This window comes from Ptychodera flava, chromosome 7 (assembly GCF_041260155.1).
Source record: "Ptychodera flava strain L36383 chromosome 7, AS_Pfla_20210202, whole genome shotgun sequence".
NCBI classification, from domain to species: Eukaryota; Metazoa; Hemichordata; class Enteropneusta; family Ptychoderidae; genus Ptychodera; species Ptychodera flava.
In genome coordinates, this window is record NC_091934.1 from 30,914,402 (window position 1) to 31,158,194 (window position 243,793).

General features: G+C 38.5%; 17 protein-coding genes and 3 long non-coding RNA genes across 27 annotated transcripts; 8 read left to right on the forward strand and 12 right to left on the reverse strand.

The window, feature by feature from the left end:
- Nucleotides 1-301: 301 nt before the first annotated feature.
- On the reverse strand, nt 302-16,754 carry LOC139137241 (transmembrane protein 47-like). The gene is made up of 3 exons (XM_070705231.1): nt 16,218-16,754; nt 3,146-3,283; nt 302-2,822 (listed from the first exon to the last, which is right to left on the reverse strand). Exons 1-3 carry the CDS (start codon nt 16,462-16,464, stop codon nt 2,614-2,616), a joined length of 594 nt encoding a protein of 197 aa, XP_070561332.1. The 5' UTR covers nt 16,465-16,754; the 3' UTR covers nt 302-2,613.
- A 2,464-nt stretch (nt 16,755-19,218) lies between these two features.
- Nucleotides 19,219-28,587, forward strand: LOC139137242 (uncharacterized). Its single transcript, XM_070705232.1, has 12 exons — nt 19,219-19,388; nt 20,332-20,370; nt 22,239-22,574; nt 23,031-23,245; nt 23,501-23,571; nt 23,955-24,139; nt 24,775-25,016; nt 25,256-25,323; nt 25,501-25,709; nt 26,397-26,426; nt 27,153-27,478; nt 28,346-28,587. Exons 1-12 carry the CDS (start codon nt 19,277-19,279, stop codon nt 28,538-28,540), a joined length of 2,028 nt encoding a protein of 675 aa, XP_070561333.1. The 5' UTR covers nt 19,219-19,276; the 3' UTR covers nt 28,541-28,587.
- Nucleotides 28,588-35,437: 6,850 nt separating this feature from the next.
- LOC139136438 (uncharacterized) lies at nt 35,438-51,667 on the forward strand. The gene is made up of 7 exons (XM_070704162.1): nt 35,438-35,684; nt 39,499-39,693; nt 40,938-41,123; nt 48,289-48,450; nt 49,110-49,751; nt 50,197-50,412; nt 51,549-51,667. Exons 1-7 carry the CDS (start codon nt 35,591-35,593, stop codon nt 51,665-51,667), a joined length of 1,614 nt encoding a protein of 537 aa, XP_070560263.1. The 5' UTR covers nt 35,438-35,590.
- Nucleotides 51,668-52,240: 573 nt separating this feature from the next.
- Nucleotides 52,241-53,137, reverse strand: LOC139136439 (uncharacterized). The gene has a single exon (XM_070704163.1). It carries the CDS (start codon nt 53,135-53,137, stop codon nt 52,241-52,243), a length of 897 nt encoding a protein of 298 aa, XP_070560264.1.
- Nucleotides 53,138-54,343: 1,206 nt separating this feature from the next.
- LOC139136440 (uncharacterized) lies at nt 54,344-54,829 on the reverse strand. Its single transcript, XM_070704165.1, has one exon. The coding sequence runs from the start codon at nt 54,827-54,829 to the stop codon at nt 54,344-54,346; it is 486 nt and encodes a 161-aa protein (XP_070560266.1).
- An 8,386-nt stretch (nt 54,830-63,215) lies between these two features.
- LOC139136441 (complement factor H-like) lies at nt 63,216-81,557 on the forward strand. Its single transcript, XM_070704166.1, has 9 exons — nt 63,216-63,327; nt 63,985-64,167; nt 68,273-68,455; nt 69,670-69,828; nt 72,951-73,592; nt 73,931-74,119; nt 77,620-77,799; nt 78,832-78,993; nt 79,680-81,557. The coding sequence occupies exons 1-9, from the start codon at nt 63,216-63,218 to the stop codon at nt 81,002-81,004; spliced, it is 3,135 nt and encodes a 1,044-aa protein (XP_070560267.1). The 3' UTR covers nt 81,005-81,557.
- A 16,526-nt stretch (nt 81,558-98,083) lies between these two features.
- On the forward strand, nt 98,084-108,533 carry LOC139137243 (uncharacterized). Its single transcript, XM_070705234.1, has 6 exons — nt 98,084-98,141; nt 102,169-102,366; nt 103,001-103,186; nt 104,029-104,211; nt 105,236-105,397; nt 106,088-108,533. The coding sequence occupies exons 1-6, from the start codon at nt 98,123-98,125 to the stop codon at nt 107,416-107,418; spliced, it is 2,079 nt and encodes a 692-aa protein (XP_070561335.1). The 5' UTR covers nt 98,084-98,122; the 3' UTR covers nt 107,419-108,533.
- Nucleotides 108,534-113,978: 5,445 nt separating this feature from the next.
- On the forward strand, nt 113,979-115,738 carry LOC139136195 (uncharacterized). The gene is made up of 2 exons (XR_011553148.1): nt 113,979-114,266; nt 115,132-115,738. It is a non-coding gene; the product is annotated as an uncharacterized lncRNA (long non-coding RNA).
- Nucleotides 115,739-116,903: 1,165 nt separating this feature from the next.
- Nucleotides 116,904-127,084, forward strand: LOC139137244 (uncharacterized). Of its 2 annotated transcripts, XR_011553356.1 has the most exons (7): nt 116,991-117,295; nt 120,223-120,415; nt 121,004-121,189; nt 122,881-123,063; nt 124,306-124,467; nt 124,968-126,407; nt 126,500-127,084. XR_011553356.1 is itself a non-coding variant. In XM_070705235.1 (6 exons), the coding sequence occupies exons 2-6, from the start codon at nt 120,364-120,366 to the stop codon at nt 126,272-126,274; spliced, it is 1,890 nt and encodes a 629-aa protein (XP_070561336.1). In that variant the 5' UTR covers nt 116,904-117,295; nt 120,223-120,363; the 3' UTR covers nt 126,275-127,084. The 2 variants fall into 2 exon arrangements, 1 of the variants encoding a protein (XP_070561336.1); XM_070705235.1 differs by having other exon boundaries at nt 116,904-117,295; nt 124,968-127,084.
- A 2,507-nt stretch (nt 127,085-129,591) lies between these two features.
- Nucleotides 129,592-137,093, forward strand: LOC139136196 (sulfotransferase 1C4-like). Its single transcript, XM_070703938.1, has 6 exons — nt 129,592-129,715; nt 130,431-130,536; nt 131,197-131,326; nt 133,666-133,760; nt 135,769-135,943; nt 136,920-137,093. Exons 1-6 carry the CDS (start codon nt 129,630-129,632, stop codon nt 137,024-137,026), a joined length of 699 nt encoding a protein of 232 aa, XP_070560039.1. The 5' UTR covers nt 129,592-129,629; the 3' UTR covers nt 137,027-137,093.
- Nucleotides 137,094-139,461: 2,368 nt separating this feature from the next.
- Nucleotides 139,462-141,765, reverse strand: LOC139136197 (uncharacterized). The gene is made up of 4 exons (XR_011553149.1): nt 141,665-141,765; nt 141,382-141,450; nt 140,209-140,297; nt 139,462-139,489 (listed from the first exon to the last, which is right to left on the reverse strand). It is a non-coding gene; the product is annotated as an uncharacterized lncRNA (long non-coding RNA).
- A 3,490-nt stretch (nt 141,766-145,255) lies between these two features.
- LOC139136198 (uncharacterized) lies at nt 145,256-163,290 on the reverse strand. Its single transcript, XM_070703939.1, has 4 exons — nt 163,201-163,290; nt 162,446-162,473; nt 145,985-146,155; nt 145,256-145,669 (listed from the first exon to the last, which is right to left on the reverse strand). Exons 1-4 carry the CDS (start codon nt 163,285-163,287, stop codon nt 145,641-145,643), a joined length of 315 nt encoding a protein of 104 aa, XP_070560040.1. The 5' UTR covers nt 163,288-163,290; the 3' UTR covers nt 145,256-145,640.
- LOC139137246 (uncharacterized) lies at nt 148,487-153,565 on the forward strand. Its single transcript, XM_070705238.1, has 4 exons — nt 148,487-148,802; nt 150,105-150,335; nt 150,741-150,983; nt 151,259-153,565. The coding sequence occupies exons 1-4, from the start codon at nt 148,719-148,721 to the stop codon at nt 151,520-151,522; spliced, it is 822 nt and encodes a 273-aa protein (XP_070561339.1). The 5' UTR covers nt 148,487-148,718; the 3' UTR covers nt 151,523-153,565.
- Nucleotides 152,814-161,179, reverse strand: LOC139137245 (uncharacterized). Of its 2 annotated transcripts, none has more exons than XM_070705236.1 (12): nt 160,687-161,179; nt 159,660-159,794; nt 158,775-158,837; nt 158,446-158,553; nt 157,518-157,863; nt 157,038-157,320; nt 156,457-156,693; nt 156,196-156,272; nt 155,905-156,009; nt 155,116-155,336; nt 153,567-153,731; nt 152,814-153,255 (listed from the first exon to the last, which is right to left on the reverse strand). In XM_070705236.1, exons 1-12 carry the CDS (start codon nt 160,866-160,868, stop codon nt 153,006-153,008), a joined length of 2,172 nt encoding a protein of 723 aa, XP_070561337.1. In that variant the 5' UTR covers nt 160,869-161,179; the 3' UTR covers nt 152,814-153,005. The 2 variants fall into 2 exon arrangements, with proteins under 2 accessions (XP_070561337.1, XP_070561338.1); XM_070705237.1 differs by lacking the exon at nt 160,687-161,179 and adding an exon at nt 159,369-159,457 and having other exon boundaries at nt 159,660-159,784.
- A 4,349-nt stretch (nt 163,291-167,639) lies between the features above and the next one.
- Nucleotides 167,640-181,676, reverse strand: LOC139137252 (mucin-3B-like). 2 transcript variants are annotated; one of them, XM_070705248.1, is made up of 9 exons: nt 181,514-181,676; nt 175,120-175,207; nt 174,071-174,098; nt 172,522-173,342; nt 171,785-171,843; nt 170,468-170,664; nt 169,331-169,363; nt 168,886-169,085; nt 167,640-168,530 (listed from the first exon to the last, which is right to left on the reverse strand). In XM_070705248.1, the coding sequence occupies exons 1-9, from the start codon at nt 181,609-181,611 to the stop codon at nt 168,480-168,482; spliced, it is 1,575 nt and encodes a 524-aa protein (XP_070561349.1). In that variant the 5' UTR covers nt 181,612-181,676; the 3' UTR covers nt 167,640-168,479. The 2 variants fall into 2 exon arrangements, with proteins under 2 accessions (XP_070561349.1, XP_070561350.1); XM_070705249.1 differs by lacking the exon at nt 181,514-181,676 and adding an exon at nt 176,671-176,754.
- Nucleotides 181,677-183,850: 2,174 nt separating this feature from the next.
- On the reverse strand, nt 183,851-210,791 carry LOC139137251 (mucin-5AC-like). Of its 3 annotated transcripts, XM_070705246.1 has the most exons (9): nt 210,641-210,791; nt 209,511-209,598; nt 208,446-208,473; nt 204,323-206,049; nt 204,154-204,212; nt 202,535-202,731; nt 185,096-185,128; nt 184,519-184,733; nt 183,995-184,129 (listed from the first exon to the last, which is right to left on the reverse strand). In XM_070705246.1, the coding sequence occupies exons 2-8, from the start codon at nt 209,589-209,591 to the stop codon at nt 184,546-184,548; spliced, it is 2,313 nt and encodes a 770-aa protein (XP_070561347.1). In that variant the 5' UTR covers nt 209,592-209,598; nt 210,641-210,791; the 3' UTR covers nt 183,995-184,129; nt 184,519-184,545. The 3 variants fall into 3 exon arrangements, with proteins under 3 accessions (XP_070561346.1, XP_070561347.1, XP_070561348.1); XM_070705245.1 differs by having other exon boundaries at nt 183,851-184,733; XM_070705247.1 differs by lacking the exons at nt 183,995-184,129; nt 184,519-184,733; nt 185,096-185,128 and adding exons at nt 198,665-201,067; nt 201,806-201,838.
- Nucleotides 187,786-191,949, reverse strand: LOC139137253 (mucin-2-like). The gene is made up of 5 exons (XM_070705250.1): nt 191,820-191,949; nt 190,938-191,031; nt 189,472-189,499; nt 187,966-188,630; nt 187,786-187,857 (listed from the first exon to the last, which is right to left on the reverse strand). Exons 2-5 carry the CDS (start codon nt 191,016-191,018, stop codon nt 187,795-187,797), a joined length of 837 nt encoding a protein of 278 aa, XP_070561351.1. The 5' UTR covers nt 191,019-191,031; nt 191,820-191,949; the 3' UTR covers nt 187,786-187,794.
- Nucleotides 210,792-212,538: 1,747 nt separating the features above from the next.
- Nucleotides 212,539-216,511, reverse strand: LOC139136199 (uncharacterized). Its single transcript, XR_011553150.1, has 3 exons — nt 216,122-216,511; nt 215,548-215,752; nt 212,539-213,038 (listed from the first exon to the last, which is right to left on the reverse strand). It is a non-coding gene; the product is annotated as an uncharacterized lncRNA (long non-coding RNA).
- A 13,873-nt stretch (nt 216,512-230,384) lies between these two features.
- Nucleotides 230,385-235,258, reverse strand: LOC139137254 (uncharacterized). Its single transcript, XM_070705251.1, has 3 exons — nt 235,071-235,258; nt 234,350-234,382; nt 230,385-234,029 (listed from the first exon to the last, which is right to left on the reverse strand). Exons 1-3 carry the CDS (start codon nt 235,225-235,227, stop codon nt 233,884-233,886), a joined length of 336 nt encoding a protein of 111 aa, XP_070561352.1. The 5' UTR covers nt 235,228-235,258; the 3' UTR covers nt 230,385-233,883.
- Nucleotides 235,259-235,703: 445 nt separating this feature from the next.
- Nucleotides 235,704-243,016, reverse strand: LOC139137255 (uncharacterized). Of its 3 annotated transcripts, none has more exons than XM_070705254.1 (6): nt 242,865-243,016; nt 242,376-242,513; nt 239,844-239,932; nt 238,693-238,720; nt 235,934-236,592; nt 235,704-235,825 (listed from the first exon to the last, which is right to left on the reverse strand). In XM_070705254.1, the coding sequence occupies exons 3-5, from the start codon at nt 239,925-239,927 to the stop codon at nt 236,249-236,251; spliced, it is 456 nt and encodes a 151-aa protein (XP_070561355.1). In that variant the 5' UTR covers nt 239,928-239,932; nt 242,376-242,513; nt 242,865-243,016; the 3' UTR covers nt 235,704-235,825; nt 235,934-236,248. The 3 variants fall into 3 exon arrangements, with proteins under 3 accessions (XP_070561355.1, XP_070561353.1, XP_070561356.1); XM_070705252.1 differs by having other exon boundaries at nt 242,372-242,513; XM_070705255.1 differs by lacking the exons at nt 242,376-242,513; nt 242,865-243,016 and adding an exon at nt 240,280-240,521.
- Between the last annotated feature and the right edge of the window lie 777 nt (nt 243,017-243,793).

Sequence of the window (243,793 nt, forward strand, 5' to 3'; positions counted from 1 at the left end):
TCAAACAAACCACACGCAATTTTAAAATGCGTGCCTTAGAAGTGATTAAGAATTACGAGCATCCCATTGCGATCACGTCTTCTTATTCATTTCTGTAAATCGCATCTTGAATTTTGCGTGCGAATGGATTAGAAAAAGAAAATACAGCGCTACCCACCTGCCTACCTGCACATATGCATACATAACATATATACCAATATACATACATACATACATACATACATACATACATACATACATACATACATACATACATACATACATACCAAACGTTCACGATTGAAAATGTACAGCAAAATACTTACTGCAAATTTGTTTTATTAAAATGAAGCCAAAATCTTGCTATGTTCTGACAGAAATATCAACAGCACAAATTACACTGATCTGTGAGCTGAATATAAAAACTTATAATAAAGACAAAACTGGCAAATGCCTCTTTGTTTCGGAATCATCCATGTCAAAAGCAGACTGTCATGATAACGAAGTTTCTCTGAAGACTCATGAGATTCATAAGATTGTAAAAATGAAAAGTAGCTCGTCCTCATATTCATATCTCTTAAAATATTGACCTCACTTTTTTGAGGTCAAACTATTTGGAATAGTCTAAATGTGAAACTTACAAACTCAGAAACGTACGAGCACAGTCCCTCTATGTGGTACGAGTAAGGTTGTATATGTTATCATTATATTCTATCTTCATAATATTACAATAAAATACCTAGGGAAATGTACATCAGTGAAAATATTAACCTGAAGGGATACAGTCGTCGGAACTGCGCTCAAAGGACGTAAGGGTCATATATGACAAATGTAAACACTGTATCCAAGGTACGATCGCGATTGATGAAAGTTAAAACACGTCTGTCATAATCTACATCGTACAATTTAAATGTTGCAGCTATGATTATGAGGTGCACCTAGATATCGAGCACGAAATATATTGTTTGTAAAACAAGAAACACGTACGGGCGCTGTTCCGACGACGCTTTCCCTTTAACTAGTGGAATAAACTTGTCTGTAAAAGAAAGTGAACCGTTGTTGAAATAATGGTGCGACTTGTATTTTACTGCTCTATCATAATTGAACTTAGATCACTCATAAAATGTCCAAAATCTGCGGCTGCGCAGTCGATCAGAGTTGTGATTCGACGCCGTCAACGTTTTTAAAAATTGTAATCTCAAGTCAAAATTGGAGTCGTTCTCACCGAGCTAAATAAATGGCCGCCAAGTCCATAACGGACAGGTTTTACTCGATTTGATCAGACATTGCTAGACAACAAACGAAAACAATAATGATGACGGTGAAAACAACTCGCAACTTGCCAAAATGCGCCCCCGCGCGGCTCAAAACAATTCTGCGACTATGCCAAGGAAACGAATTTTGGATAAGAGTCGGAAACTGAGTATCACGCAATCAACTCTGCGCGTTGCATTTTTTCAAGCGATGATCCGCCTATTAAGGTAGAACGCGCCTCGGTGACAGATATTTGGACTCTCAAATTTCTACAATTCCTTTCTGATCTACCACTTGTTGGGGCTCATTTTAAAGCTCTTGGAGAAAGAAAAACTTTCACTCTTCTTAGTTTTTAAAAAATCCGACATTTAATGTCCCCCAAATAGAGTTAACACAGGGATGGCGGCCATTTTTAATGTCAAATATCGCAAAATGTTTGGTAATTTGTTTCGATAGTTCCAAACTTTGCACGGTGACCCCTGACTTTTATCGTTGATTCTGGAAGAGAATGGTTCAAAGTTTCATTCAGGGAATTTTGAGCAAAAGTTTAAGTCTTTCACTTTCGAAGCGCATACTACCTTAAATCACAATGAAATAAAAACTTTCGATACACTACTTTATCACGTCCCTAAAACTAAGATGAGCGCTAACTGAATAAATATGCTAATGAAATCTGTCTTAGCGACTGTCCGTTTCTCTTTTGAACCACAAAACTGCACTAAATGAAATCTGTTACATTACAAATGCTAAACACAGCATTAAATAAAACTTACAATATAAACTATACGCGGATGTTTGACCGACATAAAAATTACCGTACATATCGTCCGAAAGGGCTAAAATCTTAACAGTATCTTTGAAATTTGACCATCATGGGTAAAGACAAAATATAGCTTTGAATTTACAGTCTTTTAGAAAAGTTATCAAACCAATTAAATTATCTGGAAAATGGTTAGCTACTAGTACAACAGAGACGACATTTTGCAATTGCTTGTCATTATTTTGAAGAATCTTAGCTTCAATCGTCGCGATGACAAATTGCTAAAAGCTTGAGTTGCAGCGTCGAGACTTTGTTTTTATTTTAGCGCTCGCGTGGTCCTCCAATTTTCTGCAGACGACAGAAACGAAAAACTGATCACAAATCTTCAATGAGTTGTATCGCGTTCTCCGTTGGAATCAGGATGGAAATCATGAATTTTCAATACTATGGTTATCAGTTCTGCGCATGCTCTCATTTTCCTCTTAATTACGCCGGCTACAACGGCCGATGAAGCACTCCAAGGTGTCGCGAAACGCTGATCAGGGAGACGCACCGACAAGGAATTCTATTTCAACACCTCCCCCTCCCCTTAAACATCTCTCCCTCCCACTAGAAAGTCACTACGCCTCCGAGTAATACACCCTCTCGTCGTGATATATCTCTTTGTTTTCATCGCACAGGAGGAGTATGCCCCCGGCTAGGAGGAAGCACCAGGCGCCCCAAGCTACCCCGTAACACCAGCCCAGTTCCCAGTTGCCTCGATAGGCCACCACGTCGCCCTGCATAAACATGCTTGGGAAGACGATTAGGGCGATGATCAGGAACAGACCTGTGAAGTGAAGGAGGCAAGAAAGTTTGTGTCAGAAGAAGCAATAATTTACAATGCCATCAAGCCCGTGGGCCTCGCTAACCAAAACCTTGCCTGACAGGGACAATGGCTGTCACTTTTCATCATCATCATCATCATCATCATCATCATCATAACGATCATCATCATCATCATCGTCGTCGTCGTCGTCATCACCATCATCATCATCATCATCATATGTCTGTCTGTCTGTCTGTCTGTCTCTCTCTCTCTCTCTCTCTCTCTCTCTCCCCCCCCGTCCTTGCCTCCTCCAGCTGGAAATAATAAACCACATGTATACTTACATGAAACGAATAACGTGATGGCTGCTACCTTGTACAGTAAATTCTGTTTAAGGAAATACGCCACAATCGCGAGGACAATTGCGCCTACATTGCAGAGTATTGTCAGAATAACAAACGCTTGGCACGCCACCAGCCACGCTGAAGAAAAAGGAAACAAAAAAATCGTTAGTTACTACCATTGGTGGCGATATGCATAAAAACTGTCGCCTGCTAAGAGCGGCCGCAAGTCAAGGCGTATGCCAACGAAAGGTGTCATTTTGATTGACAATACCTACGGTTGATTTTGTGGAAAATTGTTAAAAGCTTGCCGAACAAGGTACTCCCATAGAGTACTGCCAGCACTTTCCACGCGAGTATGCATACAATATTTTAGAATTATGTTCACATATACAGTATGCAAAACTAGTTCATCACGGACCACAGCGGATCGGAACTATATGAGTAATCGGAACTGTCTCCAATAGACCTCCACTTGATAAATATTAACAATCGGTAAATCATAACCTACGCACGTAGATAACACTACTACGTAAGGACTGAGGACATTCCAATGTTAACCAGTGTTTCTAAGGGCTGAAGTGTTCATTCAAATAGAAACGTATTTGAACAGCTTCGGTGCTCGATACTCAATATATTCTTTCGTTTTGAAATGGAGAGAAACAAGAGTGTGGTGTATTCGGTCAACCACTGCGGTCACTTATGTCGAACTTGACTGAAAGTCGAGTCAGATGTTGTGAATTGAATGTTGTGACCGAAACTTTGTGAGCTCCGGTGTTTGTAACACCTACTCAGTGCCACGCCCGTGTGTGGGTTTGTTTGTGAGGTTGTTGATTTATACACATTTGTAGTCAATGCAAATGACACCTGTCAAGTCTAGTTTAAGGGAAGTTGAACGTCTAGAGAGCTGTAAAATAAAGAGGAAATCCTAGTTCTGCTGAAGGACGCCTTATCAAGGTGAGTAACACAGGGAGTCATCGGGCCTTTTTTGTTTCTTGCTTTGAAAACAGAGATGAGCATTTGTTGATGGAAACAATCTTCATGGTAAAATCAGATGGTTTTCAGTTTTGTTTGTATGCATCGCAACATGTTCTGGATGAACACTGTGAGCTACATTTGAAGTGAAAAAGACACAAGTATCCTATAAAAATATCAATAAAATGAATATGAGTTGATCAGTATGTAAAATCATTACAACCAAGGAAACCACATGTTAATCAATGCCTTCCATTCTTTGCATCAATTGACATGACATTGACCCGAAGTATATTTCTAATTTCTAAAGTTTGAGGTTTCTGTTTGCATTGCTACCGCAGACTGGGTCCATTAAAAACAAACGAACAGTTTGTGCGGGTTATAATAGTCAAGCATCCAAAACTATAACATTGTTGTTGTCGGCGATTCGGAAAAACAACCGTCGGGAACAAACTTTAATATTACGCCCTCAACGGCAAAACCCATCTAAGGTCAGCGCCACATACTTGGTATATTTGGAATATATCGTATTTCTCCATCTTTATACTCTACTGGACGAAATATTACGGTATGTTTAATTCAACGAAAGCTACATTTTATCACGTTTCCATGACAACCAAACCAATCTGATCAAATTCAGAGAAAGTCTCGAAGGCCGTTCAAAGCTATAAGTATGTCAGACTGTTTTGAGGTCCTTTTTTGTAGATAACACGGATTGCATTTCAATTCATATAGCCGCCTGTACTCCCCGGTATATGAAAGTGTGTATGAGAGAGAGAGTCTGTTCAAATGGGAGCATTTAACCAGGTCAATCAAACGAACCCCGGTGAATGGACTTGCGCTAACACGCTTACGCGATTACTTTCCGCGTGTGCGTCATAAACGCTCAAATTTCACAGTATTTCATAAATCAAAAATTGGCCAAAGGCTATTATCCATTGTGAAGACAAAATACAGATTATTTTGCTTCGAATTCTGTAGACATGCTGACAATCACAGCGCTTTCAATATCTGAACAAAAGAAGATACAAAAAATATGGAAAAAATAAGTATAAAGAGCTGCCGCGACAACTGTCAGATTAACTTATCTCTAAACGTATATAATCAATATAGCTAAATCGGTCGTGGTGCGTTGTGAGACTGTCGGAGCAAACGCTTTAAAATGGGCGGAATGTTGTTCAAAGCAAACGTCTGCCGTGCTTGTACAAGCGAAATGGCCCTTAATAAAAATCGTGTGCGTAATCGTCAGTGAAATGGGACGAAGTCGACTTGTTAGCAACGCGACAGCCCTAGTTTCCGACGGGTGGGTTATAATTGAATTCTATCCATCAAATTTTCCTTAGAAAATAAAAAAAAATGCGTTTAAAATTAATCATTCCATACAATAGATCAGGGGGTTTCATTAAGAGCCGGCAGCCGGCGAAATTGACCGGTTACTCTCACGATTTCGCCGGCTACTTTTTTGGAAATTTGAACTCTTTCATCGCTGAAATATTTTTTACCTTCTGAAATGATACGGACAAATTTCACAAGCTGTGTAATCAAACTTTTCAACGGCTTTTATGTGAAACAAAATTTAGAAGACGAGCGACTACTACGATCGCCTTGTACTACGATGCAGCACGGTCTTGCGTATACTGCCTCAATAAGAATCGGAATTGCAATTGACGATTCTATTGGCTACCTGAATTGCTGATTCCTATTTGGTTACCTTTATATACGCTAATGAAAACGTGCATACTACACCTGTCGGCCGTCGTTAGCTCAACTCAAAATGGTCGATGAACAAATGAAGACGGAAGCGATCGTGAGGTCAAGCTTCGCTGTACGATCCTCGGTTTTGAAGTGGACCAAGAAACAAGAGAAGGATAATTCCGTGGATTTAAACTGCTTTCGAAGGCAATGACCTGATTTTTTTCGAACGAAAAACTTTCCGGTTACAGTTGGAATTTTAGTAAGCCGATGTGCGTTGCACTACGGTAGGCGTAATTGTGAAGGAGTATAACCAGCTGGACGTATGATATGTACTGCTCTTCGGTCTATCGACGCCAATAGGAAAGTCGCCAAGAGTGGTTACAATACTGTCAGACCTCTAAATTCACTTCAAAAGCGATCGTCAGGTTAAATCCAATTGTGCGCTTCTAAACGTACAAATTTTCATATCCTATATCAAGGTTCTTACTTTGCATACCCATGTAGTCAAATAACCTTGAGGATCTTTGATTCTATTTTCGAAATATGGTAATGATTGTCATTTTTATCATTACTCGTTATATAAATTATCCTTTTTACCTCCTTAGTGGTATCAAAGTTCTTCATCTACAGATTTCCATACCAAACATCAGGGTTCTTAATTTTAAGCATAACATTATGAGTGTTTCATCCAGGATGGCATCAACAAGGGGAATTTTCCCCCCTTTATCGGAAAATTTCGGGGGCATTTCACCAGTTCATGTGTTCTACTTGTACCTCTAAGGTGTGACTGGCACCATTTCATGGAAGGGGGGAGTGGTCCCCTTGACAAATTAATTGGGGGTGCCAACATTGCAACAGAGGGGGAATCCCCTATCCCCCTGTCTAGATATAACACTGTATAATATCATCTACATATCGAATTTATATCATTAATAATTATTAATAGTGAATTATTAAAGTTTACCTCCTTAAAGCATAGAGGCTCTAAAGACTTGTTTTCTTTGTTCAAATTATCGTCAACATCACCACATTTTATCATTTTTAATTATGAATTATCATATTTAGGCCTAATCTCCTAGGAAAATGGCTTTTATGATATGAACACAAATTGCCATGGAACACTGCTGACTATTCCCCTGAAAATACTAGAAATTCAAGTAACTGTAAGCTGTGTAAAGTAAATGTTAGTAAATTTTAGCTCATTTTTCAGGGTTTCCGGCCTTCGGCCGGGGGGGGGGGAACACCCCCTCCCGGACCCTCCCGACGACGACCGCTTTGTGGTCATGGCAGATGCAAGCCGCCTACTTTTCCATTCTAGCCCCCTACTTCAAATCTTAATGAAACCCCTGGTCAATAGATACGCTTAAGACTACCAAACTATGGGCTGAAAACTTCAGTTGCTTCGACATTTGACGCAAGGAAACAATACGAGAATACGAGACAGTCGTTGCACGCCGTGTGCATGGATTTGATACATCAATAATTATCTTGATGCTTGACCGTAAAAAATCTGGTGAACTACACAATCAGTGGCCCGACCTTTGCATTCTATTATGGCCACTGTCTACCGTGTGTGACTGAGTTATTGTGTGCAATGACTGACATGTGTGTCCTAAGTACAACTTAAGAGGAAGTTTTAAAAATGCCATGGTTGCTATCCTGTCAGCGAATACCATCGACTGTTATGCTATCCACTAGCGCCAAATAAAATACAACCTGTGTTTCCGGTTACACGCCTTCCAGAACCAGAGTATGTTGTCGGAAGATTTTTTTCTCATTTCCTTTGGTTAAGACCCATAAAATACGTAATATTTAGAGAATTTTCTCGAATTCTTTTTGGAAAATGCGAAATAACGTCTAGGATCAGTTGGTGTTTTCTAGGGTAGTTCTTGTCGCAATTGGGGTCGTAGTGGTATCTGTCTCGAATATGTCGCCAGGGTACTTACGTGAGCGATTTCAAGTTGAATTATCGAAGGCACCATGTAAGCATGCCAGACTGAGTTTTGTATTTTATCCAAACTTTCAAAACCTCGCCAATATTTTCTTTACAAAAATGCTGACATGGTTTCAATTGCTGGCAACGTTGTACACACAGTGTTTACAGGAACGTAATTGACAATCAAGTTATGGGAATCGAATCCATCAAAATTTATTTACAAACGTCTTAGTACACACTACGATTACTCATAAAGCAACGACGAAATTCACATAGGAGGCTACTGAAACAACTCTACCTTTCTCAATAAATGTGATTTAAAATTATGATTTTGATTTTCGGAAACTCAGAGTTAACATAAAAGGATATGTATAAAGTATCATAATATTTTAATTGCTATAGGATGAAAAATTGAGATAAGGAACTACTGTAACAGACTCGTACATTTAACGAGAGAGTACGACACTAGCATGGGATTGATCGTGTAAAGTTTTATTACTGCCTGCCGAGTTGAACAGCTCGTCGATGTGGCGCAAAAGTCGTTGTTCGAACATTGGCAAGTTAGATGCCAGCACGATCACAGCAGTCATGGCAATCATTCGAGTTTGCATGTCCACACTGCCGACTTAGTAAACACCCTAGGTAAACACGGGCAATTTTCGCGATCCCACACACGACCTCTGCGGGGTGACTCGGCCATCCGGACGCCGTGACCTCACTGGTAAGGTCAACCACAGAAATTCACCGTGTCGAATATCGATATCGCTATTACAGCACAGCCTTTGTTCTCTCTATCATCGGCGCGTATATAAAAGCAAAACTTAAAAGACAGTCTTATCTTGCAAAGACCAGATGTGCCAAACAACAATATGGGACAATTAATTGTAAACGGAACGTGGTGTTATAAACTTAAAAAGAACCAACACACACAAAGAAACTATATTTAGCACAGATACATGTAACTAACTCCTCCGCCGCCGACACATAATTATCGATGCACGCAATTCTGCATATTTGTAGTGTAAAACAGGCAAAAATTACAAACAAACAAACAAACAATGTCCCATTCTAACCTGTCGATGACGTCACGGTTGTTCTGGAAAGACCCTTCGACATGTTCGCGGAGACTGCTGTATACGTGTGTTAACTTTGTGATCGTGTCGCAAGCGAAATGAGCTTACACTAAAGTCTCTCTGTGCAGCGGCCGTGTTTTGACATTTCCCTAGATCTGGTGTCACTATGTGGAAGTTGGGACGATTCGGAAATTAGGATGAGTAAATATTCTTGTTAAACATGTCGGTGGATTTACTGAAAACCTAACGTTGGGAAATCGTGCGAACGCATACTTCGTCTTTTGGTGGCATCGCGTCGAGCTTACTGAACTCCGCGATCGCTTTCAACATCATGTTTTTATTGTGTCTGAAACCTTTTAAAACACCACTGTGGTCCTACCTCATAAAATATTTTCGCTCGAGCGATTTGAAAACTATACCCCAAGCATGCACAATGACACCGTTGTTCGGCAAATAGGTTGGACTTGGTGATCCTGTTTTCAACGTGTTGTTGTCCGAGATTGGCTCGCAAGAATCAGGCCTTACGTACGACAACAAAGGCGTTTTTTCATCGACAATCGAAAAGCCTGTTTGGTGTTTCAGGGTCGCGGTAAGCCTGTCCATCGCATTCTGAGTAGAAATGTGCGTTGAAAAGTTTACACCAGATTATACTGTGAACGGCAGAGAGTAAACAAGTCCACAAGTCGCTTGGCGTTTGACGATGTTTCAATGAAGAATGTGCGTAACCATGGAATTTGTTGTTCAACCTCTGCTTTCTTGTTGGTGTGCAGGCTCTCGTTTTATATCAATTCTGCCTAGCTCGGGCATAATCCAGGGCACGCTACTTGACATTTTGTGACCACTTCGCTATTCGCTAAAACACCACTAACATTACCTCGAAAAATGGACATTTGCTGTGACCTATAATTAGATTCACAATTTTTCTGTGATTCTCTCCTCGTCTGCCTTACTAAATGTTGAAATCAACGAATGAACGTTTGAAACACCCCGGCTGCTTACAACATGAAAATTTGTTATTGGCGCCCGGTTCTGGCACGGAGCAATGATTCAGCTGCAAACGATAACATTGGACATACATGTAAAACTACACAGTACAGGTTGCGTTGAGAAGTTGAACGCTTAGCATCAAACGATAATTTTGGAAATACTAAAAGAAACGGCATTTAAATGTTGGCGGCTTTAAATGTGCTTGAATTATCATTTTTGGAAGCGTGTCAAACGTGCAGTTTCTTTATAGAGACCCACATTTTATGATATTCAGGTCAAATGAAAATAGAACAGTGAGACGATCAACAAGATGACCCGGGAAACCAGAGATGCAAGATGTCGACCGACGCTCATGATTTGTGCCTTTACAGAGCAATTCAGTGCAAAACCGCAGACGGTGGGGCCAGACAGACTTGAATCTGTCTGCCTTTCGGCAACTCGGAAACAGCGGAGAGTTTAATAATCCCCAAGGGCCTACCGAGTAATTGGAACGATGTTGAAAACATTAATAAAGAACGAGGGCCGCTCATGGACGTCTGCTTATTTTTATCCCCACGGGAGTGCGCATTTAAAAAGTAATTTATGTCGATACGGCGCAGAGTACGATGCATGGCCGTCTTGTGAGCCTCAGAACGTATATAAACCACAGATAATCGAATTCAAAGTGTCTGTCGAAAAATTGACTGCCAATTAAATTCAAGTCGACGTACTGCAATTGCCATCAGGTAGCCGCTATTTCGCAAAAAAAACCCCGACCACCATTTTGTGACTTTTTGCAAGTTACCGGTCATATTTACAAGCTCGAAGACATTCGCTAAAGAGAATCATATCAAGGGGCTTCAAACCTCTGAGTCCGCACTGCCTGCAGTACAAATGTTTAATACTTGATATATTACCGTGACGCATTTTCACCCATGCATGGTTTCCACATTATTTTTTTTTTTATTTCAGTTCAGCACATGTTCGGAACATGAAAGTGGGATATCAGTAACGTCAAGGAAGTGAAGCGCGATGAAAACAACGCGAAAAACTCGAGTCCTCTTTTACACAATTTCATTTCACGGTGTATGCGGTCATTGCCCTTTGTATATCGCCCGTGTCTTCGTCCGCATGTGAAGCGGCCAGTTCGCCAATTAATAGCTTCTCGCTGCCTGAATTGCAAATTTGCTTGCAGAGTCTTTTCCAGGTAATTACTTTCAAAGTCGTTCCTTTTCAAGACAAGTTTTGAGTCAAAGGTGCTAATTCAACTGTATACACAAAACACCATTTATCAAAGGTAATACAATCACATTCAAGCTGTTAAAGAGAGCACACATTGTGCCGTCAGGTGAATTCAAAGGAAAATGTGAGCCTTCTTGAGTTTTTCCCGCAATTTATTTTACAACTTTGTGGATTTAGTTGGCTCCGCTAGAATAAAAACGTTATGGATCGATTTTGGGTTTCCTCTGCCTGCGGTCGATTCAATTCAGTAAACACGACACGAGGCCCTGCGCTGCATTCCTCGAGAATGACCATGTCGTGGTCCGGGTGGCCACAACGAAACGGAGCCAATAGTAAGAATATGCGAATCATCCGAAACAGCGTAAATTATGCTTCCACTTTGAGAGAGCTTCAAAGGGACTTTGACGTATTCTTGACGTAACGATAGTGATGTAACGCGACCACCAGAGCACTTTCCAGAGCACTACTTAACTGCTGAGTGTCTGCTGTGATTCTCCGCAGTAACGCGCATGGACGCATCTCCACAAAACGGTGCGATTTACATGGGGGAGCAGGGGCGGGGCGCAAAGCTGCTAAAAGAAACAGTAAACTGTATCATTGGCTATGAACAATTGCGCTAGGCATTCGCACAGACTACAATTACCACAACCGTATAACACAGTGTGTAAAGGGGGACTGTGACTAAGCACATCATAACAAAATCTCAACAACCTCCCCCGTATCTCTAATGATTTTAATTATCTTTCGACCCCTAAATATTTATTGAATATTTCAGCGAGTGACCACGAACATTCAATGGTGTGTTCGTCTGACCAGAGATATCACTTCTAAGTACGCAAAAGAATGTGGATATGATGTTTATGATCTGTAATTTTCAAACGAGAAACAGGGAGGACCAGTCGACCGCACGAGTCGCACCTGGGCTAAGTGCGTGAGCTGCGCCATCTTACATTTGCCGTAAAGAGGTACCGGTACTTACACGACAAGTGCCGAGCAATGAATAAGGTGAAAACACGGCATTATGGGAGAGAACTAGGCATCTTGGGGGTTCTTCACCACAGTACTTCCTCCTTTTCAAAACCTGATTTCCACAAGCGTGACATGCGGCCTACAAATTCCTGTACTGTACAGCCTTGAACGCATTTTGTAAACTAGGTCAACGCCCAGCGTTTCACTACGGTAACTTCTGAGAACTGTAATGCAGAACGCAAAGTACATTGCAATTTTGTACACTGTCGACATGTCACTCGTACAGCATCTCTAGACTGCCGTGGTAACGCTGTCGCGGCTGTAAAATCTAGTACATATATTTACAATGTATATACTATTAAAACTCAACACCCACGACAGCATGATGGCAAGCGCCTGTGACAGGGCCTACGGTGAGCGAGAATAAAGAACCCACAAATTCAATGAAAAGCAAGCCTCAACACCATGCATCATGCGCGTAGGCCTGAGAACGGTCGATGCATGATGATCGAAATAGTTGTGCCCCAATGACCAAAAAGGCATCAAGGACAGTTGACCCAACGTCGTAAAGCTTGGAAATTCTCTACAATTGAGATTGTATGAGATATTTGGTGACAAATAAGTTACTGTAAATTTACAAGGGTCAAATCCTGATTTTTAAGAGCCGTACCTGACAAGGAAAACCATGAAGTAGTGATTTTCGATGTACTAACCTACTGTGTCGACCGCCATCTCAACCATCAATACTGAACCATGTGCGTAGTGTTTGCATTAAAAAAATTGCAAAGTGCTATAAATATATAGCATACGTGGCAAGTATGCGATGTGTGCATGGAGTAAAATAGGGCCTATTGCCAAATTTTGGTACCTGTAACGTTTGCAGGCCGGTCACATTGGAGGAACAATCATTTGAAGGCATTTGTGATCGTCTGAGGTAGATTATTAGACGTCCGATAGTTTATATATTATCTTTGTTTCTTATATATATCATACGCTGAGAGTGTCCTACCTTGGTATTATTGTTAGGTACCACTACAGCAAGCAAACACGCACAGAACGCTGGGCATCGCGGCCGCGCGGATAGCTTATCTAGGCAAAGTTTCGAGCACCAGTGATTTTATGCAGTTGTAAGGTAACTAGTTTTGGCTGCCTTTCCTAACACAGTACAAAACGACAAAGTCACTTGTTTGCTGGAAAAATATATAAACTACGGAATGTATCTTCATGCTACAGTTGTCATGTAGATGATGTACGCCGAGTATATTACACCATGGATATCCATGAGTACACACAGCACCGACCCGATTGGGACGCGCCTTCGGGGCAATGACCTCACAAAAAGCGAGGTCAAATAGTTTGGACAATACAGCGATCGATATGTTGTGTACACACATCTGTTGTGCGCACATTGAGTAATCCACAAGGTGCCATGTTTGAAAACACTCCCCGTCTGTAAATCAAATAAGACTTTCACAAATATAAGCGAATACACCATTATTGACCGAACGGGATTACGAGGTTTGCAGCACGGCACACAGTTTATATAGATTTTAGATTATTTTTGGATCGGTGGCCGACGGTTTGCCAGAGCTACTCGTAAACACAATAATTGGCGAACGGGCATTGATCAATGTTGTCTCATCGTCACCTCGCGACCCGAGATACTTTCCATAAATCGCCTGGGCGATTACGTCATCGTGACACGGGCTTTGTTTACAAACATGGGAGGTACAAATATGGACACATTCGCTAACACTTGACAAGTTTGACAACACAACAGCGAGAAGTACATACCATAAACATACTTGACGACGGCACCTTGCACCTAGTAGTTTATATTAAGGGACTGTAACTGAACTGGTGTCTGAAGTTCTGGCAGCGAAAATCGCGCTTGCTGTGACGTGCCACGAAATCTTGTCCATGGCTACGTTTCTAAATGTACATCCATGGTTTCTACATGGAGGTAGTAGGTTTCTAAATGTACATGCTCTATTGACATAGCGTGTTGTAATCTTGTGGCCAACGGGCGCTGACATTTAATTGAACTACATATCTTCTGGCTCAGTCAGTGATATAAATTTATTGTGAAAATTAAAACGTATAATAGCTCGTCGTCCTATATTTCGAGTTCGGCAGGGTCACGTGACAACTAAATTATCCGTGACGAGCTCGGGTTCAGCATGGATGTAAAATCCATGGGTTCAGGTACCCGAGTCGATGTCGGTACATTAAATTTGATAAACATGTATAGGTATACTTAGCTGCATATGATTGTATGAAGATGATGGCCCAGGTATTATACCTGTACGCATGCATATATATATATATATATTATATATATATATATATATATATATATATATATATATATATATATATATATATATATGGTTGTGTTCCCATACGTACATTGTACTTTTAAAAACATCTTATTATTGTCTGAACATTACAAATCAGAAAGCTGCGTGACCTTCGTTTTGCCGCGATTGTTCTCATTGTAATTTGCATGTAAATTTGCACAAATGAACTATCTAAAACCTAGTCTTGCATGATGGAATTGGTAATTTGTTATCTAACGTTCAAAGAGACAATCATGGGTATACATAGATAGACAAGATGAGACAAAAGAACTGTTTAATGTACATATCCTCGGCTTGGCCGTTTGCAACGATAGCATACTTTTAAACATGGCACCAACGATAACGAGAAATCACGAAATAATCTTACGAGAAGCATCTTGTCCACACAAGCTCGTACAATCGCTCTTAATATAAATCCGACTTCACATAAAATCGACCGCAAATCAAATGCAGCAGCTATACTAACGTTATCTGAGCGAGCGAGCGAGCACTTTATTTTTGGTATGCCTGCCTCCCGGGTATGGGGACCTAAATTAGAGTTTAATGATTTGGCGGAAAACAATTTACACTGTAGGCTCACACAACTTAGGCCTAATAACACCCGCTTGCCCATATACCTGTGGTGAACGCTAAGCCGCACAGAAGAAGACGACACCGTCACCCCGACACACTGTGTGTACTTCCGCCGAGGTTTTCGCCAGCTAATGAAGTGGCCAGGGATGCGTTGTCATGGTGACGGGAGAGATAGCCTCACGTTTGTATTCGAGAAGATGCATATTGTTCGCTACTTCCGTCCCAGACAATCGCAGACCTTCTCATATAGTCCTTTGACGTGCCCTGTGTTGTGTGAATCAATAACTCCATTTGCGAACTACACGAAAGCACCCTCATGTCAAAGAGATTCTGTTTTGAGGGTACTCTACGCCACGACTATCGATTTTGCTGTCTGGCATTTTCAATGGACGGACTAATGCGTTCTCGGCGGATATATTCGCGAGCAAAAACTGAGATTACTTTGCGTGGGTAGAGTTTCCGACACAATATTTTACACAGGTGAGCTACGCGTACAAGCCCACCTTTAATCACGCAATTCAATTGGAATGTGACTGTCCTTCCGAGATTACGTGTTTGAATGGTGCTCGTAAATAAATTATCGACGTTGGGGTGATAATCGGAGGACAGGTCAAAGTCGCTAATTGACCGGACCATTAATGGGATGACGTTGTCTTCTAAAATGTCAAAACCGAGACAACATGAAGGCAGGGCCCACTTGACGTTCAAGTTAATCAACAAACCCTCTGGGAGGTTATGAATATGTCTGGGAGAATATGGCGCGAACTTCGCTGAAAGACTTGTCTCACTGAGGCTCCGTGTACACACAACGAATGACCTTTTGTACGGGGAATTCATGGCGTATCTTGAATGCCTCAGACTGTTATTGAAATCTCAATGAGATCACGGCCGGGCAAGGCTAACAAGTATTGATCGTAGTGGTATGTTTTGAAAGACTTCGCTCACTTTAAACTTGGTGGAGGTTGATTGCCACCACTGAACTTGAAAGTCATGGATTTATGAAACGTCAATTTGACAACACAGAGCAGATGGCGTGCTTGCATGAATTGTAGCGTCCTGTCGGACTTTGTTTCTATATATAGTAACAAGGCACGGCACAGGTACGGTGAGGGAACAGCTATGTGTGAGGTCACCACAGGCTTCAAACGTGGGAGCTAACTTGTTGTGAAAAGCCAACTTCCCCCTCTCGCAATGCCCTTTACGAAGACAAACTTGTTTTTCACAAATAAAATAATTAAAATGGATATTTGAACATAGATATGGAAGTAACGTTACACATTACATACCCTCGTTGACGGAATCGTAACACTTAATTTCAGTTGTTGGCGTGGGTCGAGGGGTCACGTTCGGCTCCCGGACTCGCGTCCCATTGTAGCACTCTTTCCACAGTCCCATATAGAACCCAGGCGCCTGCATCCATCTGTCCCCGATACATGCGGCAAGTATCAACGGAAAGGCGATAATAGTAGATATAAACCCGATCAGTCGAAGAGGTTTCACGACGGTGGTCGTAACCGTTGTTGTGGTCTCCATTTTGATTAACAGTCAATCCGGACGATATGCTTTCGGAATACGGGCCCTGGGTCACGTTGCCGCACGCTGTGTCGCTCTCAATTTAAAACGGGGGTTTGACTTTCAACCTCAGCTGTTCCTTCTCCTCAATACAACTCAAACTTTTGTCGGCGGATTGGTCGTGTTGAACAGACGTGAGAGAGATGACTGTACGATTGACGAAGGGAGTGGTTTACACTGTAACGAGTCGCGTCGCTCAGTGGAGTGCCCGGTATGTTTAGAGACGGTGATCTTTGACCTCCCTAATATATGCATGAGTAAACAATGCGGAGCCTTGATGTGTGATCATGCTTAGTCTATTCCATTCACGAGAGAGGGGAGGTAACTTTTAACATTGTTGCATCCGTACAAATGTGAATATTTTATCACTGCAGGCATATTTTATATTGAAATTGATTGTTCACGGAGAGACTAGAACAGATAAAGCACGTCAAATAGTTACGTTAATGCATTACAGGAATTTTCATTTATTCGTACATTTCCATGTGGTCGATATCGTCAAAATTTAGGCGCTTTTATGTATCGATACATTAATCATTATAATGGATGCAGGATGGCTGTGTAATAAATGTCGTATGTTGTAGTGAATCTGCCTTTTAGTACAGCACACTAATATATGTATTGGCTTATTTCAGTGCGTTTGTGTGCAGTACCGTTGGTGGCGCTACCCGTACTGGCAAAAAGTGATGTCAAAACCAAGTCACTTTATTGGAAATTAGTTGATAAGAAATGGCATGAAGTCAAATTTCAAATTGGTAAAATATGGACTGAGAATCTTACTCTCACTGACAAGCTACTTTAGTCAGCTACTTTATTCAGTTGAATTGTTAGCAATTCAATAAATGATTTATATTCCAAATAAATGATTTAAATGGGAAGATATAGAGGCCTAGTCACAGGAAGCTTGGTCAAAAGTTTTAATTTAAGTGATGGGAAATGCCATATTTGTGGCCAAGAAGAAACACTGGAACACATCCTATTTGAGTGTAAATATGTAAAAAAAATCTGGCAGAAATGTGTTTCTTTCTTTGTCAGCAAAAACAACTTTGATAACAACATCCGAGATTAGCAATTGCAGGATGTAAAAATGATAATAATGCAACAACAGACATTATATACTGTGTCACGTCCTTTGTAAAACACAGTTTGGAATAATTTAATTAGAAATTATTTTACCCTTGATGAGATAAAAGTTTCCCTTCAATCCTATGATGTTATGCATTTAAAATGTTATCTTTCTTCATGGATAAATACATGATATTTCACTCATAAGATGATGAATAAAGTTGCCTCCCTACCCACCCCGAAATAAATGTCACGTTTATTATGATGCTTTAAGGTAGAATGCGCCTCATGGAGTGAGAAAAGTTTTCAGTCTTGGTTTGTTGAAAATTGAAAATTTCACTTTTCCCCATAGAGTAGTAACACAGAGGTGGCGGCCATTTTGAATTTCAAATATCGGTAAATGTATATGTTAGGTAATTTGTTTTCCTGATGCAAAACTTTGCACAGTGACCCTTAATTTTTTTTCTGAATTTGTCAAGAGAATGTTTAATTAAAGTTTTATTCAGGAAAGTTTGAGCAAAAGTCTTTCACTTTCGATGTTCTTTAAGGGACAAAGTCGCCCATTTTTTCACAAATCTTGTTTGATACGAGATACTATTATATTGTTCGACATGTTGAAAGATACTGAATGGGTGACCATGCATATGTTCGACCCCGGTTTTAGACACGATACATGAAACCATTGCCAAAATGAATTAATGGTCATGACCATTAATTCATTTTCGCCATGGTTTCATCTAATTTGTCTAAAATCGGTATCAAATATATGCATGGTCACCCATTCATTCGGTATATTTCAACATAATAAGTAGTATCTCGTATCAAACAAAATTCATGACAAAATGGGCGACTTTGACCCTTTAAAGGTATTAAGGATATTCTTTCGTTTTGAAAAGATTAATGATCCCAAGAATTTCATTTTGACATTCCGTTAGAGGGTAGATTAAAGTTTCAGTCTCTATATTTGTCAATGTTTCTTTGTCCAATTCTCTTCCCCCACTCCACTAAACCCACTTCTCTCGTGCGGCATTGCTTATGAAATTCACTGACAGGGAGGAGTAACAGCTGAAAGAACCGGGGATAAAACACGGCCTTACACGTACAAGCAGGTACAAGCAGCTCAAATACAATGAACGATTCTAGCATCTTATCTGCCGATGATCGGAACAATCGACCTGACTGAGAAGAGCAATAAACTATGAGGGCCTCGTCCAACCAGACAATCACCTTTAAACTAGCGTTACCTTGATCGTTTAGTTCGGCCAGTCCCCGTTTTCAGATTGTATATTTGTCCATTAAATTCAGTTTTAAACAGATTCTGCGCTGAATACGTGCGTGAATTGCTATACAGACACCACCAAACCTATGAACACTCTCTTTAAAGTCTCAAAGCGACAAGAACAAAGGAGTCGTGACTCTGCACGGCCCCACTGACAGCACTGTCAATAGACAGACAAATACCTTCGATGGCTGACTCTGCACGGCCCCATTAACAGCACTGTCAATGAACAAACAACAAATATCTCCGATGCTAGCGAAGCATCCACACCCTTAAAATATAATATGACCTGGCGTTTGAAATCCCCTTTTTACTCCCCTGTCCTCGATATTGTCTCCTGATGAATAGAAGAGCCTATATGTTTATAGTTTAATCGGTAAAAAACGATTTATATTGGAGCTGCTTGGCATAGGTGCGGGCACTTGGAGAATGTGTTTTAAGCTGGTCAATTTTCACACGACTCACAGAGTTAATAGCATGGGCGACTCCCGCTGTCTAATCCGCAAAATGGTCTTAGTGATAAGCATATCTGTTTTGAAAGGTACGTACTTCTCAGATGGAAAACATTCAACTTTAATTCTTTAAGAGAAACTTTGAAAAATGTTGCGTCGATCAACGACACTGTCTAGTTTAATAACGATTTATTTTAGAGCCCGTACGTTTTCGTTCTATAACTCCCGTCATGTAAGCAAGCAACTTTAGTAAAACAAAACAACACATTGATCGTGGATCAAAATTAACTTCATTTCAATCTGAAGTAGAGAACTTATTCTATCACTCAAACGCACTCATTCCATTGGAACAGTTCTTAGAACGCTTTGTTCGTGAAAAAGCATCTCTCTTTGGTGAGTCAACAACTTTGCACATAGCTTTATCACAATATCCCTATTATAGATCATGTACTTGACTTTGTGTGTTTTTGAAGTTGAACTTTCTTTGTCGGATAACTTTTCTTGATTACTCGTCCCCTTTTTGTAAACCAACTTTGTTTAAACTTAATGTGCAAAGTAAATTTTACTGCACCTACAGAGAGTTACTGTCCACGAATGCTGTGACGTCAGAATCCCTGTCATCTGACATTATTGCCGTTTATTGTCACTAATTACATGTTAATGTAATTCGTACATGTTTGATTGGGTTTTACACATCATTTCTGAACGCCCAAGCCTAAATGTATATCTTTGCCACTCGAAAGTTTTGTGTGTGGTAGGGTGTACTCAGGCGAACTAACAGACAAGCGCAGCCAAATCAACACATCGAATTTCATCGGCATTTTATCTCTACCTATACTCTCGGCAAGCCTGGACGGACACTTGAAAAGTCATATTTCATGTAGAAATTACAGTTTGTATAACTAAAGGATTTGTTATGATCTGTTTGATGGCCGTGTTCGGAGAGTATGTACTAACGATAAGGCTCTCTCTCTCTCTCTCTCTCTCTCTCTCTCTCTCTCTCTCTCTCTCTCTCTCTGTATTGATAAGCAGGACTACTTGTAGAAGCACAGACTACATCTACACCAGCAGGTATGATAGTCCTAGGGTTGTACTTTCTATGGCAGGTGTAGAACCAGAATACGTTTTGTATTCTGAGCCTTATACTTGTTGTACACCTTTATTTGCATTTGCAAATCACTGTTGAAAGGGAGGCAGTCGTCAGAACTGCGCGTGTGCGACTTTCTTGTTTACAACACAATGTATTTCATGCATGATATCTGGATGCATCAAGTCAACATAGCTGCACCATTTAAATTTCCGAGATCCATTGTTAACAAACATGTTTCAACTTTCACCAATCGCCAACGTACCCGGCCTAGATACAGTGTTTACATTGGTCGTATGGGTCTCTGGCAAACTTTGAGTAGAGTTCCGATGACTAACTTGATGCGTGAAAACTAGAGGGCACCTTGTGTACCGTTTAGCGTATAGTGAATCGCCATGACCAGAAAAGCTTCATTATTGTGGTCTTTTTAAGGTTCCAAGACAAGAAATTTGACCTTTTTAATCTAACAATTCTCTAACGGTTAATAAGCTCAGAACCCCTGTAAAGTATACATTTTCTGAAAGCCTAGATATACGGGAACATTTTGGTAACCACAGTGTCACCATTGTTTACATAACTATCACGTGACACGGTAATTTGCATAACCTTTCAAAAAACAGTTTTCCCTATGTTTTGTCTCAATGCTTCAAAATATCTGACTCAAACTTGCTGGAATGCAAGCTGTTGCAATGCTCTTCCAAAGTGTGTCTCAGATTTTTTATATCTTGCTGTTTTTTTGGAGCACAATTTTAAAGAAATCAACTACGCTTAAATTCACTACTCTGGAAGTTCTTCTGGCATAAAAATTATTGTAGAAGGTTTAAAAAAATTCGGAGACACACTTTTAAGACCCTTAGGACAGCTTGCACTCACACAAATTTCAGCCGCATATCTCAAAGCATTGAAACAAAATATAGGAAAATCGATTTTTGAAAGGTTATGCAAATTACCTGTCACGTGATAGTTATGTAAACAATGGTGACACTATAGTAACCAAACTGTTTCCCTATATCTACGCTTTCCGAAAATACACAATTTACGGGGGTTCTGAGCTTCTTAAACACTAGAGAATTGTTGGTTTAAAATGGTCAATTTCTTGTCTTGGACTCTTAATGTAGGGACAATTTTGAACGTTTTGTTGAGCCTATAGATATTAACATATTGCTGATCAGATTGCACCAATAAATTTTCAATCCTCAGAATAGAAAAATCGATCAACCAACCAACAGCTCCCCCTCCACACACACACACACACAGAAACACATAAACATACAAATAAACACACACTGACACAAACAAGAACAAAATAGTCAATGGAGTCTGCCGACAGACCCAAAACCTTTCAGGACGCACGTCGTGCGCGAGTTGAAAGTCCACGCTTGCAACGTACAAATACCAATAAAGTGAAGCTGGATCTGTTAGGTGATGGCATGGTATTTCCAAAATCACAAAAACGCATCAGAAACTTGAACTGTAGAAAGTTCTATACCCACATATATTGCGATAATATGCTAATATTTTAATTATGTTAACGACAGCGATGCATTCTGTACTATGAATGGCCATAACCTGTGTATTTATGTCCATATGTCTGACTCATGCAAACGGTGACAAAGCCATACAGTATTGTACACAAATAATAGCTCTTCTGTGATCGGTAACTGCATTGACGGTTGTGTAGTTTGTCAATGGAACTTATTGTGTTATGTCAAAATTATCCATCTAAATAAACACTGACAACTTTATCAATACCTTGCTGGTATTAATGTTAACCTTGGTATTGAGCAGACGAGGATGAAAGTCTCTCATCGACAATGACAGTTTATCGTACTTTTGTCATTGCTAACTATAGCTCCAGGTTTTACCGTCGAACCCAGTGACGTCACCGTCCTCCTTGGCAACACAGCTGAGCTGAGCTGCTCGGTGGAGGGCGAATTTCAATTGGTGAGGTGGATACACTGGCCCGTGTCGGGGGCTTACGGCATCGTTAGCACCGACACTACTATCGAGAGTGACTACGGCGACGGACGATTTTCCGTTCGCACCCCGAGAAGCGGAGTTGATTTCAACCTCAGAATCGAAAACGTGACAGAGAGCGAAAACGGGGTATATCGTTGCGTCATCGGTCACATGGTTGGCAACACACTGAACAACAAATTTTCGAGTAGAGCGACACTCAAAGTCATATGTAAGTAACTTGTGATTCATCAAATTTTCATGGATCGTCCCTTTAACTCATAAACATTACAATGTTTTAAATTGCAAAGTCACATTATCCTGGTCGGTATAAGGACAATTTTGGACTGGCTAAATTTCCTATAATCTGTCCGGTCGGTCTATCGCGGCCAAGTTTATGATTTCTCCATGCACCAGTTTATCTGACACAACACAAGACAACAATGGAAATACCCTTCAATTTTTTTTTCTAATGGCTTTCGGATTTATTTTCGATTAATTCGAATTCAGAAATTACGCTTCAGAAATTGTCGTCATTTGATGCTTACACATTAATGCCAATCATATCGTATTTTGAATAATGGCATGGACGGCAAACCTCACTGACCAATGTCTGTGATTGAGAATGTGTGAGGACAAACGTGTATCTGATAACATCACAATGTCATGTGTCTTTTGTCTCTTGCAGTGCCAACAACTCGGCCACCAACGACCGAACGTAAATCGACGGCGAGCACGTGTCAATATACCAGCAGCTCACACAAGTGTAACGGCACGGACCCCGCGGAAGGCTACCAGGCGTCAATTTTTGACGTCTCCATCCAAAATATCGACTGGACCGACGAGCTCTTGGATCCAACAAGCTGCGAGTTTGGCAAAGAGGCAGCGAGTGTTATGGACCTTGTGAGTTCAAATTAAGAGATTAAACCCACTCTTTGCTACCAAGGCAACGAGCGTCTATATTATCAGTTGCCACAGACACATGGACATAGCCTCCACACTTTGTTGATAAACTCTGTCACCGTCAGCGGAACCGTGGCGAAATCACGAGCAAATGTGACCCAGGGCAATATTTTGCTAAGTCAAAGTTCAATGTGAGACTAGTAAATAGAAGAGCTTGCACGTTGACGAACCTTTTCACATTTTGTCTCTCAATAGTTACATCAGAGTTTTGAATCCAGTCAGCTGCAAGGTCAAATTCAATGCGTAAATATTCTGCGTTTTTCAAGGTAAGTATATGCTACGTTATCTAACATGATTCAACATACGGATGTTTAGATAAATGGTTAGATGTATAGACGATTTAGACAGGCATTTGTTAGACGGACGGACGGACGGACGGACGGACAGACAGACAGACAGACAGATAGATAGATAGATAGATAGATAGATAGATAGATAGATAGAGAGATAGAGAGATAGATAGATAGAAAGACAGACAGATAGATAGATAGATAGATAGGACAGATACATCGACAGACAGACAGACAGATAAACAGAGTGACAGTTTAGTAGAGGTTAATAGGGTGATGGCAGTTGAAGATAAGATAAATAGATAGATAGATAGATAGATGTGTGATCTTCAGACAGCAACACAGACATTTTTTTTCAGACTAGGTACACTGGACGGTTTGGATGTCGTCAAAGTGTTCACTGACCTACCGGTTCCAATTAATGCTGGCATCAGCGAGGCTGATCTGTTTGCCGCCTTCCAGTGTGGTCTACTACGTACAAACACCACGTCACTACGACCGGATAACTATGAACAACTCATCGATCAGTACTGCAACTATGAAGGTAGGCGTTTATCCAATTTGGGATTTCAAATGAAAGTAATTCACTTGTATATAGGGTTGCAAATGACGAGGATATCACTTCATTGTTGAAGTTTGGAAATGGATGCTTGTACTAAAATTGATGTCATTTGAGTTGATATTAAAAAGCGATGGCATTTTTATAACAAAATAATGTTACAATTAAAACTGGTGTGACTCGTTATGATTACTTATGTTTCGGAATTTTTTTATTGGCTGGCTTGTTTAGTTACATTTATGATATGACCACTAAGAAAGCAAGTAGACGGAGAATGTGTCTGTCTGTCTGTCTGTCTGTCTGTCAGTCTGTCTGAATGTATGTATGTATGTATGTATGTATGTATGTATGTATGTATGTATGTATGTATGTATGTATGTATGTATGTATGTATGTATGTATGTATGTATGTATGTATGTATGTATGTATGTATGTATGTATGTATGTATGTATGTATGTATGTATGTAGGTGTAGGTGTAGGTATAGGTATCGGTCGGTGGGTCGGTAGGTATGCCTGCCTGCCTGCCTGCCTGCCTGTCTACAGGTCTAAAGCATACATGTCTTCTATTACTTAAAGAGTTTCTCACTCGGTCACTCAATCGCTACCTTCTTTCACAGATCCGACAACAACGCCGCCACCCGTGACAAGCACAGTGAGACGAACCCGCAGGCCAACAACGCCGCCACCGCATATCGTGCCCTGTCAGCGATTGGCAGGCGGCAAGATTTGCCACCGTATGTCAGTCAAGCAGACCATCGTAAATATGATCTTGTTGTTGGACGGCATCGAGTGGAGGAACGAACTCTATGACAGACGGGCGTGTTACTTCAACAACGTCGGAGTCAACGTCAGCAATGCCGTACGTATACCACATGTATGATAGTCAGACCTTAGCCCGCCCTCATGAGACAGCTGTGACCTAGTCCTTCAAAATAAATTTTCTTGTTAGTTTAATATAAATTACGCCACCATTTTTCTCCGTTTTTCGCGCGAGTTAAAAATGGTGAAAATGGCTTTTCCTGAATAAGCGACCCCAAAGTTAGCATGCGCAAATATGTCAAAATCAGCCTTTGTGAACTTCGTTTTATTTTCTTCTAGTTGCACAGTACATTTGATGTTGACCCGATAAAAGATGGAATACGGTGTTATTATATCATGAAATATGAGTAAGTACGTGTGTTTTCCTTATATTAGACTTTTAATAAATAATCATTATTCATTCGAACATTTTTGTTATGTGATGTTATTGCACAGATTTGCATCCAATTACAAAGAGAACATAAAATGAAATACGAAACACTATTCCTTGTTCCATTAACCTTTATTTGTATTTCAAAATTTAGCCCCGTCGCAGAAGTATCCGCGGACGCTGCTACTGACGTCGTGAGGGCGCACTTGATGTTCGGCTTATCCAAAGAAGTGGGCGTGAACTTGACGGAGTCGGAGGTGCACGATATTCTGACGTCACAGCTCGAGACGACCGGAGTATTCAGGGGTTATGGAGTCTCTGTCAGACTGCAAAATATCACCGTCGACAAGACGGAAGAGCCAGGTTGGTGGTACCTTTAATTATGGATAAAACAACCTCTCTTGTTCTGTTACAAAAAGGCGTTCAAGAATCTCGGTCGTCGTAAACGATTTTCATCGATGCACTTTTTAGAGATCATAATACATTTTATCGTAAGTCTAATATTGTTCAATTTTCTGTTATCACATTGCAGATTATATACTTTACTTCGAATGAAATGTCCAGACGAATAAACTTTACTTTTCACTCTTATTGCCGATAGAATGTTCTGGCATACCTATGTATTCTAATCTGACTAAATACAAACCTCCCGCTCATCCAATCCGGCCCTTTTGCATTTCAGGTTTGCAGAAGCATGCAAATCTATCGTTAAAGCTTGATTAACAAATAAAAAGATCCTAACTATTAAAGGTACTTGTACAACAATCAGCGGTAAAAGTACCTGCAGAGTAAAATCTTTTTTAAAATTTGCAAATGAGCAAACTAAACAAGATGAGCAGACATTATAGTTTTTTTGGCGTACTCTACGTAATGATACCGAAACCGCCGAGTTCCTGATCGGCCGAACTTTTACATTGTTCTCGTAAGTGCAAACTTAAAGTGTTCTCGTAAGTGCAAACTTAAAGTGGACAAACATAGTTCAGGTGCCTGAATGTGAAATGTTGTGCTGTATTTGACTCTTCTTCTCACTCAAGTTGTGTCTTCTTTCAGTGTACACGACCCCTGCACCGATAAGAGAAAGTAAGTGAAAAATATATTAATCATCATGATTGTACTCATTGTTATCAACAAGTCAGTGTCTGTGTTTTTCATCACGTCGTTCGCTGAATCGTGTGTAGTGAGCTCGTTGTCACGTGCAATTTTTCCCCCTTTGAGAAGTAAATTTTATGTCTATGGTTATTGGTTCTACACTTTGCAATGTTAGTGTGTTCTTTGATTGTCACCCTGTAATATCCCGTGTCTTATATGAGTGAACACTCGTTCGTGCAATCACCTAGAAGAGGAAATGCTACGCTGACGTTAAAAGTCCTTGCGAAGTTCATTTTTCGACACAAAACTGTGCCAGGTTTTCTGTCTGTCTTTCTGTCTGCATGCATGCATACATGCATGTATGTATGTATGTATGTATGTATGTATGTATGTATGTATGTATGTACGTACGTACGTACGTATGTATGTATGTATGTATGTATGTATGTATGTATGTATGTATGTATGTATGTATGTATGTATGTAGGTAGGTAGGTAGGTAGGTAGGTAGGTAGGTAGGTAGGTAGGTAGGTATAGGTCGGTCGGTTGATCGGTAGGTCTGTCTGTCTGTCTGTCTGTCTTTCTGTCCGTGTACGCCCCTTTTCCGTACTTAATTCACTGTGTCTCTCAGTGACGCTTATAATTATTGTACGTCGAAAGATGTTTTCATACCACATGTCAAATAACTGACGCATTGTTGATATTATTCGTTCCAAGAGAAAGACAGAACCACGTTTATCGCAATCTTCGTTGTGACCGGCATCCTCCTGGTAATAATCGGCATCGCCACCGCTCGGCTGATCGTCTACAGAATGACTCGGATCCCGAAAAAATACCGGCAGCAACTGCAAGAGAAACGGAGACAGAGGGCAGAGGCAAGAGAGAGGCGAGAAGAACAGAGAGATCGTGATGAGCATGGAAACAGAAATGGTAAAAATAGGAGCGAGGAATTGCGGATTCAACCCAATCAGGGAGCGGCAAATCCAAGCTTCGAACCAGGTAGCCAGGGAGGATACGGTCCACAGCATTCTAACCAAAATCAGGTACGACCACTTAACATCTTAAATTCTACTTTAATACAAATTATAGCAAATATTAGGCTAGTCTCGCATGCCAGACCTCGAACCTGCATGCGACGCGAGCGGCGAAGCCGCGAGCAGCGAGTAACCGTAACCTGCGGTTACTCGCTGCTCGCTGCTTCGCCGCTCGCGCCGCAAGCAGGTTTCGAGGTCTGGCATGCGAGACTAATAATAGGCGTGCCGACTTGCAATTCTGTAAACCTTTGATTTTCATCTACAGGATGATATTTACGATACGGTGATGGTACGATGGTTGTGGCAAAAGGTTGCATAGCACTGACTTGTACAGACAACCCGGCCGCTCACTACAAAAAAACAACAACAAACAAACAAACAAACAAACGGAGCCCATTAAAGTGTTGTTTAGTTTTGTTTTGTAATTTTTGGACAAGAGCAGGAAACTGAAGAAACAGCTTGAAAATCACATGAACTTCGGATACATCTTACATCGTAGCTAATGGAAAAGAAAACTATCTGAAACAGTTGATTGTTCACTGGAAATATTAGTGTATTGATGTGCTAGTAAATGTTTTAAAGGGAAGATGTCGTCAGTACTGCGATTGACCTAAAGGTCGTATTGAACCGATACGGCCGATGTAAACACTGTATCTCAGGAACGGTGGCGATTGATAAAAGTTAAAACATGTGTGTCATCGTAAAATTTGAATTTTGCAGCTATATGTTGATGCATCTAGATAGCATGCGTGGAATACATCAATGTTTGCAAACAAAAAAGTCGCGCAAGCGCAGTTCCAACGACACTCATCCCTTAATCAGAGCAATTATAACAAGTTCCTAACTTGCTAACATACTATACATTTCACATTTTAGCAAGCACTGCCTGCACATAATGCGGTAACAGGGCCAGTAGCCAACAACCCATCTCAGTATTTGAGGGCGCCACCAGCGGCTCAAATGAACGTCCATCCGGCCATGCAGCCGCGATCCCCGAGAAGACAGCGCGCCCCAACAGGACTCGCCCAGTACCAGAGCAAGGGTGATCAGCTACGTTTCGACAAAATATGATGTATCTGCGTAAAATGGTTCAGAAATGATTTTCGTCCGTTGATTTGTCCGGGTTTCAGAAGGGAGTCATCTACATCATCGTGTCAATTATGTGATGTTAGCTGCTCACACAAATGATTGAGCTGTTGTCTAACAGGTAGATGCGACAACACAATATAGTGACACCTCCAATGCCATCGGTTTTTATTCTTTAAAATAATTTCCCATCTTCACCTACTTTAAATTGAAACATGGAACTTCTTGAATTTTCTATGATATTTACACACGTGCTCTTTTTCCTTTGAAACAAGAAGGAACTGTCAATGTCAGAGACACAGAAATCAACGACAGAAACTTGGTATATTCGAGGCTTTTACTCGGGACTATCGATTCATGGGCACAGATCACTTTGAATTCAATCGGGAAAATGTAATAATTAAGATATATTATAATTAAGACACACTATTGTTAATCAAATCATCAAAATAACGTAGCAGAGGAATGTACATTTGGGATGCTACATCTGTCAATTAAATTCGCACCGTTCATTGCGTCGTCCAATTAAGGTGACGTAACTGCATTAATGTATGTAAATTGGTTCTTGTGTGGCGGTGTAAATGTCAGAATCACAGATTATTACCTTCATTGATTTAGTCTTATACCTTGATTTACACTGCATTGAATGCAGGGGACAATAGTTTTCTACGGTTGCGTTCAATTGGACGACACCAATCGGAGATAAATTTCTACTATACTGTCCATTAGGTTCTATCAATATCTGATGGGCATGGCAATAAAACCAAGTTGCTGATTTCATAATTAAGTACTTTTCTGTTATAGATTTCTGTTACATTAAATTTTTCAATAAAAGTTTACGTAAATTCATTGAATCAACTCCCTTTGTGTATGTGTTATTTCATAAACCCTCTATAAGTGTCTCTCCCTCAATATTTCCAATTTATATACTGTCTAGAACTTTCAGCCTGTCTTTATGTCATTCCCCCCTCTCTCTCAACGAGTAGCGAGTGTATTAAATCTAACTGGTAAGGTCGATTACATCATGCAGTTTGGCCAAGCGTTAAGAATCGCATTGACTCTTTTAAAATAGCCATCTTGTGAATCAAACAGCAGTGGTCGCGAGCTAAGGCAATAGATGGACCATTAGACCTTGGGAGGGGGGGTGGTCACAATGAAATTGTGAAAATTTTTTTTTTACTATTGTAAATTTCTGAATTTTTTTTTTTCCAATTGAGATCAGCTGTGCAAATTTTTTTTTTCAGAGTAAATTTTCAGATTTATAATTTTTTTTTCGTTCGTCGCTGTCTGAAGATAAAGAGGGCAAACATGTGGTGCCAAGCACCACAAGCGGCCACGCAAGCGGTTACTGGGAAGAGGTCAGGAGAGGGGTGTCCCCTTGCTGCTGTTGGAGCTTTTGAAAAATAGAGATTAAAATGGTGTTATTTGGTGGGACTTGGGGAGTATTTTTGCGGGGGGAGGTCAGGAGGGGGGTGTCCCCCCCTCCTGCCGTTGGAGCTTTTGAAAAATAGAGATAAAATGGTGTTATTTGGTGGCACTTTGGGAGCATTTTTTTCGGATTACACATCTTCCTCTGAAACATGGTCTTCTTGCTCCTCAGTAGCTTCGTATAGTTTTGAAAATTGACTATTTTGGTTTCCTGGCTTCCCTTTCTACTGCGTGGTGAAATGCCTACATTCACCCCACCAAACATCATGCATATCTCATGATTTACAATTGATTTTGACAAGCTGAGAAGCTAAAATAAGCTAAATAATATAGTGAAATTTGCATATTTGTGTTTTTAGAGCAATTGTTGCCCTTTTTTGATCAAAACATCTATTTCTCTGTAGCAGCATGTCCAAATTGATTGGATGTGTATAGATGTGTTGAAATTTCAATATTTGTCTTTTTGAGCAATTTATGCCATTCATGGTCAAAAAATCTGTATTCTCTGAAAGGGCTTGTCCAATTTCTTTGAAATTTGCTACACAAAAACGATTAACCATGCAGATTTATTCAGTATTTGCTATCGAGAAACTTTCAAAGTTCAACCCTTTTATGTGTTTTTGTGTTGGGATTTGTTGGATAGATGGCATTCTACGTAGTGTATTGTTGAATGTTAAAAAATGTGTTGCTGTTGTTATTTGAGGCTGTTTTTTGAGAAAAAAGAATTGAAAATGTCTTTTTAAAAGCAAAATAATACATAATGACTTGATATGTTGTTTTATCATTATTGACGTGTTTCTACTTGTTCACCCATTCTTGCATTCATCATTGTAAAAAATGCTGTGAAAAAATGAAACTGATGTGGCCTGCATCTGTTTACCTTGATCTTAAAAGGCAAATACAACTTTCTGTCTGACAACCATACCATAGTATCAATGTTTTACCTAGTGTACCTGCTTGGTTTGTACGCACAGGAAACAAGTAGAAAACAGGCTCTATAATTTCATAATTTTCAAGTGATCAGAATACAAAAGTCCTGAAAAGATAAGATAATAAATATACAGAAAGTTGCTTACTGTCGGTAAAATCTAAAAAAAATTCAAAATTTTAAAGACTTTTGCAGATTTTTTTACGCCTTTGTCTTCTTATTTATTTTTTTTTATTTTGCAAACTAGTTTGAAGATTTTTTTTTTCCTAACTTTCTGCTCTGAAATTTTTTTCTGTTTTTGACCACCCCCTCCCAAGATCTAATGGTCCATCCCTAAGGCAATATAGAGCCAAGCGCTCGTGGGGCGGCAAACTTTAAATAAGTAAAGATCGCCAGCACAAACACTTCCATTGTTTTACTTTTCCTTTCGATAATTATGACCGGTTTTGTTAAATTTCATGTCAAAAAACGTCCATGGTTAACAGATTGTCATTGCGTCTTTCATAATCGCTACGGGTGTGCAGACAGGGGTATTTCAACTTGAAAAGACCAAATCACCACCACCACAAGTGGTAGACCGAAAAAGAATAATTGTAAAAGTTTGAGAGTCTGAATTCTGCCCCAAGGCAGATTCAGCCTGTAAGTAAAATTATGTAGTACGTTGAATTTGCGTTACAATGCCAGTCAAGAAAATCAGGATGTACTGACGTCCTTTTCTGAAAAGCTCACAGAGGACGAGAGGATCTTTTTATCTGCACCCCAACGTATGTCGTGACAGTTGCCTTTGTTTTTATATAGTGATCATTGTAACGAAATACATGCTGACTATTACACACGATCTTGAAATCAGCTTGAGCTGTCAGACAAACCAGAAACTGCATGGGTGTAGCTGTTAGGGAGCCGTCATTATTCACGGTCTGGGAGGTCGGAGGAATGTGAGGGGTCACTCAAAAATTGAAAACTTAAAGGGGGTTGATCAAAATGTGGAGGGGAAGAAGAGGGTACTCAATTTTGTGTGCGAAATAAATTGAAACACCTCTCAGATTACAACTTTACACACATTATGACTGTACGAAAAGTCTAATTTGTCATATACTTTACCTGGGTGGTCACAGTTGACAAATTACCACCTTTAGGCCTATACCACATTTGCCAAGTTGCCTAGGTAAACATGGTACAAAAGTGGTACTTTGTCAACTGTGACCACCCAGGAAAAGCATATGACAAATTTGACTTTTTTAATTTCTCAAAATTTTCGATACGAGAGGGGGACCCCCTCTCGTGCTCTCCCCCCTGGGATGTTCTAACAGTTTTACTTACATTGTAATAAAAAAAGAAATTAAAAACACCCTTCAGATCGCACAAGACTGTACCATTGCACACATCAATTTCTCAAAATTTTCCACGCAAGGTAGGGTATCGCCCCCTCTGACACTTTTCTCCTCAGCCTCTCGCGTGTTCTCCCCTGTACTTTCAAATTCTGCCCAGTCATATCTTAGTGAAAACCCTGTCATTATACCCATATGGTTGGATACTGGTTATAGCGTGAGCTTTTATATCTGTAGTTTGTTGGACACTTTGAATTTCCTTTTGTTGGTTTTGCCTTTTTCAACCGTCATGAGATAACCGATGATAATCTATCTAGCAGGGTACATCAGGATTTGAAAGGTCTTCACTATTGCTGTATTTATGTAAATTTTAGAAATACCTGTATGGGTTTTAACTTTTCTAATTAGGGGCAGTCACAATATCTGAGTTAAAGAGGGGGTTACTCAAATTCATCATGGTTGGCGGGGGGGGGGGCTTCGAAATTTCGGAGTTTTCGATGAAATTCCTCCGACCCCCTCCCTGCCTATATAATGACGGCTCCCTTAACGCCATTCCGGTGTACAAAGGTATGTGCCAAGGTAGTATTACTGTTCGGAGTGGAATTTACCTGGCAAATTAAGTAGTAGTGGGGTCAGTATGGGTTACATAATATGGCGATGTTGAAGAATTGTATTTGTTTTCTTACGTGCGAGGTCAAACATCGTCTAAGCTAAACCATGCACAAACAAAATTGTGCGAATCTAAGCCTGTCGTATATGAGTATTCTACACGACTCGACTTGACAGTGACTGCTGACACAGTGACAGATCACACCTGTTCGTACGAAAGGGAAACCAGAAATGAAGGGAAGCTTGATGAATGTAGCCCCGCCGTCGATTTTGGAGAGGTCACAGGAGGTCAGCCCCGTCAGTACGCATAAAAAGTTGCCAATTTGTTTGATATGAAGACGAGGTACGCAGTGAACACTGAAATTTGGGAGTACGGCTTGAACGGAGCTACCCCTATTTGCATATTTTAATGGCAATTTCGTTCAAAAGGAATAGGTGAGGTCGTTTTTTTTTCGTGACCGTTACTGTGATTTTTCCTGTTTTGTTTGGGGCGATTTTGGCCCCCCCCTTCCCCAACAATTATGTACAAGATCTTTCTATGGTCATACAATGAAGTTAAGTTTGTACCTATGAACTTTCACCGACTTCTGCGGCTTACTATTTTTGGTGCTACGAGTTTAAGATAGCATAACTCTTTAAATAGGCCTACCTTTCGAACTGCAGCAAGTACAAGCCCAGCCGATCTCGGTAAAAAAATACGTAGTTAGACATTGTGTTCACTATTAAGCCCCTAAGCCCCTAACTTAGCTTCATTCTTGTTCATGACCTCGAAATCACTCTATCAGATTCGTAGATCGTCCCGTCATCAGAGGTCAAGATGACCGATCGCTGCGAAGATCGTGTGCCACTTCGCTGACACCTTGCTCCCACACATCGCAAGAGTATTTTAATTCAACCACATGTTTTGCTGTTTTCAATTCAATTGAATTCAATTGTTATATTGGCTGCCTGGGTGGTTACATGTATTAAACACCTATTGCCTGGTCATGAGGGCTATAGCACCCGTCTATTACCCCGAGGGGCCGGGTGTTACCAGAAACACATCACTATTCCCAGAGGCCGTGGGCCGAGGGGTATAGCGCTGTGTTTCCAGTAACACACGGTCACGATGGGTAATAAACGGGCACTATAGCCCGATTCAAGACCAGGTAATAGGTGTTTTATAACACACCACACGCTCATGTTGTATTATGTTATAGTTTTTAATGTGTTTTGATCTTTTGCACCGCAACAATCCATTGTGACAGGTTTACTTGGCGATATTTCCGCAGCGGTTACAGTTGTACGTGGTACTAAGCACACAAGCAACATCCTTGGTTGCACTTGAATCTTTCTTCCTCGGTGAGCTTTTCAAGTTCCTACATACGCTGTTTGAATGATGGGAAATCGATTTTAGAGAGATGGTCGTCGCTTATCCCGGACGCATATCTCGCCATTGTTGCAAAACTGCAGACGACACTACGGTCACGTGACCGGACACTTTTGCAAATTTGGTCGAAACTATTTCAAGGGGAATATAGTTTTCAAAAAGTATCCTCTGCCGTCACTTATGTCGATTGGGACAAGACGTATCTCGTCACGTGACGAGTTCTGCTGGGACAAGACGTATCTCGTCATGTGACGTGTTCTTCCGAATCGCGCAACAAATGAGCATGCGGCGTGTTATAATTTTGGCCAGCCCTCGAATTCTGACTTCTGGGCAAGAGCAAGTTGTGAGCATGGTGGGTGGCAACACATAGCTCTGCCACGCAGGTAGGTCACAGGCACATGTAGTGTTGCTAAGTTAGAGCGCCTCCCATGGATGCGTTGTGGTAGCTCTCAGTGGGCTGAGCGCTGTATCGATCCGAATCACCAGAATTGCAATCGAACGAATCAGCGTACCCACTCTGATGACGCAGATTACGTCATCCTACCTTTAAACCTAACTCGGGTTTCTCCTGCGTCGCGAGCCGGGTTAACGTTGGTCACAGAGTGACAACGCGGCAAAGTTGCCGCCAAACAAATGCAGTAAATAAATATATTTTACGAGTTTACGTCAGTTTCAGCAAATTAAAGTAGTAATAGTATTAGCCACGGTTATCGCATTAGATTGTCAGCAATTTTCCCCTAATTTTCATAGTGAATGGTACCTTTCTATTCTTGCAAAATGCATATCGTTTACAAGTGTTGCTTGCGATATAATAAAGTACGAATGTATAAAATGTTAGTACAATGAAGAAATCGGACATATGCAGACTTGACTTGCTGATGAAATAATCAATTTAGAGAAATGGAAGTTTTATCCGAAGTCGAAAAAAATAAACAAGGATCTAACATTTCGTCAAAATCTTCAAAAATTACGCGAAATGAAAAATTTTTCAGCTCTGTCGCCATTTTTGTTTACAAAGGTTGCTCTAGTTTATCGTTCGTTTGGAATCTCCCGCGTTACAGTTCTGCGCATGCTAAATAGTGTCCTATGACGTCAACATTAGCTGTGCTGGTCGCCACTCGGGCCACGATCCAACTCAGCCCTAGATCCTTACCACTACTTTACATGCATGGCCGTGGGAGGCGCTCTTACTTAGCAACACTGCTGCTGCAGCGCGCCTGTGGTGTAGGTCGGCCATAGGAAAATTCAAGTGCTTTGTCCCGCACAAGTTCACTGCGAATACGTTCGACTGATTTTTGGCGGGTCCTCTTATCGGACGAGAAGAATCAGACACGGTCCCTAGAGGGACCTTGAATCAGAAGACCGAAGTTCAAATGTGTAGCTTTCAGGCAAACAGTATGAAGGTGGCTCGGACTTTTTCGCTGTCTTCGGTTCTGTGCGTGGTCATTGGGATTTCAGGAGTAGCAGGTATGATAGTTTCTAGAACATTCATCTTAACCTAATTTTCCGTATTGCAGCGGTCAACACTGCAGTATCCACACTGGTTTTAATCAACGTTTGTTCATTCAATGTGCACTCATACCCATACCCTCTCCAATCACGTTTTCGATAAGGAAATCTTTCATTTTCCTGAACTTTCTTGAGTGCTGTTTCTCACGACCAAGTACAGTGTGCGTCATTGCTTTGCAAACAAAACTTACTGTGGCACGTTGTATATTCTAGGCCACCGATTACTCAAGCTGGGCCTATGCTCGGTGTAAAAGATTTTGTGCATATATCAAATTTTTAAATTCTTTTTTCGAGTTACCTCCGAACACGCAACCAATAGAATTACAAAAAAAGACTAAAAGCTGACAGCACCATTCAGGTACAGCAGTCCCACGCCCGTCATTGATATTTAAATCATGGATCCGTGACCTTGGTGAGGTGAACAACTATCTATTTTATTTAAGCGCAGGTCAGGTATGTCCAGCGCAGAACCGTTTTGCCTTTCCGTTCGAGCAGTCTGTCGTTGAGAATGAACAACATATCGTGTCCAATGGCTCTCTCCTCGGCACATTGAACATTTCTGATTCTTATGCGGGACTTGCATTAACGTTAACAATGGCAGTAATGGCAGAGAGAACGAGCTAAATGTAGGATAATTGAGTTAGCGTGCCCATGAAGGACTGTGTTTGAGACACTCGAATATCTGCAATTGTCTCCTGGTCTGCCTGATTTTCAGACTAATTTTCATGCCTGCATGGTAAATAGAGTATTTATTTTCTTCAAAAGGGATTTTTGTGAATCAATGTCACGACATTGCTCTATGGCGGTCATTTTGAATTTTCTATATCAGTAAATTTAGGTGTTTTGTTGCTCTAGTAAAATCCCTTTCACAGTTATGCTTACATTCCTGTTAGTATATAGGAACTGGTTTCGAGGTTTTTTTTTGCAATAAAAGTGCAGGCACGTATTAAATTAATTCACACAAATATGAGGAAGAGCAGGATTTTGTAAATGAATTCGTTTCGTCATAAGGCGCTTTAAAAGAAAATTCTTTGTTTGCCGTCCGCGTGCTGGCAGGTTTTCAAAGAAAATTAAGACCACACAATGTTAATACTCTTATAAATAAAAATATTATTTTTCGAAAACAAACCAAATGAAAATTGAGTTTATGATGATATACTTGCTGTTTTTGTCTGTGTTTGATTTTCCCTGGCTGGCTGGTACGTTTTTATAATCCAAGGACGACAAACAAAGAATTTTCTTTAAAAGGCCTAAAGGCTAAAATTACTGGGACCGCTATGAGTCGTCGTCAGGGTTCGTTTCTTCTTTTACTATGGCAGGCCTCGAGGAAAACAAAAGTTGGACTGGATGCTCATCATTATGTTCACATTTTCATTCATAAGAAAATCGTTCGTAAAATATAAGGAATGAAAATCGAATCTTATTCTCTGATCTTAATTTTGTCCTGTAACACATACATCAATACGTTTTCTCTAAGATTAGCCGCAGAATTTTACAGGAACTACATAATGCATTTCCTTGTTTGTTGATAAATTTCAGTACTTTAGCCACTAGCAGATAGTCAGCTGAAGGGGTGAATTAATGTCACACTTTTGGAAATCGCGTATTTTCTAATTGTTGTAGTCTGAGAGAGATATTATATTGTTCCGTATCTTGAGACACTCTAAAACAGTTCTCGACAAATGCTTGTTCACACTTCAAAATGATAGAAAAAGCGATGATATTCTTACATCATCTGTAAATGAGATAACGGTTGCTCTGTAGATCTGTATGAACATCAGTGTACGGTGAAGCAGTTCAAGCTATGATTGAAGAACTCATGCAACGGCCCATTCAAAGTTTAAAGTTGCAGTTGACAAAAGCATTTCTGCACTTTTTCTCGGAATCAAAAGCCCGCCCCCTTGCGACGTTTCTCCTTTGATTACTGTAAGTTTTCACTCAGTGTAAATGTAGAAGACATAGCAACATTTCAAGATCATCTTCATTTCAAACCAAATGCATTAATTGAACATGAGTTTCAAAGGAGAGCAAAGGTTTAAACTCACTTAAAACAGTCACGTAAATTTGCTCGCCAGCCACAGTATCTTTGCCGTTAAGGTTGAAGACGCCTTGGGGGACAGATGATTGTTCTAAATCTGAGTTTTTACCATTATTTTCTGACTTACCATTTTGGGGGCTCCTTTTAAAGCTCTTAAAGTAAGAAAAAAAATCACCATCTTAGTTTTCGAATATGGTAAAATTTCATTTTACTGTAGTACATTAATACAGGGATGTGGCCATTTTGAATTTCAAATATCGGTATATACTTGGTATTTGTTTCTCTTCTTACCAAGATTTGCAAGCTGACCCCTATGTTTTATTCTTTATATGTAACACGATTGGAACTAATTTGGGATAATTGAATGGCAAAGTAATGTCGATTTAATCTACAAATGTGATCTCATCTGCTTTTCTTTTTACATTACACACTTATTTTTATGAATAATGTTTAATATTGCAACATTCAGCTATAGAGCAACGAACACTTTTGAGAAATTTGAAAAATATGAAAATCCAATTATCCCAAATTAGTTCCAATCGTGTTATGTGTTAAGAATGTGATTGAAAGTCTCACTGAAGAAAGCTCGAGCTAAAGTTTCATGCTTTCATTTTCTAGGTGCGTACTACCTTAGGTAAAGTGTTTCCAAAAGTCCACTATTTTACGATAAACACATTTAACATCATATCTTGCCGAAGATATTTCACGGCTGGAATTTGTTTGCACGCCCGATTTAGAATACGATACGCCCACGATTCATATGCAAATCATGCTGCAACCACAGCCGACCGGCGGATGACTTTTTTCTTGTCTACGTTCAGATCGGTGTTGCTGAGGTTGATACAATTGCTATTAATGTTATAAACACCCTATCCAAGATAAATTGATAGGGAAAATGTTGACTGTGACATACATTCATTCCATATCAAGTGTGTTAGTCTCGAGTTTCTGGAGGAAGCGTGGATTGGGAGTAATCTGTTCACTGCCAATCTGTTGGACACATCGTAAATGATACAGGAGAAATTAAAAAATCCAGATCTCATTAAACTGTGAATCTCAATATATTGGACAATATGACCATCTCTTGAAACACACAACATTAATCGGTAAAAAAGTATGTCACTGTTTACTACCACTGTTTCTGTCGCTGTATGTCTCTCTGTCGCTTCCTACTCTCTCAACCTACACATACACACACATGCACAAATAACACGATTGGAACTAATTTGGGATAATTGGATTTTCATATATTTCAAATTTCTCAAAAGTGTTCGGTGCTCTATAGCTAAATGTTGCAATATTGCAAATTGCTCATTAAATAAGTGTGTAATGTAAAAAGAAAAGCAGATGAGATCACATTTTAGATTAAATCAACATTACTTTGCCATTCAATTATCCCAAATTAGTTCCAATCGTGTTAGATATGCATATTCACACATACATATTGCATTGATTAAACGGTACATATAAGAATGAATGATTGTCATCTGGTATCATCGAAATTAAGAGATAAAAAACGATAGATTATGTCAGAAAATTTAGCTCGGTCGGATATACAACAACCATAGAAACAACTTCTTTATATTCGCAAATTCTTAACAGTTATTTCACTTAGCATCTTATCATATCATTCACATTGTTTTTGTTTCCTATTACGAGAGTTATAAAATGTGATAGTCGTACTTTAAATCTTAACATTGCTGTTCTTATTGGGTCTACCTCTATGTCAAACAGGAACCTGCACAGACCCAGGATCTCTTCAAAATGGCGTAGTGGACTATGGAGGATCAGCGGGCAAGACAGGCAACGAATATCACTTCGGGTCAATTCTCGAGTTCTCCTGCAACGAAAACTACACCATTTGGGGGTCAAGGCTCATGGCTTGTTCCAGATTCGGGTGGCTGCCTTCGGTGATGCCAGTTTGTAACGGTCAGTGAGTGTCAATTATGAAATTCACCAATTATACACTTCATGATTGAGATGTTATCTCCTCCTCGAGATAATATATATATATATATATATATATATATATATATATATATATATATATATATATATATATTATCTCTTCCTCGAGATAATATATATATATATATATATATATATATAATATATATATATATTATCTCCTCCTCGAGATAATATATATATATCTATATATATATAATATATATATATATATATATATATATATATATATATATATATATATATATATATATATATATATATATATATATATATAGGCGTGTGTGTGTGTGTGTGTGTGTGTGTGTGGTGTGTGTAAAAACGTTCCTAAATTTGTTTGTAGCATTAATCGCGAGGAACTGTTGATTTAGTGACATCTAGAAAGATACCAATGTATCTGTCTGCTGTCGATTGTCTATACGTATGTATGTATGTATGTATGTATGTATGTATGTATGTATGTATGTATGTATGTATGTATGTATGTATGTATGTATGTATGTATGTATGTATCTATGTATCTATGTATGTATGTATGTATCTATGTATGTATGTATGTATGTATGTATGTATGTATGTATGTATGTATGTATGTATGTATGTATGTATGTATGTATGTATGTATGTATGTATGTATGTATGTATGTATGTATGTATGTATGTATGTATGTATGTATGTATGTATGTATGTATGTATGTATGTATGTATGTATGTATGTATGTATGTATGTATCTATGTATCTATGTATCTATGTATGTATGTATCTATGTATCTATGTATGTATGTATCTATGTATGTATGTATCTTTGTATATATCTATTTATGTATCTATGTATGTATGCATACATGCTTGCATGCACGTAGGTAGCTGGGTAGACAGGTAGGCGCGGTTAGTAATGTTGGTATCTGGACAATAATGGTTGCGAAAAGATATTTGGCAAACTGTTCTTTTCAAACCTGTTAAAACTCTGCTTGAATTTGTACACGTTTTGTAAGCAAGATACCATTGTATAGGCGCGCACAAAATATTAAATCTTTATTCCCTTTCTGTTCAACTAGGACATTTTATACATGAAATACATGTACCTGCAACTGTAATGAGAAGATAAATTTATATCTTACATTTGAACATGCGTTTCGCAGCTGACATTTTTCTTTGTTAACAATCCGAAAGTAACCTCCTCAATCATTTATGTCCCGACAGCGCACTGTTTTGAGCCGGAGCCATTACCAAATGGTCGGTACGAGGCGAATTTTCCAGTTAACGGTTTCGACGGCACGGTCAAACTCATGTGTGACGAGGGGTACAGTCTTTCAGGCGCACACACCATAGCCTGCACGAACGGTAGTTACATCAACTATCAACCTGGAGTGACGTCAAAATGTGAAGGTATGTGGTACCGAATATCCGACGGTTTCGACTTCAGAATACGTTTTCTTCTCCTCTTAACACTTGGTGTTCAAGTTTGGTGTCTTTTCCTATCCCATGATGCATCAAAACGGAAGTTGCGACATTTTTCTTGTAAGCGCACCCTGAAGTCGTGATCGTGCGGAAGCAAGACCAGAAAGGGTAAGTTTCCTCTCCAAAATAGTAAAAGGTATTAGATTTTTGAAGCATCTATGTTATCGTCCTTTGAAATTAATTGTATTGTATCTTGAAATAGCTTAACTACGTGAAGAAACCTTTTTTCTTTCAGTTGGCTGCTATACCAACAACTAGCTGTGACTACGCAGTGGTACTTTTGGCCATGGCCTATCGATCGATCTCACTCGGGTCAAGGGTCATCGCAACACAACGGTAGCGATAAGCCTTGAGCTGAGCGCGATCGATACGCCTTGCATAGTATCGCTGCGTAATCACATCTAACACATGACTTTTAGTAAACACAATCGCATGTAAAACATCAGTTAAACATCGTAGAGTATACAATGTATTGTTTCAGCATATGAGAGTTTGGCTTTTTTATTTTAATCAGTTGATGACAAGAAGCAGCAAATATTTTGTTACAGTATTGAGGAGAGGCACTGTATATGAAAGTCTCCCCTTTTCCTTAACCTAATCAGCCCCTTGTCTTTCATTTAAAGTTTCATCTCGCCATATTACCTATTGTTGCATTTTTTGCAGGATGTAAAAAGTTGGATTTAACTGAAAATCGAAGAGTTGTTAAAGAAGCTGGTGGTACAGATAATGAAGAAGATGAGTGTACAGGTTGCTGTCTGGAAACAAACTTGAGAACCTCAGTTCATCTCTAATGTAGATTTAAACTTCCAAGGGTCAGTAACTGAATTTTGATAAATTTCTGTATTTTTTGTTCTGAATTAATCTAAGCTTTGGTAGCATGCTATGATGAATTAAATGTTGCCGGAGAATAAGCTTTCACAGACGTGTAGTCTCCCTTATTTAAATTAAAGCTGAAAGCGACAGACCATTCAGAGTAAAATTGTCCACTCTGAGTTACTGATTTTTCTGAAATTTTCACTCAGAACTTTCTGTCACTTTCTTCTTCAATTTTTCATTCCCCCTTGCATCTGATGAAGGAGACTTCACGTCTTTGAAAGCTTATGCCCTTGTAACATTTAGTTGATCATAGCCTGCTACCAAACCGTAGATTATTTTGTATTGTAGCTCAACACGTCTCTTGTACTTACCAACCGGTTTTTAGCTTCGCTGTCAGCTAAATAGGTGGATGTGTAGCATTGCCCCCCAAATTTGTACATCCAAAGGTTTTTTCAAAACAGCCTGTACGAATTCTTTCATATTTGGATTACAGGTCCCAAGGGATTACCCTAATCAGATATGTTCAAATTATGATGAAATATGCAAATTTATATTTTTGAGGCTAATTTTGCTATTCTTTGGCAAAAATCTTCTTCTCTTTTACTGATGTCTTCAGTATTTGGTAAGCATGTCCTAAAATGACCTTAGCCAAATTTGTGCTAGTTGTGATGAAATATTCAAATTTTTATATTTCATGGCAATTTTTGTCATTTTTGGTCAAAAAACCTTTGAAAAATCTCTTTCAAAACTGCTAATCGAACAGCTTTGATATTTAGGACATAGATCTCTACTGATAGTCTTTTTCAGATTGTTCAAATTATGCAGAAATTTGCAACTTTGTATTTTTAGGACATTAAAGACATTTCAGACATTTTTAAGACATTAGGGATTACCAGAATGTGATATATTCAAGCTATGATGAAATGTTCATTTTTTTTCATTTTAAGGGTGATTTTTACCATTTTTGGTAAAAAGAATTGTATAAAAATTAGTAGCAGGGTACACCAGAATTTGAAAGGTCTTTACGAATATGTTTATTTTTGAAATTTCACCCATTTATTTCAGGGTTTATTTAAAGATATTACAAACAAACAAACCTTTTTGTTTATGTAGGACTTTGTTGGACAAGGAAATACGTTTTACCCTGCCAAGGACCAACTTTCCCAACTTTCTGCATGTTGTGCCTTACTGTGACACTTTGACAACTTGTCATGTTGTGTTTATTTTAGTGTGGACAACTATATACCATGTGCGCCAGAGAAGCCTTGACTAACTTCTTTTTTCCTCAAAATTTACAATTGTCAATACAAGAGGAAATGTCTTTAAGAAACCATCTTACAAAAATGGAGTATGCATTTCATACATATACGTCTTTTCAAGACAATAAGTATTCCAAATTTTGAGCTTTTTCAGATGATTTTTGTACATTTTAAACAAGTATAAACATAAAACGTAATCCACAATATGGTGGTCTTTATTGCTTATGTTTTTGATGGGAAGGTGTTAACACTGAGGGTTTTTTCCTCTGACAAACTTTACATACAAAGTTGCAATGTTTATTTGCCCATTTTACAGTAAATTATTGTATTTTACTCTAGAAATGTTTCGTGTATTTTTAGAATAAAATAATTTTTCTGGATATCAATGGTCTGTAATGTTATTTCAAGGCTTGAACATCCCGTGAACGTCCAAAATTAAAGGTGTTCAACAAGCGCGCATCATGTGTTCTAGCTTTTAACATACTTATTGTTGAACGGCGTCCATGCGTTCAAAAAGTGTTAGGGGCCTACAGCCCTTTGAACGCGTAAAATCGTTCAATTTTTTGAACACATTTCCTGTGCAACGTGTGTTCAGATATGGAACACCATGGTGTTCAATATGTCTGATGAACACGTAGCGCTCAAAATCTGCACACGTGTGTTCAAAAATTGAACGTTGGTTGAACACGTAGTGTTAAATTTCTGAACGTCTAGACGCGTTCAAAAAGTGTTACAAAAAGGCGTTTAATTGGTGTTCTATCCTTTAACACTTAACCTTACAGTGTAGGTGAGTATTCAAACTCTTTGGCAGATTAACGAAGGAGAACACGCATATTGTATTCGGCCGGTCAGTTTTTCTCCATGAATACTGGCATTGTCACTTTTTAATGATTGACGTTGATTCTACTGTGCATTGTTCAAATTTACATAACTCTCCGGCGTTAAGGCCTTCCTGATTTGGTTTCAATTTTATAGTATGGGGCGTCTTTTGATTGATGTCGCAATAAATTGACGAAAACAACCCAACAAATTTATGTATTATCACATCAGCTTCATATTATCGTGTGGAAAAACGCTTTAACATGTAGTAGACATTCAAATGTACGATGCGTCAAATTCACGGCTTTTCTGTATTATTGAATTTTATAAGTAGTAAAAAAGCAATAATTTGTAATTTTGTAATATCTAAAGCGTGCCACACACGAGAGAAATTAGCTGAGAAAAATTTCATTCGAGGCTGTTTGCTCAGCTTGTTTACTTTCGTGTGCAGTCGAGTTTTCGTGAGCTTTTGTCCTCGCGAACAGGAGAGCAAAATAGCCAGCGTGTTTGATATTTTTTTCCCTAGCGTGGCAAATTCCTCACCGTGTGCGCCGGAGGAAGTAGCCTAGACCCTATTCGTCGCTTACTGCCTCCGTGCCTCCGACCCCAATCCGGAGTGGGGTCGGAGGCACGGAGGCCGTAAGCCACGAATAGGGTCTATAGGCTACGGAGAAAATGAATTTCCTCACGTCTTTAGCTAACAATCCCTCTTATCATGGTGTACATTACACACACACACTGAATGAATCACACTCAACATTTTCTACCGGGGTCCTCACAGGAAATTATAGTATCGTTTCTACGCAACAATTTCTAATACTTCGGTTATTATGTTTTTTTTGGAGTGGAACGACAAATTCGGGGCAGTAAATTAACCTTGACGGAAAATGGCATTTTGTTACGGAAAAATTCGGTCATTCCAAAATATCACTGTTGATATCATGAATAATGCAACATTGCAGCATACAGTTTGTCGTGAAAGTTTGTCGTGAAAGTTTAAGATTGTTGAGTGTTTTTATTGTGTTTTCATAAGGTGCATATTTTGCGTGCTATAGCTTGATGTTTAAATAGGATTCTAAACTTGTTTGACATCACATTGCGATCGTCATCGAAAACCAGGATTTGTTTCTACGCATGACATTGAAAAATTAGCCAATGACGTTCATGTTTATTCTAACTTTGATACAATGTTCTGTGTTGCCTTTCCCGCCGTTTTGGGAAATGAAAGCGAGGTTTTCCACTTTTTGGTTGCTCTCCGAATTTCCATGTAACGTGAGGAGTTCAGGATCCTCTCTCCAGTGTTTTTAATAAATAGTTACGTGTTTATTGTTAACTCTTCCGAGTCCAGCTGTCTTCTCAGCGACATCCGATATTAAAGAACCTCCCGCTACAACAGTTAACGACCTTTGACTCAATGCCAGTAACACTCACACAGTACATGCCGCGCCAAAGTTACTGAAAAATTGAAAAATTGAAATGTAGAAGTTGCTGAAATAATTCTAATAACTGTAAGTTATTGTAATTCTACAAATGACTGAAAATTGAAATGTAATTGTTGAAATAACTTTAATCACAGTAATTTATTTTTAAAAACAGTTTACAAATGAATGAAAAAATTGAAATGTAAAAGTTGCTGAAATAATTGTAATCATAAGAAATTTATTACTAAAATTTTACAAATGACTGAAAAATGGACATGTACAAGTTGCTGAAATACAGTAATAATCAACTATGCTTGGTGTAGCTGAATGTGTTCTGTTTATGTAAAATGCTAGTAGATTTGTGTAATTTTGGGTACACCTGTTATTATTTCGGCATTTTCCCTTTTTTGTGTGTAAGAAAATAGTTTTTCTATCTGTTTTGTCATTGAATAATATCACTCTAAACTTTGGTGATTTTCATTGGTTTACTCCGTCTACGATGTTGCCTGTAGTCTCCATTCATCCATCAACCTGTAAACATTCAATTCTGGCTCATATTAACATCATAAGCTTGTGTGATAAACTTGTAACAATGTTTGCAGAATGCACGAATGTAACAAGATTTGCAGCAACAATTTACCCGAATTGACCAGTTGTCTATGATCTTTCCAAATATAGTTTTACAAGTAAACTATTCAGGTAACCCATAAAGAACACGATTGGAATAATTTGGGATAACTGGATTTTCATATTTTTCAAATTTCTCAAAAGTGTTAGGTGCCCTATAGCTGAATGTTGAGATATTACAAATATCTCATGAAAACAAGTGTGTAACCTGAAAAGAAACGCAGATGAGCTTATATTTGCAGATAAAACAGACAAGACTTCACCATGCAATTATCCTAAATTAGTCCTAATCGTGATATAGGCAAAACAATCGCATTTTTGCCACTTTGAAGTCTTCAAGAGAGTAAACTTCCTTAGTACGTTCACTCAGTGTGTTATTCAACGACTTTTGGAGTAATGTACACCATGATAAGAGCCAATTACAACCATTTTCAGTATTACACAGAGGCAATTAGATAAACACAACATGCACAGATGTGTGTCTGGTGTTTGTTTATAGTGTTCAAGAACATTTTGAAACAAAGTATCTATAATGTGTATCATAAAGTTCTGAAGGTTTAAAGGCACACTGTTATCCTCGTTGACTTGCACATAGCAGTAATCTGAAGTCATGATAATGAGCTTATTGCGGTTTCAACAAATTGTAAACCATATAAAACGGCTGCAAAGTCACTTGTTACTCTCTAATAGCTGAGCTATTCCAGGCACCATTGCATAAAAGAAAACCCATCACGTTTTCGCTCAAGCTACCTTCACCTAAACGAAAGCTTGGAAATCTGGAAATCCAAAGATAATATTTTGATGTAAAGGTCCCCATTCTCAGTAAATTGCTGAAATAGATTCCTGGAATTTAAAATGTGTAGGTGATACAGGGCCTTGCATACCTTATACGGCCTCAACCGCAGTTAAACCGCGAGATGTTGCTGGAAAGAATTCATGCACAATACTTTTTGAAAATGCAAAACTATCTGCCCTACTCAGTGAGTGGCTTTAGTTACGCTCTTATTTTGATTATTGATGGTTCTTCTTGGTCTATTTTGTGAAGGTATTTTACTAAGAAATAGACTTCGTCGAATGCGAAATTCCTCCGTGAAGTGCTCTTTTTAACTGTTGTTAACAATCTGCTCAGCAACTAGAAACATTAGGGAGCCTTCAGTAATTACAGGAGTGGTGGGCCGGGGGAATTGGGGAGGGTCACTTTTTAGAAAACTGTTCAAGGGGGGGTCACGTTTTATAAACTTATCTTAGGGGAGGGTCACTTTTGACAGAAGCTGATTTTATGGCCAAACCTTTGATTGTCTGTGTGATATTTCCTGATTAGGAAATATGCCAATTCCTATAAAAACGTACACATTATCCACAAGTTTTACAAGCAAAGATGCAGTGGTATCCTACATTAAACACCTTGAACAGGTATAACTGATGAAAGAAAGAGACAAAAACGTATGCAATGGGCGGAAAAGTGTATATCAATTATGAAATGTACATAAATGCAAATATATTGTTAGTTTTATTTTGGAAATAGACTACCATGTACAGTGAATCAAAATTTCAGTGAAATTCAAAAATCACATTTCTGCACAACCATGGACTTATAACCACTTTAGTCTAATTCAGAACATTAATATCAATAATTAAGCGCACATAAATGCACAGATTTACCTATTTTCATGTGGTTTTTTTTGGGTAAAATTGTCAATAATTTGCCTGATACAGACTCCATGTATTATGATTTGATATTTTTGGATGAAGCACTATATCAGCCACATCTTGCCTTCTTATAGTCGCACAAATTATGGTGACCCTTCCTCAAATGTATGAAATACAATATCTCTTAGAAAATGCTTGCGTGATAAATTGCGACTATCATTCCAAAAACACCAGCCTTTTCTATAATTTGTCCCTAACTAACAAAACATTTAAGCCAATTGTTATGTAAATTAGCTCATACCGTTATTATTCCTGAGGAGAATACTGCGTTTGCTGGGTGACGGTTAAGTTTTAGAATGTCGGACGATGGGGAGGGTCATATTTTATACAGGGGGATAGGGGAGGGTCACATATTACGGTACAAGTGTGAGTGGAATTCCCCGGCCCACCCCCTGTTATTACTGAAGATTCCCTTAATATAAATACACTTTCTCCTTTCAGCCAACTGTGACATGACAGCTCTGCCGAACGCCAGAATAACGGGTTCAAATGTCAACCGTGGTGTCGCCATCGTCAAGTGCAAGGCAGGGTTTACACCAAGCGACGATTACAAAGTGTTCTGCAGAGACGGCCAGTGGAGCGGGCAGATGCCAGTCTGTGAAGGTAAATACTGAAATCAGCGAGTTAGAAAAGATCCGTCGCTCACGGGCGCCCTCTATGCTCTCCCTCGAGCGATGGATCTTTCAGCATAAACTGCAACAAAAAGAACAAGTATTAAATTGGAAAATGCTCACTCACGTTACGCTCTATCATATATATAGACAGAAACTGACAAACATTTGGACTTCTAGCGAAATGTGTTCGCTGGATAGAAATACGATGTATTCGATCGGTGCCTGTTTTTGGTTACCAGAAAAAAAATAATTTTCTTTTTTAACCGTACATTTCCATATTGGAGAGGAAATGTACACTTTCCGAGAGCGTCGAGAACGTAAATGTTTAAACTTTCTGTGCTTGTTTGCGTTTTGCAGAAAATTATTCGTAACCTGTTTAACCCTACATTTTTCAGATTTGACAGAAAAATTGATATGTTTTTGAGGTCGTAATTGTTTAAATTTAGAATTAATGTTTCACAAAGAACCACTCATCGTTTTCCTTTATCAACACCGGGACTTTCTACTCAGACGAAATGCCTAAAGTTATCCGTTTCAAAGGTAGGCGCAAGAGGGGGAAATAATATTGTTTAATATTTGTTTTCGGAACCACCGTAACAAATCACAGAGGGCTGAACATGATCCTTTTTATATCATGTGTACTTTCAGATTTGTTGTCCGAGTACATAGCAGTGTACTTCCCCTTTGAGAACGACTTTCGAGATGCCAGCAGCAATGGACGTGACGGGGCGCAAGTGCAAACGGTGTCGTTTGCAGAGAACATGGGCGTGTCTGGCAGCGCGGCGTGGTTCACAGGGGATGGGCGAGTGGAAGTGCAGACAGAATTCCTGACCAACAACAACTTTTCAGTCAGTCTATGGTTCAAGCAGACGAACAATGTTTTGCGGAAGCAGGGACTGGTTTCTCTTCAAGGTTATGGCGATGTTAAAGGCAGCGAGCTGGTCTTGTCGGGCACCGAAAACCAGGTCCTGTACGCCGGAGTTGCTACTCCGGGGGAGGACGATCGGGACTACGTTGACATAGCAGCGACGTCGAACCATTGGCACCATGCCCTGTATACGTATGACGGCACGGAGTTCAACCTTTATTTCGACGGGGAAAAGCAAAACAGATTTTCCAACTGTTGTATGGAGAGTATGAGGCCACTTGTAGGTCACTCACCGCTCCGCATTGGCCAAACAGGCGAGGTCACACTTACACAGTACTTCTACGGACTAATCGACGAAGTGTACATCTTCAACATGGCCCTGAACGAAACCACAGCACTCATGATGTGCAAGAGAGATACAGGTAGGTCGGTAGGTAGGTCGGTTGGTAGGTAGGTCGGTAGGTAGGTCGGTTGTTAGGTAGGTAGGTAGGTAGGTAGCTAGGTATGTAGGTAGGTATAGATAGTTATCTAGATGGGTAGCCAGGTGGACAGGTAGGTATAGTTAGGTAGGCAGGTAGGTGGGCGTAGTTAATAATGTTGGTATCTGAACAATACTGATGGCTTTATTGATAATTGGCAAAATGTTCTTTTCAAACCTGTGAAAATTTTGCTTTAATGTGTACACATAATATAAGCAAGATACCGCTGTTTAGGTGCGCACAGAAAATTAAAGGATTTTTTCCGTATCTGTCAAACTATTAAAGAAGTTTTACACATATCATACATGTACCAGTAAAATTAATTAATACTTTGTATATGAACATGTTTTTCGCTGGTAACAGTTTTTCTTTGTTAATGATCCCAAAGTCACTTCCACAATCATTTGTGTCCCGACTGTGAAATGCTTTGAGCCGGAGCCAATACCAAACGGCCGATACGAGGCGGATTTCCCCGTTAGCGGTGTAAATGGCACTGTCAAAGTCCTGTGTAACGAGGGGTTCAGCCTGGCAGGCGCAGACACCATAACCTGCACAAACGGTAGTTACGTCAACTATCAACCTGGAGTGACGTCAAAATGTAAAGGTATGTGGTACCGAATATTCGACGGTATCGGCTTTAGATTTCATTTCATTCCGAGTGAAAAGAACACGAGAGATTTGTTAAATAGGCTGCATTCATTAACACATCTAGAGGGGGTTGCAGCGGGAGATTTCGGGGGGGGGGGTCTTGAGAAAATTACAACATGCCAGGGGGAATCTGAAAAAAAATTGACATTCTTTTCAAATACCTCCTGTCACTTTCATTTCCTGCCACATCCATTTCAGCGCGCCCTTCTGGCGAATGTTTTAGGGTATATTAAACAATTTATTGATGATCCAAGCTGCCACCTTGAGGCAAAAGATGTAGATTGTCATGATTTCTAATTACCCAACCCTTGTTGTTGCGAAGAAGAACAACTGTCCAACCAATTGTCCAATAATACGAATTCATTTTAGTGTAACAGCCATATACTGGCGAAGAGACCGTTTACAATAATATTTGTTGACACATATATCTAGTCTGACAAAACTTTCACTGTGGTTTCATCTCTGTATGCAAATTTAGAGTGACATTGAAATGCATACTTTACTCTATATTTGTCAGATATGCAAATAAAGAGTAAAGTATGCAAATGAGAATAGAAAGGAGAATACAATTGTCCTTTTCTCCATTCTCCCCCTCAATCAGTATGTGTAACATATTGATTCTCTAATAGATACTGTACTTTTTTACTTTAAGGAAATTACATTTTAAGTCAAAATATCCAATAGTAAAGGCAATTGTCACTGAATGGCGTATACTGCAAAGTAGAAATTTCATTCTGAAAGGTCCGAATTCGAAAGTCTTTCAAATGTCTATTTTAGTGTCCTTACACTCAAAATTCGAGAGGGCACACCTTTGTTACAGGGCGCAGAAATTTACTCTTTCCAACTTTCACTGTAACCACACGCACATGTCCGTCACGACCAGGGTGTACTTCGGTGACTATTCCCAAGGGCCAATATCCACGCTGTGTATTTGAAGAAATCACCAGGAAAATGTCATCTATTTGTAGGTCTCTCTGTGGTGTGAACTATTTTTTCCGGATATTTAGACTGGGTAGCCATTCTCGCAGCCAGCGTTTCCAAAAGTGTCGCATTAATTCTTGAACTCTCCTCCACCTTTTTCTGGGACTGTAGTCAGTAGTGTCGACAGACGCTGCGGCAAATTCTCCACCAATTTGTCCATGAAGAAAATGGTTTGGTGTCAGAGGAGTTACATCATCGGGATTTGCAGACTGGTAGGTGATAGGCCGTGAATTGATAAGTGTTTCTGCTCCTGTCACAGCCGTTAGAAGTTCCTCGTCAGTTATGTAAGCATTTGTTAGTATGGCGTAGATCGCTCTTTTAGCTGCTTTGATCATAGATTCATGAACTCAACCAAAGTGAGCAGCTAAGGGAGGATTAAAATGCCACTTTATTCCTTGATTTGCAGTGGACCCCTTGAGTTGATCCTTGTCCAGTTGTTTGACCAATTCTCTGAGTTCCTTATCAGCTGCTAGGAAATTGCTACCATTGTCGGAAAGAACTTACTTTGGAAGACCTCGACGGTTGACCATTCTGTAAAAAGCATTCAAGAATGAGTCTGTGTCAAGCCCATATGCAACTTCCAAATAAACAGCTCTGGTGGCCAAGCAAGTGAACAAACAGAAGTAGCGCTTTGTTCTTTGTTTACCTCTGCCTTGGATGGTGATGAATGGGCCTGCATAATCAACTGCTACATCAGAAAATGCACGCAGGGGCATCTTCAGTCGAATGTTAGGCAGTGGAGCCATCACCTGACTTGCAGATTTCGCTTTTTGTCGTCTGCATTCGGCACACTCTTTCTCCCACTAGCGGATTTTCCCTCGTCCTGCTATGATCCAAAATCTTGTTGACAAAGCAGATAGAGTGTGATTTGTCCAGGCTACATGTTTTCCCTGCTCATGATAGTGTTTGACTATTTGTTTGGTGACCCAGTTCCTCTGTGGTAGAATGACTAGATAGCGGACATCATATGGTAGGTAATCTGCATATCTTAGCCGCCCATCACATCTCATTAAACCATCTTCATCAAGTCTTGGTCGTAATCCAAGCAACTTGCTCTTCTTTGGCAATTCCTTTTTACCAACAAGTGCTGAATACTCCTCGGGAAATGATTCAGCCTGCATGGTCTTGATTATCATAATCTCTGCTTCTTCTATTTCTTCTGGAAGTAATTCGCCCTTTGTTCTCTCTTCTTTTGGCAATTTACAAAAATTGTCCAAAAATCGACAGACCCAAGCTTGAATTCTCTTCAGTGTTGTCCAACTTGAAAAACGCACAGGATTCAAGCAATGTGACGTAGACTCTGTTTGGGTCGTAACCATTGCTGTTTGTACTTGCTGCTCACATTCTCTTAGTATGGAACAATGGCTGATTCTTGGGTCTTTCTTTGAAATGAAAGTCACTTGTCGATTACTACTCTCTCTCTTCATTTCAATGTCTGTAACCTCGTTGCCTTTTGTTATAGGGTTTTTCGGCCAATCAGATGTTGATTTTGCAAGAAATCCTGGACCTTTCCACCAGAGATCTTTATCAGCCAAATCGACAGCAGTCACCCCTCTAGTAACTAAATCTGCAGCGTTTTCTTTTGTGGGTACATATCTCCACTGTTCTGGATTAGTAGAGGTTTGGACTTCACCAACTCTGTTTGCTACAAAGGGCTTGAACTTCCGGCATCGGTTCCTTATCCACCACAGAACAGTCATACTGTCTGACCAGAATACTACTTGATTCATCATTATTTCAAGCACTTCAGAAATGGTCTAAGTCAATCGTAGTCCCAAAATGGCACTCATTAATTCCAGGCGAGGAATACTTGTACATGTAATATAAATATAATTTTTTACTATAATCCAAACGGGATTCGAACCCCCACACACTGACAGCAACATCGCCTAGCTGCTAAGCCTCACACAAAACCAGTCGGCCACTGCTTCCAACCCGAAAGAGTTGGTCACAGTAACCGACTTAAATGTTACAATTCTGTGCGCGACCGGGCAACACAATGTGCATGGAACAGACGAACACAGACACAGTACACACACACACACACACATATAGTAATCGGAAAAGCACGAAGCTTTTTACTGAGCTATCAGACAGACTCGGGGACAAGTAAATATCCACCAGCAGAACTGTCCACTCAGGTTAAAGAAATATAAATTTTTACTATAATCCAAACGGGATTAGAACCCCCACACACTGGTTAGGGTTAGGGTTAGTGTGCCACCATACGACAGGAAACCAGATAATTTGCATATGTAGATCTTGCATAAGTTACTGCACCATATGCATCTTGGGAGGCATCAACAAATGTGTGTAGATTCACTGACATAACTTCTTGTGGCAATTGTAGGCATCTTGGAACTCTGATCTTCTCTAAGTCAGTTAATTCAGCAAACCATCTCTGGGCTTTGATCATTAAGTCAACGTCAAGGTAATCATACGATTCTAGTCTTGCAGCCCAGATCTCTTGTAGGAGTACTTTAGCTTGGATAGTGAATGGCGATAAGAATCCCATTGGGTCGAAGAGGGTGGAAATTCTGCTTAGGAAACTACGTTTTGTGATTGTGTAGTTTTCCGCTGGAGGGTTCACTTTAAATGAGAAGACATCTTCCTCAGCTAGCCACCACACTCCTAGTGTCTTCATAGAAGGTAAACCATCTTTGTCCAGGTCAACGTCGCATGCTCTGTCCTTGGTCGGTATCTTCGCCAAAACATCAACCATTTTCGGGCATGCATCCCTGCCGTAGACCACAGTTCAGATAGTTCTCCATATAGTCTGATACCATCACTGTCAGTTTTAACAGAGTCCATACTATCATCCATGTAAGTTGATTTTAATACTGTCTCTGCTGCCATAGGTAGTTCACTTATGTGGGCTTTAGCATGTGTCTGCGTTACAAATTGCATCAAAATGGAGAACAATTGACCCTAAGTACAACTCTTGTGAATTCATATTCATCTGGAGCTTTATGTTCCTCTAGATCCCTCCACAGAAATCGATAACAGGGTCGATCGTCTGGTGGGATTTCTATCCTTAAATACATTTCTCCAATGTCCGAAATCAAGGCTACTGGATTTCTTTGGAAACGAAGTAATACTTCAAACAGATCATGCTGTACTTTGGGTCCTTGATATATAACATCATTTAAGGAGATACCATGATGTCTTGCAGATGCATCAAATACGATTCTGGTCTTCGTTGTGGCCTTGTCAGGTCGTACAACAGGAAAATGTGGCAAATACCATATTTTCTTGGGTTTCTCTTCAGTCAGATCGATTTTGCAAATGTATCCCTTGTCAAAATATTGACGTAGATTGTCCGAATAGGCTGCTGCAATCTGTTGATTCTTTTTCAGTCTCTGTTGTGTGTCCCGCAACCGATGCAGTGCCATGTCATAATTGTCGAGCAGTTCAGGTGCATTTTCTTTCCATGGAATACCAACTTAGTAGCGACCATTCTCCTACTTTAATGACCTCTCAGCCATTCTGAGTGCAGCTTGATCATCGATGGACATAGTCCGTGTTTCTGTCAGACTTGGGAGATTCTCAACTTCCCAGAACTTTCGAAGTGTCACATTTATGTCCTTCAAAGTTGACTCACCATGGGTGAAATATGTGCGTACAAAGTTTATCAGAATAGTACGTCCTTGATTACCATTTGGATTGCCGATGCAGGTCCAGCCCAATGGAGTTAATCTGGCAATAGGTTCTCCAGCTTGTCCTCTCACGTCTCTATACAAATAATGCAAATCTGCATAATCAAGGCCAATAAGAACATCGACTATAGGTCTGCGTCCAAGGCGAGGAAAGCTTAAGTCTATACCTTTATAGATGTGTCCATTTCCCCGCTGTCTTGTTCCAATCTATGACCTGCATGTCACCTGTTACTCTATTTGTCGTCAGTGCACTTATCTTGGTATTCACTCGTCTATCAATACTCTCAAGTCCCACTTCTACAGTAGTTGACTGGAATGCTTTCATTTGTCCATTGAGAACATTGACAGATATATTGCGAGGATCTCCTTGTAATCCCAACTCGTCAGCAACATCAGCATTAATGTATGTTCCTGTGCTAGCATCATCACGCTAAGCGTTCACCTTGAGTTTACGATTTCCATGTTTCAATACTACTGGTACAGTCCGCAAGGTGATGTGTTCTACATCAGACGAATCTGATATCATTGTCGTAGCTGTGTGCGATTTCACTGCATCACCTCGTTGCTCCCCCTCAGTGGAACATGCAGATAGATCTCTGACACTATCAGCAATGTCACTGTTATTGTCATGCACATTGAGCTGTGATTGTGAAGCAATGCCCTTGTTTATTGACTTTTGATTACCTGGATTCCACCTTCTGTGTAGCAACCTGTTATGAGTGTCTTGGCAACCATAAGTTCCACATATCCTAGTTCTGGTGCAATGTTGACCTCGGTGACCATCTCCAAGACAGCGATAACATAACTTGAATTGTTTTGCAGCATCCCATCTTTGGGTACGCCCATTTTCTTGAACTGATCACAACTCCATACTCCATGCTTACCACCACATACTTTGCAGGAACGATAGCTCCACTCGGAACAGGTTTCTGGTTTCCAGAACTTCCAAAATATGTTCGTGGATTGGTTGACCTGGCCCTTCTGTCTATTTTCGTATTTGTCCTTGTAAGTCCTTGAACAGTTTCACTTGCAATAGTTTGGAAATCAGCTTCCTGTATGATCTAAACTCTGAGTGTTTCAACTGATTCCACCTTGTTTTTCTCAAAGATCCAGCGATGATAATGTGTCAGCATCAATTCAGTCATTTTCTTTTGTAGCTTTGTATACAGGGAGCCATTTCCCAGTTCGTCATTTCGTCCAGATTCCTTGAGGTTGACTACAGCAATATCCAGCAAGTCCGCAAAACATTTAATATCTCTGCTATATCCAGTTCTGATAGGTTTAAAATTGTCAAGTTCCTCAAGTACAGTGCTATTTGACGACGCTTTCCACCGTATTTCCGTTCAAATCTCTCTTTAGCTGCTTCATAGGCAATTGCGGAATGACCCAAATTTTCAATTACTTTGAGAGCTTCCCCGGACAAGTATTGACGCAGCTGAAGAAGTTTATATTCTGGAGTTGCAGGGGACTGGTCTATACATGCATTAGAGGCTGCTTTCCAACTTTCGTAAAAGTCTCTTGTCACCCGAGAATGTTGGAATTGAGACTCTTTTCAACTGTTTCCACAAATCTTGACCAATGGCAACAGAGTTTGATACTTGATTTGTATCGGCATTCGAAGAGGTTAACATACCTTGTCCTGACCTTGTGTCCTCAACTGTACCCTGTTGTGGTATAGTGTCTGGCGTGGTAGTTGCATGGACATCAGGTGCACTGCAAGGATCAATCTGTAATTGTGGCGGTGCTTGTTGTCTCAGTCTAAGTTCCAAATCAACTTCATTCTCAAGTTCTTGGAATCGTTTCTGTAAATTCCGTTCAGCTGCTTGAAGACGCTCATGTTCATGTTGCATCTGTTTATCCCATTCATATTGTCGACGTTCATTTTCCTCTTCCAATTCCTTTTTCATAGTTATTCTCTCTTTTTCCTTTTTATTCACTTCTTCGAGGATCTTTTCAACTTCGTGGCGTGCTTTTCTTTCTTTTTGTTGACGGAGTCTAATATTAGTAGGCACTCCTGACCCTGTACTTGACGTTGCATCTTTTCTCGCATGTATATAATCTTGTGCCTGATTCTGTGCTTCTGTATACTCATTTTCTAGTTTGTCCATTTCTTGACTGACCTTTTGTATATTCTGTATATTCTGCTTGGCTTTTCGTCGCGAATACAAGTCTGATAATTTTGCCATAATGCAAATATCTCTGACCTGTCTTTGGCTTGGTAATTCTTCCTCCTCATCTTCTTCCAGGAGACGTAGTAGCTGGTGTCTGAGCTTGGTAAACGCTGCCTTGCTCTTCGCCTTGGCTTGCTTCAGCTCCTCCAACTGTTCTTCCAGACCTTCAGCATCTTCAGACTGCTCCACTTCTTCCGCTTCAGACTGATGGCCAACTTCTTGTTCTTCGTCCATAACTGCCTTTCTTCAAACCATGCTCTGCTACCAAAATATGTTGCGAAGAAGAATAACTGTCCAACCAATTCTCCAATAATGCGAATTTATTTCAATGTAACAGCCATATACTGGCGAAGAGACCGTTTACAATAATATTTGTTGACACATATATCTAGTCTGACAAAAATGTCACTGTGGTTTCATCTCTGTATGCAAATTTACTGTGACATTGAAATGTAAAGTCAGATATGCAAATATAGAGTAAAGTATGCGAATGAGAATAGAAAGGAGAATACATTTGTCTTTTTCTCTACTTGTTGTGCAAAACTGTCCTCTATGAAGACTAAAAATTTCAACTCTAGCTTTTCTATAACAATTTCTGAGATAACTTATTTGATAACGTTCTCCCTTTGACAGTACACTGGGTCTCTGTCAGTGTCAAACGTCTGTGCCGCCGTATGTACATTTTTAGTTTTGATGACTTTGACAGAATACAAACTATTTAGAATAGTGTATAATGTCATCAATAACAACTGGAAGCTTCATTTCAAACAACTTTTGAATAACAATTTTGGAGATGATAATCTATGTGTTATTCGTAGTTCTCTCATAGCCTACAATGTATAGAGAATCAACATTTTCAATGAAATTACAAAATCAATTTTTTTGCGCACATATGCACTTGAAACCACCTTAGTCTAATCAAGTACATAAATATGAATTATGAAACGTCTTTAAATACACAGATTAACCTAGTTTTTAATTGAACAAAATTATTGATGCTTTCCTCACAGGCTACAATGTATAGTGGATCAACATTTCGGTGAAATTCCAAAATCAAATATCGTGCTGACACATAGACTTGTAATCACCCTCTTCTAATCAAGTGCATTAATATCAATAATCAAGCATACAATAATACACAGATTTGACTAGTTTTGTGGAGTAAAAATTATCTATAGTTTCTATAGACTACAATGTATAGTGGATCAACATTTTCAGGGAAATCCTGAAATCAATTTCTTGTACACATATGCACATGTAACCACCCTCTTCTAACAAGTACAATTATGCCTATTATTCAGGGTCCGTATATGCACAAATATTGGAAGTTTTAGATTGGGAAAAATTATTCGCAGTTTTGTCATAGACTCCCATGTATAGTGGATCAATATTTTTGGCAAAATTCGAAAATCAAATTTCTTGTATATACGTGCAATTGTAAACACTCTATACTAATCAGGTACATTTATATCAGTTATCAAACGTCTTTGAATGGACAGATATTGCCAGCTACAGTTTTATATTGGAAAATACTTGTTCATAGTTTTCTCATAGACTAACATGTATAGGTAATCAACATTATAGGTGAAATCCAAAACTCAACATTTTTGTACACAGTCACTTTTTTCCTTTCACTTCAAGCAAAGTACATTTATATTTATTGTTTATTTCAATGTTTGTGGCCTCCGGCAATAATACATACAAAATAATTACAAAATACAAAAACAGATCGTTAGCATACAGTACAAAATAAACAATCCAAACAAGTAAATATATACAGTAAACAAATAAATTTATACTGGCACGTTTCTGACAGATTCTTCCGTGAGCTTTTCTGCATAGAATATATATCGACTAAATTTCCGCAAAGTTTCAACATTTTTCCTACGCTTCGGTTTAACGGATACACGAAAGTGCTGTGACCACAGATTGAAAATGTTACCCATTAATGACTTATTACCGATCTTTGCGCACCAGATTCTGGTAAGTCATGACCATGCTTACGTCGTGTACGACAAGTTTGCAATGAGCTGTGAGGACAAAACATTTGGGACACACAAACCGTGAGTGTATATGCGTTGGATACAAGCTATGTGATTAGTCAGATTCAAATGCTCACTGACGTTGGTACCCAGACGAGTTGCAACAGGAATATACCACGTACAAAGGCAGAATGCCTCTCGAAAATCACCAATTTTCTTGTTTTGCGAAAGTTACGAGGTAAAGTATGGCCCAGAATACTGTAATATGAAAATGACAGCTTGCCTCAGGTTGAAATCTCGCCGTTCAAATGTTGATTTTGTAATATTTTTGGCAAGTAAAGTTGACGTATACGGATTTGAGGATGGAGCAACTTGCAACCCTTGAGTGTATGTAGATAGAATACTTTTCACTTGGCTGGCGAACTTTGGTAAGAATTCAACATTGCCAATATGTTGCTTCATAATGATGATGATGATGTTTATGATGAAAATAATAACAACGAAAATAATTTTCATATTTTTCATAATATTTTTTCATATTTCGTTATTATCATTAATGACTACTGACTACCCTATGGTCATGATCTACACAAAAAATTGTACAATTTGGAATCTCGTCAGAATTACAATTGTAGCAGGAAACCCAGATAATATTGTCCGAAGTACGAACTATTCGGTTGAATCGTAAAGAAAGTGAATATTTATAGAAAACATTAATCCCACCTGGATTTCTACCATATTTAGATTTCTTAAATTTAGCTTTTCTAATGATTTGAAACCATCAATGACGTGAAGTGAACTGTTAGTTATCCATGTTATTGTTAGAAATATTATGTCAAAATCCTATATGTAAGAAATGAAATCCAAATCACGATTTTTGATGACAAGCGATGAATGTACCAAAATACACAATGTAGTTGAGAAAAGTCTGTTCCGATATTAAAATCTGGAAGACTTTGCGTAGATGTAGCGTTATTCATGTCGCGAGTGCTTGTATCTGAAGCACGACCTTGGCCTTCATCCTGTCTTCTGTTGTAGCCTTGGGACAGGGCGCGTATATCGTCTTGAACACTGTCGTAGACAAAAGTTTCGTCATCAATTTTCAACTTATCATAAGAGAAGAATGCTCTCTTCCCCTGAGCTCTTGCCGCTTGTAGATGAATTCCGAGCTTCAGTCTAGTATCTCTAACTCTGCGCGTGAAGTCTTCAATCAAGTTATATTCAGTATCTCTCAGAAACTTGACGGCCTCATAAACTTTCCGTCGCTGTTGATACCGGGAAAATTTAGCTATAATCAGTTATGGGTGGGAAGGTGCGTTAGTAAGGCGATGTACTCGGTCAAACTCAATACTTTCGCCATCAATACCGAGTTTCTCAGTGATAAATTACTTGACCTTTCTCTCGGATTGGTCCCAAGTTTCGTTACCTCCTTGTTGTATCCCTTTAAACAATAAATTGTCTGTTTCATTTGACCTTTCATCGAGTCCAATTCACTCGGAGCTGGTAAGTTTTTCAAAAATCAAAGGACGACAAACAAAGAATTTTCTTTAAATGGCCTAAAGGCTAATATTACAGGGACCGCTCTGAGCCGTCGTCAGGGTTCATTTCTTTTACTATGGCAGGCCTCGAGGAAAACAAAAGTTGGACTGGATGCTAACCATTATGTTCACATTTTCATTCATACGAAAATCGCCCTTAAAAACAAAGAATGAAAATCGACTCTTATTCTCTGATGTTAATTTTTTTCCTGTGACACACTAAGATTAGCCGCAGAATATACAGGAACTACATAATGCATGTTCCCGCTTGTTGATAAATTTTAGTACTTTAGCCAATAGCAGATAGGTAGCTGGAAATCGCGTACTTTCTGATTGTTGTAATCTGAGAGAGATATATAATATTGTTCCGTATCCAAGAAACTCTAAAACAGTTCTCGGCGAATGCTTGTTCACATTTCAAAATGACAGAAAAAACGATGATATTCTAACATCATCTGTAATGAGATAATGGCTGCTCTGTAGATCTGTATGAACATCAGTATACGGTGAAGCAATTTAAGCTATGATTGAAGAACGCATGCAACGGCCAAATCAAAATTCAAAGTTGCTTTTCTACATTTTTCTAGGAATCAAAAGCCCGCCCCCTAGAGATATTTCTCATTTGATTACTGTAAGTTTTCACTAAGTAAACATGTACAAAACATAGCAACATTTAAAGATCATCTTCATTTCAAACCAAATGCATTAATTGAACACAAGTTTCAAAGGAGTGCAAAGCATTAAAGTCACTTTAACAGTCACGTGAATTTGCTCCCCAACCAAAGTATCTCTGCTTTAAGGTAGAAGACACCCCTGGGACAGATGATTTTTGTGAATCTCAGTTTTTATCATTCTTTTCTGACTTACCACTGTGGGGCTCCCCCGTTCAACAAGGCAGTGAAAACCAACACCGGCAGAACATTCCTGAACTTGATTAAGACCCACTTTCCAGAGGGCCACCGTCTACACAAGCTCTTCAACAAAAACAACGTAAAAGTAAGCTACAGTTGCTCCAGGAATACGGGCAGCATAATCAAAGCCCACAACAACCAAATACTACATAAAGACAGGGAACAAGAGAAGTTGTGTAACTGCCGCAAAAAAGACGATTGTCCACTTTCAGGAAGCTGCCTCACCTCTTCAGTAATATACAAAGCCACTGTCACCACAAACAACGATCAGAAACACTAAATTGGACTCACGGACTCAACCTTCAAACAAAGATACACGTATCACAAGTATACATTCAAAACACCCAAGCACAGAAATAGCACAGAATTCTCAAAATTCATATGGAAACCCAAAGACAACAACAGAAACTACGATATCAAATGGTCAATTATCGACAGAGCTCCCTCCTCGATTCAAATAAAACCAAACGCTGCAACCTTTGCATAGCAGAAAAACTCCATATAATTTATTCAGACAGCAAATCAACCCTCAACAAACGATCAGAATTCCTCTCAAAATGCAGACACCGCAGCAAATTCCTCCTCATTAATAACTGACTTGCCATTGGCCACAACTGCTTATTTGAATATCCATACTCACCTGCAACACAATATAAACAGTCCCATTCCCGCCAATCCTCACTCCTGATGATTGCTTAGCGCACGAAACAGCCTGTAGAGTGACAACTACAAGTTCCTAGATTCTCAGTATTACCGCCCTGCAGAAATGCATCGAGCACGATACTTTGCCTGCATTGACAAGCAATCCATTTTCGTATATATATATATATATATATATATATATATATATATATATATATATAATATATATATATATATATATTATATATATATATATATATTCTATATGTGTGTGTGTCTCTCTCTGTCTCTCTGTCAAAGAGTTTCTAAATTGGTTGTAGGATTTATCACGAGCATCGGTTGATTTAGTGTCATCTCGAAAGATCTGTCTGTCTGCTGTCTACTATCAATATGTATGTATGTCTGCATGTATGTCTGCATGTATATATATATGTGTGTAGGTTGGTAAGTATGTATTTATGTAGGTAAGTAGGTAGATAGGTAGACAGGTAGGTATAGGCCTAGGTAGGTAGGCGCGGCTAGTAATGTTGGTATCTTGACAATAATGGTTGAGTCAAAGATTACCTGTGAATATTCTGCTTCAATGTATACGCGTTGTGTAAGCAAGATGTATACTATGGCGCGCACATAAAATTAAAGCTTTATTCCGTTTCTGTCGAACTAAGAAATTTTATACGAAATACATGTAACTGCAACTGTATTGAGAAGATTAATCTACACCTTACATTGAAACATGCCTTTCGCAGCCAACATTTTTCTTTAATCATCCCAAAGTCACTTACTAAATCATTTATGTCCCGACAGCGAAATGCTTTGAGCCGGACCCAATACCAAATGGTAGGTTCGAAGCGGATTTTCCCGTTAATGGCGTCGGCGGCATGGTCCAAGTCCTGTGTAACAAGGGGTACAGCTTAGAAGGCATAGGAACCATAGTCTGCCTGGACGGTAATTATGTAAACTATCAACCTGGAGTGACGTCAAGATGTAAAGGTATGTGATACCGAATAGCCGATGGTATCGGCTTCAGAATTCATTTTTTTCTAAGGCAGTTCTCGCCAGGAAATGGAAAGAATTAAGCTTTTCCAGAATTTTCCTCTAGAAAAATTTATCCCTCTATAATAAAGAATTGGGCACCATTCAAAATTTCATACCTGGGAAACATATTACCCAACAGTTTACAACACTTGAAATTCAAAATGGCCGCCAATCCTTGTTATATATCCGTGTTGTATTTTCTATTTCGGAAGAGTAAGCAGGCGAAACTTTATTTCTTCAATAAGTTTTGAGATGGGCCCCCTCATGTGATAGACAAAAAGTATTGTAAAGTTTGTGAGGACGAATATCTGTGCTTGCGGAGCTTGGCTCACCCACCTTAAGGCGATGCTTACTTATTTGTTGACAGCAACCGTGCACGTTACGTTGAAACAACTAAGATGTCGTTTATGAGCAAAATTCAGTGTTTGTACCAGTACCAGTTTTACTCACTTTCTCATGAACTACTTCCGTGCCTAAGACTCGTCGCCAAAACAATTTCAGGGATGGTAGACCGATTTGAAACCGACAAAGAATCTGATACGATTAAACAGACATGTCTATATATACCGTACCTCGCAATGTTTAGTGACCCTCCGTTACACTTCACTACAGAAAGTTGTACCCGTCCGGCATTCATCGACATTATCGACATTGTGAATGGTTTTCCGGATGATAGAGAATACATCACGTCTGGGAATGTGATCACGTTCAGATGTAAGTCTGGTTACTCGATTGTGGGGCGAACACAAGCGACTTGTGATAACGGGGAATTTGACCACATACCACGATGCGTAGGTGAGTGCTTTATCTCTTTGGCAAATGAACGAAGGAGAACACGCAAATTGTAATCGGCTTGTCAGTTTTTCTCAATGAATACTGGAATTGTTACTATTTAATGATTGACACTGACTCCACTTTTTAATTAAGTTTACATATATCATAATTAATAATATCAATAATTGTAATAATATCAATAATTGTAATTTTGTAATATCATACGAAATCTGATTATATTTTCAAGACGTTCGCAGCAACTGATATAAAACAAGGTTATAATCAATGATGCAATAGCAATATCTACTGAATCTGAAGTCATTGTAATGAGCTAAGGCCAAAAAAAAAAATATGTGCTGTTCCGATTACATGGTTTTCAAAAATAGGGTAGGTAGGTAGGGAAATTTTTTTTTTCATTTTTTTTTATTTCTCAATGTGCATTTTGTACGCGTTCAAGAAACTACCAGTGAACAATATCCTCATGAAACGCACTCAAATTGAATACCAATATATTAAAATAAAATATTCATCAGTAGAATTGAAAAGTGTGGTTTATTAGACTGCCACAGAAATTGATATGGCTGAATAACAATTCTTTGACAGGAAAGTGAACTGTTTATCCAAAGGTAAATCCTCAGCTTTTTGCAGTCACTCGCAAGAAAACGCACATACTTTACGTTGAAGTTGTTTGTAGCCTCGCCAACCTGTATATTTGTCTGCTGTACTTCCAACCACGGCCCGGCAGCATCACTGGCACATTCAACTTGAATAGAGTACATTTTACATTCAGAAAAAACCTGGATGGTGTTCCTCCAAAATTTCTTTGAATGTTCGGTTCTGTTTAACAGAAGATAAAATCGACCTTTCTTCACCATGATCACATTTGCGAAACAAAATTGAGTGCGCGTTATGTCCATCGCGAGTCACCATTTTGTTTGAGACGAGGCCTGCTATAAGTAGGGATACCAGGCCCTTTTTTGTTCTTGGTTAAACTTACTTGAATTGTATGTTTTCTTGAAGATCTTGTCTCAGGATTCAAAAAACAGTTTTATCTTGTCTACTTCCAGGGTTATGATTTTTTTAGAATTAAAATATGCTCGATTTTTTGACAAATGGTCAAAAAATTTCAACATATGGCTAAGAGTCAGTTTGTGGGTATCCCTATGAAAAAATATAGTTGTATAATAACATTAATTCTCTAACTAATCGGCTTTAAAATACTTTTTGTGCAATATATTGTAAGAGTAAGGTATAAGGAGCTTTTGTTTTCTTTACACAGAGACTTGTAAAATGCCAAAACTTTTGTGAGACAGAGTTGAAAATTGGACGGCACCGTGTATACTACCAGTCAAAAAGCTATTTTTCGCCATTTTCAAACTACTGTAACTTTCAGAGTTTTTAAGCTAGCTCTGTCAAATTTTGGACAGTTAAACTTGAGTAATAACAAAAAAGAATAAATATATTTTAGATCTGTAAAATTTCTTAAATGTTACATTTGAGAAATTCTGATATTCAAAAAACCAAAATCATAGGAATATGTAAGTCATTGTTCAACTGATCAACTCACAGTACAGAATAATCCCCCTGGAGCTGTCCTTTTTACACAAGAATATTACTCCCCCTAAAAAGCTGTCTTGTTGTACTCAATTTTCCTTTAGCATTGAAATCTAGAGTCAGGGTTATGATTTTTTCCTTTCCTTTCCTTAGATTTTTCATTCTCTCTTCATTTGCCCGTCTTTCAACTTGTCTTGTTTATCAATTCCCGATTCCTGCACTACTCCTGTCTGTCATTTTCCCCAGTTTACGTTAATGCTGTTTAAAAATAAAGGTTGTTTACATACATTTATTATAATAATAACCATGGCATGCTGACTTTATTCCCATACATCATTGAAAGAGTATTCATTTCTGTTGTCAAATATCATTTTGTAAATTTTGTGTAACATCAACAGATGAAAAATGAACACAGTTTAATGTTCGCAAAACTACCAGGGTTAACGTTTGAAAACAGCTGATTGTAGCGTTGGCAGTTAAGTTAGGGGCTGTTCAACGAAGTACGTACGCACGTGCGGCAAAATTCACGGTAAATTCCGAACGCACAGATTTTGAAACTACTCAGAACTGACCTTAACACACAGTTTTTGGTGTACGGGTTTATATTTTAATGATAGAATGACTATAAAAGTAAAATTGACCAAAATTTTGCTCGATTCACTATCACAAAACACTTCCGGTTTTTCACTTGGCCTGATAATATGGCCGCGCTGTGCATGGCCCGTTTCTGAAATGACAACAAGAATGTAAATGAAAGATTACATCAAAAAACGGCCATGAAAATGCTTCAAACTTTCCACAAATTTAATATAACAGTTGCTGTTTGGTATACTAACTCCGATCACTGAAAATTGTCCCTGCATTTTAGCGAAAACCTACCTACAAAACGCCGTTTAGGCACTGAACAACATACTGTAACGAGCCATTCCATTCTAACATAGGAAGTAGTGGCCTGAGAAATGTGCGTGCCATGCCGCAGTACGGCACGCTGTATGGCGAAAAATAATGCTTGATTTTGAGCGCTAAAATGACACGATATTTTTTTCTTTATTTTCAAAAAAATCCCATGGTAGAATTGAATTGAATCTGTGCGTTCGGAACAGTTGAATTGAATTTATTTTTATTGAAAATTTTATTAGACTTTTTGAGATACAGCAGTTTGAAAACCGGAAACCGTTCAGTGTGCAACAACTGTCAGTGTCATGTCGCAAGTTTTCATGAGCGCTGCGCTGAGCGTCTGGCATCACTTCTATAAGAATGACGTATTAGTTCTCGCGTGATTCGCGCGATTTGTCATAGTTCTCGCGTGATTTCATGCGTTTCACGTTTTTTCATATCGTTATTTTTACTTCCGGGTTTACGAGGCTCTAAAAAGTCTAGAGTAGGGGGGTTAAAATTGGGGTAGGTCGGGTAATCGGAACAGCACATATTTTTTTGGCCTAATTGCATTTTCAACAAATTGCAAAACATATCACACAGCAGTGAAGTCATTTGTTGTTCAAACGTCCTACGATAAACAAATGTTGCTCGAATTACATTGGAAAGTACGCCTTTCATAGTTTTCTCACAGACTACCATGTACAGTGAGTGCAATCAACATAATCGATAAGTCCGGAAATCAATGTTCTTTTTATACATATATTCACTTTTTACCTGCCACTTCAAGCAAAGTCTATTTAAATGAATTATCACATATATAAATATAGAGATATAGTTTGTTTTTATGGGGAAATGTTAATAGTTTGCCAAACAGACTCCAATATATTATGATTTCCTGAAGAAGCATTAAATCAGCTACATTTCGCCTTCCTTTAAGGAAAGAGACTTAAAATTGTAGCAAGTCATAAAGGAGAGACTTGAACACATCCCGAGTTTGTAAGGGTGGGTATTTGAAAAATCCGTGAATATTTTTTCGGAATCCCCCCCCCCCCCCCCCTCCAGAAGTGTTTGTGAATGCAGCCTTAGTAGCCTCTTAAAAGTAGTTTACGCATGGAAATGGAAAGAATTAAACTTTTGCCAAATCTTCCCTCCAGGAAACTTTATCTTTCTCGAAATAATTAATAGAGAAGAGGGCACCTTGCAAAACTTGATTCCTGGGATCACGAAACATTTTACAACACTTTAAATTCAAAATGGCCGCCAATTCTTGTTGTCTAAACGCGAAAGAAAAAAAAATATTTTCACAACAGTAAGTAGACGAAAATTTTATTTCTTCCATGAGTTTTGAGGTGGGCCCCCACACGTGATAGACAAAAAGTATTGTAAAGTTTGTGAGTCCGAATATCTGTCCTCGAGGCGCCTGTGCATTTTAACTTCAGACGATGCTTACTTCAAAGTTTCTTGTTGACAACAACCGTGCAAATATGAATGAGCAAAAGTCAGTGTTTCTAACTGTACCAGTTTTACTCACTCTGCCGTGAACTAAATCATGCCTTAGACTCGCCGTCAAAAACAATCACAGAGAAGGTAGACCGATTTAAGACCGACAAAGTATCTGATACGATTAAACATACATGTCTATATATACCGTACATCACAATATTCAGTGACCCTCCGTCACACTTCACTACAGAAAGTTGTACCCGTCCAGCATTGATCGACATCATCAACATTGTGGATGGTTTTCCTGATGATAGAGAATACATCGCGTCTGGGAATGTAATCGCGTTCGAATGTGAGTCTGGTTACTCGATTGACGGTCCAAAACAAGCGACTTGTGATAACGGGGAATTTGACCAGATACCACGATGCGTAGGTGAGTGCTCAAACTCTTTGGCAGATGAACGAAGCTGGTCAGTTTTCCTTGATGAATACTGGAATTGTTACTTTTCAATGATTTACGTTGATTCCACTTTGTATTTAAACTTACGTAATTCTCTGGCGTTGAGGCCTTCCTTATTTGGTTTCAATTTTACTGTATGGGACGTATGTTGATTGTTGTGGCAAAAAAATGATTAAAATAACCCAACATATTTGAGTATTATCATCAGCTTCATATTCGCGTGTCAGAAAAACGCTTAAACTTTTTATAGTAGATGTTTAGGCGTTTGATGCGTCAAATTCGCCGTCTTACTATATAATTAATTTTTGTAAGTTGTAGAAATCAATAATTGTAATTTTGTTATATGTTACGAAATCTGAAAATATTTTCAAGACGTTTGCAGCAACAGATACAAAAAGGTTAGCAATGATGCAATAGCAAGTATCTCTTGAATCTGAAGTCCTTTTAATGAGCCGATTGCAGTTTCAATAAATTGCAAAACATATCACACAGCTGCAAAGTCACTTGTTACTTTGCAATAGCTGAGCCATGCCAGGCACCATTGCATAAATAAACACCGCTTTTCTGCTTTAGCTACCTTAAGCTTCACCCAAACGAAAGCTTGGAAATCTGGAAATCCGAAGATGATATTATGATGTGAAGGTCCCCGTTCTCCGTAAATTGCCCAAATAGGTTCCTTGAATTTAAAATGTGTAGTTGATACAGGGCCGTGCATATCTTATAAGACTTCAATCGCAGTTAAACCGTGAGATGTTGCTGGAGAGAATGCAAGCACAATAATTTTAGAAAATGCAAAAACATCTGCCCCCACAATGAGTGTCTTTAGTTATGCTCTTTATTTTCATTATTAATGGTTTTCCTTGGTCTAGTTTGTGAAGCTATTTTACAAAGAAATAGACTTCGTCGAATGCGAATTTCCTCCTTGAACTGCTCTTTTTCTAAGCTGAAAAATTACTCATCGCTGTGTATGAACGGTACATTTGCTGTGCAATTATCTACATATGCGAATAGAATCAATCAGAAATACTTCCAATAAGATAATGGATAAGTGGGCTTAGCCCTGTGCCTGTCCATGTATATGTTCCGGTACTGCAAAAAAGCCACTGACCTATATAACCAAATAAACTTTTGTTGATAGTCTGCTCGGCAACTGGAAACATTAATATTGATACACTTTCTCCATTCAGCCAACTGTGACATGACAGCTCTACCGAATGCTAGAATAACGGGTTCAAACGTCCATGGCGGTGTCGGCATTGTCAAGTGCAAGGCAGGGTTTATACCGAGCGATGATTACCAAGTGGTCTGCACCAACGGCCAGTGGCGCGGACCGATAATCTGTGAAGGTAAATACTGAAATAAGGGAGTCAGAACAGAACTTTGTGAACCAAATTTCAACTGGACTGAAAGGTCAGTCGCTCGAGGCGCCCTCTATTCTACCTTGAGCGACGGATCTTTCAGTTTAAACTGCAACAAAAAAGCAAATAACTAGAGAATGTCCACTCACGTTACGTTCTATCATATATGTAGACAGAAACTGACAGACATTTGTAATTCTCGCGAGACCAATTCGCTGGAAAGATATCCGATGTATTGTTTGGGTTATCAGGAAATTTAATAGTTTTAATTTGTTGTTTTTGAACCGTACATTTTCAGATTCGAGAGGATATGCACACTTTCCGGGAGCGTCTCTGTGCTTGTTTGCGTATACCAGCAAATAGTTCTTAACCTGTTTAACCGTACATTTCCGGATTTGAAAGAAATTAGTTTTTCAGGTAGCTCGTAAATGTTTAAACTTTACAAGTAATGTTTCACAAAGCACCACTCATCGCCTTCTTTTATCGACGCTGGGACATTTCTTCTCGGACGAAATGACAAAGTTATTCGTTTCAAAGTTACGCAAACGCGAGGGAGGGATATTGTTTAATATTTGTTTTCCGAACCACCGTAACAAATCATAAAATCATATTCACATGGATGACCAATCGTCCTCAGAGGGTAAGCGTTTCCTGGATCTACTTAATTCATTCGACCTTGTCCAGCTGGTCAATGGCGCAACACATCGCAAAGGTCATATCCTGAACGTGATCGTTGCTCGCTCTATCGATGCTGACCTATTGACAAATGTACGACCAATAGATATGTGCATTCCCGATCACTATCCAGTATTCTTTGTCATCAATTTATCAAGACCAACCAGAGTAAGTGGCAAAGAAATACCGTGTCATCAGATTCGGAAAATAAAACTTGATAACCTGTCAGCCGACATCGACTGCTTTGTCTCAAAACTTTCAATTTTTCGTTGTCGACAGGGAAATTTCCTGGTCGTCTGAAACTGGCACTGGTCACTCCAATTCTGAAGAAAGCATCATTGGATCAGGATGTTTTAAACAATTATCAACCGGTGTCAAATTTATCATTTATATCAAAGATTACAGAGAAAGTCGTAGCGGCCCGATTACAGAGCCATCTTAATGTCAATAATTTACATGTACCTCGTCAATCTGCGCATAGAAAATATCATAGTACTGAGACCGCTCTACTCCATTCACATATTGATATCGCTTGTGCCATTGGTCAACAGAAAGTTGGTTTGCTTCTCATGCTTGATTTGTCGGCAGCCTTTGATACTGTTAGCCATGATCTTTTGTTACACAAACTTCGTTCAATTGGCATCACTGGAAATGTGCTATCATGGTTTTCTTCCTATCTCTCGAACCGTGATCAATGTGTAATTCTCAATGGTGCTGTGTCCGCCACCTAAAATTGGAATGTGGGGTCCCCCACGGGAGTGTACTCGGTCCCATTTATTTACATGATACACATCATCATTAGCTGAATTGCTCGTTGATCGCGGTGTCTCATATCAATCGTATGCGGATGATACGGGGATTTACATCTCGTTTGAGGTTGATGACTCTGCACTCGAGCCATTGCTCAGATTTCTGATTGTATCAGGGGTGTGCAGTTTTGGATGTTGAGTCACCGTTTGAAGATGAATGCCAGTAAGACAGAGGCATCTGCTTTGGAACGAGGCATTCCCTTTCCCGTCTCGGACCTGTGGATGTTGCAATAGGCGGCTCCCTCGTGCATTCGGCTCCAGTTGTCAAAAATCTTGGTGTTCTTCTCGATAGCCAATTGACGATGGAGTGGCATGTGACATCCACATGCAGGAGTGCATACTTCCATTTACGGAATATAGCTCGCATCTGTAAATTTCTCCCACGTTTGTCACTTGAAAGGCTCATTCATGCTGTCATTTTTGCCAAGTTGGAATATTAGGAATGTATTGTTTCTTGGGCTTCCTTTATGTTTTAATACTACGGAAACTACAGCTAGTTCAAAATAGCGCGGCTCGCCTATTGTCTGGCTGCCGCAAGTATGATCACATATCTCCTGTTTTAAGATCACTTCACTGGCTCCCAATCGAGCGTAGAATTGAATTCAAAGTCTAATTACTGGTTTTTAAGGCACTTCATGGTCTTGCGCCTATCTATATTATCGACCTCTTAAAAGCCAGGAGTAATACGCGCCGTCTACGTTCTTCAGATTCGGGCTTGCTTGAGGTTCCGTTCACGAGGTCTTCTTTCATATACAAACGGGCCTTCAGCCATGTCGCTCCGCGTTTATGTAACGATTTACCGGCTGATTGTAGAATGTGCAATAACGTCGATTGTTTTAAGAAACGTCTAAAAACGCATCTCTTCCTCAAACATTTAATACATTGTCTTTTTAAGATTTTTAAAATTTTCCTGTGCCTGTTTTTAGTGTCAAGGGTTTGTTTATTTTTTTACATTTGTGAATCGTTTAGAGCATTTTATGGATTTAAGGTATAGAAAAATAAATTATTATTATTATTATTATTATTATTATTATTATTATTATTACAAGTTAAGGGGCTATAAGTATTATATAGAAATCTAAAAAACAGTTCATTGAAGCTGTGGGACTTCTGAAAAAAAAATGTTGTTACTCCTGAATGGTTGCCATGGAAACATCTCACATTAAAATGAGTGTGATTTTTTTCGGTGTGCTAACCAGAAACCCATTATTATCAATTTTTTACATCAGTTAATAGTTCTTTAACAGAATTAGGGAAAAAATAACATTTTCAATGCCAAAATAGTTACTATGGTAACTCGAAACATTTAAATAAGTCTGACATTTGTGTTTTTCTGACCCGAACTTCCCCACTAGATAATTTTTATATCAATCAAAGTAACTTTTCAAGGGATATTAGAAAAACTGAAATTTTCAACACCTAAAATGGTTACCATGGAAACATGGGGCAGTGAAATCGATATCATATTTGGTCTTTTCGACCCAAAATACCTTATGGTGAAATTTTCACGGAAATTGAACCTATTATTATTCGTGTTATTATTTCTATATAATACTTTATTATTATTATTATTATTATTATTAAAGTGATGAATATGATTCTTGTTTATATCGTGTCTTTCATCAGATTTGTTGTCCGAGTACATAGCAGTGTACTTCCCCTTTGAGAACGACTTTCGAGATGTCAGCGGCAATGGACGCGACGGGGTGCCAGTGCAAACGGTGTCGTTTGCGGAGAACATGGGCGTGTCTGGCACCGCGGCGTGGTTCACAGGGGATGGACGAGTGGAAGTGCAGACAGAATTCCTTGCCAACAACAACTTTTCAGTCAGTCTGTGGTTCAAGCAGACGAACAACGTTTTGCGGAAGCAGGGACTGGTTTCTCTTCAAGGGTATGGCGATGTAAAAGGCAGCGAGCTGGTCTTACCGGGCACCGAAAACCAGGTCCTGTACGCCGGAGTTGCTACTCCGGGGGAGGACGATTGGGACTACGTTGACATAACAGCGATGTCGAACCGTTGGCACCATGCCCTGTATACGTATGACGGCACGGAGTTCAACCTTTATTTCGACGGGGAAAAGCAAAACAGATCTACATTTTCCGAATGTTGTCTGGAGATCCTGAAGCAAGGCTACGCAACCCTTCGCATAGGCCAAACTGGCTTGGGCCAAGCTAGACAGTACTTCTACGGGCTAATCGACGAAGTGTATATCTTAAACATGACCGTGAACGAAACCACAGCACTCATGATGTACAAGCGAGATACAGGTAGGTAGTTAGGTAGCTAGGTAGACAAGTAGGTACAGGTAGGTAGGCAGGTATATGGACAATAATGTGGTGTCGAAGGTATTTGGCAAAATTTTCTTTTCAAACCTGTGAAAATGTTGCTTGAATGTGTACAAGTTGTAAAGGAAAATACCATTGTACAGGCACGCGCATAAAACTTCAGTTTTATTCCGTATTTTTGCAAGTAAGAAATGTTACCACGTCACACATGTACCAGAGGAATAATTAATACCTGATATAGGAACATGATTTTCGCAGCTTATAGTTTTTCTTTGTTTATAATCCCAAAGTCACTTCCTCAATCATTTGTGTCGCCACAGCGAAATGCTTTGAGCCGCCGGACCCAATACCAAATGGCCGGTACGAGGCGGATTTTCCCGTTAATGGTGTCAACGGCACGGTCAAAGTCCTGTGTAACGAGGGGTACAGTCTTGCAGGCGCAGACACCGTAACCTGCACGAACCGTAATTACGTCAACTATCAACCTGGAGTGACGTCAAAATGTAAAGGTATGTGTTACTGAATATCCGACAGCATCGGCTTCAGAATTCATTTTTTTTCTGAGTCAAGAGAGCACGAGAGATTTGTTAAATAAGGCTGCATTCATAAGCACCTCTGGAGGGGGCGGAGGATTTCGGGGGAGGGAGATTTGAACAAAATACAACACGTCCTGGGGATCTGAAAAAATGACATTACAAAGGGGGCGGGGGACTTGAAATATATGAAATAAACATTCAACTTCAAATACCTTCTGGCGCTTTCATTTCCTTCCATTTCCATTTTTCGGCGCGCCATTCAGTTGTAAGGTATATTAAACAATTTATTGATGATACAAGCAGACACCTTGAGGCAAAAGATTTAGGTTTTCATGATTTCTACTTACCCAATTCCTCTGTTGTGCAAAACCATCCTCTATAATGATTGCAAATTTTCAACTTAGCCTTTCAATAACAATTTGGAAGATAAGTTATTTGATTACATTGTGCCCTTGACAATACATTTGGTCAAGGTCAATGTCAAATAAATATAAAAATTTAGCTAGTTTTGTATTTAAAAAATTATTCATAATTTTCTCATTGACTACTATGTATAGTGGATCAACATTTTGAGCGAAATAACAAACGTTTATAGTTTTCTCATAGACTACCATGTATAGTGAGTGAATCAACATATAAAGTCGATGAAATCCGAAAATCAGTTTTTGTACACACATTCACTTTTACCTGCCACTTCAAGCAAAGTACATTTACATGAATTATCACACACATATAAATGTAGATATATAGCTTGTTTTTATGGGATTCCAAAAATATTAACAGTTTGCCAAATAGACTCCCATGTATTATGATTTGATATTTTCATGAAATACTGCTCATAAAAATCACCCTCTGAGAGAAAATAGGAAGTTCCCGTGCACGTCAGTCACCAAATTAGGGGCGGGGTTTTAGTCACATGAGCATTGTAACGATAGGCAACAATCCCGCGGCTTGGACGCACTCTTTAGGTAGCCGTCCTTCAGTGAGCAGTGCATATCTTTACTCTCCGGATCTAACCTCTTGGCTACCGCTATTTCCTTAAATCTTGCGTTAAATCATGTTTCTCGCTACTATTACGTAGGTCTCCGTAAGGCTGAGGTGCCAGATTTACAGGTATACAAAGCTAGTTTTCCTAGTTCTCTTTGTTGGTTTTGTCTGAGTCAAGGCGTGTGTTCAGTCGCCTCTCTAGATCCAGTTTCATACGTGCTTGTTCTGTCCTCGCACAAGTCGAACACCTCCCGGTGACGGACGTCATTTAGAGACAAGTTCACGTTACCACACTACAGATTTAAATTTCTGAGAAAATAGTCCTAACGTATTTTATTAGGTGTTGGCTTTCATGGTATTTGTGGTAATTCTGTGGATTTCGTTACAATATTTCCGACGAAGCACTATCGGCCACATTGTGCCTTCCTTTGAGGGGAGGGACTTAAAATACGGCTAGTTTACAATCGGATTCGAACCCACAACATACGGCATCAGTCGCCTAGCTGAGAGGCCACAGACAGAACCGGTCGGCTGTTTCTCCACTCCCAAAAAAGAGTGGTTCAATAGCCGGCTAAGTTGTTACATTTTTCTGACTGAGACAGCTCAGCACGTTGTAGAGTTCGTGAAGCACTCACGCACGCATGCTCACTATCATACATCGCACATACACACTTTATCGAAGCGAAGAAACGAAAAATTATAATAAGTCAGAAGGGAGGCCCCACTCCCTCCAGAGGTGTTTGTGAATGCATCCTAAGTTGCCCTTTTTCAGGTAGTTTACGCCTGAAAATGGAAAGAATTAAACTTTTGCTAAAACTTTCCTCCAGGAAACTTTACCCCTCTCGAAATCAATAAAAGAGAAGAGGGCACCATGCAAGGTGTGACACCTAGGAAACATATTACCAAACATTTCACAACACTTGAAAGTTATAATGGCCGCCAATCTTTGTTATCTAAACATCTAAACGGGAAAGAAAAAAACATTCTGTTTTCAAAAGAGTAAGGACAATGAAAACTTTATTCCATCCATGAGTTTTGATGTGCCCCCCCCAAAAAATATTGCAAAGTTTTGGAGTCCGAATATCAATCCTTGAGGCGCTTGGCGCCTTCTTCCTTTAGACGATGCTCACTTCAAGGTTTCTTCTGACAACAAACACAGATATATATATATATATATATATATATATATATATATATATATATATATATAATATATATATATATATATATATATATATATAAAACAGATTACTTCAAGTACAAAGTAATGAAATCTATTACTTAAGTTTCATGCATCTTGCAATCCTCAGATAGAGTGAAAGGATTTCTAGCTCGACACTCTTACATATATGATTGGGACGAACCATTCTATTTGTAGGTAGTGTTAAAATTCGACAAATAATATTTGTTTTGGTGGCGACATTTTGAAACCAACTCAGAGCGTTTGTTTAACAGTGCAGATTTGTCAGCATTGATAATGTGTATCTTTTCTGATATACAAAGATTACATCGCTTGTTCATGTTAGAGTAGGTCAATGCTTTATCAATAATTGACCATGAAATGTCAAAGTCTTGTCCCTTATTTCTTAAGTTCCATACATATTTTGATAACTCGGTGTCGTTTTTGTATCTCTCGTTGCGGAACGACTTCATGTGATTAGTGTAGCGCGTCTTGAAGGTGTTGTCAGTGAGGCCGATATAAACCCTCTCTCCGTTGCCCTCCGTTGATACGTTGGCCTTGTAAACCACGCCTTTGACTTGACAGTTACCCTTCAAGGGGCAAGCCAACTTAACCCTGCAATTGCAATCAGCTGGTTGGTCCTTACGCTGTTCTCCGGAGATTACCCTCTTATTGTGCGATTTGATTATACTTTGATTATATATATATATATATATATATATATATATATATATATATATATATATATATATATATATATATATATATATATATATATATATATATATATATTAATCATCAGTGCTTGAAAAAGGTGTGCTAGTCATACCGAAACGTCGCCGTCAATTAAACGTTGGCATTGGAACTAAGGTACACTTTGAACATCTCAACAGTTCGTAAGTCACTACAAGTATAATATATATATATATATATATATATATATATATATATATATATATATATATATATATATATATATATATATATATAATATATGTATATATACATACATACATACATACATACATACATATATATGTATATATATATATATATATATATATATATATATATATATATATATATATATATATATATATATAAGCAACTCAGATATCATGTACCAGTTCCAGTTTTACTCACTCTGACGTGAACTGCTCTCATCCCTCATACTCTCCGCCAAAACAATTTCAGGGACGGTAGACCAAGGTTAAGAGCGACAAAGTATCTGATACGATTAAACATACATGTCTATATACACCGTAGATCGCAATATTCAGTGACCCTCCGTTACACTTCACTACAGAAAGTTGTACCCGTCCAGCATTGCACGACATCGAGATTGTGGATGGTTTTCCGGATGATAGAGAAAAGATCGCGTCTGGGAATGTGATCACGGTCAGATGTAAGTCTGGGTACTCGATTTTGGGGTCCACACAAGCGACTTGTAATAACGGGGAATTCGACCACATACCACAATGCGTAGGTGAGTACTTAAACTCTTTGGCAGATGAACAAAGGAGAACACGCAAAGTGTATTCAGCTTGTCAGTTTTTCTCCATGAATATATGTACTGGAATTGTTACGTTGATTCCACTTTGTAATTAAATTTATATATTTCTCCGGCGTTGAGGCCTTGGTGATTTTGTTTCAGTTTTACAGTTACATGGGACGTCTGTTGATTGTTGTCGCAAAAAATTGACTAAAATAACCCAACATATTTGAGTATTATCATCAGCTTCATATAAGAATGTTGAAAAAAATTACTAACTTCTTGTAGTGGACATTAAAACGTTTGATGCGTCAAGTTCGCAGTCTTTCGATATTATTAATTTTTGCCAGTTTTTCAAATCAATAATTGTAATTTTGTAATATCTTACGAAATCTGAAAATATTGTAAATACGTTCGGAGCAAAAAAAGGTTAGCAATGATGCAATTAGCAAGTATCCATCGAATCTGAAGTCATTGTAATGAGCTAATTGCAAAAAAGTGCAAAACATATCACACAGCTGTGAAGTAATTTGTTACTCTGCAATAGTTGAGCCATGCCAGGCACAATTCATAAAAAAGAAACACCACTTTTTCACTTAAGCTACCTTAACCTGAACGAAAGCTTGGAAAATCTGGAAATCTGAAGATGATATTATGGTGTGAAGGTCGCCATACTCGGTAAATTGTTGAAATAGGTTCCTGGAATTCAAAATGTGTCGGTGATACAGGGCCTTGCACATCTTAAACGGCTTCCATTGCAGTTTAACCGCAAGATGTTGCTGGAAATAATTCAAGCACAATAATTTTAGAAAATGCAAAACCATCTGCTCCCACATAGTGAGTGTCTTTAGTTATGCTCTTATTTTATTATTCATGGTTCTCTTAGTCCATTTTGTTGAAGGTATTTTACTAATAAAATAGACTTCGTCGAATGCGAAATTCCTTCGTGAAGTGCTCCTTTTAAGTATTGTTAATAGTCTGCTCAGCAACTGGAAACATTAATGTAGTTACACCTTCTCCATACAGCCAACTGTGACATGACAGCTCCGCCGAATGCTAGGATAAGGGGTTCAAACGCCCACCATGGTGTTGCAATCGTCAAGTGCAAGGCAGGCTTTACACCAAGCGATGATTACAAAGTGAATTGCAGGTTCAGCCAGTGGCACGGGCCGATGCCAGTCTGTAAAGGTAAATACTGAAATCAGAGAAGTCAGAAAAGAACTTCGTGAAAATAACTTTAACTGGACTGAAAGATCAGTCGCTCGAGGCGCCCTCTCTGCTCTCCCACTAGCGACGGATCTTTCAGTTAAAACTGCAACAAAAGGGGCACATAAGTGGAGAATGTCCACTCACGTTGCGTTCTATCATATTTATAGAATGACAAACATTTGGACTTATCTCGCGAAACGTGTTCGCTGGAAAGATATCCAATATATCACGTTGGGTCCGTGCCTGTTTCGGTTACCAGAAAAATTGACAGTTTTGCTTTTTAATCATGCATTTCCATATTTGAGAGGAAATGTACACTTTCCGAGGGCGTCGAGAACGTAAATGTTTAAAATTTCTGCTCTGGTTTGTGTCATCAGAAAAATATATTCTTAACCTGTTTAACCTAGATTTGAGTAAAAAATGCAGATGTCTGAAGTCGTAAATGTCTAAACTTTAGAATATAATTGTTTCACGAAGCACAACTCATCGTCTTCCTTTATCAACTACTGGACTTTTCTTCTCATCCGAAATCCATAAAGGTAATGCTTTTTAAAGGTAGACGAACATGATGGGGAGTACTGTTTAATACATGTATTTGTTTTCGGAACCATAGCAACAAACTATAAAGAGCTGAACATGATCTTTTATGTCATGTTTACCTTCAGATTTGTTGTCCGAGTACATAGCAGTGTACTTCCCCTTTGAGAACGACTTTCGAGATGCCAGCGGCAATGGACGTGGCGGGACGCCAGAGGGTAGAGTGTCACGTGCGGAGAATGGCGTCACTGGCAACGCGGCGTGGTTCACAGGGTATGGGCAAGTGGAAGTGCAGACAGAATTCCTCACCAACAACAACTTTTCAGTCAGTCTGTGGTTCAAGCAGACGCGCATTTATGATCGGACCCAGGGACTGATTTCTCTTGAAGGCTATGGCGATGTACTAGGCAGCGAGCTGGTCTTGCCGCAGTTCGAAAACCAGGTCCTGTACGCCGGAATAGCTAGTCCTGGGGGGAACGATTGGGACTATGCTGACATAGCAGCGACGTCGAACCACTGGCACCATGCCCTGTATACGTATGACGGCGTGGAGTTCAACCTTTATTTCGACGGGGAAAAGCCAGATAGATTTCCCGAGTGTTGTATGGAGATCGAGAAGAAAAACCACGCACCGCTCCGCATTGGCCAAACAGGCTTTCACAATTACAGACAGTACTTCTACGGACTGATCGACGAAGTGTACATATTCAACATGGCCCTGAACGAAACCACAGCCCATATCATGTACGAGAGAGACAAGAGCCACTGCGGGGACCCACAACTACTGGTCCAATACACATTTAACGACGGGGTACAAGATTCCTCCTGCTACGGGTGGAACGGCGTCCCCCACGGCAGAGTGTCGAAGGGTCGAGAAGGTGCAGCCTGGTTCGAACAGGGACGGATCGAAATCGAAGAGTTCAGAAATTTCATTTGGGGTTCTTCAGTTTCCATCAGCTTCTGGTTCCAATGCTTTAACTGCTCGGAGGGACGGAGCTATCCCGCGCCGGAAAAATTCCCTCGAAACCGAAAGGGGCTCATCACAAACGGAAAGGGGTATGACTCGCCAGGAACTTTTGAGCTTGCTCTGGATGACACGGAAGAGGGCACCTTCATTGAGGTAGAATTCGTACGCTTTGAACGCGACTTTTTGTACAGTAAGTCGGTCTTCAGTCCCCGAGAGCTTAGAGCACAGGTAACCGGTGTACAACACGTCGTTCTCGTTCACGATAACAGCGGTTCGCGCCTCTACTTGGACGGCCACCAAGTCGCCAACTCTTCAAATACAGGTGAACTGCATGTGGCTCACAACTCGATCACCATCGGTGTAACTTACAGTGATGACTCCAATCACACACACTACTTCCAGGGTGAAATGGACGACCTTAGAATCTATAGCAAAACCCTGAGCGAGGAAGATATCAAAGAATTACATTTAGCGGGTCCGCAATAAAAACTCAACGTTTACCTTACACTATGTGACAGACAACATACATTTTCTCATCTTTCTTGATATCAGCTAGTTAGGTCTTCGAAAAGGGCATGAGATGTGCCACACATATATGGCTTACGTCTCATAGTGTTTACAGACTGTGGTTCTGTTCTGTTGTTTAGCAATCAAAATATTTTACATAAACCAAACATTTAATGTCTCAAATATTTTTTAAAACCAGCTTTGCAAACATTGTTATCATGATACCGGACAAACTAACAAAAATCATAACACAAGTAGACATGCCTATTTCAAACATCTACTTTTTTCTAAGTTTGGGAAACAATCATCGGCACCAAGCGACCTTTCCCCAACTCTTTGCACTATATTTAGTCAGTTATGATAGTTATGAAGACAACAATACCAAACCAAACATTGTTTGCTGCGTAAGATGTTCTAAGATAGGCTTTTCTTGATTAAAATGCATGCATGGAAAGTTTATCTAAACTAGCTTTTTGACGTCGATTATCGAGTTAAATTTTTGGCAGAAAATACTTTAAGTGTGGTATATGTATGCATTATAGTATCACTAATAAAATTAACAATTGTAACCGATAAACAAATTTGTTATTTTTTTTCAGAAGCCTCACAATGAGGAATTTGCATGTTCAATAGGCTCCTTGAAATCCTACACTGTAAAGTTAAGTGTTCAAGGATAGAACTACACCAATTAAACGCCTTTCTGTAACACTTTTTGAACGCGTCTAGACGTTCAGAAATTTAACACTACGTGTTCAACCAACGTTCAATTTTTGAACACACGTGTGCAGATCTTGAACACTATGTGTTCATCAGACATTATATTGAACACCATGGTGTTCCATATCTGAACACTCGTTGCACATGAAATGTGTTCAAAACTTTGAACGCATTTACGCGTTCAAAGGGCTGTAACACTTTTTGAACGCATGGACGCCGTTCAACGATAAGTGCGTTAGAGGATTGAACACATGATATGCACTTGTTGAACACATTAACTTTTGGCGTTCAGGGGGTGTTCAAGCCTTGAAATAACTTAACGGACCACTGATATTCAGTAAAGTTATTTTATTCTAAAAATACAGAGACGGATAATTTTAAGATACAAATTTTTTGACCAAAAATGGCAAAAGTTGACCCCAAAATAAAAACTTGCAGATTTCATCATAACTTGAGTCCCTTTGTCTTAAAAATGTCTGAAATGTCTTTTATGTCTCAAAAATACAAATTTGCATATTTCTGCATAATTTGAACTATCTGAAAAAGCTATCCGCAGAGACTTATGCAAAATATCAAGAGACTTATGTCAAAAATATCAAAGCTGTTCATTAAGTAGTTTTGAAGAAGATTTTTAAAGATTTTTTGACCAAAAACGAAAAAAATTGCCATGAAAAATAAAGATTTGTATATTTCATTACAACTAGCACAGATTTTACGAAGGTCATTGTTAAGGACATGTCTACCAAATATTGAAGACGTCGAACCAACAGTAAGAGAGAAGAAGATTTTTGCCAAAAAATAGCAAAATTCGCCTCAAAAATACAAATTTGCGTATTTCACCATAACTTGAACATGATTAGGGTAATCTCTGGGAACCTGTACTCCAAATATTAAAGGAATCGTACTGGCCGTTTTGAAGAAAAACCTTGGGATGTATAAATTTGAGGACGATGCCTCACATTCACCTATTAGATAAGCTCTGCGTCGCTAAAAGCAAAGCTAAAAGACAGTAACAAATCGAGAACAAAAGACGTGTTGATCTACAATACAAAATAATCTAAGATTGGGTAGCAGGCTATGATCAACTAAATGTGACTGGAGCATAAGCCTTCAAAGGCGTGGTGCCTCCTTCATTAGATGCAAGGGTGCAATGAAGAATTGAAGCAGAAAGCGACAGAAAATTCAGAGTGAAAATTTCAGAAAATTCAGAAATTCAGAGAGTACATTTTTCACTTTCAATTTTCAGTCGCTTTCTGCTTTAATTCTTCATTCCACCATTGCATCTGATAAGAAAGACTACACGTTTTGAAAACTTATTCTCCAGTAACATTTAGTTGATCATAGCGTTCTACCAAAGCTTAGATAAATTGAGAACAAAAATACAGAAACTTATCAAATCTTAGTTACTGACCCTCGGAAGTTTAAATCTACATTAGAGATAAACTGAGGTTTTTCAAGCTTGTTTCCAGACAGCTACCTCTACACTCATCTTCTTCAATTTCTGCACCATCAGCTTCTGTAATAACTCTTCGATTACCAGGTATATCCAACTTTTCGCATCCTGAAAATAATGCAACAATAGGTAATTGGCGACATGAGACTGTAAATGAAAGACAAGGTGGCCTTATTAGGTTAAGGCAAAGGGGTGACTTTGGTATACAGTGCCTCTTTTCGATACAGTTACAAAATATTGGCTTCTTCTTGTCATCAACTGATGAAAAGAAAAAGAAAGGCCACCTCATATGCTGAAACAATAGAGTGTACAGTCTGCGATGTTTAACTGAATGTTTTATATGCGATTGTGATTACTAAAAGACATGTGTTAGCTGCGATTACGCAGCGGTGTGTGGCATATCGATCGCACTCGGGTCAAGGGTCATCGCCACAGTTTTGCGGTGATGACCGTTGACCCGAGTGCGATCGATACGCCATGGCCCAAAACACCGCTGCGTATATACAGCTAGTGTATGGTATACAAGCCATTGAAAGAAAAAAGGTTTCTTCACGTATTTTAGCTATTCCAAAGTACTACACAAATAATTTCAAAGGATAATAATACAGATGCTTCAAATTCAACACCTTTTACTATTTTGGAGAGAAAACTTACCGTTTTTGGTCTTGCGTCGGCACGATCACGACTTCAGCGTGCGTTTACAAGAAAAACGTCGCAACTTTCGTTTTGATGCATGACGGGATAAGAAGAGGCACCAAACTTGAACACCAAGTGTTAAGGAGTAGAACGCCTCTTGCACGCCGATGTTAAAATTAAAACGTTCATGGTGGTTTTCTGATTTTCTTTTCCAAATTTCCAAATTTCAACCCGTAATAAAAGTGTAAAATTATTTTGTATACTTTCTTTTTTAGAAAAAACATGCTTTCAGTAATTTTAGACCGGATATATTTTTCACTTAGTGGGAAATTCTTAACAGTTATCAAAATCCGTGTACGTTTGCCTAACAGCGATGCGGTAGTAAATTTAATATAGCCATAGTAAAGTAAAAAACACTAAAGATTGTTAATTGTTTTACTGTATTGCAAAATTTCTGTCATGCAGAGTTTTTGAACTTTTGAAGGAGATGGCTGTTAACACTACGTGTTCAGGTTTAGAACATCATTGTTAATAATATGAACACTAGTGTTAACAATATGAACACTAGCCGTTCAAATTTGAACACCGACATCTACATTTTGAACGCGTAAAGACGCGTCTGGCGTCCGCTATTTTTACAGTGTACTCAATAGCTCATATTTTTATGATTTGTTTGGACAAAAGTTGACAAGGTAATTCGTCGTCACAATGACAGATGCTTACAAATACTTCTGCATCTACGAAGGTACCCTTGAAAATTAAAATAAAAAATAATATTTGTCTACCTGGCCTAGACATATCACAGCAATGGACGAGACAGCACTGGCAATTTTGCTTTATATATTGAGACTATCAAGATCTGAAGTAAAATACCATCGACACAACATGAAGAACTGAAAACCTGTCGACTGGTGCGAATGAACTTAAAATACAAAAGGTGTGGTAACATTCTTAGGAGAGACATTTTAAACAAACAAACAAATATACTAAACCAACAATTAGGCAAACAAACACAAACCCGATCACAGTAAAGCAAATCAACAAGAGTCCCAGGCAAACGTTATCGGATGGCTGGACTGATGAATGGATGGATGAATGAATGGATGGGCGGGTGGGCACACAGAGATACAGGAAATGGATGGATGGATTCTGCAGATCGGTTGATACGTAAGTAAGTTCAATAAAAACAAGGCAGTATTGCTGAAGGCAATGAGTACTTGGGCCGTGATAGAGTAATTTTAAGGACAATATATACTACTATTCAAATATGGTCTTGAATTTCCTCCTGTCAATTAGGCATTTGATTAACTGGTTATTAAACGAAGCAATGGCAGGACAACGGCAAAATATGTCTAGCAACTTTTGTGGAGTTTGAGGCAGGGGTTCTTTATTTATAGTGGAAATTGCTTAAATTCCTTAAATATTCAAATTACAGCAAATTTCTTTTGTTCTCGATGATAGATGTCTAATATTTAGATGGGCATATTTAGATTTCTACCCTATAGTTATCCCTATATACCAAAAATCGGACATCCAGCTCTATTGGCTTGCTCAGAATTAGATATGTGCATAATTAATGAGGTACAATATGTGGTGTCATAAGGTGTCCCATCATACCAAATATGAAGGGTGTAGCACTTCTGGTTACTGAGTTGTGGACAAATATATATATATTTGAGGTCAAAGGTCATTGAGGTCACGTGACATTTTGTCATAATAATTGTATTGCTAAGTTATTCCTATATACCAAAAATCAGACCTCTAGCTCTATTGGCTCGCTAAAAATTAGATATGCGCATAATTGATGAGGTACAATATATGGTGTCATAAGGTGTCTTATCATACCAAATATGAAGGATGTAGCACTTGTGGTTACTGAGTTGTGGACAAATATATATATTTGAGGTCAAAGGTCATTGAGGTCACGTCACATTTTGTCATAATAATTGTATTGCTAAGTTATTCCTATATACCAAAAATCAGACCTCTAGCTCTATTGGCTCGCTCAAAATAAGATATGCGCATAATTAATGGGGTACAATATATGGTGTCATAAGATGTCCTATCATACCAAATATGAAGGGTGTAGCACTTGTGGTTACTGAGTTGTGGACAAATATGTATATTTGAGGTCAAAGGTCATTGAGGTCACGTGACGTTTTGTCAAACAAATTATATTGCTAAGTTATCCCTATATACCAAAAATCAGACCTCCAGCTCTATTGGCTCGCTCAAAATTAGATATGCACATAATTAATGGGGTACAATATGTGGCGTCATAAGGTGTCTCATAATACCAAATATGAAAGGTTTAGCACTTGTGGTTACTGAGTTGTGGACAAATATGTATATTTGAGGTCAAAGGTCACCAAGGTCACATAATATTTTGTCAAAATGTCTGAGATATCTGCGTGAACCGATGGACTCACGGACGGATATGACCCAATCTATAAGCCCCCTGGACTTTATCCGTGGGGACAAAAAACTGTGTCACTGCATCCTTTAGGCAATATGAATACGATGAGAAACTAAATTTTTATTTTTCTTGGCCTTATACATGGGAGTCTATGGAGGTGTAAACTAAAAAGTCCTCTAACACGGCCAAATTCGATCGCATTGTGAAACAAATCGACGTGCATCTGTATGGGGTTGGGTACTATTCTTGTGCAAAGTTTGAAAGACATTGACCAGGGCATGTCTGAGATATCTGCGTGAACGGACGGACGGACGGCCGACAGACTGACATGACCAAACCTATAACTCCCCCAGGACTTCGTCCGTGGGCACTAAAACAACGCAACAGTTATTACAGCTACACTGGCGGTACGTTCATATCCAGAGCCCCGTACGGTCTGCCGCCGTCGCTTGAAAACAATCTCATAAACCTGGCCATACGAGCAACTGTGTATGTGCAGCTAGCTGGATGCTTGACTTCCCGGAGAAGGCGAGCTGTCACGTTCAAGCTCAGGATTATTTGTCGATCAAATTCAGTAAATTTACCTTACCTGGATGAAATTTTGTCTATAGGCTGAAATTTTGCCGAAGTTTGACAAAATTGCATCGATTTTTCAGGTTCATATCCGACATTTTTGAGTTTTGAGTGCAGACAAAAATAAGTTTTGAGGCAGCATGGCTGCGACCCCATGTTGACCCCTAGCCCTGCGTACGATGCTATGTGCTATGCTACAGCTAACACACAGCATCGTACGCAGGGCTAGCGAGAGAGTTGCCGACATCGACGGTTATTTACGAGAAGTGAATAAAAGACTGTCACTTTTGGAAGCGATCGAGTAGCTGAGGTAGGCTGGGATACGACTTGGGCCCAAGAACGCTGAATTTCGGCAGTAATTTGGCTTTTTACGTCAAGTCCCAAAATGGATTTGAAGTCACCGAACCTACGTACGGGTCTTTGCAGGGCTGTGGTGAGCGGGGCGATTAGCTGTAGCGGAACACACAGCATCGTACACATTGCTAGTTGACCCCAACGTGAAAATGTGTTCGCGATCAAATCTTCATATATTTTTTCAGAATTTTCGACAAAATCATTGCTTCTTAAATCTTTTGTAAAATATAAAATACTAAAATAAAAATGCGATGTGCCATGTCTCCAGATTTCTAAAATATCGTTCGTTGACCGTGCGACGGAATACTCATTTCGCAAACTTGTGACGCAGTTGAAATTCAATACTGACCGCCAAATAATCTTAATGAGACGAGATCATTCTAGACATCCTCCAAATTATCCAACCATTTGCGTTAGAGTTCAGCTCGCTTAGAGTATCATAACATTCTTCGGCCTTCGTTTAGATCGACCCTAATCTCTCCCATTTAGGAAATAAATACACAAGCCACCTTGACAAAACTTCGTGCACCATCCGCATCCAGGACCAAACGCACTGCAAATCTGTCTTGACGTCATCATCTCCTTACATGGTAATCGGCATACCGTATTTTTTAGCAAAGGAGACATAGAATACGTCGGAGTATTCAGTTTCAAAACGTATTACATTGTGTGATGTTGTCAAAAAAAGGTAATGTTACTGCAGTGGTATAAATTACAAAACACAAAAGTTCAAATCAGTTTATTTTGGACTGGCTTTACCAAACATTTCATATTGTTTCTTATGCCAGATTTGACCATGTGCTTACTGGCGACCCCTTTACATGCAAATTTTGTGTCAAATGGTGTGTTCTCCTGGAAAAACAAACGTACAATTTCTATATGAAGGAGGCGAAATTTGCCCTCAAAACTCGAAACCACCCCTTCATGGGGTGTACCTAGCTATTTTGAACGAGCTTCTCGAATCTGCAGCTCTATTTCGAAATGATGGTCTGGTTTTCTCAGCTCAAGGATAAGTGTTCTCCATCGCTGTGGGCATTACTATTCTCAACTGGGGTACAGTTTCCAGTCGTAATGTTTTTCATTGTGTCCGGGATATAAAACCTTTCTTTTTCACACTTAATACTTTGATTAACACTAGCCCACATCTTGTCAGCGATTAAACATGTTTCAAGTTTAAATGTTAAATTCTGGTCTCGAGCCCTCCTGTTCAACCAAACTGAAATTACCCCTCCCACTTTGGCTCGTCCAGTGGGTGTAGCAAGGGTCGTGCCATCGCCTAGGAAACGGAGGGTGCATTAATTGTTGCATTTCGATGCACATTTTGATTATATTCAGAAGATTTTGTGGCAAAAACTCAGATAGAGAAGCATTAATATTCACATCTCACTTATTCAAGACTGGCTGAGAGCAGCACTTCCATTCAGTTAACATCATTACGCCATTTATTATGCCAAGAAAGATGAAGCCAAGACATTTTGCCCTCCCTGGTCTCACCCAGAAATGTTATACCTTAAAGAGTTTTTTCCCCACGGAATGAAAACAAATGTACTTGGGCTGAGGCCCAAGTACAATAACTCGATCCAAGTACCGCTTAAGTGGTCATCGGGGAGAAGCAGGACTGAATTCCACCAAAGGCTCCCAGTCCATGTGTTTATGAAATACTGAAGTTCCCCAGAAGTTCATTTACATTCCAGGGAGGTATCGATCGTACCATTCTTAAACAATGGCTTCATTGCGAAAACCTGAACTCGTAACGCTTTTCAAGTATTCAATATCTGATGGCAAACTTCGATGTTTGCAAAATGTTCTGATTTCATGTATTGTTTACCCACGCCCGGCGACATGCCTTAGACATACCCGCTAACGACGATTTCATTTTATGAATAATATGAACTGTTTAAAAGACAATTTGATGTTTTGTATTTGTTTTTGTACTCTTGAATGAACATATTATCCTACATTTAAATCAAATTAGATGAAACACAAAAATATGTTGCCTTATATATGACCAGTAAGATTTTAGCGTCAATGACAAACATTGAGTTCTGCTTGTAGATAAAGGTTTTTATCTACCAAAGTCACTGTAGAACAGTTCAATTGCATTACTCTTAGAAGTTTGGAACACTTTCATATTTTTCGTTCTTTTTATCTGAAACCCAAATGTCGTTTAAGGCGCCCCTGGAGAGATAAATGTGCATGTCGTGCAATAAGAAGCTTGATAGGCCTGCCTCGAACTTGAGAACTTATTACGTGAGCAAAACTTCATTCGGGGCTGTTTGCTCGGCTAATTTCTATCGTGTGCAGCAGTCGTTAGGGAGTATGGCTGTGTGAATTCTTCAGTTACCCAGTTCAGAGGCCGCTCACAGCCGAAGTAAAGTGGACTATGACAAGGTGTAAAAATGTCGAAAGTGCAAGAGTACAGTGGATTCGGTAGCGGTACGTGCGATTGCTTTCAGTCTAATACCTGGGAAGTACTTTTACGATGGCGTTTTGTTTAACCAGGACATTAGAAAGATGTCGTAATTAGTCGCGAGATTCGATCAAGTGCCGAGAGGATGATTTGTTGGTCGCTAACTCTCCGAAATCAGGTAAATCTGCACGTTTGCAGATAATAAGGTAGTGTTTGCGGGGCTTTGAGCTCAGGGATGGTGAAAGGTAAGACATGGTGCCACCAATGAATACACGTATGCTTTACCGCACTAGCGCCTTTAACAAATACATCTCTCTCAAACGTCATAGCTTGGTCAACACCCAACTACGTCACCATTCATTTCATAGTAATTTGATAGCGTTCAGACAGAATCACGTATTTTGCTTTACTGCTATCTACTACCTCTAACACATTAAAATCATAAATAAAATGAAAGCGAGAAATAATGAATAAATTTTCCTAAATAATAAATGGTGAAATTCAAATAATTATTAATTTTTGTTTGGGCGCGGGGGAGGGACAATTGTTCCTGTATGCGTCCAACATCCTCTTCTTTGTCATGATGACTTGTAGCTTTCAAATTTTGCTTGTCGGATTATCTCACGGTCGTAAAATATTGGAGAATTCTGCACATGAAAAGTTTCGAAGCTGCGATCTCATAGCTTAAATAATCACAAGGTAGAAACCATGAAGAAATAAGTATCCTCAAATTTTGATTAGAGTGAATGAGAAGAATCTTGACAAGACAAGAATCTTGTAATTAATGTCTTTCCTGATGATGAATTTGGCTAAGAAAGAATTCGCTTACGATATTAAAAGAAATATGATTCAATAATCGCATCTTATTTACTAATTGTGATTAGTAATTAGACATTTAAATATAAAGTTCATTATTTTGTTGTAATTGCACTTTGTACCAAGCAGAATCAAAAGTATTTCATATATATCAAATATATGTACTTTATAAAACAAACTTACGTAGCAATATTGTATTTTTGTCGCGGTGGCCTGTTTCAGCGTTTTTATTTGAAATTTCGTTTTAAGATATAACCTCACTATTGAGCTTTCAAATTTTGTTTGCACGTTCTCTATAAAGACACCGGAGACGCCGATTTCCTGAACAGCCAACTTCCTTGAAACCTTTTTTACATTAATATTGTTCTCGCATAGACCCTCGAGAATTTCTCGAGAATCTATGGTTCTCGTGAAGTACAAACGTAAAGTGGGCACAGCATAGTTAAGGTACCCGAATATGAATTTATTACTCCATGTTAATTCTGTTCTTACTGGAGTTTTGACTTGTTTTCACTTCACTCGACCCTCTGCACCGATAAGGGAAAGTAAGCGGAATAAATCATCATATACTCATTATTATCAGACATTGCAATTTCTTTGTTGTTCATCACATCTTTCACTGAATCGAGTGAGTTCATTGTCAGGTGCACGTTTTTCCTTGTCACGCGGATTTTAGGTCCGATGGTCATTGGTTCTACGCCTTGCAATCTTATTTTGTTCTTGGATTGTCACTTTAATACCCGTGCCTGAATGCTCACACCTGCAATCACCACGAAACGGAAATGCTGCGTTTAAACGTTGAAAATCCCTACGAAGTTAATTTTACATCAACTCAAAACTGTGCCAGTCAGTGTATGCATATATGTAGGTATGTAGGTAGATAGATAGGTAATTTGGTTGGTAGGTAGGTAGGTAGGTAGGTAGGTAGGTAGGTAGGTAGGTAGGTAGGTAGGTAGGTAGGTAGGTAGGTAGGTAGGTAGGTAGGTAGGTGGGTAGGTGGGTAGGTAGGTAGGTAGGTAGGTAGGTAGGTAGGTAGGTAGGTATGGAAGTAGGTAGGTAGATAGGTAGGTAGGTGGGTGGGTAGGTAGGTAGGTAGGTAGGTAGGTAGGTAGGTAGGTAGGTGGGTAGGTGGGTAGGTGGGTAGGTGGGCAGGTAGTTAGGTAGGTAGGTAGGTGGGAAGGTAGGTAGGTAGATAGGTAGGTAGGTGGGTGGGTAGGTAGGTAGGTAGGTAGGTAGGTAGGTGGGTGGGTAGATAGGTAGGTAGGTAGGAAGGTAGGTAGGTAGTAGGTGGGTGGGTGGGTAGGTGGGAAGGTAGGTAGGTAGGTAGGTAGGAAGGTAGGTAGGTAGGTAAGTAGGTAGGTGGGTTGGTGGGTGGGTAGGTAGGTAGGTAGGTAGGTAGGTAGGTAGGTAGGTAGGTAGGTAGGTAGGTAGGTAGGTAGGAGGTAGGTAGGTAGGTAGGTAGGTAGGTAGGTAGGTAGGTAGGTAGGTAGGTAGGTAGGTAGGTAGGTGGGTAGGTAGGTGGGTAGGTAGGTAGGTAGGTAGGTAGGTAGGTACAATAATATAAAATGGAAAAAAAACACACAATACGATGAGAATCAAACCTGATGTTCTATGGTGACACTTCAAGTAACAAAGGCTCTAAATTTTGACAGTATTTTCATCTTTTGTTCTTTCAACGTTATCCCATTCTTTATATAAAATATGTAGAAATGCATTGTGGACGTTTTACAATAAAACTGCCGACGAATAAAATCGTTGGTCCGACATTAAATTAATACACTTATATTGGATGCTACACTCTGGCTGTGTTGAAAAGGTACACACTTAGCATCGCGACGTGGTTTTTGGAAAAGAGCAAGATATTGAAGAAACATTGCCGCTGATGGAACTGAAAAGCACTAAAACATTAACTGATTGTTCGCCGCAAATATTAGTGTAATTGTGTACCAGTGAATACCTTATAGGGAGGTGTCGTCGGAATTGCGCCTGGACCCACAACGGCCAATGTAAACACTGTATCCCAATACATTGATGAAAGTGGCGAAAGTTAAGACATATAAGTGTCATTATATAGGCTAGATCGTAAAAATGAATATTGTAACTATGTCGATGCATCTAGATCCATTAAATACAGGGCTCGAAATTAACTGGTTCCCTGTTAGTCCGCTTTGGCTACCATTTCTTGAAGTAGATAGCCCAGTGACAATGGCTGGTAGCCCATGCATATTTTAGTTCAGGGATTTTTTTTCAATAACAAGAGAAGAAAAAGCTATTTTTCAAGACTTTGCTAATTAGGTGATTTTGTTAGTCATTTGATGTGAATACTTGCACATCTTTATTACCCAAAGGAAACTGGTATAATTGACGACAGTGACACTAAAACGTTTGGTGACCTATCATTGTATTGACAACCCGTTTCATTCTCAGAGTTGCATGCCAATTTTGATAGTCGTCATGACAATGACCACCGCTTTCTCGGCAAGACTAAAAACAGGCCATGGGCTTTCTGTAGTACGGAGGAGTTTGTGATTCATACATTTTGATCAAAATGCAATGATAATACGTTTTCATTGGCCACTATTTTCTTTGCCCGTCATCCAAGTACATCAGTTGAGATATTGAAACTTTGTTGCAAAGTTCCATCGCAAGGTCGTCTTTGTAATTTGCAAAACAAAGTCATAGTCTGGCCTTACTGTGTCCAGCTGGGTTTGACTGCATTTAGCTCGTCCAAAAGTGAAAGACCGGACAAGGCACGCTAAGTACTGACAGAATTTCATGTCCCAGGCTTTGGTAGTCCATGTGGGCTACCATTTCATGGACTTTGGTAGCCCCAGGGAAAAGTTGGTCGCCTGTGGAAGCGGGACTACCGCTAATTTCGAGCCCTGGAATACGTTGTTTGCAAACAAAAATGTCGCACAGGCGCCGTTCCAACGACTCATATCAGAGCCATCGTATATATTCTTAACTAACATGCTATACATTTCACATTAGCAGTCACTGCCCGCTCATAATGCAATGAGAGGCCAGTTGCCAATCATCCAGCTCAGTATTTGAGGGCGCCACCAGCGGCTCTCATGAAGGTCCATCCGATCATGCAACCAGATTCCAAAGAAGACAGCACTAACTTCTCAATTTTTCCGATTTACTGTCTGCCGAACTCTCAGCTGTTGTTATATTTGTCCCCTCTCTCTCACTCGCTCCTCCGCCCTCGCCCCCTTCTCTCTTGTGCACTCGCTCCTGCGTCTCTGTCATATGCACAATTGCGACAACGAGAATACTGCGAAATACTAGTATACTGACGACTGATTCGTTTTGAATTAACAGTAAATGGCCACATATGAACTTTCATTTTCATTCGACGTTTAATACTGACCGTTAATGAAATCACAGTCCCTCTATGGTGGATAGAGGGACTGTGATGAAATGAAGGATTTGCGCAATTCAGATCGCAGCGTGTAGTACACAATTTACATGTAAGGTGCGCCCTCATTGTTGTAAATGAGAAATCGAAATAGAAGAAAAACCTGGCCTCGCTTGCGCTTGTTTTATACTGATAAATTCTCACACGTCCGGAGCTGCAGTCTTTCATCTTTGCATTTGAATTTTCCAGGATATTATTGATAAATGACTTGCAATTGAGACTTGGAGTGATTTGGTGAAACCGTTACTGCAATTGTTGGTTTGGTTACGTAATTCATTAATTCACGGTACCATCTGTTGAGAGAATTTACAGTTATTGAAATGCCAGAGGTGTTGACGACTCGCATTGAGGAGAAAACAATACGTAATAGTGATACCTAATCATAACAACGTAGTACATGTACCTGTAGAAGTCCAACCGGCATGGATCAAGTCCGCCCGTGTCGTCCTGTAGTGCTGCAAGACGTTCAATACAAATGCCAGATCCTTCAAACAGCATTCAACAATGATGTCCTTGACCATGGGCCGCACTAATTTTCCGGGCAAGCTATCCGAGTATGCCTTGGTGTGACTCGTGTTCCTGGTTTGTGAACAGTCGCACCGTGTTTGCCATCCTTCTGGGACTGAACGTCGTGTTTATTATGTTTCTCACGTCTGTATTCTGAGTTTAATACAACAACATATTGTTATTTTTACACTCTGAACATATTGTTTATTTTCACACTGTGAAGTCGAGACTTATCTTTTAGTTGCTCATTCACAGAGTGACGAAAAGACTGAACCGATGGACATCAATGCGAGATATTTATTGACTGTTGAGCAAAAAGCTCTCGTGTGAGATGATAATTTCCGTTGATTCGTGCTAAACCATGCTGTGCCCTTGAAGCTCACAAATCGGATCGTCCTTGTTCACTCAGCTCTTCGGTCAAAGTTGTCGTGTTGGTAACGAGTTGAACTCAGTTGCTCGTGGTTGGTATCCTTTCAGATTTTGACCTTTATCCAGGGTGACATTTAGCAACATCACTTTCTGTCCTTGACAAGCAAACGCTTTTTTTCCCTGCCAAGACAAAATGCAGAATTTGAAAGACTCCTGTCTGCACCTCCACGGCGATTATGAACTTGAAGGACGCAATGACAAACTGTTACCAGGGAATTTTTATTGACATGAACTGAACAAAACTGGTCATAATTATCGAAATAAATTTTAAAGTAAAACATTGGAAGTGTTTTTTCTTGGCTATCTTCAATAACTTAAAGTTTGCCACCGCATGTGCGCTTCAAGTTGTCTCTATATTACCCTGACTTCTGACCTCTGTCGTTTGATTCGCAAGACTGTTAATTGAAAAGCGTCAATGCGATTCTCAACGCTGGGCCAAACTGCATGTTTTAATCGACCTCACTAGTTAGATTCAATATTTCCTCGACACGAGAGAGAGAGAGAGAGAAGAGAGAGAGAGAGAGAGAGAGAGAGAGAGAGAGAGAGAGAGAGAGAGAGAGAGAGGGGGGGGGGGGGCTGATATATAAGCATCTTTGCGACTACCCGTGACATTACCATACTACGATGGAGATTTGAATTAGGCGATAAAGACAAGAAATTAGAATTCCCGAAGCCTGGAATCTCGAACCAGAAAAACATCCCCGAGCAAAGGAACAATATACCCTCAGTACGTGCTGTATTTCGGGGAAGGGGTAACTCTTCGACTGTAAGGTCGTGCGCGACTCGAGATTGAAGAGCATAAACTTTTGCTCAAAATTTCCGTAAGAGAACTTCAAGCCATTCCTTTTCGAATTGAAAGGATAAAAATTAGGGTTCACTGGTCACAATTTTGTAATAATTGAAAAACAAATTTCACATTATTTGCCCTACATTTGAAATTCAAAATGGGCGCCATTCCCGCGTTAACTCTCTGTGTGAAAATAAAATTTTACTTTTTCAAAATAATAAAGTTGAAAACTTTATTTGCTCTATGAGCTTCAGTAGAAACCCCCAAAAGTGGTAGACCGAAAAGTATAATTGTAAAAGTTCGAGAGTCCGAAAGTCTGCCCCCAAGGCACATCCTGCCTTATCTTGAATATGAGTTAGAATACCAGTCGATAAAAAAAATATGTACTGACGTCCATTTCAAAAGAGCTCAGAGAGGATGAGAGGACGTTTATATCTGCAAGCCCACCGTATGCACTGACAGTTGCCTTTGCTTTGTTTTATGTAGTAGTCTCTAGAGATCATAGGACTGAAACACATGCTGAATAGTACACACTATCTTGAAATACACTTGATCTGTCGACAAACCAGAAACTGCGTGAGTGTTAGCACCATTCCTGGTGTACAAAGATATGTAGAAAGTAGAATTACTGCCCGGAGTGGAATTCACCTTAGTAGTTGTGGGTCATTATGGGTTACATATGGCGATATCGGTCGAGTAGCTGGGGTGGAAGTCGAAGAATAGTATATAAATTGTTTTGTTTCGTGCGAGGTCAAACATCGTGTAAGCTTTGTGCGAAAAAATCTTGCGAATCTAAGCCTGTCTTTATTAATATTGTACACGACTCGACTCGAAATTGGTAGATGCCATATAACATGTGTCAATATGAAAGGGCAACCCGAAATGAAAGACAGCTTGGTGAATGTAGCCCTTACCGTCAATTGCGGAGAGGTCATAGGAGGTCAGCCCCGTAAGTGTGCATAAAAAGAAGCCAATTTATGCTATAGAAAGACGAGGTATGTAAAACATTTGGGAGTACAGCATGAACAGAGCTACTCCCATGTGCATATTTTAAAAGCAATTTCGTTCAATTGGAAGAGGTGAGGGGGCTTTTTTTCGTGACGATTACAGTGATTTTTCCCGTTTTGTTTTTTGGGCGATTTTAACCCCCCCCCCCCTCCCCCCCAACAATTATGTAGAAGATCTTTCCATGGTCGTACAATGAAGTCAAGTTTGTACCTATGAATTTTTACCGACTTTTACGGCTTACTATTTTTGATGCTACGCTTTTTTCTGATCGCATGACTCTCGAAATAGGCCTACCTTTGGCGAACTGCCGCAAGTACAAGCCAAGCCGATCATGGTAAAAGAATTACGTAGTTAGACTGTCTGATCACTAGTAAGCCCCGAATTTAGTTTCATTCTTGTTCATGACCTATAAATCATTCTATCAGGTACGTAGACCGTCCCGCCATCAGAAGTCAAGAAGATCGTCTGACACTCCGCTGATACCTTGCTCCCGTTTAAGCCCAAGCATTGCAAGAATATTTTAATTCAATCGCATATTTTGCTGTTCTCAATCCAGTTTGTGTTACATTGGCTACTTGGTTGGTTACATGTACTTTTGGCTAGCCCTAGTATTCTTGTTTCTTGTGCCTAGACCAGTCTGCCACTTGTGAGCTCGCCGTGATGCACGGGGTTGCAACACATAGCGCTGCCATGCAGCTAGGTAGAGCGCCTCCCACGGCCATGTATGTGTTGTGGTAGCTTTCTCCTGGGCTGAGTTCGATTGAAACCCTGGTAGCGATCCGAGTCGCCAGAGTAGCAATCAAACGAATCATCGTAGCCACTCTGATGACGCAAATTACGTCATCCGACCTGCTTGGAAAATGTATATCGTTTACAAGTGTTGCTGGCGATATAATAAAGTGCGAATGTGCAAAATGTTAGTACAATATGAAGAAATCGGGTAGATTTCAAAATTTGCTTTGATGAATGCAAAATAATATGGAGAATTGACTTCGTGATAAAATAATCCATTTAGAGAAATGGCAGTTTTATCCGAAGTCGAAAACATGTTCAAGGATCTAACTCTTCGTCAAAATCTTGACAAAATTACGCGCAATGAAAATGTTTCAACTCTGTCGCCATTTTTGTTTACAAAGGTTGCTCGGATTTGTCGTTCATTTCGAATCTCCCGGGTTACAGTTCTGCCCATGCTAAATAGTGTCCTATGACGTCAACATTAGCTACTCTGGTCGGTACTATACTCGGGCCACCATTAAAGCTCAGCCCTCTTTCCTTACCGGTACCACTATCTTACATGCATTGCCGTGGGAGGCGCTCTTACTTAGCAACACTGCACGCGCCTGTGGTGCAGGTCGGCCATAGGAAAATTAAACTGCCTTGTCCTGCGCAAGTCATCGAGAATACGTTTGACTGATTTTTGGCGGGTCCTCTCATTGGACGAGAAGAATCAGACACGGTCCCTAGAGGGACCGTGAATCAGAAGACCGAAGTTCAAATGTGTAACTTTCAGGCAAACGTTATGAAGGTGCCTCGGATTTTGTCGCTGGCTTCGGTTCTGTGTGTGGTGACCATGATTTCTGGAGTTGCAGGTATAATAGTTTCTAGTAGAACACCGATCTTAACTTAATTTTCCGTATTGCGGCGGTCAAAACTGGTTTTAATCAATGTTTGATCATTCAATTTGCACTCATAACCGTAGCCTCTCCGATCACGTTTTCGATAAGGAAATCTTTCATTTTTCTGAACTTTCTTGAGTGCTGTTTCTCACGAACATGTAGAGTGTGCGTCATTGCTTTGTAAACAAAACTTACTGTGTCACGTTTTATATTCCAGGCCACCGATTACTCAAGGAGGGCCTATGCTCGGTGTAAAAGATGTTGTGTATATATCAAAGTCTTAATTTCTTTTTTCTAGTTACTTCAGAACACGCAACCTATAAAATTACAAAAAAGACTAAAAGTTGACAATACCATCCAGGTACAGCAGTCCCACACCCGTCATTGATATTTAAATCATGGGTCTGTGACCATGGTGTGGTGAACAACTATCTATTTTATTTAAGCGCAGGTCAGGTATGTCCTGCGCAGAACCGTTTTGCCTTTCCGTTCGAGCAGTCTGTCGTTGAGAATGAACAACATATCGTGTCCAATGTCTCTCTCCTCGGCACATTGAACATTTCTGTTCTTATGCGGGACATTCATTAACGTTTATAATGGCAGTAATGGCAGAGCACGAGCTATTGTAGGATAATTGAGTTAGCATGCCCAGCGAGGACTGTGTTTGAGACACTCAATTGTCTCCTGGTCTGCCTCATGTTCAGACTCATTTTGATGCCTGCATGGTAAATAGAGTATTTATTGTTTTCAAGGGATTTTTGTGAGTGTCACAACATTGCTCTATGGCGGTCATTTGAATTTTCAATATCAGTAAATTTAGGTGTTTTTGCTGCTCTGGTAAAATCCCTTTCATAGTGATGCTTACATTCCTGTTAGCATAGGAACTGGTTTCGAGGTTTTTTTTTGCAATAAAAGTGCAGGCACGTATTAAATTAATTCACACAAATATGAGGAAGAGCAGGATTTTGTAAATGAATTCGTTTCGTCATAAGGCGCTTTAAAGAAAATTATTTGTTTGCCGTCCGCGTGCGGGCAGGTTTTCAAAGAAAATTAAGACCACACAATGTTAAAACTCTTACAAATTAAAATATCATTTTCCCAAAATAAACCAAATGAAAATTGAGTTAATGATGATATAATTGTGTTTTTTGTCTGGGTTTGTTTATTCCCTGGCTGGCTGGTACGTTTCTATAATGGAAGGACGACAAACAAAGAATTTTCTTTAAATGACCTAAAGGCTAATATTACAGGGACCGCTCTGAGCCGTCGCCGGAGTTTATTTCTTCTTTTACTATGGCAGGCCTCGAGGAAAGACAAAAGTTGGACAGGATGCTCAACATTATGTTCACATTTTCATTCATAAAAAATCGTCCTTAAAAAATAAAGAATGAAAATGGAATCTTATTCTCTGATCCTAATTTTGTCGTGTAACACATAAATTAATACGTGTTCTCTAAGATTAGCCGCAGAATTTTACAGAAACGACATATTGCATGTGCTCGCTTGTTGATAAATTTCAGTACTTTAGCCACTAGCAGATAGACAGCTGAAGGGGTGAATTAATGTCACACTTTTGGAAATCGCGTATTTTCTAATTGTTGTAGTCTGAGAGAGATATTATATTGTTCCGTATCTTGAGACACTTTAAAGCAGTTCTCGACAAATGCTTGTTCACACTTCAAAATGATAGAAAAAGCAATGATATTCTTACATCATCTGTAAATGAGATAACGGTTGCTCTGTAGATCTGTATGAACATCAGTGTACGGTGAAGCAGTGCAAGCTATGATTGAAGAACTCATGCAACGGCAAATCAAACAAATTCAAAGTTGCTGTTGACAAAAGCATTTCTGCACTTTTTCTCGGAATCAAAAGCCCGCCCCCTTGCGACGTTTCTCCTTTGATTACTGTAAGTTTTCACTCAGTGTAAATGTAGAAGACATAGCAACATTTCAAGATCATCTTCATTTCAAAACAAATGCATTAATTGAATACAAGTTTCAAAGGAGAGCAAAGCATTAAAGTCACTTAAACAGTCGTGTAGATTTGCTCCCCGACCATAGTATCTCTGGTATAATACGCCTTGGGGACAGATGTTCGGAATCTCAATTTTTACAATTCTTTTCTGATTTACCACTGTGGGGGCTCCTCTTAAAGCTCTTTAAGTAAGAAAATAATTACCGTCCTTTTTTCGAAAATGGTAAATTTCGTTTAACTCTATAAAATAAATACATGGATGGCCGCCATTTTGAATTTCAAATATCGCTAATTGCTAGGTGATTTGTTTCTCTAGAACCAAGATTTGCACGTTGACCCTAAGGCTTGTTTTATTCTGGAAAGTTTCACAGGAAAAAAAGCTTCAGCAAAAATTTTAGGCTTTCACTTTCGAGGCGCGTACTGCCTTGGGTCAAGTGTTTGCAAAAGTCCACGATTTCACGATAAGAACATCATACTTCTCATGCCGCCCCAAAGACATTTCACGGCTGGACTTTGTTTACGCGCCCGATTTCTGCGATACGCCCACCTTATAGTATTTAAGAGAAGATAAATTATGAGAGAAAATTGTTGATTGATTTCCTTAACCGTGACATACTATATATTATTGCCTGAATAGTATGTGCCCGAGAGCAGGTGACAATTTGCCCGACACCTGGAGGACAAATTGTCTCCTGCTGCGAGGGCACATAAACCCTTGTATCAGCCAATAATATGTTTATCACATGCTCTTTACAGTTAATGCTACATGACATTTAGTTACATCTAAGTGCATTTTCAAACAATTTTACCATTATCGATCAGCATCACAACGAAAGTCAAAATAGGAGTGCGCGCATGGATATTTATATCTAGCGTTAATCGTCGACTTTGACTTCAAAAACGTCGAAGGGCTTCACTGGACCGAGTAACCATGGAAACTGGTCAGTACATCGTTCAACGGCCCGCTAACTCCCCGGATGTTCCTATTCAAATCAATGCACTGATTTGTACATTGAGGCATGTAATAACAAGCATTCCTTATCATACTCAAGGTGATAGTCTCGAGTTTCTTGAGGAAGCATGGATTAGGAGTAATCTGTTTACTGCCAATCTGTTGGACATATCATTATATAGGAGAAATAGAAAAATCTTAATCTCATGAAACACCGAATCTCAATATGTTGGACTAGATAATCGTCATTCGAAACACACGACATTAAAGGGACAAAGTCAGCCATTTTTCATGGATTTTGTTTGATACGAGATACTACTTATTTTGTTTGACTTGTTGAAAGATACTGGATGAATGGATGACCATGCATATATTCGACCCTGGTTTTAGACACGATACATGAAACCATCGCGAAAATGAATTATTGGTCATGACCATTAACACTTTTTACACGATGGTTTCGTTTAATTTGTCTGAAAACCGGGGTAGCATATATGCATGGTCACCCATTTATTCAGTATCTTTCAATATGTCAAGCAATTTAAGAATTATCTTGCATCAAACAAAATTCATGAAAAATGGCCGATTTTGTCCCTTTAATCGGAAAATCTCTGTCACTGTCTCTACCTCTTTTTCTGTCACTGTAACACACACACACACACACACACTCTCTCTCTCTCTCTCTCTCTCTCTCTCTCTCTCTCTCTCTCTCTCTCTCTCTCTCTCTCTCTCCAACTTTCTCAAACTGCACATGTATGCACGATATTTATATGCACACATTCATGTGATTAAACGGCATATGGCAATGAATGATTGATAATGTGGCATAATAGAAATGAAGAAATAAAAATGATAGATAGAAACAGAACATTTTGCTCGAGTATATATGTTTAATGTTATCAGCAGTGGAAACAGCTTCCCTATATTCTGAAATTCTTAACAGCTATTTCACTGAGCAGCTTACAACTTAACACTTTTTATTTCCCATTACAAGGGTATGACAATGCAAAGGTCGTACTTTAAATCTTAACATTGTTGTTCTTATTCTGGGTCTATCTCTTCGTCAAACAGGAACCTGCACAGACCCAGGAGCTCTTGAAAATGGCGTAGTGGACATTGCAGCAGGATCAACGGGCAAGACAGGCAACAGATATCACGACGGGACAATTCTCCAGTTCTCCTGCAACGAAAACTACACCATTTCGGGGTCAACGGTCGTGACTTGTTCCTCATCGGGGTGGGTGCCTTTGTCGATGCCAGTTTGTCAAGGTCAGTGCCAATTATGAAAGTCAGCAATTACACACTTCATGATACGAGATCGTTGGCTCCTCCTAAACTCGCTGGATCTATGGTATAGCTGATGCTATCTCCCCTCGCGCACTCGTTTGTCTGTGTTTGTGTTTGTTTGTTTGTTTGTGTGTGTGTGTGCGTGCGCACGCACGTCTAAATCTGTATGTAGGATTTATTCCGAGCAACCGGTTAAATTAGTGATATCTAGAAAGATACCGATATATTTGTCTGTCTGTCTGTCTGTCTGTATATATGTCTGTCTGTATATTGTATGTACGTATGTCTGTATATATGTAGGTAGGTAAGTAGGTAGGTAGGTAGGCGTGGTTCAAGTAGTAATGTTTGTATCTGGACGTCAAAGATATTTGGCAATATGTTCTTTTCAAACCTGAGAAATTTTTGCTTGAATGTGTACACGTAATATGAGCATGATACCATTGTATAGGCGCGCAAAGAAAATTAAAGCTTTATTCCGCATCTGTCCAGCTTAGAAATTTTACACATGTAGCAGCAACTGTAATGAGAAGATCAATTTGAACATGCGTTTCGCAGCTAACAGTTTTTCTTTGTTAATAACCCAAGGTCACTTACTCAATCGTTTATGTCCTCACAGCGAAGTGCTTTGAGCCGGACCCAATACCAAATGGCTGGTACGAGGCGGATTTTCCCGTTAACGGTGTCAACGGCACGGTCAAAGTCCTGTGTAAGGAGGGCTACAGTCTTGCAGGCGCGGACACCATAGCCTGCACGAACGGTAGTTACGTCAACTATCAACCTGGAGTGACGTCAAAATGTAAAGGTACGTGGAACCGAATATCCGACGGTATCGGCTTCAGAATTCATTTTCTTCTGCGTCAAGAGAACACGAGAGATTCTTTAAATAAGTTGCCTCTGTTAAGGCAGTTCGTGCGTGGAAACAGAAAGGATTAAACTTTTGCCCAAACTTTCCTCCAGAAAACTTTATCCCTCTCAAAATCAATGATTAAGAAGAGGCATCGTGCAAAAATTAATCAACATTTCACAACGCTTATAAATTCAAAATGGCCGCCAATCCTTGTCATCTAAACGGGAAAAAATTGAATTTAAAAATTTATATTTTAACAAGAGCAAGCAGACTAAAACTTTATTTCTTCCATGAATTTTAAGGTGGGCCCCTACATGTGATAGACAAAAAGTATTGTAAAGTAGATAGAATATCTGTCCTCGAGGTAAGACGATGCTTACTTTTTGTAGACAACAACCGTGCACATATATATTGAACCAACTAAGATTTTATGTGTGAGCAAAATTCAGTGTTTGTACCAGACTTTTCCTCACTTTGCTGTGAACTCATCCCATACATCAGACTCGCCGTCTGAACAATTTCACAGACAGTAGACCGATTTAAGACCGACAAAATATCTGATAAGATCAAACATACTTAAGACCGACAAATATATGATACGATCAAACATACATGTTAATATATACCCTTACATCACAATTTTGGTTGAATTGAATTGAATTGAATTGAATTTATTTGGCAATTAAAATAAAAATATATAAAATGTACATTTCACATTACTGCCGAGGATAACACAAGAAAGCAATTGATGCTTATTTCCATTGTGGTCCTCGACCATACATTACACTTCACTACAGAAAGTTGTACCCGTCCATCGTTGATCGACTTCCTCACCATAGTGGATGGTTTTCCGGATGACAGCGAATACATCGCGTCTGGGAAAGTGATCACGTTCGGATGTGAGTCTGGTTACTCGATTTTGGGGCCAACACAAGCGACTTGTGATAACGGGGAATTTGACTACATACCACGATGCGTAGGTGAGTACTCAAACTCTTTGGCAGATGAACGAAGGAGAACACGCAAATTGTATTCGGCTGGTCAGTTTTTCTCCATGAATAATTGAATTGTTGCTTTTTAATGTTGGTGTTGATTCTACTTAGTAATTAAATTTCCATATTCTCCTGCGTGGAGGCCTTCCTTATTGGGTTTAAATTTTACAGTATAGGACATCTTTTGATTGTTGTCGCAAAGTTGGTTGAAATAACTCAACATATTTGAGTGTTATCATCAGCTGCATTTTAGCATGTTGAAAAACTTTTTAACCTATTGTAGTAGACAGTCAAACGTTTGATGCTTCAGATTCGCAGTCTTTCTGTATTATTAATATTTGTACGTTTAGGAAATCAATAATTGTAATTTTGTGATATCTTACGAAATCTGATTATATTTTCAAGACGTTCGCAGCAATGATGCAATAGCCAAGTATTTATTGAATCTGAAGTCATTGTAATGAGCTCATTGCAGTTTCAACAAATTGCAAAACATATCACACAGCTGCGAAGTCACTTTACTGTGCAATAAATAGCTGAGACATGCCAGGCACCATAAAAGAAAACCCACCAGGTTTTCGCTCAAGCTACTTTCACCGATACGAAAGCTCGGAGATCTGGAAATCAGAAGATGATATCATGATGTAAAGGTCCCCATTCTCGGTAAATTGCTGAATAGATTCCTTGCATTTAAAGTGTGTAGGTGATACAGGACCTTGCATATCTTATACGGCTTCCACCGCAGTTAAAAAGCGAGATGTTGCCGGAGAGAATTGAAGCACAGTAATTTTAGAAAATGCAAAACCATCTGCCCTTACACAGTGCGTGTCTTTAGTTATACTCTTCTTTTGATTATTCATTGCTCTTCTTGGTCACTATTTTGTGAAGGTATTTCACTAAGAAATAGACTTCGTCGAATGCGAAATTCCTCCGATAAGTGCTCTTTTTAACTATTGTTAATCGTCTGCTCAGCAACTGGAAACATTAATATTGATACACTTTCTCCATTCAGCCAACTGTGACATGACAGCTCTGCTGAATGTTAGAATAACGGGTTCAAACGCCCACCGTGGTACAGCCATCGCCAAGTGCAAGCCAGGATTTACACCAAGCGACGATAACAAAGTGATCTGCATAGACAGCCAATGGCACGGGCTGATGCCAGTCTGTAAAGGTAAATACTGAAACCATGAGTCAGAACAGAAATGCGTGAATAGAACTTCAACTTGACTTAAAGATCCGTCGCTCGCGGGCGCCCTCATTGCTCTCCCTCGAGCGACGGATCCTTCAGTTTAAACTGCAACAAAAAGAGCAAATAACTGGAGAATGTCAACTCACGTTACGTTCTATCATATTTATAGAATGACAAACATTTGGACTTATCTCGCGAAACATGTTCGCCGGAAAAATATCTTATGTATCACGTTGGATCCGTGCTAGTTTCGGTTACCAGAAAAAAATTGATAGTTTTTGCTTTTTAATCGTATATTTCCATATTTGAGAGGAAATGCACACTTTCCGAGAGCGTCGAGAACGTAAATGTTTAATATTTCTGCGCTTGTTTTTGTCACCAGAAAATGCATTCTTAACCTGTTTAACCCTACATTTCCAGATTTGAGTAAAAAATGCATATATGTCCGAAGTCGTAAATGTCTAAACTTTGGAATTAATGTTACACGAAGCACAACTTATCGTCTTCCTTTATCAACTCCGGGACTTTTCTTCTCAGACGAAATGCATAAAGGTAATGCGTTTCAAAGGTAGACGCACATGAGGGAGGAGTACTGTTTAATATTTGTTTTCGAAACCATAGCAACAAACCATAAAGAGCTGAACATGATTTTTATGTCATGTTTACCTTCAGATTTGTTGTCCGAGTACATAGCAGTGTACTTCCCCTTCGAGAACGACTTTCGAGACGCCAGCGGCACTAGACATGACGGGGTGTCAGAGGGAGCGTCGATTGCGGAGAACATGGGCGTGTCTGGCAACGCGGCGTTTTTTCCAGCCGAAGAGCCAGTGGAAGTAACGACAGAATTCCTCACCAACAACATCTTTTCAGTCAGTCTGTGGTTCAAGCAGATGGCCATTGGTGTGCTTAACCAGGGCCTGGTTTCTCTTCGAGGCTATGGCAATGTAAAAGGTAGCGAGATGGTCTTGCCGGCGTACGAAAACCAGGTCCTGTACGCCGGCATTGCTATTCTTGGGGATAACAAGTGGGATTACCAAGACATAAGAGCGATATCGAACCGATGGCACCATGCCCTGTATACGTATGACGGCACGGAGTTCAACCTTTATTTCGACGGGGAAAAGCAAAACAGATCTAGATTTTTCACTTGTTGTCTCGAGATCTGGAGGCAAGTCCACGCACCGCTCCGCCTTGGCCAATCAGGCTTGCTCACTCACAGACAGAACTTCTACGGACTAATCGACGAAGTGTACATCTTCAACATGACCCTGAACGAAACCACAGCCCATATGATGTACGAGAGAGACAAGAGCCACTGCGGGGACCCACAACTACTGGTCCAATACACATTTAACGACGAGGTAAAAGATTCTTCCTGCTACGGGTGGAATGGCGTCACCTCCGGCAGAGTGTCGGGTCGAGAAGGTGCAGCCTGGTTCGAACGGGGAAAGATCGAAATCAAAGAGTTCAGAAATTTCGTTTGGGGTTCTTCAGTATCTATCAGCTTCTGGTTCCAATGCTTGAACTGTTTAGAGGGACGGAGCTATCCCGCGCCGGAAAAATTCCCGCGAAACCGAAAGGGGCTCATCACAAACGGGTATGACTTGCCAGGAACTTTTGAGCTTGCCCTGGATGACACGGAAGACGGCACCTTCATCGAGGTAGGATTCGTACGCGTTAAACGCGACATATTGTTGCCTCAGTTTCAGGAGTTTGTCTTCAGTCCCCGAGAGCTCAGAGCACAGGTAGCCGGTGTACAACACGTCGTTCTCGTTCACGATAACAGCGGTTCGCGCCTCTACTTGGACGGCCATCAAGTCGCCAAATCTTCAAATACAGGTGAACTGCTTGTGGCTAACAACTCGATCACCATCGGTGTAACTTACAGTGAATACTCTAAACACAGACACTACTTCCAGGGTGAAATGGACGACCTTAGAATCTATAGCAAAACCCTGAGCGAGGAAGATATCAGAGGATTACATTTAGAGGGTCCTCAATGATAACTCTACGTTTACCTTACAATATATGACAGAAAACACATTTTTCTCGTCGTTCCTAATATTGTAACGACTGACGTTAGGCGTTACAATACCGTATAGTTAGATCTTCGAAAGGGAATGAAATGTACCTTATATATGGCTTACATCTCTTAGTGTTTACAAACTGTGATTTTGTTCGGTTGTTTAGTCTGCAATTAAAATATTTCACATAAACCATACATTAAAGCCCCTGTAGCTGTAATTCTTGAAATTTGTCGACCTGAAATAGGCTTTCTTTTTTGGTCTGTTTTTTTTTTAAATTCTACAGATTTAAAGGATATAGTCTTTTCTCTGAAAAATTGGACAAGTTAATTTAAATTTTAACCGTTATTTTGATTTCCCGCCATTTTTAAAAATTGGTAATATTACAAAGAAAACATGGCATGTGATGTCCCGGTTGAAAACATTTAGCACTATGCATTATACTGGACTACTCTGTTGTTTCTGTGAAGATTCCAATGCATACATGCACTGCGTACTGTGTTTTTGCTTTATTTGCATGAGGGCGCCATTTTATGTTTGGGGAAACATTTATTATTTATCTTTCTCAAAATTGCACATTTAGTCCCAGTGGACAGTTTATTTCTACCTGTATAACAACCCTCAACGAGTACATTTCAATGAACTTGGTTTGGTTTGGAAGTAAAAAAAATGCGACAAAGATACAGCTATCGGGCCTTTAAATGTCACAAATAATTTAAAAACCAGCATTGTAAACATTGTTATCATGACAAAACTTACAAAAATTATATCACAAGTAGACATGTCTATTTCAAACATCTACTTATCGTCTAAGTTTGGGAAACAATCATCACCACCAAGCGACCTTCCCCAACTCTTTGCACTATATTTTAGTCAGTTATTATAGTTATGAAGAAAAAAATACTACACAAAACATGGTTTGCTGTGTAAGAAGTTCTAAGATAGGCTTTTCGCGATAAAAATGCATCGAAAGTATGAGTCTCTAAACTTTTTGACGTCGATTATCAAGTTAAACGTTTGGCGGAAAATATCTTAAGATAGTGTGGTATATGTATGCATTATAGTATCACTAATAAAATTAACAATTAACCGATAAAAAAATTGTTTTGTTTTTTTTTCAGAATCCTTACTATAAGGAGTTTGCACGTTCAATAGGCTCCTTAAAATCCTACTCAATAGCTCGTATTTTTATGATTTATTTGGACAAAAGTTGACAAGGGAATCCATTGTCACAATGACAGATGCTTACAAATACTTCTGCATCTAAGAAGGTATCCTTGAAAATTAAAATAAAAAAAATATTTGTCTACCTGGCCTAGACATATCACAGCAAAGGACGAGACAGCCCTGGCAATTTTTGCTTTATATATTGAGACTATCATGATCTGAAGTAAAATACCATCGACACAACATGAAGAACTGAAAACCTGTCGACTGGTGCGAATGAACTTAAAATACAAAAGGTGTGGTAACATTCTTATGAGAGACATTTCAAACAAACAAAAAAATATACTAAACCAACAAACAGGCAAACAAACACAAACCCGATCGCAGTAAAGCAGTGAAAATCAACAAGAGTCCCAGGTAAACGTTATCGGATGGATGGATTGATGAATGGATGGATGGATAAATGGATGGGCGGGTGGGCACACAGAGAGACTGGAAATGGATGAATGGATTCTGCAGATCGGTAGATACGTAAGTAAGTTCCATAAAAATGACTCGAGCCAAGTACCAATCGGGGAGAAGTAGGGCTGGATTCCACCAAAGGCTCCTAGTTCATGTGTTCATAAAATACTGAAGTTCCCCAGAAGCTCATTTACATTCCAGAGAGGTATCGATCGTATCATTCTTAAACAATGGCTTCATTGCGAAAACCTGAACTCGTAACGCTTTTCAAGTATTCAATGTCTGATGGCAAACTTCGATATTTGCAAAATATTCTGATTTCATGTATTGTTTACCTACGCCCGGCGACATGCCTTAGACATACCCGCTAACTACGATTTAATTTTATGAATAATATGAACTGTTTTAAAGACAATTTGATGTTTGGTATTTGTCTTTGTACTCTTGGATGAACATATTATCCTACATTTAAATCAAATTAGATGAAACACAAAAATATGTTGCCTAGTTTTTCTATTGCCCAGTAAGATTTTAGCGTCAATGACGAACATAAGTTCTGCTTGTAGATATAGGTTTTTATCTACCAAAGTCACTGTAGAACAGTTCAGTTGCATTACTTTTAGAAGTTTGGATCACTTTCGTATTTTTCGTTCTTTTTTCTGAAATCCAAATGTCGTTTAAGGCGCCCCCTGGAGAGATAAATGTGCATCTCGTGCAATAAAAAGCTTGTATAGGCCTGTCTCGAACTTGAGAACTTATTACGTGAGCAAAACTTCATTCGGGGCTGTTTGCTCGGCTAATTTCTATCGTGTGCAGCAGTCGTTAGGGAGTATGGCTGTGTGAATTCTTCAGTTACCCAGTTCAGAGGCCGCTCACAGCCGAAGTAAAGTGGACTATGACAAGGTGTAAAAATGTCGAAAGTGCAAGAGTACAGTGGATTCGGTAGCGGTACGTGCGATTGCTTTCAGTCTAATACCTGGGAAGTACTTTTACGATGGCGTTTTGTTTAACCAGGACATTAGAAAGATGTCGTAATTAGTCGCGAGATTCGATCAAGTGCCGAAAGTATGATTTGTTGGTCGCGAACTATCCGAAATCAGGTAAAACTGCACGTTTGCAGAGAATAAGGTAGTGTTCTCGGGGCTTTGAGCTCAGGGATGGTGAAAGGTAAGACGTGGTACCGCCAATGAATACACGTATACGCTTTACCTCACTAGCGCCTTTAACAAATACATCTCTCTCAAACGTCATAGCTTGGTCAACACCCAACTACGTCACCATTCATTTCATAGTAATTTGATAGCGTTCAGACAGAATCACTTATTTTGCTTTTCTGCTATCTACTACCTCTAACACATTAAAATTATAAAGAAAATGAAAGCAAGAAATAATGAATAAATTTTCCTAAATATAAAATGATGGTGAAATTCAAATAATTATTAATTTTTGTTTGGGCGCGGGGGAGGGACAATTGCTCCTGTATGCGTCCAAAATCCTCTTCTTTGTCATGATGACTTGTCGCTTTCAAATTTTGCTTGTTGGATTATTTCACGGTGCCGAAATGTTGGAGAAATCTGCACATGAAAAGTTTCGAGGCTGCGATCTCAAATTTAGCTTAAATAATCACAGGGTAGAAACCATGAAGAAATAAGTATCCTCAAATTTTGATTAGAGTGAATGAGAAGAATCTTGACAAGACAAATATCTTGTAATCAAAGTCTTCCCTGATGAAGAATTTGGCTAAGAAAGAATTCGCTTACGATATTAAAAGAAATATGATTCAATAATCGCATCTTATTTACTAATTGTGATTAGTAATTAGACATTTAAATATAAAGTTCATTATTTTGTTGTAAATGCACTTTGTACCAAGTAAATCAAAAGTAATTCATATTCATCAAATATATGTACTTTATAAAACAAACTTACGTAGCAATATTGTATTTTTGTCGCGGTGGTCTGTTTCAGCGTTTTTATTTGAAATTTCGTTTTAAGATATAACCTCACTATTGAGCTTTCAAATTTTGTTTTCACGTTCTCTATAAAGACACCGGAGCCGCCGATTTCCTGAACGGCCAACTTCCTTGAAACTTTTTTTACATTAATTCTCGCACAGACCCTCGAGAATTTCTCGAGAATCTATGGTTCTCGTGAAGTACAAACGTAAGGTGGGCACAGCATAGTTAAGGTACCCGAATATGAATTTTTTTACTGCATGTAAATCCTGTTCTTACTGAAGTTTTGACTTGTTTTCAGTTCACTCGACCCCCGCACCGATAAGGGAAAGTAAGCGGAAAAAATCATCATATACTCATTATAATCACACATTGCAATTTCTTTGTTGTTTATCACATCTTTCACTGAATCGAGTGAGTTCATTGTCAGGTGCACGTTTTCCCTTGTCACGTGGAGTTTAGGTCCGATGGTCATTGGTTCTACGCCTTGCAATGTTATTTTGTTCTTGGATTGTCACTTTAATATCCGGTGCCTGAATGCTCACACCTACAATCACCACGAAGTGGCAATGCTACGTTTAACGTTGAAAAATCCTCCGAAGTTAATTTCACATCAACTCAAAACTGTGCCAGTCAGTTTATGCATATATGTAGGTATAGGTAGATAGGTAGGTAAGTAGGTTGGTTGGTAGGTAGGAAGGTAGATATGCAGGTAAGTAGGTTGGTTGGTTGGTTGGTAGGTAGGTAGGTATTATAAAAACCGATACGACGAGAGTCAAACCTGATGTTCTATGGTGACACTTAAAGTAACAATAGGCTTTAAATTTAGATAGTATTTTCATCTTTTGTTCTTTCAAACCTAACCTTATTCTTTATAAAAGTATGTCGAAATGCATTGTGGACGTTTTACAATGAAACTGTCGACGAATAAAATCGTTGGTCCGGCATTGAATTAATACACTTAGTATATTGGATGCTATACTCTGGCTGTGTTGAAAAGGTACGCACTTAGCATCGCGACGTGGTTTTTTGAAATGAGCAAGATATTGAAGAAGCATTGCTGCTGATGGAACTGAAAAGCATAAAAACATTAACTGATTGTTCGCCGCAAATATTAGTGTAATTGTGTACCAGTGAATACCTTGTGTCTTCGGAATTGCGCCTGGACCCACATGGCAAAGGTAAACACTGTACCCCAATACATTGATGAAAGTGGCGTAAGTTAAAACATTATGTGAGTCATTATATAGGCTAGATCGTAAAAATGAATATTGTAACTATGTCGATGCATCTAGATGCATTGAATACAGGGCTCGAAATTAACTGTTTCCCTGTTAGTCCGCTTTGGCTACCATTTTCTGAAGTTGATAGCCCAGTGACAATGGCTAGTAGCCCATGCATATTTTAGTTCAGGGATTTTTTTTTCAATAACAAGAGAAGAAAAAGCTATTTTTCAAAATTTCGCTGATTTTTTCGCTGGTTTTGTTAGTCATTTGATGTGAATACTTGCACATCTTTATTACCCATAGGAAACTGGAATAATTGACGACAGTGACACTAAAACGTTTGGTTACTATCATTGTATTGACAACCCGTTTCATTCTCAGATGTGCATGCCAATTTTGATAGTTGTCATGGCAATGACCACCACCTTCTCAGCAATGCTAAAAACAGACCATGGGCTTTCTGTAGTAGGGAGGAGTTTGTGATTGGTACATTTCGATCAAAATGCAATGAGAATACGTTTTTCATTGGCCATATTTTCTGTGCCTGTCATCCAAGTACATCAGTTGAGATATTGAATCTTTGTTTCAAAGTTCCATCGCAAGGTCGTCTTTATAATTTGCAAAACAAAGTCAAAGTCTGGCCTTACTTTGTCCAGCTTGGTTTAAATGCACTTAGCTCGTCCAAAAGTGAAAGACCGGACAAGGCACGCTAATTAGTACTGACAGAATTTCATGTCCCAGGCTTTGGTAGTCCATGTGGGCTACCATTTCATGGACTTTGGTAGCCCCAGGGAAAAGTTGGTCGCCTGTGGAAGCGGGACTACCGCTAATTTCGAGCCCTGGAATACGTTGTTTGCAAACAAAAATGTCGCACAGGCGCCGTTCCAACGACTCATATCAGAGCCATCGTATATATTCTTAACTAACATGCTATACATTTCACATTAGCAGTCACTGCCCGCTCATAATGCGATGAGAGGCCAGTTGCCAATCAGCCTGCTCAGTATTTGAGGGCGCCACCAGCGGCTCTCATGAAGGTCCATCCGACCACGCAACCAGATTCCCGAGAAGACAGCGCTAATTTCTCAATTTTTCCGATTTACCGTCTGCCGAACTCTCAGCTGTTGTTATATTTGTCCCCTCTCTCTCACTCGCTCCTCCGCCCTCGCTCCCTTTCTCTCTTGTGCGCTCGCTCCTGCGTCTCTGTCATATGCACAATTGCGACAACGAGAATACTGCCAAATACTACTAGTATACTGACGACAGATTCGTTTTGAATTAACAGCAAATGGCCACATACGAACTTGCATTTTCATTCGACCTTACTTACCATTAAGGAAATGAAGGATTTGCGCAATTCAAATCTCAGCGTGTAGTACATTGGCATGTAAGGTGCGCCAGTATTGTTGTAAATGTGAAATCGAAATAGAAGAAAAACCTGGCCTCGCTTGCGCTTGTTTTATACTGATAAATTCTCACACGTCCGGAGCTGCAGTCTTTCATCTTTGCATTTGAATTTTCCAGGATATTATTGATAAAATGACTTGCGATTGAGACTTGGAGTGATTTGGTGAAACCGTTACTGCAATTGTTGGTTTGGTTACGTAATTCATTAATTCACGGTACCATCTGCGGAGAGAATTTGCAGGTTATGGAAATGCCAGAGGTGTTAACGACTCGCATTGAGGAGAAAACAATACGTATATAGTGATACCTAATCATAACAACATAGTACATGTAACTGTAGAAGTCCAACCGGCATGGATCAAGTCCGCCGTGTCGTCCTGTAGTGCTGCAAGACGTTCAATACAAATGCCAGATCCTTCAAACAGCATTCAACAATGATGTCCTTGACCATGGGCCGCACTAATTTTCCGGGCAAGCTATCCGAGTATGCCTTGGTGTGACTCGTGTTCCTGGTTGGTGAACAGTCGTACCGTGTTTGCCATCCTGCTGGGACTGAACGTCGTGTTTGTTATGCTTCTGACGTCTGTATTCACATTCAAATTGGCCACAGGTATGTTCGAACTTGGTGTTTCCGTATGAATCCGCACCTGATCACTTAGTTTGGAATTTCCTCACTCAGTTTCAACTGGGTCTTCTTGGTCGAAATTTGATTAAATAACGGAAAAATAATATTCTACAGTATACGTAACATCGGCCGCTGACGTAACTAACCATGTAGTTAAACGTTATTTTGTAACATTTCCAAAACTTGCAATACATTGCAGTTTGTGCGCTATAGACCACTGTGCTTTTATTCGCGTCTGCGGTAGGTATGACGTCATCAGTTTGTGACGATACCACTTCCGTGTAATCTTACTCATTTTTAACTGTTGTGTTCCTCTGTGATCGAACTTAATCGATGGCTAAGTAAAGTTAAATGAAGAAAACCCACACCAGATGAAATTATGTTAGAGAATTTCTTGAAGGGGGCAACTGTGGTCGACACTCCGCTCGAAGTCGTTCAGGTTGCTCAATATAACAGAAATTAAATCGAAGATGGCTTGATAGTTACTACAAAATATTGTCTTTTTTACACTCTATGATGTCAAGAATTATCTTGATGGAGAAATACATTGATTGTAATGCCCATTCACAGAGTGACGAGCAGACCAACTCATCATCATCATCATTATCGTCATCATCATCATCATCATCATCATCATCATCATCATCATCATCATCATCATCGTTATCATCATTAACAACAACATAGGCTACATCACCATCACAATTGCATGAATATCTCCTTATCTTTCATACACTTGATTTTAAATCCCCATTGATGTTTGTACGCAAGATTTTAGCACCGTTATTTTCTGCTCTGTTATTAGTCATCGGTACAATTTTTATTCAAATCGTACTTTCTTTCTGTACAGTTGACAGGATTGGTAGTTTAGAAGATGACCCGACCACACCCGGCTACACAGTCAGTATGAAACCAGAGACATCGACTGAAACATCTCCCGTGATTACCATGACGACGGGTGAGGAAGATTTACCAACGGACTCCATTTCGAGAGATTTATCTGCGACAGTCGAGCAAAACTCTCTTGTGTGAAATGATAATTTCCGCTGATTCGCGTTAAATAACCCGTACTCTCGAAGTTGACCAATCGGATTGTTCTCGCTTACTCAGCTCTTTTGTTAAAGTTAGCGTGTTCGTAACGAGTTGAATTCGTTTTCTGATAGGTCAACTGTTGCTCGTGTTTGGAATCCTTGTCAGGTTTTGACCTCTTAGGTGCCATCTAGCAACGACACTTTCTGTCCTTGGCAAGGGAAAGTTTTTTTTCGTCCGCCCAGACAAAATGCAGAATTGGAAAACTCCTGTCTGCACCTCCATGGCGATTATACGGACACAAAGACAAGCTGTTAACTATGGACTTTTTATTAACTGCGAACTTATTTGACGTTTCACGCACGCTTGCCTCTTTATTGATTCGGCTTGTGACCACTATAGTTTGAAACACAAGACTGTTATTTTAAAAGTGAAAATGCTATTCTGAATGCTGCGCCAAATTAAACACTAGTCTTTAATCGACCTCACTGGTGTGATTTTATATATTGTTACGAGAGAGAGAGAGAGAGAGAGAGAGAGAGAGAGAGAGAGAGAGAGAGAGAGAGAGAGAGAGAGAGAGACTGATAATAAGGCACCTGTACACCCGTAAAATGATCACCTTGCGTGTGACCGAGATTTGAATAAGGCATGAAACTCAAGAAATTAGAAGCCTTGAATCTCGATGCCGGACACGAAATACTCAATAAATACCCAAGAGCCAAGGAACGATGTGCTCTGTTAGCTACGCGTTGCATTTCGGGAAGGGGTAGTTCATCGACTGTAAGGTTGTGAGCGCCTCGAAATCGAAAGATTATACTTTCCGCTAGAGAAATAGAAATTAATCCATTTCTTTTCGAAGTTAGGAATAAAAATCGGGTTCACCGGTCAAAACTGTGTAATAGAGCAACAACACATTATTTGCCCTACATTTGAAATTCAAAATGGTCGCCATCTCCGCGTCAACTATATATATATATATGTGGGAAAATAAAATGTTCGATGTCAAAATGATAAGTACATTGAAACTTTATTTACTACATGAGCTTCAACATGAACCCGCACAAGTGGTAGTAGACCGAAAAAGGTATAATTGTAAAAGTTTGGGAGTCCGAATATCTGTCCCTGAGGCATATTCTATGTTGCTTGCGTGAAAATCAATATGTACTGACGTCCGTTCTTAAAAGCTCAGAGAGGACGAGAGGATGTATATATCTGCTACCCCAACGTATGCAGTGACAGTTGCTTTTGTTTTTATGTAGTAATCTCCGGAGATCGTCGGACTGAAACGCATGCTGAATTATACTAGATCCTGGAATAAACTTGATCGGTCAGACAAACCAGAAATTGCATGAGTGCAGCTGTTCGTCGATAGATATCTATCTTGGAGTGGAATATAATTGGCAAATTTAGTAGTGGGTAATTATGGGCATCACATGGTAATGGCGGTCGAGTAGGTGGGGTAGAGGTCCAAAACAGCATTTGTTTTGTTACATGCAAGGTCAAACATCGTTTACGCTGTGTACGAAAAAATTATGCAAATCTAAGCCTGCCTTTATGAGTATTGTAAACCACTCGACTTGACAGTGACAGCAGACATGTCGCAACTATTAATATGAAAGGGCAACCCGAAATAAAGGCGAGCGTGGTGAATGTAACCTCACCTGCCGATCGCGCAGAGGTCACAGGAGGTCAGCCTCGTGAGGATGCATGAAAAGTAGCAAATTTGTTTGACAAAAAGACGAGGTACGCAGTAAACATAGGAATTTGGGTGTAGGTCGGCCATAGGAAAATTTAAGTGCTCTTGTCCCGCGCAAGTTCACTGCGATTACTTTTGACCAATTTTTGGCGCGTTCTCTCATTGGAACAGAAGAAACAGAAGACCAGAGTTCAAGTTCGCAACTTTCAAGCAAACGTCATGAAGGTGGCTCGGATTTTGTCGCTTTCTTCGGTTCTGTGTGCGGCCATCATGATTTCTGGAGTTGCAGGTATGATCACTTCTAGTACAACTCCCATCTTAACCTAATTTCCCGTATTACAGCGGTCAGCACTGCCGCGTCCGCACTGGTTTTAATTAACGCTTGGTCGTTCAGTATGCATTCAAACCCGTAGCTTCTCCGATCATGTTTTCGATAAGGAAATCTGTAATTTTCCTCAACTTCCCTGAGTGCCGTTTTGTACGATCAAGTACAATGTGCACGTCCTTGCGTTGTCAACAGAACTTACTGTGACACGTTTTATATACCAGGGCCCCGAGTGTTCAAGCTGGACTCACAACTCGGTGTAAAGGTTTTTGAATATCAAATTTTAAACCTATTTTTTCTAGTTTCTTTGACCAACGCAACCGGTAAAATTACAAAAAAAAAGACTTACAATTGACAGTACGTTCAGGTACAGCAGTCCCACACCCATTATTGATATTTAAATCCTAGGTCGAGACCTTGGTGAGGTAAACTACTTTCTCATATTGTAGGCACGCGCAGGTATGTCCATGCGCAGACTCGAACAACACCTTTGTTCCCTTTCCGTCTGAGACGTGCATTGTTGAGAATGCGCTACATAGTGTTTCTAACGTCTCTGTCCTCGACACATTGAAAATTTCCGTTCCTATGCGACCTTCAGTGTAACGTTAATAATGGCAGTAGTGGCAGAGCACGCGCTAAATGTAGGATAACTGAGGTAGCGTGCCAAGCGAGGACTCTGTCTGAGACACTCCGTGTTTACATCGGTCGTGGGGGGTGCCTGGCAACCTTTGAGCAAAGTTCCGACGACTATCCTCCTTTAATATTCTGCGTGTAATACAAAATCCGCAGCGAGAAACACAACAACAACAACATTACCCGCAGCTTAAAAAACAAAAACAGTGCGTTCACAACAAGACCTTAGTAACATTAACGTTTCCTTATTTCAAATACCAAAAAGTTGATAGAGCAGGACTTTGGTGAATACACTGTATTCTTCATAAAGGCTAAGAAAACAGGGACCGTTCGGAGCCGTAATAAAATTACACTTTGCTGTAAGAGTTTGTTCAAACTGCTTTAACTAAGACAGGCCTAGAGAAAAAACAAAAGCTGGACCCAGTGCATAAGTAAAAAATTCAACTCTATCGTATTGTTTTGCTTTAATACACATGAATCAATACGTGTTCTCTTAAGATTCGCTGCAGCGTTTTGCACAATCTACATACTGCAATTGAAAGTCCTCGCTTGTTGAAAACTTCCTGCACTTTAAAGCCACTGAAAGATGACTACCTGAAGGGATACTTCGATGTCATATTTTGCGATATTGCGTACTTTCTTATTATTTTAATCGGAGAAAGTTATTTTTGTTCCATATCTTGGGACACACTTAAAACAGTTCTCGACAAAATGTTTACATAAATCGAAGCTTGTTCACCCTTCGAAATCATAAAGAAAGCGATGGTATCATTCGTCAAATTTGATTATGCAAATGAGATAACAGCTGCTCTGCAGACTTGTATGAACACCAGCGTACGGGGAAGCTAGCTGTGACAGAAGAACTGATATAAGGGCAAAATTCAAGTCCATAGTTACTTTTAACAAAGCATTTCACTTTTTCGCTCTGAGTCAAACGCCCCTCTACACCAAAAAAGTGCGTAGAAGACATAGTAACATTCATCTCCGAACGAATGTATTAACCCAACACAAGTTTCAAAGGAGTCCAAAGGATTAAAATGACTTAAATAGTCAATTTGCTCCGGCCACAGTATCTCTGCCCTTTAAGTAGAATGCGCCTCGGGTACAGATGATTAGACTCTCATATTTTTACAATTCTTTTCTGATCTACCAATGAGGGGTCATTTTAAAGCCCCTGGAGTAGAAAGATTCAACTTCATAGTTTTTTCGAAATGGAAAATTTTATTATACTCTATAGCATGAACATATGGGTGGTGGCCATTTTGAATTTCAAATATCGGTATATGGTAAGTAATTTGTTTTTCTAGAACCAAAATTTGGACGGTAACCCTGTTCTGTATTATGCGGAAAAAAAGTATGTTTGAAAATGTCATGGTGGAAAGTTTGAGTAGAGGTTAAGGCTTTCACTTTTGAGGCGCGTACTGCCTTAAGCCAATTGTTTTCGAATTTAAAAGTCCACGATTTCACGATAAACACAGCATTATATCATGCCAGAGATAGTTACCGGCTGGAAGTTGTTTACGCGCTCGATTTCTTCGATACGCCCAAGATTCATATGCAAAACGTGCTGCAACAATAGCCGGCCTGCCGGGGTCGCCTTTTCTCATCTGCGTTTAGATTGATGTTGCTAAGGTTGATACAATGCGCTTGTTGACAGTGCTATACCCACCTTGAAGATAAATTGAGAGAAAAAATTGTTGGTAATTTCCTTGAAACAACTGTTACATATCAAGGTGATAGTCTCGAAGTTCTCGGGAAGCGTGGATTGGGAGTAATATGTTCATGGCCAATCTGTTTGGACAAATCATGATTTATACCAAGAAAGTACTTAAAACGTCTTAATATCTTGAAACTCTGAATCTCAAGATATTTGACAATATGATTCCCTCAGAATGCACAACATCAATCGGAAAATCTCTGCCACCGCCTCAGCCTCTGTCGCTGTCACTCTCTCTCTTCCCCTCTCTCGACCTTCACATATACACTCATGCACACATATTAAACGGTATATATATGAGAATGAATGATTGATACACTGGTATCAAAGAAATGAACAAATAAAAAGTAATAGATTGCGACAGAAAATTTGGATCCAGTCGATATTCTTAAATGCCACCAGCCAAAGAAACAGGGTTTCTATATTCGACAACTTTTAATATGTCCCTCAGCAGCTTACCTTACATTGCTTTTATTTTCCACCTCGAGAGTATTAAAATACTGTGGTCGTACTGTAAATGCTCGGTCTACTCTTCAAACAGGACCTGCACAGACCAGGACTTCTTGAGAATGGCGTAGTACACGATATAGGAGCAACGGGTAAGACAGGCAACGAATATGACCTGTGGACAATTCTCCAGTTCTCCTGCAACGACAGCTACACCATTTCGGGGTCAACGGTCATGAGTTGTTACCCGTCGGGGTGGGTGCCTTCGTCGATGCCAGTTTGTAAAGGTCAGTGTCATTTATGAAAGTCAGCAATTATTACACACTTCATGATACGAGATCGTTAACTCCTCCTCAACTCGCTTTGGTATAACTGATGCCTGTCTCTTTTTTTACTTGTGCATGCATGCATGCATGCATACATGCATGTATGTATGTATGTATGTATGTATGTATGTATGTATGTATGTATGTATGTATGTATGTATGTATGTATGTATGTATGTATGTACGTCTGTCTGTCTGTCTGTCTGTCTGTCTGTCTGTAAGTTTGTCTGTATGTATGTATGTATGTAGGTGCGGTTAGTAATGATGGTATCGGGTCAATAATGATGGCGTCAAAGATATTTGTCAAAATGTTCTTTTCAATCCCGTTAAAACTCTGCTTGAATGTGTACACGTTATAAGCAAGAGGCCATTGTATATGCGTTCACAAGAAATTAAAGCTTTATCGTATCCGAACTTAGAAATTTTACACAGACAAACAACTGTGATGAGAAGATTTATACTTTACACTTGCACGTGCTCTGCGCAGCTAACATATTTTCTTTGTTAATAAACGCAAAATCACTTTCACAACCATTTGTGTCCCGACAGCGGACTGCTTTAAGCCGGGCCCAATACCAAATGGCAGGTACGAGGCTAACTTCCCCGTTAGCGGTGTCAGCGGCACGGTCAAAGTCATGTGTGACGAGGGTTACAGTCTTGCAGGCGCAGACACCATAGCCTGCTCGGATGGTAATTACATCAACTATCAACCTGGAGTGACGTCAAAATGTAAAGGTATGTGGTACCGAATATCCGACGGTATCGGCTTCAGAATGCATTTCTTTTCTCCAATGAACACGAGACATTCATTAAATAATTTACCTCTTTTAAAGGTACACGGTCACCGTAAATCTGCATATTCCATATATGGTAAAGGGCGGAGCTTAGCGAACTACCCCCGTAACGCTTGTAGCTGTCCGTCCTCCATATTTGATACGTCAAAGTATATGCAGACGACGCTGCTAAGTATGTCATGACTGATCGTGTGGGGCGCCCTTTTAAAAAAGCGGCCATCCGCGTAAAATCCGTGATTGAGTTTTGAAAAACAGGTGACCGAATACCTTTAAGGCAGTTCGCGCCTGGAAATGGAAAGCATTAAACTTTTCCCATAACTCTCGTCCGCGAAACTTGAGAACCATTTCCTCTCGAAATCTATATTAGAGTCTCAATAGCTTCGAATTTTTTGCATTATTTTTATAATTTTATTTTCAAACCAAAGTTGATTCGTGTAAATGTGCTAACTTAATGACTTGTATAGAAGTATCACCGCTCGATGATGTTCACTATGCAAACACGTTTGAACAGGTTAAATAATCGGGTGCCGCACTCAAAAAATGGCGCCCCCTACGTTTTTTTAAAGTACAAAAATGCAGTATTTCCTGCACAAACACATCGTGATCATAAAGCAAACAAGCATGATGCCATTTACGTGAATGCACATACGATTTCAACATTTGTTGTTGTAATCTTTATTTTCTCTGTCACATGATTAGTTTTTGAAAATGGTGGGAAATCTACAATGTGTCAAAATGTTTGAATTTACATGCCACTTTCGACACGTTACGGCAGTGTTATACACCTTTCGATCTTTAACGGCTCTTGTTCAAAGAAAACTCTTGGAAACCTGAGGATATTTTATGGTCGGTTTATTACAAACACGATTGGAACTGATTTGGGATAATTGGATCTCTATATTTTTCACATTTCTCTAAACTATTAGGTGCCCTGTAGGCGAATGTTGCAATATTACAACTTTGTCATAAAAACAAGTGTGTAACTTATAAAGAAAAGCAGATGAGCATACTTTTGCAGATGAAATCGACTTTTCTTCATCATCTCATTATCCTATATCAGTTCCGATCGTCTTTACACAGATTCGCAGCCATTTGGGCTTTTAAAAAGCCGGCACTTTGCAAAACTTGATACCAGAGAAACAAATTACAAACGTTTCACGACATTTGAAATTCAAAATGGCCCGAGGCAATCCCTTTTTATCTGAACGGGGAAAATTAGCTTCCATTTTTACGAAAGGGAGCAGGCAACATATGAGTTTTAAGATGGGCCCCAACACATGGTCGACAAAGAGTATTATATTAAAGGCCTGGGAGTCTGAATATCTGTCCTCGATGCGATATAAGCGCACTCTACCTGAAGACGATGCCTAATTACTTTTCGGCAACAACAACTGTGCACATATTGAAACGACTAAGATATTATGCGAGGGCAAAATTCAGTGTTTGTACCAGTATGTTTTTCTCACTTTGCAGTGAGCTACTGTCACGCCTCATGAGTCGCCGCCTTCACCATGTTTTCAGAGACAGTAGAATGAGAGACAGACAAAATATCTGATACAAACAGACACATGTCTATATACCGTCCATCACAATACGCAATATTTATCGACCGTTCATTACAATTCACCGCAGAAAGCTGTACCCGTCCAACGATGAGCATGTCCGTCAAAATCGTGGATGGTTTTCCGGACGATAGTGAGTACATCGCGTCTGGAAAAGTGATCACATACGGATGCGAGACGGGTTTCTCAATTGTCGGGCCAACACAAGCGACTTGTAATAACGGGGAATTTGACTACATACCACAATGCGTAGGTGAGTACTTTAACTCTTTGGCAAATTAACGAAGGAGAACACGCAAGAGGTATTCAGCTGGCCAGTTTTTCTCATAGTGGAATTTTTGCGTTTATATCGTTGTCGTTGATTCCACTTCGTTATAAGCCGTATAAGGCCTTCTTGATTTAGTTTCAATTTTACGGTATGTGTGTATGCGACGTCTGTCGAATGTTCTCGCAAAAATAAAATTGATTGAAATAACCCAACATATTTGAATATTATCATCAACTTTATACCAGCATGTCGAAAAAAGTTTTAACTAGTATCTTGTAGTAGCAGACATTAAAACATTTGATGCATCAAATTCAATATTACTATTAAACTTTCGATATTATTGTTGTTAATTTTTGTAAGTTTTAGAAGACACTGATTGTAATTTTGTTATACCTTAAGAAATATGAAAACATTTTCAAGTCGTTCACAGCAACTGATACAAGAGAGGTTAGCCAGGCTACAATAGCAAGTATCTATTGAAACTGAAGTCATGCTAATGAGCTAATTGCAGTTTCAACCAATTGTAAAACACATCACACAGCGGCAAGGTCACATGTGACACTAAGTATCACGGACAATCAGCAATAAGTTAGCCATGCCATGGTCCATTGGATAAAACATGACCACTACGTTTGCGCTTAAGCTACTTTAACCTATTGGACAGTTTGGAAGAATGAAAGTACAGCAATGATATTACCATATGAAGGTCACCCCATTGTCGGAAAATTACTGAAATAGGTTCCTGAAATTTAACGATGTCAGAGTGTGATAAAGTACCATGCATATATTATACGGCTCCCACCGCAGTGTAAACATTGAATGTTGGTAGAGAGAATTTGAGAATGATAATTTTAGAAAATACTTAAATACATGACCCCACAAAGAGATTTATGTGCTTATCTTGATTATCCACCATAGTCCTCCTTCATTTATTTTGTGAAGGTATTTTACGGTACAGAAAATGGAGAGAAATACACTTCATCGAACGCTGAATTCTTTCATGAAGCCTTCTAAATTACTCATCGTTGTGGCTGAAAATGATATATGTACATTGGCTGTACAATTCTCTGGTCATTTAAATAGAATGCATCAGATTATGTAGAAACCCCCCACTCTGCATATTACTGTATTGCAAAAAAGCCGATAGCCTATATTCTCGAATAAACTATCATTTATAATCTGCTCAATGACTAGAAACATTAATTTTGATACGCTTTCTCCCTTCAGCTAACTGTGACATGACAGCTCCACCGAATGCTAGAATAACGGGTTCAAACGTCCATGGCGGTGTCGCCATCGTGAAGTGCAAGGCAGGGTTTACACCGACCGACGACTACCAAGTGGTCTGCAGCTACGGCCAGTGGAGCGGGCAGATGCCAGTCTGTGAAGGTAAAAACTGGAATCAGGGCGTCAGAACAGAACTTGAAACAAGTGCAAGTGACAGGAGAATGTCCCCTCACAAAGTTTGTGTTACGTGTTATCATATATATAGACAGAAATTGACAAATATTTGGACTTCTCGGGAGACGTGTTCGCTTGAAAGATGTCCAGTGTATCACGTTAGACCCGTGCCAGTGTAGGTTTCCAGAAAAGAAAATATTCTTTCTTGTTTTGACGGTACATTTCCAGATTTGATAGCAAATGCATATTTTAGGAGCGTAAGCTTTTACCTTTACAAATGTTTCACAAAGCACTACTTTTCACCTTCCGTTATCAACACCGAGTGACTGTGACTTTTCTTCTCAGACGAAATGTTGGAAGTTATTGTATGTTTCATAGGTAGGCACGGGCGAGGGAGGGATATGCTTAATACGTGTTTTAGGAACAACTCTAGTAAGAGAACCCTATAAAGGGCTAAATATGATTCTGTGTATGTCGTTTATCTTCAGAGTTGTTGTCCGAGTACATAGCAGCATACCTCCCCTTCGAGAACGACTTTCGAGATGCCAGCGGCAGTGGACGCGACGGGGCGAAAGCGGGACCAGTGGCGTTTGCGGAGAACATGGGCGTGTCCGGTACCGCGGCGTCGTTCTCAGGGAAGGGACGAGTGGACGTGGAGACGGACTTTTTTGCGTACGACAACTTTTCAGTCAGTCTGTGGTTCAAGCGGACGGGCAACTTTGATTCGTACCAGGGATTGATTTCTCACGGAGGGTATGGCGATGTAAGCGGCAGTGAGCTGATCATGGGCAGCGAAAACTATGGCCAGGTCCTGAACGCCGGAGTGGCTACTCCATGGAAGAAGGACACCTGGGACTACGTTAACATAAGAGCGACGTCGAACCGTTGGCACCATGCCCTGTATACGTACGACGGCACGGAGTTCAATCTTTATTTCGACGGTGAAAAGCAAGACGGAGATTCTGACTGCTGTCCGGGGATTCTGACACCGGGCGACGCCCCGATCCGCATTGGCCAAGCAGGCCCGCCCTTACTGAAACAGTACTTCTACGGACTGATCGACGAAGTGTATATCTTCACCATGGCCCTGGATGAAACCACAGCACTCACGATGTATGAGCGAGACAAGAAGGACTGCGATGACCCAGACCTGCTGGTCCAGTACACATTTAACGACGGGTTCAAAGATTCCTCCTGCTACGGGTGGCACGGCGTCCCCTACGGCAGAGTGTGGGCTAGAGAAGGCGTAGCCTCGTTCGACCAGGGACAGATCAACATCGAAGAGTTCAGAAATTTCATGTGGGGTTCTGCCGTGTCCATTAGCTTCTGGTTCCAATGCTTCAACTGCTCGGAGGGACGGAGCTACCCTGCGCCGGAAAAATTTCCGAGAAACCGAAAGGGGCTCATTACAAACGGCTATTACTCGCCAGGAAGTTTTGAGCTTGCCCTTGATGATACGGACGGCGGCACCTTCATCGAGGGAGGATTCGTTGAGCGCGGATCGCACTTCAGTCCCCGAGAGCTTAGAGCAATGGTAACCGGTGTTCAACACGTCGTCCTCGTTCATGACAACAGCGGTTCGCAACTTTACTTGGAAGGCAACCAAGTCACCAACTCTTCAACTTCCGGTGAACTGCTCACGGTCAACAACCCTGTCACCATCGGCGTAACTGATAGCGGAGACTCCAAATATGCTCACTACCTTCAGGGTGCGATGAAAGACCTTAGAATCTATAACAAAGCCCTGAGCGAGGATGATGTCGATGAATTATATTCAGCGGGTCCACAAGGATAACTCCACCTTGACCTCAGTATACCACAGAAAACAAACATTTTTTCGACTCAGCTGATATCGACTCGGTTACGTCTTCGAAAAGGGAATGAAATGTTATACATATATGACTTACGTCTCATAGTTTTTACAGACAGTGCTTCTGTTCTGTTGTTTAGCAATAACACGATTGGAATTAATTTGGGATAATTAGATCTTTATATTTTTCAAATTTCTCAAAAATGATAGGTGCCCTATAGTTGAATGTTGCGATATTACAAATTACTCATAAAAACGAGTGTGTAACTTAAAAAAGAAAAGCAGACGAGCTTACATTTGCAGATTAAATCGACATCACTTCACCATCCAATTATCCTAAATCAGTTCCAATCGTGTTAAATCAAAATATTTCACGTAAACCAAACATTAACTGTCACAAATAACTTTAATAGTCAGAATATTGTATACATTACTATCATTATATCGGACAATAATACAGTACTAAACTTACAACAATAAGACAAGTAGAAATAAAAATCATCTTATTATCGTTTAAGTTTGGGAAACAGCCACCAGGACTTGGCGAACTTCCCAACTCTTTGCTTCATTTGGTCAGTTATGCCAGTTATGACGACAACAAAAAGCAAACAAAACGTTGTTTGAAGTGTACACGATTCTAAGAGAGGGCTTTCGGTGACAGAAAGTGCATCGAAATTATCACTGAACTTTTTGATGTTGATTATCAAACGTTTCGGCACACTTTGACGTCATGTTGTGTAAGCTTGCATTTTATCGTATCACTAATAAAATTAACAATTTTTAAGCGATAAAAAATATGTTCTTCTTCTTTATGAAAACAGATGCCTCACGATAGCAAGTTTGAATGTTCTACAAGCCCTTTGAAATCCTACACAATAGCTCGTATTTTTATTATTTGTTTGGACAAAAGTTGACAAGGGAATCCGTTGCCATAATGACAGATGTTTACAATTACTTTTGCATCTAAGAAGGTACCCTTGAAAATTAATATAAAAAATTATTTGTCTACCTGCCCTAGACATATGACAGCAAACAACGAAACAGCCCTGGAAATTTTGCTTTATATATTGAGACTATCATGATCTGAACTAAAATGCCATCGAACAACCTGAAAAACTGAAAACATATCGACTGGTGCAAATGAAGTTAAGGATACAAAAGGTGACGTACATTAGAACACCTTTTAGAAGAGACTAAATTATAACAAATAGAGTATGTATGTATGTATGTATGTATGTATGTATGTATGTATGTATGTATGTATGTATGTATGTATGTATGTATGTATGTATGTATGTATGTATGTATGTATGTATGTATGTATGTATGTATGTATGTATGTATGTATGTATGTATGTATGTATGTATGTATGTATGCATGCATGCATGCATGCATGTGTGTATGTATGTATGTATGTATGTATGTATGTATGTATGTATGTATGTATGTATGTATATATGTATGCATGTATGTATGTATGTATGTATGTATGTATGTATGTATGTATGTATGTATGTATGTATGTATGTATGTATGTATGTATGTATGTATGTATGTATGTATGTATGTATGTATGTATGTATGTATGTATGTATGTGTGTGTATGTGTGATGTATGTGTGTGTATGTATGTATGGATTGATGGATGGATAGGTGGATGCATGCATGCATGCATATTCTGATTTCATTTATTGCTATGATTTCATGTATTGTTATAATCTACACTTCCGTTGATAAGTCTTGGACATTGCCGCCAACTACGATTTCATTTTATGAATAATATCAAATGTGTAAAGGATGACTTGATGATTTGATGTTTGTTGTTTGTTTTCGATCTCTTGGATGAACATATTGTCCTATATCTAATAAGATGTAGCCCAATTGATAAATGTGCAGCCAAGTTTAAGCGCAGTAAGATTTTACAGTCAATGACGCACATTGAGTTGTGCTTGTTGAAAAATAACAGGAACTTTTCCACTCTCTGTGTTTTTATCTACAACAGTTATTGTAAAGCAGTCATTTGCATTACTCTTAGACGATCGAATCACTTTCATATTTTTTCGTTCGCTTCTTTGAAAGCCAAAGGTCGTTTACGGCGCCCCCTGGAGAGAGAAATGTGCGTCCCGTCCAGTAAAAACATCATGGAGGCTTGTTATTTAGCTAATTTCTATCGTGTGCGGCAGGCTATAGGGGCAGGTACAGTGATTTCTTCAGTTGTCCAAACTTTATTAGATGCAGCTCACCGCCGGAGCAAAGAAGACGACGACAGGTTGTTAAAAATGTCGGAAGGGCAAGAACACAATGAAGTCGGTAATGGTACCTGTGATGACTTTCCGTACAAAGTACCTGGGCAGTACTTTTACGGAGGCGTTTTGTTCAACCAGGACATTAGAAAGGGTGTCCTTGAGTCGCGAGATTCAATCGAGTGCAGGGAGGATGATGTTTTTGTCGTTACATATCCGAAATCAGGTAGGACTGCACACTTGCAGAGAATAATGTAGTGTTCACGGGGCTTCAAGCTCAGGGATGGTTTAAGGGGAGACGTGCGTTGTGCCGCCAACAAATACGTGTATACTTTACCGCACCCAATGCAGTGTTTCATAGTATATTCACTCTCAAACGCCACAGCTTGGTAAACACTGCACTACATCACCATACATCTCGCAGTAATTTGAAAGGAACGTATCGGAAATCTACGCTAGGAGGGAATGACATTGTCGCAGCCTTAATCAACTCGCTAAAATGATAACACGAGAGTGGCATGAAACCAAGGGTTTTGTTGTATTGGCTTTTCTGTTACCCACTATCTAAACCGAATAAAATTAAATACAGAAAATAACAGTAAAATACTGATTAAATTTTTGTGTGTTAATGGGAGGCGCAATTTCTCGTAATTTGTAAAAATAATTTCTTCAAAGTATTGACCACAAATCATAGTGCATTACAATGTGTATTAAGTCATGAAGGTGAAATTCGAATGATATGTATTTTTTTGGCCGGGGACAATTTTTCCTGTATACTTCAAAAAACCTTTCTTTTACAACAATGTTACTGGTTGCTTTCAATTTTATTTATTGTTTCACTATCGTGAAAAGTTGGTAAAATCTGCAAATGAAAATTTTGGTAGTTATGAGCTCATAGCTTTAAAATATATATTCACTGTTACCTTCGAGATAGTTCATTCACATTTAATTAAAGTTGTCAAGTGATTTATTGTTTAAATGTTCACGGCATAATTTCCACTCCTGGCAAAGACTGCAATCATCAAACGTTTCGTCATTAAGGCATCTTTCAACATCATATAGGCACCACGTGGATCCTTGAACTGGCAAATTTCGTGATGTATCCAGAACTGTTGGATGTCGGAACTGTCGGACAGGAAAAACGCGTGCCATTTCTTGAATATTATCTCAGAGAGCGTGGCAGGTAGGTTGAGCAACATGCACATTTTTTTTCTATTACGTAATATATGTGTTTGTTTGGTAGCTTTGTTCTGATAATCTATAAAGTGGCTTGATCATCATTAATGGTTTGAATTTCGTTCTTGCTGTGATAGAGAATCATCCATCATAAATACATCTCTACATTAATCAAGAGGGACAATTTTTAATTTCTGGAGCTTATCTGATCGGCATAATGTAAATATTCCTAAGTGTGTCTTCACTCTTGGCTGTCTGACTATCGCAAAAAACTCAAATAGTGTTGTGTTTTTATGAGCAAAGAAAAGCTTAGCTTTATTTTAATTATGTAGTGTGTTTCACGAGTTCAATTTGAAATTTCGTTTCGAGTTATTGTCTCACTATAGTTTTCAAATGTAGTTTTCACGTTCTCAAGGATGTTCTCACTTCTGCTTGTTCCAAATAATAACAGGGCTACATTTAAATTATCAATGCTCTTATGTAAAGATTACCTCCAAGTAAAAATCAAAGTACTGGCCGCAATAATGCTAAATGTACACCGGTATAGATACAGTTCATATCTGAAATTATTGATTGCAAAAAGAAATCATTGATTGCAATCACATTGGAGCATGTTTGTGATACTTAAAGTACACGGTGTAGATACAGGTCATACCGTCAATCATTGATTGTGGTAACATTGGAGCATACTTCAGCAACACTGCTTTTCGGTACCTCTCTAGCGTTGACCATATCGATAACATGAAGACAATGGCATCTCCAAGGCTCATGAAATCTCATCTTCCGGTGCAGTTGTTTCCAACTCAAGCCTTCACAAAGAAAAGTAAGGTAAGCATTGTCCATGTGCAACAGTTGTTTGGACACCGGGAACATTCAAATAACATTGTATCTTCAATGATGCATGATAGGTTGCAATCTTCCCAAAAGCCAATGCAGAATATTTTGTAGTTACGAATCACTACATCAAACGTGATTTCAAGCCACATTAAAAAGTAGATCTCTTTCTTCGCAAAGCATGATTCCATAATCAACTATGTTTGGTCCTAAAGGAATTCCCACAAGTAACAACCAATGTTTCCTTAGCTTTGTCCTTACATTTACTCAATATCCTAATGGTTTGATGTCGATCTTGATCGTTATTTATTTAAGAGTAGGGGAAGACAATACATAATCACCAATATTGTTCTCGAAATTTGTCAAGGACTCAAAAGAAAATGCTGGACTGATATCTGTTTTTCAACATTAATGATACAATTTTTGATTTATTTGGCATCAATCCTATTGCACGAGTAAATCAGTTATTCATAAATAAAAAAACTGACCTGGTACGAATATGTGTTTTTGAATAAAAAGATGGAAACCCTTCTTCTACATTTCTTACTTCTCTTGAGGAAATAAGTGTCGCCAGTAAATCGTCTTTCAAATTTTCCCAGTTCAAGAGGATACCGTAAATGTTTTTTTTTAAATTTTTATTCAATCATTCCTCAGATAATCTACGTCGGACGAAATCCGAAAGACAACGCAGTTTCGTACTACTATTTCTACAAAAGTCTTGCCGGTATAGGGTATTACAAGGGATCATGGGGCACATTCCTTCAAATGTATCTTAATGATCACGGTAAGTTTGAACGGCACTAAAGCAACCGTAGCAATCTTCTTGAAGCCGTCTTTTTCCATAAAAAAATCTTGCTTTTGTTTGGAGAACTATATAGGTGCATTTGTTTTTTCCTTATAAAATGCTTCAAACGATCCTAAAAAGGCAAACTGTACATACTAAATGATTGTAAACGACAACTCCATGTTGAACACGATTTTTAAGCCATAAGTACGAGTGTAATTTTTTGACCAAGGCTGTGCTACTTATAATATAGTTAATATGCTTGTTTTTTGGAGCACTTACACATGGACTATTCCTGTGTATGACAAGGATTAAATATAGTGTTTGACAACTATTTTCAATAGAGTTAATATTTTTGGTTTTCCTTGAAGTACGTATCGACTATTCCTGTGTATTACAGGATTAAATATAGAAATAAATAACCGCAGGGCAATAAAGTGCTAATTGAAAGGCGTCTGTATCTGACAAATGAGGTGTACATGAAATGACACAGCAACTTGATTTTAAGTGTAAATAAAATATAAATGACTAATAATAATTTGCTCTATAGTAAATTATGTCATACCTAAATGAGATGTTCCCACTTTTCACCGAATTGCTAAAAGCGTCACTTGTATGATTACCAACTCCAAAATGCCTTGACCTCTGGCAAACTATAAAATATAGAATAGAGCAGATCATACCTTAAACACGATATCGAGTTTCATTAAATGCTCTGTGAAATATTTTAGGGTTAGCTTCGATAAGGTGAGATGTGCTGTTCAACACCAAGATTAAAGCTGAATCAGTTTTCTTCCAAAACAAATCTCACTCCCATTCCCATACAGAAAAATCATTTAATGAAATGAAGACTATTGTTTTCAGGAATTATTAGTTAAACAATTTGCTATTGACCTATGGTCAGACGAGGTTGGAGGAACTTTACCTCGTGGAAGATGTTGTCTGCCTGCATGACAGACCCAAGACCACTTGATATGGGTTTCCCCCTTTCCAACGACAGTAAATATGTTTCCTTTCGTTCGCACAATGTGCAGAAACGTTTCCCAGACATCAACAGAACTAAATATACAGACAAATCACCATCAATCCCTAAGCAATACCAAACAGACAGAGGATGCCGGCAAAGGAACTGTTGGCAAATTTACAGGTGAAAACAGCTTAAATTTCGTAGTAGAATACGTAAGAACAAAATCATAATCTACAATAAGTATACCGTGTCATAGAACAATATCGTATGATTTTACCGGGATGGTAACTTAGTTATTGTCATAATGCATATAAAGAAACAACAGATAAATATTAGTAGTCATTTCAAGAGTAAACCAGCGATGGTTGCAGTAGTGGTGCTTCTTTTAAATTATATGAAAACTCTCTGAAAAGGAATCTCTTCTCACATAAAAATACAAATTCATTTGAAGAACACGTACATATAAAATGGTTATGTAAACAGAAAGATAGGCATATCACATCACACCATATCGTATCATATCATATCATATCAAATCATATCATATCATATCATATCATGTCATATCATATCATATCATATCATATCATATCATATCATATCAAATCATATCATATCATATCATATCATGTCATATCATATCATATCATATCATATCATGTTATACCATATCACATCACTTCATATCAACAACATGCATACTTCACTAAACTCAGTCATCCCATACCACTGCGATGAGAATATCTGAGAGATATGATATGATATGATATGATATGATATGATATGATATGATATGATATGATATGATATGATATGATATGATATGATACGATATGATGAATGATATGATATGATAAGATATGATATAATATGACATGACATGACATGACATGCCATGCCATGCCATGCCATGCCATGACATGACATGCTATGATATGATATGATATGATATGATATGATGTGATATGATATGATATGATATGATATGATATGATATGATATGATATGATACTATATACATCATGACAAAGTGCACTTCACCTAAGACTTTTAGCAAACTAGTGTATTGCCGCTAGTTTCTCGAATGCTGGTTTGTATATCATGCTGTCTGCAATCGTTCATTGAATCAACGAACATAGTGTTAGATCTGCAGAATTTATCGTTGATCTGTTTTATGCAAAATAATGATGCATTTTACCGGATTGAATGTTGCTGGATAGTGAAGTGTGAGTACATGACATAAATGTGTATTATTATACCTTAAGAGGCAAGCTATGAATTGTGTATATTTGAAGACCTTTTATTATATGAGGATGAAAGTTATTACAGTACATAATGTTATGATCTTCGTAATGTTTATTCATTCATATAGTTGTTTGGGGCGGCTGGTCTCACCATTGCCTTGGCTGGTGGAAACACAATCAAGAAGCCAATTTTTTGTACCTCAAGTACGAAGATGTGAAAAAGGTTGTATATTAGATCGTACACAAAATATAACAAATAACACAAATATCGAGAAAATGATTGGTATAGGTAGTTAACTAATATAAAGTGACCTCCCGGCTCTTTAACAGAAATGCAAGAGTATGATACTTTGACAATATGTATGAATATTTGTTCTTTTTTTTAAAGATAGCATTCGATAGAGAAGTTTGTGACAGCCCCATTTCCCATAATCACAAATCATTGTCAAGCTATGTTTCAATTTCACATTAATTATGACTTCAATTTTATCATAACACGTACAGAAAAGAACTGCATAAAATTCCATAGTCTTGGTGTTTATAGAGAAAAAGTGAAGAACGTGAACTGATGTATTTGTCTCATTCTTTTACTTAAACGCATTTGATATTGTCTAGATCTGATCACAGTTATAATTCGTTCATTTCTTGTATCCCTACAACTATACAGTAATAGGTATACACTATCTATTGTTGGCCCATTGTTCTATACAAATCGTATACTTTCGCATGTAAGTGTACTTAAGAAAGACCTAGCAAAACATTTCCAATCATGACTACACGCGTTATAGTTGATTTCTGGACACGAAATTTATTTCTTGACATTAAGTCATATATTATTATTATCTTTGCCGTATGCTTTAATTGTGGTACATATATACTGAAAACGTCAATACGCCCGATGACTAGCATAGAGAAATACTACTGGCTACGCAGGTTTATTTGTTGATGTTTATTTTGGCATGCAAATGCTAGGAACAGCACGCACCTGAACCGTGATTATTCCAACTGCGTTCGACGTACAGTATACAAAACTACAAAATCCATTTGAACTCATAACCAGTAGTACTCAGGACCATGTAGGAGTGTCACCATGACCTAATGTTCCAAAACATCTTTGTGAAGTCCATGTCCCGACTTGAAAAGTGCAAAATTAGAATATTTTGTATAAAACGGCATGCAAATCGTAAATGGTAATCGCTATTTTAAGGTTCAGTTCGCCGAATTCCAAAGCGCCCTACGCTCAGTTTACAAGCAAATAACTCGCTAGACTAATAGTAATATAATTGAGAGGGACTGTCTCATTTGTTGGTATATAGCATCAACTGACTTGACCAGAGGTTTATGTGGACATTTCAGTTCAATGTTCATTTGAAGAGGTCTCATGATCCTTTTGACCCACTCACTGACATGACCACTTAGGTTACTTATTTTATGCTATGAGGCAGTAAATTGATAGCTGGGCGTAATGTTTTCAGTTACGCCAAGTAATTAATGAAGATTAATCATGACTTTCAATTACCCTGGCGACACCCTCTTATTATTTTGCTAAATAATAAGCAAGCAGGTATATGTTTCAATTTATGAGTTATCAAGCATTTGACATTAGTAGAAAGTATGGAATGTTAGGCCTAAAAATGTAATCTTTCCTTCCCCATCATACTGACATCCAATTATCATATCGTTTTCAACAATGTATTCGGCAAAAACATCTGAAAATGCAGTCATTTTAAAACATGAAAGTCACAAAATTGCCCATTATATGTAATGTTAAAATCAACCGTATTTTGAAATTTGCATTTTTTTATGTCTTAGGGAGCCCTATTCAGATCAAATCTGTATCAAAACGCATGTTTAACCACGTTTAATTTTATTTTTAAAATGATATTATACGAAAGAATGAATTCGCCAATTTTCATGAAAATGACATTACTTTTATTTTCAGTATAAATTGTCATACTTTACCTTAAAAAAAACTATTGTGATGTATGCTATAATTGGACATCACTGGATATTTCAGTCCGGGACATTGCAAGCCTGTACCAAGCAAATGTAAACTAAAGAAGTAAATGTGACTTTCCAATAAAAAATATTTCCAAGGTTAAACGAAAAATTATTTCCATGCAAGTTACTGAGACTTTTGATTAGAGAATTTTTTGTTTTTTTGTGGTTGGGTTGCAAAACTTTTGTTTCACTGAACGGAATCCAAAGAAGCAATGTTATATATTTTTCAGGACGAACGGGGCACAGTGAAAAAGATCGCATCATTTCTAGGCAGAGAAGTGACCGAGAAAACAGTTGACAGAATAGTCAAATACTGCTCATTCGATAATATGAAGACAAATCCTGCTGTGAACCGTGAAAATGAACCAGATCTGGATTGTTCAGTTAGTCCATTTATAAGAAAAGGTGAGAAACTGAGAATAATTCAAACTCTGAAGAAGGCGGTAGTAGACTTCCTTCTTCAAACTGGAGGGCTTAGGTTATAGTGGTTGCCCTGGACTATAATCTAGCGAAGTATTTTCGGAGACTGACAAGTATTACCAACAAGATACCTTGACCTATATTGGCGATTGCTTGCCCTAACCCATAGTGCAAGTGCTTCAACTTTTGTCAATTATAACACTATGGATGTTCGTCATGATAGAGCCGCCTTAAACACGGCAACAGAAATGTGATAGTCATCGAAAAAATTACTTTGTTTTTTTTTTGTGCGAGTCTTAGTTAAGCTGATTTTGGCACACTCTGATGCTAAACATTCTTCAATGCGGCTGGCCATTCCAAATGTTAGATTGAATTGTCATTTTTCATAATCATACGTGGACTCAATGTAAAAGAAATTGTTGACATAACCATGTATTACTCATACGTGGATGTGTTATTTCTAAAGACAGGGGTAAAGTGACCCTCTGTCAACATACTACGTAGTCTATAATACTTCTTGTTGTGCCCATCTTAATGTTTGCATTTAAATCGTTTGTACAATACTTTTTAATTTCGTTTGTAACTTTGTAGGAATGACCTCCTTCAGATTTGTTACAATGATTATAGAACTTTAACATATTTGTTTTCATCTTACTTGATCAAAAGAGTTCCTGAAATCATTTTGCCAATAGCTTTTAAGTATGGTTTTTGGAAGTAACTACGAAGGACCTTGGTTGTAATCTTAAAAACCATCAAGGATAAAGAACCTGTCATTAGTTTACTGTGTCGCATACAGATGGTTATCTCAAAAATGGTAGAAAAGGCAAAACGTTTCCTTCTAAAATAAACCCACTGCATACAACAACCATAACGGTCTCAACTGTGCGATCACGCAGCCACATAAGGCCCAGAGAATTGCATCTTGACTAAAAAAGCAAATATGACTTATTTTTCCCAATAGGTGTCATTGGAGACTGGAAAAATCACTTCACCGTTGCTCAAAATGAGCAGATTGAACAGTATTACAAAGAGCGACTAGGCAACACTGATCTACAATTTGAGTGGTAATATTTAAGTGGTCCTTTCTTCATGGAGAGGATAAAACATAACCTAATTCAACGGAAAGCTGTCTAAATAAATAATACCATGGGATGATGTACTATGTAGTTTTAAATGTAGCATTTTTAACGGTGATTTTACTTGTGTGATTGTATTGCACTTGCAGAAGGGTTTACTATTGCAAGGATGCTGATGGCATTATTTTATTCTAATTGTACCTATTAACGCCTCTATGAAAGATCATGTTCATGCCAGACATTAATAAGTTATAAATTGGGCAGTTTTCTGACCAATGTTGGTCACTTAACACACAAGAGATTGAACAAAGTAGTAAATAGTTGCATTTTTCGGTATGACAATTCCTGTTACTTTAAGTTGGCTAAAGTAGTCTACCTTAAGTTTTAGCAAATCTCAATTTTGAATTTCACTAAAAATAAATTGTAATTTCTGTTCAATGTGTCTCATAATGTGCGCGCGTATGCACATCCGTTTTAATATTAATTCATAAATTACACTCAAGGGTCATGATACTGTTATGGTAATACTGTAAATTTAATTAACATTTAACTTCAGGAGGAGGTTTTATCAAGGAGGTATAGGAAATGAATTTGCTGGCGCTACGTATAGTGACACGAGTCTGTTGGTTAAGACGCCGTGCATTCACACATATGTATGACACAAGCGATAGTTAGTTGGCTCGAATAAACGGTAAATGGCAAATATTAAACGTTCCTTGTGCTGCTTTGTGTAATGTTATACTTTATTGTTTTTGCTCCTTTCACAATTACGACTAAGTTCAAGACATATTACGATGTTAAATGTTAACAATCATGTTTCAACTTTCGTTAATCGCCAAAGTCCCATGTAGCTAGATACAGTGTTAACATCGGTCGTATGGGTCTCTGGAAACCATTGGGCAGAGTTGTGGCGACTTCCACCCTTGAAGCGAAAGTGAAGTTATTTAGATGATTATACACCCGGAAGAAAGACTCTTTCTCAAGGGCCTCTTGATTAGTAGAAGTGATATGCCGGAAAGGGTATATCCGTGTGGTCTTTTCCTCTAGTCATTAAGGCCTTGCACAGCACAACGTTAACGTATATGCTTGCTATTTAATCCAGTCTTCGTCATGCTGCATGTAAGTTGTTTCATCAGGTCTTCTAATAACTAATAACTGTCTTCATGAAGAATATACTTTCCTGTGTCAAACAAAGCAGAAGAACTTGTCAGTAAGTAAGTATACTGTCACTTATGAAATCATCACTCCAAATGTTTTCGAGTGACTTCATGGTTTTGATAACAGAACATGTTATACATATTTTATGTTTCCGAAGGAGATAATCTGGGGATAAAGAACATTACCGCTTCAGTGTGCGATGTTGATGTTGTTGTTCAGACAATAGCCATATGGATCCTGTGTTGACTTAAATCGATGAAGACTCTTCGCCCTCTTTTTTTTTCTTTTGATGAAAACAAAAATTTGTTATAATTCATACACGAAAGGTCGACGGTCCTTGGGTTCCGGCGAACGATGGAATTCCGTGTGTACTCCACTCTCCGACAAAAGCGCAGGATGATGCACACAATGCAAAGCGCCACGGCAATCACTATGATCAAACCAGCGACGGTGAAACAAATAACAATGGTAATTATCGTACCATCAGACTCTGCAAAAAATACATAAACAGATAAATAATGATGATAGTAATCATCATCATCATCATCATCATCATCATCATCATCATCATCATCATCATCATCATCATCATCATCATCGACCAACAACGATGATACATGTAATGATGTTATTGATGGTTGTGCTGTAAGAAATTGACTTCCGTTTGATGCTATTACAACTGACCTTTAACATTTTGTGGTATTATCATGTAAGATTTGAATAATATTTCAGCAATTGAAGCATTGCATGTACTTTGTGATGCTGCACTTCTTCGAATAAAGCGTAACAGTTATGAAATCATTGTTTTAGCAAGGCAGATGTAACTACTCATTACTCTCGCTTTGTGATGTTTTTAATCGTCTGCTACAAATGGTCAAATACCAAAATGTACACACGTCATTAGAAGAGAAGAAAGAATGCTTTCAATGATGTCAACAGAGGCAAAGCAGACGTTTTAAACTCCCTGCGCCTTTAAAATGTATACTAAAGACACCTTATGTGAACAATCACTTAAAACTTATCATTTGAAGGGACTCTGTCAGTGATAATGACGTGTTTAGATTACGTCATCATACTTTATCATGTTTGTGGTCGTTAAATGATCTACTGGGATTTACATCAATAGCTTTGAGGAAAATGCATAATATTATTAGTCGCAAAGACTAATCTGCTATCAATAAAAAATTAAACTGATGTATTAAAATGTCTTTACAGAATGGTGTAGGGTGTGTAAAGTCATACTGGCAAATTACTACAAATGCCACTAACCTGCACTTCTAGCGTCAACAGCCACGCCCTGTTGAGAAAGTGTTATGTAATGATTTTAACGGAACTTCTTAATAATCAATTTTGCCACAATACTCTGATGAAAGTACTAGAACTAAACGTTTGCTTTCGAAGTCGACAGTCATGGAAGATTCATATTAAAAACATGTTTTAATGCACGAGAAATTAAATACTCTCTTCAGAATAGCTTGGCAATATCAGTTGTTGATCCGAATATACCCACAATATTTGAATGAAAAAAAAAACCTCTATAAAGACGTGACTGTCTGTTTATGTAAGTTCCAGTCGTGGGCACCTAGGAATACGCCAAACTGCCAGTATATAATTTGAACGAATGGTAAATATTTTTGCACCTAACGCGTATTAACGTTATGGAAATGTAATTTTACTGAGCTAGAGATGAATAGGTACTGAAATGCACTAATGACAGCTTTTGAAGAGGAAACAATATCAAAGGAAATATCTAACTGGCAAGTGTGTTGGAATGCACGTAATGTCGGTTATCAAGACTGTTCTGCTCTCCATGAATCATGCTTCTAATCCCGAGTACGTCTTTGGGAATCACATACTATTTATAAGTATTGTGATTAAAAATATAGCTGGAAAAATAAAGCCTCGTCCCTCGAATTTCCATCAAATTCTGCCAACACTCATCCAACGATGTCTCATGCCAGGCCTTACAGTTCAATAAGAGTTATTGTATATGTGTTTAAATATTAATCAACTTACTAGTAGTAGCATTGTAGACATCAGAACCATTACAATTACAGTTAAAGTGTTCGATAACTTGTCAGTTTGTATGGTACCCATGTTTAAAACTGAAACAAGAAATGTTAATTAAGAGTGAAACAAATGTGAAAAAGAGTTGTTTACAGGTCATTAAATGGGAAACACTGTCAGTAGAATTGACCGGTCCATGATGGAAGAAAATGACATCACCGTACATCACCAGGTATTCATTGTGTTAGGGATACCTAGGTAGGCAAGACAGCTGGTTGGAGAAGACCCGAATCAAGGTTTTAATAGGTATACATGATGACATGCTAATGAATCCCAGATTGCATACATTTTATGTAGTAGGCCAGTCGAAAGACACCACGGGCCTCTTGGCATGGAGTACGTTACAAGGTGACCTTCATACCTTATCTTAGGTGTACGCTTATACATACAGGTACCACACAATCTTACTTATTCACGATTATGTATCACTAGCCTGGGATTCAACATAGTTTTCTTTATGCTAGTCATGTACACTGAAAGTTCGTGACATGGTCATTGAACCGACATGTAAACTCGTTTCAAGCAGAAGTAAAGGGATTTCCATGTTTAGTGTGTTAGAATGTTAAAGATTGACTAAAATTGTCAAGTCTGGGGAGGAGGATAAATGTGCTTTCACAAGCCGCAAACACCCTTAGTCCATAAGACATGGGATTTCAATAGAGAATTACACATCGTGCTTAGGCAAAAAAATAAAATAAATTGTGCTGTTCCGATAACATGGTTTTCAAAAATAGGGTAGGTAGATCGGCAGGAATTTTTTTTCACAAAATATTTTTATTTTTAAATATGCATTCTTTAGGGTTTTAGGGCAGTCAAACACTGGCCATAACATTTCCAGAAAAATATACCACACATATAAAAGGCAAAAGACATCAAATAAATCCTCGTTCGAGCAAAAATCCAATGCCTAGTAACGAATGCGTGATTTTACGATTTTTTTCTTTCTTTCTTTTTACTTCCGTGTTTACGTAACTCTAAGAAGTTTAGGGTCAGCAGGTAAAAATAGGGTAGGGCGGGTTATCGAAACAGCACAGTGTTTTTTTGTTCGGCCTTAGGCCAAAGTTTTGTCGCTATTACTCAAGCTCGATCCATGAGAAAACATAAAAAAACTGAACAACTCACCGTTCGCCGAAAGTAGCTTACATATATGAGAGATTTGTCGACCAAGTGAAGGAAGGTCTTGTTTTCAATCTACATGATAACATAATCATTGAACTTTAACCCCGTTTCTTATTTCGATATTTTAAACGTGCTTTTTTCAAGGTTAATAACGCCACTTCAACTTTTGAATACTTAAAACGTACTCAAGACATGTAAAATGGCTCTAGTCATCAACTGTCGATATTTCAAATGTTTTGTCAAGGTCAGTATCGCCACTTCAAGTACTGAGAAAAGAATCCTTTACCTAACAAGCAAGCCTTCGTGTATTGACGCCACATTACTGTGCAGTGCCCTTCGTTCAGTCTGACTTTGGTCCTTCCCATGTTACAGATCCGTGATCAAAATATGAAGTGGTGAGTCATTTTGTATCGCCTGGCAACTGTATATGTTGCTCTTATGGCATCAAAGAGACAACAAGATGTTGATAGCTACAGCAAATAACGAGCGGCATGAGCAGATCAACATTAGCACTGATAGCAGATGCTTTTTGTCATGAATCAATCATCGACATTATAATATGTTTGAACGACACCTGCTGTCCCTATATGAGACATATGAGAGACCGAATATGAAGAAAGAGTTTTAACTGTTCTTCATTTGGATGATATCTGGTCTAAATTAATAATAGGACGGATATCTACAGTGCCTGAATAGTATCTTTCTGGGAGCTATACAGGGATAACAAAGAACACTCTCAAAGTGTTGAAGTGTACTTTCTGCAAACATTTTATCGATAAAAGATGCGAATTTGGCTATTTTTCCCCAAATGTTTTGAGAATAGCTTTACAAACCTTATGGTCTTCTAAGTCACTGTATTTACTGAGATGACTAATCAGTGACCAGGTCTTGAATAAAAAAAGGCCAAAGCTTGATGATTAAACGTCAGTGATATGAACATGTAAAATGTAAATAACTTCAAAATATAACCACTCGAATCTTTGTCAGATAACTCCAGTAATTTTGCTACACACTCATCGCAGGCAGGGGATATGACATAGAAAGATTGTTTTATCTAATGTTAATAATCACCGATTCTTATGCAAGAGTTTGAAGACTTTAATACTGTCGACATGTATAAATGCAAATCTTGAAAAGCGTTACAGTGCCATTCCTTGCATAATAAACTTACATATAAAGGACACGATTGAAATCGAAACATCGGGATAACAACGGAATTAAAACACTAGAATGGGAGAAATAACAACAGACGTTTCCGGTTCTCCCTTCGATTCGCATTTCAGTAACGTAAAGGGGCAGAAAACAAAGGAAGAGGAAGAGACGGGAACCATTGTAACAAGTGATATGCAAAGCATCCAGGGGCCGAGAGGCAACAGATAAAAAACGTGATGTGAGCCGATGGGTGATTACCAGCCTGTGAGGGATTGTGACGTTGAAGGCTGTCGTTGATTGAACTGGTAACTGTATTGTCATAACATTATCACGCTTCAACGCTTCATATGAAATCAGAACGTCTATTGAAGGATGTATTAGAACACTCTAGCTGTGCTTCAGCAACGAGAATAAACAGGTATTTGATCCAAACCATAATTACACCTCACTTAGTTACCCCACCCTCTCTGTCTGCCCGCGAAATGATTTTCATGTAATTGTACCAAATGTGTTCAGTCCCCGTTCTTCACTTGTTAACTTTACTTTTCAATATTCACCGACAAAGGGTTGTGCCCGGAGTGTCTGTGTTTTCATTGCTCCCATTTTAGTAATTTCAATCCATTTCCTCCCATCTTAATTTTGAAAATCAGGTTGCTATTTCTCAACGTATGCCAACATACTCCCCAATTGTTTTACAGGTTAGCATGGGTCTACCATTCTTCACTCTGGCTTCATGCTTTGTTCAAAAACCATGTTTTTAGAGAATGACATTATTGTTTTCTTTTTAACCAATGCAACATGATAAAAAGAAGACATGACATCAGAAATATCTCAGAAATATCTCAGACTTTTTGAAGGAAGCAATTTTGCCAATTCAACTAAAGAATGAAAGGTAGACTAAGTCGCTTAAATACACTGTTCCCTATAGGTACAAAAACATCAACAGTTGGTTCTGAAGACGATATATGAAAGTAGGTGATGTACATTGCAATAACAGAATAGGTAGCCGTTTTTTACTTTCCAGAAGTGTGCCTCGTAAATAAACCTTGAAAACATTATATATCCTAAAATGTTTACAATTGTCATGAATATCATATGAGAGAACAAACTAAATTTGTTAAACACTTATACTCTTCAATATTTCAATATTTTTTATTGAAAGAACTACACAAAAACAATACAACACAAAAGACAAAACAACAAGCGAGGTCAGTAAATATTATCATAAAATATGAGAAAAAGAAGACTAATTACAACTCACAATGCAAAAGTACGGCCCATTTTGTTTCATATTGATTTTCAGTTTTTCTATATTTTGCAAGTCTACATTCAACAGAGCGGACTTCTCCAATCTTATCCATGAATAAACGAAAATTCAGAGGAGGAGAATTAAATCCAGCTTATAAATGAAGTATTTTCGCAACAATAGTAAATGATTCAAAAGAAAATAATCTTTTGAATTGTCAAAATCTGCGCCAAGAACTACTGTTTGCTTCGATTTGTTTGACCAGAATATCTCAAATTCCTTCCAAAATTTATTAGCTTTCGTACTCTCCAAGAGTAAGTGCCCAATGTTTCGGAATTCTTGCAATGATCACATAGATCATTAGAGCGTAATTTTCGAGTATAGAGGAATTTATTAGTCGAAATTATTCTATGCAAAATTTTGTACTGAAAATTACGCATTTTCTCTTCAAAAATGGTAGAAATAGCAAAACGTTCCCTTCTAAAACAAAGCCCCTGCATACAACAACCATAACAGTCCCAACTCTTCGATCACCCAATCACATAAGGCCCCGAGAATTGCATCTTGACTGAAAAAGCAAATATTACTTATTTTTCCCAATAGGTGTCGTTGGAGACTGGAAAAACCACTTCACCGTTGCTCAAAATGAGCAGATTGAACAGTATTACAAAGAGCGACTTAGGCAACACTGATCTACAATTTGAGTGGTAATAAGTGACCCTTTCTTCATGGAGAGGGTAAAACATAACCCAATTCAATGGAAAGCTGTCTAAATAAATAATACCATGGGATGATGTACAGTGTAATTTCAGAAGTTGCACTTTAAGGGTGATTTTACTTGTCAGATTGTATTGCACTTGCAGAAGGGTTTACTATTTCATGGATGCTGATGGCATTATTTTATTCTAATTGTACCTATTAAAGCCTCTATGAAAGATCATGTTCATGCCAGACATTAATTATTTATAAGTTGGGCAGTTTTCTGACCAATGTTGGTCACTTAACGCACAAGAGATTGAACAAAGTAGTCAATAGTTGCATTTTTTTCGGCATGACAATACCTGTTACTTTAAGTTGGCTAAAGTAGTCTACCTAAAGTTTTAGCAAATCTCAATTTTGAATTTCACTAAAAAATAAATTGTAATTTCTGTTTAATGTGTCTCATCCGTTTTAATATTAATTCATAAATTACACTCAAGGGTCATGATACTGTTATGGTAATACTGTAGATTTAATTAACGTTTAACTTCAGGAGGAGGTTTTATCAAGGAGGTATAGGAAAGGAGTTTACTGGCGTTACTTATAGTGACACGAGTCTGTTGGTTAAGACACAGTGCATTCACATATATGTATGACACAAGCGATAGCTAGTTGGCTCGAATAAACGTTATATGGCAAATATTAAACGTTCCTTGTGCTGCTTTTTTAATATTATACTTTTTTGGGGGGTTCCATTCACATATTATACTTTTTTGGGGGGTTCCATTCACAATTACGACTAAGTTCAAGGCTTATTGCGATATTCATTTTTAACAATCATTATTTCAACTTTCATCAATCGCCAAAGTACTCTGTAGCTAGATACAGTGTTTACGTCGGTTGTAGGGGTCCCTGGCAACCATTGGGCAGAGTTGTGGCGACTTCCACCCTTGAAGCGAAAGTGAAGTTATTTAGATGATTATACACCCGGAAGAAAGACTCTTTCTCAGGGGCCTCTTGATTAGTGGAATTGACATGCCGGAAAGGGTATATCCGTGTGGTCTTTTCCCCTAGTCATTAAGACCTTGCACAACGTTACGTATATGCTTGCTATTTAATCCAGTCTTCGTCATGCTGCATGTAAGTTGTTTCGTCTGATGTTCTACTAACTGTCTTCATGCAGACTACATTTCCCTGTGTCGAAAAAAGCAGAATATCTTGTCAGTAAGTAAGTATATTGTCGCTTATGAAATCAACAGAGTTCACTGCTAAAAATTTATAGAAGCTCAAAATACGTTCAAGTGACTTTGTGGTTTTGATAACAGAACATGTTGTACATATTTTATGTTTCCGAAGGAGATCAAGAACATTACCGCTTCAATGTGCGATGCTGATGTTGTTATACAGGGAATAGCTATATGGCTCCTGTGTTGACCTGAATCAATGAAGACTCTTCCCCCCTCATTTTTTTTGCTTTTGATGAAAACAACAATTTGTGATAATTCATACAGGAAAGGTCGTCGATCCTTGGTCTCCGGCGAATGATGGAATTCCGTGTGTACTCCACTCTCCGACAGAAGCGCAGGATGATGCACACAATGCAAAGCGCCACGGCAATCACAATGATCAAACCAGCGACGGTGGAACAAATAACAATGGCAATTATCGTACCATCAGACTCTGCAAAAAATACATAAACAGATAAATAATGATGATAGTAATCATCATCATCATCATCATCATCATCATCATCATCATCATCATCATCATCATCATCATCATCATCATCATCATCATCGACAACAACGATGATACATGTAATGATGCTATTGATGGTTGTGCTGTAAGAAATTAACTTCCGTTTGATGCTATTACAACTGACCTTTAACATTTTGTGGTATTATCATGTAAGATTTGAATAATATTTCAGCAATTGAAGCATTGCATGTACTTTGTGATGCTGCAATCACAAATACTGGATAAAGGGGGTTGGAGGAAGTCAAGGTGGAATTTGAAAGTTCCGGGTGAAGTGTGTGTGTGTGTGTGTGTTGGGCGGGGGAGGGGGTGTAACGGTTTCAATTTGCGCTTGGTATAGGGGTGGGAGCTAAAAATATTTTGTACCCTATTGTTGTACATATTCAGATTCCAGTTTTGTAGGCAATTCAAGAAAAACATTGAATGAGTTGCTATGCTACGAAATGGCTGTAATGTAATTGATAATCAGACGAATTCTCGAATCATTTTATAGCATTTCAAGACAAAAATCTAAAATAGTATGAACTCCATTAGAGATTCATGAGAAAAACAACAAGTAGACCTTCTACCAGGGGACAGAACCTGCGACTGTTGATATTTTTTTCAATATTCTACACAATGTATCAATTACAATGTCTTGCTATCTCCTTTCATCTTGCTTAAACACACAATATTCAACTTGACAACAAAACTTGTATATACAATTGTTGTTGATTGAATTGGAGTCCACGCTTCAATTAATTTGTCAATGATAAAAATGCACAGTACACATACGCAGGCGGTGTTGATAAGCTTAATTATCATATATTCTATGCCTGTATCAAATTTCTCCTAATTGTTCAGAGAGTACTACTACGGGCCTATATTTAACATGTTAAAATTAAGCAATAGAGCTCACCAGCATCGGTATAAAACGAGATTTTGACCAGTTTACGACATACATGCACGAGCGATAGCGATTGCATATATGAAGTGAACTGGTCAAAACCGAGTGTTATACCGTCGCTGGATGTGATTTATTGCTATTATATCATAACATTATTATTGAAATTAAGGCATGGAATGTCAAAAAAAAGAAAGATGTTTGCTCCTTCTTAGAGCTCGCGAGTGTGTCATTCGTGGTATATCGCGAATATACCACGGTTCTTTTCGCATCTAGACCAATCAGATCACTGTATTTGCGCCATCAATACCAGGTATGATATAATAAGCTTCGGAGACAAATCAGATCTCTCGACCAATTAGATCGCTGTATTTGGTCATCAATATACTGGTATGATATAAGATGAATCATATTTTCACTGTAACCAGAACCACTTATATATAGGCGTATGCGTTGGTATGTTCATATAAGCTTACGCCACAATCATAAATAGCTGTAAGAACAGAATTTCGGACACTCCGTCAACATTTTGTTGTTTTCTTTCATATTTTTGGTATTGCCAACGCAGGCTTACCAATTTACAAACAAACGAAGGCATTTGAAACGTGTATGTACTGCGACCGACACATTTCATCGTTCGCGGCCCTGTCCGTGTACTGTGTTTTCATGTCGTCTACCCTGCTGAAGGGTACAGTCCTAGTCGACATCGCATTGTAAGACAGTTTCCTGTTGCGAGCTTAATATCTAGGAAGTGAATGATATCGAGTATAGCCATACATGAGCCGTAAAATCCGACTACAGCACTGCAAATACACGACAGATAAGGTGCGCGTGTGATATGCTCCCGATTCGTACAGTGACTCAGAGAGGTCATGATCGTGTTTCGCTTAAGTTTCCGACACAAAGTATAATATAATCCCGAGAAAGCAAAACTTTTGTGTGGGTCGTTTAAACAAATTAATTGAGTTCGATTTACTACGCAAGCCAGTAACGGGATATACAAGTCGACGATGTTAATATCATTCGTACTGCAGCAAAATGTACAAAGTAAACGTGAACGAGTTACGATGTTATGTGTCCGCATTTTGACTCGTTGCGACGCAACTCGTCAAAATACGGATACATCACTCGAATACGAAGCGATTTCGATCAAACTTCGTGTAATTACCTGTAATACTGAATATTTAAATATGATAGGGTGTGAAAAAGAGAGATTGGAGGCGGTACAAGGATCAAATATATTGAAAATAAAGATTGCAATATTAATAAGTTGTTGTAAATGTATGAAGTGTTGCTTTCTTTACACTCTCTAAAAGACTTTCGAAATATCTCACACAGTTAGGTTATACATCTAGCGGTTTTTGACACGAAATATTAAAGTTGCAATATGGATCAAAATTGTCAATTATTTTTTGTAAAACTACAGCGAATAGGCCATACTAAGGTGAAGTACTCTTCTTAGATAGACCTCTCGCCACTCCCGGCACACAAACTCGTTCATTTTGATGCGTTTCGGCCGCTTAGAAAAGCTGTTTTGTAAACAAACTTTCAAAACAAAAACATTGGGATTTTCTGCTGTACACGTGATCAAGACCGCCAAGATTGATGACGTCAATGATCTCCTCTCTCTCCCTGAGAAATTGTACACAAGACTCGAACAGCAATATTGATGCAATGGCGGAACTTGAAGTAAGTAATGAATAATTCATAGTAAAGTTTGCATTTGCCAAACTTTCTTCGCTTCATTATGTTTCGAAAAGAATACGAGAAAGTCGGCCTGATGTGAGCTCGGCCAGTCGGCCTGTCGGAGTAGTCGCCGCGGCTTGGAAGAGATCGTGAGCTTGGAGTTGTCGGCAATTTAACCAGCTAGGCCAGTCGCGGCGGCACGTAGATGTAATTCTAACTAAACCGTAAACGATGACAACTTCCACACAGTCTGATGAAAGAAACTTTAACCTACGATGTTCTGTAATTAATGATGTTTAACTTTTCGATCGATCGTACGCGGGCGATCCGCAGAAACACGTAAGTAAATACGTGTTCAGCATGGACCACGCGCTCGCTGTTATTGTTATCATATCCAAGCCATAAACAGAACAAAATAAAGTGTGGAATCAATATTTCAAGATCGCATGTGTGTGTATAAGGCGTACACTTAGGATGTTTGTACTTCATGAGAATGGAAATGCACTAGTCTGTTATACATGTATGACGAAACTTTGAAAGTGGCCAGAAGTAACCGTGCCTTGGCCGACGATCCCACTGGCCGACATAGCCGTGATTGGCATCGACCGAGCTCACAACCAGCCGACATCTCCGGAAGTTTCGGGAATGTAGTGTAATAATATGATAAAAATTAAAGCTGTGCAAATGATTTTTCTCATCAATACATCAGCGACGAATGTGGTACGGCATCTTCCGGATCACCGTACAGATCCAGACGAGATTGAACACAAATTTTCTGCTACCGCATGCATATACTACCGTTTCCGAGAGCGCTTCCCTCTCTGTACATAATCCTCTCCCCGTTGTGTTATAGGTTCCTTTTTCATTATATTTTGACAAGAACGTGAAATTCGCATGCTAAATTTATTTTGTCGAGTTCAGTTACTTTATTTACCCGCCACTGCTGGCGACCGGTAGCTGCCTGACAGACAGGCTCGATTGAGGTAGATGAGACTAGACCGTCGTTTCTTTGCTTATGAACAAAACCATGGCTGTTACACATATTACAGGTTCCATATTATTATGGCATGGGAACATTCTTGACTGATTGTTTGCTACATCAATCACAGACCATAAAGAGGGTCCACGTTCATGCTGATGGTCAACTGGCTGCCATCTCAGACTACAGCTTGTGGAACTGAGAGTAGTGCTATTTTGATTGCATCACGCCACAGATACTTTTCATGGAAAACGTTCTTGATGAAAAATTGAGTAATTTCAGTGTTTAACGCTTTTTCATTGTCCATGAATGTTATTTAATGGCAGGTCAGCATGTCAAGTGCTACCTCAGACTCTGAAGAAGAAAATCCTAACTGCAGAGGGGGGAGAAGACAAAGAGGGAGAGGTAGAGGGAGAGGTAGAGGGAGAGGGAGAGGACACAGGTTGACAGCTGGAAATAGAAGTGGACAAGTCAGACAAAGACAAAGGGTAGTACAACAGGCAACTTTCCAAGAAGGCACAGAAGATCTCTTGGCCCAGAGAAAACAAAGGATTACAGTAAGTACCTGTCTGCAGATATCTTCCTCGGTGAACAAACATAATACACCAGACTGGATGCAGGCCACGAAGTTTTACATTTTAGCTATATCCATGTGTCAATACTGATAGCTGGTATTTTTCAAAGACGAGGAATTCTCATACAGAAGGGCCTGCTTTTTGGAGACAAGTTTTTCTTAGATTAAAATTGTGACAAGACATGTGCAGTTCAGTCAAGTTTCGATGTATTCAAATTCTGTAAATGGGGACTGGAAGGTAACTTGTTTCTGGAGATGTTTTAGATTATACAAGTTAAATATTGAACAACTGCATTTGTTCATTATTGCCATAATTTAATTCCAAATGTCATCAATACTGCAGAGTTTTCATGTTTGAAATGACCATTTATTTCTCTATTCAATCTAGAGACAAGTAAATAACATGAAAAAGGATCAGTTAAAAGATCTTGTTCTGAAAATGGTGGATCAGCAACCAGGCTTGGTTTTTAATCTTTTGGAACCAACTGAACACAAGTCTGGTGGATACCATCCACCACCTCAAGCAGGCAAACCTGACTGGTGTATCTGTGGCAACTGTAGGCAAATGCCAACAGAGAGGGAAAGACTTTGCTGTGAGAGGCTCCCACCTCACTGCGTATCAAGGCTGGAAGTAAGTTTCATATATTCAAAACAAACAGAAATATGATCAAACATTCAGTAAGCCTACAAGTCTAAATGTGCCAATAAAACATTTAGAGCACATTGGTACATTTTTGCTGCAGAATTGAGTAACACCATATGAAAACAAGCAATTTAGAATAATTTTCACAATGTGAGTTACTAAATACAATGAAATTGATTTCTTATTTCATTCTCTCTGTGTGGTGTATACTGTGTATGTATTACATACCAAAATTGTATAGCAAAGCTTTTTTTTTATTCCAGGAGTTTCAAGTTGTTGTATTGAATGAGCTGATTCTTGCAATTGCTAGGGCATATAGGAATGACATATTGGCTATGGATGATGAAGACGACCTGAGTAAATCTAATCGCCATGCAGCTTATAGGCAATTCATTGTGTGGCAACATGGACGTCTTGGTGCTGGCAACAGATGTGTTATACCTAGTTGTTGTGTTTGGGCTATAAGGGATCGCTATCCAGATCCCTATGGCCAGTACACAGGATTTCATCCATCTCGTCTAGAGTAGTGTATGATCTAGCTACATGTACTTGTTGCAACATTCTATTTGTTGATATTTGACAGGACAGTAGCTTTACTTTTGATGCTTTTTTCACTGGTGTATTTTGATTGTCACATCAAGTTTATATTCTTGTTCTATTCAATGTTGTTTACATTTGACTTTTAGTCAGGACTGAAATACACTTGTCAACAATAACAAGTAGTCTATTCATATACTGGCAATGTTGACAAGCTGAATACTGTGTATCTCAGTAACAGGGAATAAAACATGAACCTTTACTTGACATTAAACAAAATATTGAAAAACATTTTGCTTTTGGCCCAATTTTTTGTCTGTACTTTACTATGATTATCAATTGCAGATCCTTACGTTACCATTATTATATCTCAAGTTCAAGCTCGCATTCCTGTTATACCGTAATATGTATTTTGCACACATGTTGCATTCACGAACTGTATTTGGTATATCAGTATTAGGCCAAGAAAAATAAAAAGTTTGTTTCTCATCCCAGACATATTGCAAAAATGATGCAGTGACGCATCTTTTTTCTCTCTCAATGTTTATTCTTCAGCCAACAAGAACGCGCAAAAACATGAAAAAACATAGGAATGCATGCAGAGATAAATGCACAGCAGTGTTGCTGTAGTATTTTTGTATAGCAACAGTTCTGCAGTTTGACTTTTAGTGCAGCAATCCACAGTTTTGACAGCTTAATAGAATAGTGACATATGTCTACAGTTCTGAATGGAATGTTAGTGTCGGATATTTTGTGTAGTTGTTTTATAGAGCACAGCGTTATGCACTATCGTTGCATATTTTTGAGGGTTTTTTCATTTTATTTCCTCATGAGCAGAAACGAAGGTTTATGCGGCGGGTCTAAATTGACGCACGTGAGGATGAGAAACAAACTTTTTATTTTTCTTGGCCTCAGTGAGTATAAGAAACAAGCTACACTGATGGATACAACAAAAACTGAAAGTCTCAACAAAAGTTTCTGACTGTTGTCACTTCTGGTAAAAACTGTAAACAAGGATGAAGTGGGCCAGCTTGTACAAACATATTTCAGGTAACACTGAATTGAGCAAAATTAGGACTAAGTTTGAAAAAATGTCCACAAAAACTACATCTCATGGCAACTTTTTCAAGATATTGTTACAAGGAGGCATATCATATCAGATGGTGTGACATCACCGGAAGACTTGACTTTCAAAAATGTTGTAACTTTATAGACAGCTGGTCTCTGTCATTTGTCTTTGCACAGATCAAGATGTAAACTGTCACACTGAGAATCAAAGGCTCACATATATACCATTTAATGAGTTCAAATGTTACAAAACATGAAACTTTTAAATCCTGTATTTGTTTGCTACACAGTCACTGTATTGTACCAGTTGACTCCAGCATCCATAAGATGATGATGGTGGAATTTCTAGAAGGAATACAATACAAACTGTGCAGAGCTATTTAGTTTCAATGCTTGTTAGTGTTCTCACGATCTGCGAGCAATTTGCTCTTGCACCAAAGTTGATACTGGTGGTGGTATTACAGGAGCTAAGTTTGCAGAGATCCTCCTTGGGTCTGAGTCTTCAAGTACCATTGGTCGATACATTCCAACCTCATCAGCTAGTCTCATTTGAATGACAGCTTTTTTGAGTTCTCTGATGTGGGGATAAGTCTTCTCTACCTTCAGTGGAGAGGCTATCCATCGCCCACTTTTCTTGTTGTAGATTCTTTTATACCTAAAAAAAACCAAAAAAACATTTACCTATTTGATGATTTTTTCAAAACAAAGTTTGTGCCTTGCAATTTCTTAATGTTAACATAGTAATGGATTTAAGATAGAGCTACACATTCATTTGCTGTATCTCCTTGTACTGTAACATCACAATGTGTGAAACTGTTCATTTGGCTGGCAATATACATTGTTGTTCCTGCCATATATATCACAGAGTTCTGACATGACTCTATACAATCATGTACTTGTAGTCTTTTTTTTACATAACTGTAGGTTTTTGCTTGGCTGAAACAAAATATATTGAGTTTAACTTACATGATCTCACCATGCCTATTCTTGTTAATGTTTCTGCTGTAGTGAATGTTATGATCAATTGCTGCGAGACGATTTCTTGCTCTATAAACCGGCGGTGTATAGGCAAACCTCTTACTAGCATACTGAAGTATTTGCTGCTGAAAATTTTCTAATTCACCAGTTTCCCTGCCAAGTGACAGAAGAGTAGACTTCATATACAAAAAAGATTCTGAATGATGATATGTTCATTACAAACAAATGAATACAGAGAAAAATATCAGTACTATTCGTGTGGTATTGCTGTATTCATGTGTAAGCAGACACACATCAATGATGTGGTATTGGTGCAGCAGACACAGTAACACCAATTCTAGAGAATACACATAACAGAAAACATTACAGAGCTCATTAGGAATTGAGATATCACACTTTGGAAACAAGATACATCTCTCTCAGTTCTTTCACATCATGGTACACCTCTTCTCCTCTCATCTTCCCCTTCCCCTCAAATCAACAGCTCAAGTTGCCCATTGTAACATGACACAGCAACTTTCTACAACAGCATGGCTTTCTAATTGTTTAAAATTCTCATGGCATGGATGGAAGCTGAAATCCTTTGTGAAAGTCACTGACTGATGGATATAGAGTTAGTGAATAAAACATCAATTTTTTTCTTTATTTGCAAAAATAAAAAATGTAAAATTTCACTATATTTGGAAGACTGAGGCAACAAATTTAAATTTTGGGGATGACATTCACATAGGTTTGCTGGTAAAGGATTGGACTTCAATGTTTAAGCATGAGTTGGTTTTAAAACTTTATAACTCGCCACGTTCTCATTCCGTGTCGCCATTTGCCAGATATGTCATGTGGCGAGAAAATAGATGTCTAATCCTGCTGAATCTACAAAAGTGACGTCAGAGGATATTTTTTGAAAACCTATTTCCCTGGGGAAATAGTTTTGACTAAATTTGGGCCAGTCACATGATAGTGTTGTCTGCAGCTTTGCAACAATGGCAGGCGACTAGAATGTGATGTGTGTCCGGGATGTGTGACAAACCTCTCTGTGTAATGGATTTTCCACAACATTCCAACAGCGTAGGAACTTTAACAGCTCACTGACAGAAAAGATTTAAGTGCAACCAAGGATGTTGCTAGGTATGCTTACAATATTTTTTGAAAGAAAGTGGCACCATGTACAACTGTAAGCGCTGTGGAAACATCGCCCAGTAAACATGTCACAATGGATTGTTGCAGTGCAAAATATCAAAACACATTATACACTACAACATAGTACAACATGAGCGTGTGGAGTGTTATAAAACGCCTGTTACCCAATCTTCATTCGGGCTATAGTGCCCGTTTATTACCCTCGTGGCTATGTGTTACTAGAAACACATTGCAGTAGCCCTCAGCCTATGGCCTTGGGGAATAGCGATGTGTTTCTGGTAACACACGGCCCCTCGGGGTAATAGTGGGGTGCAATTGCCTTCATGACCAGGTAATACTGGGTTGGTGTTTAATAGGTCATGGTAAACACTAATATTTATCATCTATATAATGTTCCTACCTTGCATTCAAATAAAATGGAATCTTCTTCAGGAAACGTCTATCAAAGATGATGTTTCGCAGAACTGAGTGGGCTTTACTGTTCTTTTTTAACCATTCCTTCTCCTCATCAGCATTCTCTGCCAAAGGGCCATGGTGACAATGGTTAGATCCAGTTGAACCAATTGAAACTATCCACTCGTGTTCGTTGATGACGTGGTGCAGAACACCACCCCACATTCCCTGTGATCCGAAATAGACAAGGTTACATGTACATCTACTGTACTAATACACAAACTTTAAAGTGTTTTGGTGCAAACAATATCTACGTAAACACAAGTATTTGCCATTTCAGAATGCATCAGTAATGCAACGCATTCCCAAACAGCATTTGAGAATTCATTCTAATGGTATTTTCATCAATAATTTTTCAATGAAATCACAAAAAATTCTGGTGCTAAATTTTCACATCATGGATTACTTGTATTTCAGCTCCTGCTGCTTTAAATAACACTCAGAATATCTGAACGCAGAGTCATAACTGAAACAAGCTATCAGCTACATGTAATTCATCATCTCCATGCAGACTTACTCCTTTTTAAGCTAATTTGAAAAACAAGTAAAAGATTTGACGTCAACAGCAACTGAGAAAGACTTTGAAATAATATGTGTACACAAACGAACATGAGTAGTGGCTGGGTTTTTACCAGGCTATGAAAATACATGAAAATGTCTAAATGTATTTATTTGATATGAAACTAATCCAGTTTGAAATCTCTCAGGTAGTAGCCCGTTATAATGCAAAGCTCACCCGAAATTCTATTTCACTGGTGGCCTTCTGACAACAGTACCAAAAGTGGTTGGCAATATGCTTAGCCCACTTTTGCAGCATTCTGCACTCCCTATCTTGACCAGCCTGAAAAAAATGCATGCATTGACATGTTATTTGGTGTTACATGAGTGAGTTTTGTTCTCATGCTTTTTTCATACATTCATGACTACACATCTGCTACAATTGATCCAAGCATTATTTTTTAAGGCATAGAAAACTTCATTTAAAATTGTAAATTGCCTTATCTCAAGGCTCCACTGCCAAACTTACCTTAATAATTTTCTTGGTGAGGTTTTTAGCAGTATGCCAAATGTCATGAGAATGCTTCAGTTCTGGATAGTTAGACTCTGCAAGAAAGAATTACATGTTCCTAATCAGCTGAATGTCTACATTTATAAAGTGTTACTTCATACATGTAGAGGTTCTTCATTTTAGAGGACAGCCTTTCAAATTAACACACATGACAATTTTGCTTTCTTTCATTATTTTTTCTGCAATTTAGTGTATACAATAATTTGTGATCTCACTCACTCATCTCAGCTCCAATTTGTGGATGGGCATCTGTCACTACTTCTGAGATCTGTAATCCTTTGTCCTGAAGTTCTTCAATTCCTTGTTTAAAACATGCTTTCTCTAAGTTGGTTGACTTTTTTTCAGTGAATCTCTTATCTAGTGTTGTAAGTGATAAGATATCCTTTGTGCTGTTTTCCATGAAAGTATAGGAGCAGTACTGAGCAGAATACCCTGGGGAGTCCATTCTGCCGTCACCTGAATTAAAAATAGAAATCAATTATTCTATCGATGTCGTATTGACGTTGAATGGCACATGCATTTATGACCAGTATCTTTGCATAAATTCAATCTCACACATTTTGTTTTAATATGTTTGTTGTTCCACCAAAGGTTCGATTCACAGATATCTTTTCACCATAAATATGCTGAACAAAGAATGAAAAAACTGACAGTTTCTTCATATTGCTAAAATTTCAAGAAATGTGATCACTTATGAGCACACACCTATACCTCGTTTTAGCTGGAAGACAGTAAAGGTACCCTACCACTTGACAATGCATTGACATGCAAAAGAAGTATAACACATCAAATGTACTTACCAAGTAAGATTACATCTTTGCCTTCATATTTACTGAGGAACTCTTGTTGATGTTGTAGCCAATATCCATCTATGCATGGTACTAAGTAGTGGCGCTGTATCCGATAGAAAACATCAGCTGAAAGGACTCGAAGATTCAGCATCTTTGCCAACAGTTTCACTTTTCCAAAGTTATTTCCTGACATGAGAATAGCACTGGCAGTTAAGATGTCACCACTATGCATTCTTCTATTGAGTATGGGCTGTGAACACCAGCAGTAGCTCAAATGACCTTCTTCACATACCTGCAAGGTTAACAATACATATATCAAGATAACAATTCTAAATATAACAAGATTTAATAGAGGATGATGAAACACTGATTGTGCAAGTCAAAGTTAAAAATATGAAAATGTAAACAAAGTTTCCATGTGCCAAAGAAAGCTGGCTGATCCATGAAGAGAACATTTCCAGTACAATTTTCTTTTCACACAATACATACCCATTTCAGATACAGAGCTGATCCTCTGTAAAATGTACGTATTTGTGGAGTGCTCTTACAGCTGCCAACTTTACACTGAGAACTTGGCCTTTCCCTAGCTAATTCCAAAAGCTGATTTACAAATGCCAGGCAAAATTCTCCATCCAACAAATTGACAATGTCTTCATCCGTGCTTATTCTTGGTAAAGAAGTCTGACTGCCTTCTTCATCTGTGTCCTCAACAGTATCTACCTCCTGTCTCTCTAAGCTATCACTATTTTCTTCTACCTCCTGTCTCTCTAAGTTATCACTATTTTCTAAGTCCAGCAGCTCACTATCAAGGGGAATACTATCAACATTCACAGGCCTAATGCAGGGTAGAAATAAAAGGAAAATGCTAACTGCCATATGCTAATAAGATTGGAAACAAAAGACTAAGATTGGAAACAAAAGACTAAGGTGTCTTTGTGTATACTCTTAATAATCTGAGCTATCTATCATCTGGCAAAATTAACATCACTAACCCTTTTCCTGCCAGACAGTAATAACTGTATCACTTCCACATCAGCCAAGTCAGTAAAAAGCAGTATTGAGCCAAAACATGACGTATTTTCACCCACTTGGCTTGGTATGTTAGAGCATCTTTTGTCCAAAAAAAATCAAGTTTCCAGTATTAGTTTTCAACAGCCTTCAAATGTACAGTATTATGTTAAAATACATCATATGGAATACGTTGTGTTTAATTAATTTTAACCATCTTGACCTGGTGGTGAAATATGGACTTGGCAGGAAAAGGGCTAAATATGTCACATTTGATAATGTGATGGAGCATTTGTACTTTTGCAAAGAATATATGAAGTGCTCAACGATACGAATATCCTTCTAAACTCTACATATCTACCTTCCCATCATCTGTACTGATCATAATTTCTTTGAAAATAAACATTACCCAAGCATGATTCGAAAATGTGGCATGTAGTCAGGATCATCTTCCATATCAGTATCATCAGCAGAGTCTAAGGATGTAACTTCATCACAAGTGACATCAATACTTAATCTGTAACAAACATAAGAAACAGTAATAGAAAATTTGTAGTGGTTTTGCAATTAGTTATGATTGAATGAGAAACTCTGTGACAAGCTTTACTGGACAACACAAAAAACTGAAGAACAAAAATTTAGTTTCCCTTTCTCACTATAAGGTATGTATCGAAATCCTGGTTAGATAGGTTATACACATTGCCAAGAAATTCTCAGATGAATTTAACATTGACTTACTCAAATGGATCAAGGAAGGACTGTGACATGGTCTTCTCCACACGGATTCTTTTAGCTTGACTACTGTCAAAGTGTGAGATACAAATATGTTCCAGTGTTGAGTAACATAAAATAATGACATCATTCTTTGTAATTTTTCAAGAAGTTGTTGCTTAATTGTGTACATTGATCAAGGTTTGCCTTCAAAATCACTAAGATTAAGTTGCTTATCAATCTAATTGGACAATCAATTCAACCAACATGGCAAAGTGCACCCCTCCCTGTCAACAAAGGGAAGGGCCCTTTACTACCATATCTACTCATTCTGACTCTTTTAATTCATTATTTACTACAACTGTATAACACCTTGCAACCAAGCAGGAGACCATTCAAAATTTTATCAATACCTCACAAGTACACAATGAATCTTCAAGAGGTTTTATACTAAATGGACTTTTGAACACTATTAAGAATATCTCGTCAATACTTCAATAAATACAGTGCTTTGTCGATTAATCACAACACAAGCAAGACAAAGAAATAAGTACAGTATGTCCTGTGAACGGTATCAGCACAATGTTAGCGCTAACAAACAAACATGAGTGTATGACTTACTCTAGCTTGAATGTATCCTCATTTTCAGAGGCTGTTTCTGTTTCACTATTTATATCTTTATTCCTGACACATAGGAAACTGTACTCTCTCTGAATTTGAAGAGTAAATGATTTCTGTTGAAAATTAATTACTTACAAAACTGTACGTATCATTTTGAAGCACACAGACTGATTCTAGCAAATATTTGAAACTGACAAAAATGTAACACATCTGATATCCATATAGCAACACCAAACATCAGAAATATTATCATGCAAGACATATTATTGATCTTTCTATGCGCTAACTCACCCATGATTTGAAATCTCCGACAGATCAGGTTCATGTTGTCTCTTTGACTCATTCACAATTGTCAGATTTGGTGCTGGAGTGGATGTCACAATGGCACTACAGTGGGCTTCTCCAATATGTTGGTGTGCATAGTACCTGACAAAAAATTGTACTGTCATTAAAATGTTTGCAATACCTTCTTGTTGGCAGTAGCCAAGGTAAAATATTGTTACAGTAATCGTGTGATGTCTGACTGAAACAATACTGCAAGTTCAATAGAATTCATTGCATCAATGTACCCATGCCTGTGTAGGTTGGAGGGGAGAGATATACCTGACAAACAAACAAAGGATGGTAAATAACTTACGTAGTTGTGTTTTTGAAAACGATGGCATTGCCTACACTAGTTTCGATGATAATGGGATAAAAAGTAGTCCAGGGACATAAATTTAATGTTGTATTTTGCGGATTAAACACAAAACACTGATTTCTCATCATCACATTGTTTCAAATACTGTTCATTCTCTGAAGCATGACCGCGTTGCCGTACATTCAACACCTTCTAATGATACTATTGATAGAGGTTGTGTTTTGCCCACATCATCACATGGAAATACCGTTATATTATCATGCCACTATGCACAATTTGTCCATGCTTCGATTAACTACAGACCGAGTTCGAGTCCCCTTCCAACTCTATACTGATACTCGGCCAGCCAAGGTCTGCAGACCAGAAATGTGCAACATTTGATTGAGTGATAGTCAAAATCACATTGTAACGCCCGAACGCCTGCTCTAGCTCCATCATACCATGGATGTAAAAAATAGATGATCATACACACTACGGAGAACAGAAGGTGGCTACCTCTGAGCCTTGCTGTCGTTCCCTCGGCCACAACTTTCCCCGGCGATGACTAAAGAACTGCTGCTATCGCTCGCTTGTAGTAGTACCTCCCATGCATGCTGACATGCTTCAGACACATTCAAACAGGACGTAAAAATCACGGTCCCTCCACAAAATGATTCAAGTTACCCGGATTCAACTTACCAATCGATTAAATACCTCGCAACATCAACGTGGTGTGCTAGTCCCTTGTCACTCTTTATCTTCTTCCATCTATCAATCTGACCAAAAATGTTTATTTTGCCGGCGTTTCTTGCTGCTTTCCTCCGTTTTTTCGTGGAGTCGGTAAGGAGAGATCGCCCAGATCGCTTCACTATCGCTGCCATGTCCACACACGTGTACACCACGCCACACTTTCGCGAACTTTATTATACACCCAATACGCATGCGTGCATAATCAAAGTCTTGAAATGACGTTTCAAATTCTGCGCCGTACCCCCGGAACAGGACGCAGTTCTGTACGTACCAAAACTGCAATTTATTCGATAATTAAATCTGATTACTCTAATTAGAGTCACCTCCGCGTTCCGGTTAGTGGTCGAATCTTCAAGTGGAATGGCTACCGATTTTTCGGGAAGGGTCCACCGCCGAAATGTAAACGTTTAAAACTGTTAATTCTGATCCATATTGCAACTTTAAGTAAAACACCAGGATCTCAGTAAGAAGTAGATTTGTGTAGAACGCAGGCATACATACGCCTTATATAGGCGACGATATCCACAAATACACTAATTGTGTTTTACGAGCATGTTTTTTTTAAAATTCAGTTAATTTAATTGGTTGCAACACTTTACCGCCCTCTTTTGATTTAAATTAATGAACGAATATCAAAATGTCGCGTGATGATCCGGTAACGTGCAAGTTATGAATATTTATTGTGACATGTAAACTGAAGATAAAGAGCTGTATTGATACCTATGATTGGATGCATTGTTTATATTCCCGTTTCCAACAATAAGAGACAGAACAACGACCACGACCCTGCTATATTATCGAACCAAACCTAGATATGGGAGAAGCTGGATCTGATGCGATGGTATCTATAGGCTAGTCGACTTAGAAATACGTCATGCTGCGTGTAGTTGAAACGAACGTAAGGTCTTCATGGAGTCATGGCTTTGAATGAATCAAGACCCCGAGTAACTCTTAGCAAGCCAAAACTAGCATTCCCCTTTCCATCAGAAGAGTGTATGAACAGAAGTACAAAATATTGAGAAAATCATGGGGGGAGTTATCCCCGTAGCATCAGTTTCGCGATAAGATCCAATATGGTCAATCTTCTTGTCATTTTCCCATTAAATCGTTACAACATCGAACACATTACACATGTATTAACAATCTAATTTAACTGAAACGTCTTCAAATAAAGCATAAGTGTTATGAAACTTTAACTGAAATCGTTAAATTAACATCGACCACATTACACTTCTTCGAATAAAGCGTAACTGTCATGAAGTCTTTGTGTTTAAGCACTGCGGATGTCACTTCTCATTACTTCCGCTTGGTGATGTTTTTAATCGTCTGCTACATATGGTAAAATATCAAAATGTACACACGTCATTAGAAGACAAGAAAGCAAAGCAGACGTTTTAAACTCAATGCGCCTTTAAAAGGTATACTAAAGACACCTCATGTGAACTATAACTTAAAACTTATCATTGGAACTGACTGTGTCAGTGATAATGACGTGTTTAGATCAAGTCTTACTTCATCATGTTTGTAGTCGTTAAATGGATCAGACTACTGGGATTTACATCAATAGCTTCGACGAAAATGCATATATTATTACTAGCAAAGACTAATCTGCTATCAAACCAGATTAAACTGATATATTAAAATGTCTTTACAGAATGGTGTAGGGTGTATAAAGCCATACCAGCAAATTACTACAAAGGCCACTCACCTGCACTTCTGGCGTCAACAGCCACGCCCTGTTGAGAAATTGTTATGCAATGATTTTAACGGAACTTCTGAATAATCAATTTTGCCACAATACTCTGATGAAACTACTATGAACTAAAGCTTTGCTATCGAAGTCGACAGTCATATGAAGGTTCATATTAAAGACATGTTTTAATGCTAGAGAAATTGAATACTCTCTTCAGAATAGCTTGGCAATATCAGTTTTTGATCCGAATATACCCACCAATATTTGAATGAAAAAAAGTCTGTCAAGACGTGACTGTCTTTTTATGTAAGTTCCAGTCGTGGGCACCTAGGAATATGCCAAACTGCCAGGTTTATAATTTGAATACATGGTAAATATTTTTGCACCTCAACGAGCCTTAGCGCTTTGCCGTTATGGGGATGTCATTTTACTGATGTAGAGGTGAATAGACACTGAAATGCACTAATGACGGCTTTGGACGAGGAAACAATATCAAACGAAATATCTAACTGGAAACTGTGTTGGAATGCAGGTAGTGTCGGTTATCAAGAATGTTCTGCTCTCCATGAATAATGCTTCTGATCCCGAGTACGTCTTTGGGAATCACATAGAAGCTTAAGTACTATGATTAAAAATATGGCCGCAAAAATAAAGCCTCGTCCCTCAAATTCCCATCAAATTCTGCCAACAATCTTTCAACGATGTCTCATGCCAGGCCTTACAGTTCAATCAGAATTATTGTATATGTGTTGAAATATAAATTAACTTACTAGTAGTAGCATTGTAGACAACAGAACCATTACAATTACAGTTAGGCCTAAAATGTTCAACAACTTGTCAGTTTGTGTGGTACCCATGTTTCAACTGAAACAAGAAATGTTAATTAAGAGTGAAGCAAATGTGCAATAGAGTTCTTTACAGGTCATTAAATGAGAAACACCGTCAGTAGAAATGACCTGTCTGTGATGGAAGAAACTGACATCACCATACATCACCCAGTATTCATTGTGTTATACCTAGGGAGGCAAGACAGCTGATTGGAGAAGACCCGAATCAAGGTTTTAATAGGCATGCATGATGACATGCTAATGAACCCGAGATTGCATACATTTTATGTAGTAGGCCAGTCAAAAGGCACCACGAGGCCTCTTGGCATGGAGTGCGTTACTTGGTGACCTAAACGCCTTATGTTAGGTGTACGCTAACATACAGGTACCACACAATCTTAATTATTCACGATGATGTATCAATAGCCTGAGAATCAACATGGTTTCGTTTATGCTAGTCAAGTTTGTTCAGGCAAATGAGAAGGCAAAATTGTTTATTTGAAATTTCTTGTGATTAGAGTTATAACAAGCTATCGCTTCACAACAGTAAATTAAGTATGGCACGGGCAACATGTTACTGTGTATAACAATCGGTTGTTTTAAGAATATTGGTATTAACAAAGATGTTTATATGCACTACAGAGCTGTTTCTGTACATGGCTTCGCTGCTCATACGACTTTACATAACAACGTGATTCTGCTTATTTGCGTACACTGAGTGCGTGTCCATGCGTCTCGCGCGTGTATGTCGTCTGAACGAGAAGTGCTAGGAACAAAGAAACAATTCATGTTGACCTAAAAAAAATGTGACCTTATGAAAAATACGTGACCTTATTCATGACATGGTAGAGTGCCATTCTGAAAACTGTTCAAATATGACATCTGTATTAGCGGTCTGACATTTCAAAATCGTGTATACACATATCATCCATATTGAATAAGACTTATTCAATATGGAAGTTGATAGTGCGGTTGAAATTTCGACATCACTTTGCAATTCATTAACTGTTGTTTACGTTTCGCAACCACCGTACGGCTTTACTTGCTAAACAACTTGAATATACCACGTTACCTACTTCTACCGATATCTTGTTCGGCCCGGTGTACAGATCATGACGTTGGTCGAATTGTTTTCAACAAGGCTTTGCCCACACGAGAATTTAAAAATTTACTGCACTGCGTACGCATGGCCTCTATAAGCGTGTGTTGTATAGTTGTTGTTTTTCAAATAAATAATCGCGTGAACCATATGAATCTGTCATGTCTTCTTAGATTAACCGGTCGTGTATACTGAAAGATCATGACATGGTCTTTGAACCGATGTGTAAACTCGTTTCAAGCAGAAATAACGGGATTCCCATGTTTATTATCATGTCAGAATGTTAACGACTCACTAAAATTGTCAAGTCGTGGAAGGAGGATAAAGTGCTTTCACAAGCCGCAAACACCGCTAGCCCATAAGACATGAGATTTCAATACAGGATTACGTTACAGATCGTGCTTAGGCAAAAAAATAAATTGTACTGTTCCGATAACACGGTTTTCAAAAATAGGGTAGCTAGGTCGGCAGGAATATTTTTTTTAACATAATTTTTTTATTTTTAAATAGGCATTTTTCAGGGGTTTAGGGCGGTCAAACACTGGCCACAACATTTCTAGAAAAATATACCATACATATAAAAAAGACATAAAAGACATCCCCGTTTAAGCAAAAATCAAATGCCTAGTAACGAACGCGTGATTTTACGGGTTTTTTTCTTTTTTTTTACTTCCGTGTTTACGTAGCTCTAAAAAGTTTAGGGTCAGCATGTAAAAAAATAGGGTAGGGCGGGTTATCAGAACAGCACAGTTTTTTTGTTCGGCCTTAGGCAAACGTTTTGTCTCTATTACTTAAGCTCGATCCGTGAAAAAAACATGGAAAAACTGAACAACTCACCGTTCACCAAAAGTAGCTTACCTATATTAGAGATTTGCCGACCAAGTGAAGGAAGGGATTGTTTTCAATGTGCATGACAACATAATTATTGAACTTTAACCCCGAAGACAATATTGTAATTCTGAGTTGGAGGGTACTTAACTCAGTTATCTGAATGCTTATAACGTATACGAACTCAAGACAAGTAAATCATGACCCTGGTCATCAACTGTCGATAAGATGATCTCGTTTCTTATTTCGATATTTTAAACGCACTTTTTTCAAGGTTAATAACGCCACTTCAACTTCTGAATACTTAAAACGTACTCAAGACATGTAAATCATGGCTCTAGTCATCAACTGTCGATATTTCAAATGTTTTTTCAAGGTCAGTAACGCCACTTCAAGTACTGAGAAAAGGATCCTTTACCTAACAAGCAAGCCATCGTGTATTGACGCCACATTACAGTGCCCTTCGTTCAGTCTGACTTTGGTCCTGTCAATGTTACAGATCCCTGATCAAGATATGAAGTGGTGAGTCATTTTGTATCGCCTGGCAACTGTAGATGTCGCTCTTATGGCACCAAAGAGACGACAAGATGTTGATAGCTACAGGAAATGACGAGCGGCATGATCAGATCAACATTAACACTGATAGCAGATGCTTTTTGTCATAGCTTCCCTTGAATCAATCCTCGGCATTATGATATGTTTGAACGACACATGCCGTCCCTATATGAGACATATGAGAGACCGAATATGAAGGAAGAGTTTTAAAAGTTCTTCATTTGGATGATATCTGGTCGAAAAAGAACGGATATCTACAGTGCCAGAATAGTATCTTCCCGAGAGCTATAAAGGGATATACAAGAACACTCTCAAAGTGTTGAAGTGTACTTTCTGCAAACAATTTATCGATGAAATATTCGAATTTGCCTATCCCCCCTATGTTTTGTGAATAGCTTTACAAACCCTGTGATCGACTTAAAATGCGACAGTATTCTACGTCATTGTATTAACTGAGATGATTAATCAGTGACCAGATCGTGAATAAAAAAGGCCAAAGGTTGATGATTATACGTCAGTGATATGAACAGGTAAAATGTAAATAACTTCAAAATATAAACACACGAATCTCTGTCAGATACCTCCAGTAATTTTGCTACACACTCATTGCAGTCAGGCGATACGACATAGAAAGATTGTTTTATGTAACTTTAATAATCACCGCTTCTTATGCAAGAGGTTGAAGACTTTAATACTGTCGACATGTATAAATTCAAATCTTGAAAAGTGTTACAGTGCTATTCCTTGCATATTTAAACTTACATATTGCTCTCTCGGGCGCCGTTCATGTTCTATATATATATATATATATATATATATATATATATATATATATATATATATATATATATGAAAAGTGAATATATATAATATCAATGTATATAAAAATGTAACAATGTAAAATGGGTAAGAACACTGTAATAATGGGTAAAATACTGCATTAGATAGTTCGAACAAAAAGTCAAAAAACGGCCCAAAGGACACGATTGACATCGAAACGTCGGGATAACATCGGAATTAAAACACTAGAATGGGAGAAATAACAACATACGTTTCGGGTTCTCCCTTCGATTCGCATTTCAGTAAAGTAAAGGGGCAGAAAACAAAGGAAGAGGAAGAGACGGAAATCATTTCAACAAGTGATATGCAAAGCAACCAGGGGGCAGAGAGGCAACATATAAAAAACGTGATGTGCGCCGGGATTGTGACGTTGAAGGCTGTCGTTGATTGAACTGGTAACTGCATTGTCATAACATTATCACGCTTCATTGCTTCATGTTAAATCAGACTCAGGACGTCTATTGAAGGATATATTTGGACGCCCTAGCTGTGCTTCAGCAACGAGAACAAACAGGTATTTGATCCAAACCATAATTACACCTCACTTAGTTACCCCACCCTCTCTGTCTGCCCGCGAAATGATTTTCATGTAATTGTACCAAATGTGTTCAGTCCCCGTTCTTCACTTGTTAACTTTACTTTTCAATATTCACCGACAAAGGGTTGTGCCCGGAGTGTCTGTGTTTTCATTGCTCCCATTTTAGTAATTTCAATCCATTACCTCCCATCTTAAGTTTGAAAATCAGGTTGCTTTTCTCTACGTATGCCAACATACTTTCCAATTGTTTTACAGGTTAGCATGGGTCTACCATTCTTCACTCTGGCTTTATGCTTTGTTCAAAAACCATGTTTTTAGAGAATGACATTATTGTTTTCTTTTTAACCAATGCAACATGATAAAAAGAAGTCATGACATCAGAAATATCTCAGAAATATCTCAGACTTTTTGAAGGAAGCAATTTTGCCAATTCAACTAAAGAATAATAGGTAGACTAAGTCGCTTAAATACACTGTTCCATATAGGTACAAAAACATCAACAATTGGTTCTGAAGACGATATATGAAAGTAGGTGATGTACATGGCCATAACAGAATAGGTAGCCTTTTTTTTTACTTTCCAGAAGTGTGCCTCGTAAACACATCTTGAGTACATTATATATCCCAAAATGTTTACATTTGTTATGAATATCATATGAGAGAACAAACTGAATTTGTTAAACACTTATACTCTTCAAATCACACACCTAAAATTTGAGAATCGGGTCAGGATATAATATCTTATTTCTCAACAGCCAGCCTTTTTCTTGCCACCAAATGTTGAAAGCCCATATATAAAATAAGCACAAGAAGCTGCTTAGCAGGTAAAGTTGTGGACTATACCAGCGGTCCCCTGTTTTGTTTGCCAAATGACTAAATCTCTGTTACATTTACATTCTTTAATCATTTGAAGTCTTATTTCGAAGTGAAAACCATCACTACCTGATTCTAAGTTAAGCAAAACACGCGATGAAGCGGTCCCTTGGTGTGGGTGTTCAAGAAACAGATTATATGACGCCGAAATACGGCATTTAATGAGCTACTAGACTGAAAATCAGTCGCTCGAGGACGCTCCCTACGCTCCCCTCCTCCTACATGGAGCCCAGAGAGCGCCATCGATCGACGGATCTTCAGTCTAATGAGCTGCCAGCTTAAGCGAAAGTGAAATTATTTTGATTATTATACACGCAGGAGGAAGACTCTTTATCATGGGCCTCCTGATTAATAGAAGTGATATTCCAGATAGTGTATATCTGTGAGGTCGTCTTTTCTATTCATTGGAACTTTGCTGGACGCATACTCCACCAGCGCCACAACAACACATTGTGGTTGCCAGCCAATCCAATCTTTGCCATGCTGCATATTAAACTGTTGCGTCCGGGTTCGAATAACTGGCGTCGTGAAGATCATCGCCCTGTGTCGAATAAAGCAGAAGACCGTGTCAGTAAGTCAGTATACACATTCTCACTTATGAAATCAATAGAGTTCACAGCCACAAATTTATGAAAGCTCCGAATATGTTCTAGTGACGTCGTATTGTTTGATAATAGTACATAATATGATAGATAAACAAACGAAGGAGAATATGGAGATCAAGCATATTACTGCTTCAATTTTAATTGATCGTAGTATCAAAATAGCCATATGGCTCCGGTGTGAACTTAAGTCGATGGACACTCTTCTCCCTTTTTTGTTGACAAACTTTTAAACAACAATTTATGATAATTCATACAGGAAAGGCACGTTGTGCAAGACATCTTCTCACTTACACTCTTTTGTTTCGTCTCTTGTAAGTCTATTTCACCACCTGCAGGAATTCTGTCACCCATCTTGCGAATGAGGGAATTCCGTGTGTACCTCCCCCTCCTACCGAAGCTTCGGATCATGCACGCAATGCACAGCGCCACGGCAATCACTACAATCAAACAAGCGATGGTGGAGCAAACAATGATGGCAATTTTCGCAGAATCTGGAAGAAATACATGTTAAAATAAATAATGATGATAAGAACCAAAGTCGACGACAACTATGATATTAATATTGTTCATGGTTGTATTATTCGTTCTTTGTTCATAGTTTCTAGCTAAGGCCTCGAAAGGAATTAATTTTGTTCATAGACGGAACAAGAGTGGTACGACAATAGTGAATGCAGATCAACAGATGGTCTAAAATCAGGGTCCGTCAGGTAAATAGACATGTATCATTTACATTTACCTTTTTCTGGTTTCGACGTTTCTGGCTCTGGACCTGCGGAGGAAAGTTGATACTAAAATTATTGAATATAATTCTACGTTTTCTTCTGTTGCACTGTCAAACACATGATAGCTACGAATAAGGTCGTTCCTTTCTTGAGAATCCTTTACAAAAAGACTATGCGAAGTGTGAAGATTTGTCCCTGCTTCCCGAATAGTTTACTAAGAAATGCAATAGAGGAACAGAAAATATAGCGCACATTTTCACTGAAACGCTTATCGAGGCTGAGCGACCCTATATATTCTCCATACAACATGTACGTAGGGAAAAGATGTGAGCTTAAAACCGGGGTCCTGGAGCGTACCAATCGGGTTATTTGTCTAAGTTCCTTCCGGACCTACCAGAGCAAAACAATAATCGATGTAGACATTTTCTCATTTTCTCACATCTTATTTTTTCAACAAGTTTCCCGTGTGACGGGTAAGGGGGCTTTAGAGGGAAACATTTTTTCAAGCGATTCAGGAGTTGAGAGTTCAAGTGTTCTGTTTGTCGTTACTAAGTTTTGAATGCAATAAAATCTCGAGTGTTTTACATGTTTTACTTCTACTGCTGGCATCCTAGCGTCATAACTGCCATAAAAGAACCTGCTTTATTACATCCCTCGATGTGCGTGCAAATCAGTGCATTGATTTGAATAGGAACATCCAGGGAGTTAGCGGGCCGGTGAACGATGTACTGACCGGTTTCCATGGTTACTCGGTCCAGTGAAGCCGTTCGATGTTTTCGATGCCAAAGTAGACGCTTAACGTTAGATGTACAATATCAATGCAGGCACTACTATTTTGACTTTCGTTAAAGTCTGTTTCATGCTGTTCGATAATGGTAAAATTGTTTGAAAAATGCCCTGTATGTCATTAAATATCAAAGAGCATGAACTGTGAAGAGGTGTGTGATAAACATATTATTGCCTGAATACATGGGTTTATGTGCCCTCGTAGCAGGAGACAATTTGCCCTCCTGGCTTCGGGCAAATTGTCACCTGCTCTCGGGCACATAAACCCATGTATTCGGGCAATGATACATATTCCCATTCCCCACAATGGTAGAACACCGGATCAATGGCTAAAATGAATGTATCATCGTTATGCTCATATTTACCTTGCTCAATCACAGAGGCTGTCCCGGGTTCATATGAGATACCATATGATTTGAAGACGTTTGATTGGTTTATACTGGAAATAAAAGCTTCTAAAACGGTCTGAGCATCAACAGTCGCACTGTTATCGACTAAAAGGTCACTAACCATTATGGCAATACTGCCTGTGGTGTCCCGCCTTCTCCTGGACCTTAGAATCCTAAAACGGCAATGATTAATCATATACGTGACGCATTTTCAATGAAATTACGCGATCCCAAAGTGACCTAAAGCTATTGTATTGTAGTTTCAGTCGCGCAACATTGTTTACTTTATCAGAAAAATTATTACGAGCGATGTATAGGTCAAACTTAGGTACTTTTTCTTGAAGTATCGACAAAATCATCAGATCACAGCATTGCAACAATGCTAATTACAAAATATGTAAAAAGAAATGATAGGGGGTTGTGTACTGTTGTTTTACCTCTCTACTTTGTTAAAGTTTATTTCAAGGACGTCAACAGAGCGCTACATTCTCAATAATGTTGAACACTTTTCGTCCATCACTTATGTCAATAATTCAGGCATTTAATGATGTTGGTCACTTTATTTACATACGATAGATACATATTTTTGAAAGTAAAATGAACGGGAAGTCTTTCCATGGGCTGAAAACCTGTCGTCTTAAAGTCATACACTATGACTTTAGGCGGAAATTTGGATGTTCTGAAGGTCTGTTCGCAGACGATGATGTATCTTTGTTGTGATATAGTCCGTGTAGTTTAATCAATATCTAAGCGCCCATTCCCAAAAATTTCGTATTTCTTCAAGCAATCAGAACTCGTGATGGGGGCTGTCATTTTGTTCAAAATACGGTTGGTCTATGAAGTATAATTTGGCCGAATATTTCTTCTTGAAAGGATTCTAGGCATACGAATGATTATGTCAATAGTAATTTACGTCTACTACGTACCCTCAAAGCAGGAGACATTTTGCCCTCCTCTTCTCTGGCAAATTATTCCTTGTTTTGGCTTACATACATACATACATACATACATACATACATACATACATACATACATACATACATACATACATACATACATACATACATACATACATACATACATAATACATACATACATACATACATACATACATACATACATACATACATACATACATACATACATACATACATACATACATACATACATACATACATACATACATACATACATACATACGTTCGTATAAAACACATAAACAGAATTATTCATTATGCTTCATCGCAAATTAGGTGATACAATTTTTTACAAAAATTATATTTCTATAACTACCATGTGAAGTTGGTACTGAAGCAGCACACAGGTATCGTCTTATTCAATGTCGTCCACAGCTGTTAAAATAATAAAAAAAGAGTGCTTTATCAGTTTTCACCGCCTTTTATCATTGTCTTACGATTAGAAATATATGTGTACATTATGTATAGGATAAAGCCCGAGTACGAGGGCTCTTCTGGTATATAAAGTCCAACCCAACGATAAAATGTCGAGGCCGCAGGCCGAGACATTTTATCGTAGGGTTGGACTTTATATACCAGAAGAGCCCGAGTACAAGGGTTTTATCCGACTTAAAAACTATCGCCCCTAACTGATATATTTGCGTTTTCAATGTGTTTACGTCAACCGTCCCCTTTGTCAATGTAACATGTTTAGGATATGAATTAAAACTTTTATTTGTGAAATAGCCTTCCAATGTAATGGAACATCCTATAAATGCCCTAGGGCACATTATTTTAAATGCCCTAGGGCACATTAGTTTATGTTTGTACCACAGCAGATTTTGTGTTGCAGCTGGTTTCCGCTGTGTTTCCAAATTTGAATATTAAAACGTACCAGATGTCTACAGAATATGACATGTTCACTTTTGATTGGACAGTACTTTACTATGGCGCTGTCATTCGTTTCTGGAATTTGGTGACCAAGGCTTTACGAGTAGATAAAACACCCTGAATTAAGCACTCCGATTGGTCAATCAACAGTAGATAGTTTTTAAATAAAAAAACAACACTGACCTCCTCGATGCTCATTTTAGTTATGTTCTGTTGAAGACACCTTCCGATATTCATTTCAGAACTAATAGTGACGTTGCATTTTAGCCGAAATTCCCTTTGACAGGTCAAGGTCTTAGCTGAGCAATCAGTGTCGTCATTTTCTTCGCATTCCGGTGATTGAGTTGCTGGCACCCTTGTTACTTCAGGGTTGGTAGACTGTTCAGTCAAAACTTGCACTGACGTTGAGCTCCGTGTTGTCATAGTGTTGCCTGGTGTTGTTAGTGATGGGCTCGGGATTGGCGTTGAGGTTGGTGTCGTTAGTGATGGGCCCGGGACTGGCGTTGAGGTTGGTGTCGTTAGAGATGGGCCCGGGACAGGCGTTGAGGCTGGTGTTGTTAGTGGTGGGCCCGGTACAGGCGTTGAGGTTAGGATTGTTAGTGATGTGCACGGTGTCGGACACAGTACACGGATTGCATAGTTGAAACAATCACCACTTTGTTGGCTGTGGAAACACAGAAATCCTTGCTGCAAGTTACATGTCAGACTAACTTGTCCAGTTTCGTTGTACGGAGTATTAGTGTCATTGGCCAAAGCACATTCGATATCAGTTGGCTGATCGCAGAATCCATAGGGACCTCTCAACTGATCGATGAGTTCAAACTCTCCGATTGAAGAGGGCTCAAGTGTTGTGCCATTCTCATCATCCATCCATTCTGTCCACTCAGAACACTCTTCAACATTTTTTGTCAATACTAGGTGAGTGACTGCAGTTGTGCCAAATATAGTTGAAAAACTTGATGTAAGCTGTATCGATGCTAAGCTCAATAGTGTCACGGCATTGCCTGGTTTTGATAGAGAATAAAATAGTGTAAGATAGAGCATATTCCCGGCAGTATAGGTTTACTTCTTTTAAAAATAACTTGTGCATCGATAAAGATAAGATCAGTTATATTGTCATATACCTACATTCGCATGCCTGTGTAAAGCTATGGGGAAAGCGCCCTCACATCCGTGCATTTTTTACGTTTCACGCTCCGGCCCGGTGTCAAAATATGGGCAATCGCGTGCATTTCTGAACTACCTTCGATTCTTGTTACTACGCACGTTGCTATCCGCAAATGTTCCATTTGTCACGAAGCCAGCGCAAGATTAGGAAAACGTCTGCTCGCTCAGATCGTAGTGGCGCGCAGCGTCGGTGATTTTATTTCTAAATTCTAGTGAAATCATGTGTATACTAAGTGCGAGCCTGGTCAGTATAAATTACAATAAATTGACATCATGCTTTTGTCCTTCTTACATCTCGATTCAGCCTTGATCTATGTTGGTCACGTACTAGTTCACATGTTGCTTTGCGCGTTCTAGAATTCTGAAGGTAAACAAATGACGTCATTATATAATAATATGTCAATCTACGAAGCGGCCGTATGACCCCGGTCCGCCATAGCCGTATCAGGGCCGTAAAGCAGATAGAGCGAATACTTACAAGTATACATATAGTTTCAATTTTATTATACATTATCACGTAGAATATGTGTAGCCATAGCACCAACTACCTACAAAGGCCACTCACCTGCAGGCATGCCGACAGCAGTCACACCCTGTTGAGGAAGATCATGCAATGATTTTAACAGAACTACTGAATAATCAACTTTGCCACAGTACTCTTATGAATGAACTAAAGAACTAAAGGCTCGTTATCGAAGTTGACAGCTATTGTAGCTTTTATTCAAAAAATGATGGATTGGTGCTCTATAAATTGAATAATGTTTTCATAATATATGGAAATATTATTATTCAGCTTTTGTTCCGAATGTATATATCATGTCTTCAAAAACCTCTTTTGACATGTAACTGTCCTTAATGCAAGTAAGTTGCCACTAACGTACATTAACGTTGAGGAGATATCAGTTTGCTCATCTAGAGAAGAATAGGCTCTGAAATACACTAATGAAAGCCTTTGGTGAGGAAAAATATCGAACGAAATGTCCACTTGGCAAGTGTGTTGGAATGCAAATAGTTTTGTTTATCAGGACTGCTCTCCACGAGATATGGCTCTGAACATGAATAAGTCTCTTGGAATAGGACAGAAACATCATGATAAAATGTGGCCGAAAAAGATCATTTATCGGGAGGATATTTTAAAAATATCCCCCTCATAATATAAGCTGCTCAAATTTCATTGATGTTTCTTTGGTGTATAGTTCGGAATAATTGATAGACTAGATATTTCACGCTACAATACAGGAATCGCGAATGAAACTTAAAATGACTCCTACATATTCAATTGTGTTTCAGAGACACACAAAGACAATAAAAGTTCATGAAACACAAAGTGAGTCTAGTCGATTGACATAAATATTGACATAGAATTACGGTAACAATCTTTGGATAGTATATGATATTGAAGTAAACGCTACAATATATAAGTTCATTCTTTGTCTCAAATCGTGTTTGTTACAAATAGTATCTTAAGTTTGTTCATTTCCACCTTTAGCACTCTTTATGATGATAAAATCAGCCTTACCAAATCCCACCAACACCCTTCCAACGATGTATCATGCCAAACATTGAAATGCAATAAGGGTTATTGTATATGCGTTTTGATATAAATCAACTTACTCTTATTAGCATTGTAGACAACAAAACCATGACGATTATGGCACAGTTGGTCGAGGACTTGTCAGCTTGTATTAAACCCATGTTTAAACTGTAGAAATGTTGATTAAGAAGTATGAAAAAATGATTATTTACAGGTCACCGAATTATGTAAACATTCAGTAGATTTGATCGCTTTCACTGCATGAAAACGCAATAACACAGATACATTCACACTAATGAGTTACCTCTATAGGAGAATAATACACGTGAATTCACATGAATCCACATTTATACAGGCTTGCTGAATACAAGCAATGGACTATTGACTGTATTCATCTGTATATGCACTTTTCAGCTAAAATACAGGCAATAATCCATGCAAATACTACAAGTATTATTCAGTTTTCATGCAGTGTTTAGGATATTAACATCACATTGTTAAGTACTTCTTATGTTAAAATTACCCAAGGAGGCAGGGCAGCTGGTTGGGAAAGGCCTGTATCAAGGTATTATATAGGCCAGCATTATATATGACATGCTAATGAACTACATAATATTATTGTGGTAGGCCAATCAACAGACAGCAGGCCTCTTTGCATGCGATTCATTACTTAGTGAGCTTAATGTCTTATCATAGGTGTCCTTTAATATACAGCTACCACACAACCATATTTTTCATGATATATCACTAGAATCAACATGATTTCCCTTATGTTAGTCAAGTTGATAATGGCACATAACAGGGTAAAATAGCATATTTGAAACTTCTTATGATTAGAGATATTTCAAGCCATCATTTAACAAAAATAAATATCTTATGTCATTGGCATATTTATTAATGTGTATCCATGACAATCACCTATGTAACGAATATTGATATTTAAAAAGATGTTTATATGCCCTAAAGAGCTGTTTCTTTACATGGCTTAGCTGCTCGTACGACGTTGCATTACAGTGTGATTCTGCCTTTTGCGTACAAAAACTGCGTGTCCATGCGTGAGTACATGCACTCGTGCGAATCAGGAAGCAGCTTCAAATTTGTATATGGCGGTGAAAAGTTCACAGTGCTTTGCGTCAGCGATAGCAATTATCATGTACACCTAAACAAATGTGACATTGTGCAAAATATATGACCTTATTCATGACTGCCTGGGCGTTGTCAGGAAAACTATTAAAATATGACATTCCTACAAGCAACCTGACATTTGAAAAAAGTAGATAACACCCATATTGAATAAATAAGGCTCATTCAATATGGAAGCTGTTTGAGTTGATATTCCTAACCTATAGGCTTAGACCGTCACGAACAAAATTTTACCTTGCATGAAAACAGCAAGGCCGGTGCGGAGGATTCATTCAAGTGGGCGCGTAATACTGCACTTGTTTTTCATAAATCGACGAATGCCTTTATCCCACAAATCGAGAAGTGCGTTCACCTGGTTATGTATAAATCCGATAGCGAAGTCACTTTGCAACCCCTTGAAATGTTGGTGACGCTTCGTTACCATAGTACTGCTTTACCTTCTCTATGATCTTGCTATTTCGCTTGAAGTATAATACGACTTTACCTACTTGTACAGATAACTAGTCCGGCAGGATGTTCAGATCAAGAGGTTGGTTGAATTTTTTTCGACAAAGTTTTGCCCACACGAGGACGAACCACTGCACTGTGTACAAATGACTTTTATTACCATGTGTTGCACAGTTTTCTTTCAGATAAGTAATCTCCTGAACCGTAAATTCTGTCATGCCTCTCATTTAACCTGACCAGTCATGTGACTGAAAGTTCGTGACATCGTAAATTAACTGACCCGTCAACTCGTTTCACGCAGAAGTATTCCATGTTTATTACCGTAACGTAAGTACGATTACGATTGACGATAATTATGAAGTCGTGAGAGTGTAATTGTGCTTTCGTAAGCCTCACACATCCAGAGCCAAAAATGATGAGATTTCAACAATTTGAATTACATTACACGTCATGCTTCGGCCAAAGATGTCTCACTATTAAGCTCAGTAAAAAACAAAATAAACAGGAAAACCTGAACAACTCACCAATCACCTTAAGTATACATGTGAGCGATGTATCGACAAAGTGAAGGAAGATATTTTAAATCTGAGCTGGATGCGATGAGGAAGTAAATAAGTACATTCTTATATACTTCCTCGTCGCCGTATATACTATAGAAGGGGTGGGGTCAGACTACCTTGATTGTATAGTGTGGTCATGTTTCTGAATTGACTAGTCGCAATATTGTGGCCGACCATACAGTGCCAAATCATGAAAACTTCCCCATTGTTATTTTTAGAAGACAATCAACCTGTAAGACACCCATCAACATTTGCTGTCCATTCTTGGTTTTTTTCCGTAGCGTAATTGGCTTGATTGTTACATTTTCATATGTAGTAATGCTTTTCAGTCATGTATTGGTCTTTACATGAAGCGAAAATACGGTCTTAATATTTATTTCAAGCGGAAATATATCACTCATCAAACTACCCGTATCTATAGCCCTAGCCAAATGCGGTCATGGTCACTAATAATATTTTTTGATATCCGCTGCTAACTGTCTTGCGCATTTACATGATATATATTCCGCTAACTTAAAAACGAAGACCTCCATCGGTAATTGTGAAAGTAACCGAGAATTGTGGCGATATAGAGCTACGTCAAATGTTGATTGGTGTTATACGACAATGTTTGAATACTTATAACGCACCCAGGACACGTAACTCATGACCCTAGTCATCAACTGCGAATAAGATGACCTCGTTCCTTGTTACGATGTTTCGAGAGTTTTCACAGGTCAATAATGTCACTGCAGGTACTGGGAATAGACTTCCCTTGTCTCATGACAAGCTACTGTTCGTGTTTTGATGTGTCCAGTGCCCTACGTTCAGACTGACTGTAGTCCCTTCCATGTAACAGAACCGTGATCAAGATATGAAGTGGTGAGTCCTGTTGTACCCACACGTATATGTTGTTCTTATGGCACTACGGGGACGACACGATGTAGCTACAGCGAGAAACGGGCGGCGTGATTAGATATATGTTTACACTAATAGCCGATATTGTTTGTCATAAGCCTTTACTTGAATCCATCCTCGGTAGAACTTGTTTGTAACGACACATGCCGTCCCTGGTACGTATGAGAGGCCGAATATGAAGGAAAGTATTCTTCATTGGTATCATATACTGGTCACAACTGACAAAAGGCCTAATGTACTTAATGAGAGCTATTAAGGCATAGCCATGAAACCTCTACCAAAGATGTGAATTTGCCAATTTTTCTCATGTTTTGTGAATTGCTATACACTAAACTTATGATCGACATAAAAGTGCGACAACTTTCTCAGTGACTGGATTCACTTACATGACTAATCTGAGACCTGGTCATAAATAAAAAAGGACTAAAGTTTGATGATGATTTTTCAATGATATGAACAGAACACGATTGGAATTAATTTGGGATAATTGGATCTTCATGATTTTCAAATTTCTCAAGAGTGTTAGGTGCCCTATAGCTGATTGTTGCAATATTACAAATTACTCATATAGACAAGTAGCTAACATTTGCAGATCAAACAGTGCAGACAATACTTTACCATCCAATTATCCTAAATTGAGTAACAAATGGAATGTAAATAATTTCAAAATATCAGGACAAGAATCTATGTCACATACTTTCATTAGTTTTGCTACAGACTCGTCGCAGGCAGGCGGTATAACGTAGAGAGTTTGTTTTTTTATGAAATGTCAATCATAGCTTCTTATGCAATAGGTTAAAGACTTTCGACCGATATGTAGACTGTCCAGAATGTGTTAATTCAAATCTTGGAAAGTGGCATTCCTTACGTATCTCAGTGTTTCGCCTTTTATCAGGCAATTTCGAGTAGATTCGGGTAGATTTCGAGTGGCATGATGTTCCATGTAGGAATTCAAATGTGTCAATTCATGTGTTATCAGTTGTATGTGGTTCCATCGAGACTTGTGTTTGAATTGTCTTTTTCGTCAATTTGTGTCGCATTATGTATTTGATTCTCATTTCCTAATCAATGTGCTTGCGTCTTGTACGAGATGAGCTCTGTGAGGACGATTTAGTGTTGGGATAAATTTCAGTCCGTTGCCGCCCCAGGTGCATTGATTTCTGCTGCTGTTAACTTGTGTGATGATAGTTTCTTGACTCATCTAAGATTTGTGTTGTTATTTATATTTATGCTATGTTCGGCACTTGTACGGCGTATCATTGTGATTGGTATCTTATTGTGTCTCCTCTTCTGTTCCCCCTTCTGGACGTTTGTGTTTTGGGTCGTGTTTAGCCTTCTGTTTGGCCATAGACAGTGGAGGGGGAGGAAGACCCTCCACTGTCTATGGTTGGGCCAATAAAATATAGCGGCTCTGGAGGCGTTTGGCTGTCTTTCGTGTTGCACCACCATGGTATTTATTACGTACCTCAAATACAAAAACCGCCACCAGCAAAAACAAAATTCGCAGGTCGCCCTATCATAAGGGGTGCTCAAACCCAGCATTCCATGAATCGGAATTTGTCGATCATTTCCTAAAACAAGTCGTGGAAAAATAGCCAACGTATATCAAAGACACCACAGAATTTATCCGGAAATCTGAGACAATAAAAATTCCAGGAAACATAATATTAGTGACACTAGACGTGGTGTCCCATGTACACCGACACACTACACGACCAAGCAATTCAACTTAGACAAGGCATTAGACACGGAACGATCTCCAAACAACCACATAACAACAATAAAAAAGGCACTAACAGAATACGTGTTAGCCATGCCAACACTTATTCTTAAAAAACAACACATTATAATTCGACAACGAATTCTATAAACAAATTTAGGGTTGCAGCATGGGATCCCCCGCCTCACCAGAAATTGCCGACGTTGAAACGGAAATGAAGAAACGGAAATGAAAATAACATGTGAACATAAATCGAAAATATTACTCGGGCTTAGATTGAAAGACTATATTTTTCGTGATCTTCATGGTACAAAACACGAACTGAACGAGTTCATAAGATTGAGGGACGATATTTTCATGATTATATTGGAACAAAACACGAACTGAACGAATTCATGTGAGGAATTAACCAAACGCACTCTACATTCATATTTCCCTTAGAAAGCTCGATACATGAGATAACATACCTCGACCTAGCTATAAAACAAGTATTGTGTTAAAACTGGAAAAATATGAAAAATGACGAAGCCTTACGGAATTTTCCCCCGAACAACCGATCATCGCATACAAAAGAAATCCAAAATCAAGTACAGTATCAGTATCAGTAGACGCTTTGTGCAATATCAATGAAGCATTAGGAGCTCTAAACGAAATTTGTTTGCCACTGAATTCAAGACTGAATGATACCTAACGGGAGTTTTAGCCATGGCTCACGTTTGACAAGCTGGCCGTTCACGCCTTACGTCTGCGTTGCAAGATGCGGGTAGTGCAAATAGTGCTCAGGTTTCCAGGACAGTTTTGTGTGATCTGCTATGAGATGACTGAGAACTCTTCTTAGGAGAAGCTATTAAAACAGCCATGTAAAACCAGCTCTTTGTATATCTATTGTCGAATTAATACATGTGAAATGGCTGTCTTTTAAAATTTGTACAGGTCTGCAGGGAATTTGCTCGATTCACAAAAATGGATTCTGGTTAGTGTTGTTGATGACCTAGAGTGACCTACACAACAGTTTTATTATGAAGAGGCAGAAACATAATTTACTTGAAGAGCACGTGCTAGAGTTTATTTATTAGTGTGTATCGCGTTTATTTTGACAAAGTTAGTGATTGTTTTGAAGTAGGAAATTCCAAAATATCAAAACACATTTCCGCGCCCTTACTGTCAAAGTATTATCTTGAACTGTATCACCACACAACACAGACACGGGCACATATACTCAAGACGACCTCGACCTAGCTATAAAACAAGCATTGCGTTGAAACTGGAAAAAATATGAAAAATGACGAAACATTAAGTAATTTTCCCCCAAACAACCGATCATCGCATACAAAACAAATCCAAAAACCAGCGATACACTAATAAAGGCCAAAGTCAACGTCATTAGAAACAAGGCGACGAACGAGCAACACACAGAACGATCCAAACATTTAGTATTCTAGCTTCCCTGCTAGAAGAACAAGAGATCAACAACATCGACACAATATATAAAATAAGAAAGAGATAATATATCTATAGGCGACTGAGTTAGAAACCGAAGTGGTTTCGAAACGTGGTGGTCAAAGGGTTACGATTGTTTTCGCCATGGCTTATTTTAAATTAGCAATCCATTTGTTAATTTTCACACTAACAGCCAAAACACAATATATACACAAAACACTTTAAAGCACATACAAGACAAGATGGTGATGTGTGAAGCGACCTCACCTTTTGTACAATACAGGCAAAGGAAATACATCTCTTAACTCTAGATCTGTTGAACTTTTCGTACAGTATTTCTGCCTTGACCTCCATACTGTTGCCATACTAAACGTGTTAATATGGCTTTTAGGGTAGTGTTTAGCGTGTTATATGGTCATCAAGAGAGGGCGTAATACATACTGCATAATAATGAACACTGAGCCGTGATGACTCACATGCACAAAGCGACTAAACTTTGGACGAGAGAAGAGAACATTAAAGGAAAAAAGGCTCGTACACAAAACAAGGTTTACTGGCTGTATTCTTTATTCTTTCTCATATTTTAATAGGCAATTCATGTGCCCCTGTGTACTGAGCTGATCAAGGTAGCAATCTATCACGTTTCTTCTACGCTATCGACGAGCATCAGTCATTTCAGGGCGAAAGCTGGTCTTGTTTGTATCAGTTGTTCACATTTGAGCAAACATTGACAGCGTCATCGACCCCACTGTAAGTATAGTATCAGTGGGCGCTTTGTGCAATATCAATGAAGCATTGAGGAGCTCTAAACGAAGTTTGTTTGCCACTGAATTCGAGACTGAATGATACCTAAGGGGAGTTTTAGCCATGGCGCACTTTTGACAAGCTGACCGTTCACGCGACCTATGTTGCACGATGCGGGTAGTGCAAATAGTGCTCAGCTTTCCAGTTCGTTATGCGTGATCTGCCAATGCCTTGATAAAATTAAATGTCATTTCTTAAGATAGACTAGCTATTAAAACCGCCATGTAAAACCAGCTCAGGTCATTGCTGGGGAGAATGACCTACATAACAGTAGTATTATTGGAGTTTCACTATGAAGAGGCAGAAACATCAATTACTTGAAGAGCACGTGCTAGAGTTTATTTATTAGTGTGTATGATTGTTCTATGGCGTTTATTTTGACAAAGTTAATGATTGTTTTTAAATAGGAAATTCCAAAATATCAAAACACATTTCCGCACCGTAACTGTCACAGTTTTTATCTTGAACTGTATCACCACACCACACTACACAGATACAGGTACATACTCAAGACGTTCATTGAAAGACCTGTTAGACTGCTTTGCTGCAGCAATAAACTGGTCTTGTGCATCTTTTATCGACATTCAGTTTTTCAGTGCCACCATTCCGTCTGCTTGCCCCTGATTGATTGTAATTTGTTCTCATGTATTTTAGTCCCTCCTCTGAATTGATAAATTTACTTCCATTTTCGATATTCGCCAACGAAGGGTCGCATCGGAGGCGTCTGTGTTTTATTTGCTCCCGCTCTAGGGTTTTTAATCAATTTTCTCCTGATTTACCGATTTTGATCGTGGATACCAGGAGGCTTACTGCTTTTCTCTATATATACCAACATACTCCCTAAGATAATGTTTAATTATTCAACAGGTCAGCATGGATCTACCATTATACAGTCTGGCCTTATGCTTTGTTATAAGGCCAAGTTCAGGGAGTAAGACGTTATTTTTTTTCTTTGATAACCAATATAACATGTCAAAAAATTACACATAAAAATCAGAAAATCTCTACTTTTTCCGAGAAGCAATTTTGACACTTAAACTCAGGTATAATGGGTAGAATAAAGTCTTTAAATATATTGTTCCATATAGATACAGTTTATGAACAATTGTTGTGAAGATGACATTTGACATTTTACATTTCATAATAGTTCCTCGTAAGCCTACCTTGAATACGTTGTTTGTATTTTCCTACAATTGTTATGAATATCATTTAAAAGAGCAATAACTTGTTAAACACCTATATTCTTTAAATTGCAAAAGCCCAAATATTGAGAACTAGGTAGGGACATCTTATTTCAGTCTCGAAAACTGTAATTTAAGATCGAGTTGAAAGTATTGAGCTATGACTGGGAATCACATACTAACTTTTGTGTTTTTGTCCATGTGAATGATTTTCAATCGCTGACCTCAAACAATGTAAATAACTTAAGGCTCGCTGAATGTTGAAAGTACATGCACGAAAATAGCCACGGAATGATGGTGAGCAAGTAAAGTCCTGTTCTCTTTTATTTAAGTTGCCAGTAGTTGCCTCTTGTGTAAACCAAATGACCGTAAGGTTACTTTCACTTCGGGAATTTCTGTAACCTTATTTCCAGGTTTACTGGAAACCTATTGCTACCTGATTTTAAGTAAAACTAAACAAGCAATGAAGCGGTGACACTTTTCGCGCGCTCGTGGTACTCTGATGGCATAATAATGACGGTCATTTCAGGTCATAGGTTGCCGTGTTCCATTAAATTCACCTGGTGGGGATGTTCAAGAAACAGGTTGTTCAACACAAAACACGACATTCACGAGGCAGTTTCCTGCTAGCCTAAGCGAAAATAAATTTATTTTGGTGACTATACACCAAGGAGAAAGACTCTTCTCAAAAGCGCTCTTGGTTCATAGAAATGTTATGCCAGAAAGTGTATATCCATGTAGTCTGCTGTTCTATACATTAAAGCCCTGCAAAGCGCATGCTCCAAAAGCGTCATTACATCATATTATAAAGTTGCTATTTTATCCAATCTTTGTCATCCTCTGTGTTAAGTTGTTGCATTGGAGGTCAGATAATTATCGTCCTGGAGACCGTATATCCCTGTCGCATAAAGAAGAAGGTCGTGTCAGAAAGTAAGAGCTACAAATGAAAGCTCCGAATATGTTCGATTGATATCGCATTTTTGGATATCAGAAAATAATATTCTAGAGGTAATAAGTAAAGGAAGGACAATCTGGGGATCAGGATGAATACCGCCTCAACGCGGGATGTTGATGTTAATTTATCGTAGCAGAAGCAATAGCCATATGGCTCCAGTGTTGACTTTGATACATGAAGACGTTTTCAAAACAATTTATGGTGCTTCATAGAGAAAACAAAGAAAAGTGCACAATGCCATGTTGTGCAAAACATTTCGCTTTCTTGCAATTAGTCTGATTAGTCTGTTTAGCCAGCTGCAGGAATCTGTCACCCAACCTGCTGTTACTTGCCAAATTGAGCGTTTTGTTAGCAAGATGCTACTCCGTCATCGGAATTGCTCCTCCGCCAGGCGTTTCCGTCGTCTGGTCGTCAGTGACGGGAGTCTGTTTGTACTTCCCCTTCCTGCCAAAGCGTCGGAAGATGCACACAAAGCACAACACCACGGCAGTCACTACTATCAAGACAGCGATGATGGAACAAACAACGATGACGATTTTCACAGAATCTGCAAAAAATGTATATACAGATAAGTAATGATGATAGCAATCATCATCATCATCGTCGCCGTCGTCGTCGTCGTCGTCGTCATCACCATTATCATCATCATCATCATCATCATCATCATCATCTTCTCCTTCTTCTTTTTCGAAGACGACGACAACGATGATAATGATATTGTTGATGGTCGTGTCGTTTGGTGTTCATTCATGGTATATAGCTTAGGTTCGAAAAAGATCGTATATGTATATTATTCATTGACGGAATAAGCGTGCACGTGGTACGACATTAGTGAGTATGGTTCGATACAAATCTAAAATCAGGGTCAATCAGGGTATATCGACATGTATCATTTACAATGGACATTACCTTTTTCTGGTTTCGACGTTTCTGGTTCGCGACCTGAGGAGGAAGTTAATACACAAATTATTGTACATAATCCCAAAGTTTTCTTCCGTTGCACTGTCAAACACATGATATCTATAAGTATGCGGTCGTTCGTTCCTTTCCCAGAAAAGCCAATTACACAAAAAACACAATGATGTGTGTACAATGAAACGCATGCAACAAAGGCAGGGACAATTTAGTGCGCCCTATCACTGAAATGCTTTTCGTTACTAAGTGAGTCTATATATTCTCCATACAGGATGTACATTAGGAAGAGATGTCGAGCTTGATGCGAAACCCGTATCCTGGACGGACTTATCACCATTGAGTTAAAATGGACCAATCAGGTTATTGATCGTAATTACTAACGGACCTATCACAGCAAAGCTACAATCAGTATAGAAGTTTGTCAAGGTATTTTTGGATAATTCTCCTGACGGGTCAGGAGCTTGTTAAGAGAATCAAGTTGTTAAGGGATAGTGAGTTTCCAGTTCTAGTTTTCTGATTATCTTCACTAAGTTTTGAGTGCAATAAAACCTCAAGTGTTTTACCTGCTTTACTTCTACTGCTGGTGTCTGAGACACGTGACTGCCATTAAAGAACCTACATTCTCATTCGCCACAATGCTACAACATAAGATTAAGTTGCTAAATTGCATGCATGCAATCCTTATGCTTATATTTACCTGGCTCAATCACAGAGGCTGTCCCGGGTTCGTATGAGATACCATATGATTTGAAGACGTTTGATTGGTTTACACTGGAAATAAAAACTTCTAAAACGGTCTGAGCATCAACAGTCGCACTGTCATCGACTAAAAGCTCACTGACCATTATGGCCATACTGCCTGTTGTGTCCCGCCTTCTCCTGGACCTTAGGATCCTAAAACGCCAATGAAAGTACACGAGCTCTAAGTGACCTAAAGGTATTGTTTTATATAGTTTCAGTCGCGCAACACTGCTTAAATTTTCAGAACAAATATCGCGAGTGATGTGTAGGTCAAACTCAGGTACTTTTCTTGTAGTGTTCCCAAAATCACCAGATCACAGCATTGCAACAATATTACTTACATATTATGCAACAAATGAAATGATAGGGTGTTGTGTAATGTTGTTTTACCTCTCTCCTTCGTTAAAGTTTATTTCAAGTTGGTCAGAGCGATGCATTTTCTTAATGCTGTATATTTTTTTCATCCATCACTTATGTCCATAATTCAGGCATTCAATGGTGTCGATCACTTTATTTGCATTCGATAGATACACATTTTTGAAAGTCACAATGAACGTGAAGCCTCCCGGTGGACTGAAAACCTGTCGTCTTAAAAGTCATACAATACGACTTTAGGAGGAAATTTGGATGTTCTGAAGCTCTGTTCGATGACGATGATGTATTGTTTCTTTCATATCGTCCGTGTAGTTTAATCAACGTCTAATCGCACATTCCCGAAAGTGTCCAATTTCATAAACAAATCAGAACTCGTAACGTGGCTGTTGTTTTGTTCATAATACTGTAGGTTTATGAAGCATATTCAGCTGAATATTTGTTCTTCAAAGGATTCTAAACAAATGATGATAACAAAATTACTTTACGTCCGCAATGTTTTGTAAGCATAGGATTTAATGGTAACTTTATGATGACGGCGCATAGTCATCAGATAACTGAGAGAGAACTGGAACTATTTTCAACTTGAGAGCTTCACAATTTAAAAAATATCAAACATGTTTTAAATAGGAAACACTGCTTTTACAAAATTATGCATAGAATCGTTAAACCACAAAACAGTTATTTAAATATGTTAGTGATGAAATTTTTTTCGACAGATTTTCCTCTTGCATGGTAATAAAGCAAAAAATTGTCATTTGCAAATAAACCTAAAATTCTGGAGTGAAAACTATGTAAGAGAGACGACCCAATAAGTTATTTACCCTCGAGGCAGCAGATCGTTTGCCCTCCTACCCTATGGCAAATAGTTCCTTGATTGGGCTATAATACATACACACATACATACATACTTACATACATACATACATACATACATACATACATACATACATACATACATACATACATACATACATACATACATACATACATACATACATACATACATACATACATACATACATACATACATAATTACATACATACATAATACATACATACATACATACATACATACATACATACATATACATACATACATACATACATACATACATACATACATACATACATACATACATACATACATACATACATACATAAAACACTAGACTTGGTTCAAGTCGGTGAATTAAAAAAAAATAAAATCATTTATAATAGTTTCTCTTGTGTCTCTCCTATTTCGTACAAACCTATCCGGAATTTGGCAGCTCACGCCAGGTTTTCCCAGCTATTGAATGCGTCGAGTTTGAGTCTGCGCAGTAGTGAGTTAGTTTCTGCCGGATTCAGGGTGAAACTCCGCTGCATAGCGTTCACTCCACTCATCGCGTTCACCCTACTCATCGCGTCCACTCACGCGCGCGTTTCACATGAAAGCAGAATACAAATCATTGCGTTCACTCCACTCAAACATTCACAAATCACAGACTTGAACCAAGTCTAATAAAACACGAGCAGAAGCATACTTCGCAAACAAAGTGATACAAAGTTTGAGATAAAATTATACCATATGTCTATATTTACCATGTGAAATTAGCACTGAAGCAGCACACGGGTATCGTCTTATTTAATGTTGTCCACAGCTGTCGAAATAAGAAATATAAAGAGTCCGTTATAAGTATCCACCTCGTATTATAATTTTTCTTACGATTACAATTGTATGTGCGCAGAATTCTAAAAGCAACACTTACCTCCTCGGTACTTGCTTTAGTTATGTTATGTTGAAGGCACATTCCCAAATCTGTGTCAGAACTAATAGTGACGTTGCATTCGAGTCGAAATTCCCTTGGACAGGTGAAGGTCTCAGCTGAGCAATCAGTATTCTCGTCTTCTGCGCATGCCGTTGATTGAGTTGTTGGCATCATAGTCACTTCCGGGCTACTAGAATACTCAGCTGAAAGTTGCACTGGCGTTGAGCTCACTGTTGTCACAGCGTTGCCTTGTGTTGATGGGCACGGTGCCGGACACAGTACACGGATTGCATAGTTTAAACAATCACCGCTTTGTTGGCTGTGGAAACACAGAAATCCTTGCTCCAAGTTACATGTCAGACTAACTTGTCCAGTTTCGTTGTACGGAGTATTGGTGTCATCGGCCAAAGCACATTCAATATCAGTTGGCTCATCACAGAATCCATAGGGACCTCTCAACTGATTGATGAGTTCAAACTCTCCGATTGAAGCGGGGTCAAGTGTTGCGCCATTCTCATCATCCATCCATTCTGTCCACTCAGAACACTCTTCGACATGTACATTTGTCGATGGTTGAGTGACTGCAGTGGTGCCAGGACTAGTTGCAAAACTTGATGTAAGCTGCATAGACGCTAAGCTCAAAAGTGTCGTAGCAGTGCCTGGTGCTGTTGGAGATGAAAATACTGTCAGATAGAGCGAATACTTAATAGCATATTTGTGCTTCCGATGAACAGAACATTCAGAGTCTTGAAACGCTAGTCAAATGAATAACATTAAAAAATGTATTCCTACCCAACAGGTCTTACGAGTGTCTCTGGATAGTTTATCCCAAAATATTGCTAGACACATAAAACAAAGCAATGGACGCAAAACGAACACTCCAAACCCATTTGTGGAGTCAACACCCCCGATACACATGCATGTGTTCGTGACCTACACGGGAATGAAGAACGAATTACACTTTTCATCACAAACATAAATTAATGACAGGAGATGTTCAATTCTCGTGGGCCCCAAAAGTAAATTTAAATGACGAGCTCCTGACTCAGAGATAGGTTCGCACATGTAACAACAGTTAGGATTTCGCAAAAAGTGCAATTCTTCCCTCAAAAACTACACGAGCAAGATTGCAAATATAAGAAAGAATATGATCACTCAAAGAAGTTGAACACACCGACTTAGAAACTCATTTCAACAGAATAAAAATTTCAAAAAAGCAACAAGATTATGTAGACAGTCTGATACTGAATATTTATCAACACGACAGTAAAGAAGAAACCACGGATATTACACGTGGATCATATCGAGAACATGCGGTAAATTCAAGAAAATACAGATCTACTTTGATTTCAATCAATAGTTTTGAATAAAATGCAGCCATTGACACATACGAAGACTGACATGCTATTAAAACAGATTCAACTGATGTATTAAAGCATCTTTACATAATAATGTAAGGTATATATAGCCATACCACAAAAATAATACAAAAGCCAGTGGACTCACCTGCACTTCTGACGTCAACAGCTGCGCCCTGTTGAGAAAGCATGACGTAATGATTTTAACTAACCCGCTAAAGAATAATCAATTTTGCCACAGTACTCTGACGTGTGAACTAAAGAATAAGAGTTTTTCTATCGACATTGACAGTCATGGCAGTTTTAAATATAAAAGATGGTGTTTCAGTGCTCTAGACATTGGATAATCTTTAAATAGTAACTGGAAATAACGTTGTTTGTTCCCATCAATATTTGAATAATCTCTGTCAACATATCTAAGTCAAGTCATGGAAACCTTAGAATATGCCAAGCTGCCTGTATATAACGAGCTTTTACGTTCTGAAGATGCAATTTTGCTCATAGATGGATAGTCTCTGAAATGCACTGAAGACTAATGTCCAACTAGCAACTGTGTTGCAAATAGTTTGTTTATCAATGCTGCACTCGACGAGATATGCTCCTGATCATGAGTGAATCGCCAGGAATCGCACTCAAGTATCAAGATAAAATATGATCGAAATTAATAAAGCATTCTCCCTCAAGACATAAGCTACTGTCTAGGGAAATTAAGGCCAATTCAAATGTTCAATCATGACTGTTTCTTGATTGCTATACTGTACGTTCGGAATCATTGTTATTTCTATCAGCGAGGCTTTTAATTTCAATGAATGCTATGGTAGAATGCTCCTTGGGGACAGATATTTGGACTTTCAAACTTTTTCAATTATTTTCTGATATACCACTTGAGGGGGTTCATTTTAAAGCTCTTGGTTTAAGAAAACTTTTCAATGGCTCAGTTTTTCGAAATACGAAAAACATATTTTCCTCCATAGAGTTAACACAGGAATGGCTTACATTTTGAATTTTAAATATCGGTAAATCTTGGGTTATTTGTTTCTGTAGTACCAAAATTTGCCTGGTGACCCCTAATTTTTGTTATTAAATTTTGAAGAGAATGTTTGAAATATTTCTTAATTAGGAAAGTTTTAGCAAAAAATTTAATCTTTCACTTTCGAGGCGCATACTACGTTACTGCTGTTGTCTACAATGTTATGAAGAATTCTGAATGAATTGTGAATTAAACGTGCAACGACTTCTACATATTGCCTTTCCGAGACAAACGCAGCTAATGAAAGTTCATAAAACACAAAGAGAATCTCCATAAACTGATGTAAATATCGACTTAGAATGATGGTAAGCTTAACAATGTTCGGATAATTTTGAGGACATTCAGCCAAAATCTGGCAAGTTAGTTCCCTGTCTTAAATCACGTTTGTTATTGATACAGTGATAAGGTTATGTTCATTTCAACTTAAACACATTACGATAATAAAACTAGTCGTATCGAAATATAAACACACTCTTCCACACACTCGTATCATGCCTGGCATTACAATTGTACAATAAGGGTTACTTTTGTATCTGGCATTACAATACAAAAACGGTTTTTAAATTAGACATAAACCAACTTACTCGTAGCAGCATTGTAGAAAACAGAGCCGTGATAATTACAATAAAATTCTTCAAGGACTTGTCAACTTGTATGCCACCCATGTTTGAACTGAAACTAGAAATGTTAATGAAGAGTTTAAAAAGTATGAACAAGGATTATTTACAGGTCATCGAACGATGGACACTTTCAGTAGAATTGATCTGTTTATGTTTGAAGAAATTAACGTCAAAATGCCAGGTATTCGTTGTGTCAGAGGTTACCTAAGTAGACAAGAGAGCTGGTTGGATAAGACCAGAATCACGGCTAACAATAGGTCTACACACCACGAGGCCTCTTTGCATCGAGTATGTATATCATATGACAAATGTCTGTGTAACGAATATAGATAAATGCACAGATGGATATACACACTAGAGAGCTGTTTCTGCACACGCTTTAGCTGCCAATACGGCGTTGCAATACAGTGTGACTCAGCGTATTTGAGTTCAAGAGTGTGTGTCCTTGCGCCAGTGCTTGTCTGAATGAAAAGTGCTACAAACCAAGAAACCTCTCATTTGTAAATGGAGGTGAAAAGTTCACAGTGACTCGAACTCCTCTGACAGTAAGCCCCTTACTCTGGACATTCCGGGTCTCGAACTCACCATCCTCCGATAGTGAGTCCGGTACCCTAACCACTGTCCCACGGTTGTCCACAAACATGACAGACGTTATAGCGACCTGACATTTGAAAATCGTAGATAACTGCACAAACTGAGAAGTGCATTCAGTTGGATATGTATAAATCCAATTGGCGCAATCGTTTTGCAACTCATTAAATGTTGGCGACGCTCGCCGCTCACAGCGTACGGCTTTACCTAGTCTGAGATCTAGCTAAACCACTCGAAGTGTACGACGTTACTTACTTGTACAGACAACTGATGTCAAGTCGGATGTTCAGATTAAGGCGTTGGTTGATTTGTTTTTCAACGAGGCCGGCTGTGCCCACACTGATCAGATTTACTGTATGCACTGCATACAAATGACTTTTATACGCGACCAAGTGAAGGAAGGTATTCTTTTCGATATGAATAAACAGGGAATCCTTGAACTTTAACCCGAAAGACTATTATTGTAAATCTGAGTTGCATGCTTGCCCTCGTCGCAGTATGCATTTAGGGTTGGGTCAGATTATGTTCATTGCAATGTAGATCCATTAATTTGCCAAACTGTCGGAACGCAAGTGGTGTCGTTGAGGGCGTCGATCAGAGAGACGTGTGTACGGCGCTTATCTGACAAAACGTGCTTATCTGACAAAAATAACTAATTACTGCTTGTAGCCTTACTCATTTGTGGAAAGTAATCCCTCACACAATACTTCGTCTGTTAAAACACACAAACGAAATCTTAATTAGAGCAGTCTAAAATCACAAACATCACAAAATAGCCATATAATAGTTAAAAATACAGTAAATTTCATTGATTGCGTAAAATCGCCGAGCACATCAATCAATCACTGTGTATACATCGATCAACACACAGAGGCTAACGGGTAGAGGAGAGGGCACGAGGTCACATGAGGTCGTCCGCTCTCACGGCGGTGGCGGGAGTATCAAAATCACCACAATGGCAAGCAGAGTACTTATGTTTACGTTTTTATCACCTTCCTCGATCGCTCATTTTGCCATCTAAGTACATAGGCCTAAATTATACTCGTCTCAATAAACATGCAAGTGGATGATAAGAAAAGCACCTACATGTTGCAACACGGAGTTCCCCCCCCCCCCCCCATGGTCTCGAGACTCGACTACACTACAATACAGTGAGCGAGCCCGAGCCCGGGCGATGGAAGAAAAACCACAATAAAAAAGAATTAATTACATGTCAACAATTTGAGAGTAGTTTACAGAAACAAAATCCTCCGTATAGAAGACTTCGTATTAAATTGGCACACTCGGTGTCCACAACATCATACGAAGCGACATGTACCGCGCGCATGAAGTGCGCTGGCTAAAGCGACTCCCCAGGGTATTGCTAAAAAGAGTTTTGTCAGATAAGCACATTTTGTCAGATAGGCGCCGTACAGACGTGACGTCACTATTTTTAAAATTGCTGCTGAATAGAGCTGATCGCAAATCACGTCACTGTTCTCTCTCATTAATGTGCATAGATAAATATTTGTCCGCATTTTCCGCATAAATGACGAAAATAAAACCTGCTAATGTTGCAATGGCTATTTAGCGTCACACTTATTCGTATGAATTGATGACTCAGACTACAAGCTGTAACAACAGCCGCGCATACAACGACAAAATTTGTCGAATTTCAGGCATAAGCTTATTTGTCCGAAAGTCAGGCGCGTGCAGTTATATTTAGTAACAAACCTGAAATCGCGATCAACGCTATTGCAAAGGCTGCCGAGTCTGATCGAAAATGCATCAGTTTTCCTTGACATTTATGTTTAAACATCGCTGGTGTTGACAGGGATATACCCTACCCGCCATCTCAGTGGAATGGAATGCCAGTTGTTGGATCAGATTTCATTGTAGACATTTTCCCCCGCATCGACCTTTGCATAAACAACGAAACTCAGCTGAAGCTGGCAGACAAAACCGAGCAGACAATGCGTTGGCGCGGAAGCTAGCAGACAAAACCAGTACTCTTCTCTACGACCTCAATGTTTGACTAAAGACTTATTAAATATTACCTCGTTTATACTGCGGTGAGTTAAAATATCCTATATTTTTTTCGGAAAAAATAATGTCGACAGCTTGAAATCACAGGCGGGAAAACAGCACGAAGATAGTACCGTTGCACTTCCGGTCGGTTACACTGACTGTGTGAGGGCGCTTTGATTCATCGGTGGGCAGACTTTTTTAAACATGCATTTTTTATACAAATAATATATATATACTATTGGGCAAAAATTCGATAAATAACGTATGAAAAACTTGTATATCTTCACTTTAAAGTGCATATGTCGTCTGAGATAAATTTTATTTCTGCATAAAATTACCCTATTTATATCACAACATCAAATAATCCCATTTAATTTTCGTATTGCACTGCATAATCAAAGAACAGAATTGACGTCAACCGTTTCAAATTGAGTGTGCATCCATCTCACCTACCAGGTCTAATTTACACATACCCATACTAGCACAAAATATACATGTCATTGTCTAATTAGTTTCTTTGCATAAATTATCTTCAGTCCAATTAGCACCTGAAACCTAAATTTTTACTTTTGCCTCTAATATAACACTGTCTGCTGGCATTTCAAATTGAGTGTGCATCAATCTCACCTACCATGTCTTAATCCATACTATCATAAATTACACATTTCATTGTCTAATTAGTTTCTTTGCATAAATTATCAGCAGACTGTGTTATTTTATGTGCTAAATCAGTATATGTTGAGACATACATTAATTAAAATTGAGATTATTTATGCAAAGAAACTAATTATGCTAATTGGTATGTATAGTCTTATAGAGCGGATATGTGTGTATTATACCTGCTATGTGAGATGGATGCACACTCAAATAAAACTACCAGCAGACAGCCCTATATTATGTACATAATCAGTATATTTACTAAGAGGCATTAATAAGAATTGAGATAATTTATGCAGAGAAACTATTTATGCTGAGTGGTATGTATAGTCTTATAAAGTGGATATGTGTGTATAATACCAGCTTTGTGAGATGGATGCACACTCAATTAGGACAACCATCAGGACAACCATCAGACAGTCCTATATTATATGCTAAATCAATAAATGTGGAGAGATGCATCAATTAAAATTGAGATAATTCATGCAAATAAACTAATCATGCTAAGTGGTATGTATAGTCTTATAGAGTGGATATGTGTGTATAATACCTGCGATGTGAGATGGATGCACACTTAATCAGAACTACCGGCAGGCAGTCCTGTATTATATCCTAAATCAATAAATGTGGAGACATGCATCAATTAAAATTGAGATAATTTATGCAAAGAAACTAATTATGCTTAGTGGTATGTATAGTCTTATAGAGTGGATATGTGTGTATAATACCTGCTATGTGAGATGGATGCACACTCAATCAGAACTACAGCAGACAGTCTTATATTCTGTACTAAATCAGTGTATGTGGAGAAAGGCATTAATAGCAATTGAGTTAATTTGTGCAAAGAAACTAATCATGCTTAGTGGTATGTATAGTCTTATAGAGTGGATATGTGTGTATAATACCTGTTATGTGAGATGGATGCACACTCAAGGGTATATTTTTAGTAATTTAAAAAAGGGGGTGATGTGTATCAATCATCATACAGAAATTTGTTTTATGTATGGTTATTGATGCTGTACTTTTCGGAATATCATTAAATTTATATAACTAATATTAGCCTAATATTTGTTTTACTTTCATCTAAGTATATGCAGAATCTTTTATCTTCTTAATCTGAGGCAATCTAGTTTTTCCTTGTCTTGGTTTTGCAAGCAAGCTGTATCATTTATAGGATTTACCTATTAAGGAAAGCGCCCTCACACTTCACATAAGGTGAAGTTACATTACGGTGACCGGCAAGCGAGATGCGGAATTCTTTCCGTCATTTCCATCGTAGGCGTAGATATTTCCTGCAAAATATTACATATCTTAATCGTTACCGGTGTAATTGATGTAATTCGTGAGTTTTGTGTCGATAATTGGAGGTGTTAACGCGTTACTTGTTTTTCCTGCTGGCTTCCAAGCCAAAGTATTGTCTGCTGGGTCTTGTCTGCTAGCTTCAGCCGAGGAACAACGGAGGACGATCGCGATTTTCAAGATTAGTGACGTTTTTTTTTGTCACGAAGTACCGACGGTAGCAAGAGAAGTCGATCTTATCTGTGAAGGTAATTTATTTGAGCATATCGTAGCGAAGTATGAACACTGTCGGACAGTTTATATTAAACTGCTGCAGTTTACTGTGACCCACATATACTGATAACTGGTTTTACAATGCATAGGCTATGGCATATCGCTACATGTACAATAGACTGGCCATAGCATGAGGCAAAACTATCTTGAAGTGTTTTGGAATATTGCAATGCTTGATTTTGTTTGAACCTGTCATTTGTTTTTAGGGCTTAGTATTGTTTTTTTAAACATTTTTTGCTTTCTTTGTTTGAGCATAGACAATAGATAAACTGCGTTTCTCTACTGTCTATGGTTTGAGAACCCAATTTTCGTTTGTTGAATTATCTGTTTGTTTTTATGTCTTGGTGTGTGCGGTGCTGGACACATGATATTGTGCAACGGTAGCTGTACTTTTGGACAATGTGGTGATCTTCAAAAAGGCTGTTTTGTTATTTTTTTGAGAGAAGACAAGATTATATTTTCTCGCCTATGGAAGCTAGCCTACCTTGCTTTTTGTAGATTCCATGGAATTTGTTAAAAATTCCTTTCCGCTTTTTTTCGCCTTGTTTTGCCGTTTAGTCAATACTTTCACTTTACCTCATTGACAAACTTAAAATAAGAGTAATGAGGTAACGATTAAACGTATCGTTGCAATAGCCGTAAAAACACGAGAGCAGTTTAAACGAATGGTCTGAGCAACAAACCTCGCAACAGTCAGACCAAAACATAAGGATTGTAGAATGGCTAACGTTAAACTAAACATGTGGGAATACAAAACCATTTGACCATTTGATGTTTAATATGCCCAAGAGACCTACACCAAGAGACCGTAGATGGGAATAACAAGGTGACTGATGAAGGTACACCACTTTGGTCCTGAAACACCGTTAGGAAAAATCATACAAACACACCATTTTCCCCGGGACCAAGATCATGACGAGGGTCAAACAACTATCGATTCACCAGTGCCTTACCATGTTTCCCTTTGTCATGAAACCTCATTGATCTAATCATCATCACTAAAAAGGTAGAAACTATGAGTGAAGTTGCCTTCATTTCCTGTTTCCATACTGTATCTACTTTCAAAGGGAAGGGAAAGAAATCTGCATTGTGCACATGAAATGTCTATGAGAATATCTCTGCCACCTTCAGAACACGCACTCAACAAACGGCATCAGTCATTGATAAGGGTCTTGCAGTTCTAGAAAAGTTTTGTTGAATATATTTATAATAGATCGAGCACAGTTTTACATATTAATGATGCACGAGGGGACCTGTTTTTCAAGAAGCAACGATCATACAATTAAATTCCTTCAAGTAAGTCGACAATTATAAAACATGTCAAACATGATGCATATGCACAAGGAAGGTCAGATTTGGAGACAGGAAATATTTAATTTGCCAAATAGACAGACACCAAGACTGGGGATGGGAATAAAAAGGTGACACTTGGCGCGTCTATAGGACAGCTACATCTCCTGTTGCTGAAATTTGTCAAGAGTCGTCCAAATGTGACAGCTGCAGAGAATATGCCAGTAGGTGTGGTAGTTATCGCTGTGGTCTGATTTGCATAGTACTTTGAAGTTGCTCTTACCTAAACTAATACTATCACGTTGATGTTGACAGAATAAAGTTTTAGTAGTTCGTCTGAAAAAATACACAACAGAGCTTTTTGAAAGTAGGCTATGGTTCTATTAGTGCACGTTAAATAGGTAAATTTTGTACGTTTTCAATTTAGAATTTGACCAAATTACAAAATGTACCCATAAGACCAGTCTCAGGCACATAGAAACATACAATTCGACACAAAATTCAATTAAAATCGGTAATGAATTTGCATTTTATGCCTTAAAATATATGGATTTGCTAAGAAGCCATATTGGAAAATGTCCACCTTACAACTGTGATATCGGATGAATAAAATCACAAAATGTACCTTTTAAACCTGCAAGAAGAGTCTCAGGCACATAAGATTTCACACAAAAGCTACTTGAACAGTAATAAATTGTGCTTTTTATGTGGGTGGAGGGACTGTGTCCGAACAAATGCGTGTGGTTCTTAGTTAACATTATGTCTGTGGACATGTTCTGATCTGTTAACAGCGTTATCGCATCGACTATCGGTTGATATTGAAATAAGGTATCTTGTCGCGGTGGTGAGGGACAGCTTTCATGTAGGTGCTATTAACTTGTGCCAGAGGTGAGCAAACACAGTCGAAAACTAATAACACAACAGAAGGCGGCGCAAAGACAAGCGGACAAATTTATGATCTTGTTTGATTAATCAATATAAAACATCGCACTATGCTACCCATTTGATAGCTGCCTTGTCAATAGTAACGGTTGAAGAGATGGCAGCTGTAACGTTTGATATATTTGCTCTGTCGATCACCTGTATCTTCCGGTGCATTGATCACTACGAAGACAGATCTTCTACTTCACAGCATTTTTGTGAGCGTTTGATTTTACTTCTAGTCGATTTTGTTGTGAAAAGAGTAATTTTTTAGAGATGTTCCGTAGCAAGTTACATACATACAAACAAACAAACAAACAAACAAACAAACAAACAAACAAACAAACAACCAAACAAACATGGAATAGGCACAGGGCACTTTTCCAAGTGAGTCAAAAGAATAATGCCTACATAGCTCATCTTCACCTTCAGCAGTTGATGAAATTAATCACTTTAACCCATACGCTTCATCCCACCATCTGTGCTTTTTAACTGTAGCTTGGATCAAATCATTGCCGATCACTACGAGATATTGCGAGACGTGCATTATTGAATTTTAGTTACAGAATAGTCATCAGGCAGGGAAAATAAAGCAGCAAGCGTAAAGATATATAAACGCAGGCAAACAAGATAACACAAACAGCAAATGTTCATATAATGAGTATCGTTTTGTCGTTTATTGTGACATATACCAAAATTATAAAAATGTAGCATTACATATTGATATTTCAAATCCAGCCTTATCAAAGGTCTCATTTTACTAAACCTACCATTGAATTTGTCAAGCTTAAATATGTGTTCGCCATGATCGACTATGTGAACCTTCCCGGACTGCAACATTGTACATATTCATTGACTCTGAAATATTCCTGAGATATATGAGGAACAGACACGGACTGACTATGAATGTAATTGTAAATAGCCTGGTGACCCAATATTTTTAATTGATGCATATAATGTGCAATATCTGAACAACAATTTATGTGAAAATAAACAAAACTGTTGGATTGGAAATCTAAATAATTCTACAATGTATGGATAAAGCGCGGTAATTACTTTTAAGTTTGCAACAGCTTTAACTGTTCTTTTTGAAGGCCAGAGAAGTGATCATTTAAATTTTATGCACACTTTCAGCGGAAATAGCTAAAACTTTCATTTATTATTCAGTGTGGTTCAAATTTAAATAAAACAAGTGCAGCATTTCAAGAAAGGAACTGAAAGTAAATATATCGAGTCGGGCAACGCTTACGGAAGATTCATAATTTCTGGCATTCGAAAAGGATAAAGTGGGTTTATTTCAAATCCTTCTAGCTGCCAAATTAATCTGGTTACATATTGATTTTTTGTTGTAATCTCATCCTCACATTTAAGTCTTACTGTTAAAATACTGCATCAGTGCGAATATAAGAGAAACCTAACCCGATTTTCACGATTGATATCGGAAAATCGGGATAACAACAGAATTAAAACTTACAATAGAATGGGAGATATAAGAACAGGTTTCGGGTACTACCATCGATTACAATTCATTTCGTTGCAAACTTGTAATCGAATACATCGATTACAAGTTTGCAATGAAAAGGGACAGGAAACGAAGGAAGAAGACTGATAAAATGGAAGCAAATGATATGAATAACAATAAGGAGGCAGACAGAAAACAGATGAAAATATGATGTGTGCTGAATGGTGATTACAAGTGATTTGAGATTGTCAGGAAGGCTGTCGTTGACGAAACTGCTAACATTATTTTAGTACATTGTTTTCCTCCATGTGGACTCAAACTCAAGAAAGTCCATTGAAGGACCTATGAGACTACTGTGATACAAGAATAAACAGGTCTTTTCACAAAACTACGATTACATATCTCTTATCAACATTCAGTTTACAGCCTTTCCGTCTGTTTGCCCCTCATTGAATTGCCCCTGATTGATTTTCATGTAAACTGTTCTAATGTATTTAGTCCCTCCTCTGAATTCGTATCTTTACTTTCATTTTCCAATATCCACCAACGAAAGGTCGTACCTGAGGCATCTTGATTTTCTCTGCTCCCATTCTAATGTTTCTAATCAATTACCTTCTGATTTTCCGATTTTGACTGTGAATACCTGGACGCTTACTGCTTTTCTTTATATGTACCGACATACTTCCTAAGAAAATGTTGATTGTTCTGCAGGTCAGCCATTTAAACTCGGGAAATATAGATAGAATAAAGTTGATAAATATACTGTCCAATATAGAGATACAATCTATTTCTGAAGACGACATTTGAAAGCAGGTCATGTACTTTGCCATAAAAAATATGTAGCTGTTTTACTTTTCATAAGCGTATCTCATAAACCCATCTTGAATATGTTGTGTTTCCAAAATGTCTACAATTGTTATGAACATCATTTGCAAGAGCCATAATTTGTTAAACTCCTATACTCATCAAATCGCAAAGTCTAAAAGTTGAGAATTGGGTCAGGTCATCGTATTTCAGTCTCAAAGACTGTTATTTAATAGTTGAAATAGTACTGAGCGATGATGGCAAATCACATACTAAATTTTGGGGTTTTTTGTTTACGTGAAACATTATCAGAGTTCACTGCAACGAATTTATGAAAGCTCCGAATACGTTCGATTGATATCGCAGTTTTTGATAACAGAACATAAATTTATAGAGATATTATAAACAAAAGAAGGACAATCTGGAGATTAAGAAGATTACCGCTTCAATGCGTGATTTGATGTTAATTGATAATAGCAATTAGTATATTTAGTCTGTTTAAGGAATCTATCACCCACCCAATCTATCACCTCTATGCAGGAATCTATCAACCAACTTGCGGTTGCCCGCCCAATCGAGCGTCTTTTTACCAAAATGCTACTCAATCATCGGAATTGCTCCCCCGTCAGGCGTTTCGGTCGTTTAGTTCCGGTAAATTACTGGATTCCGTTTCCTTCTCCCCCTCCGACCGAAGCCTTGGATGATGTACACAAAGCACACAGCGCCACGGCAATCACTACAATCAAACCAGCGATGGTGGAACAAACAACGATGACAATTTTCACATAATCTGCAAAAAATACATACACAAATTAATAATGATGATAGTAATCATCATCATCATCATCATCATCATCATCATCATCATCATCATCATCATCATCATCTTCTTCTTCTTTTTCTTCTTCTCTGTGCTTTCTCCTATTCAGTAGAGATTTTTCATGCACCTCGCATCTTGCCTTCTGTCAATAACAAAATTGTGCTTTTTTGAGATTTAATTGGTTTCTTTCTCCATGTTGCAAGTGATATAGCTAACTGTTTGCCTTTTCACCAGTTCTCTCCGGCTCGCTCCAGCATCAGTGTCATAGCTATTTTGCAGTTTTTTGCTGATTTTTTATAGTCCAACTTTGCTTTGTATTTTCAGTAATTGACCATCATTTGCTGTAACGCATTTATCAGATTTCATTTTTGCTTTCCGTCTCAAAATTTGAATTGTTTTGATATGTACTTTTCTGTACAGGAGATTAATTTTAGTAATAAACGTTCATTTGAAAAATCAAAAATCAAAATCTTCTTCTTCTTCTTCTTCGACGACGACGACAACGACGATGATGATGATGATGATATTGTTGTTGGTTGTGCTGTTCGGTCTTCAGTCATGGTATATAGCTTATGTTCCAAAAAAAATCCAATGATATTTATCGACGGAATAAGTGTGGTACGACATCACTGAGTATGGTTCAACAGATAATCTAAAATCAGGGTCAATGAGAATCCATCGACAGGTATAATTTACAATGGACATTACCTTTTCCTTGTTTCGACGTTTCTATTTCGCCACCTAAGGAGGAAGTTGATACTCAAATTATTGTACATAATCTCTCAGTTTTCTTCCGTTGCACTGTAAAACACATGATAGCTATAAATATATGGTCGTTCGTTCCTTTTCTTGAGAAGTCATCACACAAAAAGGACATGCGGAGTACAACAATGTGCCCTGTTTCTTTTAACAGTGTATTGAGAAACTCAACATATATAGGCAGAGAAAATATAGCGCATCCTATTACTGAAATGCTTTTGTTACTGAGTGACTCTATATATTATCCATACAACATGTTCATCTAGAAGAGATGTCGAGCTTGATGCGAAACCCGTATCCTGGAAGGACCAAACATCTTTGTGTTAAAATGGACCAATTAGATTGTTGGTTGTATTTACTTAGACCTATCAGAGCAAAGCTATAATAAGTGTGGAAATCGTCTCTTTTTTGCATAATTCTCCTGACGAGTCGGGAGCTGTATTAGACAATTGAATCCAGTCTTTAAGGGAGAATGAGTTCCGAGTCCTGGTTTTCCGTCTACCGTTACTAAGTTTTGTATGCAATAAAACCTCACGTGCTTTACATGCTTTACTTCTGCTGCTGGTGTCTGAGACACGTGACTTTCATTAAAGAACCTGCTTTCTCTTTCGCCACAATGCTAGAACATCAGATCAAGTGGGTAAAACGCATGCATACAATCCTTATGCTTACATTTACCTGGCTCAATCACTGAGGCTGTCCCGGGTTCATATGAGATACCATATGATTTGAATACGCTTGATTGGTTTATGCTTGAAATAAAAGCTTCTAAAACGGTCTGAGCATCAACGGTCACACTGTCATCGACTAAAAGGTCACTGACCAATATGGCCATACTGCCTGTTGTGTCCCGCCTTCTCCTTGACTGTTGGATCCTAAACGCCAATGATAAATCATATATATCTAACGCATTTTTCAAAGAAAGTACACGAGCCCTAAGTGACCTAAAGGTCTTGTATTATAGTTGCAGTCGCGAGACATCGCTCACATTTTCAGAATAGTTATAACAAGCGATGTATAGGTCTAACGTAGTGTACTTTTTCTTGTAGTGTCCACAAAATAATTAGATTGCAGTATTGCAACGATGTTAATTACATATTATGTAATAAGGGAAAGGTAGGGTATTATGTCATGTTGTTTTTCTCCTTTCCTCGCTAAAGTTTTGGATGTATGAGCGATGCATAATGCTGAACATTTTTCGTCCATCACTTATATCCAGTATTCAGGCATTCAATGGTGTCGGTCACTTTACTTGCATTGATAGATATAAAGTTTCAAAACGAACAATGGACGTTAAGTCTCCCAATGACCTGAAAACCCGTCTTACAAGTCATACACTGCGACTTTAGGCAGAAATGTGGATGTTCTCGAGGTCCGTTCGCAGACGACGAAGTATCGTTTCTCAAATATCGTCCGGCAGTTTAAACGATATCTCATCGCCCATTCCCGAAAGTGTCCAATTTCATCAACCAATCAGAAATCGTGACGTGGGCTGTCGTTTTGTTAATTTCAATAATACTGTAGGTTTATGAAGTAAAGTTTAGCTGAATATTTCTTCCTGAAAGGATTGTAGGCAAATGATGGTAACAATATTAATGTACGTCCTCAATGTTTTTCCGCAAAGGATTCAATAGTAACTTTTTGATGACGTGGCAGGATGCATAGTCATCCAATTACTGAAAGACAACCGGAACTATTTTCAACTTGAGATCTTCAGAATTTAAAGAAAAAAACATCAAACATGTTTAACATAGGAAACACTGCTTTTACAAAATTATGCATAAAAATCGTTAAAACCAATAAGTGATTTCAATATATTAGTGATGAAATTTAATCTTTTCAAACACTTTCCTCTTACATGAAAATAAAGTATTTGAAAATAAATAAAAAATTTGGAGTTAAAACGATATAAGAAAGGCATGTAATGAAAACATTGTAGCCAACACAAGAAATTATTTACTCCCGAGGAAGAATACCATTTGCCCTCCTTCCAAATAGTCTCTTGATTAGGCTATAATACATACATACATACATACATACATACATACACACATACACACATACATACATACATACATACATACATACAACATACATACATACATACATACATACATACATACATACATACATACATACATACATACATACATACATACATACATACATACATACATACATACATACATACATACATACATACGTTCGTATAAAACACATAAACAGAAACATTCATTATGCTTCATCGCAAATTAGGTGATACAAATTTTTTACAAAAAATATATTTCTATAATTACCATGTGAAGTTAGTACTGAAGCAGCACACAGGTATCGTCTTATTCAATGTCGTCCACAGCTGTTAAAATAATAAATAGAAAGAGTGCTTCATCAGTTGTCACCACCTTTTATCATTGTCTTACGATTAGAAATATATGTGTACATTATAAAAAAAAAATCAACACTGACCTCCTCGATGCTCGTTTTAGTTATGTTCTGTTGAAGACACCTTCCGATATTCATTTCAGAACTAATAGTGACGTTGCATTTTAGCCGAAATTCCCTTGGACAGGTCAAGGTCTTAGCTGAGCAATCAGTGTCGTCATCTTCTCCGCATTCCGATGATTGAGTTGTTGGCACCCTTGTTACTTCAGGGTTGGTAGACTGTTCAGCCAAAACTTGCACTGACGTTGAGCTCCATGTTGTCATAGTGTTGCCTGGTGTTGTTAGTGATGGGCTCGGGATTGGCGTTGAGGTTGGTGTCGTTAGTGATGGGTCCGGGACTGGCGTTGAGGTTGGTGTCGTTAGTGATGGGCTCGGGACTGGCGTTGAGGCTGGTGTTGTTAGTGATGGGCTCGGGACTGGCGTTGAGGTTGGTGTTGTTAGTGATGGGCCTGGGACAGGCGTTGAGGCTGGTGTTGTTAGTGGTGGGCCCGGGACAATCGTTGAGATTGGGGCTGTTAGTGATGGGCACGGTGCCGGACACAGTACACGGATTGCATAGTTGAAACAATCACCGCTTTGTTGGCTGTGGAAACACATAAATCCTTGCTGCAAGTCACATGTCAGACTAACTTGTCCAGTTTCGTTGTACGGAGTATTGGTGTCATCGGCCAAAGCACATTCAATATCAGTTGGCTCATCACAGAATCCATAGGGACCTCTCAACTTATGTATGAGTTCAAACTCTCCAATGGAAGAGGGGTCAAGTGTTCCTCCATTCTCATCATCCATCCATTCTGTCCACTCTGTACATGTCTTTCCGACAGTTGTTGATGGTTGAGTCACAATATCAGTGCCAAGATAAGTAGAAAGACGAGATGAATATTGCATTGATGTTGAGCTCATTCTTGTGTTGGCTTTTCCTCGTGTCGTTGGTGCTTGGCATGGTGTTTCACAAAGTACACGGATGGCATAGTTGAAACAATCACCGCTTTGTTGGCTGTGAAAACACAGAAATCCTTGCTGCAAGTTACATGTCAGACTAACTTGTCCAGTTTCGTTGTACGGAGTATTGGTGTCATCGGCCAAAGCACATTCAATATCCATTGTCTCGTTACAGAATCCATAGGGACCTCTCAACTTATGTATGAGTTCAAACTCTCCGATGGAAGAGGGCTCAAGTGTTGTGCCATTCTCATCATCCATCCATTCTGTCCACTCTGTACATGTCTTTCCGACAGTTGTTGATGGTTGAGTCACAATATCAGTGCCTAGATAAGTAGAAAGACGAGATGAATATTGCATTGATGTTGAGCTCATTCTTGTGTTGGCTTTTCCTCGTGTCGTTGGTGCTTGGCATGGTGTTTCACAAAGTACACGGATGGCATAGTTGAAACAATCACCGCTTTGTTGGCTGTGAAAACACATAAATCCTTGCTGCAAGTTACATGTCAGACTAACTTGTCCAGTTTCGTTGTACGGAGTATTGGTGTCATCTGCCAAAGCACATTCAATATCAGTTGGCTCATCACAGAATCCATAGGGACCTCTCAAGTTATGGATGAGTTCAAACTCTCCGATGGAAGAGGGCTCAAGTGTTCCACCATCCTCATCATCCATCCACTCTGTCCACTCATAACACTCTTCGACATTTGTCGAAGGTTGAGTGACTGCGCTGGTGCCAGAAATAGTTGAAAAACGTGATGGAAACTGCATAGATGCTAAGCTGAATAGTGTTATAGCAGAGCTATGTGCTGTGAGAGACGAAAATACAGTTAGATAGACTTTCAATTATTATGAATAGAACATTCAGAGTCTTAAAGCGCTATTCAAATGAATCACAAATTCATCTTTTCTACATTACAACTCTTAAGAGTGTCTCTACATAGCTATTCCTTAATATTGACGGACAAACAAAACAAAGCATTCGACGCAAATTGAACGCTTCAAACGGGAATCCCGACCTCACCAAAATAGTTCCCATGTGTGGATTCCCCCCCCCCCCCCACATTTTCATGACCAACACGGGAATGAAGAGACAATTACACTATTTCATCACAACAATAAATTAATGACATGAAATGTTCAATTGTCATGGGCCCGTACATTTAAAGGATGAACTCAAATTACAAAGATAGGCTCGCACATACATGTAACATCAGATAAGGTTTCACAAAACAGTGCCATCCTTCTCTCAACGTTGCATGGGCGAGGTTACAAAAATAAGAGAGAATATGAGCACTCAAAGGAGTCAAACACACCGCGTGAGAAACTTATGTCAAAAGAATAACAATAATAAAAATCAACAAGATCATGTACACAGTCCGGTACAGACTATGTATCAACACGACAGTTAACAATAAACTACTGACATTATATATGGATCTTATCGAGAACAAAACGGTTCTCTTCACCTAAATACAAGAGAAGCCAGTAATGGAGGAATGGTCACACAAAGAGAATAAGGAAAAAAAAGAATCGACGGAAACCTATATAGGATGTGCATTCTCTGATTAAACAGGAGTAATAATCACAAATCGCACAAAACTTTATCACAGCAATAAATACACATCGCTTAACTCGGCGAAAGACAGCCTCGGGGACAATTATGTGAAGAAGAGCTTTTCATTTTCTATAAAATCTGAAAGGACCATTAAAGATACAAGACGCCGTCTTAAGCAGGGCTGTGTGATATTCTGCTTAAAAAGACGTCACATTGATCATCATGATATATGTGTGAACATCCGACTAAGTTGTGTTAGAACAGAACTCATACTTCCTTGAGGTATGTAATTTTCAATTTAAGCAAGATTTAGTAAAGTTGTCGTAAATGTATATATTATGTTGGCTTTCTTTACCCTCTCTAAAGCTCCATCGAAATATTTCACACAATTAGGTTACTGCATCAAGTGGCTGTTGACCCGGAAACGTTTAAGCGAAACAGCAAGATCTGCATAAGAAGACGAATAATTGCGTAGAACGTAACATACGCCTAATAAGCGGCGACATCCACCGAGACGCTAATTGTGTTTCACGATCATATTGTCGAATTAAATTCTGTAAATTGATTGCAATACATTGTATTTTGCAAGCTTGTTTTGATCCAACTTCATGAATAAATATCAAAATTTCACGTCATGGTTTGGTAACGTGTCCGTTATATTAGTTGTGACGTGTAAATTGTAGACCAAGAGCTGTAGTAGTTCTAATAGTGGTAGTAATGGTAATAATAATTTGATCGATTGTTCAAAATCCCGTTTCCCGAAGTCATTAACTTGAATGAATCAAGACCCCTGATACCTCCTAGCAAGCCTAACAAACATACCGCTTTCAACCAAAGAGTGTATGTACCTTAGTGTCAGATTGAGAAATTGAGAAAATGACGAGATTGATAAATCATGGAGGGACGAGTTATCTCCGTATCATAAGTTTTGCGATAAGATCGATTAAAGCTACCCTTGTTATAATTTTCTGATTTAGACTTTAATATCAAACACATTAAACACTCATTGACAATCTGATTTCAAGAAAACTTGACAGGTTGATACTGTAAGCAACGACATACTCACAAAACAATAGGGCTTCCTGGCGTAAACATTGTCAAAGTTCAAGAACGAACTTCTATTCCTACTTAATTGTAAATCCTTATCAGACGACACTTTTTCGAAGAAAGGGAAACATTTATAAAAAAATTCCGTTTTAGTATGGCGGATGTAACCTTTGATTACTTTCGCTTTTTAATTATTTTTAATTGTCAGCTATAAATGGTAAAAAACCTAAGTGTGTGCATGTTATAAGAGAAGAAATATTGCATTCGATGGTAATCAACAGAGGCGAAGCGAGCGTTTTAAAATCATCACGCCTTTCAAATGAATATCAAAGATACCTTACATACAATCACTGAAGCCTTATCACTGGAAGTGATTGTCTCAGTGATGATGATGTTTACAGATAAAATTATTCTTTATCAAGTTTGTAATAGTTAAATAGAACCCCTGGGATTGCGATCAATAGTTTTGACTAAAATGCAGAATACGTACAAAGACTGACATGCTATAAAAACATATTCAACTGATGTATTAAACTGTCATTACACTATGATGTAAAGTACATAGCCATACCACAAAAAAATTATACAAAAGCCACTCACCTGCACTTCTGACATCAAAAGCCGCACCCTGTTGGGAAAGTAGGATGTAATGATTTCAACGGACTCAAAACTGTATAATCGATTTTGCCCAAAATGCTCTGATGTATATACTAAAGAACTAAAGATTCGTGCTCTAGAAGATGAATAATCTTTTTTCCGAATAACTGGAAATATCAATGTTTGTTCCGAATATACGAAACAATATTTGAATTCGAAACCTCTTTCGATACGTAACTGTCAGGGAAACCTTAGAATGTGCCAACCTTCCACTACGTAACGAGTTTTTACATTGTAAGATGCAATTTTGCTCATCTGGAGATAAATAATCACTGAACTGTACTAATGACAGCCTTGGGTGAGAAAAAATATCACACGAATGTCCGACCGGTAACTATGTTGGAATGCAAATAGTTTGAAAACGCCGTTTATCAATGCTGCTCTCCATGAGATCTTCTGATCATGAGAAAATCTTTAGGAATCACACTAAAGTATAGTAATAAAGTACGGCCGAAAATTATAAAGCATTCTCCGTCATGACATAAGGTACTCTCCAGGGTAATTGAGGCCGATTCAGATGTTCAATCATAATTGTTTCATGATTGCTATACTATACGCTCGGAACTAATGCTATTTCTATCAGCGAGGCTCATGATTTCAATGAATGGTATAATTAACGCTAGAATACACGAATTGTGAATGAAACTTGTATTACCTCTATCGTCTTTTCGAGACAAACGCCGTTCATAAAAGTTCATGAAACACAGACAGAATCTCCGTCAATTGATGTAACTATTGACTTGGAATGACAATAACAATGTTTGGATAATTTTTTGGACATTGAGGTAAAAAGCAGTTACCTTATCCTTGTCTTAAATCACTTTTATTCTTAAGACAATAATGTTGTTATGTTTATTTCCACCTAAATACTCTGTACGATAATAAACTCAACCTTGTCAAAATCTACAGACACTCTTCCAACGTTGTCCTTTCCTGACATTACAATTGTATCTGGCATTACAATACATTAAGGTTATTGAACTTGCATTTAGATATGAATAAACTTACTCCTGGTAGCATTGTAGACAACAGAACCATGATGATTACAGTTAAGGTGTTCAAGGACTTGTCAGCTTGTATGGTACCCATGTTTGAACTGAAACCAGAAATATCAATTCAGAGTTTAAAAAGTATGAAAAAAGGATTTTCAGTAGAATTGATCGGTCTATGCATGAATAAATTAACATCAAAATGCCAGGTATTTGTTGTGTCAGGGGTTATCGAAGGAGACAAGAGAGCTGGTTGGATAAGACCCTATTCAAGGTATTAATAGGTCTGCATGATGATGTATTAATGAACTTGAGTACATAATCTTTATGCGGTAGGTCGATCAATAGACACCATGAGGCCTCTTTGCATGTAGAACATTACTTAGTGAGCCTAACGACTTATCTTATGTGAACTCTATAAAAAGAGCTTCAAAGTAACCTTAATTATTCACGATAATGTATAACTAGAATCAACACGTTTTCCTTTATGCTTATCACGAATGTTGAGGCACATACGAAGGCAAAATTACATATGTCAAATTTCATGTGACGAGAGTTAATACAAGCTATCTTTTAACAACGATAACAATGAATAAGTTTATCATGGGGATATTTTTTACTCTGTATGAACAATGTCTATGAAACGAATGTAGGCAAATGCAAAGATGTATTCACGCACTAGAGAGCTGTTTCTGCAAATGGTTTAGCTGCTCATACGGCGTTGCAATACAGTGTGACTCAGCTCTTTTGAGTACAAGAGTGTGTGTCATTGCGTCAGTGCTTGTCTGAAAGAAAAGTTCTACCAACCAAGAAATCTTTTCAAATTTGTAAATGGGAGGTGAAAAGTTCGCAGAGCCTCGAACTCACTTTTCTCTGACAGTGAGCCCGTTACTCTGGACTTACAGTTACCCTGTCTCGAACTCACCATCCTTCGGTAGTGAGTCCGGTACCATAACAACTGTCGCATGGTACCTCCGCGAATATGGCAGTACTTATAGCGACCTAGCATTTGAAAATCTTAGATAACTACACAAATTGAGAAGTACATTCATTTGGTTATGTATAACTTTGCAACTCATCGCTAGCACCTTACGGCTTTACCTAGTCTAAGATCTAGCTAAACCACTCGAAGTATACGACATTACTTACTTGTACAGACAATTGATGTCCAGTCGGGTGTTCAGATCAAGGCGTTGGTTGATTTGTTTTCAACGAGGCTGTGCCCACAACAATCAGATTCACTGCATGCACCGCATACAAATCACTTTTATATCCGTGTGTTGTTTTTCAAAAAAATAATCTCATGGACCAAATCGTTCATGTGAATTATTTAGTCAAAACCAGTCTCGTATACTAAAAGTTCGTGACATTGTCAATCAACAGACATGTAAACTCGTCGTAAGCATTAGTGTAGGGATTTTCATGGCTTTTTCACGTTAGTGTGTTTACGATATACTGTAATATCAAGTCGTGGGAGGGGAACAATTGTGCATTAACTAGACTCACAAATCCAGAGCCGAAATGATGAGAATTCAACAAAGGATTACAATACACACTGTGCTTCGGCCAATTTTGTCTCACTAATACTCAATCTCAGATAGAAAACATGGAAAAACTGAGCAACTTACCATTCACATTTGGTTGCGTGTATGTGTGAGAGAAGTGTCGACAAAGTGAAGGAAGGTATTCTATTCTGTCTATCTATTCTGTCTGAATGACAACGGAATCCTTGAACTTTAACCTCAAAGACTATATAATGTAAATCGGAGTTGCAGACAAGCTATTGTTCGTGCTTTGACGTGTCCAGTACAGTGCAGTGCCCTACATTCAGACTGACTGTAGTCCCTCCCATGCTACAGAACCGTGATCAAGATATGAAGTGGTGAGTCCTGTCGTACTAAAGTATATTTTTTTCTTGTGGCGCTAAGGAGAAGAAAAGTTGTTGATAGCTATAGCGACTAATAGGCGGCATAAATAGATCAATGTTAACACTAATAAATGATTTTTGTCACGTCATAGGTCTTTGGCAAGCTTGAATCAATCCTTTGCCTCAAAACTTAATTGAACGATACATGCCGTCCCTGGTATATGTAGAAGGCCGAATGTGAAGAAACATTTTAAAATGTTCAACATTTGGTGATAAAGTGGTCAAAAGGGACAAAGGGCCGCATACCTTTAAGAATTGCGTTTTCCTGAGAGCTATTAAGGGATAATCATGAAAACTCCACCAAAAGGTTGCGAATTTGCCAATGTTTCGATATTTTGTGAATTGCTGTACAAACATTATGGTCGACATTCAAAAATGCGACAGCCTGGATGTACTAAGATCACTAATCAGAGACAAGGCCATGAATAACAAGTGGGCCAAAGCTTGATTTTCTCTTCTCATTGGATAGAATGTACATAACTTCAAAATAAAATCGCAAGATTCTTCGTCACATACCCTAAGTAATCACAGACAGGCGGTATGAAAAAAAGAGATTGTTTAACTTTTTAATCATTGCTTGATGAGCAAGAGGTCGAAGACTTTCCACCGATATTTAAATCATATGGAATCACAATGCGTTGAATGCAAAGATAGCAAAAATTGTTAGCAATGTGAAATGGAATTTGCTAGTCTGGGGGAAGCGCATAGTTTGACCCTACGAACTTCCTGTACTTCATAAAGATATTTCTAAACAGCGTCAACCCAACCCAACAAAACATTATTTTCTCCTTATATGTTGTCACTTGAACATTTTAGGGACATTAGATAATAAGCCAGAACGGTACAACTTACTGCAGCCCCTGCGAACAGTAACTATGCTGAACGTGGCCTTAAACGTTGTTAAAGTTCAGATGAGGCCCAGCTGCCGAAATGGCAGTCTTGCCTGGAGGACCGTCTCAGGGCAAAGGAGGATAGGTCAAGCCTACCCGATGACCTCTTGACCCCCGCCACAGGTGGCGCTGTATGAACGTTTGCAGGAGATAAAATTCCTTAATTCTGTAACTTCTTTTATTAAAATAGACCATGTTTTATGGAACGAATTCGCATTATTTCTCCCTGGTTGGTTTAAGCTTTTTTACAATTTTATCGTACCTTCGTTATTTAACTATTTAAAAAACGGGTCAAGATATATTTTTATCAGACATTGGATTCAAGCGGTTGGATTTGCTTCCCTCAAATGTTGGAAACACTTGCAGAGAAGCAATCAGGACTGGGCGATTAATATGTGAAGTACGGGTACCTCTACATACGTTGAGTTCGTGTAGTTCACTTCCTGAGTGTCTTTTCTCTGTATTTCCAAGTTCACTACCAGTGTTTCAATACTGGAAAGCAAGTTAAACGGAACAAGCGTTGAAGTTTTAGCGCACGTGCAGTGCCGCGAATTTATGTTATGGTGTAGAAATTCACAGTGTTTTCAAATCATTAGGATCATCGATTTTCGAGTTCCCTTTCGCATATTTGATACACACATTCTACGCTCGGATTTTTCGTTATCTGAATACTGCATCTCATTAGGAAATTTAGTAAATGTAAAGCAAATGTTGAGATGAATCATATGACCTTAAGAGAGAGAGAGAGAGAGAGAGAGAGAGAGAGAGAGAGAGAGAGAGAGAGAGAGAGAGAGAGAGAGAGATTAGTGTAACAATAATTCTACGGCCCTGATACGGGTTTTAACGACCGAGGTTGTACGGCTGAAGGGCTCTTATACCTTATAGAATGGTAAATATGTATATTATATTGTGCAAATACAGAACTAAATGCGATATCAAACATTTATCGCCATTTTTTAACATTTTGGAAAAGCGATGGCCGTATCCCATTTTGAATTAATAGTCGCGCCAGCGGCTTACTGACTACGCATGCGCATATTCATAATATACTATGCGAGTGACCGGAAGTGTACCCTACTTTCATGGGCGCCGCCATGTTTTTTTTTTGAGTACTCGTAAATAAACAAAAACGTGCAAATTACTATTATATAACATGCCATTTATAAAATATACCTCTTTTATTAGCCAGTAAGTGTTATTATGCACCTTGTCGCTGATACAAAATATCGTTAATATAGATAAAGGGAGAAAACTGTCGTGCATATGAACGGGGGCATGCGCAAAGAATGCTGGGATTGGATTTTAGAAAAGCGCCCCCTGTGTCAATAATTAGATTCAAAAATTGCCAGTTTTTAGACGGAACGCTATAGTTTTCAGCTTGCAAGTGGAAGATGGGCAGTGCGGTTACCATTGCAATGATAATGATTGCATAATACGTCCCTTGTTTAACGCAATAGGCTGTTATCATTGTAAAAATTGCCAATTTTTGTCCAAAATTTTTACACGTTACAGAAAATCTATACCTGCACTGCTGCAGGGTTTGACGTCGTGTACGTACTTGAACTCCTGTCATCAGAGGGAAACTGGGCATAGTTGTCATATTAACGTATATGAAGTAACAATTAATTACATTTTATCATGAATCAATACAAATAACATTGCCAATCTTAACCCCTGGCGCGACACCAAGGGCTGAGCCCTATATAATATTATGCATAATGACGTCATTTGCTTACCTGTAGAATTTCTATGACAACGTCCTTATATCAAAAACAAAACAATGAGGGGTAAATCGAGGGGTAAGAAGAACAGCGTGGTTTAATTTATTATAAATTACATTACCCCGGCAGCGAGATGCGATCATCAGCAAGACGTTTGATTGACAAAAATATTGTACCTTTAAGTTTGTGAGGATTTCGCGATGAAATGACCCTGTACTTGAAGCTGGCCGACGTGTGACGTCTAGACTTTGCTTACCTGTCGCATGATTGTACTCGATCTAATTTATAATCAAGTCAATTTAATTTTTTTTTCAAAATCGCAGACATCGCCGATAGCGAGCTCAGTTAACACTGGGTTTTAATATGAAACCCTAAGATACATCAAACGATTTCGCTACCTTCACAGTCGCCCTTACGATCAGAACGAGGAAACGTTCGAATCTCGCCCTGGCTTTGCTTACGAATGGAATGTTGGCTGAGAGCAACGCGCATAGTAACCAGAATGAAGCTAGTTCTCAGAAATGCCCGCGCTTGCCTATTTTCGGGCAAAAGTGTCCCTGGGCGGCACATGGCAAATTATTACACAAATGTGAGGGCGATAAATTGCGTATAACGCCCGGGCACACCTTGTCCAAATTTGAGCAAGCGCGTGCATTTTAGAACTTAGTTATTATCCTTGTTACTACATGTACGTGCATTGCTATACTCAAACATTCTATCCGAGAATTAAGCCAGCGCGAGTGTGTTTGATTGTGTTAGCGTTTTGTTTTGAAAGATCTGAAAGTGAACTCAATCAGTGAATATGAATCACATTGAATGTGATCGTGCGATTCTAGATTACCTAAGTCGTCATCCGTCGCCCATCTTCAAGTATACGGTCGTAAAATCGCAAAATCATCTGATTTACAAACGTTACCTAAAGGCTCTGTATTTCTTTCTATCGAACTTTTGCTGATGATCGCATCTCGCTATGTTATGTAATTTACGATAATTTACAACACATCGTTCTTCCTACATATCCATTTACGAACCTTGTACATGTGTAATCGGTCAACGTCGAGATACTTTGCTCAGCAAGTTGTGCAAGTAAATAAATAACGTCGTAGGCGACGGGGTGCGACACTGCTTTTCCAAAAGTTTTACATAACATGGCGATAAACGTTTGATGTCGCTCGTATTACTAACTTCACGGCTCTGATACGTGTTTTTTGTTGACCACGGTCTTACAGCGCACGCTATGGCACTTTAAATGTACAACGTCGGTCCGCAAAGCACGTAAAGATTATTAGTATCGAACATTAAAATTCAGTAAACGAAGAAAAAAAGAAAGTTCAAGCATGTAGCCGATTTAGTCACGATCAGTGATCCCGGTCAATGCAATGGTCACAGTTTTGTAAAAATGGCACAATTTATTAGCAAGTTTTCAATTTCTTATGTCATAATTTTATGGATGAGAACAATAATTTGTGATTATTCAAACACTTACGCTCAGTAAGACATCCTAAAGTTTACACTCACCGTATTGTCGATTGGACTCACTGGAGCTCATTGTCCGTTGCCAGCTTGCTCTCCTCTTTCACACTCACTTAACTCCTGCCTTTCCATTTGCCATTGATAGTCGCACAGGAACCCTTTATGACGCACACAACAAGTATCGTCACTATTATCACGACTACCAGCCCGGCGATTATCGCACACACTATGATGATAGTTTTCACAGAATCTATAAACAACAAAACAACAGCAACAGAAACAGCAACAAAAACGACACCAAAACGTAGCGCTTTCAATTATTCATTTAATGTCAATTGAAGTTTCATTTTCACAATGGTCACTTTTATTTTTCGGATTCGTTAGTGTCCATTCGAGACCTAAAGATGATTAAAAAAAGATTATTCATTTTGCATTATCAACCATGCCTAAGCATTATGAACACACTTCAGTGCTAAGATAATTATTTTCCTAAGCGAGATGTTGCTGTTATCGGCGATATCAATATTGGCTGAAGATTCATGACTGCTCGTAATTATTTAAGACTTAAATAGGCGATATCAACAATCAATTTTTATAATCAATGACATCATTGCCTTACCTGGGGTAGGGGCAGGCGTTATTAGTGATGAGCACTCTGCCGGACACAGTAAACGGATTGCATAGTTTGAACAATTACCGCTTTGTTGGCTATGGAGACACAGAAATCCTTCCTTTAAGTTACATTTCAGACTAACTTGTCCAGTTTCGTTGTACGGGATATTGGTGTCATTGGCCAAAGCACACTCAATATCAGTTGGCTCATTACAGAATACGTAGCAACCTCTCAAAAAACGGAGGAGTTCAAACTCTCCGCTGGAGGAGGGATCAAGCGTTCCACCATTCTCATCATCCATCCATTCGGTCCACTCCGAACACTCTTCAACATTTGTCAATTGTTGGGTAACCGCACTAATACCTGAACGAGCAGAAAAACGTAAAGACAGCTGCATTGATGCTAGGCCCAAGAGTGTCCAGGCATTGCCTGGCGATGTTAAAGGATGAAATACTGCCAGATAGAGCAAAAACTTCGCAGCATATGTTTCCTTTTTTTTTAACTGACAGAGATAAGACCAGTTATCAATTTTTTGGAATGTTAGAGTATAGACTATCTGCGACTAAATGATATTAAATCTAGCGACTGATAAAGAAATCATATATTGATAATATCTAAGGGATCGCCATATGGATCACAAATCAACGTATATTTATATCAAACTCCAAGGATTGTCTCGTCACAGCATATTCCATACCTCAAGACAGAACTCTCGGCACTAAGTAAAAGCTTCATACGAGAATCCCCACCATCACTAAAATGGTTCCGTCTTTGCATCACGTGTTTTACACGATTTTATCAAAAAATAAATAAATTAGAAGAAGTGTCCAAATTTCGACAAAAGAACCATTATTCACGTAAATTATTTTTGCGATTATATCTACCATGCAAACAGTTTTTTGTCAAGTACTTCATGCAATCGCTATGATACAATTATGCCTCAGTTGACTTTGTCAAAGCGGGTGCAAATAATTCAAAATTATTCTGTATTCATGTCGCATTGTTTAGTGATAATTTACATTGCTATCTTGCGGTCATTTTCTCGTTTAATATTAAACGTCGAGAATGAGTATGCATACAACGATGAACATAGCTCTTTTAAACTTCGTTCAGTGACAGTGTGCTATAAGTACAAACAAACACCAATATTGACTCCTACCCATTTGTTCGAAAAACTGTTAAGTCCAGAGATATAGGGGTAGCATGTATAACTCCGATTATTTTGTTAAAACATTGGAAATTAAGTACAATATCTAATGAATTTCTGTCAGTAGATACGTCCCGAGAAGACTGAAAAGTAAAACCTAGACCACTGTTTTAACAGCAATGTGGTGGGTGCTCATACTGTTGTCAAATTTTCCGTAGCGACACTTTAGACTATTTACTTTCGGAATCAACAAAAGTGGTCACCGTGCATAATGTGACATTGGAGACACAAACTGTTTAACATTTATCTAAAGTTTAACTCCACATAACCGCCATCCCTATGTTAACTCTCGACGGAATACTTACACTTCGAATTTCACAAAAATAAGACTAAGAAAACTACTTCGAAGCTTCAAAATGAGCCTCCTCCTCCAACGAAGAGGTAGATCAGTAAAGTTTTGGGAAAAATTTGCGAGTGTTGTTCTATATAACCCAAAAAAGACCTCTAGGCTACAAAACTGACCAATAGCATATGTTTCCTTCTCTTTAAGGTGTAGCGACTAATTAGTCAAAGCACTGCGTAGCTACAAAAGAAACTCACTTGTACTTGTAAGGTCAGCAGCTCCGGTCTGTTGAGAGAATATAAGGTCATTGTTTTCAGCAGAATTCTCGACGAACAATTGTACGACTGGTAGTCTAATAAATAACAACAAGTCACTTTGCTAAATCCCCACAAAATGATTTTAAGTCAGCACATTCATCCCTTGAAGTTGTAGATAAATAAAATATCTCTCTTCGACAAATAATCACTGATGGCATCGGTGACATTGGGCCTTAGTTAATGACCACTACCTATCTGAATTATAGATTGATATATGGCGGGTGCCACATGTGGGGCAGGATGCGCTTACTATTTTCGATACACCTGACACCAATTCTTGCTCTTCTGACCAGAGTCCATATATCTTTCTTTCATGAATATGACTTTGTTTGTGTACTGTCTATTTACTGTCTGTTCTATGTTGTTTTGTGTATAGGTTTACAACTATTGTCTTACGAATTCTGACCTACTGTCATTGGATTATGGATTGGTATGATTGCGATTATTTTAGTATAGTAACCAGTGATGATAAAAGCGCCACGTTTTTGATTTAATTGTATGATGAAAAACGCTAATACCCAACTTGCACGTGTATGGACATTATCATCGTATTAAATTTGAGAGTAATAATGAGAGTAATAATGTATTGGCATTCACAACTGGCAGCTTAATTTGTGCCAATATAGTACACAAAACGGATAGTGGTTCGGAGTATCAAGTAGTATTTATCAGAACCACTCTTCACTATATTTGCCTCCGCCCTATTAAAAAAATGTGTATGAATCACACGGGCGTTTTTAAATGGAATATGGCAGTAGATAATATCCAACACATAACATTTGCTACTGATGAAGGAAGTCAAGACAACGTTTTTTTATGTGTTGTACTTATTTTGATATTCATATTGATTTCATGATTCCGTTATTGATTTTTACAGAGTACTGTATACTTAAAACCCTTAATTACTGGAATCCTCTTTGTTTGACAAACGGACGATTGTTTTTCATAATATAGCCTTATTAAAGATAAACAATTGTCGTATCTGATATCTGAAAACGTAGTTACTGTCATTATTCATATTTAAATCCACAGAGACAAACAAGGACGGGTAAAAGAAAAGAGAACGAATAAATTAAAAACCACATGATAACAGTCTCCTAACTATGAAAACAATAGCTCTACTTGACACGAAGAAGGTGCTCAACTTGATTCACATGTGGAGCCCCTGTCTGTTAGTTTGTATGTTATAATAGAGGGTCATAATTTAAGACATGTAATTTAGTGCTGATCAGGCTTGAGTTTTCTTCAGACTCTGTCTTACCAATGGTCAGTATTGGCAAACTATCACAGAAATATTGAAATATTGAAAAATGATGAAATACTGAAGGGTTTTCTTAAAAGTAGGGGTGGTCATGTCAAGGACTAGTACAATTACAGCGTGATCACATGATTCTTTATAAACCTTACTACCATATTATTGACTTATAGACATATTTGAGACAAACTAAGGAGATGCATTTTTATTACTCGTCTTCGTCAATGGCGCAAAGATTTAGCTCAAATGATGCTAACAATGTTTAAAAAACTGAATGTTATAGAGAGTACCTATAATGGAAAAGCACAAAGGTTACACTTATTATTATCAAGAATATAACAGACTCAAACAGTATAGGCGAACACGAAAAGATATATTGACAAACGTTTGTTTCCTCAACAGCAACTACAAGATACTTTCATTGTTCAAACGCTGTCTCCTATCCAGCAATTGGCACAAAGGGGCTACTCAGGATGTGTCAGTATATTGATCAACTTACTTGTAGCCGTGTTGCAGACACAAGCACCATTACGATAAAGATGAAAGCTTTCGAGGATTTATCAGCCTGTAAAGAAGCCATCTTTATCCTGAAACGATAAATGTTAATTTACGGCTGAAAAAAGTTCAAAAAATTTCTACAGGTCATCACGTACAATAATTTAATAGCGTAAAATGCTTGGATCTCGCGTCCAACCCATATGTTAAAGGCTGAAAATTAACCAAACTTGACAGTTCTGATTTAATTTGAATGCAAAAATCGAACTGATTTTTTAATGTCATGTGAATTTAATGTTTGCAGGGGGTTACAAATGAAAATAAACCAAAGTACTTTAGGTGTAAACCATTTACTACCCATCGATTGATATTAGTAAGTGTGGAAATTGAAATTGAAAATTGAAGAAGTAAAAGCTATACCATTTTATTTATTTATTTATTTATTTATTTGTTGAAGATTTTCGAGAGACAACTGATTTCAATTTCTTTAGTCTACTAGGCCTCTAGCTTTCGATGGGCACAAGAGACGCTAGACTCCCACATCTACACGGGCTTATGTATGTCTACTTGACAAGCGATAGAGAATACGAGCTGGCAAGCATGGCTATACAAGCTAGTGTACGTAGCTAGCCCGGTGCTCGAAAAAGGTTATTATTGTTAAAGTATTTTTGTTTCCATTCACCTATGTTCCCCTGTGATGATTTAAATTTAAAATGTTAACTATAAAATCCAAAACGTATTTAATCTCTAGAAAAATGTTGACTATCTGAAGAATACTACTACTGAAGGGCCCATGAAATAATGGCATTTGAGTTTATCATGGTAAATATTGTAATACTATCGTCCTAAGCAGTAAGACTTGTGCAGGGTTGTCGAAAGTTTGGAACGCCGGCACGGGAGCACCTTGAGATTGCAGTTGGAGCACAGTTCAAGTAGGATCAAGCCTGCAGAGTAAGGCTGCTACCATTTCCGCATTGGTATACTGCAATGAATCCACCTATGCATACAAGTCAGGTTTGAATACGCAAATACTCAATCTTCACCCGCCAAATTTGCAGGTTGTAGTCTTGTAGGTATTGACTTGTAGGTACATTTAGGTTATCGAGATCAAAGATAATCCTGGTCACGTGATATTTTTGCAAACAGCTTGATCCCCATTATTATTCCTGCCCGCCATAAACCAAAGTTTTAAACCTAATGGCTATCCTAGAAATAGATGTGAGCATGATGAAGCAGAGGATGTAGCACTAGTAGGTGCCTCATCCTCTCAAATATCAACAGAAAAGCGCTTTTGGTTGCTAATTTGTAGGCATATTTGTTACATAGAGTTCAAATTCATCCTGGTCACATAATAGTTCAGAGTAAAATTTCCTGCCATATATTTCTCTGTCCATCAAAAAACAGAGTTTTAGCTCTATTGCTGGCCCAGAATGGTGCGCAGGTGTTAGAGAAGAAGATTCTGGTTAGAAAACCCAAGTGATCAGAGGTTTTTTCAAAATCCAACATCGCTGCTCAACCGTATGACTGACCTAAATGTCCTATAGAAACTTAAATGTCCGCATAGTTATTATGATATAAATAAAAGTTTAGTTCAAATGGTCATTGGTTATCATAGACTTTTGGTAAATGGCAATGTGATAGCAAATCCATGTAACCCATTCTTATACATTTTGCCTATTTGAATGTACTAACACTAATGATGATATGAGTAAAGTTCGAGTTCAAATGGTGCATTGGTATTGGAGAAGGATTTTTAATTTTGTGTAGACATTTGCGATGGCGAGTCGAAGCCAGATCAGTTATTTCTAAGACACTGTGATCGTGTGTCGTTTTCGTTCTGGAACACTGAGTAGTTCCTTCATCACTCGCAGGATTTATGTGTTTAGTTCGGGCCACGTTTGATATTCCGCTCTTCTAACAGTATTTGAAAACGCTTAACCGTGCCGATGCTGTTTGTTTGTTTAGTCTTGCCTTCACTAATGTGTCTTGATGTTTTTGTTTCTTTTGTATGTGATTAGTATTTGGTTCGGAAAATTTCTTTCCTTATTTCATGGGATATCTAGGCATGATCTCCTCAACCATGCATTAAAGTCAAAGTATTTGATTGAGTGAGTTAGGGAGTGACTGAAAATATGTTTCCAAAAGGGAGATTTGCAGTTTAGTTGCTGTGGTGTACTTTAGAAAAGAAAGACGTTTACGTAGGAAAGTTCAGGTTAGGCTACTCTGGGTCTTTTCCAATAACCATGGGCTACTGCCAATTCAGCTGATGCACAATAGGTATGGTGTGGACCTCTCTGTACATGTCCAATTCATTGCGTTATTCTCCACCATAATGGAGGGAAACATATTGGATGAACGCAAATCATCGTACATAGACTTAGATGGCTGCATATTTGCCAGGACCAAAGTCTACATGTAAAAATAAACGAAGGCGTCTGACTTGCGCATGTCTGCTCTGTGTAGCAGGCCTATAATACGGCTTTGGCGTAGATGTAACCGAGCACTCTTGACTCATACCGGCCGTAGGGCTAATAGCTTACCATCACGCATCGGTTGATACTGTGACAGAAAATTCCTTGAAGTAAATACCAGTAATAACCCCTTTGGTTTTATTTTTCTACCACGCTTACGTTAGTCCATGGTTAGTCGTTCGCTGCGATTATTGAGTCAGGAGCTGAGCTAATACCTCCATGCACGATCACTCCATAACCATGCTATACGGCAAGCATTGTAGAATATCTTGGGCATTACACGCTAACCGTGTTTCGAGTGTCTTTGAAAACCGGCTCGCTAGTCTGCATATAGGTTTGCCGTGCTGACGAATGTTAGTGTTGTATTTGTAGGGAAATTTGTGAATTTTTGCTTTATGCAGAATCACAATGGTGTCACAAAGAGTAAGTTAAATCGGTGCCCAAACGTTGGGGTTGACAACCTGATGTAATAGCCTTTCCAAAGATTGTCATCGATATAAGTGTGTGCGTAAACAAGAAAAGTAAACTCATGGATTTTAATAGACGTGGTGGGTATGGTTGATTTGGGCAAATAGGCCCTACCCACTACATCTAAATCTGTGTGAGTCAGTGAGTGTTTGAGAAAAAGCAATTTCTTGATTTGACAAAATCAAATATTGCCGATTGGTCATTTAGTCGTTTGGTCATGTGACCAATCAGAATTTTAAGGGTTAGGTGCATGAGCACTCACATGTCTCCATAAAGACCCACGAGTTTATGAAGTTAACGTACAGCGAGAGTTCTAGGTCGACCAAAACATTAGTAACGGAATAGGAAGAAGAAGATGAAGCCAGATCAGTTATGTCTAAACACTGTGATCGTGCGGATAATGATAACAGGGGTCTACGCCCAAGTGCACTTGAGCCCCGAATGATGAATGTTTGTTGTACATTAAGAAATATGTCTGGTGCAGTGTTTGGATATGTACAGCAAGGACGTATATCCACTTAATTAAACAACAGCAATGGCTTAGGATGATCGATGCCGAAAATGCCGGGTAGTAATGCGCCTAGAATTTGACGAATCGGCTAATGTCATCATCCGCTGAACAACAAAACGTTCCATGGTCGGTGATTATGCGTGCAATCACTCTGCAACTCACCTAGGGCTCTGTCATATCTTTACGATTTAGCCAGTGTATGCCGATCGCGACGTATCAACATTTCTCTAAAAAGCCGGCTTGCTGAACTCATGAAGTATTTTTCAACTTTAGGCATATCCATAGCGTATTCATAACGTAATCATAGGTTAAAAATACGTTTTGGGTACGCTACGCAATTATCTTGACACATTTTCAACATATGAGTAACGTACAAGTAACTTGTATCAACGTGTGTCAAGGAGCGCATAACCTACCTATAACTGTTGGCCGTGTCATACCTTGAAAATTGTGCCATCGTATGCCAACTTATGGAAATTTTGGGAATACGCTTGGTGTACGTCGAATACGTTATGGGTAAGCTTTATATACGTTAAGAACACGCTGAAGCACGCTAGTATACGTCGTGGTACGTCGAGGCCGTCGAAAACTTTTGCCCATGCACAAAACCTTTTCAACGTATGCCAAACGTATAACTCATCCGTCCATGTTCATATACGTTACTTATAATTTACTCATAGGTTGTAATACGTCGAGATTATACAAAGTGTACCCAAAACGTATTTTTAACCTATGAGTACGTTATGAATATGCTATGTATACGACAAAAATTGGAAAAAAACAACGTCAGTTCAGCAAGCCAGCGTTTTAGACACATTTTGATACGTTAGCATACACTGGCTAAATCGTCAGGGTGTGACAGGGCCCTTACGGCCCGCATGTGCAGGACGTATGAGCCATACGTTGGCACACGTCAAAAATGTTTGTGCATTCACAAACGTTTTCGACGATTTCGACGTACTGCGACGTATACCAGCGTGCTTCAGTGTGCTCTTAACTTATATAAAACTTACCCATTACGTATTTAACGTATTTACGTACGCCCAGTGTACTCGCCAAATTGTTCATACTTTGGCATACGCTGGCTATATCGTCAAAGTGTGACAGGGCCACAATATTGTACTTTGTGATTAATTTCCCCGGTATGCCTTCATGTACTCCAAACTTTTGCTGTATTGCTAAAGAAATATGATGTTACCTACTTGAGGAAGAACCTGTTTGGCCTGGTGTATGAATCAAGGCGTAGGATAGATTCTGTTCAACAAGGTTGTGCCCAGAGGAGTAAAAATCTCTGTTCGTCGTACAAATGAACTCCTGTGTGTTTTACAGCAGTTGCTTTCTTTACGAATGCACGGAGTGAGCCATAAAACTCAAGTCTTTTATATCATTTAATTTCGCGACGAGGTCAATCCACCGCGAACTGTCATAAAGGTATAACGTTTTTATGCTTCTTTCGTAGGTTTGATCATAATTATTAAACTTTGGGAATGTTTTCTTACATGGTCTAGATATCATACTCTGTCAAATGTAATCTTGCAAATACGCATGTTAAGCGCACTAGTGAAATCATAGAGAAAACTGAACAAGTTAGTAAAACCGTTTATCTAAGTAGCGTAAAATTGTCCTGAAAGAAGTATGTTTCTAATATGCTTAGCAACGAAATCATTTAACGCTTATCCCCCAAATCGTGCTGTAAACCCATGTAGGAGAGTATAAGACAAAGACTTACATGTTTGTTTCTTGTTGCTGGGTGAACGAGGCGTTGGCGTCATTTTCCGATCGTTAACGTGTTGAGTCATGATGTCGTCGCCCCCTGGCGGTCAACGACAAAGTGACACCTTTTCATGGTTTTCTCATACTTTTTCAGCAATGTCCACGGAATATGATTGTATGTGATACCTGCACAAAACGTAATGCACCTTGGAATATTGGACATAACTTTTTTGAATTGTTCAGGTCAATACCCCTCAGTACAAATACTCCTTACAAGTATTTAGGTCTAAGCGCATGTCTCTTGTTTTTGTGTTTCCTTAGTAAATCTACTATTGTATGATGTCATCTCATTAAACAAACGTTCCGAGTTGATTTAAGATAATTTAACATCACAAACAAATATAATGGTAAGTCCCAACCATATCAATGAGAGTGTAGAGCAAAAGTCATTTTACTTCTGTCTGAAGATTGCAGATGCATGAAACGTAAGTAATATATATTATTACTTTGTACTTGTTTAGTTTCCATGTTCTTGCTAATATCGGCAAGAAATCCGTTCAACTTGTTGACAAACACTTTCTTCACAAGATCTTCAATACAAACACAATTAAAGTGAGTTACAGCTTTTTAAAGAGTATGACTAGTATAATCGCATGATAATAAGAGCGTAATCACAGGAGACCTGCGTAAAGACTGTAATTGCCGGGACAAGTCTACATGCCCCTTGAAGGGTAACTGTCAAGTCAAAAGTGCGGTTTACAAGGCCAAGTTATCTACTGGGACAACACGGAGAATGTTTACATCGGACTCACTGATAACACCTTCAAGACACGCTTCGCTAATCACATGCAATCGCTCCACATCGAAAGGTATCGGCACAGAGCTCTCAAAGTCTGTCTGGTCCTTATGAGAAACGAACCAAGTCTTTGACATCTCATGGTCAACAAAGCATCGAGTTTCTCTAACATAAGCAAGCGACGTTATCCTTGTATATCAGAAGAGCTTCACATTATCAGTGCTGACAAATTAACGCTATTAAACACTAGCTCTGAGTTTGTTTCAAAATAGTGCCACCAAAACAAATATTATTTATCAAAGTTTAACACCATCTACAAATAGAATGGTACGTCAAAAAACATTTAAGTGAGAGTGTAGGGCTAAGAATTCTTTCACTGCCGTCTGAAGATTGCAGGATGAACGAAGCTTCAGGAACAGATATTATTACTCTGCTTTCCGCATCGAGCACTATAAGTTCCCACGAGGAATATCTCTGACTCCTCGCCAGAAACTGATAAGTCAAAGCCCTCTGTTGTTTATCATTTTGTTTATCATTTTTTCAAACAAATTTGACGCAATTAAGGAGATTACTCCCACCTTCTGCTACAACTTATTTTTGGATCAATTAATGCACGAAAGACAAATTAACTTGCATTCAGCGAAGTAAATGTCGATAGTGGCAAACTGATGATCAAATGGAATGAGATTATTATATACCACATTAATAAGGGGAAAGTTATGCTCATACAGGCTACGCAGTAGTCAAACCTCCCGAGACAGTAGAGTGACCATTTCAAACAGACATGTACGTATACACCATAATAGAGTACTTCAGAAACAGAAAAGTTTGCTTGGTGCTTGGCTCAGTTTTGTCCCAAGAATCAGTTTGGATGATGATGATTTTTAGTGTTCTATCATCGTGTTTAGATTCGAGTGAATGCAAAGATTGCAGAAGTTAACTTGCAACAGAAATTTAAATAGTTTATAACGTTTTCATATATTAATAAAACATTAATTGTTGCTTACTGTGTGTTACAGTGACGAAAAAAAGTCTAAAAAGCTAAACATACAGTAAACGTTGCAACCGTATATTTGATCGCACGATAGTTAATAATTACATCAGTTCAATTTCCCGTTGTTTGTTTAAGTTTTGTTTGTTGGCGTCACAACTCAGTACCGATCACAGTTACAGTCATTTGTAAAATGCTTTGTGCGATAACCATGTTTTGCACGCAAGTTGCCGTTTATCTCCTGACAACACAAATGAAATAACAAACTTATAGTTCTTAAATATTTGCTTCGAAAAAACCATGAATTTTGTTTAAGGTTGTAGCTATAGCAGTGTTTTCAATGTACCAGAAACCTACGAACATGGTCAATCGAGGATCATTTTAGTGTGATGTCCCTTCCCAGTGTACACTGCGCTAAGTATACTTATTTTCAGAGTCTTACATCCCAAAAGACTTTGCAAGACAACAGCCTGTTTAAACCAGTTCAAACACTCGACAACTGAAGAACAATTAGCTAACGTTTGACGAAATGATGATGCAAACACACACACATCAACATTTTTTTGTTAAGAAACATATCAAAGCAAGTAGGGTCAATGAATATGTACTGTGTTGCAGTCCTGGAAGGTTTCACACAGTCGACCATGACGAACACATAAGCTTGATAAGGTAGGTTTAGTAAAACGAGAGCTTCGATAAGGCTGGATTTGAAATATCAAAATGCAATGCTACTTCTATAATTTTGGCATATTTCACGATAAAAAGATACACATTATGTACATATTTGATGTTTGTCGTATCTTGTTTGCCTGCGTTTTGATATATTGACGCCCGCTGCTTTAATTTCCCTGCCTGATGACTATTCTGTAACTAAAATTCAATAATGCACGTCTCACAATATCTCGTAGTGATCGGGCAATGATTTGATCCGATCTAAGCCACAGTAAGAAAGCGCAGATGGTGGGATGAAGTATATGGATTAAAGTAATTCACTTTCATCGACTGCTGAAGGTGAAGATGAGCAATGTAGGCATTATTTTTTGACTTCCTCGGAAAGTGCCTCGTGCCTATGTTTTCCGGTTGCATCAGCCGCGCGTTAGTTTTCTTTTTGTTTGTTTGTTTGTTTGTTTGTTTGTTTGTTTGTTATTTATCTGTTTGTTTATATGTATGTATGTAACTTACTACGGAACATCTCTTAAAAATTACTCGTTTCTCAACAAAATCGACTAAAAGTAAAATCAAACGCTCACAAATATGCTGCGATGTAAGTTTGTCTTCACAAATAAGTGATCAATGCACCGGACGATACAGATGATCCACAGAGCAAATATATCAAACGTTACAGCTGCTATCCCTTCAACCGTTACTCTTGACAAGGCAGCTATCAAGGGGGTAGCATAGTCCAGTGTTTTATGTTGATTTATCAAACAAGATCGTAAATTTGTCCGCTTGTCTTTGCGCCTTCTGTAGCGTTATGAGTTTTCGACTGTGTTTGTTCAACTCAGGTACAAGTTAACAGCACCTAAATGAAAACTGTCCCTCACCACCGTTACAAGATGCCTTATTTTAATATCAACCGATAGTCGATGCGATGAAACTGCTCCTGCTGTGATACAACGCTGTTAGCAGATCAGAAAATGTCCGCAGACATAATGTTAACCTGGAAGCACACGCATTGGTTCGGAGTATATCATTATAGTAATGTGACACTAAGAGATTGTACTGCGTTGAGCAAGGCAGCAGTTGAGTCACGCTATCCACCATGACCGATCAACTCGGGGGTGGGGGGGAGGAGAGCTGATCTTCCTTGTCTCAATTGTTAGGCTTTGTTCAAAATTAGACAGGGCAAATGATCGACTTCACTAATAGTACAATATCAGTGGCTTCTTTGTGCGATATCAATCAAGCATTCGGGTGATTTAAATAAAGTGTAAAAATTGTGCTCGTCACTGAATTCGAGACTACATAGCACCAAAGGGAGTTTTGACCACCGCTGACTTTTCATGAACTCATCGTTTACAGATTTGCGCGTGTGTCGCAGGATGCGGGTAGTGTAAATAATGTTCGGCTTTCGAGGTCGTATGCTTATACTACCGTTCAGTGATTTCGAGCCCTAAGAGTCAAAAGTTCATTTGATGTGAGCATGCGCTGTTATTGAAAACAGATATGCTCCGTGTTAACCAAGCTCTATTGTGTCGTTCGTTGTACATATGGTTTTCTTCTGAATTTTCTACGAGATGGGATTTCGGTCAAGTCACGAAAATGGATTCCGGTTGGTGATACCTTACATTGCTGAATGTAGATTCCTCGGTTGCGAAGTTGAAAATTTTGTCCCAATGCTAGCCTTGAATACATTATTAATTCATGATTTGACCCATTACCTTTATCGCCCAGCTGAAAAATGAAATCTAAAGTTGCTTGAAATTGCTGAAAGTTTACTGGACATTGCAACAATTATGGACGATTTTCAGCTGGCTCTCGACTAGTAGGCGCCATGAAAACGTGCTTACCAGCATGGCTCACATACCCTGTCCTGTCACGATTTATGTGGTACAGCAATGTTTATTGTGCGCTTGGTCTAAAATTTACAATACAGGTAAGATCTGCTCTGAAGAAGCTGGGCCGTTCTTGTTTTGCCGATCTTAGAGAATCTGAAAATCGTTATAGTTGCAAATTCATTATACTCTCAGCAATTTCAGGTAAAATTTTGATAAGTCCCAAATGTCTAAACGGCGAACTGCTATAATTTCCGTAATGGATGTTTTGTAAGCGATTTTTATTTTGATACATTTTAGTGCCTGTAGTAATAATTGAAATATTGATTGCAGAAAAATAATTGGACGTGACCAGAGCAATATATAAATGTAAGTTGGTGTGTCGTGTATTGACGCAAGTAACTTCGATTGCCATGAGTATTCATAACGCAGGGACCCTTCCTCAGCGGTTAGGTAGACAACACCTGAACAGTGACGATGCGTTGCTAGCTTATCAAATAACACGGTGATATCGCTCATGAGAAGAATGTCACGTAAAACCGTGAGCGATGTATTTGAATATATGTAAATCGTGGTGAGAAAAGGACTAAATGGCTGCTAATGATTATTTTCATAAGTCAGACCTACTTGAGATTTTATAGCACATTATACAGTGAGTGTATTACACACAAACTTTTTTCGTTTACTCGTGGCAGACAAACCGGTAACTTTGGAATGACTTGTTCCCAAATTTGAGATGCACTCAGTGTTTATTGAAGAAGTACCAACAGAAAAATGAAAATGTTTTGATGAAAATGATTGAATGTCACCAAAATATTGATAATGACATTACCTTAAAATTATTTGGGATATCCAGGTGTGCATAATCAGTTTACTAGATTTGGAAACGAATGTGAACAGCAACACTATGGTTGAAACTCAAAAATTGTAAGAGGGTTTTGTAGAATGTTACTAATTTACGACTAATCTTGAATTTGTTGGTTCTGGAATTGTCATCCAATAAGCATATCATGCCTTATTTCGGTTTAATCATAGCGTTGTGTGCACTCTCGGTCAGAATTGTGTCACGCGTTTTATTTGGCCATTATTTGATATGTCACAAGAGTTACAAGATCACGCGACTTTGAAACTGTCGTGTTCCCTTTTCTATCGCCACAAACTTTATGACGCCAACATTTCATCTTTGATATTTTGCGGTGCTTAGGAACAGTGTGATAATTTGGGATTATTTGCTTTTTTATATTATGAAGAGGCGGAAACATCATCATAGTGCAGAGAACGTGCCACGCTGTATTTGTTAGTGTGTTTGATTTTCCTGTGGCGTTTATTTTGAAAAAATGACCATAAACTGGTCTAATAATCATTCCATTCAAGATAATACATTACTAGGTCCATTCGACGCTTGTAATTTATAAATTTAAGTAGGACCATCCTGAACCAATGATAGTTAGTGGTGGTACCATATGTCCAGAATGGGGTAGCGTACCCTGCTAGCATGCTGCTCCGGTCAGGATGGGTCCCAAAATTGTCTATTGTATGAAATGACAGCACAGTTAATGATCTTTTAAAATAGCAAATTCCAAAATATCAAAACACACCTTCCACGCTCTAACTGTTTTTACCACAGACAAATAGTACAGACAGACTGGAAACGCTGCATGCCTTTTGTTCCATGATCGTCTAGGTAGACTATTGGCTTTTCATATTAAAATGAGCTTCAAAGGTGTTAAACTTTTTGGAGGCTTTGTTTGTGGTTGATAATTACACGAGATTATGCGAAAAATACGACGAGATGGCATCGTACTGCCAGTCTCGTAGCAACCATAGTTACTTTGTGAGCTCGCACGCCAGAAACACTGCTTCACGCCAATCAAAACATAACACGCCAGCAGTTTCATAAACATGTCCTTTCTTGACGCACGTGTGAAGGACGGTATGACTGACCGTAAACCATTGAGTACAACCAGAAAGTATCGATAAAAGACTTTCAAATTTGGTTCAAACACACTCATTATATATTCATAAAAATATGAGAGGAATCTTTAAAACGGTAAAACTCACTTTCATGAAGCTCACAACACTTCCGTTTTCGCCAGCACGTCAATTCCGCTCAGCACCACACGACAACAACACAAACTTTACCGAATATACTTTCGCTTAACAATTGGCGAAAATCCGAAAATTACCGAAGGATGCATGGTTGGCACTCTTCGGAAAAGAGAGGTGAGAGCAACCTGAGGCGAAGCGAACATGGATGGGTTACGTAACCATTTCAACTCCTTAAACAATACCCATTGCGACTCTAAGTTTCTCTGTGTTTTTACGGGAAAAAGCTGTTACCGTGAATTGCAGCACCACGCCTCTCAAATACATGTACGTATACTCGGTATTGCAATATTGTGTAGCTAGTTGATCAAGACACCATAGGTCGAAGGTACTAAAACTTGTCAGATAATCGATCTCGCAGCCTTATATTGTTAACTTATCCCTGACCTTCAACATCCGCCTCGTGCACACAACACTCGCGTGATTCACTGCAAGTTTTCATAGTTTTAATAAGTCATTTCGATTTTCCTTATCATGATTTTCATCTAGGTTTTCATGACATTCAACCTCTAGCATTAAGTATAAAATAGACTCTAGTTTTAAAAGATATATGTTTTAAGTAGTATAAATTTCATAATTTTAATCAATACCAAACCTGACATTTTCTACTCTAAATATGTACCCTCTTAATCCTTCGAGTAAAATGATGCTAGAATACTGAACTTGAAAATGTCTGCTTGTTATAATTATGTAGGATGAGGAGGTTTCATGTCATCTCTGATAATAAATATTGCTTTGAAAGAGTTGCCTAGCTAAGTACAATGCCATATCTATCCAAAGTTTCAGTACACTGGGCGACTTTCTCTTCGATGCCTAATGTAGAATCGATGCTTATCTAAGGGCGTCATATATATGTATACCTGGTGTAATAATAAAAATAATGTATCTTGGGTACTAACACTGTAGCAACGGGAAAAATACAGAATTAGCGCGAATATAAGAGAAAACCAACCCGATTTTCACGATTGAAATTTGAAAATCGGGATAACATCGGAATTCAAACTTACAATAGAATGGGAGATATAAGAACAGGTTTCGGGTTCTACCATCGATTACAAATTTTGCAATGAAAAGGGATAGAAAACAAAGGAAGAAGACTGATAACATGAAAGCAAATGATATGAATAACAATAAGGAGGCAGACAAGCAAAAGAAAAAAAGTGATTTGTGCTGAATGATGGTCATGCAAGTGATTTGAGATTGCAATTGTCAGGAAGGTTAAGTCGTTGACGAAACTGGTAACAATATTTGTATTACATTATTATGCTCCTTGCGGACTCAGACTCAAGAAAGTCCACTGAAGGGCCTTTAAGGTCCGCTGTGCTTCAGTAATAATTAAGTCTTTCCACTTAACTACAATTACACATCTCCTACATTCAGTTTACCGCCCTTCCCTCTATTTTCCCCTGGATGATTTTCATGTAAACTGTTCTAATGTATTTAGTCCCTCTTCTGAACTCGTATCTTTACTTCCATTTTCCAATATCCACCGACGAAGGGTCACACATGAGGAGTCTTTGTTTTCTCTTGTCCCATTCTAACGTTTCTAATGAATTATCTTCTGATTTTCCGATTTTGACCGTGAATACCTGGAGGTTTACGGCTTTTCTTTACATGTACCGAAATACTCCCTAAGAAAATGTTGATTGTTCTGCATGTCAGCATGGGCCTAACATTCTACAGTCAGGTCTCATGTTTTGTTATTAGGCCAAGTTCAGGAATCAGGAAGTAGGACGTTCTTTGCTTAACAACGCAACATACCAAAAATTACACATGAAAATCGGAAAAATCTCATATTTTTTTCTGACAAAGAGATTTTACCATTTAAACTCGGGTAATATAAATAAAGTCGATGAATATACTGTCCGATATAGAGATACAATCTATTTCTGAAGACGACATTTGAAAGTAGGTCATGTACTTTGCTATAACATATATGTAGCTGTTTTACTTTTCATAAGCGTATCTCATAAACCCATCTTGAATATGTTGTGTCTCCAAAATGTCTACAATTTTTTATGAACATCATATGCAAGAGCCATAATTTGTTAAACTCCTATACTCATCAAATCGCAAAGTCTAAAAGTTAAGAATTGGGTCAGGTCATCGTATTTCAGTCTCAAAGACTCGGACTGTTCTTTATGAGTTGCAGTAGTACTGAGCTATGATTGGAAATAACATACTAAATTTTGTGTTTTTGTTTATATGTAAGATGAACAGAGTTCACTGCTACGAATTTATGAAAGCTCCGAATATGTTCGATTGATATTGCATTATTTTTTGATAACAGAACATAATTTTATAAAGATATTATAAACAAAAGAAGGACAATCTGGAGATCAAGAACATTACCGCTTCAATGCGGAATGCTGACGTTAATTGATCGTAGAGGCAATAGCCATATGGCTCAAGTGTTGACTTAAATACATGAACACGTTTTCAAAATAACAATTTATGGTGCTTCATAGAGGAAAAGAGAGAAAGTTGCACAATGCCATGTTGTGCAAGACATTTGATTCCTTGCAATTAGTATATTTAGTCTGTTTAACCAGCTGCAGGAGTCTACCTCCCAACTTGCGGTTGCCTGCCGAATTGAGCGTCTTTTTACCAAAATGCTACTTCATCATCGGAATTGCTCGTCCGCCAGGCGTTTCGGTCGTTTAGTTCCGGTAAATTACGGGATCCCGTTTCCTTTTCTCCCTCCTACCGAAGCGACGGATGATGCACACACAGCAGAGCGCCACGGCAATCACTGCAATCAAACCAGCGACGGTGGAACAAACAACGATGACAATTTTCATAAAATCTGTAAAGAAACATACACAAATAAATAATGATGATAGTAATCATCATCATCATCATCATCATCGTCGTCATCATCATCATCATCATCATCATCTTCTTCTTCTTCTTCTTTTTCGACGACGACGACGACGACGATGATATTGTTGTTGGTTGTGCTGTTTGGTCTTCAGTCACATAGCTTAGGTTCCAAAAAGATCCAATATTATTCTTAGACGGAATAAGTGTTATACGACATCATTGAGTATTGTTCAACCGAGGACCTAAAATCAGGGTCAATCAGGGCCCATCGACATGTATAATTTACAATGGACATTTAATTACCTTTTTCTGGTTTCGACTTTTCTGGTTCGCCACCTGAGGAGGAAGTTGATATCCAATTATTGTACATAATCATAAAGTTTTCAGCCGTTGCACTGTAAAACATATGATAGCTATAATTATATGGTCGTTCGTTTTCTCGAGAAGTCATTACACAAAAAGGACATACGGAGTACAACAATTTGCCCCCGTTTCTTTTAACAGTGTATTGAGAAACGCAACATATATAGGCAGAGAAAATATAGCGCATTCTATTACTGAAATGCTTTTTGCTACCGAGTAAATATATTATCCATACAACATGTTCATCTTGATAAGATGTCAAGCTTAATGCGAAACCCGTGTCCTGGAAGGACCAACACCTTTGGTTAAAATGGACCAATTAGGATGTGGGTCGTAATTACTTACGGCCCTATCAGAGCAAAGCTCTAATCAGTGTGGAAATCGTCTCTTTTTTAATAATTGTTCTGACGAGTCTGAAGCTGTTTTAGAGAATTGAATCCAGTCTTTAAGGGAGAATACGTTCCGAGTTCTGGTTTTCTGTCTATCTTTACTAAGTTTTGTATGCAATAAAACCTCACGTGCTTTACATGCTTTACTTCTGCTGCTGGTGTCTGAGACACGTGACTTTCATTCAAGAACATGGGTTCTCAATCGCCACAATGCTAGAACATCAGATCAAGTGAATAAAACGCATGCATGCAATCCTTATGCTAATATTTACCTGGCTCAATCACTGAGGCTGTCCCGGGTTCATATGAGATTCCATATGATTTGAAGACGCTTGATTGGTTTATGCTTAAAATAAAAGCTTCTAAAATGGTCTGAGCATCAACAGTCGCACTGTTATCGAATAAAAGCTCACTGACCATTATTGCCATACTGCTTGTTGTGTCCCGCTTTCTGCTGGACCTTAGACAACTAAAACGCCAATGATTAATAATATATATACGACTTTCATTTTCAATGAAAGTATGTTAGCCCTACGTGATCCAAAGGTATTGTATTTTAATTTTACAGTTTCATTTTCGTAAAATTGCTCACAATCATGATGTGAGAACAATTACCACGAGCGATGTATAGGTCAAACGTACATACCCTTTCTTGTGATATCTACAATAACATCAGATTACAGATTACGGCGATGTTAATGACAAATCCCACGATAAATGTAATGTTAGGGTATCGTACGTGTCACATTGTTTTTTACCTCTCCTCTACGTTAACGTTTATTTCATACATACATACATACATACATACATACATACATACATACATACATACATACATACATACATACATACATACATACATACATACATACATACATACATAAAAACATACATACATAAAACACTAGCAGAAGCATACTTCGCAAACTGTTTGATACAAAGTTTGAGATAAAATATTCTATATTTACCAAGTGAAGTTAGCACTGAAGCAGCACACGGGTATCGTATTATTTAATGTTGTCCACAGCTGTCGGAATGATAAATATAAACAGTCCATTATCAGTATCTACCTCGTATTATAATTTTTCATACGATTACAATTGTATGTGCACAGAATTCTAAAAGCACAACTTACCTCCTCGGTACTTGCTTTAGTTATGTTATGTTGGAGGCACGTTCCTAAATCTGTGTCAGAACTAATAGTGACGTTGCATTTGAGTCGAAATGACCTTGGACAGGTGAAGGTCTCGGCTGAGCAATCAGTGTTCTCGTCTTCTGCGCATGCCGTTGATTTAGTTGTTGGCATCCTCGTCGCTTCCGGGCTACTAGAATACTCAGCTGAAAGTTGCACTGGCGTTGAGCTCACTGTTGTCACAGCGTTGCCTTGTGTTGATGGGCACGGTGCCGGACACAGTACACGGATTGCATAGTTAGAACAATCACCACTTTGTTAGCTGTGAAAACACATAAATCCTTGCTGCAAGTCACATGTCACACTAACTTGTCCAGTTTCGTTGTACGGAGTATCGGTATCATCGGCCAAAGCACATTCAATATCTATTGTCTCGTTACAGAATACATAGGTATTTCTCAGAATATCGATGATTTCAAACTCTCCGATGGAAGAGGGGTCAAGTGTTCCGCCATCCTCATCATCCATCCATTCTGTCCACTCAGAACACTCCTCGACATGTGTCAATGGTTGAGTGACTGCATTGGTGCCAGAACTAGTTGCAGAACTTGATGTAAGCTGCATAGACGCGAAGCTCAATAGTGTCAGAGCAGTGTCTGATGCTGTTGAAGACGAAAATATTGTCAGATATAGTGAATACTTGTATAGTATAGTTTCAATTCTGTTTAAAAAACTCACTCACTTACTCCATTACACTTCCAAGCTACCAGTTTACACCAAGTACACACCAAAAATACCCGTAAAAGAAGACTATGTGAACAAAAATACGTTGTAGAAATTGACACACTCACACCCAAGGGCGTTAACCAAAGAGAAGGATGAAGCTACTTTCCTGCGTTTCAACTCTTCCCCTTTTCCAACCTCTTAGGGGAACCCTTAGTTCAGACTATTTCTTTCCATCTTAGGAGCCCCTTCACCTTGAACTTGCTCACTCCGACCCTCCACTTCAGCTGGTATAGTTCTACTCTCCGCACCAGGTCAGTTTCATTCCATTGTACCTTTGTTTCAACCACCCTACTTGTTTTAAATGGCTTACCGATCTTTAATTTTTAGTCATAGCGCTTTTCACTGTTTTTTATCACTACCGGTTTTTAATTTAGTTCCTTACTACTGTAGTTGTGGTTTTTTCACTCACTGTAGTTCCAGTTTTCATAAGTATTGTAATTCTCATTTTATTTCGTTTTTACTCTCAGTTTACTTTTTACCAGCCCGATTTTTACTTTTGTTTGTGCTCATTTTTATTTGTCAGCTTTTGCCCTGAAGAAGGCAACTTGTGTGTTGCCGAAACGTCGGTATTTTTAAATAAAGATCATTAGAAGACAAGGAGTACTGGTTGAACTGCCTTCTTTATTAATTTAAAGTGGCTGTATACTGTGTATGGTAGGCGGGTTCTCGATGAGAAGACTTTTTTTAAGAATCTCTTCCTCAAAGGTGTTTTAATGGCTAGTTTGCTGGCTATGTGTACAGCAGCGTACTGAGACCGGCCTCCCAGCCTACTTAGCGTCAAGACGGTGAACCTTGGCATGTACAATTCATGGTGGCTGCCCTCGAACTGTGTTATTTACAGCTGTATTTATATCACCCTCAACAATAACAACGTAGCTATCGACTCTTGATGAAGCAAACAAAGGACCCGCTCACAAACACTGTTGGGTTGCAATCGCTGTGGCTATATGGTCAATGAATTTTGTCTTATCGCCCTGCAGTGACGCATGCAGTGAGGCATTATTCCGCCTCCTGCATCTATCAAAATTCAGTGAAATAATGCTTTACTGATTAAAGCCCCAGTAGCTCCGAATTTTATGCATTATTTTGATGATTTTATTTTAAACCAAAAACGGTTCGTGTAAATGGGCTAACCGAAGGACCTGTATAGAAGTATCGCCGCTCGCTGATTAGGATTGTGCCCACACTTTTTAACAGGTTGAATGATAAACGGATGCCACAGTCATAAAATAACGTCCACACGGACATGTACACAAACACAGTATTTCATGTACGTACACATCGTGATCATACCAGAAACAAGCATGATTCCACACGATGGCCAACATTTTGTTGTTCTTTATTTTCTCTATCAAATAATTAGTTTTTGAAAATTGCAGGAAATCTAAAATGATGTTAAAACCTTTGCATAATCCGTCCCCGGTTTTAGACACGGTACATTAAACTATCGCGAAAATGAATTAATTGTCATGACCATGAATTATTTTTTTAATTTGTCTAAAACCGGGGTCGAATATATGCATGGTCACTCATTTATTCAGAATCTTTCAACATGTCAAAAAATATAAGAAGTCTCTTGTATCAAACAAAATTCATGAAAAATTGCCAACTTTGTCCATTTAACAGAGAAGAGATATCGCATTGAATGATTGTCAACAGAGGAGAAGCGAACGTTATAAACTCGTTGCATCTATAAAATCTATATTAAAGATACCTTACCTGTCAAGACTTATCATTGGAAGGGACTGTGTCGTTGGTGATAACGTGTTTAGATAATGTCATACTTTAACATGTTTGGAATCGTTTAATAGATCTACATACCTTCCATCCATAATATATTTTGACTAACGCGCAGATATTAATATGCACAAAGACTAACCTACATCAAAACAGATTCAGCTGATGTATTAAACTGTCTTTACGTAATGATGTAAGGTATGTAGCCATCCCACTAAATTACTACAAAGGCCACTCACCTGCACTTCTGACGTCAACAGCCGCGCCCTGTTGAGAAAGCATGACGTAATAATGTTTACAGAACTACTGAATGATTAATTTTGCTAAAAATCTGATCGATAAACTAAAGAGCTAAAGATCAGCCATCGAAGTTGACGGCCATGAAAGTTTTATATTAAAAAAATATGTTTTAGTGCTCTAGAAATTGAATAATCTTTTCAGAATAGCTGGAAATATCAGCTTTTTGTACGGTCCCGAACAAAGCCATCAATTTTTGTATTCAAAAAACCTTCCTCGGAACATAACTGCTTTTTTATTATGATGTAACTCCAGTCATGAGACCCTTAGAATATGCCAACTATGCTAAACTGTCAGGGTGTTTTTATGTGAGAATGCATTGTAAATATTTTTGCACCTAACGTGCATTTACGATATGTAGATGTAATTATACTAGCTGTAATTTTGAGGTGAACAGGCCCTTAAATGAATCAATGACAGCCATGTGTGAGAAATAACATCAAACGAAATATCCAATTAGCAACTGTGTTGAAATTCAAATAGTTTCGTTTATCAAGACTGCTCTCCCCGAGGTATGCTTCCGATCATGAGTATGTCTTTAAGAATAACACAGAAGTATAAATTATGGCCGAAAAGGACAAAACATCCTCCCCCATGATATAAGCCACTCTCAACGGAAAGTAAGGCAAATTCTAATGTTTCTGTCCATTCATTGCAATACTGTAGGTTGGAATCATAGATATTTATCAAAAAGGCTCGTTATTTTTTTAAGCTTGGAAAAACCGCAGTAAATAAAAGTTCAAAACAACACAAGGCTAGTCTCCGTTAAGACTTAGGATGATGGTAATAATGTTGGGATAATCTTGACGACATCGAACTCAAAACAAAGCCTGTTCTTTGTATTGAGTCCCTTTTCATAGCAACAATTATATTTTTGTTCATTTCAACCTGAGCACATTTTATGATAAAAAGAGTCAACCTTAGCAAATTCTTTCAACAGTCTTCTAACGATGTCTTATGCCAGGCATTGCAATACAACAAGGGTTAGTTTATACATATCGTGCCTGGCAAAGGATTAGTTTATATGTATCATGTCTTGCATTACAATGCAATAAGGATTATTATACATGTGTTTAGAAATAGATCAACTTACTGGTAGTAGCAGTGTAGACAACAGAACCATGACGATCACAGCAAAATTATTCGAGGACTTGTCAGCTTGCATGATGGTTCCCATTTTAACTGAAGTCAGACATGTTGATTAAGAGTTAAAAAGAACAAAAAGTTCATCAAATGAGGAACACTTTCAGTAAAACTGATCGGTATATATTGGAAGATATTAACATCACGATCTCAGGTATCCGTTGTGTTGGGATTACCTAAGGATGCAAGGCAGGTGGTTAAGAAGACCCCAATCAAGGCATTAATAGGTCAGCATAATGACATGTTAATGAAACCTTTGCTGCATAATATTCTGTGGGATCCATTACTCAGTGACCTTAACATTTCATATCAATGAACTCGAAAGAACAGCTACCAGTCAGCTTTCGTTACTCACAATGATGTATTACTAGAATCAACATCTTTACCTTATGCCAGCAAGTTTGTTAAGGTACATACAAGGAAAACATCGCCTATTTGAAATTTCTTGTGATTAGAGTGATTTCTAGCTATTGTTTCACGTCCATGTAAAGAATAATGGTACGCACTACAGAACTCTTTCTGTACATGGCTTATCTGCTCGTACACCGTACCCCTGCGTTAAAGTGTATTAGCATCCATGAGTGCGTCCCCATGCCAGAGTGCTTGCACTCACGAGTGTTTCTTGTCTGAACGAAAGAGGCTACGAACCATGAAAGAACAGTTACAGAAAATTTGAATATACGGAGGTGAAAAGTTCAAAGAGCCTTGTGTCAGCGATAACAGTTAAATTTAGACCTAAACAAATGTGACATAGTGCAAAAATATGTGACCTTATTCATGTCTGCCAGAGCGTTTTTATAAAAAGTGTTAAATATGACATTCCTAATATTAGCCTTACGATTCAATATCGTATATGTCTCTGTAATTAGATATTATTCCCTAATGTTTTTCTTCGTTCAGCGAAGGAAAATACGAGTGACGTAATGACCGTGTCACCACGAGTCGAAGACGAGTGATGACACGGTCATTACGTCACGAGTATTTTCAGAACTGAATGATGAAAAATATTAGGGAATAATGTACTTATCACATGCGCAAGCCAATAATTCGTTATTTTTGCAAAATAAAATAAGTTTTCCATGACGATTCCGCGTTTAAACTTTTGAACTACTTTAGGAATAAATATCAGTACGCCGTGCACAAGTTGTCAATCATTTCCACTTGTCCGTCGTGTGCATTAGCGCTCACGTTCGTTCATGTGTGGAGCAAATGACAGCCTCTCGGTCTACATGTAGGCTTCCTTCCGCAATGTTATACTCTATTTCAAAGATACCATAGTCCTAGAAATTTATCACAGACGAAGATACGCGTTTTTTCGGGAACGGCGCGAACACTTTAAACGTCGCGCCTGACCCTGTTTGCAATGCGTACGGAACCCACGGTATAAGCGACCAGCTTCAAGTTCGTTGTTTCCGCAAATTATTCACGTAATTCCTTCGGAATATACAGGCGGTACACTCTTGTGTTTACATTGTTCGGATTAGTAATGTCGTAGTCTGTAAAAATATCGATATCATTACATGACTTTTAATCGTGGGAGAAACATCGGCCACCATGTTGTTTGTTTACATATTTACGAACACACCGAATATCGACAAAAAGGTCCGACGCACCAAAATTGATGACATAGACGCGGGTTGTCGTGACGTAGAGAGACCAGAGAATAAATCCCGTATCTTTTGTTCGGATACGACAAACGTGGCTTGTGCATGTGATAATAAGATTTATTCAATATGTAAGTTGTCAGTACAGTTGAAGTTCCTAACCTATAGGCTTAAATCGTCACGAACCAAATGTTACGATTCATGAAAACAGCCAGGCCAGTTGCTTGCACTTACGCGTCACGTTTTGTTGTCTGAACCACAGTCCCTCCACAAACTGTGTCTGAACGAAAGAGGCCACGAACCATGAAAGAACAGTTACTGCAAGCGCAAATTTAAATATATATACGGAGGTGAAAAGTTCAAAGAGCCTTGTATCAGCGATAACAGTTAAATTTAGACCTAAGCAAATGTGACAGTGCAAAAACATGTGACCTTATTCATGTCTGCCAGAGCGTTGTTATAAAAATGTTAAAATATGACATTCCTAATATTGGCCTAACGATTCAAAATCGTATATGTCTCCGTATTAAATAAGACTTATTTCATATGTAAGTTGTCAGTTCAATATGTAAGTTGTCAGTGCAGTTGAAGTTCCGAACCTATAGGCTTAAACCGTCATGAACCAAATGTTACGATTCATGAAAACAGCCAGGTCAGTACGGTTGATTCACTCACAAGTAGGTAATGCACTTGTTTATGATAAGTAGACAGATGCCTTTATCCCACGAAGTAATACATTCACCTGGTTATGTATTAATCTGATGACGCATTCACTTTACAACCCACTAAAATGTTGTTGTCGCTTCGCTACCACAGTACGGCTTTACCTTCTCTAAGATCTTGCTAAATTACTCGAAGTATAATACAACGTTACTTACTTGTACAGATAACTTGTCCGGCGAGGAGTACAGATCAAGGCGTTGGTTGAATGTGTTTCAACGAGGCTGCGCTCACACGAGAAAGACTCACCGGACTGCATACAAATGGGTTTTATAGTCATGTGCTGTTCAGTTGTTCTTCAAATAATAACCAAGTGAACAATAAATGTGACGTAGTCTTATTTAGCCAAAGCAATCATTTAGCCCATAAAAGAAGAAGTTCGTGACATGTTCTTTCAACCGACGCAACAAACTCGTTTCAAGCAGAAGTAATCTCATGTTTACTACTTTAGTATGTTCATGATTGACCATAATTATGGAGTCGAGGGAGGGGCCGGGATAAATGTGCTTTTCACAAACCTTACTCATAATGAGCCTAAAAGGAATGAAATTTCAATAAAATATTATAATACATATCATGCCGAGGTCAATGTTGTCTCACTATTAATCAAGCGCGGTGAGAAAACAAAGAAAAACGAAACAACTCACCATTCACCTAGCGAACATGTACTTATCTGAGAGATGTGTTGACAAAGTAAAGGGAGGTACATGTATCATTTTCGATCTGAACTTCACCTGAAAGACCATATTATAAACCTGAGTTCGAGGGTACTTCAAAAGGAGTTACATGCTTGCTTATTTCATCATAGTCGTATGTATAGTGGGGGTGGGGCCAGATTACTTTGTATATAGTGTCGAGTCATTGTATAAATTGATCTGTCGCAATAACCTGGACGACCGAGAATAACCTCATATTACTATACATCTACCACCGAGAACAATAGAATTTTGTGCGGCAAAACAGGTCATACGGAACCCGTTCCGTAATATTTACCGTTGCCAGGCGCCCCACCCCCTGCGGTTGCATGTGCGCGTTCACTGTTGAACGGTTTCAAGGGACCCATGCCAGAATATGTTTAGCGCTCTTGTACGTGTAGTGCACAGTCTATCCAGAGGCGCGTCAAAGATAGCGTTCCACACTTGCACTATAAATCGGAAGAAAAAATGTTGGCAATGCACGAAAACGGTCAATATTCGGACAATATGATGCCCCAGTCACGAATGTTAGATGTATTACTTATACGTTTATCATGAAAATACCGCAAAGGATATGCACTCGGATATTGGCGCCGCGCATCGCGTCGGGCGATACTCTGCGACAATGTCCCCGTGCATCCTTTACTGTATTTTCGTAATGAGCTCATAGCATTTAATATTATTGGAAAATTCACGATCGTTCTTTTTAGAAGACAATCGACCCTTTAAAAAAGCACAAACATTTGCTGTTCATTCTCGCCTTTTCCATTGATTGATCGGTTTGATTATTACATTTTCACATTCAGTAAATGCGTTTTAGTCATGTATTAGCCTTTTCATACTTGAAAAAAATACAGATTTATTACTGATATTTTATCCAT

Excerpts from the sequence above, each read along its gene's own strand:
- LOC139136198 (XM_070703939.1), bottom strand. The coding sequence starts at position 163,287 with ATGGGTACCACACAAACTGACAAGTTGTTGAACATTTTAGGCCTAACT. Across the intron at positions 162,474-163,200 it reads TGTCTACAATGCTACTACTA|GGCGTGGCTGTTGACGCCAG; the intron begins GTAAGTTAATTT and ends ATTTCTCAACAG. Across the intron at positions 145,670-145,984 it reads AAGGATCGACGACCTTTCCT|GGAAATGTAGTCTGCATGAA; the intron begins GTATGAATTATC and ends TTTTCGACACAG.
- LOC139136441 (XM_070704166.1), top strand. The coding sequence starts at position 63,216 with ATGGTCCAAGTCCTGTGTAACAAGGGGTACAGCTTAGAAGGCATAGGA. Across the intron at positions 63,328-63,984 it reads AGTGACGTCAAGATGTAAAG|AAAGTTGTACCCGTCCGGCA; the intron begins GTATGTGATACC and ends ACTTCACTACAG. Across the intron at positions 73,593-73,930 it reads GATGTACAAGCGAGATACAG|CGAAATGCTTTGAGCCGCCG; the intron begins GTAGGTAGTTAG and ends GTGTCGCCACAG.
- LOC139137243 (XM_070705234.1), top strand. Across the intron at positions 103,187-104,028 it reads AGTGACGTCAAAATGTAAAG|AAAGTTGTACCCGTCCATCG; the intron begins GTACGTGGAACC and ends ACTTCACTACAG. Across the intron at positions 104,212-105,235 it reads CTACATACCACGATGCGTAG|CCAACTGTGACATGACAGCT; the intron begins GTGAGTACTCAA and ends TTCTCCATTCAG.
- LOC139136196 (XM_070703938.1), top strand. The coding sequence starts at position 129,630 with ATGTATCCAGAACTGTTGGATGTCGGAACTGTCGGACAGGAAAAACGC. Across the intron at positions 130,537-131,196 it reads CCTTCACAAAGAAAAGTAAG|ATAATCTACGTCGGACGAAA; the intron begins GTAAGCATTGTC and ends ATCATTCCTCAG. Across the intron at positions 131,327-133,665 it reads AATGTATCTTAATGATCACG|TTGTTTGGGGCGGCTGGTCT; the intron begins GTAAGTTTGAAC and ends TCATTCATATAG.
- LOC139137253 (XM_070705250.1), bottom strand. The coding sequence starts at position 191,018 with ATGGGTGGCATACAAGTTGACAAGTCCTTGAAGAATTTTATTGTAATT. Across the intron at positions 189,500-190,937 it reads TTTCTACAATGCTGCTACGA|GGCGCAGCTGTTGACGTCAG; the intron begins GTAAGTTGGTTT and ends CTTTCTCAACAG. Across the intron at positions 187,858-187,965 it reads CTAAAGCAAGTACCGAGGAG|CTGTGGACAACATTAAATAA; the intron begins GTAAGTGTTGCT and ends TTATTTCGACAG.
- LOC139137242 (XM_070705232.1), top strand. The coding sequence starts at position 19,277 with ATGTGTTTTAAGCTGGTCAATTTTCACACGACTCACAGAGTTAATAGC. Across the intron at positions 23,246-23,500 it reads CAGCGAGTGTTATGGACCTT|TTACATCAGAGTTTTGAATC; the intron begins GTGAGTTCAAAT and ends GTCTCTCAATAG. Across the intron at positions 26,427-27,152 it reads CCCTGCACCGATAAGAGAAA|AGAAAGACAGAACCACGTTT; the intron begins GTAAGTGAAAAA and ends ATTCGTTCCAAG.
- LOC139137254 (XM_070705251.1), bottom strand. The coding sequence starts at position 235,227 with ATGGCAATAATGGTCAGTGAGCTTTTATTCGATAACAGTGCGACTGTT. Across the intron at positions 234,383-235,070 it reads AGCCTCAGTGATTGAGCCAG|GTGGCGAACCAGAAAAGTCG; the intron begins GTAAATATTAGC and ends CTTCCTCCTCAG. Across the intron at positions 234,030-234,349 it reads AAAGTCGAAACCAGAAAAAG|ATTTTATGAAAATTGTCATC; the intron begins GTAATTAAATGT and ends GTTTCTTTACAG.
- LOC139136438 (XM_070704162.1), top strand. The coding sequence starts at position 35,591 with ATGTGTAGCTTTCAGGCAAACAGTATGAAGGTGGCTCGGACTTTTTCG. Across the intron at positions 39,694-40,937 it reads GGTGATGCCAGTTTGTAACG|CGCACTGTTTTGAGCCGGAG; the intron begins GTCAGTGAGTGT and ends ATGTCCCGACAG. Across the intron at positions 48,451-49,109 it reads GCAGATGCCAGTCTGTGAAG|ATTTGTTGTCCGAGTACATA; the intron begins GTAAATACTGAA and ends GTGTACTTTCAG.
- LOC139137251 (XM_070705245.1), bottom strand. The coding sequence starts at position 209,591 with ATGGGTACCATACAAGCTGACAAGTCCTTGAACACCTTAACTGTAATC. Across the intron at positions 208,474-209,510 it reads TGTCTACAATGCTACCAGGA|GGTGCGGCTTTTGATGTCAG; the intron begins GTAAGTTTATTC and ends CTTTCCCAACAG. Across the intron at positions 185,129-202,534 it reads AGCCTCAGTGATTGAGCCAG|GTCGCGAACCAGAAACGTCG; the intron begins GTAAATGTAAGC and ends CTTCCTCCTCAG.
- LOC139137252 (XM_070705248.1), bottom strand. The coding sequence starts at position 181,611 with ATGGCAACAGTATGGAGGTCAAGGCAGAAATACTGTACGAAAAGTTCA. Across the intron at positions 170,665-171,784 it reads TTCAGTACCAACTTCACATG|GATTCTAAGGTCCAGGAGAA; the intron begins GTAGTTATAGAA and ends TTGCCGTTTTAG. Across the intron at positions 168,531-168,885 it reads AAGAGACGAAACAAAAGAGT|GGCGATGATCTTCACGACGC; the intron begins GTAAGTGAGAAG and ends TATTCGACACAG.
- LOC139137241 (XM_070705231.1), bottom strand. The coding sequence starts at position 16,464 with ATGGAGACCACAACAACGGTTACGACCACCGTCGTGAAACCTCTTCGA. Across the intron at positions 3,284-16,217 it reads TTACGATTCCGTCAACGAGG|CGTGGCTGGTGGCGTGCCAA; the intron begins GTATGTAATGTG and ends CTTTTTCTTCAG. Across the intron at positions 2,823-3,145 it reads CATCACGTTATTCGTTTCAT|GTCTGTTCCTGATCATCGCC; the intron begins GTAAGTATACAT and ends TTCACTTCACAG.
- LOC139137244 (XM_070705235.1), top strand. The coding sequence starts at position 120,364 with ATGAGTTGTTACCCGTCGGGGTGGGTGCCTTCGTCGATGCCAGTTTGT. Across the intron at positions 123,064-124,305 it reads CTACATACCACAATGCGTAG|CTAACTGTGACATGACAGCT; the intron begins GTGAGTACTTTA and ends TTCTCCCTTCAG. Across the intron at positions 124,468-124,967 it reads GCAGATGCCAGTCTGTGAAG|AGTTGTTGTCCGAGTACATA; the intron begins GTAAAAACTGGA and ends GTTTATCTTCAG.
- LOC139136440 (XM_070704165.1), bottom strand. The coding sequence starts at position 54,829 with ATGGCACTGCATCGGTTGCGGGACACACAACAGAGACTGAAAAAGAAT.
- LOC139137245 (XM_070705236.1), bottom strand. The coding sequence starts at position 160,868 with ATGGCAGCGATAGTGAAGCGATCTGGGCGATCTCTCCTTACCGACTCC. Across the intron at positions 157,321-157,517 it reads CAGCTCTGTATCTGAAATGG|GTATGTGAAGAAGGTCATTT; the intron begins GTATGTATTGTG and ends TTAACCTTGCAG. Across the intron at positions 156,273-156,456 it reads ACAAATTGGAGCTGAGATGA|AGTCTAACTATCCAGAACTG; the intron begins GTGAGTGAGATC and ends TCTTTCTTGCAG.
- LOC139137246 (XM_070705238.1), top strand. The coding sequence starts at position 148,719 with ATGACGTCAATGATCTCCTCTCTCTCCCTGAGAAATTGTACACAAGAC. Across the intron at positions 150,336-150,740 it reads AGAGAAAACAAAGGATTACA|AGACAAGTAAATAACATGAA; the intron begins GTAAGTACCTGT and ends TATTCAATCTAG. Across the intron at positions 150,984-151,258 it reads ACTGCGTATCAAGGCTGGAA|GAGTTTCAAGTTGTTGTATT; the intron begins GTAAGTTTCATA and ends TTTTTATTCCAG.
- LOC139136439 (XM_070704163.1), bottom strand. The coding sequence starts at position 53,137 with ATGACTGTTCTGTGGTGGATAAGGAACCGATGCCGGAAGTTCAAGCCC.
- LOC139137255 (XM_070705254.1), bottom strand. The coding sequence starts at position 239,927 with ATGGGAACCATCATGCAAGCTGACAAGTCCTCGAATAATTTTGCTGTG. Across the intron at positions 238,721-239,843 it reads TGTCTACACTGCTACTACCA|GGCGCGGCTGTTGACGTCAG; the intron begins GTAAGTTGATCT and ends CTTTCTCAACAG. Across the intron at positions 236,593-238,692 it reads TGTTGACGTCAGAAGTGCAG|CATCAGACACTGCTCTGACA; the intron begins GTGAGTGGCCTT and ends CGTCTTCAACAG.